The 247,007-nt window shown below is 40.3% G+C and overlaps 3 protein-coding genes across 20 annotated transcripts; 2 read left to right on the top strand and 1 right to left on the bottom strand.

The window, feature by feature from the left end:
• Nucleotides 1-25,803: 25,803 nt before the first annotated feature.
• Nucleotides 25,804-163,218, top strand: GPM6B (glycoprotein M6B; the record flags this gene model as incomplete). Of its 12 annotated transcripts, none has more annotated exons than XM_084610676.1 (9): nucleotides 26,083-26,136; nucleotides 31,323-31,398; nucleotides 132,310-132,429; nucleotides 147,669-147,855; nucleotides 150,200-150,356; nucleotides 155,626-155,797; nucleotides 158,254-158,327; nucleotides 158,677-158,742; nucleotides 161,318-163,218. In XM_084610676.1, the coding sequence occupies 9 exons, from the start codon at nucleotides 26,101-26,103 to the stop codon at nucleotides 161,465-161,467; spliced, it is 1,038 nt and encodes a 345-aa protein (XP_084466802.1). In that variant the 3' UTR covers nucleotides 161,468-163,218. The 12 variants fall into 12 exon arrangements, with proteins under 12 accessions (XP_084466804.1, XP_084466805.1, XP_084466813.1 ...); XM_084610681.1 differs by lacking the exon at nucleotides 161,318-163,218 and adding an exon at nucleotides 159,699-159,939; XM_084610678.1 differs by lacking the exons at nucleotides 26,083-26,136; nucleotides 132,310-132,429 and adding an exon at nucleotides 25,804-25,981.
• Nucleotides 163,219-164,575: 1,357 nt separating this feature from the next.
• On the bottom strand, nucleotides 164,576-231,276 carry OFD1 (OFD1 centriole and centriolar satellite protein). 6 transcript variants are annotated; one of them, XM_084610622.1, is made up of 24 exons: nucleotides 231,107-231,276; nucleotides 230,529-230,630; nucleotides 227,277-227,477; nucleotides 226,573-226,641; nucleotides 226,454-226,484; nucleotides 225,020-225,127; nucleotides 223,529-223,665; nucleotides 220,133-220,306; nucleotides 216,988-217,094; nucleotides 216,008-216,127; nucleotides 213,306-213,379; nucleotides 212,858-212,949; nucleotides 212,526-212,715; nucleotides 211,248-211,378; nucleotides 204,931-205,042; nucleotides 201,203-201,808; nucleotides 190,883-191,015; nucleotides 177,106-177,206; nucleotides 174,075-174,230; nucleotides 171,026-171,145; nucleotides 169,349-169,506; nucleotides 168,403-168,585; nucleotides 167,326-167,396; nucleotides 164,576-165,521 (listed from the first exon to the last, which is right to left on the bottom strand). In XM_084610622.1, the coding sequence occupies exons 2-24, from the start codon at nucleotides 230,622-230,624 to the stop codon at nucleotides 165,476-165,478; spliced, it is 3,216 nt and encodes a 1,071-aa protein (XP_084466748.1). In that variant the 5' UTR covers nucleotides 230,625-230,630; nucleotides 231,107-231,276; the 3' UTR covers nucleotides 164,576-165,475. The 6 variants fall into 6 exon arrangements, with proteins under 6 accessions (XP_084466748.1, XP_084466743.1, XP_084466744.1 ...); XM_084610617.1 differs by having other exon boundaries at nucleotides 231,037-231,244; XM_084610618.1 differs by having other exon boundaries at nucleotides 169,349-169,503; nucleotides 231,037-231,244.
• Nucleotides 231,277-231,352: 76 nt separating this feature from the next.
• TRAPPC2 (trafficking protein particle complex subunit 2) lies at nucleotides 231,353-243,809 on the top strand. 2 transcript variants are annotated; one of them, XR_014709146.1, is made up of 6 exons: nucleotides 231,353-231,485; nucleotides 235,551-235,661; nucleotides 237,265-237,413; nucleotides 238,364-238,445; nucleotides 241,919-242,085; nucleotides 242,713-243,809. XR_014709146.1 is itself a non-coding variant. In XM_084610832.1 (5 exons), the coding sequence occupies exons 2-5, from the start codon at nucleotides 235,569-235,571 to the stop codon at nucleotides 242,015-242,017; spliced, it is 423 nt and encodes a 140-aa protein (XP_084466958.1). In that variant the 5' UTR covers nucleotides 231,353-231,485; nucleotides 235,551-235,568; the 3' UTR covers nucleotides 242,018-243,809. The 2 variants fall into 2 exon arrangements, 1 of the variants encoding a protein (XP_084466958.1); XM_084610832.1 differs by having other exon boundaries at nucleotides 241,919-243,809.
• The last annotated feature ends 3,198 nt before the right edge of the window (nucleotides 243,810-247,007 follow it).

The raw sequence follows: 247,007 nt of genomic DNA, 5'->3' as shown, positions 1-247,007 counted from the left end.
CTCAGGGATCCAAGTGGGGTTGGGGTGGAAGGTACACCCCCTCATACTTCTCTGCTCCTGAAGAGCTTGCCAGGGAATACACTCTTGGGATGTATATGTTTTTGTGGAGCCCCCTCCATGAAGGGGATCTTCTGTAAAGGAGGAGTAGGCCCAGGTGAAATAGATCTGAAATGCCTGGGAGTGAGAGGACAGGCTGCCAGGGGACAGTTAAAATGGAATTACAGTGGATCTGTGGAATTTAAATGCAGGTTTCATGACCTGTTCCAAGGGGGGCCAACCCTACATTCTTCTCTGTTTCCCCTTCCTCTCCAGATGAAATAATGTGGGGAAATCTCTGGGAGGAGACTTCCTCCCCCTTAATTTCTCTCTCAGGTTTTTATGGGAGAGGTTGATCTGACTCCTCATGAGTTTCGCAGGAGGGAGCCCCACACCTGATGCAACGCAGGAGTGATGCATCTCGGATTTGGAGGAGAGTTGTTCTCATCTGCAGGTGTGCACGAAAGAAGCTCCCTCCTACAGATCTCCCAGCTTTCATGGGACAGGCTGTTGCATCATGTTTAGCCAACTAACTCCACACACAGGCAATTCAGTGGAGTTTTGAAGCCTTTTATTACAGTAATTCTTGTTGTTCCATCTTTTTTGTTTTGTAAAAGAATCTGGGACGTTCCGAAAGCCAGATTTTGGAAGCTTCACAGTTAAGGACTCAAATGTGAGAAAATCCGTTGAGATTGCAGGGACAACCCCTGACTCCTTGCACTTATGTATTATGCTGCAGTCCTTAATTACATGCCTTCGTAATATTGCTCAAATAATATCATGTTCTATCACTTCAGCCTCTCGAGGAGCACAAATGGAACCTTGTATACCTGATTCTCCCTGGCCTTACACCTTGTGCAATCATTTGCACCTGTGCAAAGTGGGAGTAAAATGCCACCAAGTCAGAATTCTTCTTTCACTGGTGATAGCATTTGACACCCTATTTGCATTCACTTTTCACAGGTGTAAATTTGACTCTACAAGGAAGAATCACGCCTAGGGTTACCATCTTTCTAATGGCTGGTAACCAGACCCCTGAGGCCCCACTCCTTGCCCCGCCTGTTCCCCCAAAGCCCCACCCCTTTTCTGCCTGTCCCACCCCCATCACTTGCAGGGTCTGCACCAGCACTGCCGAGGCTGCTTTGCCCGCCACTTACAGGCTGCGCAGAGCCACGAGCCGCACAAGCAGTCTGGACCCGGAGGCGGCAGCTGCTGTTGCTGGACTGCCTCCTTCCTTCCACTTAGGATTGCAACCTTTTCCATAGATCAAAAAAAATGGACATCAGGGCTTGTCAAATGGCACCTGAACACATAAGCTGAAACCCAGATTGTCAGGGTGAAAACTGAGCAGGTGGCAATCTCATGCCCTGGGTTGTAAGGAAAATGGACCTCATGGAAAATTTTGGTCTTCATCTCAGTGATTCAGCTTTCCCGTCATTAAAATGGGAACAATGCAAAAAAAAAATTAAAGATGTTCTAAAGATTGATAGTGTTTGAAAAATGCTTTGAAGATTGGAGGGAAATGGTAAAACACTTCTGGTTTATAAATGCATTAAAAATTGTCATGACTGGACACAATTTTTAACATGCAAAGTGATGACCTCCACCTCTGATACCCCCCCCAAAAAAACTATTTGTGCTTACACAATGGAAACATTGTCAAAGATCTGTTTGTCCTCGTGAAAGTATTTCTCCATAGAGCAGCTGATTGTTTCATTTTCTCATGGTTGCAGCTGCCTGGATACGTGTGGGCTTATTAGTGGCTATTCTAACTGGCATGATCAATTTTTACCTTTATAGTTTGCTCATTTGTACTGATGCGCTCCCTCTTTTGTGTTTTTTCTCTCCATGTGGTGAAGGTCCAGAATCCTCTTGCATGGTGATTGGCTACAGATTCTATATCCCGTATTCAGATGACTCACGCAGAAGGCATTTTTAGTATACACCATTCCTGAGCAAGTTACAACAAAATTGTATCATCACCCCTGTGAAAAACATGCACAGATCCGGCCTATAAAGCATCAGTTTCTGGTGTTTGTATCTTGTTTTGTTCCTTTTGCTAAAAGATTCAGTTCAGTCTTAAAAGCTAAAGCTACATTGGTCAAATGTGGGTGCCTATGTGTAGACACCTAAATTAGTGACCTGATTTTCAGAAGTGCTGAGCACTCCCACGTTCCATCAAAGTCATAACTCACTGCTCAGCATCTCTGAAAATTGAACCGGTTTTATTTAGATTCCTAAACATGGACTTAGAGGCATAACTTTAGGCACCTAGATTGAAAATTTTGGCCTGAATAAATTGGCAAGTGGTCACTGCCCATTGTGTGAAATATGATCTCTGAGATCAGAAACTTATTTTTCTTTCTGTTCCTCTGAAAGTCCAAGGCTGTTTGGGAAAATATTACCCAACATAGTGATGTAACAGCCACAATTCTCTAGAGTCCATCTTAGTTAACTACACATTCTATCAATATGAAAGGATCATGTTGCATTGCAGCTGAGTATTCTTACAACAGTCCTGAATCCATTTGTTTAAAGAAAGTAGCTGAACACTAGGTGAAATGTTAAGCACCCCACATGTTTGGTGGACAATATCATTCAGCCCAATCATGGCTAATCTTCCCCTCTACGTCATTTCCTATCTAGTGTCAGATCTGATTTCCTGAACTACATTGAGACTTTTTGCCTAAAAATCTTCTTCAAATCCAAAATAATATTTAAAAAATGCTACCCCAATCCTTCTGGTTTGTTTCTTCCCCAAAGAAATAAGCTCCTCTTGGGAGAAATAGTTTAGCAACCATATCTCCTCTTTTCCAAGCAGAAGTCAGAATGTTGGTTCTGGGTTTTTAATTTTTATTTTAATCTTGTATCTCTTATTTCTGTTACACTAAAGATCAAGAATGAAATCTTGGCACCAGTAAGGTCAGTGGTAGTTTGCCATTGACTTCAGTGAGGACAAGATTTCACCTGAGGTTTCCATTAGACTGCACTTTGGGGAGCAACATGGTCCCTGATTCATAGTCTTATCTTGAGGGCACATTCTTCTTATAAAATTCCTTCTTACTTGATACTCATTGTTTACCTAATTTTTGCTGCTTCATGTGAGAAAAGTAAACCACTCACATTCCTTTCCACCGACATTTTACACAATCCTCAATTTTTTAACACCACTCTCAGGAGCTCTTTTTTTCTTTTCTTTTTTTTGCAGCTGAGAAGCATATCACTCTGACCATCATGGGTCAGATTTGTTCTTGGTATAACCAGGTGCACTTCTGTTGAAGTCAGAAGATTTCTAGTAACAATTTTAATTACTTTTTAAAAATTTTGTTGAGCTCTGAGGAGTAATGTTGATGGGCACATAAACACGGGTGATAAGAATATTATCAATGTTTGTACTATCGTAATCCTTAGAGGCCCCAACTCCAGCCAGAGCACCATTGTACAAACATACCGTGAAAAGTAGTCCATGCCCAGTATTTTATTAAGCTCTACGTTCTCAAAATTCCCTTTACAGAAATGTCTTTTATAGTCAATGTTTATACTGTATAATTGAATAAATTCTGCATGATTTTTACATATTCATACATTGGGTTAGTTGTTTTGCATATACTTGTCAGCAGTATTGTGAATGCAGTAGGACCTCAGAGTTACAAACACCTCAGGAATGTTGTTCATAACTGAACAAAACGTTATGGGTTTTCTTTCAAAAGTTTACAACTGACCATTGACTTAATACAGCTTTGAAACTTTACGATGCAGAAGAAAAATGCTGCTTTTAAATATCTTAATTGAAATTAAACAAGCACTGAAACAGTTTCCTTAATTTGTCAAAAAAAATTTAAACTTTCCCTTTATTTTTTTTAGTAGTTTACATTTGACACAGTTCTGTACTGTATTTTTATTATTATTTATTTATCTATTTATTTATTTTTATTTATTGGTGGTGGTTTCTGCTGCTGCCTAATTCCGTACTTCTGGTTCCAAATCAGGTGTGTGGTACACCGGTTAGTTTGTAACTCTGGTGATTGTAACTCTGAGGTTCTACTGTACTCAACCTCCTTTTACCTAAAAAGGTTCATAGAATTACTAAGTTCCTAGTGCAATTTTTATTCTATAGCAGACATACCTTGGTATTTCTTGTCTTGGTTATGATGTATTGATTATGATGTACTGTTCCTTCCATGTGTGGCAGAGGATGGAAATACTCTTGTGGTGGAAATATAAATAATAATCATCTTCCCCTTTTCCCAGCTAGCTGGGTTCAGGTTGCCAGATCGGTCTTTTCCAGGCTTGCCACTCCATTTTCATTGCATCCTCCCATACACAGTCTATCCATTGTTTTCTTGGTCACGAACTCTAGTCTCAAATGTCTCCCTAATGGGATTTCCTTCATCCATCCTTCGTATATGCCCATACTCATCTCAGCCTCCTCTCCTGCAGCCTCTCTCTGATGCCACAGACCTTGGTCTCACTCCTGATTACATCATTCTGCCTGAAGTCCAGTAAAGTCACCCCTCCCACTGCCGTCAAACATCTCATTTCAATGGCTTCAAGTCTTCTCAAGCACCTTTCTTTGGTTACCCACATCTCTGATCCATATAGAAGAGCTGATCTTACCCTGGTTTTGTATAGTTGTCCCTGAAGTAGTTCAGCGTCCACTTATCACAAATCACTCATCGTGCACCAGGCTTTCCTCACACTCAGCAGCCTTGCTTGCAGTTCTGTCAATTTTTCCATTCGCCGCTAAGCAGCCTCCAAGGTTCTTAAATGCAGAAACCTGATGTAGGTACTGGTTCTTGATGCTGGTATTCATGTGTCTTGGTTCCACACATGTCACCCATGTGACTTCAGTATTTTCTTTATTCATTTTAAGGCCATATTTTCTTAGTTCGTTGTCCCAGTTATCAATTGCCTGGACCAAATCTGCTTGTTTCCTAAACTGAGTTCCACTGTTCGGCGAATGCAACTATGATAGTGAAAATATAAATGGTAATGTATTTTTTTAAAGGTGAACAAAAGTCTGATTTGCATCAGGTACTTACTGCAAGTGAAAAGCTTTTGAAATAAAGTAAAATTTGTGTCAGTGCCTGAGAATAGTAGAAGATCATTGCAGTAACCAAGAAAATGGTAGCACTATACCCAGTAGGAAATATATGTATGTTTGTTCAATAACTAACTCCCTGAGGACTCTTCTTGTACAGTATGGATCACTGATAAAGTTGCATTCCTGTTGAATGTATATTAATTGCAATGTGGTTAACTAGGACTGAGGAGTTATTGAATGCAGCCTCCCATCCTGGTGTTCTCATGTTGTGATGATATTTTCATATCAAAGTGAGGATGCTGAGCCAAGGTGTTATCGTGTTATATTGCAACATGCTGAAATGACATCACAACGCTGGGTCAGAAACATCCTGACAGTGTGACAATGGAGCTGGTCCCACTGGACCTACTCAACAAATGAGGCAACGCTACACAACTGCAGAATCAGGGGCCTAAGTGATCGAAGAGAATAGTAGGGAATTTAAATGATTATCACATTAGGGAAAACATTACAATTATTCCTTTAAAAATCTGTTTATTTTCTGTGTATGTGTTAATGAATTTAGTTTTTGTTAACAGCAGCTCTGGAGATAGAAGGTCATGGAACTGTATACAACAGAGACTAGAAAGTCCTATTAATTCATCTTATTCAGTCTCTGGGACCAATACAATATTGTTCCCTATCATGTGTTTCCCAATTCCATTGTCGATCCCATAGAATAGGAACACTATGGGGAATAGCATTGCCAGCTTTTCTACAATGTCCCATTATCATTTGTCTACGGTCACCAATTATATATATATCTGTCTCCTGGGAACTTCCCTGTGTTTTTCACATTAGCTCTTATCCCTTTTGCTTGCTGTCAGACTTTAGAATTTTGAAGCATGCTCTCTCGCACAACTCCTCTTCAGACTTGATCTTGCACTGAAAAGAATGTTGCTGAATTTGTGACATTAAGTTCCATGGCAACAGAATGTGATATCATAAACAGTGGATTATGAATTCATTGCAGGAACAAGACGGAGGAACAGCTGCATTGTAAAGGAGAACTCTTAGTCCAATACTGATCTTCCACAACAGCAAAGCAAATGCAGATAATTACTGACAAAATAAATGGCATAAATACTCTCTTCATTTGTGCTCTGTTGTGAAAGTCCCTTTTAAGGTCATCATGCACTTCTCTTACTGCAGCATAAACAGACTTCTTGACTACAGAAGTGCCATTGCAGAGCACTTGGAAGGATTAATGGTTTGCCTTTTACTAATATGTTTCACTACAAAGGACCTGCTCTAAAAATGTTCTCTAGTTCCTTTGTCAAAACCAGTTAAATTCTGTTTAGAAAGAGAGTGCTAGAACTGCATTACTATACTCTGTGCCCTCCTATTGCTTTTTTAGGCTGCCAATGTAGTTTGTATTATTCAAATCTAGCAAAATGAGATCTGTTTCCCTAGAATAACCATTGTTAAAACTTTTTCACAATCCCGCATTGATAGCAGTTCGTAAAGCTAGAATATTGCATTGTATTGTGCAAATTGGCATTCTGGGTCTAATCTGGCTTGCCTTACTTACACAGGTACTTCCCTTCAGTTTAATGAAACCACTCATGAAAGTAGAAGAACAAGCTGGATTTGATCCTACACAGCATCCCATCCCACAGGAGTACGTGGGAATTTAGTGTTGTTGAAATGCAGAGCTTTAAAATAATAAAAAAGCACTAATTGAGCACACAGTTTTTTCCTGGAAAATGAACAGTTTTCCTACCAAGCTTTTAAAGCTTAAGACACAAAAGAGATGCCATGGTATTATTATACAACATGACACAGTGCATTCTCCTGGGGAATCTGTTCAAGAGTCATAGATACAATAAAATTCTTATCAAAACTTTTCTAAGATGTTGGAATGAGATGCTAAAACAAACACTTTTCAAAATCAAAATGGCAAAAACCTCAGTTTTGCCCTGATTTGTCAACATTTCAGATCCAATATTACTTTCACTTTTAGTTTACATAGTTCAACTGAAAAACTGTCCAGGCTACTAACTAAAGATATCATTTTTGGAAAATGTCTGTTGTCTTTGTCAACATGTATAAAATATTAGATGGCTTAGTGATAGCTCTTTGCAGAGCTTGAAAAATTACTGAACATTTATTAGCCTGAAGGAAAAGAACCATGCAGACCCTTCTGCATTTCTGCCACCACAAAGCTATGTGCCCTGCAATGTAAAGGAATTAAACAGTTATGCAATATACTTTAATCAGCTGTCTAATTTTTTTTAAATGATCTCCAATGCTTTTGTTATATACCTTCTTTCCCTTCCTGACTTCACCCTACTTTAAAAAAAAATATTCTCAGAGTGTATCTTTTTTCTAAAAAGAATGAGGAGTACTTTTGCCACCTTAGAGACTAACAAATTTATTTGGGCAGAAGCTTTCATGGGCTAAAACCCACTTCAGCGGATGCATGCAGTGGAAAATACAGTAGGAAGATATATACAGAGAACGTGAAAAAATGGGGGTTGCCATACCAACTCTAACAAGACTAATCAATTAAGGTGGGTTATTATCAGCAGGAGAAAAAAAACTTTTGTAGTGATAATCAAGATGGCCCATTTCAAACAGTTGACAAGAAGGTGTGAGTAACAGTAGGAGGAAAATTAGCATGGGGAAATTGTTTCTAGTTTGTGTAATCTGTTTCTTCCTTTCTCTTCCCCTCCATCCTCATGCATTGTCTTCTATACCTCCTCCTCTCCAGGCCTGGATAAAATAATGGTGGGGCTTTGTGCCCTATGGAAATTGGAGCCCCCTACCTTCTGTAAACTAGATAGCAAAGTGCTCCTACCCCATACAGGCTCCCGAATGGCCCTCTCTCCTCACCCCCACACAGATCCTCAAATGGCCCTTCCACCTCATGTATGCCCCAACAACCCTCCACCAGGCCCCCACTTATCCTCAGAACCCCCACACACACCCCAGGAGCCTTGATGTACATTCCATTCACTATAGCCCCCAACACCTCAGCTGCACCCAACCCATCCCCAGCATCCTGGTGTGACATACCAGTGTACAGTCCAGACACTGTGTCACCCCTGCCCTGCACCTTGGGTGCCTTACAATGCCTTGCTAAAGTAGCTCCACCTGGGCCACTCACAGTCTGCCAGCACGCAAGTTACACCCTGAGTGTCTGTGTATAACTGCAGCTCTCACCAGCCTTGGTTATACTGCAAGGAGACCCCAACACAACCCCAGTCCCAGATATTCCCCCAGAAATGTATGTCCTGTACGGCCCAGCCCTGTATTGGACAATAGAAGTTATATTAGGTCTGTTATTTCTTTAATAGAAATATTATGCACACAACTAGGCACCCCCAATGAAGTTTTCCAGACACTTCAATTTAAACACACTGGATTAGATAAAAGAATAAAGTTGATTAACTACAGAGAGAGATTTTAAGTGAGTACAAGTAATGAGGCATAAAAGTCAGAAGAGGTTACAAGAAAAATAAAGATAAACCACTGCTGGTGCCTAATTTAACAAACTATGTTAAATTTGAAGCAAGGTTTTCTCACCACATTCTTTCAGTAGTCTTACTGACCAACATTCTTAGATCAGGACCTCTTCTCCCAGAGTCCAGTGAAGGCTTCTATTGTTGCTTCAGGTGCACTGAATGTGAGGGGAAGGGAAAAGAGAGAAGTCTCTTGGGGTATATGTCCCTTCTTTTTATAGTCCTGTCAACCTTAGTGAAACATTTCCAGCTGAGAGCAAGGCGACAAGTAGTCTGTGTGGATGGGAACTCCATACTGTTTCTTCAGTGAGTGGCATTGCAGTGTTGCAGCACCACTCAGTGGGTATTTTTCCAGTGGGGGGGGGGTTGGGAACTGAGATGGGGGCCCTATGCAAGTGCACATTGGTTAATCCAGTCCTGCTCCTCCCAAAGTCACTCTCTCACAACTCTTCTTCTTGTATCAGCTTATCCCATCTCTCTCTTTCTTCTTTACTCTCTCCAGCAACCTACCTACACACACACACACCCCTACCTATTTGGTCACAGACATCCACCCCTCATGCATAGGGTATGAAAAGTTTTCCAGACACCTAATGGCCAGAGAAGTAAATTAAAATGACTAACATAGATGAGTGGCCCCACTGACCACAGGTATTGCTCGGGAAAGAAGCCAAGTCCTTCTCCACTGCCAGCCATAGATGAGAAAGGAGAGTGTGCTGCTGTCCCTGAGCCCCGCTCAATTATTCCAATTTTTTGTGATCTCCAGCTTTTAGGTCTCTGGTAAATTTGAAGACTCCCATCCCCCATTGGCTGCTGGAAGAGAACATTCTCTGTGTGTCTCCTTAATCATCCCCAGAACCTCCTGGCTACTGCAAGCCTGGGGGAGTTGGGTCTCTGCTAATTTACCCTTCCCCAACCTCCATTTTGGGTTATACTACACAGTGCATAGCTCCAGTACTTCAGCTGCTGGTCAAAACTTCCCAAGCAACAGCAGAGTGAAACTGATCTGCTTTGTGTCAGTTTTGCTACTGCATGCAGTGTTCTGAACAGCTGCAGTAAAATCTGACAAGATTATGGTCAGTTTTTACTCTAATGCATCTTGTCAAAGCTCTGAACTAAGTTGTGGCACTGGAGCTGTCTGACTGCAGACCCAGGCAGGCATCCTTGCGTTGGTTTACATTTTTTCTTAGTCAGCCTGGGCAAGTGGATGTTTGATGCTGTAGTGCTCTGCTCTGCATTATAAGCCCTTGTTTCAACTCCATTGTAGGCAATGGGAGTTGGAATGGGTCATAAGAAAGCAGGGTTCAACTCCTAATCTCTGTGTCTCATTCCTTGGGCTTTACTGAAGCACTGTGGAGGCACTATGCACACTCTTTCAATGCATGATACTTTCTCCCCCATAATAATCAGCTAAATGCTTATGCAGTTACACAGACTGGCTTCAGAGGAAGATCCACCCAGCCTCTTAGCTGGAAAGCTAGAAGCAAAATGGGGAAAAGAGGGTGGAATATCAAGGTTCCTATAAAAATGTATAAACTTCCGAGGAATAAAATGTGCAACATAACTGGAAGTGGGAATCTCCACCAGGTTTTATGGGAGCAGAGGGCAGGGGATGTACTCCTGCACACTGCGCTCCTGGACCAGAGTTCTGAATGTGGTGGGACCACAAGTGATGGAAGTTTGTAAACAAAACAAATCTTTTAACCATTTTATTACCAAACTCCGTCCAGTCAGTCTGTTCAGTTTCCTGCTGTAACTGACAGGGAACCAACATAAATGAGTACAGGGCAGAATGTTGTGCATTGGAAATGACACTAGACTAGTACTGAAAAAATAACTGTTTAAAAAAAAATCCAATATGCAAAAATAATTATGCATGACATCTGTATGATACTATAAGGGTTGACATCACAAAACAATTCTCTCATAGACACAGGCTACTCTAATATTGCCCACCAAATTCCACTGCACTTATAACAGATTCATATCTATCCTGTTTCTATTGGAGAGAATGGCAAACTCCCACTGATTTAAGTGAGATTAGGATTTAGCATTAAGCCATGGTTGAAATACTGAGACAAAAAAAGAAAGAATCTCTCTTGCATAGACACTCTGAAATAAATAAAAGTCTACTAAGTGATTACACAGAGGAGTAGAAAATAATTCTATTTGTATATAAAAGGAGCACCAAAATATTAATAATGAGGGGTAAATTATACTGTATATATATATAGTAACCATAGGTGGTCAGGACTGCCTAGTCATTTCTCTCTTATCACATATGCAGTTCAGTTTGCAGCTGCATTTTTGTCTTACGAAGTTAATTCAGTCAGCAGTACCGAAACTTCATCATTAACAAACTCACAGACGTATCTGAAAGAAAAGTTTGCATTGTCGCTGTTGATAAATTCTGTACATAGCTATGTGTTTGTTCTCTCTGGAGATCTTGCATTATTCTGATGGCTACAAGTCGCTAACTTTACAATTGGAATTTTTAAGCTTGAAAATCTTATAAGACTCAGAGGGAACTACTGGGAAAAAGGAGTGGGGGTGGGGAAAGCTTCACAATCCAAGACCCAGTACTACCCACCCACTGTAGACATGCTGCTACAGCTACAGATAAAGCAGCAGGTGGCTCCTTGAAAATCGTTGAAAAATAGTTATTCACTCTTTCTTGTTTTGTTCATCATTTCCTCGTCTTTCCTGTTCTGCTCCTCACTCTCCCTCCTCTTCCCAAGCACATGCCTCCTGGTCCTCATCTCCCCTTCTACATGCTTCCCTGCCTCTTGGCTCCTTTTTCCCTCTGCTCCCCTGCCTGGCTGTCTCATTCCCTTTTGCTGTGGACGTTCCTCTCCTGCAGGTGGCTAACTGCTCCATTGCCAGCCAGTGCCTTGCTGTCCTGAGGGTAATTTCTGTTTTGTCTCCTCCTCCTGTATAGTAGTGGTTCCTACTGGAAGCGGCTAGGATGGTGGTTCTTCCTTGTTTCTAGCTGCTTTTTATAGGCATCTAGATACTTCTTTGAAAGGAAGAGCCTGGACAATTGTAGAGTGAGCTGGAAATTAAGAGACTCCAGTACCATGTGACCATCCAGCTCCCAAGAACTTTCAGGGAAGTGCATTGCAGATCACCAGTGGTCCAAGGATCACCATTAGGGAATTGCTGATCAATTCATGCTGGTCATGCTAAGAGGCTTAACAGAGAGTCACACCCGTCTTGATATTACATTGTCTCATTTGCCTAGTTACTCCCATACTAGTAATTTTTATACCTATGCGTTCAGATGCAGGCCACACATCTGCCAACCCTTTTCAAAGTCGGTGAAAACTAACAAAGGCTGAGGCCTAATCTACACTTAAAAATTAGATCACCCTAACTACATCGCTCAGGGCTGGGAAAAATGTTGTATCCGGTGTGATGTAGTTAGGTTGACCTAACCCTCAGCGTAGATATTTCCATTGACCTAGCTACTGCCTCTCAGAGAAATTGATTACCGACTTCAACAAAAAAAAACACCTTCCTTTGATGTAGGAAGTATCTACACTATAGCGGCACAGCTGCCGTGCCATAGCTGTGCCGCTGCAGCTCCTGTAGTGTAGACATGGCCTGAAATCCAGTGATGCATCTCTTGCTCACACCAATTGGATTCAGTGGAAGAAATGCATATGTGATAGTCTAGGATGCCATCTTGTCCTTAGCACTGAGGTCCTTTTAAAGTGCAGTCTCTTTTGCTGAATGGTTTTCCAAAGTTGTAGTTTCAATAGCCCTCTTAGCAGTTCCAGCTAATTGTATTTGCCAGATTTCTGTGTTGGATTTTTTTGTCTGTGGGTTTATCATCTTCCACAAATAGTCACTTCTTCTTTCCTTTGTATATGGGAGGAATCATTGGATTGTAACAAGCACTTTAGGCCATTTAGCAGCTGGGATATGTTCTGTTTTGGCTGAACTTACTTTCTACAGATACTTTTTTTAAACCAACACAATTCATTTTTAAAAGACATGACAGAAATAGTCCATGTCCACTAAAGACCAATTATAATAGGTTACAATTAATATATTTTACATAAAAAGTCTCATTACAGTTTCACTCTTGGATAGTATTATTTTTGTCATTATATTCAGTAAATAGTTCAGTTATTTCTTATGATCTTAAAGGAACAGAGACAGATTAAAGGTCCAATTTTTTTTTAAAAAGTATATCCTTACCAATGTTGCAGACAAGACACCAAATTATTACAAATGTAAGATTTTTTTAAAAAATCTAATTTACTTTTAACTGCACTATTTGTTTACTTTCTTCATATATCTTACCATGGAGAATGAAAATACACTAGTGACTTGTCTGTTCTACTTCTGTTCATTGTCAGTTTCAATCGTGCACTGGCAAAATCATGCCACGTTTGGGTTGGAAACAGTATAAAAATTATATGTTTTAAAACAATATTTGTATTGTAATTTTTTTAAAATAATGGAAATGTTTTTATTGGTTTTAGGTTTTTTAAAAATTGGTTTTTACCAAACGAAAACTTTGAGCCAAATTTTATCTGACAGATTCTGAAGAAAAGCTCTGTGTAAACTCAAAAACTTGTCTCTTTCACCAACAGAAGATGGTCCAATAAAAGATATTACCTCACCCACCTTGTCTTTCTAAGATGCTAAGTTCTTCTAACTCAGTTTTATCCTGATTTTGCTCTCTGGCTTTCCATCTGCTCTCCCTCACGTGGCCAGAGAAGCTCATGCATTCCTTTGAATTCCACATTTTGGATCTGATTCTTGGATCCCTGTGAAGTCAGTGGAGGGAGAAGCTGGGCCATTTACATTTGGAACTACTAAAAAATGTCTTAAACTATACCTTCTTTCCTTTTTATCATCCAGCCACCTTTCCAGGCCCATGCTTCCTAAACTACCTCCAGTGCTGGGGACAAATGTTGTTTCTGCTCCAAGTATCTGTCCAAGTAAAGGGCCTGTTAGAGTGTAATAGCCGTTGTTTTACCTCTCCATTCAGGTTAGAGCTCAGGAGACATATCATCTCTGACTCTGCAGTTTGTCTGCACTACATCACCATACCCTTGTGCATACTGAGTGGTTTATATTGCTGCTGAGCCACCTGGTCATTCCTATCTATTTTTCAACACATTACAGTTCTCCTTAACAGTACAACTCTGAGGTGCACGTGGCCACTTGCTAGAGCTGTAGTAGTACATGCATGCAGTGTCTAGAGTGCTAGAGAAGCAATGACAGATAACAGGGAGAAACATAATGAAAAGATAAACATTTAAAAAAGTATATTAGTAAAGAACCAAAGCAAGACAGCATACTTTGAGAGAGTTTAATTCAACTTTGTAAATTATGCTTCAGTTTAAATCTTGGGCACCATTCACATTTAAAGAGTAAAATTAAAAACTTCTGTAGGTCTAAGTGCTTTTGTCGTCTGACAGAGGTGAAAAAATGAAATCAGCTGGCTGTGACTCAGCTTCCAGTTTCCAGCTGGAATGGGGAAAACTGTTAAAACAACTAGGCTTACACTTTCCTCCCCAGCCGTTTCAGTTTGGTTAAAGGTGCTGTGAAAAGCACACGCTGGAATATATTCAAATGCTGTCTGCAGTTGCCATCAAAGGAATTTTCTGTATTACAAAAAAGGGGGCACCAGAGCCTTGTCTCAAGTCTTAGTTCTTGCCAAAGTGTCTCCTGAGTTGGCTGTCCTGAAGCCATTCTTTGGGTGGGTACCATGTTGGAGTTGCTGGATGGCAGCCACGTGTTCAACACTCCCAAAATAAAGATTATTCTCTTACTTTGCAACTCAACCTGAAACCTAGCTCAACTCTATTTGCATTATGAAGGGGTGGGGTTAAACTATATATGTTTTAGTTATTTTCAGCAGACATATGCATGCACAATGGTCACTCTGAAATTGAATACTAATATCCCTCAGGTATATCATCCTTCTCGAGTTTCTGTGCTGTTTTGTTGGCAGTCAGCTCTGGGTTGAAGTCTGCCCAAGCTTTCTGATGAAAAATGGACAATCTATGAGTCTGAGCCTACCCCCATTAAAGTCAATGGGAGTTTTAGTTGATTTCATTAGGAGCAGATTGGACTCAACAGCCCAGATCATCCCCTCCCACTTCCTGGTCCCAATTCAATAAAGCACTTAAGTAACTGCTTCAGTCTACCCCTGTTGGACTGATCCCCGTTGGCTTCAATGAGACTTAAGTGCTTTGCTGATTTAGGGCTGGAATGTCACAGAGGAGGATCTGTGGAAAGAAATCTCCACAGGGATCACTCATCATCCTGCCAGGAGGCAAGATTTGCCTCTGCCACTGTTGGATCATATTAAAGAAGTTCTGTATTAAAATCACAAATGAGTTTGATTCCCCATAGTTTAAATTCCAGGGTATCACTAATTAAGAGGTCTCTTGGTTTTTGGTGCTGTTTCTCTCCCTCTATGTATGAAACTTGCAAGCTGTTAATTGTGTTAGTACATTCTAAGACAGAGTCTGTTCTCAAAGCAATTCACAAGAGAGAGAGACTCAAAGCAATACTCTAACAACAGAAACAGCACCCAGAGACTCCCCACCCTTTTGTTGTATTAACCATTGTGATTAAAATAGAGATAGAGGATGTATGTGGATGGATGCTTGGTGTGGATAATAAGTGAATGATCAGGGAGGTGCCAGCCTAAGAATCCAGTGTCCATCGGCTGAAGAAGGTGTCAAGTGGAAATAACCAGAGGACCCCACCCGGAGGGCAGACTGGAATCCACCCAACAGCCTCAAGAATGGGAGAACCAAAGAACAAGATAACATCTTGGAGCCGTCAGGAATGTGCTATCTGCTGATTGATTCAGCAACAGCATGATGAAGCAATTCCCATAGACTGGCATAGGAAGAAATTCCTATAAAAATAGACTCTAAAAAGTGAGAACTTTGGGGGTCTGATTCTGCAAACCAACTTCCAGGAGCATCAGATGAGCATCTGACAAGGCCCTGCTCCCTCCTCATGTCCAGGCCACCTGGCCAGTGGCTTGGCATGGGCAACTCTAAGTCTGGTAACTATGATAACAACCTTGCAGAACCTGTGTGTGTGTGTGTTTGTATGAATGAATGTGAGAATAAATTTGAGATTGAATGGAATGTTATAACTATAACTAACTGCTTACTATGATTCTTTCTGTATTCACAATAAATGTGGTATTTTGCCTTTTTCCCTTTAATAAGATCCTGCTGGTTTTTATTTTATTGGTACAACACCACATCCATAGGAAAGGTTGTGGAGTCCTCCTCCACAGCTGACAGATCCATCCAGACAAGCGTGGAGACACGTCAGTGGGACAAGCTTGTACAGCTGTATTGGTCTGCAGCTTCAATCTCCAGAGATGGCTGTCTAGTCTTTGCCAGCATTGATTCCAACTGAAAAACAGAGGTAAAGGAGAAGTAGTACCAAACTTTTCACCATTCATACAGTCCTTTACTGTGGCTCAGATAGCACTCCTCTGTCAGACATATTATTGCCTCATGGATGTGGTGCATTACAGGCAGATGATCACAGAAATGGAAGCAAATTTGAGGATCCACCCAATGGGGAAGAAAGTTGCTATTACTACTGTTCTAAGGGTGAAGTTCTCTCAGGTCTTCATGGGGAATCTCAGCTCCACACTCCCCACGGGCCCAGACTGCGCTCAGTGACATCAGGGGAAGAGCCAGACACACAGTGACAGCAAAATACCTACAGCAGGAACCAGCATGCAAAGCTGAGGGGAAAGTTACTCTTTAATTATCAAGGTCATAATCCGACCATTAGTTCTTCATTTGTTTTTTACAGTATTTTAAAGCGTTTTTAAATCACGAAAACACTGTTTTGGTTACATGACAGATGATTTGGAGTACACGCTGGCGTGATAAGAGCATGCCATTGAATGGTGAATATGTATTTAGCACTCTGTAATTAACTCAGAAATGGTAATCACTAATTTTCAGATAAAATTAACTATGGTTCATTGGGAAAAATTATGCATTCTCTTGAATATGCAATTATAATTATTCTAAAGCAATCATTGCTCATATTTACATATTGAGAAAAAGTTGCTGGAAATATGACCTACTTGGTAATAGAAAATAGTATTAATTTTTTCATAGGGGGTATTTGTTTCATTTTATATTGTAACTGAATTCTACGTATCAGAGGGACTATATCTAGCATGTAGATAATGTTAACAAATTACTTTTTACTGCCCTACAAAATATATTTCTTTCTCCAAGTCCCGTAGGCCTTCATTTACTGGTGTTGTGAACAATTAGTCCAGCAACTTGTAAGATGAAGCAACTATGTCAACCGCACTGAGATGACTTCTTATGGCACCAACAGCTGGAGTCCAAAGCACCCAGCCTCACATGAAAGGTACAAATGACAGAGGAGAGCATAAATCAGTCTCCTTAATCTAAACAGAAATACTGAGTTCAAAAAATTAGAAAGGTAATTTCTTCATCTTCATTCAGGAATGAAATTCACAGTACAATAGTGTCTGATTATCATTTTATTTCCTTTTAACATCCAAGGCTTCCATTAAGGCCACTTGAAACACGAGACCACATGGAACACTGAAATGAAAAGAACAGTATGCACTGGACTTGCCCATAGAGTCCTAGAAGTTTGAGATGGAAAAGACAAGATCTTTGGGGGGGTTCCTTCATGAGGATGTTATTACAGCTAAAGCCCAATTTTATGACCTCTGATTTTATAAAATTCTCTTTAATCTGATTAACACTTGTATCTCACATCTCAAAGTGGGTTGTTTTATGAACCCCTGATTTTATGTAGGTTTTGGTGTCCCCAAGATTTTTGTAAGATCAAGGTTCATATGTGCTTATTTTAGTCTTCTTAAAATTTAGAAAAGCTGCTGCCCATTAGCACTGCCCACAGACTCCAACTAGAGCTTTGGGACGTGGACTCCAGGGTGGCCTGGGGAGGCTAGCGGGGAGCCTGATGCTGGCAGCAGTGAGCGACCCAGCCCCAGCCCACCCGGCTGGCTCCTGGTGTCACTTGGGGGAGGGGGCAGAAGCCGGAAAGAAGTGGGGTGGAGGGAAAAGGGGTGCAATCAGGACGGGGAGGGAGCAGAGCTGGGGCGGGAAGAGGCGGGGCGGTGGTTTGGGGAAGGCGTGGAATGAGGGCAGGGCCTGGGCCAGAGCAGGGGATTGTCCCGGGCTCTGCACCTCCAGGAATAGCCCTACCTCTAGGAAGGAGAAATACTAGATAGGCCATATGGTAGCTTAGAGCACACAAGCTGTCCTGCAACGACAAGGCACAAACACAACCACAGAGCAATGGGTAGACTTGTTTGTGACACAGTGAATGAAAATGGAGATAGGCTTGTTGATTTCTGCAATATGAATGATCTAGTCATCAGCAGAAGCCTATTTCAACATCGTGAAATTCACAAGCTGACATGGTGTTCTCGAAATGGCAGAGATAAGAACCACATTGACAATATGATGATTAATGGCACTCACTGACAGATGTGAAAGCAAGAAGGGGAGCAGATGTTGGCAGCAACCACCACCTTGTGACAGCCTCCATCAAGCTCAAACATATGAATGTGGGTGCACCAAACAAGGGACATAGACATTATAACGTTGACAAGCTAAAGTCCCCTGAAATACAGAAAGCCTTTGTTCTGTAGTTAAAGAACATGTTTCAGGCACTTGCAAACCTTGATGAAGAGGAGGGGAATGCAGATGAGATAAATGGGTCAAAGTAACAACAATCTATAAGCAGAGCAGTGAAGCCTGTCTAGGCTACAGGCAGAAGAGAAGAAAGGAGTGGATTACAGGCAGCACATGTAAAGCCACAGAAACCAGACAAGCCCTGAAGAAACAACTTTTAGACACAAAATCCCAGAAGCTAAAGGACAAATACCATGAGTAATATAGTAAGACACACTGGGAGGTCAAACGTCTTGCAAGAGCGGATAAATTACATTATATTGATAATCTGGCAACACAAACAGAAGATGCAACTGCTCGTGGTGAACAAGGAACCATCTACAAAACGTTGCGGCATATCTATGGTAAACAGCAGACACCAACAAACACTCTCATCAGGGACAAACAAGGCCACCTACTGACAACAGAAAAAGAACAAGAAATGCACTGGACAGAACATTTAAAAGAATTGCTGAACAGGGCGTCACCTAAAGAGGAAGCAAACATCCAGGAGCCAGAAGAAGATCTTGACATCAACACAGACACCCCAACTAAGGAAGAGATCATCCAAGCCATCAAACCCATAAAAAATGGGAAAGCTCCGGGCAAGAATAATTTGAATGCGGAATTGTTCAAGGTAAATCCTGAGTTAGCAGCATCTATCCTGGCCCCTCTATTTACATCAGTCTGGAAAAGGGAAAAAGTGCCAGATGAGTGGATTAATGGAGTTATAGTGAAGATGCCAAAGAAAGAAACTCTCAGTGATTGTAATAACTGGCGTGGTATCACACTTTTATCTGTGCCAAACAAGGTATTGTGTAAGATCATAGTCCAGTGTATATCAGAGGCAGTCGATAGCATTCTCAGAAAAGAGCAAGCCAGTTTTCGGAAAGGGCATGGACACACAGACCAGGTCTTCACTCTATGAAACATCATAGAACAATGCTTAGAATGGCAATGGCATCTCTACATAAACTTCATAGACTTTGAGAATGCTTTTGATAGCATTCACAGGACCAGCCTATGGCACATCTTGTGGGCATATGGAATCCCTCTCTGTATAATTAACATCATCAAAAGCTTCTATTCCAACTTTACATGCAGTGTTGATCACAGTGAGCTCAGTTTTGAAGTCAGAATAGGAGTACTTCAGGGGTGTGTCTTGTCTGCAATTCTCTTCAACATTGCCATTGACTGGGTTATGCAGTGTACAACAGAAGACATGCCAAAAGGCATTAAATGGACACCCTTCTCATCCTTTGAAGACCTGGACTTCGCAGATGATCTCACTCTCCTATCTACATACCCAACACCATATGCAAGAAAAAACAACTCGGCTCAACACATTCAGCCAGCAAATTGGACTGAAAATCAACAGGAGTGAGACAGATATCATGACCTGTAATATTGCCTCACCATCATCAGTAGAGGATCACTATCACCAGGATAGAGGATCATGTTCTCACCAATGTAGAAACATGCACATACTTGGGCAGTACTATCAGCAAGGATGGTGGAACAAGCTAAGACATCTGGAACAGAATCAATAAAGCTGGGAACACCTTCAGGAGATTAAATACAGTCTGGAAATCATCAAAATACAACACCAAAACCAAACTCAAGATTTATCAGAACTGTGTACTTTCAACATTACTTTATAGTGCAGAATGCCAGGGAATGAGAAAGTATGACATGTCCAAACTATCTTCATTCCATACAACTTGCCTCAGAAAAATCATCTGTATCTTTTGGCCCAGAACAATCTCAAACCAATATCTAGTCACACAGTGCAGCCAAGAAGATATGAGCACCACCATTACCAGGAGGTGCTGGAGATGGATTGGCCATGTGCTTCGGATGGAAACTGAGTCTATCATCAGAATAGCATTAAGATGGACACCTGAAGGCAAGTGAAAATGAGGCTGCCTGAAAACAACATAACGAGGAGCTGTGGAAGCTGAGCTGAAAAACCTGGGGCAGAGCTGGGGAACCATTGAAAGACTTGCCAGAAACAGACGAGTGGAGGAGCTCCATCACTGCCCTAAATGCCAGAGGTATAATGGGAACATGATGACGATGATATGGTAGCTGCTCAGGGGGATAAACCATTCAAGAGAAATACTGTACCACTACACAAGGCCACATGGGAAGAAACCACACATAGCAGTGAGCTATGAGAGAAAAGTTCACATAAGCTCAGCAGTAGGACACTGTAGGTATGTCTACTCTACATTTCAGAGGTGTGATTGCAACACATGTAGCTAGATCAAAGCTAGATCAAGTAACAGTACTAGTGAATCCATGGCCACTTGAGTATGTACCTAGTGTCTTGGGTGGACAAGGTTAGCCCATACAGCTACTTGTGCTGCAGCCGCTTCACTGCTATTGTTCCTCGAGCTAGCTTTGATCTAGCTAGGTCAAGCTATGTCTACATGTTACACCTCCCAATTGCTGTGCAGACATCCCCTGTGGGGAATAATAATTCGTGTAAGTGAGCTCCCTAGAACTGGTCAGAGAATTTTTGACCGAATATGCTATTTTGTCAAAGCCAAAATGTTTCAGGGAAATATACTCTTTCTGACAAAGTTTTCAACTGGAAGGTTTCTTTGGTCTAGGGTGTACCAATGCAGACCAAAAACAAATGTTGAAACCTCAGAAGTGGTCACTTGTCACTCTCAGGCCTGCTCCGCACACCACAGCTTGATATCCTCCTAGTTCCATCTGTCTCCCCCAGATGGGGTCACACAGCATGTGGGAATTAATTTTAGGGCGAGATCATTCCCCACCAGAGGAATGAGGAAGGTGATGTGTCCTGGTTACCTCTTTTTAAAATAACATTATATAAACACCAACCTTCATGTGCTGTGGGGTCCAGTTCTATCACTGACCATTGGAGAGGGTCATTTGTGGGGATTCACATTGGACTCTTGCCCTGAATCACTGTTCGTGAGGTGCTCCCTTTCCTTCCTCAGCAGTCATTTCCAGCCCATCTCTTCTCCCTGAGCCAGCTCAGTAATGTAGCTCAGGCTGGGTGGCCCCTTTAAAATTCCTACAGGCAAAAACTTATCTCTCCATGTTAGGATGTTGGGAGACACACTGAGCAGATTCCATTTAAAAACTTTGTATTTTTACTTTAGGTAACTTAACATTATTACCTCAGTATTTGCAGTTTTCATTATTAGAGAATACTGCAAATATTGAGGTAACATAACATTGAGGTAGTTATTCAGGCAACTGAAAGGATTTTAAGTACCACCGTTCTAAATGCTTATACCAATTCACACTACAGTATTCTGAATCTTCAGCTTTCCTGTTATGGCCCGGATCTTTAGCTGCATAAAGCCACCTTTGCGTTCCCCTGATCCCCTGGTTCTTCTGGGGACCAGTGGGGACCCAATGTCATATAGAGCAGCCTGTAGCACTGTTCTAAATTACACCCAACTGCAGTAGCCCCAAGCAGGATGGTTGGAATACAGCATGCTCTAGTCTTGCATCCCTCCTCCCAACATGCTATCAGCACACATAAATGGGTCAGCATGTATGGCCCAGGATCTGGCCTGTGTTTTTACCTGCCAATGCAACAAGGAGAGAATGTGTTTCTGTGAGCACCTTAACTTTGAAATGAAATCCTGAAGCTTCTATTCAGTATGAAGATCGCCACTCAAAACTCTCCCCCTCTTTGACCTCATGCTTGAGCACTGTAATGTAGTCTTGGCTGAGGAACCAAAAGATCTGACAGCGGCCCTGCTAGCTTCTCTCTTTACTTTTCAGAGACTCAATATACCCACCAATGGAAATGCCAATTTTATGTTGAGTTATAACCAATATTTGGACAGCTGTTCTTTACTTTCTTCTTGAAGAGAAAAAAGAAATCCAGCATTTCTTAGGATGACAAAGTTAATAAAGGGCTGTGATTCACTCATCCCACTGCTGAAGATTTAGATGTGTAACTCTGAATGCATCACCATGAGAGTATACAGCCCAAATGTGTTCTTGTTTGGTGTGCAAATGTGTAGGCCCTGATCTTGCAAGCACTTAACACTAGTAAGTAACTTTGCTTGTGTGAGTAGTCCCACTGATTTCAATGGAATTATTCTTGTGTATAGAGTTATTCATGTGTAGAAGTGTCAGCAGGATCAGGCCTTATTTCACAGCTGTTCTTATCATTTATCAACCAGCATATCCCATGAGCTTCCCAGGGTGTAAAATTAACCAAAGAGCTTCCTTCCAGAAAGAAAATGTAAAATTAATCCATTATCTCTCCAACACATAGAGGAAACACAGCAGGATATTCTTCCCTTTTGCCTTCCAGCTCCTTCCTTAGTAGAGTGCTATTCAGTGCCACTCTAGTTAAGGGTCATGTGCTATTTCCATAATGAATCCCATTTTTCAGACTTGTATGGCTCATCTACAGTACTTTAATTCCAGTGGGGACTGGAAATAATTTCCTGGTGATCAGCCTCATTGTGAATGTTTCCCCATCTTTATAAAATGGCTTATCAATCAATCAATCAATCAATCCATTTATTACATTTTAGCACAGAAATAGCAATGCGTGCTAGAACTATTTAGTCACGGATCCTGCAAATACTTGCACAGTATTGAATCCAAGGTTGTTACTGGAAACTACACTCCCATTTTGAGAAAGCAAAAAAATCAACTTATTTTGGTCCAAGGAATCGGCAATATTTTTTTAATTGAAAACAAAATATGGCCCCAGTGCTGCAACTCAATGGGATTACTCAGGTGCATAAATATAAGCACATACATAAATGTCTGCAGGATTGGGAGGTCTAAAATTGTAAAAGGTGAATTAGTTTTTCTAGAAGAATCTTTCAGACTTCCATTTTAATCATGTGCTTCGAGGCCAGCTACTGCATTGGGACTGGCACATAGAATCATAGAATATCAGGGTTGGAAGGGACCTCAGGAGGTCATCTAGTCCAACCCCCTGCTCAAAGCAGGACCCATCCCAACTAAATCATCCCAGCCAGGGCTTTGTCAAGCCTGACCTTAAAAATCTCTAAGGAAGGAGATTCCATCACCTCCCTAGGTAACCCATTCCAGGGCTTCACCACCCGCCTAGTGAAAAAGTTTTTCCTAATATCCGACCTAAACCTCCCCCACTGCAACCTGAGACCATTACTCTTTGTTCTGTCATCTGGTACCACTGAGAACAGTTTAGAGCCATCCTCTTTGGAACCCCCTTTCAGGTAGTTGAAAGCAGCTATCAAAACATGACTGAATGCCTATCTTTCCGAGTTCATGAATTGCTCAGGGGCTGAGGCAGTAGTGCACATACTCAGGCAGAGACAAGCACCTGGCGCCTAGAGTGAGGCTGCAGAGTGCACGCCCAGAGCAAAAACTCAGATACCAAGTGAATTTAGGTGCCTACAGGGATAGGTGGCAGCTGAGTAGGAGTTTTGTGGATCACACTGGTGCCTATAAACAGGACTTAGGTGTTTAAGTACCTTTGTGGATCCTACCCAATTATCTTAGGATGCAATCCATAAAAGCAAGTAAACTGAAAGTTATAGCTCCCAGTTTGTCCTTATCTTACCCAGTGGTGTGTAGGTGCTGCGTCACTATGGCATGTTGTGTATTGCCTCTGCTGTTTGAAGCTCTGACAATATCGAGGTACAAAAGGGCTTTATTTGTGCAGTTTCCAGAGAGGGGAAAGCCATCTGAAGCTCTCAGACCTACCAAATCTCACTTCTGTGGGCCCCTTCTTCACTATCATCTCCCAAACATTAGGAAACTGTACTTACACTTGGATTTTTAAAAAATGAGTTACTGCAAGCAAAAGCATGCAGGTGAGTGTTGATGGAGCATAATTTTGTTAGAACAGAGGTGAGCATATATTATTTGTTTAAAATGTTTTAAACAAAGCTAGCCTCTGTCCACATCAGGCAGAATAAATATGTTTGCATTTCTCATTTGTTAAACCTGAGTTTCAAAGCCATTTAATAAATATGTATGTAGGTACTTCAATGGCCCCCCAACACTGTAATATCTGAGCACAACATTAATACATTTAGCATCTCAAAATTACTGTGAGGCAGATAAGGATTATTTTCCCCATTTTACAGATGGGGAACTAAAACAGAAATAGGATGATATTTCAGAAATGCTGAGTGCCCATCAGCTCCCATTTATTTGGAATCAGGCCACTGATTTAGGTGCCTAACTTTTTTTTAAATCTTGGCCTGAGAGTAAGGCCAATATTTTTTTAAATGTCCACTAATTTTAGGGGCCTTAATTTTTCGGTAGCCAATTTGAGACATGTTGGGCCTGATTCTCAGAGCACCCACACTCCAGATGAAGACAATGGAAGCAATGAGTTCTCAGCATCTCCGAAAATTAGGCCCATGGTGTCTCAAATTTGGGGACTTACAAACTGAGACACCCCAAATCAATTTTAAAAAATTATGGCCCCAGGTCTCACAGGCAGACTGTGGTAGAGCCAGGAATTGAAACCAATCATGTTGGTTCCAGTTCAGGGGCTGAACGAGAAAATGGAGGAAACTTTTATATAAATATGGTCTTTTAAGGCAATTGCTTTAAACTGGACTATTTTAAAGCAAGGTTAATTTTTTTCTTTAAAAACGGCTCTCACTCTTACTATGTTGGGTTTTGCTGTGTGTTCTTTAGTAAAACTTTTAATTCTCTCTCACTCATCCTTTTTGGAAATCTCATTCATAAAAGGCCTGAGTCTTACTGTTGTTAAAATCAATGGGGAATCTGCAATGGGAACAGGATGGGGACCTTAAACTAGGCCAGTTTGGCAGCCTCTGAGCTCTGCACAGTGCAGATGGAGGGAAATTGCTTGTCTGTGTAATATACAGTATGTAGCAAGGCACACCGAAGGACACATAGAGGAGAGGAAACACAGTGTGGGGCTGGTGAGATTATTAGACATTTCGCAGCCAGGAGCTCAAAGTGCTGAGAAAGGTATGAGAAGCTAGGTAGATTACATGTAAGGCACAGAAAAGGGGCGGGGGGGGGGCAGGGAAATCAGATGTCTTTCACTCCTACCATTTTTTGAAATCTATGCTGGGGAGAAAGGGAGAGTGGGGGGAGGGCACTGTTATAATTGCAAGGAGCTAGAGCGGGACAAGTGGGGCTTGCCCCAGAGGGTAGGGTGACCAGACAGCAAGTGTGAAAAAACAGGACAGGAGGTGGTGGGGGGGTAATAGGAGCCTATATAAGACAAAGCCCCCAATATCAGGACTGTCCCTATAAAATCGGGACATCTGGTCACCTCCCAGAGGGGCAGATCGGAAGAGGATCCTTACCTGCATTACACATGACTGCCCCCCCCAAAAAATCCCTGCCACACGGCAGCCAGCCCGCGGGCGCCCCCCGCTCCGGGGACGCCGCAGCCCCTCTCGCCCCGCAGTGGCTGTGTGAGCGGGGGTGCGGGCTGCCTCCCGCCCGCTCCCGCCTCCCCCTGGCTCCCCAGCCCAGGCAGGCGGCTGCTGTCCCCGCCCCCTCCTCCTCCTCCTCCCCGGCACAGCTGCAGGCGAGCGGAGCCGGCCAGTGTGTGTGAGCCGCTGCCCCGCGCGCGCCCTGCCCCAGCTCGCCGCCTCCAGCCCCGCCGCGCCGCCCGGGGACGCCGGGCAGAGGGCACGAGAAGGCCGCCGCTGAGGAGCCTGCGACCCGCACTGGAGGCAGCGCCGGCCCCGAGGGAGGAGAGCGAGCCATGGGTAAGCGAGCTGCGGTTCTCCGCTCCCGCCCCCGCCCCGCCCGCTCTGCCGCCCCCCCCCCCCGCTCCCCCACACACAGCCAGGGGAGGGAGAGCCCGGAACTTTGCAGCCAACTTTGCATGGGATGCTCAGGGAGGCGATGCCGGGGGCCGCAGGTGCAAGGGTTGGGCGGCGGGGGAGGGGACGCGTGGAAGGGGTGTGTGTAAAGCAGGATGGTAAGGGGGCAGTCAGGAGGGAGAGCCCCGTCTGTGCCTCGGGGAGTTTGTAAGGGACCCCAGCCCCCTTCCCTACGCAGGGTGCTCGTCCTACGCTTCGCTTAGGCAGGGGCCAGGGTGCTGCCTGTCCGAGGCGCCTTTCCTGCAGTGGAGTCTTCAGCGTGAGCCCTGCTTGGGTTCATGTGGATGCCCATAATGTTCTAGGGGGAGACACACAGCAAGGGAAGGGGGTCCGCAGTTTGGATGGACTCAGGGTGGGAGCGTCTGGGCACCCAGAGAGGGCACTGCAAACCCAGATGCACCCTTTAAGTCTCATTCCCTGGCTTTGAGTCTATAACCTCTCCACTGTCACTGGGATACTTCAGCAGTAGCCCCACCTCCCTTATGTGTGTCTGGATTCTCTTTTGCAGTCGAATATCTCTCTACATCTCTCAATTTGGCAACTTATTGCAAGTATTTGGGGAGGGGAGAGGGAGACCCAGAGAGGGAATTGGTAAATCACTTCAGCCTGTTGAATTCCCTGATGAACCAAGACAATGCTAGCTAAGGACAGCGATCTTTTTCTTTTCAGAATGATTTCCCTACCAAGCAGAATTAAGTATTCATGCTTGGCTATAAGTTATCTGTCCTGTCTTGCTATTCATTTTGATTGGTTTGACTTAAAGCTCGCTTCATTAAACAGTCAGTTGGTCTGCTACTTTGAAAGTAATGGATCTGCTAGGAGTCCATGAAGAAAAATGGAGTTTGGTACATGGTGGAACAAATATTGAATGCACACAATCTCTCTCTTTTTTTTTTTTTCTTTCCTTCACACTTGGAAAGCATTTTAGTGTGCGGATAGAAATACAAGCATTTTAGGTATTTATGTTACTGTGTTCTGAGTGTAGCTGATAGAGTTAACAGAAAATTGAGAAATCTTTGCTAATCAACTCCAGCTGGAGGTTTTTTTTGTTTGTTTTTGTTTTTTTTAATTTTTTTTAACCTAAAGCTTCTTGGATGAGAGTGTATGAATTAGGTCTGGTGTAAGTTCTTTCTGTCATGCCTAACCATTTGAAACACTGCAGTCAGCAAAATCTCTTAACATGTGGTTATCAGGCAGACTGTCTAAAGTATATGGGCATCAACTAAAAGTATCTAGATTTATGGTATTTGTATGACTATTAATGTAAATAATGTGCTTCTAGAGAGAGTATGTTTTCCTTTGCAACAGACTGGTAATGTAATCACCATCTGCACAGAAACTGTAGGTTAAACATAACTTTACAATGAGGAGTGATAGCAAAGGAAGCAGTTTTTATATCTGGCCTTAATTTTGAAATTATCATGCTCATAATTTCTGTAGTTCTTTCCATAAGTAATGAACTACTAATTGTGTGCAAGGCTCTATTGGAATCCCAGTGGGATTTAGTATACGATATTTTTTGTGTGTTTCAATGACAAAGTTTTAGTTATGAATTTCCTCTTTCTGTTACAAGTATCTAAAACATGAATCCAGCCACAAATGTAAAGTTTGTGTAGGCAGAAAGAGGAAAGTATCTGAGGGTAGCTAAGAAGTTGGATCTTTGTGCTTATAAAGTACCATGTGTACTTGTGCTATAAACAATAATTATATTTAACCACTAGAAAAAACCTTTTAGGTTTGAAACAATTTAAAATCTTATAAGCTGGGTTCTGTTTTGTTGTCTAACCATCTGATCATAAATTAAGTCTTGGTTAGGAAAGGGAGTAGAGGTTAAAGACTGGCTTTCAGTTTCTGACATATATATTTTTTCTCCGCTAATGTGAGCAAGAGTGGGGCCCATAAAAGCATCATCATACAGATGGGTCACTCAGTAGTCAACACACACATTTTGCATTCACATTCCTTACAATAGGTTTTTTAGCGTGCACAGTTTAAATCTCCATTTCAACCAACAATGAAACAAAGTGAATTAAACAACAATGAATGTTATGAAGTTTGAAGTAACTGATAGAAACCAAAACCACAGCCATATTTGTCCAAATAGATGACTGGTGCAGATGACTGGTCCAGTTGAACTCTAGCATTATATTATTGCATGGAGGTTGTCACTGCTGGAACAGAACTTTCATTTCATGTCCGTGTGTTAATGTGCACATACTGATGCTGGCAGCATCTTTGATTTTAATTAAAAAATGGAACAGAATTACTCAGCCAAAGCCAAAAAGGAAAATAACTGAAATTCCTGTGGTTTTATATTGTTAAATTAAATGACCCAACTAACTTTTCAATTTCTAGGTGTTTTAATTTGTTTATACTTGGCTAATGACGATCAGCCTCCTGAAACGTTATGATGCTTTTACTGATGTTTTTAATTAGTTTTAGTTATCCTTGAAGATCCTCGAACACTGATTCTCTTCACATTCCCAACTTTTAAAGTTGCAACAGACAACCCCCCTTTATGGCTTTTATTGTGTAATACTCTAATATCCACTTAAATGTCTTTCCTGCATATCTGTCCATTTCCATTTGGCAAACTTTTTTTGTTATGTTTTAAATGGAAGCTGTTGTTTAATAGATTTAAATTGTAAAGGCCCTCATACTGAAACATTTTGTGCTTCAGCATCATGGATTGATGTCAGCATATCTTTGAATAGTGTCTGGTAGTTTGCTGCTGCAGAGCTAGCTGAGGGAGCAAAAATCTGAAAGGAAGGGGGAAAAACATTTCTCTTTTAATTTAGAAAATAGAGAAGTTTACCTATCAGATTACATTTGTGGTGGGTACAGTTTATTAGACAGAAATACATACATATGAATAAAATAGTTTCTTCTGTCATCTGTAAGCCTGAAATTGTTGTAAGCTAAACTGAAACTAACATGAGAAACCTATTTTCAATACTAAAAGTATAGGTTATCAGTATACTTGGCATATATTTGAGATTTGGTCATTTGTATTGTAGAGTTATGGGTTTCTTCATTAACTAGGGCTACAGAGATTGGAAATTGGGGAATTATTATAGATCTTGATGTATAATTCATTTTGCAAAGATGTCATTTAATCAATGTTTGGTATTAATCGTCTAAAACTTTCAGACTTAATTTTGTCATTAAAATTTTAAAATAAATATCTAGACTGCAATAATATGACATATACTAATTAAAATGTAGAGAGAAGGACCTATAAAGCGGACAATTAGGAAAAGGCAGTGCACTGGCAAAAATGAAAAATTTTCTGACAATTCAAAAATTTTTCAAATAATTACAACTAAAATGCTCCATTTTCAATATTTTTTATTTTTTAAGGTGTATACTCAGATTACGTAATTATACATAACATTTAACTAATTTGGTAGATTTACGACAGGAAAGGGGACTTAAACATGGTTTTACAAGAAATACTTCAAGGAGGAGTTGTGCAGACCATACCTTGTCAGTTGGTGCCACACTACTTTGTGAATAAAACATTTTGTTCATGCTGTTGCATAACAGTTGCCTCAGCATTATGTGGGCTAGGGCTAATTTGACTACCTCTCAGATCATGTCTGGGATTAACCAGGATCGGTTTGAGCTTCATCAGTGTAATTTTAAAACTAATACAGCATCCTGCATTATCAAAGTGCAAAAATAGTTTTGAAAGTCCAAAAAGTCCTGAGATCGATTGTTTCTAATTAGGCCCATTAAAATAGTCCTTACTCAGGCAAAACTCTCATGGAAGACTAGAATTTGTGGCCTCCTAAGTCTGATTTTTCAGAGTTGCCAAGAATCCACAACTCCCACTGACTTCGCTGGGTTTCTAGAGTACTCAGTACTTCGGAAAAATCAGACCCATTGTGTTTATCAAAATTTACATTTTCACTATAGGCTTTTGGCTGTCTGAAATGCACAGCTAGTATTTTGTGCATCTTATGGGAGAGGAAGAACACATATTTATGTACATCTGGTACAAACTTTTTCAGATCTAGTTTTGTCATTTGATAAATGAAAATTGAAAACAAAAAGAAAAAATACAGAACTTTAACAAAAACAGCCCAAAAGTTCTGTGTAAATGATAGACTAAACTGGGAATGGACAGTATCGTGCTTTCTGAGGACAGTGTATTTATATTGCTCTTTTCACCTCCTCTCCTCACCCAGTACTAAAAGTTGTGTATATATGTAGGCTTGGAAGCATTAGATGTTTATCAATAAATGTCTGTGAACTTTGATTTCACTTTATATACACACTGATGAAAAATATATCTGTTGATAATAACTGAAATTTATGGTTAGTCAAAGTAAGAAAAATGGTGCCTGAGAACTTATAAGAGTTTGATTTTAAGGACATTTATTTTGTACATTTTGACATGTGATGTTGACAAATTGTGTTTTAATGGTTATAAAGCTTTAACTTTTTGAATATCAAAGTCTGTTGTCATTAAATAATTCTGACCCCCCATAATTTTCCATAATTGTGAACATTTAAATCAATACAAATAAAAAATGCTTAAAAATAAACCAATATTATCCAAAATTATTAAAAAGAAAACTTCAAATTCTGCCAAGTCTCTCTCTCTCTGAGAAACAGCCTTGGATTTCAAATGAGAAAAGGAGGTGAGGCAGGGCAAGCTTGTTAAAGAGAAGAAGATTGTAGAGTACAGAAATGAAGAGTGTTGTCATGGTCTTGTTTCCCAAGAAGAGAAATACACTATTCAAAGGGGAGAACAACAACATTCACCAGTAGACAGTAATTTCAACATTCAATCTCAAGCGGGAGATGTGTTAGAGAACTCTGTATACAGCTGTTAAAGAATTCTTAAATTGAATATAGGTGTAATGAGTCTTTAGAGTTGATCTGAAGTGGAAAAGGGCAGACACATGTGTTTGATTTTGTTATTTCTGTGGTTGGCTCGAATACTGTTTAAACTATACTTTCTTCTTCTAAACAGCTGGAGGCAAATCCTGAAAGAAAATCAGCCCTCTTTCTTCCTTTCAACTGTACATTTTGTCCAGGCAGGATTTAAAACCTTTTGTGTGGCACAGTAATTGTAAAATCTGATTAGTATTGGTCATTAAAGCTGTTGGAGTTCTATTGCAGGGTCCCGTGGTCCATTCCATTCTAAATCTTTCTCAATATTTTAATATAGATGCTAAAATTAAGAAATTGATGTTTAATTTGTATCTCATCTCAGGGAAGGTCCATTAATCCTAAAACCTTGTACCACCTTCGCTGCTCTAAATCCACTGGACCTCATTTGATCATAAAAGGTACTTATTTCTTATTATAATCTTTCCTCTGTGTGCATGAGAAGGGGGTGGACAAGAGGATGTCCTCTTCACATTTCTCATCGTGCTACATTGCTATGGTGGTTTTATCAAGTGTACAGACTGTGTCTCTGTCGTTAAGGGTGAGATTGAATAATTTAGGAAATCTGCTATTCCATATGTGAATGATGATGCCTCTGAGTTTTGCAGTCTGGTATTTACCAGTCTTTATTAAAAAGATAGAACCATGTTGGACTATGTTGTCTGAAGAGACAAGCTATGGTAGCTTTGGTCATCAGTTTCCTAAGATGGTTCTAATTAGGCATGAATGTTTGAGTAAATTATTAAAGTGGATGTCCTTTTTAATGCATTTAAGAGAAAGTGTTTCAGCAGTTAAACTTTTCTCTAGTCAGATGTTTTTAATGTTTCTACAAAGCATATTTGTTACATTCGTGCTAGTAACGGGATAACTTCAAACATTATTGTTTTTCTCTTGTTTATAAGTTATCAAAAGTCATAAGTCTTCCAAAGGAATCTGAGATGAAATTTTGTATAAAGTTAAAAAGGGGCAGACAAATCATCCTTTTTAAAAAAACATTTCTCTTTGCTTCAGTATTAATAGTTATCTTAAAACAGTCATCATGACTTTAAAAAAAAAAAGAAAAGCTATTTTGAAACAGGACCCAGGTATGATGACCTGTTGGATCTGTTCTGTTTAGTTCACACACATCACTATGGTGACATCACTATGTTCACACACTTTCATATGTTCACTTAGTGCACTTTTACACTGCGTTTTAAAACCTATGGCAGCAAGGCTCAGAGACCAGGTCCTGAGAATTCACCCTTCAGATGGGGCATCAGTGGTGGATAGAGCCCTATGTGGTCTGTATGCATTGGTGCACATTTTTTGCCTTTGTCAGTGGTATTTAATGTAAACCTATTAGGCCACATTACCATATGTGTAAGCTGATTGTCTTCAGTGAAGTTGCATCTGCTTATGCCAGCAGATAACTTGTTACGTTTTTTTTAATATAATTTATTATTAATCTTGCTGTTTCATATTGTTTAAATTAATATCAGCACTACATTTGTTAATATATTTACTTTCTTTCCACGTCCATTCTTTCCATCCAAATAGCAGGGTTTCCCAACCCATTGTTTGCTCTTCCCTGCTCCCTCCCTCAGTAATTGTGTATGCCCTTAATGCCCCCACCTTGTGATCCTCTCCCACGCGTCAACAACTTCTCCCCATTCAGGCTACCCCTCAGCCCAGAATAATTCCTTCATTCCTCTGGGTGACGGTCTGTGGCATTCCCTCTCCCCGTAGTGTCACACAGTTGCTTCACCTTCTGGAGTAGTAATATTCTTGCTTAACTTCGGGAGACTTAGGTGTTTGGTGAATCACCTGGGCCTGTCTCCAGAATCTTTAAATTTCTTGTGGTGTTAGAGCTGTAAGCACTGCAAGTAATATATATGCTGCTGAAATTAATTCTATCATAGTTTCATTTGGAGATGAAAAGGAGGGAAAAGAATAATTATGCCACATATTCCCCTGCTTTTCTCCTCCATCTTTTCTCAGTTCTGCCATTCCCGGATGAGAGAAGTCAAAGAGAAAAACAAATGCAAACCAACAAAAGCAATAGTAAAATCCCATTTATAAGGTACAGAAGAGTAGCTCAGAATAGTAATATCATAAACTGTTGGAAAAAAGCCAAGGAATCCAAACAAAATGCACTGCTGATGTGTAGAGTAGTTTGCTTCAAGTTACCCACATAGGGCTTGATTCTGCCAGAGCATGCAGTATCTTGCAGAATCGTATGTGCTTTCTTGGTCATTGCCAGGATGCTCAGAACCTTTCAGGATTGAGCCCTCAGAATAAGAATCAAAATACCCTCCCTTCTGCTTCTAGCTCTCTAGTGACACTTCATTATAAAGCAATTAGGGTGGGCAGGGGAAATTGGAGTTTAAAGGAACAGGTCTGGGTCTGAAGCTCACTAAACAAATCAAATGGTGACAATTACTTAAGCTTTATAAAGAGCTACTGACACAGCAAGGGACATCTTCAAACAACATAGCTATTATTGTTGTTTCAATTGAACTAGCACCCAACAGTTTCAACTGAACGCTAGGCACTGTACAAACACCCAGGAAGACATAGTCTATGCCCTGGGAAGTTTACAGATTAAATACACAAAACAGACAAAAAGAGGGAGGGAAAACAGACATATGGAAAGGTGAAGTGTCTTGTCTAAATCACACAGCAGGACAATGACAGAACCAGAAACTGAACCCAGGTCTCCTGCATCTCAATCTTGTGCCCTACGCACAAGACCAGAGGTGGCCAACCTGAGCCGAAGAAGGAGCCAGAATTTACCAATGTACGTTGCCAAAGAGCCACAGTAATACATCAGTAGCCCCCAATCAGCTCTCTCCCTCCACCGCCCTCCCCACTCCCAGCACCTCCTGCCGGCTGGCAGCCCCACCGATCAGTGCCTCCCACTCTATCCCCGCACCTCCTGATCAGCTGTTCACGGCGTGCAGGAGGCTCTGGGAGGGAGGGGCAGGAGCAAGGGCACGGCAGGCGCAGGGGAGGGGGCGGGAAGGGGTGGAGTGGGGGGCAGGGCCTGTGGCAGAGCCAGGGGTTGAGCGGTGAGTAACCCCCGGCACGTTGGAAAGTTGGCGCCTGTAGCTCCAGCCCCGGAGTTGGTGCCTAGACAAGGAGCCGCGTATTAACTTCTATTAACTCTGGAGCCACAGGTTGGCCACCCCGCACAAGACCATGTTGCCTCTTCCTATGTGATTAGATATGGCCCTGTAATTTCTGGTGCGTCAGGTTGATGACACTCCTTAACGTGTATATATGGGATGGTTAACAGGGACTTTCTAAAGCACTGTGGTGTATAAGTAGGACTTGTAAAAATAGGTTTTAACCAGTAAATGGCTGCTTGGGTCAGAAGGAGTGGTTATAAGTCAGTATTGTTTTATGATGACTACTTTCTCCTTTGACCCCTTCTTCTTCACTTTCTCTCTCTCACTCCTGTGCTCACCCATTTTTGCTCCTCCAGCTATCTCCTTCTCATTACTTCATGTCAGTTTCACGTGGGACTTTGGGCACAGAAGCGTACAGGTAAAATGGCAACCTCAGAAATGTTTACAAATGATGCAAAGAGCTACATGAATATGAGGACGTTTGGGCTTTTATACTTGAACGGCATGACTAACAGGTGTTCTACAAAATAGTTCCAAACATAATGGTGGTTCAGAGGCTGTCAAATGGTGTGTTGCTATTCTTTATATCACATGATATGCTTCACCAGTCATCACTTTTTCATCTGTCTCATTTTTTATGATGATCATGGCATTATGATTTTTTTAATATATCTTTGTTTTATATTGACTTTAGTTGTAATATTTTAGCACAAGATTTTTCAGAAGTGGCTGTGATTTATTTATTTTGGGGGCGATGTGTGTGCTGTCCTTGAGACATCCTCTTTTAGCTGGTGGGAGCTCAGCACTTTTTGAAAATCCAACTTCTTTAAGATCTTAAGTTGGACACAATAATCACAAATAATTTTTTAAACTCCCGCCCTTGTTTGTTTTTAAATATTGATTAAAAATGCAAAGAGGTCCAGTGGAACTGGAATTCTGCCCTCACATATGCTCCTGCATCTCCAGGGTGTAGATAAGGGTTGTAACCGTGAGATACCACTGATAATAACAGTACAGAATTTCACTTGCAGACTCTTAATTACTGGTGATGATTCATGAGTAGCAAAGAGTCCAACTTGACACCTAGATCCTGTATTGAGGACTGACTGCTAGAAAAACATCTTGTAAAGTGCATAAATTTGACCTGTTTCAGAGTAACAACCGTGTTAGTCTGTATTCGCAAAAAGAGAGATAATAAATACGGAGCTGCATGTCATTCATACAGTCACATTTTAGGGAAGGACTTCACTTTTAAATAGGGGTGGGAACTATATTCCTTCAACCAGTTAGGTGTTTGAGATGCTCTTGGCACTTGCTGGAAGTCAGACCTTGTGAATTGATAGGTAACTAGAGAAGAAATGGATTTTTAAAGCGATGTGGTCCCTTACACAGATTTTTGTATATATTTGTCTTAAAAATCTTTTGTTTGACATTTTATATTTGTACTTATTTTCATGAGGACTACATAAATGTTTTACAAATTCTTAGTGCCTGAGATGCACAATTTCTGCTTACTCAAAAATATGAATTTCAGTTGCTTGGCAGCTTTCAGGATGAATGTATTATATTAGTTAGAGAAGATGCTCTTGAAATTCAGTACTTTGAAGATAAAATTGATTGTTTTAACTTCACTGTTGAACTACAAATATAAAAGAAAATGTTTTTTTAATTACTCAAAGGAACATTAGCAGCGTTAAAGAAGGTGAAATGTTGATGTAATCTAGGTACTGATCTTTTAACAGGATCGGCTAAAGTGGAGCCCTGCACTGACATGGCATCCCATTGAAGTCACTGTGACTCTGAACCAGTGCAGATTAATGTTCACTCTATACTGAATACTTTTTGTGTTTTAACTCACCTGTGTAGGTGAGAGAAATTAAAAAAAAACAGTTTTGTTTTTGCGGGATAACATTGTTGGACCTTTATATGTAACGTTGTACATGTAGAATAAGCCTTTTGCGTTTGCCACTGTACTTGAAAAATGCTCTGTTATCAGGGTTGTGTTGATGTAATTATGATGCTTGTGCCTGAATGAAAAAGTAAACTAAGATGCCACATTTATCAGAAATACAATAACAAAATCAGTTTGCCAAATGGAGGATGGGTATAACTTGTGGAGAATTAAATACGGTTCTTGATCTACCTACTCTTTAGTTTTGTAATATGCACTAAAGAATGAAGACTAGTTATAGTGCATGGAGTCATTTAGATTTGGTGCAAACAGAGGGGTCTGCACTAGCGCATCTTCTTGCGGGCTGTGGGCCTGTGGCAATGACCTAAGTAATACTTAGCACTCTACACATTCATACTGTGGCAATAGTGTTATTTCCAAGACCAATGCATGGGAACTCATTTGATTTACACTGTCAGCCTCCTGGAAACTAATCCGGATAAGAACAGCTAAATCTATATAGCCTGCTCTCCAAACAGCTACCAGGTACTAAAACTGATACATGCTCAATTTAAACAAGATGTTTATGTAAGCAAACACTGAATATAGTGGAGAGAAGGCTTCTTTTTAATCTTTATTGTAATCTAACATCCAGCATAAATGAAAGTAACCAATATTAGCAATGGTTTCAGAGTAGCAGCCGTGTTAGTCTGTATTCACAAAAAGAAAAGGAGTACTAGTGGCACCTTAGAGAATTGGTTAGTCTCTAAGGTGCCACTAGTACTCCTTTTCTTTTTGCCAATATTAGCAATGATTTTCCTACTTCAGTATTGGCCATCTCTTCGCTTCAGACTTAGATTTTAATGGCACCTGCTTGTGCTGCAATAAACCCAGGAAACATTGCTCTTTTCTCTCATTCCTCTCCCCTTCCAGGCTGTTTAGTGTATTTACCCCTTTAAATTCCCAAACCCATCAAGGCTTAATTTCTCATCCCTCCCTTGGACCACTCCTTGTCAGGCCTGGACATGCTCTTCAGAATTTCTTCTCATGGTGGTATGGGCCAAGAGCCACTGCTGTTCCTGTACACCACATTGCTGCTTATGACACTCACTTGTAGTAGCTGGGAGCAGGCAAAACTTCAGGTCTGATGCCATTTGGCTGACATGTGCATGCTGAAAGTTGCAAATATATGCATATGCATGTTTATAAGTGTAACTGCTTTAAAGGCTATTGAGATGTATGATCAGCTCTTATATATTTTGGGAGAGGATTCTTTCCTTTTTTAGATAAAGGAAATGTAATATGAGAAATATGGGAGAAACAGGTTTAAAAAAGAAGTGGTGAAGAGAGTTGTCTGAAAATGGGAAGAATTCTTGGAAATAAGTTAGACTTTGGGTTTATCGGTTTCTGTGTCAGTTGGGAAGCAGAGAACATAAGGAGTATTAAATGTTACTACCAAGGGCAACATGAAGGTCACAGCTGATGTTATAAACTGACTTCTGAAAATGTATGTATTGTATGGTAACTTTATTTGGTTTTATAATTATGTGTCAGGGAAATGCAGGCAAGACAGTGGTAATGTAGACTAAAGTATGTCTACTTTTTCTTACTGTATTCTGAAATGTTTCCACTGTGGATGGAAACTACCTTGTTTCATCCATAGTTTAGCTCTTTGGTAAGTATTGTGGCAATTCCTTGATTTGTTGATGCCTGTAGGTACATAGGCCGATTTTATGACAGATCTAAGATGACAAACTGCATTTTGAAGTTCATCTATCCTGTTAGAAAGAAATCTAGAATTGTATTAGTAATACGTCTATTCAGTTTATATCACTAGAGCTCTCAGTGGTTCCGTCACAGAACTCCTATTGATTATAGAGTATGCTGTCTTTTTGAAAAACATATTTTTGTAGGAAGACAAGGAGGGGGGAAGAAAACTTTTTTTTTAATTCGTTTATTTGTTCACAACAAGAGTCTATTTTTTCCGGGCCTGGAGTGTTCTTCCCTGTCTGTCCAACATCATGTAGAGCTTAGGGGTTCAAAAATGGCATCATGCCAGCTTAATTTCTCTTCAGCTATCATACTTTTTAAAGATCCCTATCGATGCTTAATCCTTCATTGTTCTACATATAAGTGTACACGGGAAGTTGAGAACGGGGGGGGGGGGGATGTGAAATTTATTTACATCTGTATGCTTGTGGGAGTGACAAGCTGTACACACGATCTGAATCACAGACTAGTCTGACTAGAACATATGCTGTTGGTAAGTGTTGTAGTGCAGGTTAATTGAATTTGGCCTAGAATCACTGACGTATATAAAAAAGCCTCTTGCTAGGGTAGCATAGGCGCACTTTTTGACGCTAGGTGGTTTGATTTATATGTATTATGACAGGGACCCTTATTACTTGCAAGGCAGATATTGCACAAGTTCTTGTTTGTTCACTCTGTGGCCTCTCTTTCCCCCATAATTTTAAATCTAGAATGACTTGATGTGACAAGCAAAGTGAGCTTGTATAAAATAGACTTCTTATCCAAATGTTAAATCTCCTTACTTGTATTTGGGGAGTTAAAGGGTCTGACAGATTCACAACGGGCAGCTGCTTCTCCTCCCAACATGGTGGAGTACCAGGGTTTAATCCTTGCATTGCTCTTATTTTAAATTAATGTACAAGTGATAGCCCAGGTCATTTCACAATATCTCCTGTATCAGCAATATGTTGGTGGCACAAAACTCTGCGTGTCCCTTTCATACAGTGTTGACACTGTCATCTCCCAATCACCTCAGTGCAGGGAGGAGATTGAAGAAGAGCTGGTTGAAGCTGAGCCCAGGAAAAAACAAAGTAATGCTTGGTCTTTGATGGTAGATAGAAACTGTGAGGGATTGGCTTCAACTGAAGGCATTTACCCATTAGTAGTTAAGATAGTGTTCAGCCTTGAGGCCTCGCTAGACTCAGTTACTGACCTTGGGTGCTCAATGACAGTCAGAAGTCCGCTTTCTATCCTGGCTGCCTGTCAGACAAGAAACTGGCTACAGTGTGGTCCATGTTTTCCTTTCCTCCAGGCTGGATTATTGCAATACTCTGTACTTGGTTCACCTATAAATTCACAAGGGAGCTGCAGCTAGTGCTTAATGCAGCACACAGCCTTTTAAGTGGGGTGATCTGTAGAGCTGGGCCTCTACAACATGCAATGGCTCTCTGTTCTCTAATGCAATCACTACCTGGTTCTATTACAGATACCTTAATAAGGCAGGTCCATACTTTCAGTAGGACTGACTCTCTTTGAAGAACACCAAGGCCTTTATACTCGTCCAGTACACTGTGACTAACAGAGAAAAGCACAAGTCCCCAAGCTCTAGAGTTCTCTCCAAAATAACGTAGGGACCCTTGCAACAAGACTCAGTGCTTCACTGAAGCATTCCCCAGTGAACATGAAAGAAGGTAAAGGGTATTCCGTTAGAAGCAGATGACTAAACCAAAGAAGCGTGGAGAATCAACTGTCTTTTTGGGATCTAGGAAAGAGGGGAAAAATCAGCTCTTCACCTAATTGTATGTTTGTATCCCCATATCTGGAAGTACAAGTATCCCCATATCTGGAAGTACAAGTATCCCAGAAATTATCATATTGTGTGATGTTTTGTCTGAAAATATTGATGAAATGTGACTAATGTGGTCCTTCGCATCACTGTGTCCATGTCAGGGGTAACAAAAAAGGTGCTAAGCGTTGGAAGTCAGCTGCAAGCCTTGAAGAAGCATTTGTCTCAAACTGTAAGGGTACAGTTACTGTTTCACTCAATTTTTAAAACTATTGTGCTCATTAACAAGAAAAATCAACTCTTGTTCTCAGGTGGAAGGTTGTAGCTCTCTTACTTGGGTGCCTCATCCCAAACTACAGTTGCAAATAGCCTATCCAATTTATACCTGTTTCATGAATGAAGAATACAAATGTTTAGAATGTTGACCTAGTGGACAAGTACTACTTTGTGACACAGTATTCTCCCCTTCCTGTCCGATACTGTTATGAAAAGTTGCAAGTGATTAACCCCAGAGATGGCTCTGTATCGTTGCTGGATGATTGAAGCAATCCCCTACCCCAGCCTGTTAGTAAAGTTTCAGATGTTCTCTGGGATCTGTTTGAGGAAATGTAAATATAAGATCATTACCATAAAGGTGGGCTGAATTCCTTATAGCTGCTAATTGAGAATAGTGTGGGCTGTGGTACAAGTTAAGGCTATTCCATTTTTTTAGAAAGGATTAATTGCAAGTATTCAGGTATAGCAGTCATGACTAAAGTTTATCAGATGCACATATGATGTTCACCTGTTTTCAACCAACTGGGAAGAAGTTTTTAAAGGGTCAGAAGTGTTCTGAATATGTTTACAAACTTCTCTTGTTACTGTATATTTGTGCAAAAAGTCCTATGGTAATGGCACTTATCTTCTTAAAAAGTTAACTTCTGATCTTTTGCAAACGATAAGTCTTCCTTCTGTGTCTTCACTTATGTCTGTGAAACCTCAATCATTTCTAGTTACTGAGCACTAGGAATTTTCACTTATTTTCGTCACTTATGTTCAATCACTTACTAGAATAAATAAAATAAGCCGTTCATATTTAATGGGTCTGTGATTGATATCTTGACCAGAAAATATCTTTTCACTACGTACTCTTTGTTGCTTTTAACATTTGTGTTTTGCATTCATTTTGTGTTGTGCAATTCTATTTATTTTCTGTTATAGGGAGATTTTAATAGTCATTGGATGACACACTGAGATATTAGTGTAATACAGAATTTTATATTTTTTGCCAAAGTTCTTGATTAGATTTCTGCCAGCTCTCTATTGGTCCAGGAAATTGAAGTAAAACATGTAGTCAGAAAAAAAAAAGTGAAAAGAACTACTTTATTTGATTTAATGATCATTCTTACGTTTGTTTTAAAACTAAAAGACCTTGATCCAGCAACATGATACGCACAGATGGACATACTGTTGACTTCAGTAGGATGCTATGCAGGTACTGAATCTTCACACTTTACCAAGTTTCTGTATCAGGGCCATGGGCTGAAACTTTCCAATTTGGATGCCTACTTTAGGCACCTGCATAAAAGTGGCTTGATTTTTTTCCCTATTGTGAGTTGCTGTTACTCAACAACTCTGATTTTAGTATGATTCAAATATTGATAATAACTATATAATGTGCCCAGATACTTTTTATGATGCGTGCATAATAAATTACAAAATAACCCTCCAACCAATTTCAGATGTTGCAAAACATTTTGAAACTTTAAAAAAAAATGTAAAGGAGAAAAATGTTTTGTTTCTCTTTTCTGTCCTTGAACTCACTTTTAAATTCTTGAAACTTTAGAACTCAGGGTATTCTGAGGTACAATTTCTAGGTTCTTCCATCTCTAAAGCTACTAAAGTGTAAATTTTTTGTTATTACTTATACTATAGTAGTGTTAGGGTTGCCACCTTTCTAATTGCTGGTAACCACACCACAAAGCTGTGCTCCTTACTCCACCTCTTCCCATCCCCCCAGGGCCTGGTCCCTGTCTCTTGTTCCTCTTCCTTCCTCTCCCATCTCAAGGAATCTGTCTGAAGACAGGAGGTGGCCCTGGCTGAGCAGGAGTTGGTGTGGATTAATCACCTGCACCTCCCCATGCCTCATGGTAACCTGATTTGGGGTTTGGATGTCATAATGGCATCGCCAACAAGCTTTACTGATACCATACCCATTACAGCACCCTGCTGGATACTTGCTGGTCTTCTGGGGTCAGCTAAAACTGTACTTTCTCCACAGAAATGTTTAACTTCATATACTTCTAAAAGAGGTACTATTCCATAGGGTGTTACACAAACCAAACTTTTCAAAGCAACTGGGTTTTGGAAAAAAGATAGTTACCTAACCAAAACCCTGACAAAGTGAATAGTAATGCCCTAACTCAAAGCAGGCTCTTCTGAGGGAATACAGGTTAATTTTAATTACTCTGGAGTTCTCTCTTGGCTTGAGCTAAGAGATTGGTTGTGAAGAGAGGATTTAGATCAGAGGTACAGCAGTCATTCAGGAGGCAGGAGGCCAGTTCTTATCCTAACAGTAATGTGACCTCAAATTAATTGGTATATAGTACTGATAGTTACACATTTCCTTAAACTATCTCCAGTTAATACATTCCTGGTTTCACATTTATGGTCACCATAGCTAATAGGGAAAAACAAAGCTTGTTGGCACTGCTGCAATTTTTCCATGAGGGAACAACTGCCATTATAAACATTTGAGAAATGCCAAAGTTTCCTAGTGCAAACTCACACCATATGTGCAAAAGGTAAGCCTGAGGCACGATTTCATGAAAAGTTGATGGTAAGCCACTGAGTTAGTTTTGATTTGTGCACTACAGAGGGAATAGCTGGAATTTAAAACATCAGCTATGATATTTTAGGGATTAAATTACCAGTTGGTTTATGGGAGTTTGAGGAGAAGTGACTATGTGAGGTAAAACTATAAAGCATAATGGGACTGGGAAAGAGGGACTGTTTTTGGTCTGAACCAGCATAAAATTTCCAGATGTTTCCACTCTCAATGATCTGTGTTGGTCCATTGGTTTAAAAAGTGCTTTGATTACCTATAAAGATGGATGCCACCATGGCATGCAAATTTTGTTTTTAGAAGAAAACCCCAGTCAATAACTCATACCAGCAGAAAAATTGTGTTTCTGTGCAGTGGTGTATCTGTGTTTGACAAAGTGTTTCCATTAAAATATTATATGCTTGGTTGTTTATAGCACATCTATCACTAAGGACATCCAAAATTATAAAAACAATGAGTTTGAGGACTAATCTTCATGCCTTGCTTCAAAGATTAATAGATTCCAAGGCCAGAAGGGACTATTCTGATCACCTAGTCTGACTCGATGTATCACAGGTAATAGTCTTCCTCAATATAATTCCTAGATCATATCCTTTTAGAAAAAAAAATACAGTCTAGATTTAACAATGGTCACTGATGGAGAATCCACTACTTTGTGCCATTCTAAGTGAGAATGTCTTATACACACACTTCTGGGGAGAAAATACAGCTTTAGCTGATCCCTGAAGGCCAGAAAGTGACACACCTACCATCCCCAAGAAGAAAAGGAGTACTTGTGGCACCTTAGAGACTAACCAATTTATTTGAGCATAAGCTTTCATGAGCTACAGCTCACTTCATCAGATGCATAAAGTGGAAAATGCAGTGAGGATTTTTTATACACACAGACCATGAAAAAATGGGTGTTTATCACTTCAAAAGGTTTTCTCTCCCCCCACCCCACTCTCCTGCTGGTAATAGCTTATCCAAAGTGATCACTCTCCTTACAATGTGTATGGTAATCAAGGTGGGCCATTTCCAGCACAAATCCAGGGTTTAACAAGAATGTCTGAGGAACAGTTGTGGGGGGGGGAGCGGTAGGAAAAAACAAGGGGAAATAGGTTACCTTGCATAATGACTTTATTATTTATAATATATTATATAGTTATAATATATTTTAAAAATAAGTTATTATTGGGAAGCTAATATGAACAGATAGGTCTTTTGTTCTGAAAGTGCAAAATGCCTTGGTCACTTTTAATCTCTTATGGGGTGGATAGTAGCAGAGGGTCAGCTACCCGGAAGGACTGAACTCTTCCAAGCTTCATCGAAGGTATCATTAACAACAGTTTCTGCATGGAGCACAGCTTTCTTGGTAGGTCATGGTCAAGGAGAGAAAGGTGGTTTCTGAGATAAGCCAGGCTAAAGCTCCTTAAAGGCCTTGATGATCAAGATAAGAACTTTTGAATTAAATTCACTATCAGGCAGAGTGCACCAGGGTCACCCGTTGTCCACACCCTGGGTTATTTAGAATAAAGGTTGTCTCACATTTTATCATCTGGAGATTCTTCATGGTATCACTTGTCAATACTAAGCAAAACACATTGCATTTGTAGTCTTCAGGCTTGACTTTTGCAGAGACCGCGTCTGTCAGACAGGAAGAAGTGCAACCTCCTGGTCAGCTAAAACATGATAAAATGCATTTCTGGCTACTGATGCTATTTAAATGCCACCACATTTCACTATGAATTCAGTTTTAGTGATGATTGTGATACCAGCATCTCAGCCTGGCAATGAAGAGTAGTTACTAAAATACAGTTGTGGGAATTCTCCCTTCTCCGTCTACTGCCTGTCCAAAACTGAAGATCAATATCCTGTGATGGTAAGACACTGTCAATGGCAAATATGGCTGTGACTACAAGAAACTGTACAGGCTAAGATTTTAGAAGACTGTGAGGCAGTACAATTGAGTGGCTAAGACAGTAAAAAAGTGTGACCTCAGTGAATTACTGCATAGCCAGACAATAGCTTCCATGCAAAGGAAACTGTATGTTTGCATTTATATGAACATGTGCCTATCTGCAGGAGAGCAACATAATATTACATACAAAGTAGCTGCAAATCATCATGTTCTTTGTATTCTTAACCCTTTCATGTTTCCCTCCTACTCTCAATATCAGAAGAGGGGAAAGGAGGGGTGGAAGTTATGTAGTTCATGACCTTAATCCAAAGTCTGGGAGAAAAAGAGTAGTGAGAGTGCTATCTTGGAAACAAAACATTTAATGTTCACACTTACTAAATGTCTTATTTGACATCTATAAGACTTTTATCTATTTCTATGGCCCCACATCACTGCAGTATCTGAGCACCTCACAATCTTTAAAGTATTTTATCCCCCAGCCCCAACACTCCTGTGAGGCAGGGCAGTACTATTATCCCCATTTTACAGATGGGGAATGAAGGCACAGAGAGACTGATTTGCCCAGGGTTACACATGACATTTGTGTTGTGTGGCAGGAACTGAACCCAGGTCTTCCACAGCCCAGGCTCCCTTTTTAATCTACTGGACCATTCTTCCCCCTGTTTGAAGAAGTTGATGTAATTATACCTCAATTTAAAAAAAAATGAGAAAAAGTAGCACAAAAACAAGAAGTCTGATTAATGCAGCAGAAAAGCATTATTTTGGCAAATTCAGCTGCTTGGTAGTTATTCAGTCATGACTACACAATTAAATTTGTTTCAGTCCATCCAGGGGAAAACACAAACTGCAGAAACTTTCCATAAAGTGACATGTAATTTTTTTATATAAAAAACTGAAAGGGCAAACACATGAAATCAAATTAAAATTTTTGTCTTTTCTTTCTTTTCACTAGTCTCTAAATAACCTAAATATGCATTTCTCCAAACAGTTGCCTTGAAATATTCAAGGTAATATGTCAGAGACTGGTAGGCTTAAATATAATAGTAATAAACTAAACTCTTCAGGGCAGGGACTCTTTGTGTTTACATAGCACAACGGAGTGCCTCTAGACACTACTTTAGGGTTCCCGGGTCCCTGAAAACTGGGTACCTGGCAACCCTAAATGGCATCCAGACATAGAAGCCAAAAACCGGACTGTCCGGGTAAAAATCAGGTGGGTAACAACTCTAGTTGGCCTACAGCATGGTGTTAAAGCTGGTGATCTGTGGAAAGCCTGGAGTATGGGAGCCAGAAAGTGAGAGATGAAAAGGTAAGTTGCACCATAAATGTACTGAGTGGTCCTCTTACACTGATTATTTGAGGCATTAGCTTGACCTATTAGTATATTAACTACCTATTTGCAAGTCCTATGGAAAGTACACTCTTCAAAGAACACTTCCCTTTTACACTGCTGCATAGAAGCTTCATAAAAAACAGCAATGGAAGATTTAATAAAAAAGCTACTGTGCAATAGTGTAGCACAAAGATGTTACGTATTGGAGTTCTAATGTCCAACTACTGAATGTCCAATCCTGACTAATGATATCATGAGAATTCCTGGATGGCTATATCCTTACACTGCATGGTTTCATATGTATAATACAAAGGAAGTGTGTATATAGTTTAGATTGAAGCTGTTAAATTAAAACATCAGTTGTAATTTTGTAAATTTTTAATTACCAGAGCAGTAACCACTGAATATTCATATCTTGCCTTCTCCCTGTTCATTCTGTGCAAATAGTTCCATTTGGAAATTGCATGGCAGTGTTTAGCTTTACTAATACATGTCCTTAGATTACAATGTCAAAAGTATGACCTAAACTTTACATTGTTCAAGTTGTAAAAGTACATTTGTTTTATGTCTTAAAGATGTCTAGAGCTCCTTGGCTGTGTTTAAAAGGTACTCAGATTGTGTTTAAAATGCTTCATCTAAACACTTAGGCTGTAGTGTAAACATATTTTATGTCAGCAAAATGTATGTCGCTCAGGGGTGTGAATATTCCACCCCCTGAGCAAGGTAAATTACACTGACATAAGCACTCATGAGCACAGTGCTACGTCAGTGGGAGAGGTGGTTTTATTATGCCTTGGTATCTGTATTATGTATCAGTACTGCTGCGCCTCTGTAGTGCTGTACGTATAGATATAGCCTTAAAGGCATGGCTTTCTAAGCTCTCTTCCCAACACTATATTGCGATATCTGTAGTTGACTTGCCCTGATTACTGTGCCGCAGCATATTAAGGCCTTAATCTGTGTTCTCTGGTGGAACAAATGCTTTGTTTTTATCGGTATTGTTTATTTTTACAGCAGTTAAGAAGTTGATGTTGGCAGAAGAACAAACAGTAGAGGACATTTTTTTCAGACAAGCAGATGAACAAAATTTTTAGGCTGTTCTTTTCTATTTTATATATTTCAAAATCCTCTATAATAAGAAAATGGGAACCAGATTTTGGGGGAGTGGGGATGTACATTTTTGCCATGTTCATTATCTCCTATTGAATTAAATATTCCAGCAGTAAAATGAAACCAGTTCTATATTTTAAGATAGTATCAATAGCTGTCTTACAAATTTGCAGATGTGTTCTTTCTCAGATGTTGGAGAAATCAGCCAGAATACATCCCACTCACTTAACGGTTTTCCAAAGGAGGGGACAGAGCATGGGTTGTACAATAACATCACATTTTTAAAGATAAGGCTCCTCTGCAGTTCGATTCCCTTCTGCCTGTCAAAGATAAAATACATTTTTTTAAAAGGGCACTGGATTCTGACTACACACAACTAATATTTCCTGTTTCATTCATTCTATGTCTGCAGTCAAGACCTCCAATTTTTTATTGGATGTTTCAAGGTTGATAGACCAGAGGTGAGCAAACTGCGGCCCATGGGCTGAATCCAGCCCCTCAGGGCTTTGGATCCGTCCCGCAGGATTGCCCACCCCTGTGGTGCTGCAGGCCCTGCACCGGCACCATGTCCCTGGGCACCACCATTGCCCTTGCCACCAGGCACCGCCCCCCGCAGCACCCATTGGCCGGAAATGGGGAACTGTGGCCAATGGGAGCTTCGGGGGAGGTACCTGGAGGTGCGGCAAGTGCAGTGCACGGAGCCCTGTGTCCCTCCCTTCCCCCAGGGGCCACGCAGGGATGTGGTTCCGGCCACTTCCTGGAGCAGCGATTTGTGGGGCTGGGGCAGGCAGGGAGCCTGCTCTGGCCCCAGTGCACGCTGCTGCCACCCCAGAGCCGCTTTAGGTAAATGGCGTCGGGCCGGAGCCCGAACCCCTCCTGCACCCCACCCCGCAACTCCCTGCCCTAAGCCCCCTGCCTGCGCCTTGCACCCCTTCTGCACCCCAACTCCCTGCCCTGAGCCCCCTTTTGCACCTTGCACCCCTACCCCCTGCCCTGAGCCCCCTCCTGCACTCCGCACCCCTCCTCTGCCCCAGTCCCTTGCCCTGAGCCCTCCTGCACTCCGCACTCCCTCCCGCACCCCAACACCTTGCCCCAGCCCTGCATACAGTTTTCCCACCCAGGTGTGGCCCTCGGCCCAAAAAGTTTGCTCACCCCTGTGATAGACTAAAATGTGGTGGTATTTTCAGTCTTCATACTTTATTTATTTGTATTACTGTAGCACCTAGAAGCCCTAGTTATGGACCCATTGCAGTAGGAGCTGTACAAACAGAAGAAAACAGGGTACTTATTCACAAAAGTTGATACAGGATGGTGTCACTAACATGTATTGCAAGTGAGTCCCCTTGGCCTCCTGCGTGGATATACCCTAAGGTAGAGCAAGTATTGATATACCCTTCATTTTTTCTCATAAATCTGTCTCCTTAGCAGAAAATAAGTCCTGCTGGAGCCTGATAGAACCTCTGTCAGGAAGCACTGAATGGGCACGTTCCGGGCCTGCCCTGACTACGTTGCCTTCCCAGCCGTAGAAGTGTCAAACTCCAAACTCATGAGTTAGGCTCCAAAAATCATGAGATTGGGTTAAACTTTTTGAAATACATTTTGGGCTCTTTTTACATCCCTTCTGGGTTGTGACTCTCAGAGGGTGCTCTCATTTTACATTTTTTTTAAGCATTTCTTCTCTGCTGGAATGGATGGAAAGGTACTTTTTTTTTTTTTTTTAAATGGAAACTGAGGTTCTCACATATTTACTTGGCTCCAGAGGCTGGGGCTTTCAGAAACACCAACTGAGACTAGTGATAAAATTGCAAGAGTTGGCAATGCTGCAGCCCATGCTTGTCATTTCCTGGATGGTGCTAGTCCCTTACTGCTGCTTTGGCAGGGACTAGGTTGGGGCAGCTTCACACCACACTACTTGTCTCCCTGGTGAACTTTATGCCATCGGCAATCTCCACCAGGGCTTACATCAGCATGTGCATTAGACAGCACAAACTCTGGTGAATCTAGCCAAGTGTACGGGTGAAATTCTAGGTGAAGTTTGATATTTTCTTCCAAAACATTTATTTTAAGGCAGCGCATCTTTATCTTTCTCTCAAGGCAGTGAAACTAAACAGACAGCCTAATTAAAATCCTTCAGTAGCATTCAGAAGGTGTATTGGTGAAGGCGGATTCGGGAAGAAAACAGATTTTAGCTTGTTTTCCAGTGAGTAAAAATACTTAGTGTGTCATTTAGACAGCCAGCAGGAAACTTTTTTTCCCCTCTTTCATTTTTGACACAGTGTAGCAATGTGTAGTTGCAATTCCCCAGATAGTCAGTGCCTTTTCCCACACTCATTCCCTCTGCAAAAAACAAGATACTTTACTATAAGTTTATTGCACACCCAAATGTGTACAATATCTTTAGTTAATAAAGGCATGCATTCGCTACTGAGGAATCATTAAAACTAAAAGTTATATTGGTTAAATGCTGTGTTCTATGTATTTGACTTATTAGTATGTGTCTAAATTTTACAGAAAACTTTTCTAGTAATGCAGGCAAGAAAATTAGTTCTCCCAAAGCGATGTAGATATCACATTCACTGTTGTCTTAACTCTGTTTTTTTCAGGTTATAAACTTTGTACTAACAGAAAAAGAGGATTGGTTTAGTTAGCGGGTCAGACAGGCCCGGGGGCTAAATTTCAGCCATACGTTAGTGCATTTAATTGACACTGACTATTGTGTACGAGCCTCTCTTCCTTTTCCTCCTTCCCCAAAGCTGTAAACAAAATAAAAATGGGTATTCTGTTGGGTTATGCCATAACATCTGTCCTTTGCTAAGATGTTAAAGGGATTACTACAGTGCAAAAATTACTTTGTTATGGATCTATGGTACAAATCCTGACATTATGGCTTGCGGGGGGCTCCATGCAGGCCCTGGGGTCTGACCACACAGAACTGCTGGCAGGATCAGGGCCACATATTAAGCACTAATGTAATAGAAAAAAATTAGAAGTAGTATTTATGTGCTGAATTTGGAAACTAAATTGCAAACTTCCTTTGACATTCTGCACACAAAATTGAAAAGTGGAATTAATCATACAATACTATGAAATAAGCACACTGATGTTTTTTTTCTTTGTGTTTGTGTATGTGTTTTGGAAACTACAAAAACTGAGTTGCTCTAGGGAATTTTATCAGAAAATTCCCACCAGAGTTATCACCTGTTCTATAGTTAGTTATATGTAATTTTGGTGACAAAATTGCTGGAGACTCTTGGTGCCTTATCAGTGGGAATGGTTTGTATTTCCTAATGTAGACAAAGCTTTATTGGGACATCTTGGTGGCTTCAGAGACATGCTAAGTTTTCCGCTGACGACAAGAGAATTTGATTGTTCACAGCACATTCTCCTAACCTAGTGTTTAGTGTGTAAATATTCTGGTCGCTCTGTTAGGGATTCTTTAATATTCTGTTGTAGCCAAAAATACAATATTTTCAGTAGTACTAGACAACAATTGGTATTCTGACAACTGTATTAATGAAAGACTGAAAGCATAGTGGTTCTAGCAAAACTGCAAAATTTATTAAAATGATTGTTTTCCAAAAATGATTAAAAGTAAGTCAATTGTGCTCTAGTAGTTGTACCTCTTCTCCCTTTTTTTTTTTTCTTTTTTTTGCGGGGCATACCTAAGCAATCCCAAAAACCTGTATTAAGCAAATGCTCCAGATTTGAAAGAATCTTGTCCCCTCATTGGCCATTTTGGGTCAGGTGCCAGCGGGGTTACCTTAGCTTCTTAACCCTTTACAGGTGAAAGGATTTTGCCTCTGGCGAGGAGGGATTTTATAGCACTGTTTACAGAAAGGTGGTTACCCTTCCTTTTATATTTATGACGGTGTCATAAATATAAAGGGAAGGGTAAACCCCTTTGAAATCCCTCCTGGCCAGGGGAAAGCTCCTCTCACCTGTAAAGGGTTAAGAAGCTAAAGGTAACCTCGCTGGCACCTGACCAAAATGACCAATGAGGAGACAAGATACTTTCAAAAGCTGGGAGGAGGGAGAGAAACAAAGGGTCTGTGTCTGTCTATATGCTGGTCTTTACCGGGGATAGGCCAGGAATGGAGTCTTAGAACTTTTAGTAAGTAATCTAGCTAGGTATGTGTTAGATTATGATTTCTTTAAATGGCTGAGAAAAGAATTGTGCTGAATAGAATAACTATTTCTGTCTGTGTATCTTTTTTGTAACTTAAGGTTTTGCCTAGAGGGGTTCTCTATGTTTTTGAATCTAATTACCCTGTAAGATATCTACCATCCTGATTTTACAGGGGGGATTTCTTTATTTCTATTTACTTCTATTTTTTATTAAAAGTCTTCTTGTAAAAAAACTGAATGCTTTTTCATTGTTCTCAGATCCAAGGGTTTGGGTCTGTGGTCACCTATGCAAATTGGTGAGGCTTTTTATCCAACATTTCCCAGGAAAGGGGGGGTGCAAGTGTTGGGAGGATTGTTCATTGTTCTTAAGATCCAAGGGTCTGGGTCTGTAGTCACCTAGGCAAATTGGTGAGGCTTTTTACCAAACCTTGTCCAGGAAGTGGGGTGCAAGGTTTTGGGAAGTATTTTGGGGGGAAGGACGCGTCCAAACAGCTCTTCCCCAGTAACCAGTATTAGTTTGGTGGTGGTAGCGGCCAGTCCAAGGACAATGGGTGGAATATTTTGTACCTTGGGGAAGTTTTGACCTAAGCTGGTAAAGATAAGCTTAGGAGGTTTTTCATGCAGGTCCCCACATCTGTACCCTAGAGTCCAGAGTGGGGGAGGAACCTTGACAGACGGCTACCATTTCCCTTTCTATATACCAACACAGAATATGTTGGTTTGAAGATTTTGGTGGGTAAATTGCAGAGATTTTGAAATTTAAAAAAATCTTCCAAATGTCCATTTAGTCAAGATGGAATTTTCAGGAACACACAGTAATTAGACTCTTCCTGTATCTCAAATTTCAACCTTTAAGAGAACACACACAATTGTCTACATTTGATACTTAATATTCAAAGTTCTAGCTATGACAAAGAATATATCTTTTAATAAGATAATTAACAGGTAAAATTGACCTTTGTTATGCGTAACAAGCATGTAAAATACAATTTGATCATAACTGTTCGTAGAGTGATTTCTACAAATACTGAAAAGTTGTTTGTCATTACTTAGTATTCTAGTCAGGAAGGGCGGATGAAATGGGTCCCCCAGATGCGTTCTGATGCACTTCCACATTTTTCACAAAACTATTTTCATTGGAGTGGGCTTATTGAATTCAGTGGAATGCAGAGGTGTCAATTCAGGAACATGGTCTAGTGGACAAAACACTGCTATTTATGTAATTTGGAGTCACATCTGGGTTCTGTTCCTGACTCTTCACTCTGTGACCTTTGGTGTGTCATTTTCACTATATTGTAAAACTGAGAAACATACCTACCTATTTATACACTTCACAGGAATGCTGTGAATCTTAATTCATCAGTATCTGTAAAATGCTCTCAGATCCCAGATGGAAGGTGATGCAAAAATGCAAAGCATATTACAGAAGAGGTTGCTTTGGGATAAGTGCATGATAATTTGTTTTTATTTTTGTAAATAATACAACATGTTCTCATTGAGCGTTGAAACTACTCTATTTTCTAAGCTTTCAAAAAAGTAGCTCCTGTATATCCATAGAGGGCATAAATCTGTGGTGCTAGGAGGGACCTGAAGAACAAAGTGGGATATGGAGCAAATGAGGGTGGAGAGAAGAAACGTTGTCTTGTTCTTCAGCAACTTAGCTATCAATTCTAAGTAAAACTTCTGTGCCTGTGCCTGGAAAACTGAGGTTCCCAGGAGGCACTGCTTGGAAGCTGTTTGGACTTCTGAGATGTAAGGGCTTCTGCTACCAGGAGCCCTGGCTACAGCTTATTCTTGGTACTCTCCATCACCTTCATTCTTCCCTGTGAAAGACCGGCTTTTTCATCTGTTCCCCGAGTACACCTTTTGGCCTCCCTCTATCCACTGAAAGCTGCTTCCCAATAATTTCTATCCCCTGTGATTGTGTTCTTCCTCTCTTCCCTCCCTCCTTTAACCCCCAATAGTTATCTACGTTTGGAAGTTACAGAGCCTTAGGACCTGTTTTTTTCAGAAGTGCTGAGTGCATTCAGCTCCACTCATTTTAATTGGAGTTGTGTGGGGAGTTCAGTCCCTGTGAAAATCTGACTCTGAGACTTTCATCTCATCTATCAACCCTCATTCCTTCCTTCCCCCCACCCCCTTCTATCATGATTTGGGGCATGGAGGATTCACTTGTGAGTCCGTATGTTTGTGAAATTCGAGAACTATTGCCTTTGTGAGTTGCCCAGGCAAATCACAATCTCATGGTGTCCTGGACTTTGGCAGATGTAACTGAAATTTCTAAAACTTGGTGTTTTGAGACATACTGATAGAGAAATTCTTCAACACCTGTCTTGTCAAAAGCACCCACGCTTGGTCCACATGTGGTTTGTCTGCACTACAACATAAGCCTGGGCTCAGACTCCAGTTTGAGCCCAATTCCACCCCCCCCACACACATCTTTCTCTTGGGCCAGTAAATGCTCCCTAGGACCTGGCCAAGGGGAGGGGTCTAAGCCGAAGTCTCACTGGGACTTGGGTCCAAACACTGTCATTTTGTAGCGTGGATGCAGTTCTCAGTCAGGTCACCAGACTCATGCCCGCGAGTCTGCCAATATTATCCCACAATCCTGTGGGCCACAGTTTGTTGGCCTTTCTATCCCAGACTACCCAGTTGATGTCGAGGAAACAGAAGGAACCCTCCTGGTTCAAGTACAGCTGCTCAGTGTTTAACCCTTCCATTTTATTCTGACCACTGAACTGGAAGCAGATTGAACCGTTGTCTGCATTAGTTATGACCAGTGACAAGAAGTCCTTTGTGCTAGCGGGTCACGGGATCACAGTCAGATTGCGGTAAATTTCTGGTGTGAGACAAGCAAGACGTTCAGCTTCAGTAAGAATTCCAGAAATGACCATGTCTACCAAGAAATAGTGGAGAAGCTGGCAGTGTTGTGGATTCAATGAACTAGTGACCTGATTGCGAACTATGAACTATGATCTGACAATGAACTAGTGCAGAGCATGGATCCAATGGCTCAAGACCGACTATCATAAATTTAGGGAGGAGAACCACACCTCTGGGAGCTCCCCAGCATCCTGTCTCTTTTACGAGGACTTTGACTGGGTGCTTGGAACAGTGACTGGCACTGACCCCCCCCACCACCCCCCTCAGCAGTTCATGACAGCCTGATCAGTTGGGATGGTGGCCTTCTGACCCTTTAATCTAATAATTTAGATTCTGGAGGGGAGCCAGCAGCCACTGGCTCAGGCTAGCAAAGTGACACTGGTGCTCATGCCCCTGTGAATCCCACTTCGAAGGAAATTGGATCCAGCAGCTGAGGTGGGGAAGAACAACATCTGCTACATGTAGTTGGTGCTAATCCCTGTGTATCAGGAGGGGAGTCAGAGTAGCTGAGTGAGTGAATGAATTCGTTAGGGAAGTAAGGAGAGGAATGAGGAAACCTCATAGGGTAGGGCGTTTGCAGAAGAAATGGGAAAGGATGTGTCAGAGGAAAGTATGTGGGAAAACTGGCATGGCACGGGAAGGGGATAACTAAATTTTGTCACTGGAAAGAAGGACGGAGTCTCTTTAAATTTGTGCTTTGGGATGGGTCTATGGAGCACTCTGGACCTGGTTTGTATAGCATTTTGAGATCTACTGATGAAGAATGCTCCATATGTGCTGGGTATTATTTATTAATTATAAATTATACATTAAATAAATGTAAGCCTAAATATCTGTTTCTGTGGAAATGAGTATTCCCTTTTGCTTTTCAAACGTAACAGTAATAGGGAAGATATTATTTTGGAAGAAAAATGTTGTAAACCTTGTTGGGAGGTAGATTCCCAGCTCATGCCTGTTTCACATGTCGGTAACTTGTCCAAAGTGCTAAATATATACTATATACTCTGACATCTGCTACACCAAATAAAACTGCATAGCAAATTATAAAAGTGAAAGCATGTGTGACAATTAAACACCAAAATCTGAAGCATGAATAATTATTTTCTCCCCCTCACTCTTTTCCAAGATAATCTGAAAATCTAAGGGCCATTTGAGCCATTTACTCTCATTTGTGAGCAGTTCCTCACCTGGGTTTCCCCATTGACTCCAATGTCTGGTGAATAACTGTTTACCAATGTAAGGGATTCACAGTCTGGTCCTAAACTTGGGACATTTCATTTTCACAACAAGTCTTAGTAATAGTTTAATGTTCCAGCGTCAAAGTTTTTGATGATTTATCTCCCAGGGTAAAGTACCACTGTATATATTGGGCCAGAGAGTGCCATTCTTCTACTACTGAGTAATACTGTACTTGGTGAGTAGCATCATTGCTTTAAGAACTAAATGCAAAGGCCATTCAAGTCAAATGGTAGTAGGGTACTATTCAGTGAGAGTGGCAGAAGTTGGCTCATATTGTGGCTGTTAAGAATTCTATTCTAGAGAGTAACTTAAATTTCAGTAATATTCTTTCCAAAGTACAGTGCCACTTTATCTGCAATATCTGTGAAACAATTAACTTGTATTAGTTTTCACTTTGTTTTTTACTAAGCCTGAAGACTTGCAGATATAGTGCTTTCCGGAATGAAATTCATTTTTTACCCTTGAGTCATAGGAGACACTCTGTCCTAGAAACAGATAGACTAATACTGTATTCCATTTTAGCATAGAGCCACTCACTAACAGGGCTGTTTGGAATTAAATTTGGCGACTTGCCTGGATATATTCTGTTTTTAACAAGTACTGCTTTGTGCTTTAGCACCCTGTGCTCCCACCCCCAACTTTGTAACTGGAGGGAGGAACAGAGGGAGAGAAACACAATACAAAACAAAACAAAAAAGCAGCTGTTAGAAAGAAAATGGGGAGAGAGAGAATAAAAAGAGAGGGGAAGAAAAAAGAATTCTTCCACAGCAGCTGTTAAAGTTATTAAAAGAGGAAGGCATCATTTTAAATCAGGTCACTCTTATTTAATATTGAGAAGGCTCTTGAATGTTTTTGATTATATTGTTAAATTAAATATAATAATTTTTAGGGTGTACAGCTACATTTCCAATAAAATCTTAGAACATTTGTTTACCAGGGAGCAGAGCCTGTGCTAAAACAACAGTTAAAACAAATTCAGATTTAGAATCCTGTATTTTAAAATTCATAAGTATGAATTCCAAAGTAACCTTTTTACTCTGTTTTGTGAGCAGAGGTATCTTGCAATGAGGAATGAAAGCTGCTTATTGATTTGGATTAAAAAAATCATAGCTTGACAAAGGACTTGGACAGAAACAAGAGTCATAGCATGTACCTTGTGCCAGGGATTATTTTTGTGGAAATATATGTTCATAGAATATCAAAGTAGCTGAGAGCAATAACATGTGGAGGGGAGCAATGCTGTGCCATTGGTAAGCTGTGTATAGTCAGCATGTTCTTGGTAAACCAATAGAAGAACATAAATTGTACTTTTAAAAAAAATAGTTCACAGATGAAATGATGGATAACAAACTGATACTGAGGCTGAATAGCATCACTGAAAAATGCTTGGCAGTTTGCCCAAAAGATGCTGATTTAAATCCATCCCTTGAACAGAATATGTGTAAGTCATCCTGATTAAGCAATCATAAAATACTAAAATTAATTGTCTTGAAATAGTTGCCCATTAGGCTGTAGATTTATATTGCCCATTAGTGATAGAATGGCACAGTGAAGGTTTTTATAAAATATATAATTCTGTCTGCCATATAACTGATATGTAGGAAAATTGCAGGGCTGTGATCTCTTCTGTATATACTACTGAGAATATCCTACCAAGTGCGATCTTTTCAAGGTATAATTATGTGCAAGTAAAACACATTCTTTTGGTTGATACTGTGCAGCTGGATCTAGTTCACAAAAGGGAGGATAAATGGGAATAACCACCTTTGGCTTTGTAAATATAATCTCACAGGTGTGCACAGATTTGGGGGAAACTTCACTCTATAACAGGAAAAAAAATGAGCTAGCTCCATTTTAGTTTTTATACTAAAAATAACTTCCTGAGAATGGGGTAGAGCAGCCAGGAATTCCATTCTTAATATTTATGTAGATAACCTTCAATACACACAGCAAAATTAAAATGTAACCACCATTAGTCAATATGGGCCTGGTCCCTGTGAGGTGCTGAGCACCTCGAACTACACAAGGTTGGGTGCTGTCTTAGATAAATGAGGTTTTGTTTAGTCAAAAGGGAAGATGACAAGGTAGAAATAAATTAAAATACATAAATACAATCGTTAAAATTGTTAAAAAGAAACAAAAGGGGGGAAAAAGAGGCTTTCCTCCACCTCCTTTGCAGTTTGAGTAAAGCAGCGGAGAGAATTTGCTTCAGTAGCCCAAATTGAAAATCTAGAGCTGTGGACTCATTATATATAGAACTATTGTACAATTATTTTAAATGTTGTTACCTTAAAAAAAGGGGAAGGGGGTCTGTTTCCAGTTTATATATCTAAGCTAATTCAGTTCAGAATGAAAATTTGTCTGAACTAGTCTGTAAGCTTCAAAATAGTTAGGTACAATCTTTAAAAGTGATCTTCCAACTTGTTTATAAAAAACAATTCTTTTAAAAAAAATCTGCGGTACTGAGAAGTAGGTGTATGGCCCAACTACTTATTTCACAGCAAAATCTATGCTAAGGGAACAATAAGGTTGCAAAGTGAAGCACCTTGAAATTAGAGGTAATAGGATATTTTCTGTCAGAGAACTATCCACAATGACTCCAAACTCTCTTTTTCTTGAGGGGTAACAGCTAGTATCTTGAGTGGTAACAGCGACATTAACTCCCAGCAAAGTACTTAATCATGTGAGTAAATCCCGCCAAACTAGGACTGACTTCAGTAGAACTACTTTTATCCTTAAAGTTACATATGCGCTTTGCTGGATCTGGTGTAACTGTCCCAAAAGCATTTGGTTTGAGGCTGTTATGTGAAAATGGACAGTTTATTTGTAAGCAACACTAAATGACAGAAGAAATGAATGTTTTCAATGTTTCTGCAGCCGTGTCAGTCCCAGGATATTAGAGAGGCAAGGTGGATGAGGTAATATCTTTTATTGGATCAACTGCTGTTGGTGAAAAGGACACGCTTTCAAGCTTACACAGAGCTCTTCTACAGGTCCGGAAGGTGAAGAAGAGCTCTGTGAAACTTGAAAGCTTGTCCTGTTTACAAACAGAAGTTGGTCCAATAAAAGATATTACCTCACCCAGCTTGTGTCTCAGAAGAAATGAATGGCATTTTAGCCTGCTACTGTCCAAATTCCTTCTTTGACTGTGCTCATCCAGATGTGCCCACACTGTACTTTTGAGAGGAGAGCATATTGCTCTTCCAATCAGTATGCTGTCCCTGAAATGCAGAGTAGTATGTAACTAGTGTTCGGGGTGACTCGAAGGCTGATAAACCAAGAGTCTAATGTTCATTTTCTTCAAAGAGATGTGCTGGTCACTTGATGTACCCCAGATTTGTAATTGCAGATGAGATCAATAGTTTGTCCTTGGGGGAAGGGACATACAGCAGACATGCCACACAACTGTATTTTTAAAACTTATTTGGCTATTAAAAAATCAGAACCATCGCATGTTCTTGTCAGGCAGCCATTTTGGTTGTCCTTGGACAAGTCAAATTTTTATTAAGTAATAGCCTGATTGCCACAATAGTAGAAAAACTTTTACTGATATTTTTGTACATCTGAGTCTCTTCTAGAAATCTTCCTTGTGCTAAATCTAATTTTTTCAAAATCTATCACGGCACAGTTAATAATTTGAAAAGTAATAAATACAGTTCCTTTCACTGAGGTAGATTCTTGAAGAAAATCCTCAGTCCAACGCAAGGAAAACTGGCAGTAGGCTTGGATTTTCCCCCTTCTGCTCCATATTGGTATCACTCAGTGGCTTCAGTGGAATTTTGCATTTCACATCAATGCATGCAAAGAGGTTCAAGTTTTGTTTATTTAATATTTGCAATTATAAATGTAAAGGACCAGATATCACTACTATCTTTTACATTTACCTTTCTGACCTAATGATGTTACACATATCAAGATCATCTTTTTGAAAAAACAAATCCTAGATGGGATTAGCACTCATCTGCAAGAAACACAAATGAAGAATCAACATGATAAAAATAGCTTTCTGTGCTGCAAAAATGGAAAGGACACTGACATATTTTACATTAATGAAAAGTGCAGTGTTGGACTTTCCTTCCTCTTTCTCCTGTTATCTTTAATTGGTCTCTTCAGCTGATTTTTCTAAAACTTACATGTGCTTCCTTCTGCTCTTGACCACCTGGCGTGAACTATTTACCTACACTGTGCGGTTTGATTCTCCAGAAAACATTTTTTACTCGACTAGCAAAACCAAAAAAAGTGATATTTCCAGCAGCCATGCAAAACTGATGCCAAAGTATTGTATGCAAAGGCGCTGAGAGGTATGGTGGAGGACAAGGGAGTAATTTCATGTTGTATAACATTGTTTGCCTGGGAAAGCAGAATTTGCTGCCTCCTGCATGCAATCTTTTTAGCTATAAATGCTTCCCATTTTTCCATCTTCTCTCTAGGACATGAATCCACATGGAAAAACCTGCAAATTCAGTCCTCCTAAAGCAGAGGCAACAGCACCTGATGATAGCACTTGGAAGATGTACAATTACAACGCTGCGTACCAGGATTTCTTTATAACATTTCTTAGTCTGAGTCAGTTGTTCTATTTAAATAATCTTCTTTTTCCCAGTGAAGCATTAACACACATTCTGCAACATTTTCTACTGTGTGTGTTGTAATTGGGTGTAATGCATTACTTTATACTGTACATTTTAGAAAAATTTCAGCTATTAAAATGAAAAATTAATGAACACTTTCTTCTCACATAAAAGAAAATGGCTACTACACTGTGCTAAATTGTGACATCCACAGAACTATGATGGGGGCAGTGCAGAGCCACACCACCTTGTGGTGAGTTTGAGCAGAGGATGTTATCTCAAGTACCACTGTGTGTTCCAGAGAGTATAGGGGAGCCATCCCTTCAGGTGGTGCAGCACACTCCATTCTCTGCAGGAATGTGTGTGTTGAGGGTGGGCAGGTAGAGACAGGGTAATAATCAGTGTGAATAGAATTCAAGAATTCCTGGTTCTGTTCTTTAATCCGACATATCACATGGTTGCTGTTCGCCCCTATTTTTTTCAATTTCATAAATGTGATTTTATTTATTTATTGCAAAAAGTGACTTTGTGATTCTTTTAAAAAAAAAGCAAACAAACTTCCAGATATTGAGTAACACTTTGCCAGACGTAATTTCAAATTATGTTCAAATTTTAAAAGAAATTGGTCCAAATTTGTGGAAGGTACTCACACTCTAAACCAAATATATTTTGCATGGATGGGGAGGATGGAAATTGCACTGTGAATATTTTGTCCAGCTCCAATTATGATTTAAGATGTTAAATTTTGTTTTTTGTCTGCAGATGCCTACATTCATGTATAACTGTGCCCTTGATTAGAATACAGATTGTTTCCTTCGCACAAACTGAATTAGAAGTAGTTTATACAAACTAATTTTTACTACACCATCAAAGCGTGCATATTGTACTGTATTCTCTCCCTCAGATCCTAAAAAGAAAGTGTCATACCTGTGTTTAATTTGTTTTTAGTTCCCACTAAGTGTGCCAGGTGTGTTGTTCAAGCCTTTAGTTAGCAGAAGAATGAAATTGCTATCCCTGTTAACTAACTTTTATCCAGATGGTGTCTGTGTGTATCTTAATTGTAATATAGGTTAGTACATTACAAAGTTTGCTGTTGGGTAAGATGTTGTTTTTCACAATGGGAAATGGCTTTCATGGCAACTAAGTTTAAGGCTCGTAACCTATGTCTCTGCCTGTTGGTTGAGAATTGCCACACTAATTGCAGAGGGGTTAGTATGGCAGATATTTGTGGAGTATGTTAATATGCAAAAAGAAAAGGAGTACTTGTGGCACCTTAGAGACTAACCAATTTATTTGAGCACGAGCTTTTGTGAGCTACAGCTCATGCATCCGATGAAGTGAGCTGTAGCTCATGAAAGCTCATGCTCAAATAAATTGGTTAGTCTCTAAGGTGCCACAAGTACTCCTTTTCTTTTTGTGAATACAGACTAACACAGCTGTTACTCTGAAACCTATGTTAATATGGTGATTGCTTGTACAGCACTCAGCACAATTGGATTCTAGTCATGACTGTGTGTTTTGGGTGCCACCACAGTGCAAATAAAATTAATATTGAAACATTTAAGGGGCATAATCTTAATTATATTGCTTCCTCTGTGTGTGTGTGTATATATATAGTATGCATGTAAGCAGAAAAGCATCTACCTTAGCAATCACTTTCTCCTAAACCTAAAACACTGAATTTCCACACACGTGTTGAAGGAAACTTCTCTTTGTGCAATGCATTGTACTCGTGGCTGGAGTGTTTTCTTCTTTTCAAGTCAGACATACAGTATATAACTTGGAAGGAAAAATAAAATCCCTTTTTAAGGAATAAATAATAGCTGTTGTACTAGCAGTTTAACTCCTGAGTTACTTGAGAAAGTTTTGTTCGACATTTTCAACGTCTGAAAGTTGACTTCAGTCTTTTCACTTGATGGCATTAACTACTGAACATTGTTAAAGGGAAACTTTACATGTTATGATCTGTCCAAGAAGTACAAATAAAGTTTTAAATTGGCATCTGGTGTCATCTGGAACATATTTACACGCATAATAGATGCTGAGTTACAACTGCATGAGATTACAGGAGTATGGAAGTGATGAGTCGTCCATTTGTCATATTTTCCTTCAGGATTTACGTGTAGGTTCGTCATGGTCTCTTATAAGATGGATGACTCAGTAATGATTTATTAAAGAACTTTTCCTTTGGTTCTTCCATGTATTCGTACAGGGTTTTGTACTGGTAGCTTCGGAGCATCCACCATCCTTAACTCCGGCTGAATACTGCATTGATACAGATTTTGCATTTAATAAGTGTGTATAATATTTAAGCAGTAACTAATGAGGCACAGAGTATTTTTGGGGGATTCATAATTGGGTCTGAAGGGTTCATGCCAGAGATACAGCTGTGTGTCAGTAACCTCAGAAACCTCATTGGACATTAATCCTGAGAAAATGCCTTGTATTAAGGTTGATATTGTTGTCATAAAATGAAAATGAAAAATCAGAGGCATAGGGATTTTATTTTAAACAGTTGATGCATTTTTAATTGTATACAGCAATCAGTTAACTGTACATTAGCCAATCAGATTACTTGGTTCATCTCTCAATCTCTTGGAATGAATCTTTTTCCTGCTCATGGCTGAGATCTTCACATGTAGAAGAATTTGACTATGTACAGGTGTGAAACTAACTAACCCCTCCTTATTGCCCAAGCTAAGAGAAATTCACCAAGTAAAGTAACAAAATATAAATGAAGAAAAATACATTAGATTTTAAATAATTTCTCTGAATAATCCATGATATTTATTTTCATTATACATGCCATTAAAATTCTTTAATGTCTGGGACCAGGGAAGGTGCATGGGAGCTATGAATGCAACTCCACTCCTCACCACGTTATTCTTTGTTATATTCTTATTGTACAGAAGAAGCTGTGGTGGTCCAGGGCTGTACATTTTAACACCATGGTCATCACCATATGTACAACATAGGAAATAGACTTCCACACCTTTACTTCCAGACACCGCCATCCTCTTTTCCTGAGGAGTTACGGGGCCAGGTCAGCTAGCCAGTAAGAGGGTAAATGGTATTGATAGGCAAATAGACAGATGCATAATATCCAGAATGTAGGGGGTAGTGATAGGCACGGAGGTTATTCATAAGGTCACCAGACTCTGCATTCTGCTCTCTGGTGTGTAAGTATACAACATACAATTCAACCTCCTTGTGTTTGATAGATATTTTACATATGCCACACAACTGTATTAAAATCTGTGGTCAAGAGTTTATTTTTTAAAAAATGGGTGCCTAAAAATAGGAGCCTACACTGATATTTAAGCACTACCTTGACACTGAGTGTTCAGCACTCTTGAAAATCAGTTTAGGCACCCAAATATGGATTTAGGAGTGAAACTTTTAGGAACCCATTTTTAAAAATCTTTGTATGTCTCCACCCTTTTTGATTTTTTGTGTAATAGAGTGCTCATAAACACACATTTTCCAAGCAAACTCTGTTTGAAATTCTGAGTTTAAGGAGTTGTGGGATTAAGGGATTGATAGGAGATCTGAGCCGTTAGGATCACTGCTGCATGTCCATGTATGGACTTTCACTGGATGGAAAAACTAGAGGATGGTGGAAAGATCTGGTCAGCTAATTAACTGTAAATGCCTTTAGGAGAGGTCTAGTGTATTTTAAACTATCTATTGCTGTGTGTGACAGCTTTGGGGATTTGTGGATGCCAGAAATCTGTGGATTGAAGCTGCTGTGTACTACCCTAAAGGACCAGGGTATCATTTATTTAAATGCAAAGTTATTTTTGTGAGAGCCATTTTTAAGTGATTTAACACAGAGAAGTTGTTTTTTCCACACTACTATGAGGAACTTTGTATTTGAGTGCATTTTGGAGACCTGTGCAGAATTAAACCAGCATGATCAAGAAACTTCTCATTGCAGTCAAATAGCATGATCTTATACAACCACCCTAAAGATGGCAAAGGTTATTTTAAATAATTTCATATGATTTCAAAGTATTGATCATTACGATTGTAAGGGTAATATTCTGAGTCATAACTCATCTTCCCTACCTTGAATGTACACATACAGAATGTAATTGGAGACTGAGATAAAAACTAATCAGCAAGGTAAGCGTCACTTCTTGTTCCCCTTCAGTCTTTGGAGTTAGCAGTAAATTTCAGTGGCCCCAGTGGTCAAAGACTATCATATCAACCTTTGAAATCTTTATTTCTATATCAAGCACTGAAAATAAAATAGCCAAGCAAGTAATGCTGACTTGTTAGAAGAATAATTGCTCTTTGTCACTGAGACCACTCTTTAGTTTTACCATCTCATGTCAGGCTTATAGAACATTCCTTAAAACAACGAGCTATTGTCAACTAGCACATAGCAAATGGTTACATATCTGCTAGTGAAAGCACTCTGAAAGACCAAATGAAAATAAATTTAAGTCTTTGTAATATCAGATGAAACCTGCTGGATATACATTACACTTCAAAGACTGTCGTCCTTTGAATACCTTTAGACACACTGAGCAACAAATTCATACAACAAACGCAGTTTTAAAAGTACAAAACTCATTTTTCTCTCCTGTACTAGACTTAACTTACATTTCCTTAACCAACCATGTCCAGTTGCATGATGGATAAATGAATGAAAATAAACTATTGGGTAATCCACTACAGTGGGCTACTTGTTATGTTAATTTAATGGGTCTATGAAATGCTGATATTAATTGAGCCTACTAATTTAATTATAAGTTTAGTTTACACGAATTGGAGCCTGGGCTTGCTGTGGATGTGTACATCTTCAAAGTTACCACAACGAAGACTTGGATCGTGGTGATCCTTAAACAACAATTATCATGCAAATCAGAATGGACCAGCTCTGTGGCCAGGACAGTAGGAGAGACACCAGTCTGGACTAATTTGAAAAATACTCTTTGCATATCTTACTGAACCTAAGAAGAAAATTGTCATTTGTCGATCAAAGATTTGTAAAAAGAGAGCAACATAAGTAAATGGAGAGGCAGTACTTGCTTCCTCAGGATCTCCAGCTTCTAAAAAGCAATTTCCAGCTAAGACTCCCAAGCAGTAATACTTACCCAATGTTCAAAGAGAGTTAAACATGCTAGTTATGAATACTTTGTGACTTTCCTAAACAAACAAAGTTTAGCAAGAATCAGTAAAGGCCTTCAGAACGAAAAGTAATAAGACTTTTTAATGGGCACTCCTCTCATAGCTTGCTCCCCAAGTTTGAGCTAATATACTTTAAACCTTTGATGGAGAATGTCTTCCATACAAACTGTCTACAACAAACTTACCACCTCACTGTCCAAAACAGGGTGTCTGATGTTTAAACAATGCTTTATGCTTGTGCACTTACTTTGGTTGCGTTTTTTTTGTAGCACCCTTTAATACGTAAAATTTTTGGGAGAGAGTCCGTTCATGTTGTTCTCTGAATACAGGACAAGGACCTGTTGCTTGTGGGAGTTCCATGTTTCCTGGTCCAGTGTAACAACACATCAAGATTGTCAGAATTCCCCCTCCCCCCCCCAGCTTTGTCATTGATTTACTGCTTCTGACTTTGGGCAAGTTGCTTGTCTCTGTTTCTATTTCCACAGCTGTAAAATGTAGATAAACAATACTTCCTTTAAAATGTATTTGAGATTTGTAGATGAAGAATCCTATGTGTGCGCATTATAAGATAACTAAAACACTATCATCTCTAGAGGTAAGGCACTGCATTGGGATTCAGGATATCTGGGTTCTGTTCCTAGCTCTGCCACAGATTTCATGTGGGGCTTCGCCCAAGTCATTTAATCTTTGTTACCTCCAATCCCCATGTGTAAAATGTGGATGGATAGCAATACTTTCTCGCTCTTCATCTGTGTTGTCTCTTTAGACCAGTGGTGGGCAACCTGCGGGCTGCACGTGACCCATTAGGGTAATCCACTGGCGGGCCGCGAGACAGTTTGTTTACATTGACTGTCCCCAGGCACGGCTGTCCACATCTCCCAGTGGCCACAGTTCACCGTTCCCAGCCAATGGGAGCTGTGGGCAGCCGTGCCTGCGACGGTCAATTTAAACAAACTGCCTCGTGGCCCGCCAGCGGATTACCCTGATGGGCTGCAGGTTGCCCATCACTGGTTTAGACTGTAAGCTCTTTTAGGGCAGGAACTGTATCTTGCTATGAGTGTGCAGTGCCTAGTGCAATAGGCCCTGGTCTAATTTTGGGCCTCTAGTTACTACTGCATTAAAAATAATAAATAAGGAAGAAGGTTTTTGTGGAGAAAGTATGTATTCTGGAAAGACAAAGTTACAAGAGACAAATATTCAATGTCCTGTTGACCATAAGGAGTAGTTGTAAAAGAAATAATCGGAGTGTAACTTAGTGTAGAATGCTTCACATGTAAGATGTTCCTCTGTTAATGTTTAGTGCTGGCATAACATAACAAAGTGCATCTCTGTGCAGTTGTTTGAGGACCCTGGTAGCTTAAAGAGGGGAGAAGGATGTAAGGAATTGTTTATAAAATAGAATAGCTTCTGTTGGTTTGTCCTGGCAGAGATGGACCTTTAGATCAGTTGCTAGAGCATTTGTAAGGGAATACTGAGGAATAATGAGGCTCTCATCTAACCCCTGTCTTCCCTTGGCTCATTCATGGTCCATTTTGGTCAATTTCAGTGTCCTAGGGTTTTAAAAATCATAAATTTCATGATTTCAGCTATTTAAATCTGAAATTTCAGGGAGTTGTAATTGTAGGGATCCTGACCCAAAAAGGAGTTGTGGGGGATTGCAAGTTTATTTTCGGGGGTGGGAGGTTGCGGTACTGCTACCCTTACTTCTGTGCAGGTGGCGGGGGAGCCGCCTTCAGAGCGGGGCAGCTGGAGAGTGGCAGCTTTTTGCTCGGAGCCCAGCTCTGAAGGCAGAATCACCGCCAGCAGCAGCGCAGAAGTAAGGATGGCCTGGTATGGTATTGCCACCCTTACTTCTGCGCTGCTGCCTGCAGAGCGGGGCTCTCAGTCAGCAGCTGCCACTCTCTGGATGTCTAGCTCTGAAGGCCGCAGCGCAGAATTAAGATTGGCATGGTATGGTATTGTCACTCTTACTTCTGCACTGCTGCTTCTGGGATGCTGCCTTCAGGGCTTGGCGCCTGGCCAACAGCCACTGCTCTCCAGCTGCCCAGCTTTGAAGGCAGCGCAGAAGTAAGGGTGGCAATACCATGTCCCCCCTAAAATAAACTTGTGACCCCCCTGCAACTCCCTTTTGGGTCAGGACCACCAATTTGAGGAACTCTGGTCTCCCCAGTGAAATCAGTAGAGTATAGGGTAAAAGCATACACAAGACCAGATTTCACAGTCCATGACATGTTTTTCATGGCCATGAATTTGTTAGGGCCACACTAGGGAAATATTAACTAGGAATTGTGCTAGTTTAATGTTTAGGTGGCCTCTCCCAGTGCCTAGGAAATATTAATCGTACGTGGTACCCATCTCTTGTCCTTGCCTTGTGACTTGTCCGTTTAGTGATGAGTTTCAAACTGAATGAGAAATCACATGAGAAACAGTGGATAATGTATAAAAGAGCTTCCGCAGACTTCAGCACTGTTCTTCATTTTGGCTCTTTTGAACAAGTGTTGGCCTGGACTTGCTGGAGACCCTAATTCCACATTCAATTTCTCTTTTCAGTTTAACATAGTTGGAATATATACCTGACTGCTTGTTTAATTAGGTTTGTGGTGGCCCCTACTGGTGCACGTGTGCAAAGAAAGAAATAATCACAGGATCCATGATTTGAGGCTGCCCTTTCGGAAAACTAAGGTCTAGAACATTATTTTGTCTTTTTAAAAAAACAACAACCCTGAGTTTGTTGTTAAGATTTAGTCCCCAAAATCTGCATTCTCTCTCCTTCCCTCCCTCCCCCACAATAACTATTTTAGATCAGGATTTCTAATTAAAAGTAAAGGGTATGTTTTTTTCCAAATGAACACACTGTTCTTTTGTTTAACAAGGTTCTACTTGGCAGGGGGTAAGGGTGGGACCGAAAAATGTTTTGTAGCCTTAAAATTAAATGTGGTTTTCTCCAGTTGCATACCACATGTGATTGAAAGCGTGTATGGGGATGTACAGTACGTTATAAGTGAAATATGCTGCTTCTGGAAGTTCACAAGGCTCCATTGTAAAACCAGAAGCAGCTCAAATTGTCTCTTGTTCTATACTTTAGTTTGGCCGTGGGATGCTAATTCATTGTGTGTTGTGATTGGTGTGCTTCCCCGCCCCGTTGTTTGTTTCCTCTCATGAGTACAGAGATGCTTTTTCTGGTATCTACAGTCTCTTTTTAACCTCTTACTGCAGTCCCTGAAAAAATAAAAAAAAAATTAGTTGAACAACCTTGTGTCTGTCTTGAGTTACACAAAGTTGATAGACCTCTACAGCTGTTAATAATCCTCATTTTTTCAGCTGAGAGTCACATGTCGGGCTGCCTTTTGTGGCCCCAAGTTCAGATGGAACTTTTAAAATGGTGCAGGCATTAATTTTCCATATTATTTATGGCTCTCCTCTCTCACAAAAGACCTCCCCAATTGCTGCTTGTGATCTCCTGGCACTAGAGGTGTAGGACACTAAGAAGCAGCACTAGCCAGTTAGTAGTTTCCATCTCAATTTGTTATCCTCAACCATTTGTGCAGCTGAAAAAATTGTTTTGAGACACAGAAATAGGATTTTGTTTTATTTTAGGCTTTTGTGGGGGAGGGCTTAAACATGGTCTGACATCAACAAGATGAAATTCAATAAAGACAAGTTCAAAGTACTACATGAAGGAATTAAAAATCAAATGCACAAATAAAAATGGGGAAAACTGGCTGGGCAGTAGTACTGCTGAAAAGGATTTGGGGTTTATAGTGGATCAGAAGTTGAATATTAATAGTCAGTGTGATTCAGTTGTGAAAAAGGCTAATATCATTCTGGGGTTTATTACCAGGAGTGTTGTATGTGGGACTCGGCACCAGTGTACGTGGCACTGGTGAGTCCTCAGCTGAAGTACTCTGTCCAATTTTGAGCATCACACTTTAGGAAAGTCATGGACAAAGTGGAGTGTCAAGAGGAGATAAAAGGTTTAGAAAATCTGACCTATGAGGAAAGATTAAAACTGGGCATGTTTAGTCTTGAGAAAAAGAAGACTGAGGGATGACCTGATAAGTCTTTTTAAATATGTTAAGGACTGTTATAAAGAAGATGGTGATAAATTGTTCCCCATGTCCACTGAAGGTAGGCTTAATCTACAGCAGAGGAGACTTTGGTCAGATAGCAGAAAAAAGCTTCTAAGTATAAGGATAGTAAGTACTGAAATAAGTTATCAAGGGAGAGGTTTTTAAGCACGGGTTAGACAAATACCTGTCAGGGATGGTCTAGATATACTTGTTCCTGCCTCAGCACAGGAGGATGGACTAAATAACTTCTCAAGGTCCATGACAGCCTACATTTCTGTGATTCCAAGATAGGGCACAGATTTCTGTGTAATTGCTCTTAAGCAAGCAAATAAAGAGCAATGTGTTGACAGGTTGTGTATACCAAGTTGAAGATTAAGTGCATGGTTGTTTCTACCATCTAAACCACTGCATCAGTTACATAGTACTTACTTTTAGATCCCAAATGTAATTTCTTGAATTATAAAATGCCTGTGTTTTTGTTTTCACAGTTATGTGCAGATTTAGATGTGGTTACCATAGTTTTTAAGCTTACTTCTGCATATTTAGTTGGTTATAAGAAAAGGAGTACTTGTGGCACCTTAGAGACTAACCAATTTATTTGAGCATGAGCTTTCGTGAGCTAGAAAGCTCATGCTCAAATAAATTGGTTAGTCTCTAAGGTGCCACAAGTACTCCTTTTCTTTTTGCGAATACAGACTAACACGGCTGTTACTCTGAAACCTGTCATTAGTTGGTTATGTGACTTGTTCAGTAGCAAATATGGCCAGGGTGGGTAAAAATCGATAATTAAAACGTTTTTTATTTAAATTGGGTTTATTTTAAAAAAACAAATCCAATTTAAAATTGGATTTTAAATTGATAGCCTATGTTAAGGCCTAAACTTACTGTGATCTATTAAAATAATTTATATTACTTGTTTGCTGCCAAGTTTTAAAGAGAATCAAATCACTGAAGTCACTGCTTAAGCACCTGGAACCTGAGTATGTTGAAGTGCTAAACAAGCTTTTGACAGCAGAAGCCTCTTCTGCAGGTATAGAAAGAATATTTTCTTTATTTCAGTTTATTCAACTTGTTCTGTTCAATGATTAATTCATGAAAAGTCAAGAAACTGATTGGGAGTTGGAAAAGTAGGAAAAAGTGAAAGGGTGAGATCTAGGGTGATGATGGGACCAGAAATTATCAGTTCAGTTCATTAACTACGCTGTACTGTTTGATAAATCAATTAGTTTTAAATGCAGAACATGTTTTGATAAACTTTTTTTTATGAAGCAAGCACTTTTAAAGGTAGTTTCATTTAATAAAAAAATTGAAATGCTGTTTTTGAGTATTTTTAATTGAATTTGAATTTCCGTCCAAATGGAACATGACCCAAATTACAAGTAAAAGATGAATCATCATCTAGAAAATACAAAATGCATCATTCACAATTTTCCAACATAACATTTATTCAGATGCATAATTTTTTATTAAGCTAAGCTTAAATACTGTGACCAGATAGAACGTATTGTCCTGGTTAGCAAAAACCACCACCAAATGTAAAGGCTATATTTAGTTGTAAATCAACATGTTTTAATGGATACCAACTAATGAGAATCAACCTTCCTTAAGAAAAATAACTAAAAAGTACAAATGCAAAATATGATTAAAATTGATTTTTAAATCAAGTTTTCCTGCTTGCTGATTTAAATCATGATTAAGTCACTTTGATTTAAATCAGTTCACCCTGATTGCACACTGTGTTGCCAAGTATCACAATTTTATCCTGGATCTAGTGGTAACTCATGTTTTATCTCGTGAGTTCAAGTGATTCCTAGATTCCTGTTGCTTGGACAAGCTTGGGGCTAAAAATGATCACTAAAGTAAGATCATTAAGAATAGTTTGTGTATTTCACGGTTTGTGCTTCTTTTTGTATGTGCATGTTCCACTACAAACGCTGTGTAATGTGGGAAGAGAACTTGAGTTCAGAAGGAATGGTAATAAATATGCTGGGCCAAAACAATACTGTGAGTGGAGTGAAAACGCTGTTGTTCCCTGTGATGTAAACACATTAGTTCATAGCTGGGAAAGGGAGGGGGCACCCATGTTCTGATTCCAGGTGCCTCCTTGCTATAAAAGGAGTCTCAATCTTATGTATAGGGCAACAATAGAATTTCTTTTGGTTCTCCTTCTTATAGTGGCCACAGATAAGTAGTCTAGTTATCACTTATTATTCTTACTGCAGTAACTACATTAAAACAAAATTAAAAAAAGGGGTTAGACTTATATTAACGCTTTATACTACAAGAAAGTGTAAGTTTCATAGCTACTTTGGCCACAGCGAAGGACATTTATGCTTTCTGTCTGCTCTCTCTGAGAGGCTACGCCTCACATAATACTTCAGTGTCTGTGAGTTTTAGAGCTAAGAATGTAGAAGTGGCTTAAGGGGAGAGTATTTTAATTGCCAGATATTAGCTCAGTGAGAAACCATGTGACCAGTTTAACTACTGAGTTGTATTTTAAGTGCTTCCAAGTGCATCTAGAGGCTGCTTTTCTGACAGTGGGATGAGAGAACAGTGCAATGGTCATAGTTGTAATAGAGAAAAATGACACGTATTCTGTCAAAAATATACTCACTGATTAGAGTTTCATACCTGCTGATAAGCCCTGCTGAAGCATGATACAGCTTACCACACTGCTCTGTATTATATATTCAATATATAGTAGATGTGTCATTGGAATGTGATTATTTTGTTTGGTTTTAGCTTAAATTTTAGTCCAGTGTCTTAAGTTGTTTGTGGTATAGGAAAATAATGTTTTAATTTAGTGACGCTATGATTGTGCCAAGAAAAATGTACTTCTCTCTATCTCTGAAAATATTTTACTGTTTACATGTGTAGGAAAACAATTGAAACTACTGTAATTGCTGAATGTCCAAAATAATCAAGGTTAAAAGGGGCATGCAACAGACTAGTACAGTACTTTACTAGTTTTGATTTTGCAAGCCATAATGTGCTTACCTGTAGGCCCTGATCCTTTAAAGAATTACACACCTGCTTAATTTTCCATGTTGTGAGTTCTGTTGACTTCAGTGGAACTACTCTGTGTGGAAAGTTAATCACATGTTTTAGTGTTGAAAGGATCTGGGCCTTATACTGGTTATTTAAGAAGGGCACATAATTCTGTAGTTTGACATCTGTACAGTTTTACTGTTGGTTGTTTGGGGTTTTTTAAGTTTACATGCCCCAGAATGGGAAAAATAATAATTGAACTGACTTTTGTTTCCTTTTAGGGTTGTCTGAGTTTGCTAAAATTCAAAAGATAATAAAAGCAAAAATCAGTGTATAATAATCAATGTAGAGTTATGGGTGTGTGTGTGTATGTATGTATATATATATGTGTATATATGTGTATATATATATATATATATATATATATATATATATATATATATATATATATATATATATATATATATATATAAAATAAATAAAAATATAATGTATTTGCTTTGAGGCTGTTTTGCACCCATCCCGTAATCCTTATCCCATTCTTGGCTAAGATACTCAGCACCTGGAAGGGTAGATGTGAATTTTCATCAGAGATACATGATGTGTATATAGGAAAAGGAATGTGGAGCTTCAGTTTGACTGAAGAGTCTGATAGTATCGTAAAAAACTTGTGTGTTAAGCATATGGAATCCCAGCCCTTATCATCCCAATAAGATCATGCTAAAGGTATCTATCAGTGTTTTATGAATCACAGTAGAATAATCATTTCTTTGGAAGATGGATGAGGTGTTTTCCCTGTAGCGGAGGAATCCTTTAGTAATGCCCTTCTTTTTCCCTCCCACCCACCCTGGAGGGACCTTGTATAGTCATCCTCTAATGGAAAGAGATTGGATTGGACTCCTTTTGGTGCCACTCTATCAGTCGCTGTTGTGTGATGTGAGGTTAGAGATGCCTCAGAGCAATTTAATAGCAGACCACTAGATTGGCCCTGGAAACCTTTTAAAACTGCAGTATTTTGTAGCAGATTATCTTGACGTTGGATAGGAGCTGTAAACTGCTGAAGTTACTATTACCTCATCTTCATAAATGCTTAGTCCATGGTTTCATTTTAACTATGGAAAATAAATTGTTTCCATCAAATGACATTGACATAGCCGTGAAGTTGATAAGATTCATTCAAGGCCAGAGTGAGCAAGTGATGTTTCAAAAAATGTTCTCAAAAGTTATTACTGTGTGTAATTGGTAGCAATTTTCAGCTTCTGTAGTTAAAAAAAAGGGATCCAAATCCACACAGAAAAACTTTGCAGGGAGTTAATTTTTTTAAAAAGCACAATAAACTAATTTTTAGTTAGTTGATGATATGCACAAACAGGAAGGGTTTTAGTCTTTGCTGCTCTGTAACTAAATAATTTCATGATGTGTAACAAACTCTAGTTTTAGAAACTTTTAATTCTGGCATGACCACTTGTATACCCAACTTGATTTTAAATGGAAGGGTTATCATATCTCCAGAATTGGTTCTATAGCGCATGTCAGTTCAACTTCAATGGTATAAAAAGCAGAGACAGACAATGACTTTTTAAAGGGGTTTATCTATTAACTTAGGATCTTAATAGACTAAGATGGGAAGAAAGTGGAGCTTTATGGTTATTTGCCTCACTAGCATGAGGTAAGTCTGAATTCATCTGTCTGGGGGAAAAAAAATTGAAAACCTTGGGTAGAGGTGCTGTAAAGTACAAATTGTATTAATATGCATTACAGAATAGTTTGCATATTTTGTATGCATTTTCAACACATCCTTGCTAACTATATATTGTTTAAGTACAGGCTTTGTTTACCTGCTTTTGAATGTTTCTAAAATTACTACTGTTCCAATATCGATGTAGTTAGTTGCCACAAGTGCACTTTGGGTTTCAAGGATTACAATTCAGTATGCCATCTCATCTGCCCCAGTGCCTTTTATTCATGTGCTAATACCATATATTCCCCTGCCATACATTTATTGTCAGTATGCTTTGGTCAGTATAGAAGACAAGCCTCCAAGTCCAGTAATTAATCTTGTAACTTTGGTACCATCATTTGAATATCTGTTGCCTGCACCATCTCCTCCACCATTCATACTTCACATCAATCATCCTACTTAGTGCTCATGTACTCTTGTTAACGACATGAAAAGTCTGTTCTTGGAGTAGATGCAGCCATGTATTCCATGTAGGTGAGTGCGTGCCCAGCACACCAGAGCCAGAGAACTTTGCCGAGCAGTAACAGGAGGGGCAGCACTCGTGTCTTGTGGCCTTAGCCCCTCCCATGCCTGTTTAAAGATGGCAGCATTGCCTTGACCCCTGTCAATTCCTTCTCAATGCCTGTGGCTGGAGTAGCTGTGGTGTTTTCACTTCATGCTTAGTTACCTGCGACTTTTTTTTAGTACATAGTTGTAGTAGTACCTTAGGTTTGGTTTAGTGTTACTCTAAGTAAATCTAACTAATTGGCTGCCTTGTTTGATGCCCTCACCAGAGTTCAAGCATAAATTGGTTAGTCTCTAAGGTGCCACAAGTACTCCTTTTCTTTTTGCAAATACAGACTAACACAGCTGTTACTCTGAAACCTATCCCCAACGGTTATCCCCACACGAGGTGCTTATTGTGTTTCAGGGAGGGACACATCAATGAATGGTGCCCTATCTGTAAGTCGTTTACAAAGAAGACTCGGGTAGTGAAGGGCTTATAGTTGGAGCAGGCCATGAGGCCCGCTTTGGCACCAAGACCCATACTGGATCACAGTCAACTGCTGATCTGACAAGTGAGGCTACTCCACATTTGGGTTTCCCCAGGTGGAGAAGACCTTCATCCTCCTCAGGTATGCCAATGAAGAGGTTCCATAAATCCAACTGGGATTATTCCAGAGCTTGAGGCGATTCTTCCTCCTCCTCCTCCAAGAGGAGCGCTGACCGCCCCTGTACTACTACTGGCAAGTGGGAGGGATCAAGTCCATCTAACCACTCCCCAATACCACTTTGAGCTTGAGAGCTGGTACCGTCAACTCTGGTTCCAGCCATGAGGCATCCATTGAGGCCGGCACCAACAGCATCAGCGCTGACTGCTTCCGCACCAGCGACATATCAAGCAACATCAGACCCGCTATACCTTTTGGCTCTGGACTCTCCTTTGGTTCTGGAGTCCTTCGAAGCTATGGCTTCTACCACCTCATCCTCCATTGTGCCCTTGACAACTTTGGGCTGCATGGTAGAGCCACCAGATTTGCCAGCACCCCAGCTCACATCTCCTGGGCTGCAGATGATGGAGTTGAGGCCGACATCTCCTGGGCCTGGCACTGAAGGCCTCCTTGACGCATGTGCACCCCTCGGCACTGTCACTGCTCCAACAGCAGACACCATCATCGAGCTCAGTACCACTCCTAGCTTTTTGGAGCTATAGAGAAGGTTCCCCTGCTGCATCGGGGACACAGTTTCTACTTCTGGTATTTCTTGGCTCCCAAGGAGGATGAGACCTAGTTTCAACTTCCAGGACCTATATACATCAGATATCTGAGATTCCAGATAGTCACTCTAGCGACAATCCTCCCTGCCTTAAATCCCAATGACTCATTTGCTGCCTGGACCTTCCTCTTCATCCCGACCTGCATCTCAGAGCATGGATGCTGCATGGTTAGATGAAGAGGAGGAATGATGTTTGGAGGCAGTCTGACAAGACCTGCTGAATAGTAGGAAAATCTGTCACCAGAGCAACCTATATGGCTAAGTGGAAGCAGTTCCCAGTATGGTCCAGGGAGTTCAACCTAGGCTGGTTTGTATCCAGGACATCTTGGAGTATCTGTTACACCTTCAGTATTCTGATCTCGCATTAAGTTCACTGAGAGTGCATCTACTGGCAAATTTTGATATTTCATCTACCCATCCAGAAGAAGTTGGTGTTCTTGAAAGGAGTCACTTGTCTTTCCCTTCCAGTGAAAGAATAGGCTCCATCTGATCCTAGAAGCTCTTATGGGGCTTCCATTCAAGCCTCTGGGAACTTCCTCTCTCTTCCTTCTCTGTCAGAAAACTGTCTTGCTGGTAACAATAATATCTGCAAGGAGAGTATGTGAATTGTAGGCCTTGATGGCAGAGCCTCCTTACATGCAGCTTTCCAAGGACGAAGTGACCCTGTGGCTGTACCCTAAATGTTTGCCTACAATGGTTTCTCAATTTAAATTGAACCAAAGAAATTGTATATCTACTCATGTTTTTTCCTAAGCTGCATTTAGCCACAGTGCAGCAGCATCTTCACACATTGGATGTGTCAGGCAATATCTAGCTTTCTACCTGGATAGAACTAAACTCTTTGGTTCCTCACCTCATCTGTTTGTGTCACATGCAGACCAAATGAAGCGTCAAGCAGACTCTTCCCAGACAATCTCCAGGTGTATAAGTTCTTGCATTGTGACCGACTGCTGTTCAGACTACTTCCCCAATAGGGCACAAGCTCATTCTAAGAGAGCCCAGGTGACACCCATGATGTCAAGTGACATTCCCATTTTGCAAGGTGGCCACTTGGTCCTCTGTACATATATTTACAAACTATTATGTCATTACTACTGCATCCTGTGCAGATGCAAACGTGGGGAAGGCAATCCTGTAGTCCTTTTTAAATAGACTTCAATCCCCACTTACTGTGGGTACTGCTTGTGAGTCACCTAAGTGGAACACACGGTGACATCTACTCGAAGAAAAAATGGTTACTTACTGTAACTGTTGTTTTTGGAGATGTGATGCAGCCATGTGTTTCACAACTCACTCTCCATCCTTTCTGTATTGGAGTCTCTGCTTCTGACATTCAGTGCAAAGGGACTGACGGGTTGGGGCAGCACTGCCTTTATATGGTCAGGGAGGAGTTAAGGCTGTAAGATGCGAGCACCACCCCATGGGTACTGCTAGGCAAAGTTATCTGACTCCGGTGCACTGGGCATGTGCACATACGTACACGGAATACACATCTGCATCACATCTTGAAGAACAACCATTGCAATAAGTAGCCCTGTTTTCATTTTCCTCCCTTCTACCTTGGAAACAAATTGTTTCAGATGCTTAATGGAGAATTTTTCAGTAATTGTAGCATGCTGACCCAAAGACTTGTAAGTCGTTAATAGGTCGAGTTTCCCTGTCTTTTCCAGGTGCTTTTTGGGGGTATTTTGAGGGGTAAAAGATGGAGGAGATTGGGTATTTATACTTGCACTTGTCTTGAGTTTACAGTATCATTGCCATAAAGGAAGTGGGGGGTGGGGGTGGGGAAGAAGTCAAATCTGATGTCTTCCATGAAGGAAAACAGTTCCCAGAAGAGTCATAGATGGATGTTCATCTGTTTAAAAAATGAACTGGGTCACGAGTAATCTGGTGTAGCTGTTTTGTTTCTTTGCCCCACCTTGGGGTATGGGTAATCTATATCCCTCCCATGTGATTGCATCTATGATGGTAACACCATATGGTCAGTACTGATGTAGGCCAGATTAGAGCTGAAGACCTAGTGATGAAAAGTTTCCTATCCCTTTCTGACCCTGAGCTATCTATTTGTTAGTGTATGTTACTTCTTAGCATGTTGATCTTCATGAAATGCATAAAAAAACCCATCCCAAAATAATCTATACCAGGTGTTCCCAAAGTTTTTGCTGGGAACAAGTTTTTCATTTTAATGAAATATTTCCTTCCAGGACCCCAGTCAGCAGGGAGTATGCCATTTTGTAGAGCAAAATGGTGTCTTCCGCACAGTATTTCCTTTCATGCATCATACATGTGAGGTCATGCCATATGGAGGGTGCCATTTTGCTGTACTAAATTGCATCCTCCACATAGTACATGCGAGGTCACACTGTGCTGAGCAAAATGACATCCTCCACATATGAGGGATCGCTATGATTCTACTGCTGATGGTGTACCCCATTTGGGGTCACAACCCATTTTGGGAAACAATGCCCAATACTAATACCAACCAAAATGGGATTTAAGAATAAAACATGGCAATATGATGCTGGTGTGAATTTTTTCCCTGCTCCAAGGTTACCATGGTGATGGGTCATTACCAGTATATTGCTGAATCTGTTTCTAAATGTGGCAAAAGAGCCTTTCCCACTAACAAACAGAGGTAGATCCTGATACAAGTTATCAGCCTCAGTTTTTGCTCTTTCAGTTATGCCAGCTTTGGTCAGCCTTTTGTCCACTTTTTCCACAAACACTTTCGTATTCTGTGCTGTCATGTATAACGGAGTTCTTCCTATGTGTAAAATCTTTGAAGTCACCCACTACCTTTTCCTTCTTCAGATCTCTCCTTAGAATATTGAGACTGTATATGGACAAGTTTGTGGATCAGGCATTGAGTGTGGAAAAATGGGTAGAGGGGAAAGAATATGACTTGAAGAATATTTTTTTTTCTCCGCATGGCTTACACCTGGAAACTTTTTTTTAAAGCATGCCTAAAATTAGTTCCTCATATCTAAAAACTGGAGGTGGGATCTTTTGGTTGTTTCCATGGAGATTCCTCCCCCATTCATGCTTATTTTATCGTGTCAAGCAGTCTGTCAGTAAGCTTGTGACTTCATTGGGAACCAAAGTCGTTCTGCAGTAATTTCAATTACATCCCTGAGGGCATTGGGGTTTAATTGAAGATTTATTATTGTGAAACTTGTTTTTTTAAAAATTCACTTTTTCCTAATTTACTAGCTGTGAATCTAAATAACTTAGCATTAATCACAAGTAACACGATGCTAATTTGGTAAAGATGGCACAATAACAAAATAGTATTAATTTAGCATATATTACAGAGTAAATTTTACACTTGAAACTTTCTCTTTCCTTTTAAGGATTTGTACTTTAGCCAAGTCAAGTACTGCTCTTGTTACTAATGTACTAAATTATTTTGTCAGGATGTACTATTGATATATGCTTAGCTCCTTAATGCAACGTTTGGCAATTAGTTCCATTCCTGCTGGTGTTTATTTTATGCTTTATAGATATAATACTAACCCTTACCTTCTCATTTATTTTAGAATGCAAATAGCTGTGACTCTGATATGACGGTGTTCGTATTTTTAATAGGACCGTGATCTCTGCACTTCTAAGAATCAGTGCTAATGTACATGTACTTCAGCTTTCAAGTAGCATAGCCACGAGAGCAATGAATGTTGGTATCGTAGGACTCGTCTACCCTGGAGAATAACACTGTGTGTAGTTAATATTTTAGTAGTGGCCCATATGTAACTGGCAAGTTACTGAATGTGCCCACTGTCAATCTTATTTTACTTTTTTATCCTTGTATTCATTCACAGCACCATAGCAAAGCAATCTAGGCTCATTGCCGCCTGACACAGGAGCAACTGCTAGGTGCAGTGGCTCGTAGAAGATTTCAGAATGGTATCTGGAGAGACCACAGCCCTGTAGGATGATGGTGGGAGAACTAACTTATGTGAAGTAATTCCCCAGTGCTTCTCATCTACATTAGCACTATGATGTTACAAGCAAGCATGTGCTAAGAACAATTAGTAGTAGTAGTATTTGCTTGTTCCAGTGGCACTAACATAAATGGTATGAAGTGTGCCTCTGGAATGTTTGTAGCAAATTTTTGTGTATATGTTCAGCATTCTAGGAGCTAATAAACATTATTTAGCATGCCATGATTCTCCACTGTGGTCTGGCAACACCATCCACTGACTCCTTTGTGCATGTTTTCTGTGATACCCACTCTAGAATCATGACCTCTTTATGCCCTGTCATATTAGGTATGCTGAAGAGGTAGGATAGCCAGAGTTTCTGTGCTACCAGAAGCAACGTTTTTCCAGGAGCTTTCCCTGCTCGCTCCCATCACCAGCAACCCCCCCTCCCCAATTCTGGCACCACTCAAAGAACAAGTGGGTTGTTCAAAAATAAATACATCTCTCCCCCCTCTCACCCCGCCCCCCACAAGCAAGGATCCAAGTCCCCACCTGCCCATGTGTTTAATATAAATCTGCTTTTTAAATGTAATCCAAAGGGACACAGAGGTTTTAGTTAACCACTCCAGCATACCTAACTTGGCAGAACTTTGCTGGGAGTCTAGTGCTAGGATTCAGTACATAACGCATGCACCTGAAGGCACTGTCTGACCTTGGCTAGCCGTGTTAGTAGTAACTCTGGGTGCACGGAAGGTCTGTGAAGTTCACGCTATCATGGCTTCAGTGTTCTGGGACCCAAGCTAGCTAGATTAAAGCTAGCTTGTGTATGTTAGCTTGAGCTGGAATCACATCCGGTAATAGGAATCTAGACATGCTCAAAATGATTGCCGTGCCTGATGCTATGGTGCTATCACAAAAAGCTACTTTCAGATGTTGTGTTTTTGCTAAACAGCAAAAAGGAGTAGGTGTGGAGTTGGAATGGTTGTGTTGATTTTACATCTACCAAAATTCAGTGCAGTATGGATATTATTGTATCCATAAACATAATCTCTCTAAGTGTGTTGCTTGGAAAACCTATTCTGCAATCAGTGTAGTCACCAAAATTTCTAAAGGAGAGAAGACCGCAATGCTAATGTGTGCTGTATTTCTCCTTGAAATAATGCTTATGCTTTCAGTCACTAAAGTTTTAGTAGTTTAAAGAAAAATGCAGGGGATCATCCATTTGTCCATTGATGTGGACTGAGATATGCATATAACTACAGTCATTGCATTGGAGGTGGATACGAGATATTTGTTGCATATTCTCAGCGTACTTGTTCTTCTGATTGTAATGGTTTCTGCAAAAAGAAATAGATGTGCAATTTAACTTTAATAGATTTTAGCAAAAGACAGGAAACATTGATTTTTTTTCATATTTTCTGATAGTAGTAGAGGAATTTCTTTATTATAAAGACTTAATAAATCATTTGAGGATATGCCAGATTCAGTAATAAATGATTAGGTCTTGCCATTAAATACAATATAAAGCCTGAATCCTGCAGACTGACTGGCATGGATGTAGATGACATTGCAGGATTGGGGTTTTAGTTTATGCATTGGAGTGTTGCGCCAAGCACAAAATTGTTCAGTTCTTTTCTGGTCATAAAAGGTTCCAAAAGTTATTTTGGAAAGATATTAAAAGCCAGACTGAACTTGATGACTTACAGGGAGTCAAAGGGGACAGAACAATACAAATTGGAATTAAAAATTAAATCTGTGGAGAAGGTGAAACAACTAAACTTCCAAGGAGTGTTAAATTCTCTGCATGGCTTTTGAAAACAAAGAGACAAACGAGGAATCTTCTAAAAAGACACCCCCCTCCCCAACCATTTTGTTCACCACTTACATTTTTTTGAATGAAGTTTAATTTTTCCTTCAAAAATATTTATTTTCCATTAAAACTGTTTTAAAAATTGTGCTATTTTTCAAAATAATGCTTGACGTACATGGAACAGAACATAGGCTGTACGCTTACATTGAAGTGCTTTCAGAAAATCTCAGTGAGCTAACACTTTCGAAATGAGCTGGAGTATTTCCCTTCAGTAAATTCAAAAAGATGGCTAAACTATATGCATGAAGATTGTAAAGAAGGTTAAATATATGAAACTATTAGCAATGAAATAGTTAACAATGTTGCTATTTTATATTGTCATTAATGTATAGACTTAACACCCCATTGAGATGAGCAAAATCATACCTCCTGTTAATGCTGCTGTTTCAGATTCATTGTTATCTTGGGCAAACAGCACTTCCTTGGATTCTAGTTAAAAGGTAACCTTCAAAACTAAAAGGGCTAGAAACTACTTTTCCTTCCTTTCTCTCTCTTCTGCAGAAACCAATAAGACTGCCAAGGAAGAGCCAGTGTGGTATACAACATAAACAGTACCAGCTCATTCCAACCTTTTATCAGTAAACTCACTATAATTCTAGAGAAAAAAGTTCCTAGTAGTCTACAATGCACATGGTTTTTAAAACCTTTTCAGGGAAATGTCTGTATGAATTGCATGTTCCTACAGTAATTTAGAATCAGTGAAGATCCTAACCCTGTATTCACTTCATGGGTCAGATCAGAAGTTAACAAAAAGTTTCTCATAAATTTTTTTCATAAAGGAGATGTTGCTGCTCAGTAGCACTAAAGTTTCCATGGAAAGAAGGGAGTCTGAGGTCAGGATGAAATATCTGTTTGACAGAAGAGGATTATACTAGCTCTCAAATTCCACCTCACATGATTATTAGCGTGTATGTTTGACTGTCAGGGAGAATAAAAAAGCATATGCCTTGGAAGGAACTGCAGGAATGGGGCAGGAGTCAAAAACCAGAATGAATTCCTTTTGGATTGTTTTCCTCACATGATTTAAAGCTGTTGAACCTGGATTACTCAGCAGCAACAATGTATTAGAACGTGTTCTGTTCTTCTGTAAAGTGTTAGTATTTGTGATAAATGAGCAATAAGGCAGTCCAAATCCTTCGTTTTTATTACAACTAATGCCAGGAAATTCTTGTTCCATAACTTCTGTCACGGTTCTCAGAAATTCCAGTGAGAGGCAAATTAAGGATAGTACTTGACATTCTGGAACTGTAAGGGCTTGGAGGTGAGTGACCGAGACACCTCCTGACTCCTCTTAGCAGCTTGGAATTCAGAGGCTCATTAGTCATGCGGCTTTCACTAGTTTTTGGTACATCCGGATGGAAGGAGGGAGAATTAAGCAGCAGTCTTTAAATGTGTGGTGCCCTACATTGAAAGGTAGTGTGATGTTTCCTCCTGGTAGCTTAAAAAAATAGATCTGCTGCTGCCCAGGAAGATTGCGAATGTGTGGGACCAATGTTTTATTTATTTTATTTATTTTTACTGTGAACTTAGGGACAGGGAGGGGACTGTTACAAAATGTGATCCAAGTTGAAGGGTCAGACTGATAGAGGGAAAATAGTCATTTTATATAAACTTGTGGAGGTAGAGACCACTTTTAGGAGTGCTGGGAACCCAGCTGCCGTGACAGTAAATAGATCACTGGTCTGCCTAAGTCGGGATGAAATGTTGTTTGAAGAATAACCCAATGGTGCTTGTATTTAAAGGTGTGATATAAAAGTCTCTGGGCCCATAAGCAACTTTGTGTTCGTTATGCTTCATGAGCATGAGAGATCTGTCAGCTTGAGCCAGACTGAAATCTGCATCCAGTTGTGCCCAAAGCAGTGGAAAATAGGTTTGGGATGGGAGACCAGAAAAATCATGTTTACAAAGTAACAAAAGATCTATGCTGTAGTGAAGGAATATCATCACTCTATCCCTTCTCTAGTCTTTTTTTAAAATAAATAAATAAAATAAATAAGCAAAGGCCTAAAGGATATTAGCAGAAAGATTCAGCAATGAGTGAATTACTTCAAATAAGGTAGCAAAAGCCACTTAAGTCTATGCCCCAAGTCCTAAGTGAATGATGTCATTAAAATAAAGCAGAACCTTGATAAGGGACATTAACTTTTGAAAGACTTTCTTTGATTTCAGCATCAACATTCAGCATTCTTAGATGAATATTTTAAAATAACTGTGAGAGCAGCAAGTTTAGGGGAAGCGATGGTATGTTTGTCTACAATGGGTGACATTTCGTAATCAGGCATAGCCGAGAGGTGTATGCATCTGAAGCAAGACAGACAGGTGTAGTACAATGTGTTAGCAGACAATGCTGGATTGATCAGAGGCAATAAATACACTCCATGCTGCCTGTTGACAGGCAGGTCTGGAAGTCCATCAATCTGGATCTGTGGATATGATCAGCAGGGATTAGAGGGAGGCATTTGATACCAGTAGTTCCCAAAGTCTCTCAAGTAATCAGTCACTTTGTAAGAGTGATCCTTCTGTGGGCTTCCTCCTGCCAGAGTCCCCCAGTTCTGATTTCACACCATCTCTTCAGCTGCTGTTGTGTAAAGCAGCTGTGTGTGAAGTGCTTTGTAGTTTGTCCTCCTGTGTGGTTCCTAACCCCCCAGTTACAGTATTGTTCACAAATCTGATCACTGTTGATCCTCCCCCCTCCACCCCCAAAAGGTCTATCAGAAAAAACATGGATCAGTGAAGCAGATGTAGAGAGATGCTCTAGGGTTATGGATTAGGGGGCGGAGGGGCCTCCTAAATAAGTGGCCTGGCTTTTGGAAGTGCTAAGCACCCAGAAGTGCCTTTGGAAGTCAATGTGAGTGACTGAAGGCTCAACATGTAGAGGAATCACGCCACTTATGTTTAAATATAAACTAAAGAGCCTCAGTTGTGCACCTGTTTTTGAAAATTAGGGCCTAAAAATCCTGGATTGAACTGTAACTTGCAGGAAGCATCACTGCTTGAATATTGACCCACATCACTGTAACAGAAACAGCTCATCTAGTTTAAAAACCAGCTCTACAAAAACTGATTTATGAATGTGATTTCTGACTGTGCAGAGTACAATATACATATACAGCTTTAAAAAACACCTTGGACTATTCAGTACTTTAAAAATATGTTCTAAGCCATGTTAATTTCATCAGTGTTGCTTAGCAGCAGGGTTTAAAATAGCTGCATTACTCAATGCTGTGAGCCAGATTTACATGTGTTTAATGTGCTATATGGCATATTCAGATATGCCATATTGTAAACGTGAAAAGTTAATGTCAAAAGTGAAGATCACTTGCTCTCTGTCATTTGTGACCTGTGATAGTCAATGACTACATAATGCCTTGTCTTTCCTAGAGTTTCAGTGTGCTAACCATTGTTTGGACACACACAAAATTGCTCATGATAATGCACAGAGCTGTTGCACCATCATTTGGCTCTGAGCAGGGCTAATTTCTGTCATCCACTAATGTGTCAGTCTGCACCAGTGCAGAGCCAGGGTAAGCAATAAGAACTGGAACAGCAAATAACCCAGGTTTACTGGTCCTACCAGGGCAATCCCACAGTGCTCTTTCCCACCTTGCCATGACAGCTTTGGTTTAGACAGCTCAGAGGACTGGCAACCTGGCCGCATGCAGGTCTCATCTGCTTTTTGCTCTCTTCTGTCCTCTAAACTCCCACTCAGCCTGAGAGCAGCTGAGATGATCTCTTCTATTCTCAACTCTTTCTGGCCCCCTAAACTACCTCTCCTCTTCCAGCACTCTTCAGCAACCCCACTCCCCAGATCAAAGAAGGGCACGCACGCATAATAAAAAACAGCTTTTATAACTCAGCTATTTTGGAAACTTTTTATTCATTTGTATTGGCCTCTCAGAAATTCAATTCCTGAAAGCAAAAAGGACCAAATTTGTTGTTGGTTACCACAATCACTTCCCCAAATGTCTTCTACTTTTTAGTGGGGCTAGCATCAGGTGGCCATCTGCTGTTTGAGCAGCATCTCCCACACTGCTGAGATTTGGAAAAAAGAGAACATAACAAGGACTTCAGTTAACGGATTCCCCAGAGGGTTATGCCCATATCCCCAAGTAAAATCATTAACCTCTGCATAGTGTCCCAGCACCCCTTTATAACCCACCCACTCGCATGAGAAGTGATACCCTACTCCACTGTAGTAGAGAAGGCAAAGAGGAACTAGTAGGAGCTTGCTTGGCTGCATGGCGGGGTCTGGATCACTCATGTCTATGGATCCTCGAAGAAGACAAGAAAGAGACCATTATTTCAGCTACAAAACACGAAAAGGAAACAAGAAGTAAATTAAAGACAGAAAAGAATCAAGTCTGACTTCTTGCATATTGAAGCAATGCACCCACAGGTGATGGTATTCATCATAATATCGTATCAGGCCCACAGTCAGTCTGGCAGTGGTTCCAGAAGGAGCAACTTGCTCTCCACTATGGCACTTGCAAGTGTAAAGGTTTTGCAGGATATATGCGGACCCTAGGACAGGACAGCAGCATTTAAAGCATCAAGTGGAACAAACAAGAATGTGAGCAGTTTAACAGTCTGCTGTATATCACAAACATTCTGTATGTGCTCCAGGGAGCTGCGTCAGAGATTGTTGGAATGCGGAATGATCCACAGGCCCTGCAACACCGGTAGAGAGTGTGGTTCAATAAACTTTGTGCACCCAAACAAGATAGTGCTGATGCAATGCTCTATCCTCTGCAGCTTACACCAGTGCAGTCACACTGGTGGTGCACATTGTAGTGGTGCAGTTTTCTTAGTGTATATGTAGATGCAGACTATAAGCATCATGTATTGCATAGGGGTTCCTTCTTAAGAAAACTCCATACAGCCTTTCGTCCACAACTCTCCCCAGAGAAACAGATCAAACTACTGTGCTTTAGGAAACATTTAATAGGCCGTTTAGTAGAATGAAACTACAACAAAAGACATTTTAATAGATCAAGGCAGTCGAATTTTTAAAAAATACGTTTTGAACGTGAGAGTAAAATGTTTTGTTTAGCAGGAATTTTAATGTTGTAGCAAAAAATCTTTGGAATAAAAGAGTTAATAAGGTGGTTAAGCCATATGGTGGTCTGCTGACGAGTGTGGTGTTTGACTTAAAGATGAAATGCAGCTTATACGCATTGGATTGTTCATCTGCTTTGAAGAGCTCTAACACCCTCTCTGGAACTGCAGAAATGCGTGCCTAGCATTACTAAGTCCTCTTCGTGACAAAATTACTATGCATTATCTTCTCAAAAATGTTGGCATATTTTTCTTTTGCAAAGCCATAAAGTGAGTTAAAATAGCAACCGGGACTGTCATTTGTTTCATATACACTACCATGGAGACAAAGTGTGCTATAATGCAAATACTTAAAACTTGGTCTTAAACAGGGGAAATAATTTAGTCCTTAAACAGGTCTATTCAGTTTTTAGGTATGTTAAAGAATGTGACATATTTCTTTTGGTGAATTCTCAGAAAACATCTAGTCTTAAATCTTATTGTTAGAACACTGATTGTATACTATTATTGATTTTATTATTTATGTTGTACTAACCCACAAGAACATAAGAGCTGCCATACTGGGTCAGACCATGGTCTGTCTTGCCCAATATCTTGTCTCTGACAGGGGCCTGTACCAGAGGTTCAAGGGGAATGTACAGAACTGGGCAATTATGGAGTGGTTCACTCCTGGCTTCTGGCAGTCAGAGGTTTAGGGTTGCCCTGAGCATGGGTTTGCATCCCTAACCATCTTGACTAATAGCCAATCTATCTAGTTCTTTTTTTGAACCCAGTTATACGTTTGGCCATCACAACATCCCATGGCAATCAGGTCCATGAGTTAATTGTGAGCTGTGTGGAAAAAGTATTTCCTCTTGTTGGCATACAACCTGCTGTCTATTAATTTTATCAGGCAAGAAAGGGTAATAACACTTCTCTATTCACTTTTTCCATGCTATTCATGATTTTATAGACCTCTGTCATATCCCCACTGGTCATCACTTGTGTAAACTGAACAGCCCTAATCTTCTTTTTTTTCAGTCACGTAGAAGCCAGGGGGATCCCATTGTGCTAGCCACTGCAGAAAACACATCTAACATGCAGATCGTACAAAGAATATTTGTCATGGTGGTAGGGGTAAATCTGGGAGTATATGTCTTGTGGCTTGGACTAAGGCTGAGGATTAGCAAGTTATGGGTTAAATTTTCAGTCTCTCTCAAACCATCAGGACTACAGTGGTTCAGTGTTACTGGAAGGGATCTGGGAGTTCTAGTGGTGTTTGTTCTTTTGATACTGTGGAGTAAAATTTTAAAACCACTGTGTTATGAATAGAAATGCTACTGTAGGTCACATTTAGAGGTAGAGGGCTAAATTGTCTTCTAGTGCAAATGGTGGTAGCTCCATTGACTTTGACTTACACCAGCTGAGAATTTGGATCTTCATGCTCAATACAGGTACCCCAAAGTCCTATATCTATGACCTTTACACCACAGCACTTATTCACACTTTGCCTGGATCCATAGCATGTAAGCAGGAGAAAAAAATATGCCTATGCACTTATTAGAGAGTCATGACCAGCATACAGTAGGGTAAATCATTTTGCCCATTAAAGGATCAGCAGGCTTATAGCAATTGCTCAAATCTAAGAGATGTTCAAAAGATTCAAGGGAGTTGGTGACATTCAGGCATCTGAACAAAACCTAGATGATGATGAGTATACACACCCACTGCTTTAAAGAGTGAAGGAACCTGGTGAGAATTGCTGTTAATGAAACCACATTTTTGTCAGAACCTATTAATTAAATATGCTGTTTTACAAGAGCCTTAGTTTGGAGCCAGGGAAAGGCTTTTACACAATAAATGACGAGTTTATCAGTTTGGAAAAAGAACTGTATGCTCTAGTTGGATGAAGAATGATTCTCTAAAATATTCACTAAGAACAATTGGGTGGGCTTTTCAGAAGTGCCTAAGTGATTTAGGAGCACATGAGAGTAAATGGGATTTGCGCTCCTAAGTGACTTAGAAGCTATTTAGTGTCGGTTTGCCTCAGCAGTGTGGTTTTAAGGTTTCAAATAAACTCATAGGCAGATGCCTTTATAAAAGTGGCAGCTGAAATTCTGGCATAGAAAACAATTACCTGAAAAAATACATTTTGAGCTGACTCAGTTACATTTCATCTGGCTCCTATTTTGAATGTAATCTTTTCCTTTTTTTCTGTTTTTTAAAAAAGCTAGTGTCATTTACATCAGGAAAAAGGACTCCTGATGTGTTGATGCATTTTCTCTAGAAGTACTGTAAATAGCATAAAATTAATATGATAGACTTTCTCCTACTTTCTGTGTTCATGCTTTTTAACTAGTCTGATGAGATGTCATTTGCTAAGAAAAGTAATTTTTTGTTTCTAAACAGGCATGCAAAGTTATGTAAAATTGTCCGTGCATAACTTACTGCATGTTAAACCTTTAATTTGTTTCAACAGATATGCATTCTTGGGGTCTGAACCTGCAAACACTTGGGTTCACATGAGCAACTTTACTCATGAAATCAGTGCCCCGCTGAAACTTGCATTTAAGTGTTTGTATGTTTGGACCTCATGTGGTTTGACATAGTTGCTAAATACTGTACAGAAGTGAGATGTTGACACCTTGCTTGTTTTGTCTGAGACCTCATATGGCTCTGGTTCAGGAAAATTCTTAAGCATGTTTAAGTCAGTGAGACTTTAAGTATGAGCTTACGTGTACCCTGCACCATAGGGATAGTTTCTTGAATAGGGGACCCGTATCAAAAAAATCTACTGCAAATATTTGTAGTGTTTCATTTGGGGCAGGGGGGATGTTGGGAAAGTGATCATCCAAATGAACAATTTTACGATACGTTTTGTTTTTTTCACTTTAGCGTTGGGGAATTAGTGAAGCTAAAAAAAGCTAATGTCAACAGAGTTTGTTTATGATTTCCCCCCCCCACCTCCCCATACACATAGGGTGGCCTTGAAATGTATATCCTATACTTCAAAATTATCTTGTTACTGTGGTTATAATGATTCTGCTTATCTATCGCTGGTTTCCTACTGGCTGGTTTCCCACGAATACGATTTGTATTTAGTTAACTATTACTATTGAGTTGCTCTCCTTCTAAGCACACATGAATGCTGGAGTATTCTATTATCCTCGAAGTGTTTTTTTTCTTTGTCAGCCAATTATGGCAATAAACTGCATGGAAGAATCTTATTAATACGCATTTAAAAGTGTATGAAAGTTGGTCTTTTTTGCTTTGTTATGGGTCAGGCTCCCACAAGTTTAGTTTTCTGTTGCAGGTGTTTTGTGAGGGTTTTGGGGTTGGTGTTCCATTTTTTATGGAGCGGGGAGGGACAAGTTTGAAGTCTTTGACAAAAAAAAACTTGTTAACTTTCATAAGACCTGGTCTTTTAAATATACTATTTCCACAGTTAGAAAACATTTGTTAGTCTTCTCTAGGTCCTACTGACCACGTTTCTGTCCACAGAAACCCAGTGGTGGGGTGCTGATTTTTTCATTTTTTTTGTTTTTTGTTCTCATAATCTTAGTAAAATGTGGATATAACATATGTGACGGTAAACATCCCAGGACAGCAATGTGGAGAAGAGGAGAAAGCAAACGAAAGGATCAAATCTCTGATTGATACTAATGGGAGTTTTTCATGAGGTAAGAGAGCAGGATTTAGCCCCCCAACTGAGTCAGGTAAAGGGCAAACTCATCTATTTTAAAGCAGCCCTTTCACATGAGCAAACTTGGGGGGAGAAAACCATAAATACACAGGCTTGGCAGAATTCAATTTTTATTTTGGATAGATAATGTTGATGTTTGTTTTTTAGGTGGCTTTTCATTATTTATCAATATAAATATTCCTAGTTGCAGGAAATATTGAGGGGGGGGTCAGATAATAATTATTTAGACACCGAGATTCAAAAAGTTAAAGCTTTGTAACTGTTGAAACACAAATTTTCAACATCAAATGTCAAAATATACAAAATAAATATCCTTGAATCAAACTCTAGTCAAAACTCATTTTTCTTAATCTAAATTTACAAATATGCAAAGTATCGTTGGAAATGTTTTTTCATCAGTTTGTGTGCATATGGTTTAATCTATGTCTACTGACATTTAATCTTTCCAGGCTGATGTATACATAGGCATTTTCTGCTTTCTGTGTGTTCCCTTTGTTGTGACTAAACATCTTTGGGCTGGATTTTCAGATCCACCAGGTTTACTTTGCATCTCGTAAGTGGCACAGAGTGAACCTAAACCAGTCAGAGCTTTTGACTGGAGAATTGCCCTCTTAGGGAGAATCTGTGCTGGCCTAACTCGGGAGAAGGCATAAGGGCATGGCAGAGTTGAGCTGTTGTACACCTGATCTCCCACTGGTATAAGCTCTCTTAGCTTAAACTAGCAGCAAAAGTTAGAGCAGCAGGAGGCCTACTCTGACTTCTGCCAGGACTGGGCAGATCAGACATCCGGGATCACAAAGCCATCACTAGACTTAAGACTAGTAGAGCATTGTGGCCATTGTGTGTAAACAGGGGCTCTCCTCTCTAGTCCCAATTCCCCTCCTGCTTGATCCAGCAGTACGGAAAGAAACCTATGTTTGGCTTCTCTGCTCATTTACAAATTATTGTGACTTCTCTCCAGGATAAAATAAGAAGAAAAAGACAGGTTTTGAAGGTAGCATGCGGTTGTTTTCAACCCAGATATCTCTAGTAGGTAGAAACTGGGGGGAGGGAGGAAAGAGGGGTAAATGTCTTGAAGCATTCAGAGATAAATGGAATTAGTTTTAGAATCATCTGTTTAAGTTTTAACAAGGACACAAACCTGTCTTTAAAGGAATGAGTAAAACCTCATTAATTTCATTAATGACTGTGATGCCTTTGTGAGTTGAGTAAATTACACTCCTCAATCAGGACCTAAGTATATGCCAGATGTTAAGCATGTGTAGTCTTAATGAAGTCAGTGGCTTATGAGCTTAAAGTTAGACATGTGCTTCAGTACTTGCTGGATCAGAGAATAAAGTAGAGATGGCTCTGTGCTGCAAATTTGACTTGGATCTCCTCAGCATTTGGTGCTTCTCTGTGGTCTCGTCCCATTCTCCTTGACTCAGTTCCATCTGACATCTGGTTTTCTGTTCCAGACTCCTTTCTGTGTGAGCATGATTCTCTGTTCCCATGGATGAGCTACTCAGTAACCTATTCCTTTTTTTCCTCTTTTATTTTGGATGTGCTGTCAAACTACCTTGCTCTCTTTTCCCCTGGATGTTAATCCTTCTTCCTCTATTCCTGGTAGCTCTTTAGGATGCATCTTTTCTCCTCTCATCTCCTCCTTTCCTTATGTAGCAGCAACTGTTGGTAAAGGCAGTGAGGCTGGAAGTTTCCTGCTGCTTTTTCAGATCTTGTAGTTCTTCTTTGCAATGAAGAACCTGGACACTTGTAGAATAGCTGGAAACAAGATGGAGGAGCTAGCTGGAATAAGTCTCACCATTGCCTTAGTCTCTTTTAGGAACACTGCTTTCTAGGTTTCTCTCACCCACTGAACATTTGTGTTGAAAATTCTCTTCTCTGGATTTTTTTTTTTAAGATCTGTCTTGCTTTGGTTTTTGCTCCTTGTAGAAATATATTTGTATCTTCACTGGCCATTCTTTTATACACTGGCTTACAGATTTCATTAACATGCTGCTTACCAGTCTTCTAGGAAATAGAGATGTTAAATTAGACTGGACTTATTGTCTCATTAATTTCTGCACTACCCCATTAAACAACTTACCCTTTCCCCAATTGGTTTATGCCAGGAGTATCATTTATAATGGCGTAAGGAGTCAGTTGCCCCCTGACTTTGGATTCAGTTATTAGGAAGACAATAATTGCCTAGTTTTTCTCATTTGTAATGCTACTTGGGACAGAGAATGTTCTATATGCTGACACAACTTTGTGCCACACCCCCAGTATGTTTCTGAAATGACATTCCTGGTTTATGTTTCTTCAGCCAGTTTTTATTTTCTGAGCGCTTCTGTTTAACGTTAAATTTTTACACCATGTTATAGCTACTGTGTTCTTTTCATCTATTCATTCTGTGATTCTATTTTTAAAAAGAAGGCAAGCTTGTCTGGCAAGATCTCTCCTTTTTGGCCAAGATTTTCCAAAGTGACTAGTGATTGCATGTGCCCAAAATTTTGAGTACCCAATTTGACATCTTTTTTTAAAGGGGCCTGATTTTCCGAAAGTCCCCAGCTCTCACTTTCTGAAAATCAGGCCATTTTAAATACGTCTCAGTTGGGGCATTCCAAATTACTAGTTAATATTTTTTAAAAATCTAGTCTATAAAACTGCATTGTTCGTGATTCCATTTCTCCCTCCCCACCATATTTTAATGTATATTCTATTTTTTATTAAGGGTTGAAATTAGCAAATGGCAATTGTTAGGATTCTCATTTTTACCTCATTTGATGTATCTTAATGTTACTTTTTGTATTACTGTTTCATATTTTTTATTGGCACAAGATTTAAAATGCTCAAAAATGTAAGTAGGTGTAAAGCACTGTTTGTAAGTGAAGTGAAGAAACAGATTGACAGAGCCAGAAGAGTACCCAGAAGTCACCTACTACAGGACAGGCTCAACAAAGAAAATAACAGAACGCCACTAGCCATCACCTTCAGCCCCCAACTAAAATCTGTCCAGTGCATCATCAAGGATCTACAACCTATCCTGAAGGATGACCCATCACTCTCTCAGATCTTGGGAGACAGGCCAGTCCTTGCTTACAGACAGCCCCCCAACCTGAAGCAAATGCTCACCAGCAACCACACAACAGAACCACTAACCCAGGACCCTATCCTTGCAACAAAGCCCGTTGCCAACTATGTCCACATATCTATTCAGGGGACACCATCATAGGGCCTAATCACATCAGCCACACTATCAGAGGCTCGTTCACCTGCACATCTATCAATGTGATATATGCCATCATGTGCCAGCAATGCCCCTCTGCCATGTACATTGGTCAAACTGGACAGTCTCTACGTAAAAGAATAAATGGACACAAATCAGATGTCAAGAATTATAACATTCAAAAACCAGTTGGAGAACACTTCAGTCTCTCTGGTCACTCGATCTCGGACCTAAAAGTCACAATATTACAACAAAAAGACTTCAAAAACCAGACTCCAACGAGAGACTACTGAATTGGAATTAATTTGCAAACTGGATACAATTAACTCAGGTTTGAATAGAGACTGGGAGTGGATGGGTCATTACACAAAGTAAAACTATTTCCCCATGTTTATTCCCCCCCCCCCACTGTTCCTCAGACGTTCTTGTCAACTGCTGGAAATGGCCCACCTTGATTATCACTACAAAAGGTTTTCTCACCCCCCGCCCCTCCCACTCTCCTGCTGGTAATAGCTCATCTTAAGTGATCACTCTCCTTACAGTGAGTATAACACCCATTGTTTCATGTTCTCTGTGTATATAAATCTCCCCACTGTATTTTCCACTGAATGCATCTGATGAAGTGAGCTGTAGCTCACGAAAGCTTATGCTCAAATAAATTTGTTAGTCTCTAAGGTGCCACAAGTCCTCCTTTTCTTTTTGCGGATACAGACTAACACGGCTGCTACTCTGAAACCTGTTTGTAAATAGTGTAGTCCTTGCAGTGCTTTCAGATTAGCGTTCCTTATAGGTTTTCTTCTTTTGAGTAAGATGGATACAATTATATTTTAAGTCAAATGACATGGGAACAAAGGACACTATTACAACACCTAATTGGAAATTCAAGTAACTGTGACATATACATATTTGTATCAAGAAACCCACAAAGGACCCAAAGGGAAGATAAATATGTGCATACTGCTGTACAAGTCTCAACAACTGGCTGGAAAACATTTATGCAATAGTCATCTTATGTTAAACACTTTGTGTCCTGCTGCAGAGTTTCCTATGGCATTGTTGTTCAGTTTTACTGGTATGCAAACAATTGTTAAATCAAATGTTATACAGAAAGTCTTACGCTGTCATTGGCTGCTTTGCACTCTAATTTAAACTTCATATCTTGAACCATTAATATCATCTTGTGGAAACAATGGCCAAAAGATTATCTTTTTCTCAGAAGAGGAACAGGAGATTGTGCTAGGACCTCATACCCTACAGAGATTTCATAATAAATGTTAACAAGAGAAACATTCTGCCCTGTGGCAGAGATCCTGTGGAGTTCAGTATCTTTAAGCTGTAGGGTTTTGACAATGTTAAATACCCAAATGCATTTTGGTGGTGGTGTTTAGTTTTTGAGAGAGGAAATAGATTTTATATAGCAAGGAGAAGTGAGGTTTTTTAATGCTAGTTCTGGGATGAAGACAATAGTATGCTCTTCGGAGTCGGGACTTTTTTTATACAGATTATTAGTAGCAATACTCCTCGTACTAATATGGGTCTGAACATACACAAATGTAGGATTACCAGACTGGATCCGATCAGAGTTCCATCTAGTAGACTATCATGTCTCTGACGGTGGCCCATACCAGATGCTTCAGAGGAAGGGGGAAGAAACTCCGAAGCCCATAGTCATGGAATAACCTACTCAGAAGGGAAATGTCTTCCTAACCTCTCTGTCAGTGGATATCTTAGGCCTTGAAACAGGATGGTTTATATCCCTTCCAAACTCTCTCTTTTTAAAAAAATAATCCTATATAATATAATTGTTGATGTTCTTGTTTTTCATATCCAGGACCAATCATTTTTGTTACTCCTGCATGGGTCTTGGCTTCATTTATAACTTGCAATAATGAGTTCCACAGGATAACTGTGTATTGTGTAAAACCCTTTATTGGTTTTATAGTTGTGCCTTTCAAATTCATTGAGTGTCCCCTTGTTATTTAATTATGAGAGAAAGTAAATTGAACTGAATTTTAAAGTTTCTGGAAGAGTATTTTGGGTCAAAGTCATCAAAATATTTCTTATGTGAGTTTTTTCCTCTTTGTTTCCTTCCTTTCCAGGGTTTTCATTTAATGTGATCTAAAATAAGTATCAGGTGGTGGACAGGGACAGTACTAGAGGCCTCTTATACATCACTTCAAGAATACCAACCAATATCTTTTGGCAGATACTATAAATTATGATCAGTTCAGGTTTCTGCAAGTGATATCCGTTTTCTGTTCTCGAGTAACTTCCGTGAGGCCATGGTTTCAGTGAGAGTTTGGCTTTATCTGAAAGGCTCTTACACTCCCCTCTGAGTTGATGTAGTATTCTCATGACTTTTAATGGCCTGACAACCACCTGAGGTGTTGTCTCATATCAAGACAGAGTCTGGGAGGTTAGCACTAGGGAAGATCTAAGTATTGAGGGAAAGATCAGTGATTGAGCAAGAAAACTCTTCCTTCAGAATTGGTATTGAAGCAATGGTTTGGCATAGTGCTAAAGTGGATTATTTTGGATGAGATGTGATCTGGTTTCACATCTCCTCCAAGAACTGATGACAGTTCTCACAAGAGTTAAGGCTGCTAATACCGATCACCTGGTCAAATTCCAGGTTGGATAAATAGTCATTCTTCCTATCAAAATTGTCCATGCAGTTTCATTTGCATATAGTTGTATTTTTCACTTGCTATTCTAAGCTGTTGTGTAGTGTTAATGTACGCTGTTGACCTTAGTGGCAGCTGATTGGTGAAGCAATTCTTATACGCAGTAATTGGCAAAGTTTGTAAAGCACTTAAGTAGCCATTTAAATGAAGAGCACTTTATAGGTGTTAGATCATTATCATTAAGTCACATATGCATGAAGGGGAAATATACCCAAAGTGCAGAACGTATAAAGTCCCTGACTTCCCAGAGTAGTAAGTGGCCAATATATTACAGCTTTCAAAAGAATCTTTACTATAGCAGAAGTGATTATACTATTCTAAAATTCAGTAATTTAGTCCCCTCTTCTTTAGGAAAGAAAAGCTTCCCACCCACTCCTTATTTACTTAAACTTGACACTTTGATTTTATATTAAGGTCTACTTGTATTATAACAGTCAGTCTGGTGCTTATTTAAAAATATTAAATTATAATTCAAGCTAAGGTTAAGGACTACTATATATTAAGGTTAAATACAAAGATTACATTTGTAACCTCATTTCAAGACTCCTCGAGTACAAGTTTAAAATGCCCCAGCAGGCTCCAAAATCTGCTACACTACATGCAAAAATAAACCACTAACTATTCTGAAGCCAAAACTGGCAATTATAAAACCTCTTCATGCTGGCTGCCAGTCTGACCTCATTATGAGGGAGCTCATTCTTCCCTTCAGGAATGAATGTAGCTTTTGAGCACATTTTCTAGTTTCACTTGGTCACAATGCTGATGAATTGTTTTAACCATGATCTCCTGATGGGAAACTAACTTTCTTCTTCCTGGGAAAAAAAAATTGTGTTGATTCTTGCAGCAGCTATTCGAACGAGAGGATATGATTTTATTTATTTATTTTTAAAGAGCTGAAGATTTGGCACTAACAAAGGGAAAATGTCTCCCTGTTCCTGGCTTTTTTTTGGGGGGGAGGCAGCGGGAGTGCGGGGGAGAACTGCGCAATCACGAGTTTTCTTTTAAGACTGTGAATGTACTGCAGAGGCAGTGTAATAGGGTGTTTTTACTTTAGTTCACTTTTTTAAAAAATAGCAGACTTCTTTCCTATAAAACATCTGCAGCATCTTGGAAAGTACTTTTGAGCGGAATAAGCAAAGCCCTCCAAAGTATTTTGTTAAGCACTGTGTGAGACCACAATGTGATTTTATATAGACCTGAATTGGTAAAATGAACTAGGAGGAAAAAAAAAATCAAAGTGGTGCACCGTCTTTCTAGAACAGCAAAATAAATAAATAAAATGATGAAATAATAAACTTAAGTTCATACTGAACATGGTGCTGTATAAGAGTATTGCCTATGTGCAAAACAATATTTCCCATACAATTCTCATGGGTTTCAAACAAAAAGAGTGGTGGGAAAGCTTGGTTGATATTTTTGTAGTGCAATAATCTGTTGCTGAGAGAGAGCTTGGGGCTCTTGTTCCTGCAGACATGGAGCTGACTGTGTGTGATAGCAAGCAAGTATATTGTTGTTTGGCACCTACTACAAGCAGATTAGAGAGCAACACCTGCAAATCACAGTGAGAGAATGTAGAACGTTATGCCAGGGTGAGTTTTAATTATGTGAATGAAAACGTAACTCAGCATGAAGTAATGAGTGAAAACCCTAAATAATCTTACCTATTGTAATGTATATATTTTTCAGGACTAGACACCATGAGAAGAATCTGTAACTTCATATCAGTGGTCCTTCCACCACTGAGGAAATTAACAAACCAAAGCACCCACTTCCCATCCCTACCTTCCTCCCACCTCTAGAAACCAAACGAAAAAGACTGAGAGAGAAGGTGTTCATGTTCATGTTTCATGCTTCGTGTTGGTAAAAATAATAAATAATATAAAATATTCTCGATACTTTCACAATGTTGTCTCAAGTAATTAACACAATTCTGAATTTTTAAATCCATAATAAACTTTATATTTAAGATGATTTTCCTATGGGAGAGAAGGCTGAAGTAGCTGTACAAAGTGTACTTTTTAGCCAAAGGTATCTAATTCTGATCCTCGGTAAGCCTCTTGACTTACTGTGCAACTGTGGGAAAGACTCTTGACCGCCTTGTGCCGGGGAGATGTAAGCTATGCAAGAAGGTATAGCTGAATTTAAAACCAGATGCTGCATCAGCCCTGAGCTTTTCAAGGTAAAAAAATTTACCACTGAAGTATTCTCTTGGCTAACAATATTATAGAAGGAAATACTCATTTAAAAAAAAATTGTGTGAAATCTCCAGGCGATCATAGTTCAGTGAGAGAAAATTCCATGGTATAGATTAACTTTTGCTGGTTTAAATCATAGAATCATAGAATAGCAGAGTTGAAAGGGACCTCAGGAGGTCATCTAGTCCAACCCCCTGCTCAAAGCAGGACCAATCCCCAATTTTTGCAAAATTTGGTTTGGAGGGAAAGCTGTGTTTTCCAGAAAATTTGAGTCTCATTTTTGGCCAGCTAGTGTCTTTCCTTTGTTGCTGATCTGAAGCAAAGCAATTCACTACAGATGTCCAGTCCAAAATCTTTAGTTTTTGATCTGAGCACAGCATAGTACATGCTTTTGTCCTTTGGCGTGATGGCCGGGATCATACAGAATTTTTGCTCCACCCAACTTCAAAGGAATTCCAAAGCAGTTAATCATGTGACTAGATTGGATGGAGATAAATGATAGTTTAGGTTCCTCCTAGTTGTACGTCCCTTTTCAAAAATGGAAATCATTCTGCTCAGTGCTCTTTTTGTAGTATTCTGAGAGTACTAGTCTATAGATCTATTTCTGGAAAGTATGGTGGTTACAGAAATACTAAATATTAAGGCATTGTACAGTACGGGAGACAGACTTGGATTTTGAGTACAATACTGTGCATAGAAAAAACACACACCACCAAGTCTGTGGAGTTAGTCATGTTTACTAAAAGTAGTTGTCACATGGTTAATACTATATGATAGAATGCCATAGGTATGATGTTTTAAAAATCTTTTCTTTTCTTTCTGGATTAAAAAAAATCAGCCAAATCTGAATGACTTCTTAAAAATGTGGTTGTTTGAGTGGGTGCAAAATTATTCAGATACAAACTGCCTTAGAATTCTTCCTCTGCTTTTCTTCCCTAAAAGGTTGGGGGGTTTGAATGAATATATTGCCTTTGGCTACTATAAAAATATTTTTTCAGTTGAAACAGGCTTTAAATCCTTTGCCATCTATTAAATCAAGAGCATTTAAAAGCAAAAAAACAGCAGCATATGTTGCCTGACTCCCAGAATAAATCAGCCAGTGAGCAAAACTCCCACCCCCATATGCCCTAGCACCTCTATCCAAATGTCTGCCCTAAATAATAGGTTTTGCAGCTTCGCATCAAGATAACCAGATCCAGATTCTTTTGGAAGAAACAATGGACTAGATTCCAAAATCCAGGGGACCTCATGGAGACAAAAATATTCCAATTCAGAGGTGGGGAACTCATGTGTGACAAAAAAATCTCACAAAAGCAAGTGGCAAAACTACTGAGCTGTTGAAAATGCAAGGTGTTGGTTTTTTTTAAGTACCTGGATGAGCTACAAGTTTCCATAGTTTCCATAGTTTCCATATGGGTAGGGCTGGCTCCTTACTTGTTTTTATCATTTTAAAAAAATAAATTTTAATAGGGAACAGGATAAACTTCATAATCAGGTTTTTCCTACTAAAGGTTAAAATTAAAAGGGCAATGCCAATGTGATTAAATATGACACTCTTTATTCATGAGTTAATAAAATGTAAAATGGGTTGGATTTAAAAGAGGAACTTGACCAAAAAGCATTTGAGACCATGTAAAATAGCTTTATCTTTCTAATTCCAAATTGTAAGCTTATTGTAGAATTTTTAGAAGCAAAAACACTATCACACTGAAATTATACAACAGCATCCCAATTTATAACATAGTTGAAGGTGCTTGGTTTTGGCCTGGACCTCTTCATAAGGCACTGAAACCATAATGTATTTCAATACATATACTTTGTCATGTTTTCCTACTTATTAAACAACAAACTCCCTTTTTAAAATTTCCACTGTTATCTCTGCCCTTTGATATTTGTCTTTCTCCTTCTTTCTGTATTTATCTCCTCCCTCTCCCCCTCCACTTCTTTAATCATTTCCTTTTTCTGTACTTTGTGTCTCCTCTCTTTCATGCAGTGATACTTCACGCACACAATTGAATCACACAACTTTAAAGCTTGATCTAACCAAATCAAGCCATTTATTAGTCGTCTTCTGCAGGTGACTCCACATGTGAAGCACTTCCATCCACGCTTGAGCACTGTGGTACTTTTGTGGCAGTTACTTCTGAACCCTCTGGTCCCATAGTATTCTCCTTCCCAAGAGACAGACAGATGGCAGACTAGCAACTGGGAAGCATGGCAGAGGTGCTTGTCTATAGCAGGAAGCTATGAATGCCTTGGGGAATCCACCATGCACAAACACTGATTGATGGGCGTGTACTTTCAGTCTTTCATTGAGTTTAATATTTAGACATGGAAGACTCCAATAGACTTAAGTGAAGTAAATATTTTCAGAAAAAGTTTCATATATTCTTTAATTATCACCAATCAAAGATAGATGGTGAGCATAACAATGTGTTTTCATGCAGTTGCACACAAGGTCATACATCTAGAAATTAACACATCACAGAGTATGGGGGGACGACTGTATTTTGGAAGGTAGTGACTCTGAAAGGGAATTAAGGGTTCTCGTAGATAGGTAACTGAACATGAGTTTCCAGTGTGATTCAGTGGCTAAGAGAGCAGATGCAAACATTGGATCTATAAGGAGAATACTGAGTAAGGATAAATTGTATTACCTCTGTATTTGGCATTTGTGAGACTGTTATTGGAATACACTGTCCTGCTCTGGTATCCACCTTTTAAAAAGGATGTTGAGAATTTGGAAAGGGTTTAAAAAGTGCTTCAAGAATGATTGATTCAAGAAGTCTGGAAAAACTGTCTTACAGTGAAAGACTGAAAAATGATATTTTGGATAAACTAAACGGATTGATCTTAAGAGGTATCTTGATCACAGTCTATAAGTGGATGAAGGTTTCTGATAGCAGAGTGCTCTTTAACCTGGCAGACCAAGACATAGTAAGATCCAGTGGCTGGAAGCTGAAGCAAGCCAAATTCAGACTAGAAATAAGGCACAATATTTTAACAGTGAGATTAACTAGCCATTGGGATACCTTACCTAGGGATGTGGTGAATTCTCCATCACATAAAGTCTTTAAATCAAGGTTGGATGTCTTTCTAGAAGGTATGCTCTAGCTCAACTAGAAGTTGGGCTTGATGCAGGAATCACTTGGTAAAATTATATGGCTTATGTTAAGGAGGAGATCAGACTAAGTGATCATAACAGTCCTGCTCTGGGTTTAAAGTCTACGAATCTGTTAATAAGATTTCTTTGCTGAAGTGTGCCACTTGTAATGGTGCTTTGTGATCTGGACATAGGTTCAACAGGAACTGGACTGAGGCTACCCATTTGCCCCATACTGGCCACTAACCAGCTACCATACAGTAACTGTCAGTCGTCAAAGAATGTGCCGTTCATTGCCAGAACGTCTAAGTGATTCTGGTAATTTAAGGAAACATAGGTTTGCTTCATAGTCCCTTCATCACAAGAATGGTTGATGTACTTTATAATTTGCCTTAATCCCAGACACAAGCGGACATTGCAATGAGAGAGTATGTGATAATAGAGAATATCCACCCAGCTTCAAAGAAATGTTTCAAAAGCTTTTGTGTATAGGTAGGTTCTGCTATCTGGGAAATTATAGAGAAAAAGCTACTAAATCACCTAATTCCCCTCATCACTGCTGTCTTGTTCCATACAGTATATTATTTAGCTACTTGAGAATAACAAAATCATCCTAATTATAAGAGATTTCCCAGACACGTTAGCTTCCGTGCAAAGACATTGAAATACTAGGATGACAGAAGTCTAAGGTAGGATGGGTATATTTCTTATCATGCAAGCTACTTTTGAACCACTGAGTGATGTTTTCTTTTGCCATTCCTGAGTAGTTGGCACCAAAAGAAGTGCTTGTGGAGATGACACCTCTGCGCTGGACAACACCAATCAGTAGACACTAATAATGATCTCAAAAGTACAGAATTCCAGAGATGGTGCTTCCAGGAAGGAAGGACTGGGGACGTACTACGTACACACAACATTGCACATGCACCATAGGTGTATTTGCTGCAATTTCATCAACATATTATGGAGTTTTCTGTGACATAAATTTTCAAAACCTAGTCCGCTGCATTGAAACACCATATTGAATTCAACCTTCTTTTCTTCTCAGATGAATGGGTATGTGTTGCTCATGACGACTGCTCTGCTCTGTGAAGGCCTGATAGAATGCCCTTCTATTAAAGTCATTCAATAAAGCTTATAGGTTTGATAAGAGAGGAGTTTGTTGTATCTTAAAGGAAATTTAATTTACTCAGTAACTAAGCATATATAGACCAGAATTCAGTTTGCAGCGGTTGGAAGCAAAGAAACACTTGCTTACTTGGAGGTTAGTTTAACAAACTCAGATCTTCTCTACCATCTCGCCACCCACTTATTTGCCCCAAAATAGGGCCAATACCCAGCCTATTTTAAGGACCTCTTTTATCTGGTGCCTAGTGTTCTACAATGCATATCCAATTAGGAACTACTAAGATCTCTCTCTCTCTATTTTAAATGTATTTCTGGCGATGTAGAGGAAGGTTTCACAGCCTCTGACAGAGAAAACTTCATCCCCTGCTCTCACATACTTCATTTTGGGCTGCATAAGGTGCATTGCTCCAGAGGTGCTCCGCTGTCTTTGTGCAACATAGCTGGAGAGATCGTCACTGACATAGCTGTGACTTGAACTGTTAATGATTTTTAAAGATCAGGACCAAATAATGGACTGAAAGTCAGTGGAGGGACCAGAGCAGAAGAATGATGGGTTCACTTTGGCCCAGCCTGGTGAGGAGACATCTAGGTGTATTATCTATTACTTCCACCTTCAGCCCTAACCACAATGAGTTACGGTAATCCAGTATGGAGATAAATAGCTGGATCAGATCCTCATCTTGGAAGAAGGGGCAAAGTTTATAGCAAGCCTAAAATGGAAGAACTTTTCTTTATCCTTGAGGCATTGTGTGTGTGTCTTCTAGGCTTAACAGTGACTCAAACAGGACTCTTACACATCTCCTTACTTAAATGAATGGAGGAGGGATGCCTTTGATGGAAGGTGAAGATACCATCCTGGCTAACTGCTTTATAGATTCTTCCCCTTTCAACCATCATCATTCCACCTTTGTTTTTCCCAAGTTCAGTCTAATCTAGCTGATCTCTTGAAGTCATTGTTACATCCTTGTGGTGGTGGAAGTTGCACCTCTGGCAAATTGAAAGACAACGAAGTGTTCAGCTTTTTGGCAGTGAAGCTATTGTTCTCTCACTAGCTTTCCATGTAGATGTTGAAAAGGGTGGAGACAGGATGGGTGTCTGCAAGTGAGGGCTTTCAAAATGTTCCGTTATCTTTGAGAACTCATGAAGGACAGGTGAGGTCCCAGAGAACTGGAGAAGGGCAAACATAGTGGAGGACAGGATTAGAATTCAAAATGACTGTGACAAATTGGAGAATTGGTCTGAAATCAACAGGATGAAATTCAATAAAGACGTGCAAAGTACTACATTTAAGAAAGCAAAATCAAACGGACAACAACAAAATGGGGAATTACTGGCTAGGTGTTAGGTACTGCTGAAAAGGATCTGGGCCTTGTAGTGGATCTCAAATTGAATATAAATCAACAATGTGACGCAGTTGCGAAAATGGCTGCTAATATCCTGTGGTGTCATACACATGACACTCCTGTTAATGCACGGGAGGTAATTGTCCCACCCTACTTGGCACTGATGAGGCCTCAGCTGGAGTACTGTGTCCAGTTTGGGGCACCACACGTTAGGAAAGATGTGGATGAAGTGGAGACAGTCCAGAGGAGAGCAACAAACATTATGAAAGGTTTAGAAAACCTAATCTATGAGGAAAGATTAAAAACTGAGCATGTTTACTCTTGAGAAAAGAAGATTGAGGGTGAGGACTTGATAAGTCTTGAAATATGTTAAGGACTGTTATAAAGAGGACTGCGATCAATTAAGCTCCATGTCCACCGAAGGTAGGACAAAAAGTAATGGGCTTAATATACAGCAAGGGAGATTTAGGTTAGGTATTAGAAAGTTTTTCCTAACTGTAAGGGTAGTTACACTCTGGAATAGGCTTGCAAAGGAAGTTGTGGAATCCCTGTCGCTGCAGGGTTTTAAGAACAGGTTGGCCAAACATCTGTCATGTGTGGTTTAGGTTTACTTGAGCCAGCCTCAGCGCAGAAGGGCTGGACTTAATGTTCTCTTGAGGTCCCTTCCAGCCCGACATTTCTGTGATTGTCTTAGAATACAATGTAAGATTACTACTATCGTTAGTGGCGGATTAGCCATTGGGCCAACAGGGCCCATGCCTAGGGGCCCCGGCCAACTGGGGGACTCTGGAAAAATGGGTGCCCCCACTCCACGACCCGCTCCACATGCCTGGTGCTCCTGATGGGGGAGGAGGACTGCGGGAGGGTTGGGGAGGGTGCCCCACTTGCTTTCTCCCAGAGCCCCACAAAAGCTTAATCTGCCTCTGACTATTGTGTCTGATCTACTGTCTGAATCAATTTACAATTTAAAATTACTTCTGAAAATGGAGAACAAGCTTGTTAGCAAATTAGTAGTTCAGAATTGCAAATGGTGAGACTTTTTTTTTAAACTGTGCTCTTTAGGCTTGTATTGCTGTTGTGTTTTAAGCATGAAAACACAGATATGAAAACACGTTAGCCACTCATGGTGAATCTCAATAAAAGCTAAACAAGCAGAGAGGAAATATAATAAAGAATTTACGTAGATTCAAAGGAACAAATTGAAACTGCAAAAATAAATAATGCTGCTTGGCTAAAAATCCAGGCAAGTATTTCCATATAGAAGAAATAATAAAAATTGAAATGTTCCTGTGTGAAAACTTAAAAGTAAAACTGAATTAACCTCATCTATGCAGATAAACTGATAAATTGAAAGTCTTACGTTGTGTCTAAAGAACTGACACCAACAATTTATTTAAAGAGACACCATCAACTTTAGATGTAACCAATTGAAAAAAAAATATTTAAAAGTAACTTCAGGAACTACACCTGCACCTAAATTTCCTTGTCTGTTACATAAAATGTTTTTCTCCTATTTTGTGAAAGACCCAAACAAGCAACAGAAAACTGACTATACTGGGATACAATACTGACAATACACAAACTGTTGTCAAATGTACAAAGTAAACAAACTGAATCGAGATTTTTTTTTCCCCCCTCTAATCTCAGTGTTAGTCATTTTATATCAGGAGATAGCCGTGTTAGTCTGTATCCACAAAAGCAACAAGGAGTCCAGTGGCACCTTAAAGACTAATAGATTACTTGAGCATAAGCTTTTGTGGGTAAAAACCCCAGTTCTTCAGATGCATTTTATATGTTACTTTTAACAACAGTAGGTTAAAAAATTCAGACTGAAATTTTGTCATAAGTAAGAAGAAAAACCATTCCTTTTAATAACTTACTATACATCTTTAATACAGTTATTTCCCTTGCATTTCTAATTTGGTCTTTATCTCCATATTTACAAGCAAATGCTTTTAAAATAAAATTTCAGATACTACAGTACAACTTACAAATATTTGAAGACAAAAATAGCCAAGTTTATGCTGTTCCTCATCTTTTGCCGTTTACTGTGCCCTGGATAGATGACAGTTTTCGCTGTGGGTTTGGATAGGGTTTATTCACAGGGGTTTGGATAGGGTTTATTCACAGCACCCATGGAAAAATCCTACAAAATGAAAGGAAGAAAACTAGGGATCTAGAGAAATTACTTTTAATGTAAAAAAGCCTATAAAACTTAATAGCAATTGTGTACTACTTAAAAACCATCCAGTAGAATGTCATTGCAGGGCAAGAAAGTCTAATAAATCGTATAGAATGATTCAAAAATCTGTATGAAAGTTTTCATTTTTATTAAGTCCTATAGGATCTGGTACAGCTGGAATAGCTGGCGTCATTTGTACAAGTTTTAAAGATAACAGTATAGTTGGAAATAAATTCAGAAGTAAAAAATAACTGTTGACATCAACAGTATGCTTGATGTTGTATGTGGGTGGATAGAACTAAAGTGTGTGTCTTTTAGTGCACAGGTGTACTTCCCTACTGTGAACTTCTGGAGGCATTTTGTACACAGAGTACAGTGTATCCCTCCCCAACATGGGGTCAGCTCCACTGGCGGGTGCAGCAGGATGGGGGCCATAACAACCCATCCTGTGTCAAGGCTAATGTCACAGGAAACGCTGTCCTGGATCCAGTCATTCGCTGGGATTGTGCCCAACCCTGTGAAGGGTACAAAGTGTGAGAGAGAGGAAGCTGCTTGTACTCTGCCCTTCCCCACAGATCTGTCTCCCACTCTTACAGACCTTTCGGTTTCTAAGGTTGGGTCACAAACTTGTCCATGGGGTCTAAGACGCTGCCTGCCTTAATGAGTTTGCAATCTATCATATATTGTGTGAGTCTCGGGCTCCCCCCGCCCCCCAGGAGTAGGAGTTTAGGTGTGGGAGGCTCAGGGCCGGGGGTTGGGGTGTGGGGCGGTGCTTACGTGCGTGCGGGGACTCCCCGGAAGGGTGACACAGACTCCCGCCCTCAGCTCCTAGCTCCATGTGCTGCCTCCGCCTGCAGGCACCACCCCCACCACTCCCATTGGCTCTGGTTCCCTGCCAATGGGAGCTGCAGAACTGGGGCTTGGGATGGAGTGGAGGCAGCATGTGGAGCTAGGAGCCAGGTAGGGAGCCTGCCCCAACTCCACCAATGTGCCCCCCAGGCTGCGCCTCCCTCCCCAGCACTCGTGGCTCCCCCAGGGCTGCCCTCCTGAGCCACTCCGCCATCCCCCAAGTTTTAGTCAGGGGTATATAGTAAAGTCATGGACAGGTAACAGGCTGTGAATTTTTGTTTACTATCAGTGACCTGTCTTTGACTTTTACTAAAAATACCCGTGACTAAAATGTAGACTTACTGATAACTTGTACTCTAGGTTCCCCTTCCCTAGCTTTAAGGATGGCCCTTTGTTGTGGGTTGCAATGTTCCACCTCTGCTGTAAGTCAGTATTGCAATTGCTAGAATAAAGCTGGGAATTACTCCAAGGTCCAGCATGATTTAGAGTATGCACTGATGAATGGAAGTAGGTGGTCTCCAGCTTTTATAGCTGTGATCTGTGAGTGTGGTAAACTTGTGCAGTTGCCTGAAAGATTGAGAACCACTTCTAGCACTCACTAAATGCCTTGAACCAAACACTGAAAAGTCATTAAAGTGTTCAAATTATTTGCAAAGGCAATCCAAGAAGCCAAACTTTTTAGAGAGAGTTGAATGGGCGAAAAAGCAGATAAAGGGGGCTTGTTCCACTTCATGGATAATATATCTTTGCCTCTGTGCTAATAACCTTGTATGAGAACAGTTCAGAGGGCCACACAATTTTTGCCTACAAAAGTAGCAGATTCTTTTCTGAGCTCAAATATTGTCCTGTTACAATTTATGTAAATAACATTTGGGAGGCTCTCTCTTCTCATCAAGGACCAGGATTAGATCCGAGCTGGCAAAGATCCTGGAGGATGTCCTCTTATAAAAACCTACTTTAGAGATATACATGAAAAGCAAGTGGCTCCTGGGCATTGTGGAAGTTACTTGATAAGATATATACTTTTGGCTGTGTATAGGCAGCAATCTGTAATGGAAAATAAGTAAGGCTTAATAAGGTTTAACTAAAACGTACATTTCTGATCTTATTGCTGTCTGTAGGAATCTTAAAATGGAACATTTTATTAGGAATATGTCCCACATTCCAAGTCAAACAGACTTCTGCAGTGATCCTCTAAAGATCATCTCTAGGCACCAGAGAAGATAGATTGAGTGCTACTTCAGCACTTCTAGGAAAAGAAGAACAATGCTGTTGCCACAGCTGGCTGTTCTATGCTAAAATACCATAGCATTTCTGAATATTCTATATAAGAACTAGAATTTGGGATTATTTTCCTTGACCTTTTAGCACATAATGACCTATTCAAATGAGCTGGTGAAGTATTCTGGCTTCCTCTATTTAAGAGGTTTGCTCCACAGGATGTCATTTTTCTGTATACACCAGGAAGGAGATGCTCCAGGGGGTGAGGTTAAGTAGGGCCTGCCTGAAGTGTTGTGCTGAAAAGAATATCCTTTCAAGCCATCTCTGTTCTTGAGCTAAGTTCAAGATTCAGAGTCTAATTGTATGAAATGGAATTGCTTTTTATTTTGGTGGAAATTTCTCTTAATGACTTTGATTTGTGGGGGAGGAAGGAATGGAAGGAACTATTGACATGTAGAATCATAGAAATATAGCAATTTGTGGATACAGCCAAAGTTCTGTCTAGTCTATTCCCCACTTCACAGCATCCACATCCATATAACTGATTTAATATTTCTGCCTAAGGGCCCAATTTTACTCAGGATGAATAGTACCTTGATCTGCAAGCAGTCGTATTGAAATCAGTTGTAGAAGTAGAACTGATCCCCATCATGGCCTTACATTCCTCTGTTAACTACTCAGGCTATTTTATTAGTGTGCTCCTCATACCAAGGACTGAATAAAAAACCCCCCTGACACCCAGCATAAATTCTTCCTCTTTTAGCTTTAACATGAGATTGTGAATTATACCTTCCCTTTGTCATATGAACAGGTCTTGCCCTTGATATTTGCCCCCAAATTATCAAGCAATTGGAAGGGTAGAAGCATGGCTGGCCATAGAAATAGCAACTAGAAGTAATGTATGTCTGCATTTAGATAAATGGTCCTGTCATAAATATAAAGGGAAGGGTAAACACCTTTAAATCCCTCCTGGCCAGAGGAAAAACCCTTTCACTTGTAACCTCGCTGGCACCTGACCAAAATGACCAATGAGGAGACAAGATACTTTCAAAGCTGGGGGGGGGGGGGAATAAAGGGTTCTCTCTGTCTGTGTGATGCTTTTGCCGGGACCAGAGCAGGAATGCAGGTCAGAATTCCTGTAAAAAGTCAGTAAGCAATCTAGCTAGATATGTGTTAGATTCTGTTTTGTTTAAATGGCTGATAAAATAAGTTGTGCTGAATGGAATGTATATTCCTGTTTTTGTACCTTTTTGTAACTTAAGGTTTTGCCTAGAGGGATTCTCCATGTTTTGAATCTGATTACCCTGTAAGGTATTCACAATCCTGATTTTACAGAGGTGATTCTTTTACTTTTTCTTCAATTAAAATTCTTCTTTTAAGAACCTGATTGCTTTTCATTGTTCTTAAATCCAAGGGTTTGGGTCTGTGTTCACCTATGCAAATTGGTGAAGATTTTTATCAAGCCTTCCCCAGGAAAGGGGGTGTAGTGCTTGGGGGGATATTTTTTTGGGGGGAAGATGTTTCCAAGTGGGCACTTCTCCTGTTCTTTCTGTAACACTTTGGTGGTGGCAGCGTTTAACCTAAGCTGGTAAGAATAAGCTTGTGGGGACCTGCATGAAAGACCCCCTATCTGTACCCTAGAGTTCAGAGTGGGGAAGGAACCTTGACAGTCCCTAATAATAAATACGAATACTTGTTTACTATTATTCAAGCCAGATTTCTTTGTGATCTGAAAGGCAAAATAGAATTGTTTAGGTATAACACACATGTGTGTGCAATGAATAAATGTATCAATTTAGTAAACATGTAAAATTGTTTTGATTTATATAGAAAATAAAAGTCTATGCCCATCAGTCTAAGTGTCTCAATATTCATTTGAAATTCAAATATCATTAATTTTAACTTCCACCAATTTCACCTAACCCCAAATCAGCAACAGAAAGGCCAAATGAAGGCTGAAACAATCCCTGCCTGCTCCCACAACTAACAACCCTCATAATTCTCCTGCTCCCCTTCTCCCCCCATGAGTTAGGGAGAACAGATGGGTTTTGCAGTGTACTTTGAAGGCCAACAAGTTCAGCTATTTAGGGCCAAAGGCAGGGGAGTGACTTGCAAGGCAGCGGCCCTTAGCTCCCACCCTTTTATATGAAGGGGAGAGCAGCTCAAGTTTAACTCATCATAACTGCAGCCATATGGCTTGAGGAGAAAAGCAATCTCTCAGGTAGGTGCGTAGTCTCGGGTCATGCAGGGTTTTGTAGGTCAAAACTAACATCTTGAACTCTGCCCAGAGTAATATATCTGCCAACTTAATATGAGGTGGATCAATGTGGACCAATATCAACCATCATGTCCTTCCAGCAGCCTACTTCTCCCAAATGCCACAAGAACATTAGCAGCAGCTTAAGCAAACCACTGTTGCGAGTTAGGAGGAAACTTCCCTGAGGGAAAGTTAACCTATGACTGCCAACTGCTTGCACCATCCACACAGATCCCTGCTACGGGCTGCTGTCGGGAACAGGATACTGACCTAAATGGAACATGGGTCTGATTCAGTAGGGCAATTCCTATGTTATGAAAATAGGTGTCAGAAAAGCAGCACCTCTGCCAGGGGACTCCAGCCCTGTGGACTCAGCTTCAGAAATCTAGCCTCTAGGAGGAACAAAGCAGAAAACGTAAATTACGTAAACTGTGTCCACATATCTATTCAGGGGACACCATCACAGGGCCTAATAACATCAGCCACACCATCAGAGGCTCGTTCACCTGCACATCCACCAATGTGATATATGCCATCATGTGCCAGCAATGCCCCTCTGCCATGTACATTGGTCAAACTGGACAGTCTCTACGTAAAAGAATAAATGGACACAAATCAGATGTCAAGAATTATAACATTCATAAACCAGTCGGAGAACACTTCAATCTCTCTGGTCATGCGATTACAGACATGAAAGTTGCTATATTACAACAAAAAAACTTCAAATCCAGACTCCAGCGAGAAATTGTTGAATTGGAATTCATTTGCAAATTGGATACAATTAACTTAGGCTTGAATAGAGACTGGGAGTGCCTAAGTCATTATGCAAGGTAACCTATTTCCCCTTGTTTTTTCCTACCCCCCACTCAGACATTCTAGTTAAACCCTGGATTTGTGCTGGAAATGGGCTACCTTGATTATCATACACATTGTAAGGAGAGTGGTCACTTTAGATAAGCTATTACTAGCAGGAGAGTGGGATTGTTTGTGTGTGTGGCAGGGGGTGGGGTGAGAAAACCTGGATTTGTGCTGGAAATGGCCCACCTTGATTATCATACACATTGTAAGGAGAGTGATCACTTTAGATAAGCTATTACCAGCAGGAGAGTGGGGTGGGAGGAGGTATTTTTTCATGCTGTGTGTGTATATAAAAAGATCTTCTACACTTTCCACAGTATGCATCCGATGAAGTGAGCTGTAGCTCACGAAAGCTTATGCTCAAATAAATTGGTTAGTCTCTAATGTGCCACAAGTACTCCTTTTCTTTTTGCGAATACAGACTAACCCGGCTGTTACTCTGAAACCTAAATTACAGTAGTGTCTCACCAGGAAATCTCAGTGGAAAATAACAGCAAAAGACTGAAATTCCAAAGTAGATTCATCTGACCAATGTAAATACTCTTGCAGTACTTCCTCTGAAAACCCCAGGCTGACTTTGCAGCTTCATTCTGAACAGATCCTAGACCAGCTCACTCAGAGTGGTTTGGGATCTCACTAACATTCCCTCTTTCTGTCAGAGCTTCAAGTGCATTATAGAGAGAGAGTCCTGAGCTGTGTTTTATAACAAGACATGTTTGAGTGTCGATCACACCAGTGCTTTGGAAATTCAGCACTGCTTCGGGGAAATATCTTTTACTTGATGTTCTGAGGCCCTTCCTCTTAGGAAATATTCTTGCTTAATGTGGGAAGGGATGAAAGCAGAAATGCATTTTACCAAGACAGCCACAGATTTGGCTGCCTTCTTGTCTAGCCACACTAGCCAGTGATTAAAAGCCTGGTACCAGCATTCTGGCCGGCGGTAAGTTGTCCTCCGAGCACAGGTTGCCTAAAAGCTGTTTTGGTATGACAGTGCTTTGTTTTTCTGTCTGAAGTTCAGCTTCCTCCTTTCCTTTTAATTAGCTAATCACGTTCTAATCCAATCCCCTTTCACCTCTGGTTATACATGATCAATATAAAACAGAGGACAATCAGTATATTTTTTCTTAAATCTAGCAATGCTGCACCTGACTGAATTTTAATAGGTCTTACTTATTTTAGTTTGTGCAGAGGGGGAAAAAATCAAGTTACTACTGAAGAAACCCAGCTCCCTGAAGAACTGCAATTGATTTGATAGGGCACTGTCAATATACATTGGTTCTGAAATCCTTGATGATAGATTGTCTACAAGTCTGGATTAAGCAAAACAAATACACATAAAGATGTACAAGGGTCTGTCATGTTTCAGTATAAACAATTTACTGGTAAAAAAAATTGTTCTTTACCAGTCCAGATAATTATTTTATATGTATAAAAGCATCAAACTAATACTTTTTAGAAGTGAAGATTTTTATTTAGCATGTTTTCTTCTTTTAAAAAGTGCAAACTTGTTAAAGATGCTTTAAGATAGATAATTAAACTTCAAACACTGCTGCTAAAAACAGTCTTGCTTCTTTTGTTTAGACTTTCAAAATGCAGCAGCTTAATGCCTCTATTGTATGGAGGGGAAATATGCTAATTTGAAGCACATTTCCCATCAGAATCCCTTTCAGTCATGTCATAGCTGCAATATGAATGATGTTAAAAGAGGGAAGAATGGAGAGGCCTGTATTATGAGAGCGCTGCTGTTTGTTATTATGTATTAAGAACAGGGATGAATAGAGCTGAAGGGTTCAGTCACCCATGAAGACCTATGGTCTGCTGGCTGCACAGAGATGAGCGGGTTCTCATGGGTTCAGTCTGGTCTCCTTGCCCGACTGACTCTTCTTGAAATCTTTTCTGTACAGATGCATACAATGGGCCCTCCAAGTACCTCCTTCAAGGACAGCAGTATACGCACAATTAATATATTGATTGTAGTAGGGGGAGTTATCAGAGGAACTCTAACCCAAGCCTCTAGCTTGTCAGCCAAGAAGTCATAGAAATAAAGGAGCAGTTCTTGGCCTGATTCAGAGGATGTTCGGCTATGCTTAATTCAATATTTAGAAGTCTTTATCTGTGTCCGTATAGCCCATCCCACAGCACATAAAATCTGATCTGATGTTCTGTACATGAACCCATATACACTCATCAATATGTAATTTTGACAGCTATGTGCTTCTCATAGTTACAACTCTTGTATCTTTTATGATTTTTTTCTAGATAAAATAAGATTAGAGGACACACAGTTTAATCTGCATTCACAACTATTTCCCTGTGTGATAAGAATCAGCACCCTTACTTTCCATAATACCTAATGTTAGCAGAAAGGTGACAGTAGTGTTTTCTACGGTCTTGTTTGGGCACCACGTTCCAGAACTAGCCTAATAAAGATATGCTTTCCTATCTGTTGTAAAGTTGTAAGCAAATTGCATTACTGAAGATCCAAAAGTAAAATAGTGTTTTCAAGAGCAGACTCTGCCAATCCTGCAGATATAGATTATGACAATCTCATAAATAGTCTGCATTTTAAAATCTTTATGAAATATCTTTAATAGAGATTTCTAAAGCAATATAAACAATAAATACCCCAATTCAAATATCAATAAAACTCCACCAAATACATATAGAGTTGAGTAAAAAGAACAGGAGGACTTGTGGCTCACAAGAAAGCTCATGCTCAAATAAATGGGTTAGTCTCTAAGGTGCCACAAGGACGCCTGTTCTTTCTGCGGATACAGACTAACCCGGCTGCTCCTCTGGACCCTGTCCTAGAGTTGAGTGTATCTTAGAGCTGCTAGAACATCTATAAAATGTACCTTGTGGTTGAAAAAAGCCTGTGACCCGTCCTAAATGTTGTCCCATCGCTTCATCTTACGATATTCTGACTTTAGTGGCCTATATTGATTGGCCAAATAGTTGTCCTGTTTGCCTCTGAGAATCAAATTAAGTCTCATCTGGTTTTTAATTTTATATTTTAATCAGTATTCGTTTTATGTAGTGTACAAGATTTATCTATACATCAGTGAACTCATATGACGGAAATAGAGGGACCTATGTCAACTACTCATAACTAAGCAATGGATCTCCTGATAATGACATTAGGGTACTTGCCTGAAATTGTGTTTAAAGCAAGAATAGGCTTACAGTTTAAGTTATTTGGGGCCTGAAGAAGCCAGAAAGCAATGTTCTAATAGAATATTAATCTAACAAAAGTGTGCTTTTGCTCATATATTTCACTGTGTTGCTGCTGTCTTTTGTTTCCTGTGTATGTGACAGAAGTGCATAAAAAAAAAAAACCAAACCCTTCTTTTAACCATTATCCCATTTAAATTTTTCAACTTATTTCTACCAATCAATCTTTGAACAGCTAAATCAGGCTGGATGATTTGCTCAGGAATGACAATACATATGTCATATCGGCACTGGGGTATGCATAAAGAGCAAAGCCTCAGTCCCATATTGACCAGGGTACCTCTCTGAACAGACCAGAACTGTGAAGTGGCTTGGCCTGTTGCCCCCTATATTTAGTCAGTGCTGTGATCCAAACAGTCCAAAATGGAGCTTAGCCAGGGAGAAGGGAGGAAGCTTATCTGTTGAAGAACATCTCTCCCTTTATACCCTTTTCCTCCTCAGACCCCCCCCCAAAAAAAAAAGAAAAGAAAAGAGAAGAAAACAGTGGGAGTCAGGAGGGATAATGAATAATACTGAAAGAAATCTAAGGGAGGTGATAAAGACCAAATTGGGCATGAGTTTACAATAAATACCACTGAGAGCAAAAATGCCCAGTGCAGTTTTGAACTGCATATGTAGAGGCATCAAGTCACAGAGCAGGTGTGTAACAATCCCTTTCTATGCAACTGGCAAGAGAACACCAGGAATAGTGCCTTTAATCCTTGGAAACTCCAGTACCAGAAAGACATTGACAAATTAGATGGAGTTCAGAGAACCTAATCATAATCCAAAGGTAGGAGGGGATTCATTTATGATGAAACATTAAATGAAAAAAATATTCTATTTTAAATCATGACAAAATGCAGACATAGTGGCTTGCAAGTGTTTTAAATGAGTAAACACCAAGTTTGGAAGAAACTATTTAGTTAAGCATAATTAGGAGTAATGGGATGGAAAAGAAAAACATATGCTGAACTTCAGTGAAATCTCCCTGCTGGTGAGGGCTGTGGAATAGTCTCCAAGCAAATTGAGTGCCCCAAGTCCTGAGGCTTTCAATAAAGTAAACAAAGTGCTAGAAATATATAGTGTAGGGACCTGTACTGCCCTGGCAAAGGAATTTTTAGATAGCCTATCAGAGAATTGTGAATGATGACTGCTACCCTGTCCTTAACTCACCACGTAGTGCTTTTGTCTTGAAGCTTATTTTGTAGGTGAGATCACCCACTGCTCTGATTTTCAGCAAAAGCTAGACATGACATGTTCCAGACATAATTCCAAATTTCCTATCTTTAGTCAGGTTAAGTTACTCAATATTATAAGATAGGGTCTTTCTTTAATTATTTTGAGTTCCCCAAGTGCACACTTAACTTTTTATGTGTGCAGCTGCTTGTATGTAAGTGAAAGAACAGTTAAACACTTCAGCAACCATTGTTTGTTGCCCATGAACAGCATTCTCAAGGGCATTGTGAAGTGCAGAAAGAACCGTTACTTTATACGTGACTAGGATTCCAATAGGTGCAGTGCTCCAGCTCCGAAGAGGGGCTTGGAAAAGATGCATTTGTTCAAGTTGCCTGGCACATATTTAGATGAGTTAATTGGGAACCCTCAAAGTAGAACTTGTTAATGTCCTGCAGTCTTCTTAATGAGGAAATCTGTACTTTCAGAGAATATGGTAATTAATTGGGAACCCTTTAGTCAGTATCTCAGCTGAGGATTTCATGATTAAATATCTTGTTCACAAATTGAAAATACATTTATAATTTAACAGGTGACCTACAGTTGCCTTGGGTAACCCTGATCTTTCTCACCTATGGTTTAATCTCATTGAAATAATGGCTGACTCACAAGGTGTTGAAACCAGTGTTTAAATATCAGTTTCAACACCTTGTTCCCAACCATTTATTTCAATACTTTTTCTGATGTCAGCATTTTGGCTGAGATGGGGGGGAGGGGCGAGGATTAAGCTGCTGCTGTATAAATTGCCAATATTTCCTGGCTGAAATCCTGGATCTGTTGAAGTCAAATAGTAGTTTTGCCATTGACTTCAGTGGGGCTAGGATTTCACCCCTGATGTTTTAGGTGAGGTGTTGATGTGCACTTGTTCAGGAATGGCTTCTTGCAACAAACTTGTGGCTCTCTTGTTTTGGTGGCATCGTCAAACTCAGGAAAAGTATGTAAAACTACACATCTCTTTCAGAAAGATGGCAGGGCGGTTAAAACACTGAACTGGATGTCAGCAAACTTGGGAAGTATTTTTGGCTCTACTACAGGATTCCTATATGGCCACGGGTGGACAACTCACTTAATAATGCCTCATTTTCCAATGGCTCTATAAATTACAGATTTTTCCTTTCTTTTCAGTTCTGGTGTCACTGATGTAATTCTACAGTCTGAAGAAAAAAGCCATGTGTGTTTCTTTAAAATTCCGTTTGATTGCAGCATGAGATTCAAGCAGTATCTTTTTCTCTGGGTTCTAGTGGCATATAGTAAAAATCACATTTTGTTCTTGTGATTTGTTCCCAAAAACCCTACATACCATTCAATGCTTTTGGACTGCACTTCACATTTTCAAAGCAATGTGTAAAAAAATTGAGAATTAACTGGGTTTAAAAACATACCATTGGGATGTAAAGTTGGATGAAGTTTTTCTTTTTCTCTATATATTTGATATATAAAAAATAAAATTTTATTTTTAGATGACCTCTTGTTTACAAAGTATCTCAAATACTGAAAAATAAGAAAGCTTTTACAAATTTGAGGCCAGTAACTCTTGGAAATCAAGCCAAATTCTTTTTCTTTCTGGTCCACGTAGTGGTGGATTAGCCACTGGGCCAACGGGGCCCATGCCTAGGGGCCCAGGCCAATTGGAGGCTCTGGAAAAATGGGTGCCTCTACACCACGACCCTGCTCTGCCCGCCCAGCACTCCTGTTGGGAAGTTGGGCAAGCCCCTACGTCCCAAACCCATTTCCCCGGCAGGAGCACCGTGGGGGAACTGCAGGTGGAAGGCGTGGCGAGGGGCCCCATTTACTCTGGCCCAGGACGCCACAAAAGTATCGTCTGCCTCTGGCCACCCCGTACAACCTAATTTGAAGTGTTGGATAATGGAAATAATCCTATTCAACTCCAAAAGATGGAGGCACCCCTCAAACAGTCCTGGGTTTCATTGCAATGGTAAAGCAAAGAATGATGTTTTTTGAGGTGAGATTTGGAGAGAGTGGCACTGGTTCAGACTGAGAAAGCGCCAGATGGATGAAGCAGCAAGGCATAAAGTGCAATGCCCCTACCTCCCAGGCTGTAGAGAGTCACAGGCGGGGAATAGATAAATCAATACTGGAGGTCTGGAAAAAGTGACAGGAGACTATAGGTAAATGGGAGTGCAGAAAAGGGAGGTGAGGCAAGTCAGTGGAGAGTTTTGAGAATAGAAGGGTGGGTAAAAGGTGAGAGAGGATGGGAGAGAACAAGCTTTTTCATTTCTAATAGGTAAGATTCTGTTTGGTCATTCCCTGCCAAATCTGGAAGCATTCTTTTTTAATAGATCTCAACTGTTTTGTCTAGTATTCTTTTACATGACCGGTGATGGGCTTTTGCCACTTCCTGCTAGCAGACTGTGGAGTCTTGCCCATGGTATTCAATCTATAATTTTATACCATAACACAATTTTCCTTGGCACAGATTTCATCCCATTTCTCTCACCCTCATAGATCAAGTAAGGAAAGATTCCTTTCCCTCTTGGGTATTTGCAAACTTCAAATACAGAGCAGCTGTGGGTATCTGGAGGTTTGAGAGAGAGACAAACTCTATTACTGGTTGTGAAACAATTTTGATATAAATAGGTCTTTTCTCTGTCCCTGCCCCCTCATCTATAATTTATGGTGTCATACAGTAAACAACATAACATGTGAAAGTGAATGTGGTATAAACACCTAAGGAGATGCTTCAGCAGATCCAGAATTAAGTACAGATGACAATTTTCTGAGGTGGCCAGACAGATTTAGACATGAAAGATGTTAGAGGACCGAGTTCACAGTCAAGGATGATTCCAATTTATTTAGCTTTAGGCGCAAAGTTAAAGTCTAAGATGAGAGTGAAGACAAAGGACTTTAGTCTTGTATCAGCTCCAAGCTATGCTGCAGCATCCTACTGCTGGATGTTTCATAATCAAAGCAGAGAAATAGAGGGATCCGCAAGTGAGTCAGGAGTGCATCTGCATAGATGTAATGTCAAAGCTAGCAGGGAGATATCCCAGGAGAGGGATGCAAAGAACTGAATCTTTCAGTATTTAAAACAAGAATGAGTGACGTGGGATGGGGTTGGCTAAGTGAAGACCCCAAGAAGTGATTTGAAATATGAGTTAAACCCCAGAGAAGAATGCTAGAAATGCATCTTAGTGAGGCACTGGAAAAAGATATAGTTTTGAAATATGCACTTAAGTTGTGAACAGATGAGAATCTGCAGGGGATATGGCAAGGTAAGTATTGTGCAAATAAGATGTTAAAATCTACAGTGTATTTGAACTCAAAGGTTGAATCAACTCCCATCCTGGGGTATTGACTCCAGATGATGGAGCTGAATATGAAGTGGGAGTGCATTTTGGTGGAAAAAAAATAGACTGAAGTATGGCATTTGGTCACATAGCTTGGATACCTTCATTCAGCTGAGAATTGGAAACTGCTGTAGGTGCTCTAGGGATACTGATAAATGTGCCCAAATCTTTATCCCCTAAAGGGAAAGGAGGAAGTATATGTAATGTGTGTTAAGCAGTGCCTATAGTATGTTTGCTTGATTTGCAAAGATTTTATAGTTATGTAGCCAGCAGATAGTATTAATTGGATAACTAGGCAGTTGAACCTATGTTTAAATATGAGACTTGAAAACCTTCAAAAGCAGCCGTGTCTTCCACTTCTAGGACTACAAACATGGCCATTGAATGTTCATTGAGTATAGCTGGAGGAGAAGCCTACGAAGATGTAAAAGGACAGCACTGTAAATTGTCAGTGGTTAAATAAAACCTATTTCTGGTAGGGAGGTTGTGTGCTAAGCTTGGCAGGATCTATTTCACGGGTCAGTTGTCATTCCATGAGGTTCTGCGTTAGCTCTCGTGAATGTATAGGTGTGGAAATATAACTGCTTTGTTTTTCACTAGCTCTTAGTGTGTGTTTGTTTTCAAGGGAAGGAAAGTTGTGGGGTATAGGGCTATATTTGTTAAATATGTCATAGAATTTAGAGACCTACTAGAGCAATCAAATACATTTTACTGCCAGGGAATCATTCACTGTTACCTACAAAACTGTTACCTACAGATTAGTCCACCCCAGTTTTAAAAGTCCCCTGTGATGGGGATTCCACTGCTTGCTTTGGCAGACTGTTCCATGTCAGGAAATATGCCTGATATTCAGCCAAGTTTTTCCTTTCTAAATTTCAACAGTTACATCCTCTTCTATTATGCTAAATAATTTTCCTTCCTTCTTGCTATTGGGAGGTTGTTTTCCTGTCCCCATTCACTTAGCCAAGCTGTATATTTTTAGCTCTTGATAATCTTTCCTTATTATCTATTCACTACAATAATTTTTGTAGCTGTTGCATGAGCTCCCTCCAATTTGTCAACATATTTCTGGTAAGCAGATGCCCAGAACAGAACAGATTTTAGGAGTGGCCAAGCCAGAGCTATCTATCGAAGGGCTATAGCTTCTGTGTTGATGTATGCACCCCAACATTTTATTGGCTTTTTTTTTTTACAGCTTTGTCACCTTTTTCCAGTACTACTGTTCCCCACATTTCTCCCTCCAGTTGATATTTGTAGTTTGAATTACTGTATTTTTCCACAGAGTTTAGGTTTTTATTTCAAGATGAACCTTTTTTAGAGTTTCTATCCACAATTTTCACCTCTGAAAGTCTTTGGATTATTCTACTATCCTAGCTAATGTTCTTAATGCCTTCCAGTTCAGTTTAATCTGTGAATTTCATTAATGTGCTGTTTACTCCTTTTTCTAAATGAATATTATTAAATAAGACTGTCCCTAATGCAGACCATTGCAGTGCGTGCCCCCCCCCCCTTCCCCAGTACCACACCTCTCCTCAGCTTGTTACTTTGGTATGAGGAAACAGTCTGAAGGGCTACAAACAAAGGGTCACGATAACTGGTAGAGTTTATATTCAAGCCATTTTGACTCCGTTTTGAGAACAGGGTTTTGTGAGACATTGTACCAAAGGCTTAACCATAGTAAAATACAAATATATTAAATCTACTGCTTTACTTTGTCCACAGATTTTTAATACTATTAAGAAAGCAGTTAGGTTAGGTGGTACCCAAACTTTCTGAATCCATACTACTAATTGGTTATGGTTCTCTTATCTGTAGTGGCCAAATCCTGCTGGCTTTCGTCATGAAAGTAGTCCCATTGGCCAAATTTTCAAACCTGGGTGTCTAAATCTTAGGATTTTATACTACTACCTATCACATTAGCATCCAAGTATAAAATCAATAACAACAGCTAATCCTTAGTGACTTCATGAAGTCTTTGGCTTTCCTCTCCTTTTGGCTCCTAAATATATATTTAGCCATCTCAAAAATGTGGCCTTTGAAAGTCAGGTCTGTTACATGTAAGAGACTAAATATGGATAGACGAGTGAACTGTAGACACCTAGGTTTAAAAAATTATGGCATTTAAGTGTAATGGGAATTTTATTGAAACGATAAGTAAGTAGGATAAGTAAGGGCAGTAGGATTTGGACCAAGATGTTAAAGGACTGATTTCTCTCATTATTTTATGATCAATAGAACTTACTAGGATCAGTCTTGTTTATCAACAGTCATTGGGTATCTGCCTACTTCTGACTTTTTTAAATACCTGAGAATTTTCATTGTGATGAGCTAAATTCACCAGCTAATCCCTTATTACTCGAGGATACTTATTGTCCAAACTAAGGTCCCAATACTGCTCTATCCACAGAAGTCCAGGATTGGAGACTCAGTCATTTTATCATCTATCTATCGATATAGATATAATAGATATAATACACACACATTTTAAAGTATTCTGCATGTTATGTAGAGTATTAAAATACAATTTTATTATTTTTCTCATAATCATTCATTACTGATATCACTAGTTAGCAAATATGAGACAATGATATCACTTGGAATTTTGTTTTTCAAACAGTTCAGCATGTCAAAGGAATTGGAGGCAAATTTTTAAAGCATCTCACCAGTATGTGATAGCTATGAAGCTAAAACTAACTACTGTACTTTGAACATATCGCACCCTATGAAAATTGTCATCAGTTATAAATAAACACTATGTCAGAGAGTTTACACCAACTTTAGATAACTTGGGGCAAAAAACATGCACAAGGTTTGGATGAAATTTAGGTTGTTGAAACTTCACATCGGTTTATATATCAAGAGAAACCCAAAATAAAACCATACGTTAAATTGCATGTACATTTGTTCTTTCTTTTAAAAGAATGTATGCTTGTATTATCTGCTTACTTTAAAACTAGCCACTTTGAATATATATTGCAGTCCTGTGTGATACAGAGTCTCAGGATTTAGCCTTCAAAAATCCAAACAGTGTATTTCAGCTTCAAACGTTCTTTGGGAAAAGTGTGAAAATTCTCTTTGTTGTAGCTCTCTAAAGCCTTTGTACAAATGGCGGAGTGTGTCCATCTACTTAAAGCTTATAATGAATTTTCTATAACTTATCACAGATCTCCTTATCCTTTATGAATGTGAACTAGATTGTTACTGACATGAATAGAGGCAGCCAGTGTTCAAAAAGAATAGGCACCTGCTAACAAAATTATGTTTTTAATATACCTACATATCTTTAAGTATAGTTATTTATATTTATATAATATATTTTTAATTTGTGTAATTGCAATGCTTCACTTTGACCAAGAAAAATAATTACAGATATTTTAAAATAAATTAGTTCAAAAAATAGGGAGTTATATTTTGTACTAACTGGTTATCCACTGGGACCTATTCTGCAGTGTTCTCACGTACTTAACTCTATCGCTTTAACTCTTAGTGTCGTGCTGTAGGCTTAGGGCTGTGTTTCAGCAGCAGAATCCTCCATTCATCCCTCTCCTCTTCTCCCCCCCCCCACTCATTTTTAATTTCATTTTGAGTTGCAAATAAAATGTCACTCTATTGAACTCCTGGAGCATAATCATGTGACTCTCCCAGCATTGGTTATCTCAATCAACCCAGTCCTTATGACTGTGGTTATCTGGATTTCAGTCTCTCGAGATCATTTTTGTCAGGCTTTTTAAAACTCTTCTGATGAGGGAAGGAGTAGATTCTTCATTCTAAAAATTCTTTGTGGCTGTCCGGGTAACAGTGCCCTTCACCACAGTGGTGGAGATAGCTAGTGTTTGCATACAACCTTATAATCTCCCTGGAGGACAGTGCATTCTGAAAAAGACCTACCTCATTTTGAGAAGAGTTGGGGGCTTGGGCTTAGGCTTTTGGTTACAGTGGTCTTGAACATGTATGTACAGTAATAGTACCGATGGTAGCAGAGGAGAAAGCAGTGTTTGTTCCATCTGCAGTGCTTGCTAATAAAGGGAAAGAAGTGGAGGAGAATTAGGAAATGACTGAAGTAAGATGATAAACTGTGACTTAAAACCCATCACATCTTTCAGCAAGCTGGAAAACAGGAGGGAGTGGGAGAGAACTTCACACTTTGCTGCATCACTTAAATCTTTAGAGGATGATTCAGTAGCTAGAATTAATAATTTAATTAGTTTAGGTAGCTTTAAATAGTTAGATTGATGGCTCTTGAAGACATTAGTTCAAGTTCTTGAGTAGTTAATATGTTCTTCTAGTGTTATGTATTTCTTCACTACTTGGACATAGGAGGGGCGATCCTTGGAAGAAAAGGGGGTGGTCTCCACCGCCTGCTAGTTATTAACTTGTTAATAACACATCTGTTCTAAAGTCCTGAACTCATTCAAGAAAAACTACTTACGAACCAGGAAACATTCAACTTTCAACAAATAGGTCTCACTTAAATTGACCGGAGGTTCTATAGCAGTTTACATGTGAAGGCAATAGAGATAAGTGGGTCAGCCAAAACATTAAAAAACAAAACCCAAAGATGATCATTGTATCTTGGGAAGTATGCCACACATCATAAACCCATAAAAATTGCATCAGTTTGGATTTATTTCCATGCTCTGCGGGGGAAGAAATGAAGTAGCAGTCTTCCAAATAGGACAGTATAAGCCAAATACATTAAGGAAATTGAACTAAATATGGCACTGCAATTATCAGAAACACTATCAGTCTATTGATAAATTGCAAGCTGCAGTGATTTTACTTGTGGAAACAAATAGCTGCCTTTCCATTTTGACTTGTTACTTTCTGGCACTTCAATGAAACTTGGAGATGTCTTTCTTTTAGCGTCATTGTCTTGTATTTTTGTTTTCGCTGATGTCAGATGCAAAAATGCCCCCAAATAAAGTTTTATTTGTTTACAAGGATAACTAGACCAAAATTTAATTCTGTTCTGTATAGGTTCTTATCACCATAGTATCTGAGCATAATATCACCACCCTCATCACCATAGCATCTGAGTGCTTTCATGTGTCAAAAGTGGGTTGTTCTTTTTGTCATCCTTTCCCCAGGAGGAGAATTGTTTGTTACACAGCTTTGGGTTAGCCTCCTAAAAAGCTCTGTCTCCTATACAGATGAATTTTACTTTGAAGGTAGAAAGTACCTTTGTGCTAGAGCAGCAGAGCTGTTAACCATGGGTCTTATTCTAGAGTTTTAGGTGAGCTTTTAGGTATCGTATCCAGCATATTGTAGACCATTTGGAAGGTAATAAAGTGGTGGCGAACTGAGGTCATTGTTCACAGGAGGGACAGAGTCTCTTAATTAACCGAAGATGGTAGAAAGCATTATTTGCAGATGCTGCTATTGAGAGCTTAGTGTCAGTGAGGAATCCAGGAGTATTCTCAAACTGTGGACTGAATTGACCAATTGTGGGTGTGTTCCTTATAATCAAAGGAGACTGCAGCATGTCTGCAGACTCTTCAGAGTGCTTTTCTCTGCCCACCATCTTGCTCCAATTAAATATAAGGAACATGCAGGATATGGGACTTATCGAGTATGGTGTTGAGCCCCCTCAGAAACCACTAAAGTCAGCTGATACCTTATTGCCTTTCAGGATCAGCCCCAGGGCCAAAATTTTGAAATTGGTTAAATCACTGACGTCCATTATCTCTGTGGATGTACTTTAATTCTCATCTTTAATTGCTTAAGATTCAGCGAAGCACTTTAAAATCACTCAGGTCCATCCCTTTTCAGGACGGCGCTTAAATACATGTTTAACTTCTTCCCTAAAAAGGGTTGCTCCCCTGAATCAGGGCCTCATGTTAGGCACCCATTTGAAAATTATGGACTGTATGCTTGCTTACCCAGTTTTATTTTAAAAACTATTATATTGTACTTCTGTTCATTTGTGTTCACATTTGTATTGTGATCTTTGCTAGCCAGAGAAGGAAAGGATTTTAAATTCTGCTTTAAGCTGTCTGTGTATGTTATGTGGACACAGATACATCCATACACAATTGTTTGTTGTCCTTTGGTTTGTGCTGTATGAGAGCCAAACCTCACTTGCTTCTTAAAGTCAGCAGAAGATAAACTGGAGGCGGTGTGCACATTGTGTTTATGTTCTCTGCAAGAGCAGAGGGCATATGGAATAAATCAAAATGTGAAGCATAATAATAGGGTCCCATGGGAAAGAGAGCCTTGTGATTGTGTGATGACTCTCCTTAGAGAAGCAATAGGGGAGCTAGTTTCATAGCTGAGTCATGCGACAGGAGGGGGCTTCTTTCATTCTCACATGCATCCCCACTTGATGTCACAAATCCATTCTTTGCTGAGAGAATTGATTAACATTCATTGGGAGCCTCTGGAGAAAGAGAGGGAAGGGGAAAGAGAGAGCAAGCAAGGAGAAAAGGTGGTTAGCCGATTCTTCCAATCCCAGCTACATAGAAGTTGGGACACAATCGGACACAGAATAGCTATTTGTAACTGGGGTCCTTGGTGACGTATGGCTGACTGTTTCCTGGCACAAATCTTTATGGACCAGTAAGCAGAGCGAAATTGAAGCTGACAAGACTTTTTGCATTTTGGAAAGGACTGTAATCTACTGTAGTGAAGAACAGAGCCACTCAATCACTGCTGCTGTAAATAAGAGACAGAAGGGAGTAAGAAAGAAAGAAGAGAAAAAGATTTTGTTGGGAGGAGGGGGGAGAAAGCATTTTTGGTGGATGGTATGAAGCCAGCCATGGAAACTGCAGCAGAGGAAAATACAGAACAAAGCCAAGAAAAAAAAGGTACCCAGAGGTCTAACAATAGCCTGTTTAAATCTTTTCATTGAGGGTACTTAAAGAGGTTAGACGGTTTTTGTCACTCTTTTTAGAACAGCTCTTAAACAATCATTATTGCATCTTTCTAGCTTTCAGGGTTTTTTTTTTCCCTGTAAGGCTTGACAGCAAATTAATAGAGCAGGAATCTTTCCCGCTGTATATGTTCTCGCTGTGAACCTTCTCCAACCCCATTAAAATGGTGTGTTTTTGCAAAAGAAGCCTTGTTATTGCTCCTTCTTTGATTAGTTTTGGTAAATTAGTTTAGAGAGAAAATGTGTGTAGGGTCCTGAGAGCCATAATCAGAAATTTTCACTGAGACTAGTCATGTAGCAGTGCTTTAGTGTTGGGCAATGCAGTGTGGGAGACCTAGGTTACAGGAACATGTAGCTTTCTGCCTGTTTAGAATGACATCCCTAGCTTCCTTGATGCAGTAGATTGGTGCCAGATAGCAGACTAATTCCTTTTCATCTTCTACATTTTACTCCATAGACTTTTGTTTCCCTATGGTAGGAAAAAGGTGAATAGTGCACTGAGTGAAGCAACATTGAAGTCCCAGCATGTGTGTGTGTATGTGTCATCCAGAATTGCTCCTTGATGGGGAGAAGAGTTCCAAATGTATTATTCTGAGATAAGAAAATGGCAGTGTGGTAGGAGAGAGACTTAATTTAATCTGAGTGCTCCAGGTGATTGATTGATCTAAAGTCCAGCACTTCACAGGATAAATTCCACCACTGAAGGACTGTTACATTTTGGAATCAGACTGCCATATAATTCATGTCATTCAGTATAGCGGGCTATTGTACAAAGAGGTACAATAAATTCTGCTGAGTGAAACATCTCTAACAAAAATTATCTTAAGTTTTTTCTTGTGAACTCCTGACAATACCTAGATAATGAGATCTCCTCAGGAACCTGTTGCGTGTATTATTTCTTAGCAGTTGAACCAGTTGATATATTATAATACCTAATTTATATCACTAGATTTTAGGGGGTTTTCATATAAAAAAGCATTTAATTATATACATAGTGAAAACCTTTGATACCAGAGTTTGAAAAATATTTTGTTTCCCTGATTTGAAGTTTTGTTTTTCTTTTCTAGTCTGTCTAATTCAAAACCAGCATCAATTTCAACAAAATGAAATTTGGCAAGTGATTAGACCACAGAAAAACATAATCCCCTAGGGATTTTCCAAAAAAGAGTTACAATGCCAAGAGATTAAACTATGAAAGCCATTAACATGCATGGGCAGCAACAAACTTCACTGGCAATTTTGAATGCATATTAATGTACAAAATATAAATCCTAAATACTTTGATTAAAAGAGCCATCTCAGTCATTTAGATAATTTTTAAAAGGTCTAAAGTTTTCCTTTCCACCAGGTAAATAATATATATTTTAAATAGTCTAAGTATATATAATATTTACCAACTCTCAAAAAGTTTTCCATATATTGTACATCACAAATAACGTCCCTTGCAGACCCATTAATGATTAGATGATAATTTTCATCCTTGCCTAAATCCCCAAACACAGCATGTAGAGAATGTTCATTATTTTAAACAAGTTATCAAAGTTAAGGCTGATATGCATGACGAATGACAGACTCTCTTGTTTTCATAAAGGGGCAAGCAGAAGGGACTTGGAACCTTAATTTTACCACTATTTTCTGGCTTTCCTGTATCTAGTTTGACACACTGAACATGATATTTAAATGCATTTAGTATTTTTATGACTTTGTTATTCTTGCCTACTTCATCATTTATGAAAGTAACATACAGCCTTACAGACACTGTGAAGTTGTATCTTCATTCAGTTCAACATTGCCTTTCATAAATTCAAACAGTATACTATGCATGGCAATAAAATATGAAGAATAGAACTGGTTGCCTCTTCTCAATTTAAACAATGAAATAAAATAATCCTCCAGATTAATTTGCCTATTCCTTTCTACAAGTACTCAGTGAGGAAGGGCACTGAGTTTTGTTTTGAGATTTTTGGGCCAGATTGTCAGAAGGGTTCGGCCGCTATTTAGGCACCTAAATGAAGAGGCAGGATTTTCATGAGAGCCCAGCACCTGGGGTAACTCACACCAAGAACCAGACATGCCAAACCTGTGGGGAAAAAACACAGAAATTGAGCTTGTTTTTGGCTTAATTGTCTTGTGAGTTGCTTGTTTGGCTTGTAGCTTGTTGCTTCTTTTTTTTTTTTTCTTCTTTTTTTTGATCGGCTCGGGGCAAGCAAGGGCAAGGGGGGGAGGAGAGAGTGTCAGGGGTGCACAACAGGCCCACCATAGTCCCAGACTGCACACCGGGGGGAATCTAGTCACATAGAGTGTTGGGGTTCTTAGGGATTGGCGTGTTTTGGCCTGGTTTTGAAATGGGATTAGCTTGAGTTTTGGTTTATTGTGAAAGTCGGGGTGCCTATTTACCATGTGAAAATTGGCAACTGTGCTGAGAACGTTGCTGGGCATTCTTGAAAATCCTGCAATTTCATGTAGGTGCCTAAATAGGAACTGAGCCTTTTGGAATATCTTGCCATTTACTCCAGTGCCGAAAACTGGAGCTATTAGATTCTGAGATCTTTTGAGCGTGTGAATACCCTTCAGTGTTTTCTTTTAAAATATCACAATTTTTTTTTTATAAAACCTTACTTTCAGAAATAAATTGCCAACTTAAATTAAATAAAATAAGCCAGACATGCTGGGGTTTGTTTTTATTTCTTATTGCTCTTTAACAATAGGAACTGTGATTGTGTTAACACACCATATATATTGAATAAGAAAAGATCCTAACCTTTCATCTCCCTTTAGATCTCCAAGTTCATGTACAGTGTCATGTGCCTACACACAAACTGTGGAGAAAACAAACGTTTAATTTGAAGTGGATATAACACAGTAGGAAAAATGTCCATTTTCACTATTAATGATGGTCTAAATTTCTATGGATTTTTAAATCAAAGGATCTCAAAGTGCATTTACAAAAACAATAGCAATACAAACATTTATTAACTTTAACTTATGTATGACAGTATAGCATATAGTATACTTCAGCCACCCTTGCCTCTGTAGAAAACGTTGCACAATAACATTGTATAACAGTGCAGGACAACAAGTGAAGGTGTAGTTTACTTACAGTATCTACACATGTATGCAACTTGCTATGGCATACGTGCAATTCACATGCTTTCTCAAACTATGGTAAATATAATGCGGCAGATGCTTAGCTGGTGTAAACAGCAATAGTTCCATTGACTTTAGTGCAGCTACAACAATTTACACCAGCTGAGGATCTGCCCCAAAGTGTTTAAAAATATTTAGTTATTTGGGAATGACTGTGCAAATTACATCTTTCTTACGTTACGAATACATTCGAAAATTGCAAGTAAATTAATTCAGGGTTCATATTAAATAATAAAAGTATTCCCCCTTCTGGCAATGATACATAGTCCATCTGTTGGATTTGCAACATCCTTCACAGAGCTATTTCTCTCAAGATAGACAAGAATGACAGTTGCCCTGATTTTTTAATTGGAAGCTGAACAACGCCCTTGTTCAGAGTATTGCTTAGTCTACATATCCACAGCTCTTATCAGAGAGAAACACCATGAGCAGAGCTCATGTAAATGTTGAGCAGATATTTTACAGAGCTACAGAACAGACTGAATGCACTTAAAGATGAGGGTTTACAAATTATTACAAATGACACAGTTTATCTTGTAGGCATTAAATTAAATCAAAACGTGAGGACTAGGTAGGTAGATTCACTGAGCTGGAATAAATGGGCAAAATGAAATGCCGTTTTGTATCAGCAGTGGAGGAGAATACATCCAGATACATATTAAGAGAGACAAGAAGTTTGCTTTTTTCATGCAACAGTGAAAAATATTACTCTTAAGTTGTAAAAGTTCCAAAAAATTGCTGTGAATAACCATAATAAATTAGGCATGAAGGTCTGGTAAAAAGCAACTCCTGAGAAATAGTTTTATTGTATTAGACTAATGCATAAAAAGCTCCACTTGTATATGCTGTATTATAAAAGTAGATGGAAAAATCTGAGCAGTTGTGCTGGAAATTCATGTTGATTGTAGGTTAGAAGGGAGCACTTAATCAGTGAAAATGGAGTTCATAATTAGGAATTGTTGTGAGAGATTTCAAACAAAGAGTTTTGTTATTCATGATTATATATTAGCCTAAAACAATACAATTACATGTCAATTTTTATAACGTTTTTATACCAACTTTTTAAAAAGTGTGAATTTGCAAAATGTGTGTAGTTTAGAACCAAAACAATTAAGTATCATTAGAGAGATAGGGTGGGTGAGGTAGTATCTTTTATTCGACCAACTTCTGTTTATCCAATAAATGGAGATGAATGGTTAGGGTCTTTTCTTGTTCAATATTTATGGTGTGTTAACACAAATCAAGTTCCTATTGTTACAGAGTGGTGTAAGCTTGAAATCTTGTTTCTCTCACCAATAGAAGTTGGTTCAATAGCAGATATCACCTCATCCACCTTTGTCTTCTAATATCCTGGGACTGACACGGCTATACTACTGCATACAATAAGTATAATTGACTTCTTAATGTTAAAGGTTAATTTCATTTTGAGGGAAGCCCTTGATTGTATAAACATTAGGCATTTAGTGACTTGATGGATATGAAGATTGTGGCTCAGATACCTTGATCCCACAAATGGGAATATGCCAAGATCACTCGAAGAAGAATTGAAGATTACTCACCTGAAATTTAAATTTTTCAAGATGAGTCTTTGCATATTCTCACATGTAGGATCAAGGCACCACAAGTGGGAATGTGCAGAAGCCCATCAAAGAAGAGATGCTTTTTCTTTTTAGGTTGTTTGAATAACACAATAACCCATCTTCTTCTTGTACAAATTATACTTATTAGCCAAAGTTTTCAAAGCTAGGCCTCAATTGTTAGGCTCCCAAATCCATATTTCAAAGGTGTTGAGCTGCTCTAGTTCTCTTTGACTTCAGTGGGATTTGGTGGTGCTCATTCCTCCTGAACAATGCCAGTTAAATAGAAGTGCCGAACTATAAATCTAGAAGTGAAACATTTTGGAGTCTAGCCTAGAAAATCTTGGTGTTTATATATGATAGGGATAATAATGTGTCAAACCTAGTGATTCAGGTTTTAATTAGTAGGATTTGGTTTCTGACTAAAAAGTGAATATCTTAAGAAGAGCGTATCCCCAGTAGTTTGCCCAAATGATCATGTGAAGGAAGACTTAGACATATGTGATACAGAATATGGTAAAAGCAGAAAGATTTCCAGATTGCACTGTACATGCACAATAGGCACGATATGGCACCATATAGAGCATTGTCATGGAATCAGAGTAAACGTGGAAAAGGACCAACTATGTCATCTACAGTAATCCTTAATCCTTCCCCTTACCTGGCTAGTCTTGCTCCCAATATTATAGTCACTGGCTAATTGTTGAATGGAGCTTTCACCACTTCCCTTGAGGAGACTCTTCATAATCTCCTTTAGGAAATAACTATCAGATTACATTTTCTGTGATTAATTAGTCCAAATCAAGACTACATGGCCCATTTTAACCCTCCCCCACCCCATCTCTCTCACGCATTTTTTATTAGAAGACCACAGATGGTTCTTTCACTGATGTATAAACAACAAAGAAATGTAGAGTTTGACCCCAGTAACTACCATAGATGTATATAGTTGTGTGAATTGTAAATTAGAGCACCTATAGCTATTATTTGTGCGACATGATACATAAACTATGTAAATAAATGTTCAGAAATTACATACAAATTCTAAAAAGGATATCCAGCTATAGCTAATCATTGTTCCAAAACAGTAACCTAAAGTAATCCTAACAGTGCAACTTCCACTGAATTATAATTTTCTCCGTTAAAAGTGAACTGAAATATTTTTGAAATAAATATTCAGTGCTATTTAATATACTAAATTTTAAGAAATGATCCATCTTGCATTGACAGTAGGGTGACCAGACAGCAAATGTGAAAAACGGGACGGGGTGGGGGGTAATAGGAACCTGTATAAGAAAAAGACCCCAAAATCGGGACTGTCCCTATAAAATCAGGACATCTGGTCACCCTAATTGGCAGCCTGGCAATTCATAACCAGGCAAGGTGAAAAAATGTTGATCCAAAAGCAATTTGATGTTGTTTTGCCAATAGCCTCTTTCCATGATGCTCAGGAGCAGTAAAGCTTTGAAGTATTCTCCCAACAAATTACAGACCACTACATATGACTGGAAATGATGTGACACTACTGAAATTTCCCAACAATTGAGAAAGGTCCGGGGGGGGAGAGAACAGTAATGGGTCAAATTCTCCTCACACGTTCATTGTAAAACTGGAGTAACTCTGCTGAAATCAATAGAGCTGGTCAAAAATTGCACCAGTGTGAGAGCAGCTTTTCTCATCTATTTGTTTTAAGAAGTTAACTTTGCGTCACTGGACAGATTTGTGTTTGTCTCTCTCTCTCTCTCTCTCTACATCTGGTGGTAATTATCTAATTCTGTTGGGTTTAGGATACTTTAAAAATAGATATTTGGTTTCCCACAATTCTGTTTCCCTTTCTGCCCTATCTCTTAGAGAAGGGACTGCTTGCCAGAAAAGAGAAGGGGGTTGGTGTAGGGTAAGGGAGTTTTGGTGATCAGAGACCACAACAGACTAGAATGTTTTAATTTGTATTTATGTTCATTCAAGAACCTAGAGGAGTTTTAAACATTCTTGTATCACTAATGGTTTTTAGCTCATAACTTTAACAGCATATTCTGTTGATTTTCCTCCTCTTTGTTGGTACAAATAGGTTATATTTCAGTTATTAAATCTCAGCATATTTTTCTGGACTCTCCACTTACTTTTATTCATTTAATTTTAAAATTATTGAACAAATTTTTTTTTTTGCTGGAGACACTGACGTTTTACCACCTAAAATTGGCAGTGATCACCAGACCAGAAATGGAAATTGGCAGGTACCACTGGATGTACAGGAGTTCAAGGCCACACCAGTACCATCATGTGCCAGCATTGAGAGGCAATATTAGTCCTTTGGGGATTCAAGGTAAATAAAGGGTTGGGGTGAAATCTAAATGGAGAGTTCAAATACGGTAGCACAAACATGATTTGCAGTAGCTGTAACCTTTTCAAAAATGTTTTTCTATGTTTCTTAGTTAGGAGTCTGATTTTTCTCATGATTGCTTGAAATAAACTTTAATTTTAATCTGTTAGTGTTGGAAAGGCAGTAGCTTGCAATTTATAGATATCATTTTGTTAATTGTATTGCCAGCAATCATTTCAAAACTGTCCACAGCCAAGGCAGGATAGTATTGCTGTGTATGCAAACCCAGTAAGAAACTGATGATGGTATAATTTATAGTCCATCAGTTGGCTTCCATGTCCAAAGAGAGAGCAATACATAATGCAGTGGGTCTCCTATCAAGTGCTTCTTTGAACAGTATTTCACCTAATAGCTCATTTTCCAGCAACAACTGTGTGTATCTCATGTTTTAAAGAAAGACTGAGGCCAAGATTTTCCAAAGTGATTAGAGATTCTGCATGTGTCAGATTTTGGGTGCCCAACTTGAGTCACTAAAATGGAGGCCTGATTTTCAGAGGGTGAGCACTTAGCTCACTTTTTGAAAATTACCTTTGAAGTGTCTCAGGTCAAACAACATGTAAGGTTATTTTGCCCAACCAGCCTCTTTCCTGGATGAAGCTGATCTATTTAATCCAGTTCAGAGATTTGAGCGCTACATTTGGAGAACATTCACCAAGTTTTCCACTTAGCCCCTTCCCTTATATAACCCGATGGCCTGGTTCTTTAGACCTTAAAATGCTCTTTCCATGGTAGGCTTAGTCTGTATGCTAGAAATGAGTGAATATTTTTATTGTCAAATTGTATATTCAAAAATATTGCTAAATTAGTCAGATGTATTATTTGGTTGATCACGTCTATTCTGCTCAGCTATGGAGGGTAGAGGGAGAACTTGGTACTGGTAATAATACTTTGCATTGTTAATGGCTCTTAATTATATTTCCTAAAAGTAGAAACAGTACCGTTGCATAACATCCCAAACAGAATTTAAAATACAATGGGCTGGCAATATTCTGAGGTACCTTTTCAGATCTCCACTTCAGCTAATGTCTGAGTCATCAGACTGACCTTTTTCTTGCTGGAGTCTTAGTTGTGAGCCTGCTACCCAGATTCTGAGAGAATGGATTCGTAATGGCCAGGTATATAGAAGAATATCTGATGAGGACTGTTGTCCAAAGTCCCAAAGGGGAACCAATGGCTAAATCCATACAGAAATCTTCTAGCTATGTTCAAGGTGACAATTCTATGTACGGAATCATTTAAAAAACATTATGGACCATTAATGGTTTAGCTAGACTTCAACAGATTTATCCGTAGTGCTTTATAGCACCAGAAAGTGGGCAAGTTCTGTCTAGTTCTAGATCTGAAGTGGCTCAAGACATTTGTTTGTGATTGCAAAGTCTCTGAGATGTGGTGATCTCTGATGTGTTCTATAGATGATGTGGCTAGTAAAAGCTCCTTTTCTTTGTCACAAACCCAGCATTCATTACAAATGTGATCAATCTGTTTTATATACTGGTACTAAATTTCAAGAAGGCCTTGTTTCCATCAGAGAGATTTTTTCAACTGGATGTTTTTTCAGGTCAAACGTTGAAGAATATTAGAGGCAAATATCATGATTCACAAGTTCAATGCTTATCTTAGCCATCTTTTACGAAGCTTATGCACCTACAGGTCATTTGTCTCTGTACTTTAGAAGAAGTAGCCAAAAGATTCTGTAAATCTTTACTCAACTACTTCAGAGCAAAATCCTTATTACACTGGTAGCTGTCAGACTACATCGTTAAAGGAAATCCACTTCAAGAACCAATGATCAATGCCATCCAGAAGCTAAGGTCTGTCCATGGACACTGGTTGAATTAGGAGGCTTGCTAAAATACAAACATAAGTGTGAGTTTGGGAGTGCTAGGACATTTCTGGGGCTTTTCAATGAAGAGTTGAAGGTGCAAGAGGTCCTGGGCGTAACCTGAACAAGCCAGAGGCTGAAAATGACATTTTAATGTGGGAAACTCAGTTTCTGATTGCTCTGATGTAAAGAAACCTGAATCTCTCCAGATGTGCTGTGCAGTAGAAAACTGAGAATAGTAACAGACCAACTACGCTGAAGAAGGCTGGAACAAGGATACCAATCTCTGTGCTAATGATTATTTAGTCACAGTGAAATGTTGCTACTTCCCTTGAAAGAGGAACAGAATCAGAACAATGGATTTTTTCATTTCAGAGCTGGTATAGGAATCTCTTGTTTTGGATTGCACTGAATAGTACACTGGAAAACACTCCCAACACTACTAACGTACAGTTTCTTCCTAGGGCAACCTTCCTTATCTCCTCTTTCAGTGTCAGTAATAGGTGGTGTTAGGAGAGCAAACTTTTTGTTTTCCTTTTGATCTTTTGCTTCTTTCACTAGATCTCTACATAAGCAACTATCTGCTTGAATCTTTAATCAATTAAATGCTACTTTATTGTCATCTTTCTTTAAAACTCTTTGTTTAAAGATTGGCACCCTTGTTTTAAAATGAACATTCTTGTGGAAATTCTTCCAGATGAATTGGGTTTTTGTTTGTTTTATGGTTGTTTTTCTCTTCCTAGATTTCTTCCTAAAAATATTGGGCTTTTTGGGCCTACTTTAAATAGGCATAAAGGCACGAGAAGGTGCACCCTCCCATCAGGATTTAAGATCGTTCCATAAGGATACAAGCTGTCTCATGAGCAGGGGGAAATTTGCAAAGCATCTGCTCATGCACACACCTTCACCTGTGTTGGTGCTACGACTGGCCAAAGGTCTTTATAGTGGTGGTTCATTTTCCTCTTATTCTGTATTTAGATAAGCTATTTCTCTAAAGACCCCTTAGTTCCAGATTGATACTGAAAAGCTGGATTTGGCTTCTGAATCTCAGATCCACTGGTCTGAAAATCTCTCTCCCCGCCGTGCCCCCCCCTTTTAAAAAAATTATATTTAAGTAGGATTGTTACTGGGGAGATTTCAGAGTAGCAGCCGTATTAGTCTGTATGCGCAAAAAGAAAAGGAGGACTTGTGGCACCTTAGAGACTAACATTTTCTGAGCACAAGCGTTTGTGAGCTACAGCTCACTTCATCGGCTGCATTAAGTGGAAAATACAGTGGGGAGATTTATATACACAGAGAACATGAAACAATGGGTGTTACCATACACACTGTAACGAGAGTGATCAGGTAAGGTGAGCTGTTACCAGCAGGAGAGCGGGGGGGACGACGACTTTTGTACTGATAATCAAGGTGGACCATTTCCAGCAGTTGACAAGAACATCTGAGGAACAGTGAGCGGGGGGGGAAGGAGGGGGAATAAACATGGGGAAATAGTTTTACTTTGTGTAATGACCCATCCACTCCCAATCTTTATTCAAGCCTTACCTGCTCACTCGTGTTACAGTGTGTATGGTAACACCCATTGTTTCATGTTCTCTGTGTGTATAAATCTCCCAACTGTATTTTCCACTGCATGCATCCGATGAAGTGAGCTGTAGCTCATGAAAGCTTATGCTCAGATAAGTTTGTTAGTCTCTAAGGTGCCACAAGTCCTCCTTTTCTTTTTACTGGGGAGAGAGATTCTGTTTTTGTTTACTTCCTTGAAGTCAAGGAAGCGTCAACTGGAGAAGCGGTTGGTAGCTGTGGTTGAGATCCAGTGTGATTAAAAGTCTTATTCTGCTATTGCTTCTTCTGGCATTGATGCATTGTGAGGTAAGTTACCACTTTCAGACTGGGAGATCTAAGATTCAAAAGTCAAATTTTACAGGTAAGAAACTAACCTTTGATTAAAACACAAACATTGCTAAAAATAGTTGTTCTCTTTTTTTCACAAGAAAACCCAGGAAACTCTAGTTCATGCAGGGTGAGATTTACAAAGGCCCCTAAGAAGTCAATGGGAGGTAGGTGCTAGCTCACGTGATCACGTTTGTAAATCCCATTGGGTATCTGTCTACCTCTTTAGATGCCTAAATACCTTTGTAAGTCTGGCCCTGTGTCTAATTTATTACACCTTTTGGCTCAGAGTTGTCTAGACAGAAGATGCTGGCTTGGCTAACCTAAAACTGAGAGATGACTAGTGTGCATGAGGAGATGGGTGGAGATCAGGGTGAGGGGAGAGATTAGAAAGAGGGACTATTCTAATAAAAAATATGAAATGGCAGACTGATTGCAAACCCTGGGTTTTGTGTATGCTGTTTGTGTGCAACCTCGTGCAGAGTTAGACTGAGACTGATAACTTTTGCCAGTGGAGTGATTTTAGATGAATGAATTCTGCATGTAGATTAACACCTCCACGTACAAGAGTCCTTGGAAAAAATTTGTGCTGCAAAGTGCTGGAACAAATCTGCAGGAGAAATTACTGCCAAAGTTATAGCAACAGAGCTCCAGACTATTTTTATCAAGGAAGATCTTTTAAAATACTGTAGTGATGCAATGATTAATAGGAGGTTGCATTTTTCAGAAATAACCGATAGTGAGTGGGAAAATATCCACCCTTATGGACCCAGTTAAGATTGTTCAAAGTAAATCCTCTCTTAAAGCACAAGTTGACCAACTTCCTTCTCTTCAGAGGTGGTGCAGCCTTGCTTTGAAATGCATTATCTCGTGGGCTGGAAAGAGTTCCTGTCTCGTCTGTTGACAAGAAATCATAGAATCATAGAATATCAGGGTTGAAAGGGACCCCAGAAGGTCATCTAGTCCAACCCCCTGCTCAAAGCAGGACCAATTCCCAGTTAAATCATCCCAGCCAGGGCTTTGTCAAGCCTGACCTTAAAAACCTCTAAGGAAGGAGATTCTACCACCTCCCTAGGTAACGCATTCCAGTGTTTCACCACCCTCTTAGTGAAAAAGTTTTTCCTAATATCCAATCTAAACCTCCCCCACTGCAACTTGAGACCATTACTCCTCATTCTGTCATCTGCTACCATTGAGAACAGTCTAGAGCCATCCTCTTTGGAACCCCCTTTCAGGTAGTTGAAAGCAGCTATCAAATCCCCCCTCATTCTTCTCTTCTGCAGGCTAAACAATCCCAGCTCCCTCAGCCTCTCCTCATAACTCATGTGTTCCAGTCCCCTAATCATTTTTGTTGCCCTTCGCTGGACTCTCTCCAATTTATCCACATCCTTCTTGAAGTGTGGGGCCTAAAACTGGACACAGTACTCCAGATGAGGCCTCACCAATGTCGAATAGAGGGGAACAATCACGTCCCTCGATCTGCTCGCTATGCCCCTACTTATACATCCCAAAATGCCATTGGCCTTCTTGGCAACAAGGGCACACTGCTGACTCATATCCAGCTTCTCATCCACTGTCACCCCTAGGTCCTTTTCCGCAGAACTGCTGCCTAGCCATTCGGTCCCTAGTCTGTAGCTGTGCATTGGGTTCTTCCGTCCTAAGTGCAGGACCCTGCACTTATCCTTATTGAACCTCATCAGATTTCTTCTGGCCCAATCCTCCAATTTGTCTAGGTCCTTCTGTATCCAATCCCTCCCCTCCAGCGTATCTACCACTCCTCCCAGTTTAGTATCATCCGCAAATTTGCTGAGAGTGCAATCCACACCATCCTCCAGATCATTTATGAAGATATTGAACAAAACCGGCCCCAGGACCGACCATTGGGGCACTCCACTTGATACCGGCTGCCAACTAGACATGGAGCCATTGATCACTACCCGTTGAGCCTGACAATCTAGCCAGCTTTTTACCCACCTTATAGTGCATTCATCCAGCCCATACTTCCTTAACTTGCTGACAAGAATACTGTGGGAGACCGTGTCAAAAGCTTTGCTAAAGTCAAGAAACAATACATCCACTGCTTTCCCTTCATCCACAGAACCAGTAATCTCATCATAAAAGGCGATCAGATTAGTCAGGCATGACCTTCCCTTGGTGAATCCATGCTGGCTGTTCCTGATCACTTTCCTCTCATGCAAGTGCTTCAGGATTGATTCTTTGAGGACCTGCTCCATGATTTTTCCAGGGACTGAGGTGAGGCTGACTGGCCTGTAGTTCCCAGGATCCTCCTTCTTCCCTTTTTTAAAGATTGGCACGACATTAGCCTTTTTCCAGTCATCCGGGACTTCCCCCGTTCGCCACGAGTTTTCAAAGATAATGGCCAATGGCTCTGCAATCACAGCCGCCAATTCCTTCAGCACTCTCAGATGAAATGAAGTTGTTGGACCTTCATCTCAGGCTGACCAAACTGGAACAAGAGAACTGCTCTTGTCCTATTGTCTCATGTGTCACAGTAGTTTTATGCTTGGTGTTATGTATCATTAGCAGCTTAGAATTGATGCATGTGGCATGGAATCCGTGTTTCATATTGTATAGATCATATTGCCTTAAAAGAGGCCATCTTCTGAATACTTATAAACTGAAGGACCATTTCACAGAACTGGAACTGCATCAAACTGATTTACTTTGGAAGAATGTACATTTGCCTTCACTATAGATTCATAGGTTTTTAAGGCCAGAAGGGGACCGATAGGTCAGGGACAGTCTGACCCCTGCATAACACAGGCCAGAGTATTTAATTGAGTGATTCCTGCAGTGGAGGGAATTCTTTTTCCCTATCAGAAACAGTAATTCCAGTAACATCTAGAATAAATCCAATGCAATCTGATGATAAAGCAGTGGTTCAAAAAAAGTGCTCTCTCGTTGTAGACTCTTCTTCACCATGCTGCATTGAAATTAAGGGCAGAGCAAAATCTTGACTTAATCAGATAGTTGTTTTTGTCTCCAATGCAGATTTGTTGCTTTCTGCAGTGAAACAAACAATTACCCCTGTTCAGTAGCAATGGGGCTGTAAGACCCTGTTGTTAAGAGTATGCAGAAGGCCCAATTTCTCTTGGTTCCTCGCTAAGATACTTTAGAAAAAAAAGTCAGTGGTCTTAACTCTCAATTTAGATGTGTATTCTTTTATATCTAGCAGTTGATTGTTATTACTATTGTAGTTATTTACACAGCTCTAGAGGTGTACATGGGGGCTTACAGACAAATAAGAAATGATGGGTCTCTGCCTCATGGAGCTTACAACATAAGGGTCAGATTCTGACACCCTTTACTCATGTTGAGTACCAACAATCAGTGGTGACTCCCTGATTCTCTGTCCCAGCCCCTGTGCAGGATAGAGTAGCCAGAAACTTCTGTTCTCATGGTCTCATTATACAGGAGCGTGAGAATGTTCAATGAAATTGCAAGGTGGCAAACTCAAAACACATAAACGAAATACTTTTTCATATAATGTGAAATTAGGCTCTGGAACTCATTGCCACAAGAAGTCACTAAGGCCAGGAACTTAAGCAAGTTTCAAAAAGAGACTGGATATTTATATGAATACCAAGAATATCCAGAGTTACCATCATTAATGATATCAAACGTTTTGACAGGAAAACCCTGGAGCACGAGATTTAATGTACAAGTCTAACTATAAGAGATCAGGATCAGAAATATGTGGAGGGCAGGTTATTCTACATCCGCCTACTGTAATGTTCTTACACTTTCTTCTGAAGCATCTGGTACTGGCTACAGTCAGAGACAGGATGCTGGACTAGATGGACCTTGAGTCTGATCTAGTCTGGCAATTCCTGTGTTCCTATACCTATTGTCTCCAAGGGACTACGAGTCCTCTATTTGCCTCTAACACACCACTCTGCCAGGGCAGAATCTTCCCCAAAGTATTTTTGTGGCTCCTTGACCTTCTTGAAATAATATGTCTGACGCTCAGGTTGAGAAGGTTGGACACCACTGAACTAAACCGTGTTGGTTCTCCAAAGTAGTTAGTCCTTATTATGAGTTGGTTCCTTTTTAAGCTTGAAAAGTAGCAGCTAGAAAGGCTGCAATAGCAGCTTTTTATAAGCATACATGTAAAGGAAAATGTTGATATGAAAAATATAGTACCTGCAGCAGAAGGTTAATCCTTAGTGCACCAGGACCCTTAGATAGTTTATAATGGTGTGCATGGGCAGTGCTCTTTCAAAATACAAAGGGGCCTAAGCTCTTCTTATTATAACATGCAATATTAGGGCCTGGTCCTGCAAAGATTTATGCACACGCTCAGTATTAATCGTATGAATAGCGACATTTGAGTTCACCATTAACTCAGCCTATTTTTCTGCAGTTCAGTCGCACGCCTTTTCTGAAGTACCTAAGCAAGGGTTTTGGCTTAGTGTATCAAGTTAAGTTTTATCATTTGTTCGCACAATTGAAATTGAGCGGGACAAGGTAAGAACGGAGCATAGGCCTTAACAGAGGCTTGCTTGTAATTTTTAAAAATTACAGTTCTAGGGCTAAGTGCCGATTGTCCCAAATAGAAAAGGTCAGAGGAGAAACATTCAACACACACTTGCAACATATCGTTATGGTGTTAAAGATTTTCCCTCACAATCCCCTTGTTGCCCCCAGATTATTGACTCCTGCTTTGGGAGATGTTCCAGCATATGCTTTTCTGATAATATCACATCAAATGCAGATGGTTACTGACTGGATGTTTATGGCTGGGAAAGGAGTCAAGAACATTTCATTTTGTCTATGACAGGGGTGGCCAACCTGAGCCTGAGAAGGAGCCAGAATTTACCAATGTACATTGCCAAAGAGCCACAGCAATACATCAGCAGCCCCCATCAGCTCCCCCCACTCCCAGCACCTCCCAGCCACTGGCAGCCCTGCCAATCAGCGCCTCCCCCTCCCTCCCCGCACCTCCGTATCAGCTGTTTTGTGGTGTGCAGGAGGCTCTGGGAGGGAGGGGCAGGAGCGAGGGCACGGCAGGCGCAGGGGAGGGGGCGGGAAGGGGTGGAGTGGGGGCAGGGCCTGTGGCAGAGCCAGGGGTTGAGCGGTGAGTAACCCCCGGCACATTGGAAAGTTGGCGCCTGTAGCTCTAGCCCCGGAGTCGGTGCCTAGACAAGGAGCCGCATATTAACCTCTGAAGGGCCACAGGTTGGCTACCCCTGGTCTATGATATGGCACCAGTACATGCAGCTCTCTCCCCCCAGTTATCCTGCACACTTTGGGATATAAAATGGATTTCACAGAGTGAATAAAGCCTTTATGGGTATAGATTTGCAAAACCATGCCATATAGTGAAAAATCAAATTGGCACTTGCCTTCACCAACACAGATTCTGTACTCTAGTGGAGGTCCTTAGTGACTGAGACACGGTTGGCATTTTTCATGCTTGGGCATCAGTCAAAGCAGATGATACCTAGATACCGGGGAAATAAGAGAAAAATGTGAATAGCCTGATTGTCCTCTCAGATTGGTATGTGAATTGGGAGTAACTCCATTGTAATGAACACAGACTCTCACACATTATTGTATATAAGGTAACATTTTAAAATGTCACCCAATGCTTCCCCCCCTCCCCCAGATCCTTCCCACCCTGTTTTGTTGAAAAAGTAGCTAAGTGTCTGCCTTTTAACCCAGTGTTCAGCACAGTAGATATCCCAGCCTCTGTTGCCTATGCAGGGGCATCCATGGAAGCGAAACTTCATGAGTTTAGAATTGCTATAGCCTGTGCCAGGGTTATATAAATGGCTGGCAGCCCCCAATGCAGCATAATGAGGGAGCAAATAGTGCCTAGTGCTTCCTCTTTCCGGAGAGCTGGGCAGAACTACGTGGAGGGAAGGAATGAGGTGTGCAAGGGAGGAAAAACTGGAAAGTAACAAGAGTTAGAGAAAATTGCAAGAGAGGGCAGCAGATTGGTTCCCTGACTGATTGTTCCCTGAAATTCAGATTTTCCATCCCCGTTTCTGATTGTTCTCCATTCCTGGGTTTTTGTTTCCTTATTTACACTTGTGTGCTATGATATCACTTCTTTATGCTTGAGTTATGCTGCGGCACTAGAAAAGCCTGGAAGGAAGTTTGAACTTCAGAAAACAAGCACTGCTTTCCTGCAGGTGAGATGTTGGCTGGCCAAGGAGCAGGCCAGCAGATATTATCCTGCTCACATCACTCTGGTCTCTGTCTGTCTGACTTTGAGAAGCCAGTGTCTGTCTTACTCATCAAAACCCTGAAATCAGAGAGCTCAAAAGTTAGCCTCAATAGGTCCTTAGGACAAGGGTAAGCGCTGTGTGTCGTAAACTCACCCCTTTGTGCCCACTGTACGGCAGGCCCCATTTTCCCTTTTAGAGTTGTAATCTTGCCCCAAACTTACCTCAACAAGGTGTGTTACGGACTGAGAATTGCTGTCTGAAAGTCCCTCCCCATTAATTCTGCATTTCCTTGCTTTTCTGGATTTAAATCGGGTACACCTTCACGGTGCTGAAAGAGATTTGGCCACGCAACTGCCATTGGCATTAATGGGAATTGTGTGACTAAAGCTCTGCACATATTCAGTGGTCTGTATATAGTCTCCTCTCCTAGCTATTTATGGGTATATTGCTCATCACAGCTCAAAGAATAATTATATGAACAACCAGTATCATGGCTGGCTTTTTATGTGTAGGTTCATCCTTTACCAGTTTCCTGTGACAGATATTTTTCCAAGAGACTACAAAAGAATAGTCGGTTCCTGTTCTTTCCCCTCTATTTATTTTTGTCCCTTAGTTAGAAATATTCAGGGTGAGGGGGGTGTGTGTGTGTGTGTGTGTGTGTGTTTAATAGCATTCATTCCCTAGAGAATAATCTCAGTCCTTGTTTTAGCTGGCCTCCTTCTGAGAGTGTGTTAAATCTGTAGCCAGGATCACAAGCAGCTCTGGGCAAATCACTGGGCTGTTATTAACCTGCCTCCATGGCAACTTCTGCTCACAAGCCTGAGGACAAAAAATGTTTTTATTCTGCTGAGCTGCACAAAAGATTCTAGTGATGTTTTAGACAAAATGGCCATTGAAAGCCAGATGCATTGATGTGTATTTGTAATGCATGGTTTATATTTAAACTGTTTTACACTGCTGATTTGCTGGGGTGTATAGAGTGCTAAAAATTGCATGGTATTATCTGCGTGCAAAGTGAAGACAGAGCAGAATTTGTGCCAAATAGATTTTTTATTAAAAAGTTTTTAATAAACTTACCAAATCATACTAAATACTACAACATTGTTTACAGGATACGCAGCTTCAGCAGCAGAATCTGTTATCAACTTACTCTGCTTATTTCATATTTATTTACAAAGTTTCCACTGCTTTTCAGTTGTATGGTAACTTGCTGCCTACTGATTCAGAAATATAGCAGAGCACAAGGCAAACTGCATCTAGAAAGTTTAAATTCTCCAGGCCAGATTCTCAGCTGCCTTAACCTGATTACAGTTCAGTAGACCAGCTGAAGTTCTGGACCTCCGTGTTTAATGGAAATATACTCCAATACTAGGCTAGAAAGTTTGGTAAGAAAAAAATCCTTAATTTTGTCTGAACTAATAGTAGTACAGTAAAAGCTTTGTTATCCGGCATGTTGGGGGAATGGGGGGTGCCGGTTAGTCAAAAATTCCAGTTAACTAAGAGTTACACTAACCAATGGAATACCAATTTTCAAAGAATTAGAATACAATAAAATAAAAAGTATAAAATAGTATACAGGGACTCACCAATCCAGTAGTAGCACTGCACTGCAGAATAGTTGGTTTCTTGAAGCACTTAGGTGTATACAGGTAAAATTTTCTATACAGTAGTTTTTTATGACACTACATATCACTATGGGCAGCACATGGCATACACCAGTTCACTAAAAATACACTTAACGCTAAAGAGATACTGAACATAATTTAACCCTTCTTTGATTCCGAAGGCACTTCAGGATCTTGAGGTGCCTCAGGGTCATCATTATCAACATCAGTTATCACTGTAGATGTAGAAGGTGTAGGAGATTGGGCTGATCTCCTGTACTAACCCTATGACACACCCTGGAACCTGCTTTTTTGAATAAATCCCTGATATCAGCTTGCTTACTTGTCTTCTGCCTCTTTTGCATAAAAGTAGAGTGCAGAATGTGCAATTGCATAACCTCCTGGGCAGTATACTCGTCCCAGTTACTAGACTGAAGATTTGTACTGGGAGATATCAGAAATGCCAGTTAATAGAGCTTTCTGGTTGATAAAGTGATGGAGAACGCAGCTTTTACTGTAACTGGTTTTGAAAGGCTTCTCCAAGTTGTATTTTGGTAGTCAAGGGTGTAAAAAACAAAATAGAAAAAAACCTCATACTGTCAGATTTCATTGATGTGAATGTAGGGTCTCCAAAAAGTACATTCTTTGTGTGTTACGGCAACACTGCAAACATTCTTTAACTGGGTCATATTAAAATGAGGATTTGGCACGGTCTGGCAGTCTAACGCCTCAAACAGGTGGTGTGTATTCTGCAAAGCTGATACCCTTTGATAGGAACAGCTGTGTATAAACTCCATTGTAAAAGTTGTTGACTGAACATGTGTGTACAGGCGCGCATACTGCCATGTCTAGCATGGAAATATGCCATTGACAGTATTTCCTTGTTTAAAGCTAGGGCTGGAGGTGTCTGTTTGCCCAAGGACCAAAGAGAGTATGTATCCCAGTTATCCAGTTGGCCTAGAGTTAAAGGGTTGGTGGTTGCTGGGGCTCTGTTTTGTCTAATGTCTGGCTCGAAATGGCACTGTAGCTTTACGGACTTGATCAAGTGGGATCTTGGCAGTGATCTGCCCTTGACATGGTGAAGGCCACCAGAAGGACGGTGCTGCCTTTTCTCTTGTGGAGTAGAGTGCTGTAGGAGGCCTGAGCCATAAACACTGTTGTCTACTGTAAACAAGAATTTGAAAGCTTTGGGGCATCCACTGCTGGCAGTTTGAATACAAGGGGCTGTTGATGAAATGGTGTGATCTGCCTGAATGAGCGATCAAAAGAGATCACCCCTCAAGTCCAGTGTATTTATTACTGTGTGGCAAACTAGGCTGCACAGCATGGGGTGCCCAGTCTACTGGAATGACCTAGATTTGGGAGTAACCTTTAGCCCAGGTTCTATGTGGATTTAAGGGTTTTGCCAAGTTATTCTTCAGAACTATTTGCCTTTTGACCCACAGAGCAGCTTTGATGTTGACTCTGAAGGAGGCCAGACATCCTACCCTCCAGCATGAAAGAAGATTTTATAATAGCAACAGGTTAAGAGGAGAAATCAGACTTATGCAGAGCTAGAATGATAAAATGAGAGGGGCTGCGGTGCCTGGGTTCTGCAGTTAAACACCCAAGAATGCTGTTTGGACAATGAAAAGGACTTGCTTTGCAAATTTGCCATATCACCCTGCAAGATCTGTCATTCTGAAGTTTGCTTTAGCTTTGGACCTCAGTGATATGAGATGTAGTGTGGTTGTTATGTTTCAGAGTAGCAGCCATGTTAGTCTGTATCCTCAAAAAGAAAAGGCGGACTTGTGGCACCTTAGAGACTAACAAGTTTATCTGAGCATAAGCTTTTGTGAAAGCTTATGCTCAAATAAATTTGTTAGTCTCTAAGGTGCCACAAGTCCGCCTTTTCTTTTTGTGGTTGTTATATTTCTTCCCGTTGAGCTTTCTTTATGCTTCCTTTCCTTCCCGCCATCCCATCAGGCTAAGCAGTACATCAAGCTGTCTGTATTCGTTTTGTGGCATTCGAAGCACGAAGAGAGTTCCTTACTGAATGGATTCCAGCTGTTGACTTGACTGTAAAAGCTTCCCCAGCTGGCTTCTATATAATTAAATCTTGTATGCATTTACTGAAGTGGCATTTCATAAGACATCTAAGTAGCTATAGCTGTTTAAGCATGACAGGGGCATTTGGTAAGAGATCTTTAAAACAAAGAGTCTTACATTGATAAAACGATTAGAGGGTTTTCTGTCATTGTACGCACATTATTTCCTAATGCCCCCTGGATAAGCCTGTTGCAAAACTCATTTGTTACTTGGAAGATTGGGATGTTAGGAAAAAAAACCCTACTTTCTTTAGTAGGCCTAGATCTGCTGATCTTTTCTTGGAGTTTGAGACAGAAGTTATGATGTAGGCACCACCCAATTGTCTCCATAAATTTTAAATGGTTAATGATTCATTTTGTACCATATATTGGAAGAAACAGGCTGTTTCTGTTACATTCAACACTGGTAGTTCCATTGAGTAATATCCTAATGGTTTATACTTTGCACAATTGTATGAAACATACACTAATGATGAATGCTTAACCAGTGTAATGCTCTCACCCTGAAGCAATGGACTGGTATAGATTGCCATTACCATTATAACACACATAGCTCTGTTTGTTTCCAATTCACATTACTCAGTCTTGCAAGCAAATGGATTTTCAGGCAGTGCCATCAGGAGGAATCCGATAGTTGCAACTGCATTTACCTTATCACAATGTCTCTGATCCTGAGTTGGTATAACTGTAGCCTTCATCCAGCTGAGACAGAACATCCAGTATTTTTCTTTTAAATTGGAGACAAAACTATGCTTTCTGAATAGTACAGTTTAGACTTCAATATTCCTTTTGAAAAGGAAACGTCAGTCTTAATTTATTTGCCAAACATTCACTTTAATATTTCCTCTTTCTATTTAAATATATATTTTGTCCTTTTAAAACTGATTCTCTTATTCCAAATATTCTCCTTTTTGCCACTTCTCAGCCCCATTGGCTTTTAGGTAGCTAAACTGGTTTATAAAATAGTTTTTATATCATTTTGTTTTCAGGACATATATTAACCTTTCATAAAAACACAGTCCTTAGACAAAATGTGCAGTAGCTGGATTTTGAAGACCATGAAGCATTGAACTCCTTCATTCAGTAGAAGTATAAAATACATTTTATCTTTCCCAAATGCTTCCCCATGTTGTGTGTTCACTTCCTTGACATGCTTAAAGAGCATGGCAGTAGTGTAACTGACGCCTCCTATTGTTGTTACAAATAGTTTTTAAATGCAGTGTATTATCTGAGAGCGGTCATATCAGAGGGACTCACTTAGCTAAATGGATTTTTGTTTTTCGGTTGATGCTCTAACTCATCAATGACCTCTTCTTGATCTTGCAAAGACATGAGAATTCAACCCATTTCCACTTGTGTGTTTTGAGTTCACACAGACAAAGCTGAAGGTCATTGCTCTAGAGCAGGAATTGTCGTCATCTTGCATCATCTGTTAGCTTTCCACATATCACTTTGCCAATTTTTTTTTTTTAAATTTGAGCCAGCCCCCACTGGTTGTACTAAATGAAAAGTGAATGTTCTTCTCCTCATAATTTGCTGTTGTGCTTAATAATGTTTCCTTTGTTTCATCTTTTCTGCTTAGGTTGCTTTGAATGTTGCATTAAGTGCCTGGGAGGAGTTCCATATGCTTCACTTGTGGCAACCATTCTCTGCTTTTCTGGGGTAGCATTGTTTTGTGGCTGTGGTCATGTGGCTCTCACTGGAACCGTATCTATCCTTGAACAACACTTCTCCACAAACTCCAGTGACCATGCTTTGCTGAGTGAAGTGTAAGTATGCACCTCTTCCATTACTTCATGGAAGAATTCCAGCAAAACACCGCATAAACAAACACAACTGAAATTAGAGATGGATCCAAACGCAAATGCCAAACTCAGAGGCTTAGGCTCTTTTCTCTAAATAATATACACACAGGGCAAAATGTCTAGTGTTATCGCTTCCATGCACAAAGATTCAGCATATAATTTCAGCCTGAATGACTTCTTTTGTTAGACAAAACAGGAAGAACAGGTGAAAAGTCCTAATGAGAACACAGTTTGTCTCCTCTGTAACAGCTGGATCTGAATCAAATACAAAATGTCAGCTGTTTCCAGCTGATGGGAGGGCCCTAAAAATGTAAAGGACCAGAATGTAGGAAACCAAATCATCACTGGTGCAGAGCTATGTGCATCATCTCTAGTAACTGATTATGGGGAAGGCAAATTGTATGCAAACAAGAGTGACACTCACTCCTGTGAAGTGAGTCAGCCAGCTGTGTTGGGACACCTTTGATGCTCTCTTTCATTCTGCACATGCTATAGAGCTGCACCAGTCAGAGGCACAGTGCAGGACTGAGCCATGTAGAATTTCAACTACATGAGCAATGCTCCAAGACCCATGATCAATAATAGGACAGGAGCAGACTGTGAGGCGGGAAGTGCACTACTGTGCTCAGAATGCCCAAGAGCTTTGATTTGGGGCTGGAGAATCCTACTAGCAGTGGGATCATGTCCTGTGTTTCCTGGGCTAGCAAGGGATGGGAGCACTTCATACTCAGCTGTTGGAAGTGGGCAGGAAGAGCCCTTGTAACTATGCTTAGCTGCCCTCTTCTGCCAAGCCATTTCTTCTAGCCCACAGCACGAGGCCATTGGTGTAGGGGGATTAAGAGGTGTGTTGGGTAGGATCCTGGTATGCTCCCCTGGTCATTTTTTACTTTAGGGCACATGGACTCTCGAAATTTCCCTGTTGTCTTTCCCCCTCTTCTTGACAGCTCTGCCTGTACTTCATTTTATGAGCTACTTCTGGATCCCATTTATTGAGAAATAAAGCTTTTCTCCTCCAATCTTGTTCACCCAGCCCTTGATTGTCTGGTGACCATTTACCCTAGGTCAGGAGCTTATCTAATAGTATCTAAAAACCCTTCGACAAGGTGCTAGTATTCTATGCATGCTATATACATGTATCCGCGCTTGGTCCACGATCCACAGATTTGCAGGGCTCTACAAATGCCGCAGAACCATAGCTTGTATGGCAATGGCATGTAGCATCACTAGCTGAGCTTCAGCAACCGAGAGTGTAACAAAGCCGTATGTGCAAAGTAATGGGGTTCATTTGTTTAACTGAGGAGGAAATTCAAACGATAGGGAGCAAGCTTTGCAAGAACCCTTGATAGCAGCACATGGGAGAGAGCTGTTGTGACCAAGTACCTATCATCAACCCAACATCAGCAACCATGGTTACAGTGGCACTGTATAAGGGAAATGAGCAATTGGTACTTGAATTACTATGGACGCAGGCTGTGTGGAAGTCTAAGGAGAAATGCCAAGAGTTAATGGAAATAGATACATTTAGTTGGAGGGGTTTAAAATTACCTGCAGATATTTTTTAGTAGGTTAGTACTCCTGGCTTGTATTTTTAATGATACTTGATATTCTTGTACCTTTGCTATGAAACTATGGACTCACTCCTGCACTGAAGGGTTTGTTAATTTTAACAGCGATGCTCATATGCATGTTTTCAGGAAAATATCACATCATTTTCATGCACTGTAAAATATGTATGTACATGTATTTGGGTAGGGGGTGTAAGAAAGGTGTGAATTTTGGAGCTGATGATGCTGTCTCCTTACAGGCAACATGTCCCTTAGGAGTGAGCACAGAGCTAGGTGACCAGAATATCCTAATTCTCTTCAAGCCTTTGCCACTTCAAGCATTTTGCTCCTACATATATACCAAAGCGCAAACATTTAGTTAAGGGTCACAACGCTCTATGAAGTATAGAAATATCTCCATTTTGCAGGCATGGAACTGAGGCTCAAAGATCATGACTATCCTAAAGTCATACACCCAGTCAGTGTAAGAAGCAAGATTAAAACCCAAATCTCTTGACTCCCAGGCAGGCCCTAGACCGTTGTCCCTCTGGTGCACATCAGTTTCCCATGTCAGTTTCCACATCTGTAAAATGAGCATCGCAAGGCTGGGTCACACACCCCTGACCCAATTCTTTAAACAGATCCACAATATTTGAATAGATATTTGGCAGAATGAATTTGCTCATCCTTAATATAATCAGGTAAGACTGCTTTGGTTTAATGTGACTTCAAGTCTGACTAACTTATTTCCTCTTCCATTTTAGCATACAGCTAATGCAGTATGTAATCTATGGCATTGCATCATTTTTTTTCTTATATGGAATAATCCTTTTGGCGGAAGGCTTTTATACAACAAGTGCTGTGAAGGAGCTACATGGTGAGTTCAAAACAACAGCCTGTGGCCGATGCATCAGTGGAATGGTGAGTACAATACTGCTGCCATCACCCTGCTATCCAAAGTAAGAATAGTAACTGCCTTTAATATTTTCTTCACATTCGCGAATCTGGCTGTTTGACTCTTATGCTGTTGCACCACAATGTTTTTGCCCAGTTAAACTTTTCATACCCCACAAAGAGAGAAGTACTCAGAATTGTGCACTGAGACCCATCTTCTCTTTACACTTTGGGAAAGCTCAGAGGGACCCAAACTTTGCAGAATGAGCTATTTAGGTATTTACGTGTTCTAAACTCAACTTCATGGTTGTAGATTGTACATTTTGTAATGCTCAGCCCAGGTGATGAGTAAATTTGGGCCTTAAACAGTCGTGATACTTGGAGTTGGCATTAGAGCAGTAGTCTCCAGACTGTGGGGCGTGCTTCCCTAGGGGGGCACGGAAGAATGTTCAGGGACATACAGGGGGGCCCAAGCCTGCCCTCGTGTGGGGTAGGGAGGGAGCGCCACCCCACTCTGCCCTCAGCCCCAGCTGCAGCTTTGGATCGCAGCTCCAGCCTCGGCTCCCTGCACTGGCCCTGGCCCTGGCTCTGGCTCCACTCCTGGCTGCAGCCCTGCTCCCAGGGGGCCTGGACAGGTTCCTTTACAGGTAAGGAGGAGCACAACAGAAGAAGTTTAGGAACTACGGCATTAGAGACTTAGAGTAGGGACTACAAAACTCTTTGAGAGTAGTTTATGCAGGATTATTTTAAAAAATAGTAAATCTTTAAATTTCTATAGCGCATTCCACCTGAGGGCCACAAAGTCCTTCAAATATCAACGAATCAAGCTTCACAACACCCTTGGAAGCTAGACAAGTATTACTGTCCCATTTTTACAGATGAGAAACCAAGGCATAGAGAGAAAGTAACTGACTCAAGATTCCACGAGGAGTCTTCAATACAGATGAAATATTTAAAACCTTTAAAAAGTTCCAAATAGTTTTTCCATTAGTACACTTAAAAAATAAACTAAAACTTAAAATTCTTGCCCACAGCTTCCTCATGGTTTAGGAACAGAAACACAATGTTTTTGAGATAGGATTTCAAAGCTGTCTCTGAAATTTTGAATTTAAAGCTGATAGTTATGAAGAAAGCAAAGGAATATGGCTGGGATCACCCAGGAGGAAGTGTGGGTGAAAAGTGAAGAGGCTTTTGGTGTAATTTATATTACATTTTAATAATTAAAACATATTGCTTATAAATGTAGAGTTTTTTCAGCCAAGAAAGGGAATAGCACGTTTGTATTGAACAAAGAGTAAATTTTCAACTGTATTATTTAATACACTTTTCAAAAAGCTAATATTAAATTAAGTCAGTTAGGTAATTTTTAATTTTTGAAGCATTTTATTTTCTGGCAAGTGTGACATTAAAGATGACAACTGAGTTATATCGAAGGCTTCATTTTCCAAAGGTCAAAAATGCCTGTACATTTGCACATCTCACTTTGAGTGCATAATTACTTGCGCAAGTTAGTTAACTGCAATCAAAAAAGTGACTATTCAGTTCCTTATGCATATACCTATGTTGCATGCAACTGTGATAAATGCCTGTTCAAACGTAGTTTTCCCTGACTTTCTGAAAAATCTGACCACTCTTTTACTGCAGCAGTAGAGGTAGAAATTGCAACAAATATGCTGCATGAACCATCATAAAATGTGGGAATTTAGAAGTGACAAGTAGTAATAAGAGTTCTAAGAAGATGTTACACAGACATTTCCCTTTCTATGTTCAATTAGTAACATTACAGATCTAGGCAATCACAATTTGTATGTAATTGTTGCCAGTGCAGCCAGTTCCCTCTTCCCATTCTGCTGATTCAGTTCTAGCAGATATATTAGATTTCCAAGCTTCCTGAATGATTGTTGGATGCCAGTGCTATAAAGAGGAGTCATATCAGATCATCAGTAAGGCTGCATTTTTGCTGGCCATCATAGGAGTCAGGGATTCCATAATATTTATGTTATAAAAAAACCAACCTGCCAGCCCCCCTTTTGTCCCTCCCTCCCCCCAACCATCATATCCTTACTGAAGTCAATGGGAATACTTCTGGAGTGAAGTACTGTTTAGTATGAATGAAGAGTCTGGCCCTATAGAAATAAACATCCATGACCTTTAGGCCTTATGCAAGCACCTGCCTTCCCCCTGACTTCTCTGCCTCTCTGTTCCACTGCAAAATCCATCCCACCAATGAACCCTGGGTTATCTACAATATCTCTTTGCCTTGGTCCCATGCTGCTTAGTGTCTCTGGACAAGTGTCCATGACCATGTGGACTTTCTCCATTACAAATTTGCTCTGTCTTTCAGCTCTCCCATCTGCCTGACTAAGGAATACTCTTCTCCCTCAGTGACTCCCCCTCAACCCCAACCCTCCCTCCTCTCCATGCAGGATCTTAACTTTCTTTTGGATCACTTTTTTCCTCATTGAACTAACCCATACAACCACTCAGACACTATTGTCCTTCAGATCCATTTCTACAATGATGCTCATGGAGAACTGCCCCCGACAATGGCTAGGTAGAGGGCTGTGGAGATTCTGATAACTATTTTATTTATATTTTGTAGTTTAAAAAAACACCTCTTTGATTTGGAAGCATTGAATGGTGCACGTAGCTGGTCTGTGTACCCACAGGTTACCATCACTCTTAGCTTTGTCTTCCTTCCCAAGGCCCTCCATTTGTTTGTCACACCCTCTTGATTGCCTTGTCTCACACTAGACTGTGAGCTCTTCAGGCCAGGAACTGTCTTTCTATACTATTTGTACAGTAGCTAACGCTACTGGTCCCAAGTCCCAACTGGAAGACCAGGGCACTACTGAAATACTACAGCTAATGTGGATGACTGTGATAGTAAATAGTCTGGAACCAGTTTCACTGATGTTGAGTTCTGCCAAGTTAAACGCTGAGCTGCACAGGAGGCCAATACAACTGGAGAGGCCAAAGTAGTTACATTTCAGGAACAGCTTTAATTCCTCCAAGGCTGATGAGGTTGAGGTAGGCTGGGTTTACAAAGGTCTGGCCTGGCATCACAATCTCACATCTATTTATGGTCATTGCTATAAAAGCACAGTTTGGTTATATGCTAAAATGGGAAAAAAGGTAATGTTATGTACAAAACAATACCCATGTGGGATTCTCCCCTGGGGTCCTGAGATACCTTGCCACTAGCGTGAAACAATCTTGTTTATGCCTACTGTGGTTCGGCTTCCTGAAACCAACAGCCTCTGTCCACCAAGCACTTACTTACAGGTCTTACCGCAGACCTTGCCCTCCTTGTGCAGGTTAGTGCTAAGTACACACCAAACCCTGAGTCCTCCAGCCACTCACGGTAATTACCAGGTAAGCTGTCCCCAAAGAGACAGTATACACACGGAGGGGTACAATTCATGATCAGGTCTTTTATAACAAACCAGCACTAGAATCTTCTTATCATGAATACAAATATGTTTATTTACAAAGATTAAGATTAAGAGATAGTGAGCAAGAATAATGAGAACAAGTTCTATATGAGACAAATGGTATAACACTTCTTACAGTCTAAACTTAACTGTAACAGGCTAAAATCCGTCTAAAGCAGTTTCTCACATAAAGCAACCTCTCATCGTCACTAGCCCACATGGCCAGGATACAACTTTCATGAATGCAAAAAGCACAGTCCTATTAGCTTCCTCAGTGAAGGATGACAAAATGTCCTTTTGCTTCTTATATTCCCCCAAACTCATTGTTTTCTCCCCCAAAGACAGGATGATCCCTGTGGTTTCTTTCCAGGGATGCTGGCTCTAAGGTGTCTTCCCATGCTCCTGTTTGTTTCATGTCCCACGGGGACCTGTTTTTCCTGTTGACTTTCACAGGGGATTCCATTGCGTTGGCTTTACAATGCTTAATCTACATAGGAATCTAGGCAAACATCTGAAAATATGTCCCTTTGTCTGGCAAAAACAGTTTTTCACCTCTGCTAGTGACACCTTAATACAAACTGGAAGGATGTATTTTCAGTACCTAGATATAATGTTTACAATATAATCATACATATGTTTCAGTGAAGTTAGAGATACAGGACTAGTGCTTTCTAAATGTATTATTGCTATGTATCATGGTAGTGCACAAAGGTCTCAACCAGAACCAGGGCTTCACTGGGCTAGACACTAAATATACACAGAAATAAAAAACAACCCCCCCCCCCCAAACAAAACAAAACAGTTCCTACCCTGCAGAGTTCACCACCTAAATAGACAACAAAGAAAATGTGAGAAAAGAAACATTACTTTCCTCTTTTACACATGGGGAACTGAGGCACAGAGATTGTGATTTGCCCAAAGTCATGCAGGAAGTCTGCGGTAGATTGTGGAACTGAATCAGATCTCCAGAAGCCCGGACCAGGGTGTTAACTACACCTCTCTAATGATGCTCTCTAAAACAAAATTCAGCGTGGCAAACAATTCAGAACATAAAATTAGGGGCCTTTCCAAAGCCAAAATCAAGTGTAGTATCTGTTTAATATCTCAGACATCCTCTACAAGGATATTCTACCCTGCAAGAGGAGGGATTATAGATTTTTCATCTCATGTCTTTGATCTTTTGTCACGTTAATTTAAAACATTTTTAAAACAGCTTGTCTTAGTTGATATGCCCCTGCTAGCTGTTTCTGATGTCTCATTTTAGGAACCCAGATTAATTTTTTGGGAGACAAAAACGGGTTTCCTTACATTTATGTTCAGAATTGACCCCACTATATCTCCAGAGAGACATGCATGATTTGATCCCCCTGTATAGTGTACAGCTGGCAAGAATTAGAGAATTTCTTGTATGTCTGGTATATAATTATTTTTTTAAAATCTGTTAAATTTGATTTGTTGGCATTTACTAGTTTTAACTTCTACACTGAACAGGCATTCTGATTTTAATTCTTCTAACCGTGATTAATAAACTGCTCTTTCAGAAGACCAAGCTGTTTACTCAAGCAGACAGATTAAAAATGGAGCATTTGAGTCTTACTTTTTCACTACTGCCTTTGAGCCAAGTATTTGTTTAAAGAAAACAGAAGGAAGAAATGAAATGCTGGCCTGGTCAATTTTCTACTGCCCAAAAGATCCTATTTACAAGGGAAAAATTGTATGGCAACTGGCTCCTAATGTTTAACTTCTTGAAAATGACTTGTAGGAGCTTATTTAAAAGACAGATACCCCTCCTCCAAGATAGAGCATATTCATTCTGTTCCCTTCAGAGAATTAAACTTGAAATGTGTGTTTTCTCTGCCTAGTTTGTTTTCCTCACATATGTGCTTGGAGTGGCCTGGCTTGGGGTCTTTGGCTTTTCTGCTGTGCCTGTCTTTATGTTCTATAACATATGGTCAACTTGTGAAGTCATCAAATCACTCCAGACAAATATGACAGCTTCAGGGGACCAGATCTGCGTGGATGTCAGGCAATATGGTACTTATTTTAATCCTGATTCTTTATCCTCTTTCCTTGTCTTGTCTTCAGTTGGTTTGTCTGTCTTATTAGATGAACCAAAAAGCAGAGTATGGTATCTCTGAAAATGCCATTACTTTTCCAATTCATGCAGTTCACACTAACCTATTTCCAGATGCATTCAGTTTAACTGAACAGGCAAGTCCTGTATCTCAAGTGATTTTGTAGCTGTTACCCATATTATTATATCAGGTTTAAATATAAAACAATCTCAAAATAAAATGCTTAGGAACAAAGTGGGTAGAAATTGATATTTTTTTAAAATATCAAAAACATTGAATTTATATTTTCTTTTAAACAGATTTTTAAAATTTGAAATTATGATTAACTATTTTAAGGCCTAAACTTGCAATAATCTATTAAAAGAATTTAAATTATAAAATGCTGCAACAATGAGCGGTCCTCAAATTAATTAATTATTGGAAGGGTGCTGCTTTTTTATACAGAATCAGGCAGAAAATATTTCACTTTCAAGGTCAACTCAAGCTTGAAAATGTTACATTAAAATAATACATTAAGTAAACATAGGTATTATTTTCAGCCTCTACCATGGGGTGACGGTAAGTCCAGTTTGTTGTGCAGAAAAGCTTTTGGCTTAACTATTTTCGGTTTCAGTTTAGCTAGCAGGTTCAGATAGAATATTCTCTTCTTTTGGACTAGTTCATTCAAACTTGGCAAACCCACTGGTAGTTGAAAGCAGGTAAACTTGTTTTCCTCTTCCAATCTATGGATAAAAATAAGGTGGTAGAGGATGAGATCTTCTAACTCTACAAACGTGAAGGACATGGGGCCAGATTTTCAAAAGGTATTTAAGACACGTGAAGATGCAGATAGGCACCTAACTTGCTATGGCACTTTCAAAAATTCCTCTAGACACCTAACTCTCATTGAAAACTATGAGAGGTAGGTGCCTCATGGGATTTTCAAGAGCCCCTAAGCAATTTAAGCACCTCACTCTCATTTATTTAAATGAGAGTGAGGTGCCTCGTGCAATTTTCAAAAGTGCTGTGGCAGGTTAGGTGCGTATCTGCATCTTTAAGCACCTAAATACCTTTGACAGTCTGGCGCATTGTGACCAGATACAGTCTGTCAATTCAATAACTAAAATGAATGACCTTAATAACTCATTTTTAATTGCAAAGTGTTTTGATAAGCTTGTTTATTGAATGGATCCAGCAATTTAATTTTATTTAACTAGTAAAAAAAAAATTTAATTGTTTTTGTACATTTAATTGAGTTCCAATTTCCATCCAAATGCAATTTGACAAAAATTCAGAATAAAATTTTATCCAGTGTAAATGTGCAAGACTCCAAATATGCACATTAGAATTGAACAATTACATTCAGTACATATGTCTTTGTCTAAGGAATCATCAGTACCCCACCACAGTATTTACTTGGGTTGTTGCTGTGTATTTTGGAATTGCAAAGCAGAACTAAAAGTGGTTATGGAGTAAATCCTGTGAAGCTTTTTCTGCAGCTGTACCAATTTAACATAAATTCATGTTCAGACGGTCTGCCCTTGCCACAATCACTAACTCTAACCAGCAGAGTTTGAACTGCTTTGATAGTGTTAAACTCTTCTTTAAATTGTATTGTGAAGACAGACATTAATATATTTTAACATGATCAGCTGCAGTTTAAAACTAACATGGCCAGGCCTACAAAATGAATTGAAAAACATGCTTGCAATATATTTTAAATGACAGATATTTACCTGTATTTAAGATTTACATCTGTTATGGGCCTAAAAGTTTAAACATTTAGTAGCTTCCAGATCTCATTTACTTTAAAAACCAACAAGATCAGTAAATAAATCATCTTGTGCATTATGGGGGTGAAAGGTGTCTGGAAGCACTGGATTTATACGTACCAGGGTTCACCTAAAATGTTTTCTACCCAGTGGAAATGAAACAAGAAACACTGTATTTTTGTAATTCTTCCCTACCACCAGCTACACCAAAATACAAACATCCTGTTGGGTAGGCCTCAGTCCTGAAGCCTTACTCAAGTGGTGTTTTGGCCTAGTAAGGACTTCAGTATTGAGCCCAATTCTGAAAGCTGCCAAGTATCTTTTGAGGTGCAACTTGCCCCCCATAATCGGGGGAGTTGGGCATGCTCATATACGATAGGCCAACAGTGCGTAAAATCACCATTTGGCTGCCATATGGGAAACCTACATCTCAGAACATTTGGCAAGCAGCAGCTAGTCTTGGTGTATGGAGAATGCACAATCTGAGCAATTTCTTTGTAGTTTCTCTTGCCAACTCAAAGCTGAACTGGGCAACGTGTGGGTGCATCATAAGGGAACACAACTGGCACGTGGGTGGGGAGGAATAAGATTTGAGAGGAATGGAAGGTTATGCGTTGGCTGTTTAGAACTAACTGTACGTTTTGCTCTGGTGTCATCATTTCAGGTATCATCCCTTGGAATGCTGTACCAGGCAGGGCTTGTGGGCCAATTTTAGAGAACATCTGCAACACAAATGAGGTACAATACAAACAACAGGGCTATTGCAGAAGCCAAAGAAAGTCATATTGGAAGATAAATGCGTTTTTCAGAAGCCTCTACTAACCTGCCAAAACCACCATCTATGCAACAGTAGCAAACATCAATATTGTTAACATCTTTCTTCCTGCCATCCAAAGCCAGAAAAAAACCTGTATCTAAGTCTCCTGGGCTACCTGTTGTGTAAATAACCAGTAATATAAATAGAGCAACAGAGGAAAAAAATTAATTACAAAAATTGGCCGTGTTAGAGTTCTCCACTGAAATGGCAAACAGATTCAATTGTATGTTCCTCTAATCATTAAAATATTTTTCATCTTTTCTTTTCTAGTTCTACATGTCCTATCACCTGTTCATTGTGGCCTGTGCTGGAGCTGGTGCCACTGTCATAGCCCTGGTGGGTAACATCCTCCATATTTCTAATGAAACTTTACACACTCCTTTCAGCTTTTAACAATCCGATATTTTAAAAAATTAAACACCCTGCAAACAGTGATACCGCAAATGAAATGGAGTGACCTGTTGCACTTAAGCTTATAGCACAGTCACCATTATTTAGGTGCATTGCACCTCAATGTAGCTTTCTTAAATTAGAACCTCCACAACAAAGGCAAGCAAACTTTGAGGAGATAGCACTTTGAATAGAACTTTGCTTATTGCAACTCTTTTAACAGCTTTGATAAATTAGTCTGTTTGTAGTTTGCAATTCCAGTTTGCCTCTAGATGGGACAAAGCCCACTTCTGGTAATTTCAAGCCAAAAAATCCAAAATTCTGGCCATAAGAAGTTAGGTTTTTTATTTTTTGGAAGTTCATTTTTTCACAGCTTTGGAAATAACCAAACTTCTTGACTCTTTTCTTCTGAAATATCCTGCTTCTGGGATTTTTAAACTTGAGCCATTTCTCTCCCCAGTCCCTCCCTTTTTTTTGTTTCGTAGTGAAGGGTAGTATGTAAACCTGTTACTCTGCTTGTTGGAACAGAGGAAACTTTAGGTCAGGTCACTGGTACTGGGCCTACAAAAGCTACTTAAGCAGCAAGTGGAAATTAGGTATTAACAAGATGGCATGTTTCACTTTTTTTTCCTTACAGTAAGGGACTATTGGAGCTATCAACTTTTAACATTGCATTAGCCAAATTCAGGGGTAATAGTCACTGTTCTTCCACTGTAGTAGCCCCAGGCCAGACTGTAGATTATATCTAAAACGGAATAACAAAATATTTGCTTAGTACAAGTCTTGAATCATCATCTGAGACAGTGATGTCTGTCATAGAACTGATCAAAAAACTGCCCAAGAGGGCTTGAGCCGTCAGCTTATTGTATCTTACTCTCCTGTATTTTGTTCTTTTCCACCAGCTGATCTACATGATGGCTACCACATATAACTATGCTGTTTTGAAGTTTAAGAGTCGGGAAGATTGCTGCACTAAATTCTAAATTGCATAAGCCCAGTAAAGAGCTGCATGCATAGCCTGAAATACCACTGACACCCTAGACTAAGAGTCTAGCTTTTCAATTTTGTTACAGTAATTTGTAAATAGCTTCAGTAAGCATCGTTTAGCATATCAGATTAATAAAATGACTTATTGTATATGAATTTTGATGTGGATGAGATCTGGCTATTTTCTAAAGGTTGAGAGGATTCAGTTACTTTAGATGTTGCAAATCATCCTCTGAAGACAGGAGTTATCTCTCAAACAAATTTTTAAATGCCAGTGATTAGTTATTTTTCTCTCTCCTGTGCACTAATTTCAATAGTGAGAATAAAGCATACATTACAGCTGATGTACAAGGGACCAGGGTGATTAGAAGAGTGCCGATGCGTAGCTGTTTGACATACAGAACCATGTGTTTACAAATGTATTTTTAAAAAAAAGGCTCCATATACATTTGCCAGTATTTCCAATGTGTGGATGACAAAGTCACAAGGTACACCCAGCCTATTAGTGAGGCTTTAGGAAACTACAAGAATTGAAACTTCAGTACTAAATTTTCAAACAACTGCCAAATCATGCTTTCTCTGGAAAAAGAAAGTACCATGCTCTTGCGCTGCGTAAAACAATCACTTTCCTTTTTGGACTCCAAACTGACCATAAGAAACCGCATTTAGGTCACTTCTGTGCTGGTACTGTTTATGAAGTAGTAACTGATTTCTCAGTAGCCAGATCTCAAAATATAAGTTTGACTGTATGGGAAGCTAAACTGTGCATAGACCAACACTGCTGAAAAGGCACAAAAGAATCCAGGTGTTTTCAGATGTAGGTTTTTCTTGCATGAAATTTGGTGAAAAGAAGATGGCAAGAGATTTTTACTGTGCAAACGGAAACAATTTCTATATATGCTCAAACTTTACCTGAAAGTAGACAATGGGAGTTTAAAAAAAAAAGTTATAAAAATGCCACCACTAAGATGTGTTAACTCAGACTACATGCTTTTGCTTAGAGTTTTGGACTCACATTTCCTTATTTAATATCCCCATGTTAAAATGTAGCTTTTTATTATTCATAGTAAACAATGTTTACAATTTTAGGCTTCTTTGGGGGGTTGAATGGGACGGGAGGGAAATCTCACCAGAATCTTTGCACTACATGTGTTTAAAGAAAAACACCACAAACTTAAGCATCCGTTATCGACTCTAGGCTTCAGAGTATATATTTGCCAAATGCAAAAAGCTGCTTCTATTTTTGCTTCCTTTTTTCCTGTGTTGCATTTTAACTGATCAGTAAAACTCTTTCGCTCATTTTTACTACTTCTGCACACTAACACCTCGAGCTAGTTTTTAGTAAGCAAACTAGAAGATAAGCATGCAAAATTCTAGAAGTCAATTGAAATGAGCCTCTGTGCTGTTTAACAACAGAATGCTTATTAATGTAGAATAACTTTGTTTTTTGTTTAATGAATGTCTTAATCTGACTAGCAGCTCGCTTTGCCTCTTGACATGCTCACTAGCCATCATGCTCACCCTTCTCTTCCAGATCCACTTCCTCATGATACTGTCTTCTAACTGGGCCTACTTAAAGGATGCAAGCAAAATGCAAGCTTACCAAGATATCAAAGCAAAAGAAGAGCAGGAGCTTCAAGATATCCAGTCTCGGTCAAAAGAGCAACTCAATTCTTACACATAAAAGTTTGCCAGAGTAATTCAACAGAAGAATTTTGTAGTTCTGACAAATCCTCAAATGGCTGCTCTGCAGTACAGATGTATGTCTACCAAACAATCTAATACAGAAGTGTAAAAACTTCACATTCAAGCTCCTGGGACATGTTCAAAGGGAAACCTTCCAGTGGGTAACCTTCCTTTCTTTAGTACAGATTTAAGAGGTTTCAGTCCAGCCATTTTAAAAGGCAACACTTTGTAACAAGTGCCCAATCAGTCATCCTTTTGAGACTCTTGGTATTAATTCTTGTGGCCTAAAGCTCCTCTACAAAATTGTAGTGGGTGACCCAGCATGGCAAGTAGCAGGAGATTTATGGCCATAAATAATTGCACAGTTGTGAGATGTGATAAAACAATTATCCCAGTTCTATACCAAATGAAACTGTGGCTAGCTCATCAGATTTCTCATAGCTCATGTTTATTTACTGATACAATCTCAGCATGTCATAAACCAGCTGATTCATAAAAGGGCAAGTGTCTAACTAAAAGCACTTTATGGGCAGAAGGCAGAAGTCCATTTTCAGAGCCACATCTTTTTCAATAATGCTATAGTGAGCCACTGTCATTCTACTGCACTTACTATCTGCACAAGCTGGGTGCTGAGTAATTGCTCAGCTGCTCCAAGTTTTAATTATTTTTATTAACTAGTTGATGGAATGTAGATGCTGGTCAGGATAATGATCCCCTTCTTTGAAAATAAATGTCAGCTTTGCCTTAATATTTATTTTCTATAAATGCCTTAGCATTTATATAGTAGCAGGAGACCATTATCTGTATTATTAAGCAAAAAGTGTTACCTTATTAAAATGAAACTGATTTGACTATTCCAAATGAGCAGACTAGTGAATTTGCAGTTTCACATAAGCTATACAAAATACAGCCATAAAGCAGACCACTGGTCAGCCACCTTTCTCTACTTCGGTGCTTAAGTTTATAGTCAGTGCTTATTCATTTTTGCTTTATAAATCACAAAAAGCCAGGGTGGTGTTCAGCAAAAAATCTGGTGCCGTGTTAAAGTCCCACAGCAGTCTGCCTTCATTTTGTTTTTTCAGAAACATTCAGTGATATCTTGAGTATTAGTGATGGGTATATTTGGTGTTTGTTCTTTACAAAATATTTTATAAATAAGGGGGGGGGAAATCAAGTATCAGTCATTTGAAAAAAAAATTAAATGGTAAAGTCAAGTTATATTCCCATGTTAAGTTAATGTGTGGTTTGATTAGTTTTGACTGTTGGCTGAATATTAAAATAAAAAGGAAGCACAAGTTTCTTTAGCTAAGTCAATATTAAGATGTGGACAGACATTTTTCAAGTATTACCTTACAGTTGGATTTTTTGGTTAAATGCCTAATCTGACAGTTTTAAAAAAGGGGCAAAGTGTACGTAGAGCAGATGACAGTGTAGCCTAGTGTTTGTTTTACCTGTTGCATGAAGGAGAAACATTTCTACAACAATGCAGGTGATGTTCTAGCCCAGTGTTTGCATAAGGGTAATGGAGGCAGTGTCTTAAAGCCTAATTCTTTTCTAGTTCAATGTAGCTATTACTGGGAGTTTTCTGAAGTTTTGTTTAAGTAGTCTAATATTTTTATGTAAAGAGCATTAAATTTTGCTATGTATAAATTTTTGTAACCTAACAGTGAATCAATATTTTCTATCAGTGCCAAGGGCTTCCTGTAGCTATATCCAAGTGTTATAATAAATATTTGTAGATAATAGACACACCACTTGTCTATTCTTATTTTATGTCTCTTTTTAGACAAAGTTATAGCTGTACAAACAATGAGAAAGTTACTTTATTTGGATGAATTTACATCTGACAAGTTCATCCTGCATAAAATAATTCAATATTTATTGGATATATCACCAGATTGGGGAGAAATGCTACCAGGACTCTGCTTCTAGGTGTCATGCCACAGGCTGTAGAGGTTTCCATTGTGATAACAGCCCACAACTGCTACAGCATTTTAATGAACAAATTCAAATCACATCATGCAACAAAGTGTTTTTCATACGTTCTTAAAATCAAACTAATATCCTGGGCAGTAAACATATAGGACAGCAGAGGACCATATGCCTGATGTAATTATTTTTCTTCATATTTGGCTCTTGTGAGAGTTGTATAAAATTGGAAATGTCTCTACCTCTCAATGCTCAGCTGCTATCCCAAATCACTCGCCTCTGCTGTGAAGTTACCTGTAAATATTCTCTTGAGCTAAATGTTAATTTACTAAAAAAAGTTAGTTAAGGCAGAGAAATGACACTTTTCCTTCAGTTTGCTTTTTTAAAAGGATAAAAACTTTTAAATATGGCCAACTTGACTTACCAATAGAGTGACTATGGTTGAATGAAGAATCAGTCAGTTTGTATATTAATTATTAAAAATCTCATGCACGGTTTTACAGAAAAAGATTGCTAACCCTGCAACCACCTGAGAGTCAAGCTAGGGTTTTCTCCTTGTTACATCTGATCAGTAACCATGACCCAACTCAAGTACACTCCCAGTTGCACCTTCACCATACCTACTGTATAGTACAGTTGTTCTCAGACTTATTTGACTATGCTCCCCGCTTCTTTGTGACTGTAGCAGTTTGCACCTCCTGCCACGCAAGTACATATGCAGCAGTGGTGCTTCACTTGAGAGATTGTTTCTGTTGCACGAATGAGCCAACAATCCACTGTAATAAGAGCAAAAGCAAAACTGCGCTTGTGGTCCATGCTTACAATTAAATGCACATACCACATCGTAGCAAATGGATTAACGTAAAGTTTGCATAACTTTCTACAAAGTCGTTGCCATCTGAACAGAAAGGCACAGCACTAACTGAGGACCTGAAGAAATCAGCTTTGTTAGTTATTCATTGCTGTTGGGAAAATGTGCACAGTAAGGGTTTTTTCCCCCCATAAAGTTTCTCCTCCTTCCTCCCCCCTCAGAACACATTCCCTGCTCCCCAGTTTGAAAACCTCTGGAGTAGTACCTATTGGTGCTTTAAAATATTTACCCACAAACCAAAGAGTACTTCCATATTACATTTCTTACTAATTGGAAATTCTGTTCAATAATGAGAACTTCAAAGAGCACCGTTGACACATTTTATTATAAAATACCAGAACAGTCTATAAAATGCAAACCTAAAAAAGTGAAGAGGATTAAGACAGTCGTGTTTATACCCACTCCTATGGAGTATTTAATATACCAGCAGTGAAACAGCATGAAGATCGCCTTTTAAAGTGTATTTTTCTTCCCCTGTCTTGCTGCTTCTGTAGAAAAGTACTTCAACAAGTTATCTCCAGTGAAAAACTGCACTAATCTAAAGGTCTCAAAGAAATAGTTATCAGGTGTCTATCAGAATGCATCACAATCAGCATATCTGAGCTCTTGTGTCACAGATAGTCAGCTTGACATGCCATTTTGTGAAACCAGCAATGTAAGCACGCTGGAAAAGACCACCACTTTCAAATCTACTTTGTTTGAATTTTCATTTTTATCATTTAAATCTTTAAAACTCTCTTGTCTTAAGGCAGGATGGTATTTTTTAAAAGCCACCTAATTTACCTGAAAAAATGTTGAACTGCTTTATATCCTAATAGTACAGGCAGCTTTGCTTTTCAGTCACTGCCCAGAGCTTTTTCACGAATACGAAAACAAACACTTTCTGATCAACAGGCTGTAGTGACTCCTAGAATATTTTGTGAAGATAGGGGAAAGCTTAAAACACAAAGGTTAGGCCATGTGCTTAAGGTTTTAGCAGCTATTAGTACTACCAGTCATAGCAGATTCATCTAAAAGGACTCATTTGGGATAATGTCTTTGTAAAAGGCTTATAATTTTTTTAATACAAACATGTTAAACTTTAATTCTGATCCCCAGCTGAAACCATTGTGCATGAAAATATTCAGTTCTTGTGGTCTAGTGACTGTTTACATAACTTCACACCATCCTCCACTGTGCTGGTCATTAGGAGAGAGTAGCGGCTATTCACCAGAAGTCTTCATCTGGTTCTCCATGAGAGACGCCTGCAGCACTAAATGTGGGGTAGAAGGGAAAAGGAGTTATGAATGGGTTCTGAAGCAGTCTTCTGCCTGAAATTTACTCATGCGTCTAAATATCTTCCCTTCCTACTAGAAAGTTCCATTTGCCTGAGATTTAAGAAGAGACAACCTCCTACCTCTGGCTTTACAAATCAGCCTTTCAAATTACAGTGACTTTGTCAATAGCCCCAGGCAGTAAGTGGATTCTTGAAAATTAATACCAGTGTCTGAGCATAAGCTTCTGACACAATGAAATCATCCTTCAGAAAATAAGAGTACCTATTTGTGAACCCAAATGCAGATAGATAATACACAGTTTTTGTTAGATGGGAATCCTTTGTCAGCATTCATGCACAACCTTACAGTAACACATTGTTCAGCATGAGAGGGGAGAAATACAGACGGTCTACGCTGTGCGCAAGACATGTAATTTCCTTTGCTCGTCTACACATGCTTGTGCTAGCTCTAATTGACCAATGTGAGTATAAACAGCAGGGTAGCTGCAGAAGCCTGGGCAGTGGCACCGGATGCAGGGCTGGGTATTTACCTACCAGTTTCAGGTGGGTTTCTAAGGGGCATGGCTCACTTGTGCCCCTGCTGCCAAAGAGAGCTAGCACAAGCAGGGCAAGTCACACCGCTACCTTGCAGTGTAAACACAGGCACAGTAAGGAAGACATACTTTAGTAACAACCTACGAATTTAAATTATGCAGTCAATGTTTATCTACTTGAGTACACGTAACTTATTAAACCATTCAAACTCCTACTGAAACGCTCCAGCTACATCTGCTGTTTTTTGTCTGTCCCAGGGTTACTCTAACTTCCAATGATTTCAACGGAAAAAGACCATCATCTCAGGTGAAGCGCAGGAGCATTTGCAGAAAAGGCATTAAAATACCTTCTAAGCATATAACAACCAATCATCAGACCTCAAAAGGGATAACTATTGGAAAGCAGGGATAGTTCAAGATTTACTTCAACAATTAGCTCTTTATGTAAAAATTCAGACAAGCCCATCCACATGAGCATAACACTGCACCTCTTCTCTTTGCAACTGAAAAAAAACAAACCCCACCAATCTAATAGATGGAATGAAGAAATGGGCTTGGGGACCGGTGGGATGGGATAAGGAATCTTTGACATCATTGGCTCAGATCTGGCTCAGAGCTGGAGCAAGTGAGTTTTTATTCTCCAACAACTGGTCTAGCTGAAATAAATTGTTAATCACAATCCAGTGCCAGACTGAGCAAATATACACATAAGCCAACCTACTCTGCCAATTTAGCACTCTCATTTGTTGACCTTGCAGAGACGTTAGGCACGAAGAGTGTCATTAACCCCCAGGAATTGTCTCAAGCTCTGGGCAAGGTGAAGGTTGTGCTGCTGCTGTCCCAGGGCTGAAGGGCTAATCAGCAGGGCTGCTGACCCATCTCCCTGGAATATTGTTGTTTAACATCATTGTAAATGGGGGTGTTTGCACATGCTGTAATAATTTCTTCAGCCAAGAGAAGAGGGCTGCATTTTTCTAAGAAAAATTAAAGAAAAAACTAGTCTTTACTTAAAAGGATGCCTAACTTCAGCATATTGCTTTTGATCTACTCGTTTAGGAGAAAGGTTTGGCTGAAAGTTATATGTGAATTTCATTTTTGAAAGGCAGACATAGGTTACCTATAAATCAAACCACAACTATCACATTAATAAAATGAGTCACATTTTCAAGTAACTGAAATACCATTTCTGTGACTCCTTAGCAATTAAGAATACCTCAGCTTTAAATAATAACTGTATCCAGCCTGACCTGTCATCTTTTTCACTAGACAGGAGTCTCTCTATCAGCGATACTTCTTCCACTTCCTCTTTTTTGGAGCTCTGGCAGACAAGAGAAAAACATTAAATTTGGTTCTTTGACCTAACTTTACAAACATAATAGTACTAGCATAGCATATGATCTTACAGAGAGCTTAAGCACATAGGTAAGCTATTGCTGTCAACAAATGCTAGCTATGTAGTTTTATGCACACCATGACTTTTTAAACAACATTGTATAGAAGAGCAAGCACATTGTCAGCAATATGGTAATGATGTTTTGGGATACAAAACGTGAACCAGTTCGGAACAGAAACTTATAAAATAATTTTAATAATAATAAGAAATTCCATTTTTGATGACAATCCACTCACTGGAATGCTTCAATGGACTTTTTTTTTTTTTAAATCACAGTTATTTGTTCTCTCAGGCCTAAATGTTTAATTTTTGACATCCATTCATCAGGAAACTATTTCAGACCTGAAATTTTGGTGCACTATCATTTACATGTATAAATGATAGTGACAGAGGCAAACCCAATTTCTGCAGAAATGGGTTTTCGAAATATAAATTCTATCATGTGCGTGCTACTGTCTTGGTGCATTATGTGTACCATTAGTGAACATGCAAGAGGAGGTCCCTCTAAAAATTAGGCCCTCAGTTTTAACTATCCTCTGTCTACATACAACATTTTGAAACCGTTAATTTCTAACTACATTAAATACTGTTCTGTGTTACTGTCTGACATAATGCAATATAGCTGGGCACAGCCTTACATAAGAAATGTAATCTTGCCATTCCCATATGAACTAGGCAAAACCCCTTGGGAAGACACATCTCCAACAGTGAACACAAATCCAACAGTTAACTGACTAACTATATTATAAACCAGCTCCTCTTCTCACATTTTGTTACTCTAATTTTCACACTGAAAATGAAGAAGACCAAATTGAGTGGACAGTATTTTCCACCTCATGATCTATGGATACATTGTAATTCAGAAAACATTGTCCGCCAGAGTCACACTTTGAAATCACCCTTTTACTGCCTGCAGGTTTTGGTATATCACCTTGTTTGTCAGCTCCTGCTCTCTGCTCTGCTCTATCAGTTTCATGTATTTTTCTAGTGGATTAGGACGAGGGTCACACAAATTGTCTTTAGCATCAGGACTACTGATTTCCAACTCTTCCACTTCACGGTCTATCTTTTTTTCGTCTTCTTCTTCACTTTTCAACGAATCTTGGATCAACTTCTAGAAAAACCCAAAAAACAGCAACACACTTAAAACTGACCTGCCAGTTCAAAAATATTTCAATCAGGCTTTATATATGAAGTTCAGTACATTACCAGTCTGATCTAGTAATCTGTGCTCTAGTCTGAATGCAGTGTTTAATGTGACATGTACCGTATTCACTCACACTTCTGGGATTGGCCAGATCATGCAGTCCTTGCTCAGGCAAAGTCCCATTGTAGTCAATGGGAGTTTTACTTAAGTAGAGAATGCATCTGATGAAGTGAGCTGTAGCTCACAAAAGCTTATGCTCAAATAAATTTGTTAGTCTCTAAGGTGCCACAAGTCCTCCTTTTCTTTTTGCGAATACAGACTAACACGGCTGCTACCCTGAAACCTGAGGGATTGGGTATCACATTTTTTCATTCAGTTTGTTCCAATCTGGGAGCCAATTTAGAAAACAGTCTCTAGTTTTGGCTTACAATAAGCCAAACCCTGCCCAGGTTGAAACCAATGCCACACAATAGTATCACATAGTAACATGAATTACTGGACAGCAAGCTTTTAATCTGGAGAGAAATTTTAGAAACAAGGAAGTTTAGTTATTAATGTAGCTACAGAACTATTATTAATGACAGTAAATCCAGGATAAACTATTCTATGTTAAATTCACATAGAAAAAACAATGTAGGAAGTTGTCTAGGATTGCGATGTGGTTACTTTAGTTCAAATTATATGGTATAACAAAGTTGCATTCCTGTCAGAAATTAAAATATTACATCACCATTTCTTCATTCAGTTTTTCTAGTTCTCTTTCCTCCCTTTCCAGTGCTTCCTGCCTTTCTCTCTGCCTTCTTTCTTCTCTTTCTCTTCTTTCTTCTTCCCATTTTTTCTCACTCTCTTCTCTTTTCTGTTCTTCAGACTGTCTTTGATCAACCACTGCTGTAATAAAATTATTTCTGTGCCATTTGACATACAAAGTGCTGTAATCAAGATTTGCAAGTGTTGGCTATTGAAATAAAGTGTGACATGCAGTTTGGTAATACATTGAGTGAATTGGTAGTCCCGATTGGGAAAGATGGAAAACAGACAAACAAGTAAGCAGCAAATTGATTATGTAACTGTTTCTGTATTGCACCTATAATAAACCTAAAAAACCTGGATGTGTAATTTACACATGTACCATGTAACATATTGTTAATTTGAGCTAATTTAGCAGGCAATTTTTTTTCAATTATTAGGTTTTCTTATCTTACTGGTTACACAATGAAACTCCAAGACTTAAGCCAAAGAGATAGGAGAGTTTTATGATTAAAGCAGAGGAGAGGGAGTCAGGAGACCTGTGTGTAATTCCCAGCTGTGCCACAGACTTCCAGAGTGACCTTGGGCAAGTTATTTAAGCCAATTTTTTTCAAATCTGGATGCCTAACCTCAAGTAGATGAAATCCATATTTACAGTAGGCTTCTAAATAAGTGGCCTGACTTACAAGTGGTAAACACACACAGCTCCCACTGAGGTCAATATGGATTTAGAGATGCCCTAGTTTAGGTTCTAAGTAGGAAAATGTTAACCTGAGCCTCTCTGTGCCTCAATTTCCTGATCTGTAAAATGAAGATGATACTACTTGTCTTCCTCATAAGGATGCTGCAAGGTTTAATTTTTTAGTATTTGTAAAATGTTTTAAGATATTTGGATAGAAGAGGTTACAAAAATACAAAGTATTATAAAGTAGTTATTTAGGAAAAACGATCACAGCACATAAATCTAGTTAAACCCATGGAGTTTAAATGCTAAGACCATTTACTTCTATAAAGTAGTAATTTGTTACATGCACAAAATACCAGAAACTATTTGAAGCTAGAAAGCCTTCTGCCCACAGCAACGCCTTTGGGTAAGACTTGAAAACTACCTTCATACCCAGCAAGATGCTCTAGACCATTATACCACTGAGCTGTACTGAAGCATTGGAGAAATTAAGCATGCTGCATTTAAATCATCTTTGCCTATCTATCTCTTTGGGTTTTATATTGACACCCTTCACAATAGTGATTATATACTGAGCGAATTGGTATGCAAGACAATCAGCAAATGCAGACACACATTAAGATAAATGTTGAAGAAAGTTTCTCCCTAAAGAAGCAAAGATCATGAAATTAATATTGAGGCCAAAACAAAAAAATGAAGTCTCTTCAGAAGCCAAAAAGCAAACTTAAAAAGATGAAATTAAAACAAAGTTAATAGAAGTACTGGTGAAAATCATCATCCTACAGTAAGTCAAGAATTAACAAAAAAAAGATGTATTATCCCTTCTTCATTAGTACCTAAACACTAGCTTTGAGAAAAGTTTTCAACCACTTCAATGCAGGAAACTACAAAATGCTAATTTTTGTTTGCTTTTTGTTTTAATACATTGACCATCTAAAAAGGGTATTTGCTTTTGTTTCGGAGCTAAGAACTCACTTAAATCCTGCTGTGAAGTGGCTGTTGCTGGCACAGCGTTTGTGACATTGCTCCCATTGACGCTGTCCCCAGATGGATGTGACACATCACTTTCAAACTGCTCTGGAATGTCCCCTTGATCTGGAGAAGAAGTTTGAACAATGGCCTCATTATTCTGTAATTATAATAGTGGGGCAAAGGAACGGACACAAAGTGTGGGAATGGTTGGAGTGAGAATACATAAATTTAAGCCATTAATTAAGCCCTCTCCCCTCCAAACTCAACCATTTAACTGAAAATTAAGAAATATCAAGTAGGCTGCACTTGCTACTTTAATCATAATCATGGCATTGATTGGCTTTGAAAACTGATTGTGACAACACGTAACAACTAAAGCTACTGGCACAACTGAAATCAACATATACTTGTGAGATAAAAGATTTTTAAAATTCTTATTTGATTCATATAGCCCCAAAATGTAAAAAACAAGTAGGTTTCCTTCACATACTATATCTGTGTGCCTATATATATATATATATATATATATATACACACACACACACATCTCACAAAGAACTACATAAAAAGCCCTCAGAAGTTAGGAAATGCCAGAATGCCTGTTCAACCTTAATTAGTCACACTTGTGTGTAACGCATTATGAGATAGTCTTTGATTACATGATCACATACTATTTTGTCCACAGGACCCACCTCATTCAGGATGAATGGAGTTCACTTCATGAGCAGCTATTCAATATGTTGTTTTCTCCTCATTGTTCAATGTATGGCCCCAGGCCTTACTTACTGCACACTACTATTCAAACCCTGCTCTGAAGACAGAAGTATTAATTTCCTCATTGGCTTCTCTATGGTGCTCATTCCTGTAGTATCTGACCGTTCCACAAATAATAAAGAATTCATTTTCACAAGATCATTGTCAGGTAAGATAGTGGTATCCCCATTTTACATATGGTAAACTGAGGCACAAATTAAAGTCAGAAATATCCACTAATTTTGGGTGCCCAATTTGAAAAACCTAGGTCATTGGATTTTCATGCAATTTAGCATTATATAGCTTTTTATATGTTCCAAGCACAGCTCCCATTGACTTCAGTTGCAAATGTGTGTTCAGCACTTCTGCAAGTCAGACCCAACTGTCTCAAGTAAGGCATCCAGAAAAAGATGAACATAAACCAAACTTCTGACAGGTAGTCACTTAAGTGACTTGCCTAGCATCACATAGGAACTCTGGAATTCAATTGCCTTAATCACAAGACCTTCCTTTCTTTTCCTACAATCCCCTGCCACCTTCACTACACACCTTCCAACTACTGCAACAAATGAAGCAGAGGTCCGACACACAACAGCCTTCTTTGCTACACAACCCTGATCCATCCACAGAGCAGATCTATCTCGTTCACTGAATGAGACAGGCATCTTGTGGAAAAAATAGAATGTGATTACATAATTAAAGACTGTCTCATAATGCATTCACACCAGGGGACAATTTTCCAAAAACTTTTCATCCTGAAGCACACAACTCGCACAGAAAAGTCCTTCCAAAATAGTTAAAGTTTGGCGAAGTTATAAGCAACTGAAAACAGGATCTTATAGTGAGAAGTCTCAGGCAACCTCAGTAATAGGTATTCATGGATTCTGAGGCCAGAATGGACCATTGTGATCATCTAGTCTAACCTCCTGTATAACACAGGCCCTAGAACTTCCCCCAAAATAATTCCTAAAGCATATCTTTAGAAAAACTTCCAATCTTGATTCACCAGCCTTGTGTATAATGACACACAAATCTCATTCTCTTTCATGTACATCAGATAACCCATCATATGATTAACATACTCAAAAGCATCTTTTTTTGTTTTCTTTTAAATTAGTTTTAAATGATAACTTTGATTAATAATAAAGATATGGCTGCCTAAACACAGATATTACTTATTTTGTAGTCATTATCAACAATCATCATCAATATGTTGTTTTGTATTCCCCATGCTTGAAACAGCAGAATTTCATGTGTGCAGATTGGCACAAGGAATGACTAAATAGCAAAACCATTTCTAATATTCTAAGAGCAGAAAACAGTATTAATATAAAGATCTTTAAATAATCGAAGTCTAAAATGTCCATATATATATATATAAAAATTATGCATATAAATGTATCAGAGTTCATATATTTCATAAAACACACTGCAAGAAGTACCAATGTTGTTCCTCGGTTACTAGATCTTGGATCCAACTTCTAAAAATCAGTCATCCACGCAGAAACAGAGAACTAGATCATCAACAGTAATATATTCACCAAAATAAGACAGCAACTAGTACAGCAAGAATGATCTTTATTTGCAGCCAGAAAGCAACAACACTATTTAGAAAATAAAAATTATCTCGCTCTGTATGTATCTTCATTCTTACACGTGGGTGAAGAGTGCTAGAGAGGTTTTTATTGCTATGAGTTAGGAATAACTGTGCTGTCATGGTAATTATCTACATCAGTGATGGAACCCATTTTAGGCTGGACTGGCAGATGGGCATTTCCTGTCTCCTGATGTCCCCTGGCACCATGTGCTGATATAATTGCTACACTCTCCTTTTTTTCTCTCTTCTCTTTTTGTCTTATTCCTTTGTTATCTACTTCCCCGCTTTCTGTATTTCCCCCTTTTTCTTTTTTGCTTTTTATATGCTGTGGAGAAGGTACAAGGTTAACTTGAAATTGTATGATATGAGATGTTATTGGATAAGTGTTAAACAAAACTGCATGATGGGGTATGTTACAGGACAAAGAGAACACATGCCATTGGTACACAGAGGTTTGGACTCCTAGTGGAAGCGCCTCCCAGATTGCTTGTTTGGAAATCTTGGGGGCGGGGGGATGCGGGGTAGACGTTAATTCGAAAGGTTGGTTTTTTGACTTCTGAGGAGAGAGGGAGCAGAATCACAGAGGGGAATGCAAGGGTAGACTTTGATCAGGAAGGGAAATACTGCCAGGCTCCTGTAAGATTAGGCTTTCCCTAGTGCAGTGGTCCTCAAACTTTTTAAATCGCGCCCCACCCCCCTTACCTGTAATTGAATCTGTCCACACACACCCACCGGAGCTGGACTCAGGGCCAGAACTGTGGTTAGGAGTCGCAGTCGGGGTCAGGGGTCGGGAGCTGGGTCCAGGAGCAGAAGTGGAGCTGAGGACGGAGCTGGGGGCAGGCTTAGGGTGCAGCAGACCTAGGGACAGAGCAGGGCTAGGTGACGCTCTCTCCACATCCCCCATGGGGGCTGGATCAAGACTTGCCACGTCCCCCTGAACATTCCTCTGCGCTCCCCTAGGGGGACGCGCCCCAAAGTTTGGAGACCACTGCCCTAATGGAGTAAGAAGTACAAGGATTACTGAACACTCTTATTATGTTTAATCTGGTTAAATAGAAGTTTAGTGGTTTTTCAAACCCAGAAGTCAGAGGTGTCATCAGTTTGGAGAGATCTGCAGGGCCCTCAAAACGGAGTTAGGAAAAGGAGCCAGGATTGCCTATATTTATTGGCAAGTGCCCTGAGAGGAAGTTCACAGGGGTAAAATGACTGTACTAGTGCCACAGAGAAATCAATATTGAACAAGGTGTGTGCCCATGCAAAGGCAGGTCGTGGCATATGCTTTTCATGTTTCTTCTCTTTCTGCTCCCTTCCTCCTTTCTGATAGCTCTTTTCCTCCACTCACATGCCAATGGAGGTGTTCACTGGTACACCCAACATAACACTGGGGGTCAGTACAGTTAATTTAGAACCAGCTCTAGGTACAAATATCTCAAATTATCCCTTCTGTTCATGTGCATCACTAATTAGATGAGGAGGCATTTAGCTAATTCTATCTAGGCATGATACCTGGTTTTTCCAGTTACTCATAGCATCCAGTCTGTTCTCAAATCCAGTAAAATAAAGGAATAAAAATAGGTGAATTAGAATCAGTTCCTAAAAGTATCTACTGTAAAAGTAAGTAATTTAATAATTTAAATGAATAAACGTCATATCCTAATTGTATGAGCAGAAATACCTAGTGTAGAAGTATTTCAACTAATACAAGCTGCATTAAAAATAACGTAAAATACTGTTAAATAATCTACAGTAATGTGTTGCTTAACATTGTAGTTATGTTCCTGAAGGATGCTACTTTAAGCGAAACAATGTTCAGCAAATCCAATTTCCCCATAAGAATTAATGTAAATGGAGGGGTTTAGGTTCCAGGGAAAAAATTCTTTTTGCCAGACAAAAGACTATATATACACACACACATATATAAATATACAGACAGTATAAGTTTTAAACAAACAATTTAGTACTGTACACAGCAATGATGATTGTGAAGCTTGGTTGAAGTGGTGGAGTCAGAGGGTGGAAGAGGGTGGGATATTTCCCAGGGAATGCCTTACTGCTAAATGATGAACCAGCACTCGGCTGAGCCCTCAAGGGTTAACACACTGTTCTTAATATAGCCTCACACTCTACAAGGCAGCATGAATGGAGGGAAGGGAGACAGCATGGCAGAGAAAGAGAGACAGACGCGCATTGCCCCTTTAAGTACGCTGACACCACTCTTAGTACGTTGCCTTTTTAAGTAGATCAGCAAGTTGAGACAGCAGCTGCTGCTAGCAAGCTTTCTCCGTCCTGAGCCCTGTCATGTCTTCGTCTCCCCCCCCACTCTGTGGAGATAAGGTACAGGAGCGGGGGGCAGGTGCGGGGGAAGGGGGACACCCTGACATTAGCACCCCTCTTTCCCTCCACTCTGCACAGCAAGCAGGAGGCTCCCAGGAGCAGCTCCAAGGCAGAGGGCAGGAACAGCACATGGCAGTGGCGGGAGAGACAGCTGAACTGCCGGCAATTGGTAGCCTGCTGGGCGGCTGCAGCACAGGGAACTTAGGGGAGCGGGGAGCTGATGGAGGGCCTGCCGGTCCACCCTGGTTCCAAGCCCCCGCCAACTGGCTCCAATAGGCTGCTCTTTCTGCAAGCAGTGGACAAAGCAGGCGGCTGCCAAAGGACATTATAAGGGAGCATTGCACAACTTTAAACAAGCATGTTCCCCAACTGATCAGCAATGTAACAACGAAACAATGTTAACCGGGGCGACGTTAGGTCAGGAGTTACTGTATTTAAAAGCTGTAAAAAGAAAACTAAATGGAACGAATTAAAACTGATGATTCAAATAACTAAAACTAAGGGGAAAAATCCACAGAACAGTCACCCACTTCATCAACTCATCACTCAACATAGCCAGCATGTCTGCCATGGAAAACCAGAGCAATCTTAGAGATGTTTTATTTAAAGTTTAATACTGTGTTGATACCTAGGAAAGCAAGTAGGGAACTGTTACCTTTTGCTCCATGTTCTATGAGCCCCAACAACAATGCATGAATTGAGACAATGTGACACCTGGAGCTAATGCTGATCATAGAATATCAGGGTTGGAAGGGACCTCAGGAGGTCATCTAGTCCAACCCCCTGCTCAAAGCAGGGCCAATCCCCAATTTTTGCCCCAGATCCCTAAATGGCCCCCTCAAGGATTGAACTCACAACCCCGGGTTTAGCAGGCCAATGCTCAAACCACTGAGCTATCCCTCCCCCTTATCTCTGCATCCATATCTTTGAGAAGTATTCTACCTTTAACTGATGGTCTATTTGTCAACAGAGAGTTTAATTTCCTACCCAATCATGTGGCTTTAATAACAGTTTTCTCCAGTCTTTATTAACCTAAACAACTGTGTTATCTGCAAATTTTGATACCTCAATATTCACCTTCTTCTCCACACACAAGCGGTCTCACTGTAGTTAAGGTTGCACAGTTCTGTTTGCATAATATTTTAATAATAATAATAATAAAATAATATCTGAAAAGCTTAAACTGAAATCTCTGACATAAGCTAAACTGTGGTCTTGTAACTTCTCCATCATAAATGTATTAAACAACATTTCTTTCTAATATGAATCCCTCAGGCACCCCCGCTAACCCTTTGCTAATTTTAGGTTGAAAGGAATGGTTAACCTTAAGGAAAATAACAAGCTCTTCTACTCTTTCCATTTACTAAGTAACTGTCTGAAAAAACACACTAAAACTTACATTTAAGAGAAGAATCATGTTCTTCAAGGTCCTCATATGCTAGCTTTTCTGGCTTTGAAGAGTCATTGAAGTCCTGATTATCAGCTTGCTGTTTACGAAGACTGAAAGCGAGGAGGAAAGAGAACATGAATTTAAAGGTTTAATAACCAAAATGTCAAGTACATCAGCAGGTAGAGATCTGACAATAGTCTGTAGTACCCAAGAGTAGCTAAGGACTAAGAAAATTGTAAAACCACATAAGCAAACTAACGTATAAATCAGAATTTACATGATATGGAATTGAAATACAGTAACCTAATCCTGACCACCTTCAGGTCTGAATGCAAGACTCACCTTCTCCTGCAGTTTCTCCCCAAAACATACCCACGACTGGGAAGAGTGAATACTTATAAAAAGAAAGATATTCTATGAAATGGAGTTAAAACAGAAAGAGAAAACAAAAAACAAGAAAGAAGGCAAAAAGGATCACATGTACAAAGGGAAGAGAGATTAAGAATTATGTCCTTTTTAACCACGTTCAGTTTTGTAGTTTAATTTGTGTCCAGTGCTTTGATGCCATGACAGTCCGTTAGATTAAATAGCCTTTCATCGCTAAAACCACAGTTTACAATCCTTCTTTGGCCCTATGGAAAATGAGTTTTGTGGTCTCTTTCTAACTACTACTGCGGATTTGTCTATAACAGCATCAAGCATAATACACCCAGTGTAACACAGCTAGCAATCTCTTATCCATAAAGCAGAAAGAGAGCTGCAGGTCACAAATGAGATGCCCAGTAGCCCTGTATACAGAAGTTTGTCAGCACCTGGCTATATTAGTCTTTCACTATAAGCATAAACAATACAAAATATTTATGAAAAAAGTCTAAGGAATAAGCTTTTTATGGGGTGAAGAGAAAGAGGAGGATACATAAAATGAACAGGCTCTAAGAGACAGACTTCAATTTACATTAATTAAGACTAAGGGAAAAATACTCCTAGCAATGTTGGTTCTGCCATTTCAGAAGAATGGCTCAATATACAGAAAAACCCTGTAAATTACACACACCATCTACTGCAGTCAAATATAAGCGGTATTTCTAGAACTATATAATCTAGATAATTTATAATCTGTACATAATCTATATTAAATGGTTTTTAATCTCTCCTTTACAGAAATTTTTGTCTGTTGGGTATATATTATCTATCTAGCGTCCAAGGACGCATGCCACTTTGTATAATATTGCTCGTGTTAAATCCTGTAGAAGTGTTAGGAAGGCCTGGAATTCAATGGGACAAATTCAGTAAACAAAAGTAAGAGAGGTTTGTCTCATTAAAGGCAATTATTTGCATGAATCTCAAATGGTTTTCACAAACCATTTTATCACAGCAATGTTGATGAATATGGACGGTATCCAGTATCAACAACATTCCATAAAACAGCTAATGGTGTCTCGGTCAACAATAAATGACTAGAAAAATGAATTAAAAACTATTATTCTGAGAAACAAAGATTTATATAAAGGTGCTTTATGGACAGTAAAACTGGCATCCTAACCTATAATCAAAATATTCAATCCTTAAATTTTTTTAGGAATCAGCATTAAAACTGTAGTAATCAAACCTATATCTAGGATTAATGAGAGATGGAAGGTCTGATGTAAAGGGCTCATCCCTGTCCTTCTGATGATACCAATGTATTTTGGGAATAACAGTAAAGAAAACAATACTTCCCACAGAGCCAGAATACTAGAAATGAAGTCATTTCTCCTAAGGGAAAGAAGGGGTTGCTTTTATTCACCTTCTTCCCACCCACTCGCAGGTTGGGGCAGGAAACTAACTGTAATGAGGGTGTCTTGAGAAAAGACATTTTTCCCAGTGATGGATGAGGTGTTTTCTTTTGATTGTCTCCCTGGTGTTCTGGACAGAATATGGACCACTCTACTGGAAATACATCAGATTTTCCACACTTGGGAGGCAGTATCATGGTTTCTTTTATTTTTTTTGTTAGCTCCCCTTCCCTCTTTCTAACCTTACCCAGCTATATAAATACTATCAACTATGACACATTTACCTGATGCTCAGACTGAACAGCTGGAAAAAGCCCACACATTTATTGCTTTGTATTTCAGAAAAATAAATTGTTGCATGCTATAGCCATCTTCTCTTACAATATTCTCATAGAGATTAACAGCACTTAACCCTCAACGGGTGAGGTCTATCATGTTAGTACCAAATGGGACATCAGTGAGATAGTGAGGACAGCATGAATAAATGGAATGGAATAGTGGAAGGTGAGACACTATAGAGGCACCAGGATAAACATGCACCTACCTAAGAGACCCCAGAAAATTCCAACCAGTTCTTTTCAAGACCAAGAATCAAAAGCTCCCTAATCTCTAACTGCATAAAATACAAAAATAAATTATCTATATCTCATTTTAAATGAGTACAAATGAGTTGATTTTTCAAATAAATAAATAAATAAGGACAAACGAGCACTTGCTATGGCAACCTGAGCCTACAACTGCCTATCCTTCAACAAAAGACTTGGAGGGTAGGTGGGTGGGTGAGTGACAATCCTGCAACTGATCTTTCAGAAAAACAGAATTACAAGATAAGTAATTGTCCCTTTTTTCACACCATCTATGCAGAACTCTCATTCTTTGAATGTAGCTGACCTCCAGGAGATTTCTCAAGATGGTGTCAGGAGCAGGGCCTGATTTAGGGGCAGGTGACCACCTGGGATACTGGGCTTGGGGGGGCATCGGGCTCGGGGTGCTGTTTTTGTTGTTAGCAACACTTTTCCTAATGTGTGGATAGGTTTGAGGATTCTGCTCAGGCTGCTTGTCGCGAGTGGTGAGCGCAGGTTTTTGAAGCTCAGGCTCATTAAAACATATCTTTGATCGATGATGGCTGATGAGAAACTGATGTCACTTTATCGCTTGAAAATGCCATTGGTCAGTCTTTGGATCTCTCTGGTGGTGTGCTTCAGTTCACCAGGGCAAAGGTGAGAAAAGTGACCCTTTGAACTAAAGGACTAGGGTTAACATTCTAAGGCAGACACCTACTGTAACACTATTTACTACTGGTCCACCCAACGTTGGTGCACAGTTCAATTTCTTGACGTTAGTACATTTCAGTTATTCTTAAAATTAAAAAGTTTCTATAAGCTTAGAGGAAACCAATTTTTTGTATTTGCTTATACATTGAATGAATAAATACAGATTTACAGATCCTAGTGTGCAAATTTATTGTTTTATATGACATGGATAAATCACACATGCTAGTCGTGAAATGGGCTACAAATGAAATAAAAAGTAAGGTATTCAAAAGTTTAACAAATGCGGGGGAGAGTGCCACCAAAGACGCTCCTTGCCTGGGGCGCTATTTGGTCTAGGGTCAGCCCTGGTCAGGAAGGCCTTGGTGCTGTTCTGTTTTTCTTCTGTGGTGGGCAAAGAGGAAAGAATGAGAGATTCAGTGGGGATGTTTTGTTACTTTTTAAACTAAAAAATGTGCCCATTTACACAAAAGGATCTAGACTGTTCAAAGTGGTACCAGATGACAGAACAAGGACTAATGGTCTCAAGTTGTCGTGGGGGAGGTTTAGGTTGGATATTACAAAAAGAAAATTCACTAGGAGGGTGGTGAAGCACTAGAATGGGTTACCTAGGGAGGTGGTGGAATCTCCTTCCTTAGAGGTTTTTAAGGTCAGGCTTGACAAAGCCCTGGCTGGGATGATTTAGCTGGAGATTGGTCCTGCTTTGAGCAGGGGGTTGGACTAGATGACCTCTGGAGGTCCCTTCCAACCCTGATATTCTATGATTCTATGAAAAGACAGCCTGAAAAGACAAAACAACAAACTCCAAAACCCACTAGGTGATGTGAGTTTGGGCTCCCCTACTTCAGAAACAAGTTCTGTTGGCAAGAGGAAACAAAGGGAAGCTCATCCTCAGAAAATGAATGTTAACATTGAAACTTTGGGGAGTATGACATGAGGCTACCTGCCTTGCCTAACATCCTGACTGGAAATCATATTGAAGCAGGCAGTGGAAGTTGCTATTCCTCAGCTAGCACAAGCCAAACAATAGGGCAGCCAGGTCACAGCTGTGAAAAAAACAGCAACACAACCTTTCAGACATAGTCTTCATGGAGATATAGCATCGCTCAAGGAATCAGTGTGGACTTTCTCAGGTCTTGTGTGTGCTCCAGATAGAATCTCAAAGACCTTTAAACTTCAACTTTATGCAAAGGGCCTTCCTAGTATGGAAAGGATGAGAAACTCTACCATCACTTTGGATGGAAACTACTGATGAGTTTATAACACAACCTGGCCCTTGTAAAATATGGTGTAAGATGGGCCCGTCACTAAAACCTGAAGCTCATTCACTCTATGAGCTAATGTTCCCTTCATCAGGAAATGATCCCCCCCCATACAAAACTTGTGATTAAGTGAGCCAGTAGGCACTTTTGTCAGCTTTGTCAGGAACACATTAATATCTCGTGATACAGAGGGTTTATTAAATGTAGTCTCAAAATTGTCACGCCCCACATGAAGCTGATGACAATGAGCTGTAAAAAAACAATGTACCTTCAGCCAGTTCATGATAGGCTGAAAATAGCTGAGCTAAATTAAATTCTTAGAATTAGTCTTTAAATTAGACTCTGACAAGTAAAGAGGGTAATAAAGGCATTTAAGCGGGGCTAGAAAGGGTCCATGATCCCACATATGCATTACACTACTGTCAAGGTTCCTCCCCCACTCCGAACTCTAGAGTACAGATGTGGGGACCTGCATGAAAAACCTCCTAAGCTTATCTTTACCAGCTTAGGTCAAAACTTCCCCAAGGTACAAAATATTCCACCCGTCGTCCTTGGATTGGCCGCTACCAGCACCAAACTAATACTGGTTACTGGGGAAGAGCTGTTTGGACGCGTCTTTCCCCCAAAAATACTTCCAAAACCCTTGCACCCCACTTCCTGGACAAGGTTTGGTAAAAAGCCTCACCAATTTGCCTAGGTGACTACAGACCCAGACCCTTGGATCTTAAGAACAATGAACAATCCTCCCAACACTTGCACCCCCCCTTTCCTGGGAAATGTTGGATAAAAAGCCTCACCAATTTGCATAGGTGACCACAGACCCAAACCCTTGGATCTGAGAACAATGAAAAAGCATTCAGTTTTCTTACAAGAAGACTTTTAATAAAAATAGAAGTAAATAGAAATAAAGAAATCCCTCTTGTAAAATCAGGATGGTAGATATCTTACAGGGTAATTGGATTCAAAAACATAGAGAACCCCTCTAGGCAAAACCTTAAGTTACAAAAAAGATACACAGACAGAAATAGTTATTCTATTCAGCACAATTCTTTTCTCAGCCATTTAAAGAAATCATAATCTAACACATACCTAGCTAGATTACTTACTAAAAGTTCTAAGACTCCATTCCTGGTCTATCCCCGGCAAAAGCAGCATACCGACAGACACAGACCCTTTGTTTCTCTCCCTCCTCCCAGCTTTTGAAAGTATCTTGTCTCCTCATTGGTCATTTTGGTCAGGTGCCAGCGAGGTTACCTTTAGCTTCTTAACCCTTTACAGGTGAGAGGAGCTTTCCCCTGGCCAGGAGAGATTTCAAAGGGGTTTACCCTTCCCTTTATATTTATGACAACTACAAATCTTATCTTGGTAGAACAAAGCACATAATCTAGTTTCTCTATGTGATCAGCTCTGACCAGACTCATGGTCTAATGCTAGTCCAGAGCAGCTTTGGGAGCCATATTCATGTCAGTCAGCATGATGCTGAAGTTCATTAGACTCTTGTTGTTCCTAAGCTTGAACAGAACCTGTTCCTCAAGAGGTTCTGACTTTCAAAAAAAAATCTGGTCTCAGGGTAGAGACGAGATCCTTTTCCGCCAGGACTTCCTGACTCTGAAAGAAGAAAACTAGCAGCTACCTTTGTAGAATGCCAAAGATCAACTTCTAGAGCCTGCCTTCAGAGGAAAAAACTAAATTATCTTTCCTGAAAGCAGAGATAACTGATGGGAGAGTATCACCCATGTATTTAAGTATCTGGTGCGTAAGGGACAAAGTCTAGAGCAGGGATTCTCAAACTTCATTGCTCTGTAACCCCCTTCTGACAAAAAAAATTACTAGACGACCCCGGGGGGGCGTGGAGACACCAAAGCCAGAGCCCGCCAAAGCTCAACCCCACCACCTCAAGCAAGGGGCCAAAGCCAAAGGCTTCAGCCCCAGGTGAGTAAGACTGAAACCTGAGCCCCACCACCCAGGGCTGAAGCCCTTGGGCTTTGGCTTCCGCCATGGGCGGTGGGGCTCAGCTTCAGCTTCCTCCCCACCAAGTCTAATGCCACCCCTGGTGACCCCATTAAAATGGGGTCATGACTCACTTTGGGGTCCTAAACCACAGTTTGAGAACCACTGGTCTAGTGTCTAAATATAACAACCCTACCTGAGCTCCCCCTGGTGGATGCTCACCAGGTTGCTGTGTTTGGATCTAACTACTAGATCCCACATGCTCTTAGGCTGGCTGGGTCGTCCCTGTCTCAAGCTCTAGACTTCCAGAAACACTCTCAGGGTATGTCTACACTACGAAATTAGGTCGAATTTATAGAAGTCGGTTTTTTTGAAATCGGTTTTATATATTCGAGTGTGTGTGTCCCCACAGAAAATGCTCTAAGTGCATTAACTCGGCGGAGCGCTTCCACAGTACCGAGGCAAGCGTCGACTTCCGGAGCGTTGCACTGTGGGTAGCTATCCCACAGTTCCCGCAGTCTCCGCTGCCCATTGGAATTCTGGGTTGATATCCCAATGCCTGATGGGGCTAAAACATTGTCGCAGGTGGTTCTGGGTACATATCGTCAGGCCCCCGTTCCCACCTTCCCTCCCCCCGTGAAAGCAAGGGCAGACAATCATTTCGCGCCTTTTTTGTCTGCTGCCAGCCAAAGATGTAAAGGATAGATGGAGTGGGTCAGAACAAGAAATAGACCAGATTTGTTTTGTACTCATTTTCCTCCTCCCCTGTCTAGATCACACTGCAGTCAGTCACAGAGAAGGCGCAGCGAGGTTAATCTAGCCATGTATCAATCAGAGGCCAGGCTAACCTCCTTGTTCCAATAACAACGATAACTTTGGTGCACCATTTCTTATTGGAACCCTCCGTGCAGTCCTGCCTGAAATACTCCTTGATGTACAGGCACACCCTTTGTTGATTTTAGCTCCCTGAAGCCAACCCTGTAAGCCGTGTCGTCAGTCGCCCCTCCCTCCGTCAGAGCAACGGCAGACAATCGTTCCGCGCCTTTTTTCTCTGCGGACGCCATACCAAGGCAAGCATGGAGGCCGCTGAGCTCATTTTGGCAATTAGGAGCACATCAACCACCACACGCATTATCCAGCAGTATATGCAGCACCAGAACATGGCAACGCGATACCGGGCGAGGAGGCGACGTCAGCGCGGTCACGTGAGTGATCAGGACATGGACACAGATTTCTCTGAAAGCATGGGCCCTGCCAATGCATGCATCATGGTGCTAATGGGGCAGGTTCATGCTGTGGAACGCCGATTCTGGGCTCGGGAAACAAGCACAGACTGGTGGGACCGCATAGTGTTGCAGGTCTGGGACGATTCCCAGTGGCTGCGAAACTTTCGCATGCGTAAGGGCACTTTCATGGAACTTTGTGACTTGCTTTCCCCTGCCCTGAAGCGCATGAATACCAGGATGAGAGCAGCCCTCACAGTTGAGAAGCGAGTGGCGATAGCCCTGTGGAAGCTTGCAACGCCAGACAGCTACCGGTCAGTTGGGAATCAATTTGGAGTGGGCAAATCTACTGTGGGGGCTGCTGTGATGCAAGTAGCTCACGCAATCAAAGATCTGCTGATATCAAGGGTAGTGACCCTGGGAAATGTGCAGGTCATAGTGGATGGCTTTGCTGCAATGGGATTCCCTAACTGTGGTGGGGCTATAGACGGAACCCATATCCCTATCTTGGCACCAGAGCACCAAGCCGGCGAGTACATAAACCGCAAGGGGTACTTTTCGATAGTGCTGCAAGCTCTGGTGGATCACAAGGGACGTTTCACCAACATCAACGTGGGATGGCCGGGAAAGGTGCATGACGCTCGCATCTTCAGGAACTCTGGTCTGTTTCAAAAGCTGCAGGAAGGGACTTTCTTCCCAGACCAGAAAATAACTGTTGGGGATGTTGAAATGCCTATATGTATCCTTGGGGACCCAGCCTACCCCTTAATGCCATGGCTCATGAAGCCGTACACAGGCAGCCTGGACAGTGGTCAGGAGCTGTTCAACTACAGGCTGAGCAAGTGCAGAATGGTGGTAGAATGTGCATTTGGACGTTTAAAGGCGCGCTGGCGCAGTTTACTGACTCGCTTAGACCTCAGCGAAACCAATATTCCCACTGTTATTACTGCTTGCTGTGTGCTCCACAATATCTGTGAGAGTAAGGGGGAGACGTTTATGGCGGGGTGGGAGGTTGAGGCAAATCGCCTAGCTGCTGATTACGCGCAGCCAGACACCAGGGCGGTTAGAAGAGCTCAGGAGGGCGCGGTACGCATCAGAGAAGCTTTGAAAACCAGTTTCATGACTGGCCAGGCTACAGTGTGAAAGTTCTGTTTGTTTCTCCTTGATGAAACCCCCCGCCCCTTGGTTCACTCTACTTCCCTGTAAGCTAACCACCCTCCCCTCCTCCCTTTAATCACCGCTTGCAGAGGCAATAAAGTCATTGCTGCTTCACAGTCATGCATTCGTTATTCATTCATCACACAAATAGGGAGATGACTACCAAGGTATCCCAGGAGGGGTGGTGGAGGAGGGAAGGAAAATGCCACACAGCACTTTAAGCACAGCACTTTAAAAGTTTACAACTTTAAAATTTATTGAATGACAGCCTTCTTTTTTTTGGGCAATCCTCTGTTGTGGAGTGGCTGGTTGGCCGGAGGCCCCCCCACCCCGTTCTTGGGCGTCTGGGGGTGGAGGCTATGGAACTTGGGGAGGAGGGCGGTTGGTTACAGAGGGGCAGCAGTGGCAGTCTGTGCTCCAGCTGCCTTTGCTGCAGCTCAACCATACACTGGAGCATTCTGGTTTGGTCCTGCAGCAGCCTCAGCATTGAATCCTGCCTCCTCTCATCACGCTGCCGCCACATTTGAGCTTCAGCCCTGTCTTCAGCCCGCCACTTACTCTCTTCAGCCCGCCACTTACTCTCTTCAGCCCGCCACCTCTCCTCCCGGTCATTTTGTGCTTTTCTGCACTCTGACATTATTTGCCTCCACGCATTCGTCTGTGCTCTGTCAGTGTGGGAGGACAGCATGAGCTCGGAGAACATTTCATCGCGAGTGCGTTTTTTTTTCTTTCTAAGCTTCACTAGCCTCTGGGAAGGAGAAGATCCTGTGATCATTGAAACACATGCAGCTGGTGGAGAAAAAAAAAGGGACAGCAGTATTTAAAAAGACACATTTTATAAAACAGTCGCTACACTCTTTCAGGGTAAACCTTGCTGTTAACATTACATACATAGCACATGTGCTTTCGTTACAAGGTCGCATTTTGCCTCCTCCCACCGCGTGACTACCCCCTCAACCTTCCCCCCTCCCTGTGGCTAACAGCGGGGAACATTTCTGTTCAGCCACAGGCAAACAGCCCAGCAGGAATGGGCTATACTGAGTGTCCCTGAAGAAAAGCACTCTATTTCAACCAGGTGACCATGAATTATATCTCACTCTCCCGAGGATAACACAGAGAGAGAAAGAAAGAACGGATTTTGGTTGAATGCCAGCAAACATACACTGCAATGCTTTGTTCTACAGTGATTCCTGAGTATGTGTTACTGGCCTGGAGTGATAAAGTGTCCTACCATGAAGGACGAAATAAGGCTGCCCTCCCCAGAAACCTTTTGCAAAGGCTTTAGGACTACATCTAGGAGAACCGCAAATGCCAGGGCAAAGTAATCCTTTCACATGCTTGCTTTTAAACCATGTATAGCATTTTAAAAGGTACACTCACCAGAGGTCCCTTCTCCGCCTGCTGGGTCCAGGAGGCAGCCTTGGGTGGGTTCGGGGGGTACTGGCTCCAGGTCTAGGGTGAGAAACAGTTCCTGGCTGTCGGGAAAACCGGTTTCTCCGCTTGCTTGCTGTGAGCTATCTTCTTCGTCCCCAAAACCTGCTTCCGTATTGCCTCCATCTCCATTGAAGGAGTCAAACAACACGGCTGGGGTAGTGGTGGCTGAACCCCCTAAAATGGCATGCAGCTCATCATAGAAGCGGCATGTTTGGGGCTCTGACCCAGAGCGGCTGTTCGCCTCTCTGGTTTTCTGGTAGGCTTGCCTCAGCTCCTTCAGTTTCACGCGGCACTGCTTCGGGTCCCTGTTATGGCCTCTGTCCTTCATGCCCTGGGAGATTTTGACAAAGGTTTTGGCATTTCGAAAACTGGAACGGAGTTCTGATAGCACGGATTCCTCTCCCCAAACAGCGATCAGATCCCTTACCTCCCGTTCGGTCCATGCTGGAGCTCTTTTGCGATTCTGGGACTCCATCATGGTCACCTGTGCTGATGAGCTCTGCATGGTCACCTGCAGCTTGCCACGCTGGCCAAACAGGAAATGAGATTCAAAAGTTCGCGGTTCTTTTCCTGTCTACCTGGCCAGTGCATCTGAGTTGAGAGTGCTGTCCAGAGCGGTCAGAATGGAGCACTCTGGGATAGCTCCCGGAGGCCAATACCATCGAATTGTGTCCACAGTACCCCAAATTCGAGCTGGGAACGTCGATTTAAGCGCTAATCCACTTGTCAGGGGTGGAGTAAGGAAATCGATTTTAAGAGCCCTTTAAGTCGAAATAAAGGGCTTCACTGTGTGGACGGGTGCAGGTTTAAATCGATTTAACGTTGCTAAATTCGACCTAAAGTCCTAGTGTAGACCAGGGCTTAGGGTACAGACTGTCTATCTAGTACCACATCCTAAGAGAGGAGACTCCATGGTCCAACTGCGTTGCGCCTGAATCTAGTCCTGGCCCTCCCAGCACCTGTTCCATGGACTCTCCAGAGTTCCAATGAAGCTGTGGACCCTCTGAATTACTGTTTCACTCTTTGGGGACTATGCATTAGTGAAAGCAGAGGACACTCAGACTCTGCAAAGGAATTTCTAAACACACATACACTTCTATTCACAGACAAAGCACAAAAGATCTATGGAAAAGTAACAACTGTTCAGGCTACACAGGAAAGATTTTAAGCACATGTTTACGTCCCTTTTACCTCCTGCTTAAGTGCTTTCCTGAAAAAAAGGTTGCTTTCCTGAACTGAGGCCTTTGTGCCAAATCCTAGTTCCACTGGAATCAGTGGCCATTTTGATATTGCCATGAATGACATTAGGATCTGTCCATAAAAACAAAAGAATGGCCCTACTGGGTAAGACCAAAGGTCCATCTAGCCCAGTGTCCTGTCTTCCGACAGTGGCCAGTGCCAGGCGCCCCAGAGGGAATAAACAGAACAGGTAATCATCAAGTGATCCATCCCGTCGCTCATTCCCAGCTTCTGGCAAACAGAGGCTAGGGACACCATTCCTGTCCATCCTGGCTAACAGCCATTCATGAACCTATCCTCCATGAATTTATCTAGTTATTTTTTGAACTCTGTTATGGTCTTGGCCTTCACAACATCCTCTGGCAAGAAGTTCCATAGGTTGACTGTGGGTTATGTGAAGAAATACTTCCTTTTATTTGTTTTAAACCCGCTGCCTATTAATTTCATTTGGTGACCCCTAGTTCTTGTGTTACGAGAAGGAATAAACATCACTTCCTTATCTACTTTCTCTACACCAGTCATGATTTTATAGACCACAACCATACCTCCCCTTAGCCGTCTCTTTTCCAAGCTGAAAAGGCCCAGTCTTATTAATCTCTCCTCATATGGAAGCCGTTCCATACCCTTAATAATTTTTGCTGACCTTTTCTGAACCTTTCCCAATTCCAATATATCTTTTTTGAGATGGGGCGACCACATCTGCACACAGTATTGAAGATGCGGGCATACCATGGATTTATATAGAGGCAACATGAGATTTTCTGTCCTATTATCTATCCCTTTCTTAATTATTCCCAACATTCTGTTCGCTTTTTTGACTGCCACTGCACACTGAGTGGATGTTTTCAGAGAACTATCCACAATGACTCCAAGATCTCTTTCTTGAGTGGTAACAGCTAATTTAGACCCCCATCATTTCATATGTATAGTTGGGATTATGCTTTCCAATGTGTATTACTTTGCATTTATCAACATTAAATTCCATCTGCCATTTTGTTGCCCAGTCACCCAGTTTTGAGAGAGTCTTTTGTAGCTCTTTGCAGTCTGCCTGGGTCTTAACTATCTTTAGTAATTTTGTATCATCTGCAAATTTTGCCACCTCACTGTTTACCCCTTTTTCCAGATCATTTATGAATATATTGAATAGGACTGGTCCCAGTAAAGACCCCTGGGGGACACCACTATTTACCTCTCTCCATTCTGAAAAGTGACCATTTATACCTACCCTTTGTTTCCTATCTTTTAACCAGTTACCAATCCATGAGAGCACCCTTCCCTCTTATCCTGTGGCAGCTTACTTTGCATAAGAGCCTTTGGTGAGGGACCTTGCCAAAGGCTTCTGAAAATCTAAGTACACTATATCCACTGGATCCCCTTGGTCCACATGCTTGTTGACCCCCTCAAAGAATTCTAGTAGATAGGTGAGGCATGATTTTCCCATACTTAGACTATTTAACAAACTTTTGTTAGCACACAAAACCCTCCGTCCAGTGTCCTCACTACTTAGTTTTGGTGAGTCCTTTCAAGGTCTCAGGACTCTCCACTCCTCCTCCTGGTCAATTTTGCCTTCTTGTTCTAGCTCTCTTCTATAATGGCTAGCAAGAGCCTCCCTTTCTAAAAATCCAACCCCTCCTGAACATCTTCAAGTCCCTTGTCAGGTGATTAATTGCTTATTTGCAACCCACCTGAAGTCCACATTGGGAAAACTGGTTCCCCTGGGCTTTAGTCATCTCATTGGTCTAGGAAGCATCCATCTGAATAGAAAACTATTCAGGTTAAGGATTCTGAATTGCTTTACGTTGTTAGTCCACTGCTAGATACAAGGATTTCTCCGAACACCTCCTCTCCTGGGCATTTCAACTCAAGATGGAGGCTGCAGTGCCAAAGTAAAGGCACAGTACAGTCTTACAATGAAAATGACATTCCCAAAACAGAATGTAGTTTGCAGACTAATACAGACAAATAATAATCTGCCACATTAAATAAATACCTGATTCCCTTTAAGCCACCAGAGATACAAACAGTCACAAAGATAAGGCTCAAGACTGACTGAAATTCAGAAGACAACAAAACAAGAATATCTAGTCCCTGAACAAGGGCTACTGCAGAAAAAACTGCAACTATTTTAGTTAGAAACATTGGACAGTTTCCAGGGTAACTTCTTCACTAACGGCTATTGCTCAGAGAGGAATTGGCTGGAATGTTCTGGAATACCTATGAAGTACCTGAAGTTAGATGCAGTAGGGCAGAGCCCTTTGGCCAGCCTATAGACGTGAAAGTCAAAAAACTTAAAGAGCTAAGGGGAGTTTACATATGGCTTGCACTGGAGGCATGAGTCACAAGTGTGAGAATCCTGAACACCTGATATCTTTAGAAAAGCTCTAATCATACAAAGTGAAAGACGGCTGTAATCATGTGACCTAACCGATAAGGCATAAGTTAAAATGATCTTTCAGACAGTGTACAATATTTACCTCAATTTTTGTCCATGACTGGTTGGAGAGGAAGGAGCCGATTCAGAAGATGAAAGATGGCCTGCCCTCAAAATAGGAGAAAGAGGCTGGTCGACACTCTGTTGGGAAGAGACTAGGAATGACTCACTGCTATCTGTAAGGCAAAAGGTAGCAATTTATGTCAACCAATTTCTTGTACTGTTCCTGCATATCCTAATTATAGTCAGTGCCGGTAGCACTCCCTATTGTTAGGGTTTCCTGACAGTTCCCATTAAAGACACTGTTTTCAGTTGCTTATAACTTTGTCAAACTTGAATCATTTGGACTATTTCCATAACATGCCTCTGGCTGAATTTTTTTGAAAAATTTCTGCCAAAACAGTTCAGCTGTTTCCAAAAATGAGGCTAGGGGAAAAATATGTTGTTTTGCCCATGTTAAAGAAAAACTGATGACTCTGAAATCTGAAAGAGGATGGCCTTTGCGTCAAGGATGCGTCTTTCACCATTTTTGTTAAAATCTACCCAAATTTAGTCAAGTTAAAAGCCAATGGGAAAAAAGATCAGTTTGCACATGCTCAGTAGATACTTTGATTTTAGCTGCTAAAAATCTCTGAAAATTTTGTCCTCACGGAGCATACTCAAGCCTCTCACAGCTCTCAATGCCAACTGGAAGGCACATGCACCTTCCCACCAGAGCAACTGAGCCTATGCTATCCAACCCAGGGCTACAAAGGCAGAGCCAGGCCTTCCTTTCAATGGCTGCTTCCAGCTACATCAGGCCCGGGTGTGGCCAGGCACTGAAAAAGAGAGTAGGGATCCTTCCTCTTCAATGCTCCTAATGATCCCCCTGGTGGTACACAGAAACCATGATTGATGAAGCCATGTGATCTGAATGAAGAAGCGACAAAAGCCAGGGAGCAGGCCAAGAAGCCTGTTAAGGCTGAAACTGGTAGTGGGGGCGAAAGGGGAGAGAAAAACTGGGACTGATGGGTGGATGAGACTGAGAACCATGGGGTGGGAGTCAGTAAGGGAAATGGGGAGGAGGGAAGAGAGGTCAGGGGACAGAACACAGATCAGATGAGGAGGTGGGGGAAGGAGGGGAGACTGGGGCTGACTGGCAACGAGACTGTACTACAGTCACTGTGCGGGAGAACTGGGGTGGAGGGCAGACAGATCTAACAAGGAGCTGGGACACCAGAGGAGAACTGGGAAGACTGGGACAAAGCACTGGCATGAGGACACAGACTGGAAGAGGAGCCTGGGGAGGGAGACTAGAACTGGTAACTAGTTGAGGAGGAAAAGGAGCAACTGGGACAGTCTGGGTGAGAAATCAGACTGGCTGGCTGGTCAAGGAGAATAGTACTGGGTGTGGTAAAGAGGAGAGACTTGGGTGAGTAGGTAGATTGGGACTCTGTCAGTGAATTCAGAGGGGGGAGACTGGGATTAGCTCGGCAAGGAAGCTTGGATAAGAAACCTGAAGAGTGGAGACTGGGATTGGGCAGGCAAGGAGAATAGGATTGGGACAAGGAGTGAGAGTTGTGGAAAAGATAGGACTGGGATAGGTTGGAATGGGTCAAACCTAGGGTGGATGAATGGGTATTAGACTGTGCCCATTAGAGAAGACTCCCCTCCAGAATCTGGAATGGAAGAAACAGTTACTTACTTTAACTGCGGTTCTTCAAGATGTGATGCAGATGTGTACTCCACTTCGGTGCATACATACCCAACGCTCCGGAGCTGAAGAACTTTGCCTACCAATACCCTTAGGAGATGGTGCTCACTCCTCATGCTCATAGCTCTTCCCCTGGCTATATGAGGCAGCAAAGCCTCAACCCTCTGCCTCCTCAGGTCCTTTGTACCAAACATCCAGAGATCAGACTCTGATGCAGAGGGAACAGACAATGGGCTGTGGAATACACATCTGCATCACATTTCAAAGAACCACAGTTACTTATTATAACTGTTTCTTCTTCAAGTAGATGCAGCAGTGTATTCCAATTCGGTGACTCACAAGCAGCACCCACTCCAGCAGGCGCGGCTTGGAGACTACCTTAAAAAGCACTGCAAGACTGCCCTACCAAAACTTGCATCCACCCTGGAAGGTGCAGTAATGGCATAATGGTTCGTGAAGATATGTATGGATGACCACATAGCAGCCATGCAAATGTCAATATCGAGACATCCCTGAGGAACCCTACTGACCTTGCTTGTGTTCGCATAGCATGAGCTCGTACCTGCTGAAGAGGCGTAGATCTGCACGATCTGCATGTGACACAAACAGGTGAAGTGAAGCATGAAACAGTTTAGTCCTGTCCAGATAGAAGGCTAGACATTGCTTGACACCTAATGTATGGAAGTGATGCTCCTCCAGAGATGAATGTGGCTTAGGAAAGAACACAGGTAAACATACCACCTAGTTCAAATGAAACTGAGAAACCACTTTAGAAAATATTTTTGGGTATAGTCATAAAGTCACTTTGTCCTTAGAGAACTGTTTATAATGAGTCTCTGCCACGAGAGCCTGCAACTCTCAGACTCTCCTTTCCTTGTGGAAGTTATCGCTACCAGGAACGCAATCTTCTGACACAAAAGTGGAAAGGAACAAGATGCCCGAGGCTTGAATAGACGTCCCATTAAAGCCGCTAGGATTGTGTTAAGGTCCCATAGAGCAACCAGCTCCCAGATCAGAGGATGGAGACGATGACCCAGAGGATACTTGTCTTCAGGGACCACGCATAACTCAGGGAAAAAATCCTGCTGAGATGCTCCGCAAGATGATTCTGAACCCTAGGCAAGAGATTGGCTATCGGAGTGATACTCTCCTCGATGCAGAAATGCCACAACCTGATTGCCTCTTGGCAGAGCATCCTGGAGTGTGCTCCCCCTTCCTGTTCACATAATAAATTATGGTGTGGTATTGTCAGTAAGTATGTGAAACACTGACACATACTGATACAGTCCAGAAAAGCATGACATGCATTGTAGATGGCACGAAGCTCCAGCACATCGATATGCAGTTAGGACTCCTGTTCTGACCACAGACCTTGAACTTTCGGAGATCCCAAATATGCTCCTGAGCACATCAGGGAGGCATCAGTGACAACAGACCTGATTGGTAGGGCTGAACGATGGGAAGCGTCCACCACTGCAAGTTCAGGACCAATGGAGGAAGAGAGACCAATCTGTCCAAGAAGTGAAGAGTCAGATGGTAAACTGTCCTGAGCCACATTTGAAGGGGGCAAAGACACAACCTTGCAAACTGAACCACCTGCGTACATGCAGACCAAGAATCTCAGGTACAGCCAAACTGTGGAGGAAGGCTGACTCTGAAGACTGAGGCTAAAGTGATGAATCGCCTGAAAACAGTCGGTCAGCAAAAACGCTCTCAAACTTGTAGAGTCTATTAAGGCCAGATTGAACTTGATTTTCTGCGTGGGAATCAAAGTTGACTTTCTGGTACTTAGGATGAGACCCAGACAGTTGAGCAAGCACAATGAAAAATGACGTGAGAAAGGACTTCCTCTGTGGACCTGCCCCTAAGTGACCAGTCTTCCAGTGCACGGGAATATGTGGATTCTTTTATTCCTGAGGCATGGGTGACAGCATACATTTGGTAAAAACAAAACGGCAAAAGACAGGACAAATGTGAGCACAGTGTACTGAAAACGGTGTTTCACTATGACGAATTGAAGGAATTTTCTGTGGTTCAGCAAAATCACCACGTGAAAATAGGCAGCCTGAAGATCTAGAGCTACTAACCAGTTGTTCTGAAATAATGCGGGGCAGATAGTCGATAGCGTGACCATTCAGAACCTCATTTATGTGATATATTTGTTGAGGCCACAAAGATTGAGAATGGGTCTTACCCCTCCCTTGGGTTTGGGCACCAGAAAGTGCTGGAAATAGAAGCCCTTATCCCGATGTTCTAGTAGAACCTCGTCCATCGCTTCCAAAGCCAGTAGAAAGCGAACCTGGTCAAGGAGCAGTAACTCGTGACAAGGGTCTCTGAAGAGGGACGGGGAGGAGGGAAGGAAAGGAACTGGATGACATAGCCTAATCTGACAGTGCTTAGGACCCAGCTGTCAGTGGTGATCAAGCCCCAAGCATTGTGAAAGCGAGTTTGCCTGTCCCCAAACAGAGGGGATGGGGAGAAGGGAGTGACAACTGGTACACTGCTCCAGATGAAGGAGTCAAAATGACTGCTTGGGGGGCACCGGGAGAAGGCATGTTGACTGGTCAAACCCAGGACCTGAATGCCTCCTCCTCTGGGACCTATGCCCTTCTGGGGTAATCCCGCTGTCTCAGGGGAAAGGCTGCCCAAATGCTCTCTGTGGACTATACTGCTGCTGCTGCTGACCACCATAGCTGTGTCCCTGTACTGCCACCATGTACACCCCAAGGACCACAGGGTAGCCCTCGAGTCCTTGAAGGAGTGCAGATTCTCATCTATCTTATCCAAGAAAAGAACTCGGCCGTTGAAAGACAAATCCTCTATCACCTGTTGCACATTCGGAGTAACGTCCAAATTCTGTAGCCAGGATGCCCTTCTCATAGTTACTGCTGACACCATCACTCTGGCCAAAGTACCTGTGTTATCCAGTGTGGACTGCAACGAAGTTTTAGCCACCAAGCAGCCTTCTGTGATAAATGTCTGAAATTCCTTCCTGGAGGATTCGGGCAGCTGGTCCACAAACTTAGACAAAGCCAGCCAGTTCACAAAGTCATATTTGGACGGCAATGCTGCAGTGAGAGATTCTTATGCTGAATGTTCTTGGATACCTGGCAGCACCCTGATAGAATCTTGCAGAAAAACCTCGGAAGGAGTTTAAATATCATAAAAACACATTTCTCTTAATTGGACATAAAAAGAGTGGTGACAATATCAGGACACTTTTGTTTGGATAAAACAGTAATTAGTTTTAAGATTAAGGCCTTAATTAAGTAGAAATTAATATTAGTTTAAATTTAGAAAATCCAACATAGCTGACCAAAATGGCAGATATAGGGATGATGTAGTGGAAGATTCCATCTCAAAGATACTGAATGACATAGTGGAAAATTTCATTAATGATAGGGAATGATTCAGCAGAATCTTCTAGAACCTCCTAGAGTCCAAGATGGCATCATAAGGGGGCAGAGCTAGACAGGAAATCACATGTAGGTACACGTAACCAAGCACATGTAAGTACACATGACTATGTGACATCATAGGGAGGGGCCGAAAAGCTGGAAGCTGATTGGCTGAGCCTGAAAGAGCAACCAGTATAAAAGGCCGACAGCCAGCAGGCTGAAGTTGTAGTGGGTTTGAGATTTGGAGGAGGAGAGCAGAAGCTGCAAGACACCTGCGAAGAAAAAAAGCTATCTGGAAAACATCTACCTGAGAAGAAGCAGAAGCAGCAGTAGAACCCTGAGGTTGTCCTGGCAACGGCTGCCATAGCAACTCAGCCAGCAGTCTTCGCCAGCAGCAGCTACCGAACAGCCGCAGCGACCAGCAGGCTTCCGTATCTGTCACCGGAGGGCAGCTTTCGCCTCAGTAGTAGTGTCTCTCTCCTGTGGCAGACAATATTAAGCACAAGCAGACAGTGCTTCCTTTTTGACAGATCAGAAGGACCCTATTGATGATTCGGAGAGTCATAAGAATAGTAGAAGCAAGTGTAGTCTTCTATTCACTACCAAGGAATGTGTGGGTTTTGCCTGTAAATAAAGGTGGATGCCAGTGCTCTGAGTGAGATAACCCATAACCCATAACCATCCAGTAGTCGCTTGGCCAGCACTTATTGGATGTTAAATGTTAAAAGTCAAATAGTGTTAAGTGAATGGTTACATTGTTATATGTTATATAGTCTGTGTCTTATTTGCTGTGCCGCTTGATTTTAAACTGTAATTCTATTATGTTTTTTCATGCTTTACTCATTTCTTCTTCAGAGTAGCAGCCGTGTTAGTCTGTATCCGCAAAAAGAAAAGGAGTACTTGTGGCACCTTAGAGACTAACAAATTTATTTGAGCATAAGCTTTTGTGAGCTACAGCTCACTTCATCGGATGCATGCAGTGGAAAATACAGTGGGGAGATTTTATATACACAGAGAACTCCAACCCCTCAGACAGAGACAAACACCTACAAGATCTCTATCAAGCATTCTTACAACTACAACACCCACCTGCTGAAATGAAGAAACAGATTGACAGAGCCGAAAGAGTACCCAGAAGTTACCTACTACAGGACAGGCTCAACAAAAGAAAACAGAACGCCACTAGCCATCACCTTCAGCCCCCAACTAAAACCTCTCCAGCGCATCATCAAGGATCTACAACCTATCCTGAAGGACGACCCATCACTCTCACAGATCTTGGGAGACAGGCCAGTCCTTGCTTACAGACAGCACCCAACCTGAAGCAAATACTCACCAGCAACCACACACCACACAACAAAAACACTAACCCAGGACCCTATCCTTGCAACAAAGCCCGTTGCCAACTGTGTCCACATATCTATTCAGGGGACACCATCATAGGGCCTAATCACATCAGCCACACCATCAGAGGCTCGTTCACCTGCACATCTACCAATGTGATATATGCCATCATGTGCCAGCAATGCCCCTCTGCCATGTACATTGGCCAAACCGAACAGTCTCTACGTAAAAGAATAAATGGACACAAATCAGACGTAAAGAATTATAACATTCAAAAACCAGTCGGAGAACACTTCAGTCTCTTTGGTCACTCGATTACAGACCTAAAAGTCGCAATTCTTCAACAAAAAAACTTCAAAAACAGACTCCAATGAGAGACTGCTGAATTGGAATTAATTTGCAAACTGGACACCATTACATTAGGCTTGAATAAAGACTGGGAGTGGATGTGTCGTTACACAAAGTAAAACTATTTCCCCCATGTTTATTCCTCCTCTCCTCCCCCCCACTGTTCCTCGCACATTCTTGTCAACTGCTGGAAATGGCCCACCTTGATTATCACTACAAAAGGTTTTTTCCCTCTCTTGCTGGTAATAGCTCACCTTACCTGATCACTCTCGTTACAGTGTGTATGGTAACACCATTGTTTCATGTTCTCTGTGTATATAAAATCTCCCCACTGTATTTTCCACTGCATGCATCCGATGAAGTGAGCTGTAGCTCACAAAAGCTTATGCTCAAATGTTAGTCTCTCTAAGGTGCCACAAGTACTCCTTTTCATTTCTTCTTGTTTTTCTGTAAATACCTAATTGCTTCAATAAACGATTATTTCAGTTTTCAAAGAATTACTGCTTGTGTGTCTATTCTTGAGCAGAAGGCTGTATCTGTGTCCTTTCTAGGGTTAGCAAGACTAGCTTGCTCTGGGAAGCCCTCTGCGGGTCAGAGACAAGCCCCCTGGTAATACTCTGGCAGTTCCACAACCCTGTTTACCCTTTTTGATAAATTAGACAAATGTGTAGGTAATTTAATTAGCATCTAAATTTTAGGGTAACTATGCCTGACGGTTAGCAACACGCATCTGCAACACGCATAGACAGGAGGTGTATGTCTTCCTACCTATCAGGTCCATCTGTTTAGAGTCCTTAACCTTGGGAGTGGATTTGAATATGCCCTGCTAGCCGCTATAGTTCACTGTGGTTACGACGAGAGAATTTGTGGTCAGATGGGAGTAAAAACCTTCAAATGCCTGCACTGAAACAAAGCAACGGTTCTCCATGCGATCCACAGTAGGCTGTATCAAAGCTGGCATGCTCCAGAGAACCTCAGCAGGCTATAGGAGTGCATCGTTAACAGGGAGGCTGCAGGATATACAACAACCTACGTGTGTTCTCCTGCAGAAACTTGGCTTGAATACCCAGGGAAGCAGCTATGTGCCGCAAAAGGTACACCCTGAAATCCTCCGATGCCAAAGGGGAGGAAGAGCCAGGCACTTCAGAATCGTTTAGGGACAAAGAGGAAGCGGTTAACTGTGCCAGAGCCAGAGCTTGCTCCAGGATTGACAGTCCTAATGGGATGACTCTGGAGGCTCCATGAGGGGAAAGATCACCAGTGCCTGGGCCTGTGGCAGACCGATGGTTACAGCCACACCTGCCCAGTGATTTTGCTTTACAGAAAGATGAGAAGTGGGACTTCCATGACCAAGAAGCAGCCCACAGATTCCATAGAGGCCACTAGTATGGGTTAAACATCGGTGGCCCATATGCGCCAGGCCAGGAGACACCGTCCCAACCACAAGACCAGTGCTAATCCTGGTACCCATAATGCTCCATGAATGGCCACCAATGCAGGTCAGGCAATGGAGAGATAGAGTGGAAGAAGATCCCGACTTGGATGTCAAGGAGTCCCAGGTTTCAGGGGATAAAGGTGGAGCCAGCACAAGGGTGCGAGCAACCAGTCAGACTCAACTGTAGTGGAGAACGAAGAGGGAACTGGTACCAACAGTGAAAACAGTACCACAAACACCAAATATGCCTCCCAACATTTCTGGTGTCAGAAGCAGTATTGATCCCAATGTTGGCAGCAGTACCAAGTTGACTGATGGTGCCAAAGTGGAGAGCAGTGAGTACCACCCCAGTAACATTGGTGGCATCGACAACAAGAGTGCCAAAGAAGTTCCTGATGCCAGTACTGAGCCCGGTACCGGCCCTGCTTCCAGTGACCATGGAAGGGAAACACTGAGTGCGATGCCAACAGATCCACAGGTTCAGCAGCCCAACAGAGCTATAAACGATACAGCCCTGGCAAAGTCCTGGACCAAGGGAAAGGTTGGGACAGAAAGGAAGATGAGGTCCATTGCCACCTGATCTGGAAACAGCCGGTGCCAGCATCGCCTTTGTTGGTACTGGACTCAACAGACGCCCCAGGGCCGGAACCAGAGTCAACAGTACGGGGTTTCTGACCTTCCTGAGTGATACTAGCGACCAGTTGACAGGACCTGCTCCCTCCCACACTCCAGCATTCATATCATGCTCCTTTGGGAGGAGAGAGACGAGTCCTCACGTGATCTGAAGCAAATCTCAATCAGTCTTATGCGACCTTTTCCTCAGCACACTCAATGAGGAGCGATTCCTCCATCTCTTTGGAGAAGCATGAGTTCCAGAACATGAAGCTGCAGCACTCTCAGAACATGAGGGCAAACATAGATCTCAGTGATGATGATGGCTGCATAGCCTGTTCAAGCAGGTGCTGCTTTAGATGAAGATCCCTGAGGATGAAGGCCATCTGAGTCCATTTTGTGAACGATTTGCAAATCAACCAGCACTGCTCAACGCGGACTTTGCCTAAGCACAGCAAGCATCATTGTTGGGGATTGCTCCCCTACACAACAGACAATGTTTAAACCTCGGTGAAGGCATCACCAGGGAAATACTTAAATGAAAGGTAATTAACACTAAACTAAAGGTACTAATTAACTATATACAACTAGAAAAGTCACTAAGAAATAAAGAGGTTGTGAGATTAGGAACCACACAGAGCTCTGACTCCAGCCACGGGCTACAAGAAGCAGCTGAGAGGGGTCGGGGTGGCACCACCTCATATAGCCAGGGGAGGGGCTATAGGCACGAAGCGCAAGTGCCGCCATCTATGGGTACTGCTAGGCAAAATTCTCCAGCTCTGGTGAGCTGGGTAGGCACACACCTAAGTGGAAGACATAACTACATCTACTTGAAGAAGAAATATTAGATTTCTTTTTTTAAAACACATTTCTGAAATTACAATTATAGGGTACTGCAACATTAACAGAAAACACAATGTTCCAATCATGCCCAGAATCTAAAAGCCATCTTCCTGTAATTCACAATTGCTCACCAATGTGTGGAAGCAATGTCACAGTAACAGGAGCAAACATTAGACATTGTTTACAAAAAACAACAAAGAGGGGAACTATAGTCATTCAGATTTTCAAAACAGACAATGAACCATTTTAGCAGCCCAAATAAGCCGAGTCTAATTCTGCCCTCCATTACTGCCCATGCAACTCCACTGACTATATAAATAGATGAGGCTATGCAGGGAGGTTTACAGCAGCTGTGAAATCCCAGTTAATCTTCCAAGCAGAGTTACACTTAGGATCTGCTTTTGAATAAAACACTGATTACCACAGCTAGAGTGGATCATATGGGCATACTCTAATTATCCATTTAAAAAACTGCTTAAATTAAGGGCAGTAGGTTTGACACACACCCCCACACACACTTCTAAAACACTTGCTTTCAAAGGCTTAGTTTCTAATTCACTTATCATATTTTGCCTATAGCTTTCTCTTGCCCTTAAACAGGTGATAAACGTACAAAAGATTCTCAATTTTAAGTTTCCTAATGGAATCTTACTAGAAAAACACCACCACAAAGAAGCAGTAATGGTTTACCTTCTGGAAGTATATGGCTATTGACGTTTCTCTCCACTTTGGAAAGAGGAGTAGAAGAAAGACGTCTGGAGGAAGAGACTCTTCTTCGTGGAGTAGTTAGATGATTTTTCAAGACATCATCATGCCCAGGTGTCACATATCTTGGACCTCTCGGACTGCTAAGAGAGAAATGCTGAGAGCCAAGGTTGTCTTCTACGAACATAACTCTGTGTTGAGAAGCCAAAGGGAATCTAACAGCATTTCGTAAAGCTAGAGGGGACGTTGTTGGTGTCCTGCTTGCAACTGCACCTTGAATGACTCTATGCTGGTAATTTCTGTAGGCCTCTTCCAAATACTCTGCCTCTTTTTCTAGTTCTTTTATCCTAGCTTTGGTTTTGGCGACAAATTCAAGGTCAGAATCTGGAGAAGAGTTGCAGGTCCGAGAATGCTGGTGATAACCAACGTTTGGAACATCATCCGCCACAACAATATCAGTAACAGCCCGGTTCTTCAAGAAAACACCATCTACATAAATGTCATGAGGTACAATCCTATCACCAGTGAAGTCAACGACAGAACGATCAACAAGAGAAGGTTTGGGATTCCGATACACTTCATTCTCTAGAACTAAGTAAGTAAAAATTTCACACACAGAGACAGAAAGAAAAAAGCACCCATGAATTTCAGGAAAAATCAGAAGAAATTATTTGAATTATGATTTAGTCACATGATTCAGATGAGAAATTGATGACAGTGGATTTTAAATACAAGGGTTTTTCATTTGAAACGTAAATCATAACCATTAAAAATAAAAAGTTGTATTCAACTACATTTGATGTTGCTGCTTACAGTTGCAAGTTATCAATGATTTATGTTTACAGAAATTAATATTTAGATCAAATTGAGACAAAAAATAAAATCAGAAAAAAGTTTCATATTTTCTGCTACTACTTCAGTTATCACTGCACCTTAATAATACACACTTATCAGACAATTCCATAGAATGCAATGACACTTGATGACAGCAGCTCTAGTAAGCCACTCAACCCCATTTTTCAATGGTTTATAACTTGTCTGTTTTAAATTATATCAAAGTGAAACATGGCATGCAGGCTGTCAGCCTAAAAAAATAAGTATTGTTTCTGCTATTTTTAATTGAGACAAAAATATGAATGGTTAACTGATATATATATAATATATATAGAATCCAAACACACATTACTAAAAACAGCTGCAAAACAAAATTAATTTAATTAAACTTGCAAACTGTTAGAGCCCAGTCATGTGCCACTGATTTCAATGGGAACAGGGGCATGCCCTCATAATGCTTAGTTAGATACCCAATATATTAGTCTATTAAAACAACAAAATCAAAACAACAGAACACCAAGATATTGCTTTCACTGTAAAGTTTAAGGTGACTCCCTTCCACTAAAGATTAAAAGAAAAAACTGTTACCCAAAATCAGTTATATTGCATGTGTTAACTGTCTCAGTGTTAGTACTTCTAGGTTAAGAAAACACACCAGAAATATCTGCAAATACCATCCGTAGAGAAGTAACTTTGTCAGAGGTCAACACATATTGCATAATAAAAGTATTCTTATCAAATACAAAGAAAAGTTTGTTTAATCACAACAACCTTATCTCTGACCCAAAATAAGTCAGTACTGTGCCTTCCACTAGCGAAGTAAAGAGTTAATCATGAAATAATAGTAAAAAACAAAAGTTACAAAATGACACCATGACACACTGATCAGCTTCAAATGACAGTTGACATGCAGTATAAACATTATTTCATCAAAAAATATTATGTGCTTTTCATTAGGGCCATCGTGTGATTAAAAAAATTAATCGTGATTAATCACACAATTAAAAAAGTTAATCGTCATTAATCGCGCTGTTAATGACACAATACCATTTATTTAAATATTTTTGGATGTTTTCTACATCTTCAAATATATTGATTTCAATTACAACACAGAATACAGAGTGTACAGCACTCACTTTATAATTATTTTTGATTACAAATATTTGCACTGTAAAAAAAATAAACTGTATTTTTCAATTCACCTAATACAAGTACAGTAGTGCAATCTCTTTATCACGAAAGTTGAACTTACAAATGTAGAATTATGTACAAAAACCCCTGCATTCAATAAAACAATGTCAAACTTTAGTGCATTTGGCATGTAAATATCTGGACTTCTAGGCTCTAAAGATTCATATGTCCCTTCATGCTTCAACCACCATTCCAGGGGACATGCATCCATGCTGATGATGGGTTCTGCTTGATAACAATCCAAAGCAGTGTGGACTGACGCATGTTCATTTTCATAATCTGAGTCAGATGCCACCAGCAGAAGACTGATTTTCTTTTTTGATTATTTGGGTTCTGTAGTTTCTGCATAAGAGCGTGGCTCTTTTAAGACTTCTGAAAGCATGCTCAACACCTCATCCCTCTCAGATTTTGGAAGGCACTTCAGATTCTTAAATCTTGGGTCGAGTGCTGTAGCTTTATCTTTAGAAACTTCACATTGGTATCTTCTTTGCATTTTGTCAAATTTGCAGCGAAAGTTTTCTTAAAATGAACAACATGTGCTGGGTCATCATCCGAGACTGCTATAACATGAAATATATGGCAGAATGCAGGTAAAACAGAGCAGGACACACGCAATTCTCCCCCAAGGAGTTCAGGTACAAATTTAATTAACACATTATTTTTTTAACCAGAGTCTTCAGCATGGAAGCATGTCCTCTGGAATAATGGCCGAAACATGTGAGGCATATGAATCTTGAGCTCATCTGGCACATAAATCTCTTGCGATGTCAGCTACAACAGTGCCATGCGAACGCCTGTTCAGGTGACATTGTAATTAAGAAGTGGGCAGCATTATCTCCTGTATATGTAAAGAAACGTGTTTCTCTTAGCAATTGCCTGAACAAGAAGTAGGACTGAGTGGAACTGTAGGCTCTAAAGTTTTACACTGTTTTGTTTTTGAGTGCAGTTAACCTACATTTTAAATTGCACTTTCATGATAAAGAGATTGCACTACAGTACTTGCATGAGGTGAACTGAAAAATACTATTTCATTTTGTTCATCATTTTTACAGTGCAAATATTTGTAATAAAAAATATAAAGTGAGCACTACAACACAGAATACAAAGTGAAATCAATTTATTTGAAAACGTAGAAAAACATCCAAAATATTTAATAAATTTCAATTGTAATTAATTTTTTGAGTTAATCATGAGTTAACTATGATTAATCGACAGCCCTACTTTTTATATTAAACTAGATGCAATTATCACCACCACCACAAAAGGCATAACAGATTTTATTGGTAAAATAAAAGTATTATTTAAAAGAAAATAATTCATATTCTAAAGACAAGAGATAAAACATAATACATTAAAATACAATTAATGAGTTAGAAATTAGATGGTTTTGTTACGGAATATTCATTTCCCTATGTTTATTAGGAATGTTTATCTTGACAGTGCAAGATTTATTATATCCATAAATATTCATTTCCTTGCTTTTAAAGGCTTGAGTTTTATAAATGATGTCTTAGGTAGCTACATTTGTGACATCACAACCTTAACTTTTTTTTAGTTTTGGAATGCAATTATCAGTTACAGACTGAGCCCTCACAATCTGAACTACTTTTCAAGCCATTGGAAATGTTTGCAAAAATGAAAAATCCTTTATAAAGTCAGTTTAAAAACATCTAATAAATACTACAAACCTGTCTGTGTTTGCTTCAGCTGCAATTTCAAATCTTCAACCTGTACATTTAGCTTTCTGATAGTAGTTTCATAGTCTAACAGCTGGATCTTTAATTGTGCACAACGTTCAACCTGAAACAGATTTTGGAAAAAAAAAAAAAATTGTCATACAAATGTGAACAAGTACTGAAGATGAGAAAAGGTATCTCAACCCATGAAGGCGTCTTTCTCTCAATGCTTTTCATAGATTCCAATGCCAGAAGAGACCACTGTGATCAAGTCCGACCTCCTGTATACCACAGGCCATAGAACATCTTCAAAAAAATTCCTAGAGCATTTTTTAGAACAACATCCAAACTTGATTTAAAATTTTTCAATGATGGAGAATCCACTACAACCCTTAGTAAATTGTTCCAAAGATTAATCACCCTTCATTGTCAAAAATGCATGTCTTATTTCCAGTCTGAAGTTGTCTAGCTTCAACTTCTAGCAACTGGATCATCTTATACCTTTCTCTAATAGACTGAAGAGCCCATTATCAAATATTTGTTCCCTCGGTATATAGTTATAGACTATAATCAAGTCAGTCCTTAACCATCTCTTTGTTAAGCTAAATAGATTGTGCTCTTTGAGTCTATTACTATAAGGCATGATTTCTAACCCTTTAATCATTCTCAAGGCTCTTCTCTGAACCCTCTCCAATTTATCAACACCCTTCTTGAAGTGTGGGCACCAGAACTGGACACAGTATTCCAGCAGTGGTCATACCAGTGCCAAATACCCTCTCTACTCCTACTCAATTCCCCTGTTTATGCATCCCAGGATCACACTGTCTCTTTTGGCCACAGCATTACACTGGGAGTTCATGTTCAGCTGATTATATTCAGCTGAGTTACTGCTTCCCACGATAAAGTCTCCCATTCTGTAAGTATGGCCTACAGTCCAGTGTTGCTAAAACACAGGCACTTCCTAAGAAGTATCAGGCACTGCATATGTATATGAACACATTCCAAAAGATTAGCACAGGTACGATTAGCACAAGGTAAGAAGGTTTGACAGAAGTGATGAATAGGGATGTGTTGCCCGAGACATCTGGAGCAAGGTACAAGAGGAGGTAACAAATAGATATGTAGCGAAGCGAAGACTCACCGGTGCGGCACCACCTGCTGGTATTCTGGGAATTAGCTCTTTTCCAGCCTCAGAGTGACCTCTGCTGGCCGGTGTCTTGCCTGCCTCAGGCCCAGTGTCCTTCCCAGACCCTGGTACTCCTTATCTCAGGGTTCTGCCCCAGCAGTATCCTCTTACTCCGGGTCTCCCCTCCCAGGGGAACCCCCAACTCTCTACACCCACCTTACCTCAGTGGCTACTGCCAGTAGTCATCTAGTCCCCTCTCTGCCTCACTGGGGCAGACTGCAGTCTGTAATGGCCATTCATCATTGTCAAGGGGTTAGGACCTGCTGCCTTTGCCTATCCTTGAGCTGCCCTTCTGCAGCCCCAGTACCTTTTCATAGGCCTTCATCAAGGCCTGCAGCCTGGGCGTTTACCAGGCTGGAGCTTCCCAGCTCCCTTTGCCCTTCCCCAGCACCGCTCTGCTTCAGGTATCTTGCTCTCAGGCAGCTAGCGCTTCTCACTCCAAGGCTACAGTGAAACTCCTCCAGCTCCTGGCCCCCAGCCCTCTTACAAGAGCCAGATGGGCCCTGATTGAGCTGGCCACAGCTGTGGCTGCTTCCCCCAGCTGTTCTCACTCCTCTTATTTCAGGAGCAGGGTAACCACCCCACTACAAGATGGTATGAACAAGGTAAGGTGGTACATATGTTGTTTGTCTCAGTCTATAAATGTTGGTGTAACTCATCATAACCCTTTGTGTGGCCGAGGGGACAGCAAAAATTCCTGCTGCTGACTGAACTGCCCCTTGCAACTTGGCACTCATGTGTTAGTCTACCCGTAATCACTGAGCCAGGGCACTAGTACTGTGCCTGGAAGGCAATAAATCTGGCTGAGTGCCTTTGCCACCTAACCATGCCTGTGGCTTCTCTTTATGAGTAGGGCCCTACCAAATTCCCGGCCATGAAAAACATGTCACAGATCATGAAATCTGGTCTCCCCACCATGAAATCTGGTCTTTTTGTGTGCTTTGACCCTATACTATATAGATTTCACAGGGGAGACCAGCATTTTTCAAATTGGGGGTCCTGACCCAAAAGCGAGTTGCGGGGGGGTCACAAGGTTATTTTGGGGGGGGTTGCAGTATGGCCACCCTTACTTCTGTGCTGCATTCAGATCTGGGCATCTGGAGAGCGGTGTCTCTTAGCCGGGCACCGAGCTCTGAAGACAGTGCCCCACCAGCAGCAGCACAGAAGTAAAGGTGGCAATACCATCCCATGCCACCTTATTTCGGCTGCCCAGCTCTGAAGGCAGCCGTGCAGAAGAGTGGTGGCTGCAGACTGAGAGCCCAGCTCTGCAGGCAGCAGCACAGAAGTAAGGGTGGCAATGCCATACCATGCCATCCTCACTTCTGCGCTGCTCGCGGCAGTTCTGCCTTCAGAGCTGGGCTCTCGGCCAACAGCCACCACCTTCCAGCTGCCCAGCTCTGAAGACAGTGATGCCGCCATTAGCAACGCAGAAGTAAGGGTAGAAGTACTGCAACTCCCCAAACAATAACCTTGCGACCCACCCCCCACAAGTCCATTATGGGTCAGGACCCCTACAATTATAACACCATGAAATTTCAGATTTAAATATCTGAAATCATGAAATTTACATTTAAGAGCCTATGATCGTGAAATTGACCAAAATGAACAAAGAATTTGGTAGGGCCCTATTTATGGGTAACATAGAGGTCTACTGAATTAGCAGGCTGCACTATCTGCTAGTGCTGATAACATTGGAGCTCCAAGAACAGAAGCACTAAGCAGCTGCAACAGCTTAGCAGCCTGAACAGTGTTACCACAGCAACAACGTTCCAGCTTTCAACACTTAACAACACTGCAAACTTTACCAGTGATGATTCTCATAGAATCATAGAATATCAGGGTTGGAAGGGACCTCAGGAGGTCATCTAGTCCAACCCCCTGCTCAAAAGCAGGACTAATCCCCAATTAAATCATCCCAGCCAGGGCTTTGCCAAGCCTGACCTTAAAAACTTCTAAGGAAGGAGATTCTACCACCTCCCTAGGTAACGCATTCCAGTGTTTCACCACCCTCCTAGTGAAAAAGTTTTTCCTAATATCCAACCTAAACCTCCCCCACTGCAACTTGAGACCATTACTCCTTGTCCTGTCCTCTTCCACCACTGAGAATAGTCTAGAACCATCCTCTTTGGAACCCCCTTTCAGGTAGTTGAAAGCAGCTATCAAATCCCCCCTCATTCTTCTCTTCTGCAGACTAAACAATCCCAGTTCCCTCAGCCTCTCCTCATAACTCATGTGTTCCAGACCCCTAATCATTTTTCAGAGTAAAAGCCGTGTTAGTCTGTATTCGCGAAAAGAAAAGGAGTACTTGTGGCACCCCAGAGACCAACCAATCTATTTGAGCATGAGCTTGAGCTGTAGCTCACGAAAGCTCATGCTCAAATAAATTGGCTAGTCTCCAAGGTGCCACAAGTACTCCTTTTCTTTTCTCTAATCATTTTTGTTGCCCTTCGCTGGACTCTCTCCAATTTTTCCACATCCTTCTTGTAGTGTGGGGCCCAAAACTGGACACAGTACTCCAGATGAGGCCTCACCAATGTCGAATAGAGGGGGACGATCACGTCCCTCGATCTGCTCGCTATGCCCCTACTTATACATCCCAAAATGCCATTGGCCTTCTTGGCAACAAGGGCACACTGCTGACTCATATCCAGCTTCTCGTCCACTGTCACCCCTAGGTCCTTTTCCGCAGAACTGCTGTCGAGCCATTCGGTCCCTAGTCTGTAGCTGTGCATTGGATTCTTCTGTCCTAAGTGCAGGACCCTGCACTTATCCTTATTGAACCTCATCAGATTTCTTTTGGCCCAATCCTCCAATTTGTCTAGGTCCTTCTGTATCCTATCCCTGCCCTCCAGCGTATCTATCACTCCTCCCAGTTTAGTATCATCCGCAAATTTGCTGAGAGTGCAATCCACACCATCCTCCAGATCATTTATGAAGATATTGAACAAAACCGGAGACTCAGGAACTGCTGAGGGATGGCACCTGCCTGAGCCCTGGGAAGGCAGAGACGGTGCCAGCCCTAGACTGTGTGGGGAGGGAGGCTAGGGTGACCCCATATTTGGGGCTTTGTTTTCTTCCAGGTCACTGTAAAAATGTTAAATAGCACAGGACCCAAGAACCGATCTCTGTGGGACCCGAGTGGAAACACACCTGCTTGATAACGACTACCCGTTTATAATCACATTTTGAGGCCTATTAGTTAGCCAGTTTTTAATCCATTTAATCAGTTCCATGTTAAATGGAGTAAATATTTAGTTCTAGTTTTTTAATCAAAACGTCATGTGGTACAAAGTCAAACACCTTACAGAAGTCTAAGGTCAACACTATTATATTTATCTACCAAATCTGTAACCTCATCAAAAAAAGATATCAAGTTAGTTTAACAGGATTTATTTTCCATAAACCCACACTGATCTGCATTAACTACATAACCCTACTTTAATTCTTTATTAATCGAGTCCCTTCTCAGACACTGCATTATCTGGCCCAGCTGGGATCAATGTTAGACTGACAGGCCTATAAATATCCAGGTCACCCCGTTTACCCTTTCTAAATATTGGCATTACATTAGCTATCTTCCAGTCTTCTGGGACTTCCCCAGTGCTCTAAGACTTATTGAAAAATCAACATTAACTGTCCAAAAAAGAAAAGGAGGACTTGTGGCACCTTAGAGACTAACCAATTTATTTGAGCATAAGCTTTCGTGAGCTACAGCTCACTTCATCGGATGCATACTGTGGAAAATACAGACCATGAAAAAATGGGTGTTTACCACTACAAAAGGTTTTCTCTCTCCCCACCCCACTCTCCAGCAGGAAAACCTTTTGTAGTGGTAAACACCCATTTTTTCATGGTTTGTATGTATAAGAACATCTTCTGTATTTTCCACAGTATGCATCCGATGAAGTGAGCTGTAGCTCATGAAAGCTTATGCTCAAATAAATTGGTTAGTCTCTAAGGTGCCACAAGTCCTCCTTTTCTTTTTGCGAATACAGACTAACACGGCTGTCACTCTGAAACCTGTCATTAACAGTCCAGCAAGCTTTTTTAAAACTCTGGACCTACTGATTTAAAAATTTCTGACTTTAATAGCTTTGGTTTAACACCTTCCAGAGATACCAGTGGAATGAACAAGTGTTAGCATCACCATATAAGATTATACCCCAGTTTTAACCCCAACCGGAGCAGAAATATTTATTGAACACTTATGCCTTTTTTAGATTATTATTGATAACTATACCATTTCCATCTAGTTACAAACCAATACCACTGTCAGGATTCTTTTTGTTCTTAATATATTTAAAAACCTCCATTTTATTGTCCTTAACTCTGTGAGCCACAGATTTCTCCTTGTGTCCCTTGGTTTCCCTTAATAATTTTATACAATTCCTAACTTCTGAATTATATTCATTACTATCAACTTCCCCTTTCTTCCATTTGTTTTACACACACACTTTTTACAGCTGCCCTCAATTCACCTCTAAACCAGTTCAGAGTTTTAACTAATATGGCCTTCTTCCTCTATTGTGGGTTTTGGCCCATCTACTAAAGGTGTTCTTAAATGATTCCCAACTATCATTCACATTTTTCTCACAAAAATCTTCCTCCCAGCTGATCTGGCTCATAACTGTTTTCAGCTTTGTGAAAGTGGCCCTATTATAGCACCACATGTATATACTACTGGTCTGGACTTTACTCTGTTTGTATATTATTAATATGATCAAATCATGATCACGTGTACCTAAGCCACAACTAATTTTTCATTCTGTGACCGGTTTCTCTTTATCCGTTAGGATAAGGGTTAATAAAGAATTCCTGTGTTGGCTGCAACATTTTTCCATTTCTACCAGCACAGATACATTAATTTTGATGAAAATGAGCAAGTGCTTCCAGGTCCAGCCAAATTTGTATTTTTTTTTTTCAGTTTCATCAGCAGTATTGACCTATAGTAAACAAGTACTGAAAAATCTTAGGTTTAACACAGGTTTGTTTGGTTAATTTTTTAAAAATTGTATTTATTTATTTTTAAGAAAAAATTGAATTAAAGCACTCCAATACCTCCTGCAATGGGGACAGGTGTAAGTGTTTAGAAAATGACAGAAAAAAAATCTTATACTATTAAGATGAAAAGAGAAGAATTTACCTCACTTTGCAGTTGCTTTTCCAGAAGTTGTTTATGGGTTTCAAACTCATCCTGTTCCAGCTTTTTAGCATGTTCAACTCTCCTCAATTCTGCCTGACAGGCTATATGTTCAGCTGATGGCTGAGTTAACTCTTTCACATAAAAGAACAATATCAGGAGATATTTTATAAGATACTTAAAAATGAACATTCACTATTTATAACCAACTCCTGGAAACTTAAAACTGAAATATTTTTCCTGACTACAATAGGTCTTAAATAGTAAAACTTAATTTATATACACTTTTTGGGGTATCTGTTTTTTCTAGAGACTGAACTTTGTGTGCCTCCCTCTGAGCAGTTATGAGCTAGGCAGGAAGTTTTCTACTCTGCAAGTTATTTACCTGAATCAACTTGTTCCTGTCTTATCTGAACCTGAATGTACTGCTCATCTGTGGTCTTCAAACACAACAACATGTTTTAGAAATGCAGATGCGCATTACAAGACAATAGATTATTATTCTACAGAGATCAGGTCTATCAAAATAGTCATTTGCAGAAGCCTTTGTCCTCTACTAACAACAATAAATAATGCTGTGGTTGAAAAAAAATGGTGTTTTGGGAGATGAAAGGAAAGAGAGGGTATTATCAACAATTAGTATTTTTGTATTTTAGTATCACCTGAATGCAGAGTTCCATTGTGCAAACAATGAGAGACTTCCATAAAAGTGCTTACAATGTAAATTTGACAAGACAATGATCATTATCCCCATTTTACAGATGGGGAAAGGAGACAAAGAGATTACATGACTTGACTGAGATCACGCAGGAAGTCAGTGGCAGATCTGGGAATTAAACCCAGGTTTACTAATTCCTAGTCCAGTGCTGTAACCACAAGACCAGCTTTTGGAAAGTGAAACATAAAAAAATCTACTATAATTAAGGACTTGAGGTCCTCTGAGGAGAAATAGATGAAGAAAATAGAATTGACATGCTTTTACCACTGTCCCATGAAGTGTCCAGGGACACTAATAAAAAAATCATCACCCAATACTTGTGATACTAGGAACTCTGGAAAAAACAAAGATAAATGAAAAGACAAAACAAGGATAAGCAGGAGCAAAACCAAGTATTATAACAGTTTTTTAAAGCAGAGTGTTAATTTCATTTTACATATATTCTTAAATTTAGTAGCCTCTTAACAGTCATGAAATAAAGTGGAATAAAATAAAATAAAGGTTTAATGGAAACCTTCTGCAAAATGAGGAAAGGAAAGTTATAAAATATGTTAAACACTAACTGTCTCGGAAATGCAGGTTTTCATTGCGAGTCTCCTCCAGTTGTTGTCTAAGTAGTTTATTTTGCACCTGAAGCTCCAGTTTCTCTTCCTTTAACAAGGGATAGTCCGCAATCTCTTTCAATTTTTCTGTCAACAACTGATTCTGTTTGTTTACCAATAGCACCTGCGACTTTACGGAATCCAGCTCCAGCTAAAAAACATGTCACACAGACTTCTTAAGGTGTTTCTCAAGAATATACTTTGTACCATATATTATTCCTGAAAAGGTAACACAAAACAGTTCAAATGTACTAATCAAACAATGTAGTCTCCAAATTCAGGCTCACAATTACCTCGAGCTCTTTTGCATGTGATACAACTTGTTTGAGTTCTTCCTTCTTTGAATTAACAGCAATGGTCTCTTCACGCAACAGCAGAGCCTTCTCTGTAAGGATCATAAACAGTTTCTGTAGGTTAATGTGTATCTCACACCAAAAACTACATAAAAAGAATATTAAGGTTGCAAAGTCAAACACTCAAAAGTGAAGAAAAGCCAGAATTAAGGTTGCCAGAGCAACCTTAATTTGACAAGGTTTGTGCATATGCATGATACAGTCTTTAATTACATGATTATATATTATTTTTTCCAAAGCACCAGCTTAGAAGTCTAAAGATAATGCTCTCTTTCTCCAACTTCAATTAAATACACTATATTTGTTTACAAATACTGCTTTGTTGCCTCTTATTACAAACTACAAGATAAACAATGGCTGTTGAGTATCTCTGAAAGAGATTAGTTACCTTTATTCTTTTTCTCATCTTCAGTAACCCTAGTGGTTCTGGTTATATATTCTTCCTTCAACTCGAGTTGATATCTGGGGGGGGGAAAAGTTACTAAACACCACAGCAAAAGAATTCTGAATGTCCCCAGACTCAGCTTTAACTACCTATCAAACTGTCTATATGCTAATTACAGTGGAACTTCTTCAAGGTCCTGACCTGCGAATGCTGAGTGCCCTCAAGTCCCACTGAAATCAATGGAAGCTGTGGGTGCTCAACACTTCATAGGATCAGGTCCTAATTAAACTGTAAGTATTTTGAAGCAGTTATCCTATCTTCCTGCATCTTTGTACAATGTCCAGGTCACTGAGGTCCTAATCGTGACTGCAGTACTAGAGTATACAAATAAATAAATCCTCACTTTTCTGGTCACTCACTTTATGATTTCCAGACAAAAAAGAGCAGTTTATCCCCAGTGCTCAGCAAAGATTAATGGTACTGAACACAGTCAATATTCACATTAAGTCTTCATTATTTTTCAAATATTTTAAAACATATATATTATAATTGAAACTATACAATTGTCAAAAATGTGATTTTATAATCCAAATTGAATTATTGACAAGTCTCCCAACTTTTTATATCCAAAGTCAACCATTTTCTGTAACAGAAATTCATTAATCTGAGTTCCATTAACTGTATGTGTCTATTTTTTCTTTTGTTTGGATTTATAATGATTCTTTCCCTCTAAGTTTTGTAATACATAATAATAGCTTTTATACTTTAATTTTTGTATGCCACATTTTAATTGTCAGACAGGATCCTAGAGCTATTGATAGATAGCTAAATACATTTTATAATAAGCAGATACAGACTAAGATCCTCAGGACAGAGATTGTGTTTTCCTGTGTGTTTGTACAGTGCTTAAAATATTTTGGACACTACTGTAACATAAATAACACTCTCCATTAAAATAGTCCCTGATAAGATCTGAAAGAGCTCTACAAACATTAACAAATGAAGCCACTAAACCCTATTTGTGAGGTAGGTGCTCCGTTTAGCATTTAGTTACTTTAGTATTAAATAGTAATTTACTAGATAAGTAAAACAAGGCACAGGGAGATGACATGTTTGCCTAAGGTTGGTCACTTAGTGGCATCCATCTAACTGCCCTCTGTTCCTAAGCCACTCTGTTTCAGGTGACACTTCATTCTCACTGAAATCAATTGCCTTATACCTCTCCTCTACAATTTGAATAAATCCATGTTAAAAGAGGCAGTGCTTGCACTATTCATTATTAGGTAATAGGTCCCGGCTGAGCTTGTGGATAACCAGGTGTTTAGCTGGTGAGTGGATTTCCTCCCCCTGCCTAAAGGGCTAATTCATTTCATTCTGTGGGAATGAGCATATCATGTCCTGGGAGCACTTTCTTGCAACAAAACAATCAGCAGGCCTCAGATGATCACTGCTTATATCACAGAGAGAGAGAGTACAAAAGAATCTCAAGTTAGGTGCCATCATTTTCTACTGTCAAACAGCTGATGCCATACACATCTCACTCAGATGCCTGTCCTGGCTGCTGGCCACCAAACATGAAAACTGCAAGGAAAATACACAGACAAATGACATAGGGCCTCTTCCTCCATTGTCCATGTAAATCAAACTGTGACCATCGCCCAGCAAAGAAGGGAGGAACAGAGAACATTGCTTATCCTACCCAGTCTGTGCAGTGCATCAAACCCTGCAGCTTTTATCCAGGAGAACACTCAATCACTTCCAATTCTTCAGCCCCAATGACTACAGACAGAAATGAAGTTTTGGGAGGCGGTGGTCAAGATTAATATTTTTTTTAGAAGTGAAGGTCGAGATGTTATTTTGGAGGTACAAGTGGATTTATTTTTGGGTACTGCTGAATTTGGAGGAGGAGAAAATTTTGTGAAGAGATATCGATTTTGCGGTGAGGAAAAATGGATGATTTTGGAGCTAGGCAAGATGAATTTGTGGGGGACAAAGATGGGTCTTGCTGGGAAGAGGAGGACTTTTTTGAAGGGAAAAAGAAGCTAGTTTACAAAGAACTTTTTAAGAACAGGGTTTTCTTTGATTGTTTTCAGGGAGTTGGGAGCCAGCAGAAAGGTATGGCCTATGACATGTACCAGTCTGCACCAAACAGCTGGTATTTCAAAAAATAATTCTCAGGGTAAGAAAATCCCTTTACATTTCCTTTTTAAAAAGCGTCTCATCCCGCCCCTTCAGCAAGTAACCCTTGAAAATCCCTTAATACTGGCTTCATACACCTTGCCTCCTTTCAGTTCTTCAAATTACTCAATATTTCAGCACTGGTCAAAAGAGATCACCAATGATACTCTGCATCTGCCTATCCAGCAGCCCTACAGATTCAGGTCACTTTTTCTTCACAGATAGGGAGACTGAAAGTGTGAACTGTTAAAACTCTATAGCCCTATGGACAGAAGAACATCATTACATATAGTGAGTTTTTTCTACCTGTTAGAAGGCATAATTGTTTTAACTCTTTTGGTTATGAAATGTATTCACCACATCTTATAAGATAAGTAAGTCACAAACTGATTAAAATAAAAATGCTAAGTGTTATATATTCAAGTCTTGCTTTTTTACAGTTCTCATTGGTAATTCCCATGGCATTTTTAGCATTCTATTCTCATGTGAAATATATATTCTCTATTAGAGACAAAAGAACAAATTACTTCAGGAGTTCATTCCTAAGCTTTTGGTCGTAAGTCTCCTCAATGTTCTTCACAGCTATCTCCCGACGTCGAAGTGCATCATCAACAGCTTTATTTTTTTCTTCTTGAAGTTTCTGAGCCCTGACATAATGAGAAATATACTGACACTGAGCAATTATATTTATGACATGCCAGAGTTTTCAAAAAGTTTTTTTTAATCACACAACATTTATGAAAGTCAAAAGTGTGATGGGTTAGCTTGGGGCAATTTAAAATTCTGATCAGATCTATCATTATCATTCGCTAAGAAAAATGAAAAGTGACACATACTAAGCTGTACTGTTAAAGAGACAGACTGATCAACTGTATAAACAACCAGATTTGCAACTGCTGAAAACTGAAAGTATTACAGTACGGATGTTGTTTAGTTCTTCCATTTTAGAAAGGGTGCTCAGCTTGCCACTCTGTCAGCACCCTCTGCTGGCTAGACAAGAAAGTAACTTATGTTAGTGGGGAAATAGCTTTCTTCTTTCTTGCCTACAAAAAACACAAGATGCTAACAGATTAGAAAATGTTGGAAAGCAGGCAAGAATTAGTTTTAGGGTTTTTTAATTACAGAAGAAACACACATCTTTTATTAAATGTGCACTCACAATATGTATCATGGCAAAACCAACATTACAAATGTAAATTTGTCACTACAGTTGCCTTGCTCGTGCTGGGATTACATACTGCTTTTTAAGTTAATGACTTCAAAGCAGAAGTCCAGTTCCTCAGTCTCTCTGAAGTAGTGCCACGCTCTTTTGCTGAGAACAAAATAGGCCTCTTAGCACAGGATGCCCCTACTGCTAGATGCAGCTGCATATTACTCAAAATGTAGCATATCATATTTAGAGATAAATAAAACAAATTTCAATTTCATAAAAATTGCAACGTCTTGAGACATGCTTTCTACAAACAAAGCAACACCAGAGGTAAATGCATGACCTAAAGTGACTCACAGTTCAAAACCTTCAATTCTTTGCTTTAGTTCTGCCTCTCTGGTTCTTATCATTTCAATATCTTTCAGCAGACTTTGTCTTTGTGTATAAACCTCCTTTGCTTCAATCTACAACAGAAAATATTACTTCTATTCATTTTATTTTTACACAAAAAACTGAGATTTAAATTAAAATAATTTCCAGTAAATTCAGAGAGAGTGGCAACAGCAGCAAGACATAACAAGACGTCAATAGTATAAAAATTAGAAACATAAATGTTACAGACCTCGTTCCAGGAACTGGTTTGATCCTGACAAATATTATTTGCATAGCTTGCTAGTAACAACTGATTTGCACTAACCGGGGGCTAAGTCACTTCCTTTATGGATGCCCCCCGACTTACGCAATCGTTCCATTCCGGAAAGCCTTCCGTAAGTCAAATTGTGCATAAGTCGGAAATGTATACTCGTACATTATGCAAAATTTTCCGCAACTCAAAAATCCTATCTCTGGCTTATGGAACTTTTTTAGTAAGTGCGAATTTGTGGTGTAGATGTGACATCTGGTATTGCCATTATGGTCGAAATTCGGGTCTTGCATAACCCAGGGAGCATCTGGTATTCTACTTTATTTAGGGTTAACACACTTGAAAGTTATTACTTGCTATCAAGTAATGTATCTTTTAGAACGCTGCACAGATTCAAAAGTCATAAAACAAAAAGAAAGATTTATTTATAACACAGAATTACCACACACAAATACAAACTTTAGAACATACCAAAACTGCAAGAGAAAAAGCAGTAAAAGTAGGTAAAAGCAGTTTTGTCCCTATCTTAACTAGATTAACAAAAAAGAATTAAAGAGACAAGGTGCTTGAGGTAATATATTTTATTAGACCAACTTCTGTTCTTGAGCAAGAGAAGCTTTCAAGCTTACACAAAGCATTTGTCCAATAGAAGATATTACCTCACCCACCTTGTCTCGCTCATATGTTGGGACCAACACCGCTACAACACTGCATACAAAAAATATATATATAAGAAACTTTAAAAAACCTGATAAATGTACAGTTAACAGAGAAAATGCACTCTGTATTCTTGCTTTAAAACTAAACTTTCTTCAAAATACTGGTTCCATTAGCAGCTGCCTCCAATTCTACATTCTAGACTATCCAAACCAAACAATACCTTCTAAAAGAATCTTCCCTATGACCATAATGGCAATACCAGAGGTCACATCTACAGCCCAGTTCTTACTAATAAAAAAAACTCTCTGTAATTCTTAGCTTTAAAAAGAAACAAAACATGTGCCTCTGCAGAAAGGCTAAGAGCATGAAGACTGAATGACCTCTTTATCCCAAAGGTGGTCCTATCAAATTTGCAATTCAGGTGCATTGTACAAGTGTGGAAAAGCTGGAACAGCCACTGTCTCCTGTTCCTGTGTTTTGGATAACTAGAGAAATTTGATCTCCGGTGCTTTTCCTGAGATTACATTCTTCTACTAAAAAGATCTACGTGATCTTTTATCTGCAATACAAAACCACTTAGCACAGCAGAGCTGCTGGTCTCTTTGCTCGGACAACCCAGCAAGTAAATGAAGTGTGTACTTGGTCTCAAAGATCAAAAACTGACAATAGCACCCAGCATCCACAATGGTTCACTTGACAAATCTTCTGATCCAGACCTTTTTTAATAACTGAATTAATTTCATGTTCATGAAAGTCGGAGTAATAGCATAAGGTAGGCAGATTTCATAAAAGTTTCTAAGGACATGACTATGAAGGAAATCAAGTTGTCACAGGGTGAGAGGCAAAGTTTTGTCATGGACCAGAAAAACAAAATACAGAAAAGAGGAATAAAATAGCTAATTTTCAGCATCGCAGGAGGTCAAAAGCAAAGTGCTCAAAAATCCATATTAGGATTGGTAAAAAGAAAAGGAGTACTTGTGGCACCTTAGAGACTAACCAATTTATTTGAGCATAAGCTTTCGTGAGCTACAGCTCACTTCATCGGATGCATACTGTGGAAAGTAAAGTATATCTAAAATATAAGCTATTACCAGCAGGAGAGTGGCATGGGGGGAGAGAAAACCTTTTGTAGTGGTAAACACCCATTTTTTCATGCTTTGTGTGTGTAAAAAGATCTTCTATACTTTCCACAGCATGCATCCAATGAAGTGAGCTGTAGCTCACGAAAGCTTATGCTCAAATAAATTGGTTAGTCTCTAAGGTGCCACAAGTCCTCCTTTTCTTTTTGCGAATACAGACAAACACGGCTGTTACTCTGAAACCTGTCATTAGGACTGGTGTTACTCAATATAAAAATTAAAGTTCTGGAAAGAGAGGGAAACAGTAAGGTGGCAAAAATCTGTAGATGACACAAAATTATTTTGTTTAGTAAAGAATAGAGCAGATCCAAGACAGCAACATGGTGGCAGGCAAAATTCCTTGTAATCAAGAGAAAAGTAATAAACATTGGGAAGAACAATCTGGACCACACATACACATTTTTGGATACTAAATTAACAGTGGATTAAATTACCATGCTGTAAAAAGATCTCGAAGTCATGGACTCACACATCTGATCAATGCATGACAGTGGTCAAAAATGCAAACAGCACCTTGGGTTATATTAAAAAGGATAGCAAATACCGAATAGATAATAATGTAATTATATACATGGATGGTATGTCCACACCATGAATATTGTGTTCCATTTTATTTATATTTTTTTTTATTTCAACTTCTAAAAAGAAAACTACAATAAGAAAATCATAACAACCATAATAAACAGAAAAGAAAAACCTACAAAGCAGCCATCTAGGACTGCCATTAAAAATATCCTCAATACTCTGAAAGGAGAATAGGGATTCATACATATAACGATATCTATATTACATTTACTCTTCTTCTGCAGCACCGCGGCTACTCCAATCTATTTACATATTTATACCATACTCATCACCATGATCACTGAGAACCTGAAATCACTAAACATACCAATCTGCGTGGTGCTTTCCTGATGTGGGATTAAAAGAGAACTATTGAACTCTTTTTCACTTAGGACCCAGTGGGATCTGAATGTAGTTCCTTCAAAGATCAAAGGGCAATTTCATTAACTAACTGAACCACTTAGCACTGGATCCAATTATTATTTTTAAACATTACCTCCTGTTGTTTTTGAAGTCTTTCAATAGCATTCTTTTCACGAGCAATCAGAGCCTCTGACTTGGCTTGGTTTGTCCTTTCAAACTCTCGACGCAAATCAGAAACTTCTTTCTGGCATCGTGCTTTCTCTTCCATTCGAATCTTTGCTATTTCAACCTCTTTGAAATGTTGTAACTGTTACATGTAAGAAAAGAACAAAGTAAATATCCCTCACTTGATCACAAAAAAGATAAACAAAATCCTCTCTTTTAGGTTAAATTTGACGTTCAGACATATGCACTTACTTGCAAATAGCTTGTTTACACTGTTGATCATTGTAGCATACTGAATTCCCTTTGAGAAACTATACAGAAATGTCTAATTAAATGTGTTAATCTTTTGAGTCAATGTATGTAAACTTCTCTGTGATAAAAGTACCTTTGAAGCATATATGACTGAAAGGTCTTCCATATTTACACCTTCCATCTAGGATCTCAAAGCAGATTACAAATATAGATAATATCACCTTTAGGCGTAAGTAAGCTAGATATAGGGCATTGCACTAAAGGAGTTTCCACTGCTCTCTGTGCTTAAATTGTGTCATTTTTTTTTTACTCACTCCAGTACATACAGCAGGGGAACAGAGCAAGAGATCAGGTAAGGCAGCTAATTAAATGTCCCACTCTCCAACCTGACGCTCTGTGACTGGCAAATAAAGAATGCCACATTCCCTAATTCTTCTTCTGACTGGGTCTCCATTCTCGCCCCATTCCCAAAGAGTGTACATATATGAGTGGGAGGGAAAGAAAATAAATGGGATTGCAAGGATGCATAAGAGAAAGTCAGAGAGAAAATGGATGAGAGAATGCAAGTGAGGCAGAGAATGAATGGGAGTACTAAATGAAAGAGAATAGGGAAAATGTGAAAACAGTGAGAAGACAGAAGTTAGATAGGAAAAAAGCATAGCCCGGGACCTCTGATTAGGGAATTAGGGCCTATGCACACACAAACTTGTACTGAGTTAGTTAAACCATGTGCAACCCCAAGTGTGGAGACACTTAAAATTGTTTATAGATGGCTTATATGGATTTAATTTACACCTTAAGACACTAAGGAATCAATTTAAACTAAATTGCTATAAGCCATTTCTAAACTGATTTATGATTGTCCACAAAAAGGGTTGCACCAATTTAACTAAACCAGTGCAAAGGTTTCTACACAAAAACTTGCCGAAGCCTTTAGTGACAGTAAGATCATGTTTATATTGGGGAATTATACACAAAAAATCCCCACTAGTGCTACCACTAATTCAGCTGATGTAAACAAGGCACCAGGAAGTTCGGATATATTTACCCCCCTAAAGAAAGATGATACAAGAGGTTTGCTTATATTGTATCCCCATGTCTAAGAGCAGCTCTCAAGGATCTGTTGTAGACGTGTTGTCCAAAGGGATTTTTTGTTAAACTTGAGGTAATTATATTCAGTTGTTTTGGGTTATAACATAAAAAACAAAATGCTCTATTATTTATTGTGACTGCCTTTTTATTTCTCCATGACATTAAGATATGGCTGAACTTTGAAAGTTGATACTTTGCATACGGTATTTCGGGAAAGAAGTGACTTTATAAAGGAAAGGGGGAAGCTAAATTCTGACTAAAAGTCTGAGCATGTTCAATGGGCACAAATTTTTAGCACAACCAAATGAAGTCCCAGTCCTTTTGTGATATTTCATAGAGGATCTTATGTTAACACAACATCAGTGTTGCAACATTAACTTGACCATGCTGCACACGTAATATTTTCCATTTCTGTTTTTCTTGTTAAACGTATACCATAATATCTACAGTATAGTAATTGTTTCCAAATCAATATTATAGTAAGAAGCTTAACTTTTCCTAATACTTGAATTATTTATTTTATGTGACATTTTTTGCATGTAATTTTCTTGTTTTTAAGAAAAAGATTGCTTTATGTGTTTAATAAAGATTGCATTTCGGTCCCAATTATGCTTTGAAGCTTGAACTTCAGTGAGGTTCATAGCGATGGAGAATGGTGAATTACCTCTTATTGCTGTTATTGTTTAGATGATATAAATTCAGTTTATTTTTAAGACAATCTTAAAATTTGCAAAATATTGCAGAATGCAGACAAAAATTGCAAAAGATCCTAAAATCATGAGATCCACAATATTTTTCACATTTTATGATTTTTCTATTCTCCATGTAAAGGCAATGCTGTTTTGGAGGCTTTTACTATGTAGTTTGGTGAGATATTTTCAAAAACAATGAGGAGTCCGGTGGCACCTTAAAGACTAACAGATTTATTTGGACATAAGCTTTCGTGGGTAAAAAAATCCACTTCTTCAGATGCATGAAGTTTGAATGAACTGGACTTTGAATGAAAAAACATGTTTAAAAAAGATAAGAAATGCTGACATTAAAGAATCATCACATTTTCCATAACTCATACTTCCCTTTCTAATAGATTAAGGGTAGCACAGAACAACATATACTGACTTATAACACTGAAATATAAAAAGAAGACTTGTTAATAGTAAGATTAAGAGCTTTGATAATTATAAATCTTTCAAAAATGTAGTTATGTATAATGAATGACTGTAGATAAGGTAACACTTAGGCCAAGGCTTTGGTGGCATAAGTGTGGTTTTGCCAATTCTTCTTTTACACAAAATTGCTAATCTGCTTAACATGTTATTGCTAACAGAACAAAGGTAACACATGGTGTTGGAAGTAGTAAGTAAAAGACACACAAACATGTAATAACTAAATTAACCCTTTTCTTGGGAAGACCCAGGGCAGGGTGACACAAAAACAGAAACTGCAAAACCAGCAGGGAAAAATGCAGAAGTTGGGTAACTGAATCTTGCGCATGTGTAACGTACGGGTTACTTAAAATGTAAAAGGTTGATGTGCTGATGTAAAAGCTGACTGGATAAATATTAAGTAATCTATAATGTAGAACTGTATAAAAGACCTACAGGTCCATGTTTACTAACTGGAGAAACACCAGATCAGAAACTGAAAAATAGGACTGAAGAACCAGAAAAAGGGATCAGAGAAACGACAACTATCATGGAAGATGGCCCAGAATGTGGTTACCAATTCTGTTTCTCTGTTATTTGTCCGATACATATGTATGGCCGGATACTATACATGACAACAATTCTGTCTGAAATTGTATAAATAAAGGCAAAAATTGACTCAGCTTAAACTGGGTGGATTTATGACTCAGTTTCCCAACTTTTACCCCCAACAGAGAACATGAGGTTTTTGCATATATAATAGATTGGCATGACTCATTTCTGATTCAAATTATTAGAAGCATTACAAATTTGCAAAATAAAATGAACACATCCCCAATCCCTCATTTCCATGACCACTGATTTCTAGGTTATACCTTTTCAGACATTTCTGTTTGAAGCTGGTCCTCTATTTCTTTTCGATATTCAATGAGTTTCACTTCTAAAGACTCAAATTTCTGATGCAGGGGATAAATGTCTGCAAACTGTTCATCAATCAGCTGAAGTTTCTCAACTATATAAAGAATAATGCAATGTACCATCACATAGAAATATTACATTTAGTAACACTGTTGCTCCTACCTAAGATTTTAGGGCTCCCTGTAGGTTTTAACTACCCATGCCTAGTTTCTACTGAAAAGCTACCAAGGAAGCTGTGAAAAGAAATGGTCACTTAAGACATGAAAACGTGGTTGGAAACAAGCCACCTACGTACTTCACAATATGGCACGTGGTCCAACTAATTGTTTATGTGCAAAAAGTTGGAGGTAATATTTAAATTACCAGGATAACTGATTCGGATTGTAGCCAACCTCTCTCACTGTTCTCCCAAGTGTGCCCGAGGGGAACTGGGCAAGAGGAGATAAAGGAGCCTGAAACCAAATGGCACCTTCCTGCCCCACAACTGCTGCATATTACCCCCTCAGATGGAATCTCATCAGCTACTGAGGCAAACATGAACCTCTGATTTCAAACAACAGGTGCCTGTAAATTATATTGTATAACTAACTTCAACAACAATCCACTCCAATGAACAAATCTACTAGACGGTTTTTAGAAATGGAATTACCAGTATGTCCAATTTTTGTCTTATGCTATGATTTCTGGCACTAGAAACAATTAATAAATTATATTATAATTAGAACTGGGCAAAAACAATTTGCCTGTCCAACAAAAATTTTCAAGATCTCAAAAAATGTTCTTGTTCTGCCTCAGGGCAAAACTTTAGAGATCTTTAGATTTTTTCCATGAAGAAACAAGAGAAAGATATACATACATCAGAATAGAAAATGGCCCAGTGGTTAGGGTACTCACATGGGACGTCAGAGATGTAGGGATTCACATCCCAAGGGAGTGCCCTTACTACTGAGCTATTGACTATTCTGTGGTGGGTCTCTCATTTTCACCAGATGTTCCATCCTGGATCTCAGGAAAGTTTCCTTAAAAAAAATGATACATTCCTGCAAAAAGTTTCATTTTCAATTAACTGATATTTTCCACCTGCTCCCGCTCCCCGTCACAAAAAAAAACAAACCACACACACACATACACACACAAAATTTATAACTCCCAAACAACTCTAATTATAAATTTCCATAAACTAAAAATTATTTAGGCATATGCTCTTTGAGGCCTATAATATTAAAAATAATACATCTAGGGTGGATGGATGGATCTGAATACATAACGTATTTGAACTGAAGACCCAAATCACAGCAAAACTTTTGTTTTACACTTTCCTGGGCTTATTTTAGAATACCAGAGAGGGATGCAATCTAGTGTCTATTATTACTTCAGGCATGGGCAAGTGCTGAATGGATACAGTATTGAGCTATCTGAGGAAAATAGTTTATGAAAGCTCTATTTACCAAGAGATTCTCTATAAGGAGGTATTGAGCTTGTCTGAGTTTCTGTGTTGCGACTTTCCTTACATAGGTGATGCTCTGTCAGCTCCATTAACATCTGTATAAGAAAACCTTAGAGATACAGTATGTTAGTTACTTTTCTCTTCCACAACAAACTGAAATTTGAAGGCAGAGACAACTCTTTTACAAGACAAAGAAAAAACTAAATGGTGAGAGGATGAAATTATTTCCAAAGAACACAAGAAATCATTCAATAAAATCAGTGTAAAACTTCTAAAAAGAGTATATTAATAGCAAGCATGCTCGAGTCTCCCACAATCAGCATACCTTGACCATTTCCGTTACCTTTACCACCAAACTCATTGAGGGAACAAATTACCATCACCACCAATACCTGAAATCAACAAGAACTGCAGGTGTTTGGTGCTTCTGAAAATCAAGCCACTTTTGTTTAGGTGCCTAAATACAGAGTTAGAAGCCTAACTTTTGGGACCAGGTGTGAAAATTGTGCCCTATATGAGCCAGAGGCAAATTAAATGAAAGTTTATCTTGGTGCAGGCCTAAGCTGCCCAGCAGGCAATCAAGGGCCATGCAAATCGGGAGAGGTGCCCCTTCCCCCGGTCCGGTCCAGCCCTGCCAGAGCTATTGCGGCCAGGGAGAGGCAACCCTCCCCCAGCCCAGCCCAGCCGAGCCCAGCCCAGTCCAGCCTGAGCTGCCACGGCTGCGGAAAGGCACCTCTTACCTGGCCCTAAGCTGCTGTGGCGAGAGAGGGCTGGGGGAGTCCTCTCTCCCAGCCACAGACACGGGGCAGCCTGCACCCCAAAGCCCTCATTCCCGGCCCCAGCCCAGAGGCTCCATCCTCAGCCGAAGCCCTCATCCCCCTGTACCCCAAGCCTCTGCTCCAGCTCGGAGCCCCCTCTCACACTCCAAACCTGTTGGTCCCACCCCCACCCACATCACCTCTACATTGGTGCACAAAATTCATTAAGCACATGGATGTAAAAAACTATAGGGAACCCTAGTGCTGGCCCGTACACTGTACAGGAATGCAATTGAGTAGAACATAATGCAGAACATCTGAATTCCCCAGCATTAGAATATAAAATATTACGGTCTTTGGAAGTTTTACATTTATCAGGATTTAAAGGTTTTAATTTTTTTTAATTTATAATACAGGAATTTTTAATTTTTTTGGAGTAGAGGTTTAGCATTTCATACATGCCACAAATTGGGAAAACCCCAAAAGAAGCATAAGAGTCACTAACCTAAATAATCACAAATTACTTTTAAGAATCAAACATTTAATCAAATGTATTCAATATCTAAATAGAGTTTCTATTACCCATATGATATTATAAACTAAGCTATCAAGGAAAAGGGGAAATATTAGGGGAAGTGGATGACTCATTATATGCCTAGTATGTAAATATGTAATACCTTTTTTGTTCTCTTTTTGAGCTCCTGAAGTCTGTATGAAGAAAAAGATAAGATTATTATTCTGTGTACTCAATCATAAATTATAATTGAAGGAAGAGTTACAGAATCAAAATTATTACCAATGATTTGTAAAGACTGGATTTTGGATGGATCCTAATTAGCTGCAGAAGATCTTGCATAGTAAACACCTTTTTAAAAAAGAAGGCAAAAAAATCAAAATTTTAAGAACATTACAAGCAATTAACCTGTTTTTCTCTGTTGCGGTAAAGAGATCCACCTTGGATTTGCTACACTTGAGACAGATTTGATCCACCACTTTATCACACAAAGACCAATTGTAGGACAGAGCTAATCCTGCCTTGCTTCTATATGTGAGCTAAGTGGCAGTCAGGGATATCTCTTGGGAGAATGCCCAATTTCACAGCTCAAGAGCATTCCAATGAAGGAAGAAAGACTGTCTCATCAGGCTTGTCGATGTAAAAGACTATATCCCAATTATCCGTTCGAATCAAGGCTACCTGTTAGAATATAAAGTTGCAGAACACTCACCATCTCTAGAACACTTATAGTGTCAATGAAGACACTACAGACCAAGTATCCTGAGTGTGGAACCCCTTTATCTGGGCACTCAACAGCTATAATTTGTACTAGAAGTTTCAAACTAATACGGAACTCACAAGCCTTGAAACTACTCGGTGAACCCTTGGCTCCTCCTTTACACAGAGGATTTTAAAAATTATATTGGAAGGATCAGTTAACGATTGCAAAGTCCTACATGAATATCATCTCTCACATTCCTTGCATAATAAATTACAGAGCTCACCTTCTCCTTTTCCAATCCACTTTCTGGATAGAAAACAGAAAGTGAATATTCATAGCCACAACTACGCAGGTGATCTGCCACCAGGCTGTTGGAAGCTCCAATTAACAATGAACTGCCTTCACTGGACACTGGTTGTGGCTGAAGTTCTCCACTTAAAATTGGATGCATCAGTTCATGGATTAGCTGGTTTCGGAGCTGCGTCTGGTAAAAACAGAAATTCAACAACAGAAAGAGAAAACACTGGAATTTTTTGCTTTCCTGAAGCCATACAGATTCAGTATATGTAAAGAAACAAAAAGAATGGTGTCTAGATCCTGCTACTGTCTCGGGGCACATCTACACTACAAGCATTATAGCGGCACAACTGCTGTACTACAGCTATGCTGCTGTAGTGTAGGCAATCACTACAGCAACAGATGTGGTTTTTTCATCACTATAGTAAATCCATCCCCTCAAGGGGCAGCAGCTAGGTTGATGAAAGAATTCTTCCATCTATCTAGTTACATCTACAGTGGGGGTTAGGTTGACCTAATTAAAGAGCACAGGGCATGAAATTTTTCATAGCCCTGAGAAATGTAGCGAGGTCAACCTAAGTTTTAGGTGTAAACTAGGCCTGACTGCAGCATATTCAGTTACAGCTTATTTGAAAAATTCACTAGTCCACTAAATGACAGGCCAAGAAGTTGCTGAGGAGAAGAGGGAAAAGGGTACAGAGTGGTCTAGCCACCACTAATCCTTTTGCAGATAGGGGCGGAGGAGGGGGGAGGAAACTAGGGCGCCGTGCAACTAGACCATCTAGTTCTTTCTCACAGAGACAGGTAAATGTAGTAAAGTTAATGCAGAAATGTTTGAGACTAGGAAAGATAGATGGCACAAGGTACAAAAGAGAAGTAGATGACTGAGAGAAAGAAATTGTGGAGAGAAGGAAAAAGAAACAGAAAATACAGGGAAAGTGAAAACTCAAGGGAAGGAAAGAGACAAGGAAACAACAGACACAGAACAACGTAGGGAAAAATACACTGGGACTGAAAAGATCTGGGTTCTGCTCCCTGCTTCCTCTGTGACCACTGGTCAAAATACCTAATCTCATCATGCTTCAGTTGCCTCTCCATTACATGGGAATAATATTTCCTTTCTCCTCCATCCCTTATCTGGTTATCTATTTAAAGTCCATGCCCTCTGGGGCAGGTGCTGTTTACTGTGTGTATGTACAGTGCTTAGTGCAATGGAACCCTGATGTCATCTGGGGCCACTAGGCACTACAATTATTACTGTGACTTATTACAGGGGAGAAAAAGTAGCTGGAGTGTTTGAAGCCCTTGCTACATCGGAAGCATTGCCACCAGCAGTCAGGCTTTGCTAGGAACAGGTCCAATTTAGACGCCATTTTGGCTCTCCTTTTGTTGTTGGAGACACATCGCAAATTCAAGAAGCCTCTGTACATGGCATATGTCGATCTTAAGGCTGCATTTGATTCAGTTGACCGAGTCCAACTATGGAAGGCCTTAAAGGACACAGATGTCCCACTCTACAGGACTTGATTAGCGAGCTGCATAATGGAACCACGGCCCGTGTACATCTCGGGAATCTGACGTCTGCACCTTTTAAATCAGTATCTGGTGTCAGCTAGGTCTGTGTCTTGGCCCCTGAACTCTTCTGTCAGGCAATGGATTTCGTAATGCAGCATTCTAACAGATCCATAGGCATTAAGATTGGTAATCTCTCGTGCTCAGACCTTGACTATGCGGATGATGTTCTAGTACAGAGCCCCGACAGGTTTTGCGAGGCACTCCAGCAAATGGAGGAGTCGTCGACTAAGGGTGGCCTCCATGTTTCGTGGTCAAAGACAAAGCTGCAAAATCTAGGATCAAGTCCATCAGTGACTCCAATCTCTTTCAATAATGAAACTGTTGAAGCAGTTTCCAGCTTTTGCTATTTGGGTTCTATACTCACCAGTTCCTCCAACTCTCACACAGAGGTTCTCCACTGGATTGGCATCGCAGCATTTGCCGTGGGTCGTTTACAACAAATATGGAATCAACATAATCTTGGCATAATGATCAAGTTCAGGATCTATCCTCTCTGTACTGCTGTATGGTTGCGAAACATGGACACTATGCCACCCGAACTGGGCAAAGCTGGAGGCTTTCCACCCAAAATTCCAACGTCATATATTGGATATAAAGTGGAATGACTTCATTTGTAATGCAGATGTTTACAGTCACTCCCCGCAGGGCCAGACTACTGGGGCCACTGTCCACCGACAGCATCTTATGCTTTTTGGACGTGTTGCGAGAATGCCACAAGACGTTCTGGCAAATGCTGTTCTCCTGGTGACTTGTAACAGCCGGGATAAACTTCCACCAACTGAGGGGTGGAGGCGGCCCAGACGAAGACACCATATTATATGGGTGCATCACGTCTGTTCCAATGTTGGACTCTCGGCCCTTCAAGCCCCTTGTGGCTGCACAAGAACGGATCAAATGGCAATTATGGCGAACCATTCGGCTATGCGTTCAAGAAGCAGAAGAGAAAAAGTAGCATGAAATCAGGAAGAAAGATTATAAAAGGGAGAAATAAGTTAAATTTTAAAAATTAAATATTTTATAATTAAATACTCTATATTATAAAGAGTAGACAACTATTTTGTCCTTAAAAGAGCAGCAGGGAGATGGCATAAGAACATAAGAATGGCCATATTGGGTCAGAGCAAAGGTCCATCTAGCCCAGTATCCTGTCTTCTGAAAGTGGCCAATGCCAGGTGCCCAGAGGGAATGAACAGAACAGGTAATCATCAAGTGAGCCATCCGCTTCTGGCGAACAGAATCTAGGGACACCATCACTGTCCATCCTGGCTAATACCATGGCAGCACAAGTATTTTCATTTTGGCTAGTGGGCTTAATTAAAAGGTAAATACGTGACAGGTAAATGACCAGACCAGACTAGACCAGAAATAAACTGTTTACACTCCTAAAAAAGGCTACAATCCGACAAGCCAATCTATGCAGGTGGACATTTATACCTGTGTGAAAACCTGTTGCATCTGGAGGGGCTCCATGCAATGCTCCATACAGATCGGCTTGCAGGATTGGGGCCAAAATATGCATTTTCCATGAGAGAAAAGACCATGTAACAAAAAAGGTTTGTCTACCATGGATTTCACTGAAGCCTATTGTTTTCAGTGCCACATAGCTGCAGAGAAACATATGTAAGGTAAGTGCTACGTAACACTAGCTTAAAACAAAACACACCTTGAGTGTGTCCAAAACACCTCGGTTCTTAAATGTCTGATAAAGTCTTTTTCGGAGTTCATCTTGGGACAACGCTTGAAATTCAGAAGAAGCCATCCTGAGCTAAAATATTACAAAACATCATTACTCATCTTCCCAGCAGCCGCCCCAGAAGCCCACCCCAGCACAGCTCCATTGAACGGGTGGGGCCCAGCAGGCCCTGTCCAACTGCACCATTTACACCTCGCCGGCACCCAGAGGGGGATGCGGCTCCGCACAGAAATACCAGCTGGGCGGCAGTCGCTGCCGCGGCCCGGGGCAATCGCCGCGTGTCTCGGGAGACGGGCTGTTTCGCTAAAGCCCCAGCTCCCGGAGTCAGGGGACCGTTGAGTGCCGGCGCTCCCCGGGCAGGGGGCGGAGCCCGGCTCGGGCTGAGCCCGGCCCGGGCTGAGCCTAGGAACTGCTCACGGCTACGTGGGGCCCGCCTCCTACTGGGGGCGATGCCCGGGGGAAGGGGGCTCATGCTGACCCCGCGGAGATGCGGAGCCCGAGAGGCTGCTCCGGGCAGGGCCGCCTCCGGCGATTTCGGGGCCCCGCACCCGATACTTCAGCCAAGGAGCCTCGGCCCCGCCAGTCCCGGCAGGGGGCGCCCTAGCGAGGGCGGGGCTAGCGGCCGGGAGCGCGCGCGACTGCCCAGGCCACGTCGCTGAGCCGCGGCGGCGCCGCCAACGGCACCTGCCGCCAAACTGGGCTAATCGCCGCTTCGCGAATCAGCCCCGCCCGGCCGTTACCAACCGCCCCGCCCCCTCCCCCGGAACCCTCGCGAGAACCGACCGTGACCGATCGCTCTCGCGATAGCTGAGAGGGGCTGGGCGTTCACCTTCAGAGCGCGGTGACCAGGGGTGACGCCATCAGCCCGCGCCGGGTGTTTGGGGAGCCCGCGGGGACAGCTTGGGGCCGCGGCGGCTGCACAAGTGGGTGAGTGGCCGGGGGGGCCCTGCTGTGTGGCCGTCCCTTTGCCAGGAGCTGCTCTGCGGGGACCCGCCTGGGCGGGGGCCAGGAATTTCCCTCCCCTGCCCCCCCCATGGGGGTGTTTACTCCCCTCCTGAATTTCCCCAAACCCCTCCCCCAGTTTTGTGAACTAGTTATACATGCAGTGTTGCCAATTTACTGATTGTTTGGAAATCTGAATTGAATTTGAAACATTAATACACACTTTAAAAGCTTATACAGTGTATGATAAAATACGTGCATAGAAAAAGTATACTAGATGTGAAAAGTGTGAACATAGACTAGCTTCCTTATACGGCTGTTGTTTTTTATGACCATGTCAGTGCATTCATTTCGGTGATGTCGGCCAACCTAATAATTTCAAATTATGGTTTGTCCTCAAAGTCCAAATGAGCTCTCCCTGATGGCTAGTGATGAGCTGGGGGGAAACGCTTCAGGCCTTTCCAGATCATATTTACATTCACACCTAGTCTACCTAGGTATCCAGCAAACAGAGCTGTGTTGCCCAAGTGATAGATTTTGGCTGGGGTTGGGTTACAAATCACTTGAATGTGGGGGATAAATAAATGTTGTTCTTATTGTGTGAGTAAAGGGCAGTAGAACTGTACTTAGCCTGTGATGATTGAGGACATCAGGAGAGAGGGTGGGGATAGGTGTTTTGCTTGATGGTCTGCCTGAGTCACAAGTACTATTTGACCTGCCTTCTCCACTGTTTAAAGACAAAGCTGATTAGGCTCCATAGATAGTCTTTTGTTTTGTTAAGTGACCACTACAGCTGAAATCACTGAGAATCAGATCTAAGTGCTTAGACCTGCTGTGGGACAGCGTTTCTGTGGAAGAGACGGCCGAGTCTGCACTAGCGCCAAGGTTCCCCTACTCAGAACTCGGCTGAAATCACTGAGAGCTGGGTGGAACCTCAAGAGACCAACTCAGAGAGGTCACAGTGGCAGGTGGCAGCAGAAGGTGATGGCGCAGGGCCATTGGCAACAGAGCGATGGAGTGAACGGTGGCACAACAAACAACAGTGACCAGAGTGAACAGTGAGCAGCTGAAGGAACGAGCAAGGTGCCTTCTTGCTCCCCACCTGGAAGGTGAACTCATGTAAAAGCACCTCTGAACTCTGAGTTTCCACTGACCAAGGACAACACCAGTGAGTGTTCATGAGGCTGTTAAGAATGCTAGAGACACAACACAGTTCATGTGAACAAACATGGCTGTGGTATCATACTTACTATTTAGGCAAGAGATACCACTTGCTACAAACTGGAGGCTAATGTTAAGTACATTGTCACTTGATCATCCTGAAGTTGAACACTGGTTCCAAACAAGACCAGCAAATGCTCACTATCTTTCTGCAAGAAACTCAACTGACTGGCTAGATGCATGTGGTGCAACAGTGAAAGACTCAACCGTTGAAAAAGTGAAGAACTCTCTCCCCACTTTCAAAAAATTTGCTTGCATGGCTGATGAATGCACCAATGCAAATGGTCATCAAGTCTTAAGTCATTGTGTACGTAATCTTGATGTCAGTGGTAGGCCAGTAGATGCATTTTTAGATTGGCTGCATCTGTGACAACCCATATCTTAGAAGAGTTAAATGCTTGTCAGTTGGACCCCAAACAGATGGCTGCTTGTGCATTTGATGGAGCTGCAAACTTCTCTAGAAGACATGGTGGAGCACAAGCTTTCCTTAGAGAAAAGCGTAACCCTAGTCTCTCCTATACACACTGCAGAGGCCATCTACTCCAACTAGCACTAGTACGAGCTGCAGACTCTTCAAAAGACATTATAAAAGCTATACATTTAATGTCTTCATTATATTCTTTTTTCAACAAAAGTCCAAAAAGACTTATTATCTTGGAAAATACAGAAGATACACTGGGACAGAAGTTCAAATTAGTCCAACCTGGAAAACCCTCTGGTTTTCTCATGAGCAATCCTTGGCTGTTGTCTTAAAATTACTTCAGCCATAATTACTGGCTTTGGAAAGTATCTACCAAGATGGGATGGATCCAAGTAGTGCGGCTGGTGGATTACTTTTGCTACTACGTTCAGAGAAGACTATTGCTATTCTCTCCCTTGTAAATCTACTGTTGAAACCGCTTGGGTCATTAAACAATGCCATCCAGACATCTGCTACAACAGTAGTAGATCTTTGTCCAGCAATAGAAGCTTCATTTGGATCAATCAGAGAGCTATCCGTTGAAAAAGTACTGGAAGAAGCAGAAACTTCAGTCCAGAAGTTGACTAATGAAGGCATTTATATTGAATCCTTAAGTGAAGAAGACAAGAAGTGTTTAAGACAACTGAAAAAGTACACAGACTTGATTCTTAAAAATCTACAACAGCGACTTCTAGATTCTACTCCACCTCTATGTAGCTTTTACAGATCCCTGTCCTATAAACCACCGACAGTTGAGTGGAGTGAGGCACTAACAACAATGGGGCTGCCATGTGCTCAGGACAGAATAGAGAATTTGAACACAGAGTGGAATATCCTACGATGAATGAATGAAGATTTGACTTCAACTTTTTTTATCATCACTAGTGGCTCGACCTGATCTTTATGCTGTGTTTCCTGGGATGAAAGAAGTAGGAATTCATCTCTTGTTACTCCCAGTCACAGCAGTAACAGTTGAGCGTTCTTTTTCATCATTGAATAGAATTTTGTGTTTTGAAGGAAGTCACCTTCCGCCTCATCATGTGAATGAACTAATGAGCATATCAATTGAAGGAATGGAAGTACCAGACACATGAGAAGCAACCAAAGATGAATGCATTGCATTCAAGAAGTGCATTAACAGAGTTGCACAAAATTATAACAAGAAAACAAGAAGGATGTAGATGTAGTGCTTCATAGAAGGCTTGAGTAGCCAACTTTAATTTGTGTGAATATTTTAAAATCTAATAAAATGATCATGAAACATTTTTCAGTTTTTTTACTATGGTGCCATATAGCCCACCTTCACCCTCACCGTCTCACCCCCTCTCTCCCCGTAAAATTGAACACTCCTCCCCCTAATTTCAATTCCTGTGCTGAGCGGTGGAAGTGTCACAATCCTGGGGCGAGGGCTTGAGTGACGAGGCGTGTGCCCTTCCCCTCCCCGCACAGTACCTATCGCTGCTCCATGGCCCTGTTAACCGGTGACCGGTGCCACAATCCCTGCCCTGCATTTCCCCACAGGAGGGGGCAGCGGCTGGCTGCTGCACTGGTCCTCCCTTGCCCGTGTCTGTCACCGGCCGCCAATTAACCCCCTGCGAGGCAGGGGAGGGGCCGCGAAAGTTGAGGGTTAACGCGAGCAACATGTCCCATCCGGCCCCGCTAACGCCCCCCACCTCTCTCTGCCTCTGTTCCCCGGGTGGGTGTCAGCTGCTCCGTAATCCTCCCCCCAGTCTCGGGGTGGGGAGGGTGAGTCTTTCCTGCAGCTTCCACAGAGAGCAGAGCCTTCAAAGAAACAGGCACACATGGCTGTAAAACTATGGAAATGGGCATGGGCGGGGAAGGTAGAGCCTGAAGCAACTTTCAGCTCAAAGTGGCAAGATTTCAAGCAGACAGTGCCCCTTTTCTTTTGCACTATTGTCTTGTTTATTACCATCTTCGAATGTCACTCTTTTGGACAAAAGATAGATTAGGCCCCAATCTTGCAACGACTCGCTGAGTGCTTAACTTTATATACTATTAGTGGAACTATTACTCTAAAACGAAGCATATCATTAGTCACTGCAGGAGCAGGTCCATATTTACTTCCACTTTTGGTTATCATTATCAGCCAACTACGCCTTCAGGGTGTGGTATGCTAGCAAAAATTTGTAAGAATTAGATTGCAATGGAATGTTTTTAAATATATACAAATGTCTTAAGTTTGTAAAACTCTTACAAAAACTTGCTTACCTCAACTAGTTGACACCGTTTCCTCTTAATGTACAATATAATTTTGTATTAGCTGACTCTTTTTTAGGACTTCTCTAAATGCATTTACATTTCGTGTGTCTGGAAACATCTGTAAAGCATGTCTCTCCTTTCTTGGAAAGGGCATTATTTTGAAGACAATGTCTGGAAGTTTCTACTTTGTAATAGTCGGTCATCATGATAATCCAGTATTTGAAATGGAATTTCTACCTTCTGGAAAAGTGGAGTCCAAGGTTTGTAGATTTTGATAATACTCTGTATAGCTATAGCTGTTTCTATTTGATGAACATTCATTACAAACATGAATTAATAAAGTCTTAGGACAGCCCTTTGAGGTAACTAATATTATTATTGCTTGTATAGAAAACTTTTGGCAGAGCAGGAGGTAGAACCCATAACTCCTGATTCTTTCTATGCATTAAACACCAGACCATTCTGTCTTTCCCGAACACATACACTTCTGTATCTTCAGAGATTCTGTTTTGAATCGAGTATGTACTACTTATAGTTGCTGCTTGATGTGTTACATGCTATCCTTGATTTATCTCACCGCCTCCATAGTGCAACTGTGTGATGTCATTCACTGTTCTAGAGGGTAATGCGGAGGATTAAGTTTAGAGTTTTACTCTAATCTTTTTTTGATGTTTAAATATTAATATTACAGCACAAAGTTAATACCACTGGTTTTAGTTTTTATTTGAATGATAATCCTGATTATTTTTTTTTAAACTGGGTCAGGTCTGAATAAGGTCTCCAAAGTATGTGTTAATTGACCTGATTGAGTAGCTTTATAAATAAATACAGGTTAGAAAATGTGTAATATAATGGCTCCAATGAGGATAGAACACACATACCATGATGGGTGCATAAAGAAAATAAAGCGTAGAGTACAGAGCTGAAGTGAAAAGGGGGTTTTAATAATGAGTTTAATTTGTATTATTGATTAGTATCTTCAATGTATCCTAAAACAGAGCTTTTTAGATGTATAGTCATGCTGAAATGCCTCTGACAATTGAGTAAACTTCATTTTTTTGCACTCTAAAATTAAAATGGTTTGAAGCAGGCAAGCATAATCTCAGGTCACATTTTAATAATGTTTTTGGTTTTTTTCCCTTTCCTCCTCCCACTCCCATTTAGCTGTTAAGGAAGTGATGATACTGTTTGCTTCCAAAAGATCTATTTTCCTTCCCAGTTTTACTCTTCCTATCATATCTGAGCAGATCAGAAAATGGAGAAAACCATGAGGAATGGAGCGGACCTGTGGGTGCGAGAGCAGCATCTGAGCAGTATTCCCTCAGTATAGGATATGCTGGAAGGACAGCCACAGTTTCTAAACTATTGGACACTTAGGGAATGGTCTTGGCCAGCTCTTCTTTTCAGTAAACCATTTTTGAATATTCTAGGATGAGAAAACTACTGCTAAGCACATAACTGCATTTACTTACATAGTCACTGCACTGTTAGGGACGAATTCAACTGTGACATTAAGCTAATGCCATTCCTATTTATCATGAGGGAGTTGCACTCATTTACACCCGTGATACTTAATCCTAGGATCTATTGCACAATACTTTCAGCAAAATGGACTATATTAAAAACAAAACCCTAGTTCTTCTCTGTTTTCTGATGCCCTGTTGTCTTTCACCTCTGACACCAAAGTATTGGGAATATATCTTATTGTATTTGTATTTCATTAAAGACCGTGTTATATCTTGCAGAAGAAAGGTTGAGGGGACAAGCTGTAAGAAAATGTACAGCTATTACAGCAGCTGGCAGATTATTCTTATTTAGGTTTTACTCATATAAAATAACTCATTCTGTTTTCCACGATATCAGGATGATCATCGTCATCTCAACCAGTTCATAGCTCATGCTGCTCTTGACCTAGTAGACGAGAATATGTGGCTGTCTAACAACATGTACCTGAAAACAGTGGACAAGTTTAATGAATGGTTTGTTTCTGCTTTTGTCACTGCAGGACATATCCTTTTTCTGTATTTATTCACTTTTGCCAGCAAGTGATAAGTTAAATGAAATAATTATAGAGCAGAACTAATTCTGCTATTTTTACTGAAAGGTAGGTTAGAGATAGTACCCAACATCTGGATGAAGTTTGTCAGAGGCAGATCACTTCTAAAAAGATGGGACTAAGTGTGAGAGACAACAATGGATCTTAATCTGGAGCGGGGATGGAGAGGGCAGAAGAAATACCCTAAGGGGGATTGCCCTGAGCAGAGGGATAAGTGTTATAAAGATAACACCAGGAGAGGAACAATAGAGAGATCTGTTCCTTCCCATACAGTTTTCTTTAATTCCAACCCCTTTTTGAAAGCTGCAAATAAGAGGCTTGGATATAACTATACATGCCTGTTGGTGGTCTCTACACATCCAGTAAAAATAGATAGTTTGTTCAGGTCACTTAGATGTACAGACTTGATTTGGATATCAGAAACCAGGTGTTAATTGCCATGTATGTTGTAAAAATAGTGATTGTATTTATTTGACAATCTATTCTAATTTCAGGTACATGGAAACATTACTTTGTATTTAAAAAAAAAAATCTCTTCTAAATCTGGATATTCTTTACAAAATAAAGACTTGAATGAGGGAGGTAACGCTTTTTGCTCCCAAAAGCATGGGGAGTTTAATTGCAGATTGAAATTTAATGTTTCCTACAGTTAATGTGCCTGGAGATTCCTCTTTAAATTCTAGATTCCAAAGGACATTGTCTTGCATATATAAAATTCAGGTGTAAGCATTTGCTGCATTAAGCTGTGAGTGCTTGCGTCAATCAAATACCGTGTCAGATTTTTCATTAGTTTTCAAATTTAGTGTTGGTTATAAAACTACTTGGAGAGAGGGAAGAGCACAGAGTCACTAACAGTTAATCTTACATTTTTGGAAGGAAAATTGCTTCCTTAATTGTTCCACATATGAGATTTATTATGCTTCATGATGTAAGACAAGAAGATGGAATTAAAAACTTCTTTAATGATGTCTATGACTTGTATATAAAGGTAAGAATGATCTTCTTATAATTTTGTGTAAAATTTTAAAGTGTGTTCTACCATACACACTTAAGCACTGTCTGCATTAGGGAAACTCCAAAATTTCCCTCCATTGCCACAGGTGCAGCTGTACTAGAGTTAATCACACTGGAAACCCTGTCTAGACCCAGCCACTGTAGCCAGAGCAGTTAATATTGTGTCTATTAGACTTGATCTTAGCAGGTTTAATTGACACAGCATTATAAGCAGTTCTGGCCATGGAGAGGCCTTCATTTCTGTGTGAAGGTATTATCACTAAGAGCCAAATTTAGGGGTGAGCCTAAAATGGTGTAAATTGCACCTTCTCAACTCCTGTGGGTGAAATTTAGATATGATGCATTAGAGACTTAAAGTCTAAGGGAGTTGGTGTGACTGAATACACCCTGTATTCACCCCTTACAAGCTGTTGTAATAATCTTTGACCAAAATATGTGGGGTGAGGAACCATTTTAAAACTAATAACTCACTGGTCAATAATATGATAAAATGTATGGACACATTGTGTATTAAGAGTTATGAACATAAGATGAAATTATGACTCAGTGTGTTTACCAGACTAGTCTGGGGAGAGGATAAACCTGTTCCTCAAAGACAAAGGAAAAGCTAACACCCTCTATCCAGGTCTCATGAAAGTTGGTGAGCAGCTCAGGTCACCATTTGTTGGTAACGAAGAGGGGCAGGAACAGATCAATCTGAATCTTAGCAAGCAAACCGTAGAGACTCTTTTACCAAAGGGGGACTAGACTACAAAAGTGAGGGGCAAAAACATCCCCCTGATCTCTCTCACTCATACACGTTATACCAATAAATTAAAAACCAGCAGGATCTTATTAAAGGGAAAAAGGCAAAATACCACATTTATTGTGAATACAGAAAGAATCATAGTAAGCAGTTAGTTATAGCTATAACATTCCATTCAATCTCATATTTATTCACATACACACACACACACGCATTCTGCAAGGTTGTTATCATAGTTACCAGCCTTAGAGTTGCTCATGCCAAGCCACTGGCCAGGTGGCCTGGACATGAGGAGGAAGCATCATGTCTGATGCTCCTGGAAGTTGGTTTGCAGAATCAGACCCCAAAGTTCTCACTTTCTAGAGTCTATAGGAATTTCTTCCTATGCCAGTCTATGGGAATTGCTTCATCATGCTGTTGCTGAATCAATCAGCAAATGGCACATTCCTGACGGCTCCGTGCTGCCAGGTGTTATCTTGTTCTTTGGTTCTCCCATTCTTGAGGCTGTTGGGTGGATTCCAGTCTGCCCTCCGGGGGGGGAACCTCTGGTTATTTCCACTTGACGCCTTCTTCAGCCGATGGGACACTGGATTCTTAGGCTAGCACCTCCCTGATCATTCAGTTATTATCCACACCAAGCATCCATCCACATACATCCTCTATCTCTATTTTAATCACAATTGTTAATACAACAAAAGGGTGGGGAGTCTCTGGGTGCTGTTTCTGTTGTTAGAGTATTGCTTTGAGTCCCTCTCTGTGTGAATTGCTTTGAGAACAGACTCTGTCTTAGAATGTACTAACGCAATTAGCAGCTTGCAAGTTTCACACATAGAGGGAGAGAAACAGTACCAAAAACCAAGAGACCTCTTTGTTTAAATTCCAGGGTATTACTAATTATGGGGAATCAAACTCATTTGTGATTTTAATACAGAACTTCTTTAATATGATCCAACACACCACTCTTTTTCACTTAAGATGACAAAGGAACCAGCCCTTTGACTTTGGGCGGGGGTAGGGTGGCCAACTTTCTCATGTCTCAAAACTGGACCCCCTTGAGGCTCCAACCCTGTTCCACCTCTTCCCTCGAGGCCCCTTCCCCTGCTTGCTCCCCTCATCCCTTAATTCGCTGCTCTCTGCCCTCAACTCCAGTCTGAACAGCCCCAAGGGACTTGCAAAGCCCAGCTTCAACAGGCAACCTGGAAGTGCAGATCAGAAGAGCTCTGTAGCCAGGCAGCCCCACTGGCGAGCTAGGACATGACCCTCCTGCATGGCAGCCTCTAGCCTCCCTCTGTGCTGCCTGCCCAGTAACCCTCTTCCCTGCCCATCTGAGCCCTCCCTGCCCCGGAGCTCCCTGAGAGCCTGGCCGGGGGAAGCATTGGTGGCGGGCAGCTCACATTCATTCTATACCTGCTGGCAGCCCCTTACCCCACTCACCATGGACCCCCTCACTCTTTCCTCTACTGCAGCCCTGCAAACCATGCTCCTCAACGGGGGTGCCCAAGGTTCATGTGTGTTGCCACAGAAGCCACTGCTTCAGGACCAGGCAAGAGGCTGTCACTTCCCCCCGACCTGCAGTAATTGGATTTTTAGTGTCTTATCAGTACATCTGACCACACAGTGCCAGATCCCCTTTTTGACTGGACTTTCCAGTCGATAACCAGACACCTGGTTACCCTAAGTGGGAGGAGGATCCTGTCTTGGGATTTTAGTGAGCAATATTACTGGGAGCATGTGGTAAGGATTTACCTTGAGCCAAGTCTACTCCATTAAATTTTAGCTACTAGGAAGCGTTTTATCTTGTAACCATTTGTGACTTCAATATCTTATACTTCTACCTACTTAAAATGTATCTCTTTGTAGTTAAACTTTTTATTTTTAATCAGAACAAATCCAGTGTTTAAACTGAACTGTTTAGGTAACTCCAGTTAAAGTAGCAAACAGTTGCATATTGACCCCCTTACAGGGGCAACAGGCCTTTAATATCTGAACTGCCCTGAAGAGGGCTGGACAGTGCAGAACACATTTTGGGGAAAATTCAGGACTGGGTGTATGTTGGGGTCACCCTGCAGCGAGTAACCAAGGCTGCTGGAAGCCACAGTGTGACTGGAGTGTTGCTGGCAGGCTGCTGGGGTCAGAGTTGCTGGACTAAGGGTGTAGCAATACACAGACACTCAGGATGTGACCTGCATGCTGTTTGTGAGCGGCCCAGCTTGGGAGCTACAATAGAAGGCATTGTGAGGCACCCAGAGTTGTGGGGCAGGTGTTGACAGCCCCTCATTGGGCTGGATTTCACCCCAGTTTGTTTAAACTCTTGTAATATACAAATGGGGTTGGGGGGCAGCAGCCTCTCAGCTTGGTCAAATTAATATTACGGTATGGAGAAAGAACTAAGATTTGGGGTCTGATAACTGTCTTTATTTAAGCAAATAATAACAAGTCTTATTAAAATGGTTCCACCAGCTGGAGCAACTGCAATAGTACACTGAGGGGAAGACAGTCACCTGAGCCTCAGAACAGTGCCAGTTTAAACAGAAATCTCCCGTAATATCACTAGGGATTTCTACTTAAAAACTGGTGCTAAGGTTCAATGTAGGGCTTTTAGTAATTGGTCTCTTAAGAGCTGAAGAATACTAATTATTTCTCTGTTTCTTTGTAGTTCTAAACAGTCTGTTTATTGATGAGTCTCTCTCCTTTTTCCTCAGTTTGCAATGAATCCATTCTATGAACCCAATTCTCCTGTTCGATCAAGTGCATTCGACAGAAAAGTGCAATTTCTTGGGAAAAAACATCTTTTAAGCTGAATACTTTTAAATAGAGAGACTTTATTGTATCTTCATGAATCTGAACTGTAATTAGCTTAAATAACCTGGTAAGTTTTCAGCATGTTTGACATGTTCTCTTTTTGAAGACTTAAGACAAATCAGCTGCCCCATAATTTTTTTCCAAAATTGAGCTTTTGGGGTTATGAGAAATACTGTAAAAATCCTTCCAGTTGCCATGGGTCGTGAAAGTGTTAACTGAACAAGTCAGTATAAACAGTGGTAGCAAATCTTACTGTATTCCAAAGTTAGAGGCATCAGTATATCAGTTGCCTTATCAATGCAGAGATGAAAAGCAGATCTCGTGTTTATGTAGCCTGTTGGAAGGAAATCAGATCTAAATGCAAAAAAAGCTTTAGTGTCTGGGTGTATTTCACAATTGTATGACTTAGCACAAAGAATAGGGAATTTCTTAATTGTTAGGCCTAAAGGGAGAAATATTGGTTAACGTAGTAAGATTAAAAGTTGCTATGTTTGTCACAGTCCTAAATAGGAAACTCTTGCACAGCACAATACAAGACTAATTCCCCCTTGCCCCTGTCATGTGAGCTCTGAGATGCATCCCAGCATGCTGTGGTTAAAGAAACATCTGGGGCTGGCAATTAAGACCTTGCAATACTATTTTCCAATAAGTCAGCAACTCTCAAACAGCTTTTCTTTTCTTTTTTTTAAAAAAGATCAAAACTGCTGAACAATGTACTGCATGGTTGATGCAAGAAACCTATACCTGCACATTGCGCCAGTGAAAGAATAAAGAAAATATAATAGATCAAAAGATTTACAGCCATTCTTCCCTAACTTACGCCATTTCTTTTCAGGACAACTCTTAATCATATATTTAAGTTCCACTGAGGTAAATAGAATTTGAATGTTGAAGCACCCTCCTGAATATGGAACTTGAACTATTTTGTGAGGTTGGATAGGGTGCAAGGCAGATTTTGGACCATTCTGTTTACTATTCTGCACTACAAAATAGAGAAACTTTTGCAAGCAGGTATCTTTATACTGTCATTCCAAAATAGTTATAATTTTGAAATGAATAGCATAATATCAAGCAGATACACAGCTATACTGTAAGATACTTTGGTTCAGTTTAGAGTACACGTAATCCATTATTTTGCATGTTATATAAACTGATTTCTTAGCATTGGCTTATTAAATATGTGAAAGACCTCATACAAGTGACTGAAGACCTAGTTGTTTCAGAAACATTTTGCATTTTCCATTTAAATTGGTTATTTAAATTGTTTTAGCTGTAGATTTATCCAATCCTCATTTAAGAACTATGCTTATTTCTAAAACATCCCAGGAAAACTGGAAGATAATATTAAGAGGTCCTGCTGTTTCTTTCAAATAAAATTTGACATTGCATGGTGTGGACACTTCAACTGCATATATACTACAAATGAGTTGAAAGGAGATCATTTTATGATGTGGTAAAAGATGAGGGCTTTTTTCCCCATCAGGACATCCTTGCTCCATTGTTGCTTATAGACTTGTATACCGAAAATCTGTCTTTTTGACAGGCTGCTGTATCACAGTAGATGTAAAAGGTAAAATCTGAAACCACCAGGTGGAGATTCTGAAGACAATTTAATCTTTTATGCTGACTTTTTTCAAAAGTTTTTAAGTGGAAAACAGCTGGTCTTGTTTTGACAGCGGGAGACTGATTTCTCATTTCGAAGATATTTGAAAAACTGACTTCAGTATAGGCTGCTCCTACTATTTTCTTAGTATATAGCTTATCTTCGTTATAAAGTTATGTTAAACAATTGATTTGTTGAACCTATTCTTTTCACTCCAGAGTCTAAAGTTCCAACAGCAATTATTTCACTCTAACTTACGTACATAGCAAATGGGGAACTGCTTTAGAAGTGATCAACTATGAGCTGACAAATTCAATTTGTCATAGTATTTTAGTGTACAGCTCCAGTACTGCTAGTTTGTATATGTATTGTTTCAGATTTAAAATTCCCCATTGCTTTAAAAAATAAAATACCCCCACATTGTTTGAATGAGGCCTTAGGGGCCTAAAGAGTTCCTTTGTTTGCTGAGAATTCATCTGTGGGGCTACAGGGCTTTTCTTGTGGTATACAGTAGAACCTCAAAGATACAAACACGGGATTTACAGACTCACTGGACTACTGGCCATTATGTGAAACCAGAAGTAACCAATCAGGCACTATCGGGGCGGGGGGGGAGGCAGAAAGTAAATACTCTACTCTGCCTGCATTGCATCTTCAAGGTAAGCACATCTAGGCTGCCAGCCTGAGGCAGTGGGGTCTGCACTGCTTTCACCACTGCCCCTGCCAGGAAGGGGATGCACTGTTTTTTTACCTCCAGCTCCCCCAGGGGATAAGCTGTTCTCTCTCTCTCACATGCACTATCTGCCGGCAAGAGGAAAAGCTTGCAAACTTACGCCAGCCAGGGCTGAGTAGAAAGCTCAGATGCCCCTGAAACTTGGCCTGTAGTGTCAGCTGCTGAATCTGGAGCCCAAACTGTGCTTTGTTCAGAGTTTTGAACATTTCAAAGTTACAGACAACCTCCATTCCTGAGGTGTCTGTAAATATAGGTAAATATTTTTGTTACCTGGTCAAACACACATCCTTTTAATGCATTGACAGTGTACTTACTGAGTACATCCTTAAATGTTAACAAAAGTGCATAGTTCAAATATGTCAGCATGGATCATGCTGTAGGTACTCATGGGCTAAAGACTGGGTAGAGCCCCTTGAATAGTAGTGTCAGTTGTGGTCACATGTCCCATACCACTTCATGTTTCCACAAAGGCATGAAAGGCAGAGTGCCTGCCTTCCTCCTCCACTTTTCTCTGACCACCCATGGCAGTAAAATGGAACCTAGAGGTGTGGACCTGCCAGTGTTTGCTAACCTTTGTTTTTCAATGATCTGTTTGGAGATTGTCATTAAAACCTACAGTCAAATTAGACTAGTGAGGTTATTTTCCCCTGCTACTTCTAGTGAACAGCTGTTCCAGAACCTCACTCTTCTGATTAGCAACCTTCTGACTTTTTCAGCCTAGATCTGCAGTTTTAGTCAGCCCTCCTATGCTAGACATCAGTAGCAGTCTCAGAACAGACCTAAGTGGCACCAGAGGAACCTGGCAATCCCTTTCCCCACTGAAAGTCATCTTTGCCAGATGAGACAGCAGTAGCAGCCCCAACACTGTCATAAGACTGTTTCAGAACATTCCAAGAACTTTTAACTCTAGGACATCAACCTGTGATCCAGGAAGAGTCCCATAAGTCACTCCAACTCTCTCACTGAGATGAACTATAAGATGCATAGAAAGCTGGTTAGATTGTCAGGCTCAATGGGTAGTGATTAATGGCTCCATGTCTACTTGGCAGCCGGTATCAAGTGGAGTGTCCCAAGGGTCAGTCCTGGGACTGGTTTTGTTCAGTATCTTCATTAATGATCTGGAGGATGGTGTGGATTGCACCCTCAGCAAGTTTGCAAATGACACTAAACTGGGAGAAGTGGTAGATACATTGGAGGGTAGGGATAGGATACAGAAGGACCTAGACAAATTAGAGGATTGGGTCAAAAGAAATCAGGTGAGCTTCAACAAGGACAAGTGCAGAGTTCTGTACTTAGGACAGAAGAATCCCATGCACTGCTACAGATTCGGGACCGAATGGCTAGTCAGCAGTTCTGCAGAAAAGGACCTAGGGGTTACAGTGGACGAGAAGCCAGATAGGAGTCAGTGTGCCCTTGCTGCCAAGAAGGCTAACAACATTTTGGGCTGTATAAGTAGGGGCATTGCCAGCAGATCAAGGGATGTGATCATTCCCCTCTATTTGACATTGAGGCCTCATCTGGAGTACTGTGTCCAGTTTTGGGCCCCACACTACAAGAAAGATGTGGAAAAATTGGAAAGCGCCCAGTAGAGGGCAACAAAAATTATTCAGGGACTGGAACACATGACTTGTGAGGAGAGGCTGAGGGAACTGGGATTGTTTAGTCTGCAGAAGAGAAGAATGAGAGGGGATTTGTTAGCTGCTTTTAACTACCTGAAAGGGGGTTCCAAAGAGGATGGATCTAGACTGTTCTCAGTGGTAGCAGATGACAGAACAAGAAGCAATGGTCTCAAGTTGCAGTGGGGGAGGTTTAGGTTGGATATTAGAAAAAACTTTTTCAGTAGGAGCATGGTGAAGCACTGGAATGGGTTACCTAGGGAGGTGGTGGTGGAATCTCCTTCCTTTGAGGTTTTTAAGATCAGGCTTGACAAAGCCCTGGCTGGGATGATTTAGTTAGGGATCGGTCCTGCTTTGAGCAGGGGGTTGGACTAGATGACCTCTAGAGGTCCCTTCCAACCCTGACATTCTATGATCTTCCCAGCCTAAGAAGAATACATGCTAACATATTTCTTCTACATCACTATCCCAGAAAGTTAAGAAAAGGCATATATTTAATAGTAAGAATGTTAAAGGTACAATTCTTTTTAGAAAGTGACTTACTAACAGCATGAGGTTCTATTTTACTGTATTGAACATACATCTATAACAAGTGGGTTCAGTTTTTTAGTACAGATGATTTTGTAACTGCCAGCACTGGACATTTATAATGGGATTTGGCAGTCAAGCTGGGTCACCAGTTGTCATAAATATAAAGGGAAGGGTAAACCCCTTTGAAATCCCTCTTGGCCAGGGGAAAGCTCCTCTCACCTGTAAAGGGTTAAGAAGCTAAAGGTAACCTTGCTGGCACCTGACCAAAATGACGAATGAGGAGACAAGATACTTTCAAAAGCTGGGAGGAGGGAGAGAAACAAAGGGTCTGTGTCTGTCTGTAGTCGTCTTGGCCGGGGATAGACCAGGAATGGAGTCTTAGAACTTTTAGTAAGTAATCTAGCTAGGTATGTGTTAGATTATGATTTCTTTAAATGGCTGAGAAAAGAATTGTGCTGAATAGAATAACTATTTCTGTCTGTGTATCTTTTTTGTAACTTAAGGTT

Source organism: Lepidochelys olivacea (assembly GCF_965140295.1).
Source record: "Lepidochelys olivacea isolate rLepOli2 genome assembly, chromosome: 1".
Lineage (NCBI taxonomy): Eukaryota > Metazoa > Chordata > Testudines > Cheloniidae > Lepidochelys > Lepidochelys olivacea.
This window is presented reverse-complemented; position numbering and strand designations above follow the sequence as displayed.

What these genes read in the sequence shown, in the direction of transcription:
- OFD1 (XM_084610622.1), bottom strand. Translation starts at nt 230,624, where the DNA reads ATGGCTTCTTCTGAATTTCAAGCGTTGTCCCAAGATGAACTCCGAAAA. An exon ending in AAACAGAAATGTCTGAAAAG is followed by an intron (nt 220,307 to 223,528) that starts GTATAACCTAGA and finishes TACATGTAACAG; the next exon opens with TTACAACATTTCAAAGAGGT. An exon ending in CACTTCACAGCAGGATTTAA is followed by an intron (nt 169,507 to 171,025) that starts GTGAGTTCTTAG and finishes ATTTTATTACAG; the next exon opens with CAGTGGTTGATCAAAGACAG.
- TRAPPC2 (XM_084610832.1), top strand. Translation starts at nt 235,569, where the DNA reads ATGTCTGGAAGTTTCTACTTTGTAATAGTCGGTCATCATGATAATCCA. An exon ending in CTGGAAAAGTGGAGTCCAAG is followed by an intron (nt 235,662 to 237,264) that starts GTTTGTAGATTT and finishes CCACGATATCAG; the next exon opens with GATGATCATCGTCATCTCAA. An exon ending in TTTGTCACTGCAGGACATAT is followed by an intron (nt 237,414 to 238,363) that starts CCTTTTTCTGTA and finishes TGTTCCACATAT; the next exon opens with GAGATTTATTATGCTTCATG.